General features: G+C 46.9%; 2 protein-coding genes and 1 long non-coding RNA gene across 22 annotated transcripts; 2 read left to right on the top strand and 1 right to left on the bottom strand.

Annotated features, from left to right (window-relative positions):
* Positions 1-16,538: 16,538 nt before the first annotated feature.
* On the top strand, positions 16,539-210,736 carry GRAMD1B (GRAM domain containing 1B). Of its 19 annotated transcripts, none has more exons than XM_073239571.1 (21): positions 37,591-38,094; positions 69,790-69,867; positions 146,740-146,950; positions 153,865-153,885; positions 162,693-162,777; positions 163,331-163,434; positions 164,162-164,257; positions 165,595-165,675; positions 168,307-168,422; positions 170,219-170,375; positions 171,457-171,646; positions 173,275-173,418; positions 174,394-174,512; positions 174,755-174,897; positions 176,615-176,718; positions 177,291-177,494; positions 178,446-178,536; positions 181,939-182,046; positions 182,364-182,481; positions 194,536-194,682; positions 210,716-210,736. In XM_073239571.1, the coding sequence occupies exons 1-21, from the start codon at positions 37,721-37,723 to the stop codon at positions 210,719-210,721; spliced, it is 2,697 nt and encodes an 898-aa protein (XP_073095672.1). In that variant the 5' UTR covers positions 37,591-37,720; the 3' UTR covers positions 210,722-210,736. The 19 variants fall into 19 exon arrangements, with proteins under 19 accessions (XP_073095680.1, XP_073095679.1, XP_073095682.1 ...); XM_073239567.1 differs by lacking the exon at positions 210,716-210,736 and adding an exon at positions 200,588-200,713; XM_073239568.1 differs by lacking the exon at positions 210,716-210,736 and adding an exon at positions 198,613-198,693.
* On the top strand, positions 94,303-97,781 carry LOC118967378 (uncharacterized). Its single transcript, XR_005054356.2, has 3 exons — positions 94,303-95,051; positions 95,447-95,573; positions 96,102-97,781. It is a non-coding gene; the product is annotated as an uncharacterized lncRNA (long non-coding RNA).
* On the bottom strand, positions 190,167-213,281 carry SCN3B (sodium voltage-gated channel beta subunit 3). Of its 2 annotated transcripts, XM_017661159.3 has the most exons (7): positions 212,625-213,083; positions 212,106-212,188; positions 204,746-204,909; positions 202,289-202,514; positions 198,300-198,438; positions 194,494-194,576; positions 190,167-194,125 (listed from the first exon to the last, which is right to left on the bottom strand). In XM_017661159.3, exons 2-6 carry the CDS (start codon positions 212,158-212,160, stop codon positions 194,513-194,515), a joined length of 648 nt encoding a protein of 215 aa, XP_017516648.1. In that variant the 5' UTR covers positions 212,161-212,188; positions 212,625-213,083; the 3' UTR covers positions 190,167-194,125; positions 194,494-194,512. The 2 variants fall into 2 exon arrangements, with proteins under 2 accessions (XP_017516648.1, XP_036848780.1); XM_036992885.2 differs by lacking the exon at positions 212,625-213,083 and adding an exon at positions 213,234-213,281 and having other exon boundaries at positions 190,167-194,576.
* Between the last annotated feature and the right edge of the window lie 40,025 nt (positions 213,282-253,306).

Genomic DNA, 253,306 nt, shown 5'->3' with positions numbered 1-253,306 from the left:
GCCTATTTTTAAAAAAAGGAAAGTGCATAACATCTAAGACTCAGATGCTCCCTCCTCATTCAAACTTTATCTTGAAAATCAAAATTAGGAGAGAAAGAGGTTAGCAGAGTCCTTCCTACAATGATCCAAAAAGTTGCAGTTTTAAAAAACAAAGGTGTCCTGGACAGCTCCAGAGACTTTATCATTATTTCATGGCTTGATTATGGAGATGGTCAAACATGGAAATCCGGATGATAGACTGATTGACTCTTTACGGGTGGGCTGAGGAGATAAAAAGGAAAGGCGGCTGCCTGTACCCATCTGAACAGAACAGGAGCTCTGCTTTCTGCCTGTCCTTGATCCGGAAAGAACCTTTGGCCTGAGATCCTTTAGCGGGTTGACTCTCGGGCCCCTCTTTTCCTTATAGTTGCTCACACATGGTAGTGCACCCCCACCTCAGGTGCCTAGAGCCTCACACCTACCTCTTCTCCCCACTCCCTCTGATTTTGTGACTGAAGGCAGCTCAGTTTTCCCAGGGCCTTTTTATGTACTGGGATAATTATCAGCTCTGTCTCTGCCCACGTGAACCCCACTCACTTCTCCTCTGCCTGCCATCCTCGGAGCTAATTCATACATACCTCAGGATACTTCTTTTTCATTTTTTTCTCTTCCTATAGATAGAACTTAAGAGGTTTCCATGGAAACGCCTGGCCAGAGGCAGGGGACTCTTGAACAGGGGTGAGATGATAAAGCTTTGCTCATTTCTGTGGGGCTCTGGGAGTTTCTCCCTCACTCCTCTCTCCACTCCTTTCCCCGCCCTTCCCTGGGCAGCTCTTGGGTTGTTTTGTAAGATGCTCTAGGAGCCTCAGAGCCTTGTGTGCTGGGACTGGACAGATGGTGGCACTGGCCCTGAGAGTTGGAGCTCGAGGAGGAGGCTGCCGCTGGGTGCTTGGCTGACAGCTTCAGAAAAACTTGAATCCTGTGTGTTCACAGGAAAAGGGCAGGTTTCTAGTGTCAGGCCAAGTTCTCCTATTGTGTCACGAGGCAAGTCCTGGTTAAAAGACCCTGAACCATCACCACTGTGTTCCTGCTATTGGACAGAGAAGGAAGGGTCTTCTGGAAGCTTTCCCAGCCACTTGGGATAACCTCTTTTTGGCACTGGGTTTAAGCTAATGCTTAAGATAGCTAATCCAGGTATCTTTCTCTGTCTTGGACAAACCTATGCTCAAAATCCTAAGGGAGGTTTTAGGCTTTGCCAGTGACACTGGGGTTAATCATACTTTGAACTGAAATTAAGAATCTAGTCCCATGCAATTAGGATTTTTTTTGAAATGGGATCTTTTGAATGGGAGCCATTTAGGTAAATCTTCAGTATCAACAACTGACCTCCCAGAGAAGTAGGGAAAATCTGGGGTGGATGTGTGAACTGTGGCCTATGATGGGGTCTGCTCCTTGATATTAGATAACCCTTTCCTAGAGAGGATCTACAGTGCATCCTTCTAAATCTCTCACTCTCCAAATTCAAATCTAAGCTTTGGTTAGATCTGAGGTCCAAACTGGGGGAAACCTGACCCCTGATTCTTGAGTTGATTAGGTCTGGCTCTAAGTAGGAGCTTACACCCCTGAGATTTTGGGTCATTCCTTCATAGTGTTCTGGGCCAACCCTCAGGTGGAAAGATGTTGAGATTCTTACATGCCAGGTCTTTACGTGAATGCCAGGTCTTAGGTATTTGCAAAAAACCAACATGTGGGAACGAGAAGGGATTTTGGAATTCGGAAGTTCTACCATGTGGCTAACATGTGTTAAACATATCTTAGAGGTTCCTGGGGCTGTGGAGTTACTGCAAAGACTCAGAGAAGCGGTGTGTGCACTGAGCTCTACCTGTGAACCAGATGTGAAAGCATAGCCACCATTTCCTGGGACCATGCTATTTTTCAACCCCCATACTTGAAAACATAACAGATTACTTACTTATCATAAACCTGTTGTCTTGCAAATGAAGTAAAGAGGGCCCAGATAGAAAGAGGGAAGTAGACACTGGCTTGAAGTCACAAGGTAGGACTGAGGCTTTGTGTGGGGGGATGTCAGTGTCAGCATGCACAGCTCTGCTCGCCCATTCCACTCCGTGGAAGGTCTGTCCGGAGGGCAAGCGAGGCCTCCTCTGACCGGTGCCTAGCAGTGTAGCTCAGAGCCTGAGAAAGAAACTATACATTAGAAGTATAGGCGAATGACATTGATTAAAAAACTTGGGGGTGTCAGGGGGTCTTGGGGGTGTCGGAGATGGGATAGGGAAGGGAGGACAAGGAAGCAGCAATTTGAGGACATCCAGTTTTTCACTATCTTTTTGAAAAGCAAATTAATATTTTAAATACTTTCCTACCGTAGCGTATGAATCATGCCGGGAAGATTGGCTAGCTTCTCTTTCAAGACCAGAACGGAAAAAGCTTTGAACATGAACCTAACTGTAGCTTCAGATCTGGTGCATTTCTCTCTGCTGTTGACCCTGGGAAGTCAAACCCAGGATTCATTTCTTTAGGGAATTTTTAGAGGCATTAAGAATATTAAGGTTCCTGATTAAGCCTCATTGATTCTTAAATGACTTTGTGAGGTTTAAACTGATACTAATTTGAAGGTTCAGCTTAGAACTCACTTACATTGTGAAGAATGCCTGTTTTTTTTCATTCTGAAGACCTTGAAGTTGGTTGATGTGCGTACATGAATGTGCTATTTGAGTGTTTGGGAAAATGGATGTGTGTGGGGTGACTGTGTGCCTTGTGAGGCCTCATCCAGGAACATGTGACCATGTGACTTGTTGGGTCTTGGAAGGACGCAGATGGCGCACTCTGATGGGGTAATGGGGGAAAGTCTAATGAAAGGACTGTTTTTCAAAAGGAAATCAGTTAAGGGAGATCAGCAAAGGACAGGGAAGCACCCTGCAGGTTGGCAACAGCCGCAGGAGAGGGCTGCCTGACCGGGCTGCGGCCTTTGGTACGAGGATGCAGTCAACCTGAGGTGACATGGGGAGGAGTAAGCTGGCATCAAATCCATGTCCCCCTTGGCAGGACCCAACGGAAGCCAGAGGGCAAGGAGCTTGTATGATGTTCCTAGGGCCAGCTTCCTGGGTCACAGAGCAAATTGAAAAGACTTAGAGAACATATCTGGAGGGAAAATGGAAAGCACCCAGCCAGTGGCCAGAGTCAAGTGCATAATTACAGGTGAGATAAGATTGTTTTTTGAGAGCCCTCAGGTGTTCACCTGGGTTCACCTGGACTTGTACCTCGGACTGTTTTCTACTTTGGAATCTCTCTTTTTTCATCCATCCTGTTTCTTTCCTCCTATGGCAGGGAGACGCCTCATTTTCAAAATGTGGCATCTTGATTAGGTGGGAACTACATATGCTCTGGAGCTACATAATTTTAGCCTGAAATCCTATAGCTGCTACGTATCACATGTGGGCCGTGGGCAAGTTACTAAACCTTGAACTTCCAGTTTCCTCATCTGTAGAAGATAGGTAGGATAAATTTCCATGGTTGATCTGAGAATTTAAAGAAAACTTGTCTCTGTCTATACCAACATCTGTATCTCCCAGTACGGTGGTTGGCTCATGCTAAGTGTCCTGAAAATGCCGGCTGTTGTTTTCATAAATCCTCTGCTTGTCCTCTGGATAATAAGTTATTTCCTCTTCCCACAATCTTCCATCTCTTGCTCCCTGGTAGGTCTTTCCTCTTTATAAACACACTTCTATCTTCTTGACATTAAAAAAGAAATCTCTCTCAGCCTTAATGCCTCTCTAATGTGCTGTATCTTGGCTATTGCTCTCATTTTACTTAAAAAGCAGCCAGGGGCATCAAGGGATCTGCTAGCATCTTGCAGCCAGTGATCTTGATGCCCCTTCTGTTTCCCCAGCTTCTGCGCTGCCTCCAGACTTCTTAACTCCTGCAGACTGGTGTGTTTTCTACCACTGTGCCAAAAATCATCTTAGAAGTCTCTAACTCCCAAATGTCCAGTCCAGTGGCCTTTCAGGACCTCACCCTACATTACAGCATTTCCAGTGCCAGTCAGTCATGTCTGTCTTCTTAAAATATACCTCATCTGACATTTCTGTACTGGTATACTTTCTTGTTTTCTTTTGTTTTTTTTACCTATCTCAATATCCCTGCCCAGGAATTTTTCCCCCATTCACATCTCTTTCTTTCTCACCCAGGAAATTTAGATGTTGCTAATAATTGGTTGTTATCTGGTTGTTTCCTCTTGTTGTTTCTTCTATAAAGTTCGGAGGCCAGGGACCTCATCTGTCTTGTTTATTGTGTTATTCCCACAACTTAACCCAGTGTCCCCATGCTTGATATAGAGGAAGTAGCCAACAAATGCTGGTAGAGTGAAGAATGGGTTGTAATATCCCTCCAATGTTTCTTTCTTAACCTTCTTCTCAACTATATGCTCCCCCCATAAACATTTCTGACCTCTATTTTTGGACCCTGGATCAGGCATCAGCAAACATTTTCTTAAAGGGCTTGATAGTAAATACTTGAGGCTTTGAAGCCATATGGTCTCTGTCACTGCTGCTCAACTCTGCCATTGCAGAGTGAAAGCAGCCATAGACAATTAACTTACGGGTGAAACCATGTCTCGAAAAATCTTTATTTACAAAAACGTGCTGCCTCCAGGCCAGAATTTGCAGACCCCCTCCCTGGTTCAGGTTTCCCGTTCAATCTGTCTGATCTGACATTACTGTCTTCTCATTCTTCGTTCTTCAAAAGCCTGTCCACTTGCTGATACTTAACTCAGTTAATATTATCTGTATTCTTCTAGTTATCGAGATAGAAACTTGGGTTAGCTTCATCTTTGCCCTTTCCCTTCCCATCCCACCAGTGACCCAGTTCTGACGATTTCACTGTGTAGTTTTTCTCCCTCAGTCGCCGCTGAAGCTCAAGCTGTCATTAACTTCATTTTGATCACTCTACTCGCCTCCTGATCTCTGATCCCTTTTATTCTTGAGTGGGTCTGACTCTGTGCCTCTACTCACCCTTCTCATACTTGTCTTGGTTTTCTGTTGCCTACTGAATGCAGTCTAAATTCTCTAACATACCCCCCAGCCTCCTCACCCTCCTCTCGGCTCTCACTCACACCTCATGCCTTTGTTTTTCTTTCCTTTTTGTCCTGGAAGACCCTTCCTTCCTCCTGCGGCCATGACAATCTTTATGCTTCAGGACCCAGATCAACTACTACCTGCCTGGAGGCTCCCCGGCATATCCTGCTGCACTCCCACCTGGCTTGCGGTGTGGCTGGTGGTTTGTAACTCCAGGGAGAGGAAATCCTGGGACAAAATACCTCTAACACTGAAATCAGTCAAAGGGAGAAATAAAGTTCAAAACCCATTTATTGCTTACAAACTGCAGTCCGGGACCATCTCTCTCTTTCCTGCTCTGGCAAAAGCAAACCAGCCCTCCCCCTAACCTCTTAGGTTCAGATCAGCCCTCTCGGTGGCCCAAGTAATTACCTATTGATATGGAGATGAACTACTCTCTATCCACCCCTGAGGAACGCCTGTTGATATGCAGATGTACTAAAGCCAGGTGAGATATTCTGGAAATATTACAGTTTTACCCACATGGCTTATACCTCTTTTCACCTCCGTGTTGCAAGCTCCTTGAGGGCAGGTGCCATTGCATAGTCATCCTCATGGTTTCAAATTTAATTTTAAGCCTTGCACACTGAGGTATTGTTTGCTGAACTGAAGTACCTCTTTCACCAAAACCCTTTACTGGGGTGTCATGGACTGAGATGACTTGGTTGGCAGAAATCATAGGGGCGGTTCCATCACTTATGTCTGTTGACATGTGCAACTGTACTTCCTCCTGCATCTGTCTCTCTCAGGCCCTTTCTTGTCTTCACCATGGTGCTTTGTGGAGGGGCCAATGTAGGTCTGGAAAATATTGTTTCAGTTTCTTTGTCTGCTTCTGTCAGGAAGACATCCTGGAATATCAGAAAATTATTTAGGCCTTTTTAGACATTTCTAGACCTGAGTTGGAATTTTCATTTTTGCCCTAGTTCTTGACCTTGATCAGACGATTAAACTCCACTACATCTAAGTTTCTCCATCTGTTGGGTGAGAGCCCAATACCAACTTTATAGGGTTGTTATGAGAACAAAATTAGGTTCAAATACATATTCCCCTTCTCTATTGGTCTTCCCTCTGTCACATTTCCCCCATTATTTCTCAGAAGTTTCAGACTCATTTATAGGGGTGACTTCCAGCATTCTGCCCAGGCAGCCTCTGGGGCCTCCTCTCCCAAAGGGAATCCCTCTCTGTGCTTTCAGGGTGGTCAACTTCCTCCAACCCTGAATTCTTAGGATTTCGCTTGGGTGTGCCTCACAATGTGCCTCTGTCTTAAGGAGCAGAAAGCTGCCCAGTGTCTTCTGGCCTTGGTGAAGGTGCTGTGGCAGCAGCCATCCAGAGCACAGTTACCAGACCTACCCCTATCACTGGCTGCGAGATGCTAGCAGATCCCTTGATGGCTCTGGGCTCATCTGTGACCAGAGGGTGGTAACATCAGCCTGGGGTTTGTGGGAGGGAAGTAGGAAGAAATGCCTAATCCATGCTGTGTGTGCTGATTGAGGGCTCTGTGCGTTTGTTGAGTGCCTGTTGGACCAAGTTGTAACCACTTGTACCGTGTTTGGAGGGCCTTTTGGTGGAGTCCTTTTCTGTTTGGGTTTCTTCCAGGATAAGAAAGGTAGAAGTGGCCAGAGGCAGTCTCTGACCCTCACCAGAGAATCACAAATACCCCAGCTGGGGTGTGCAAAACTATTGAGTACCACGATGCTGGCATTTTAAGAAGCATCATCTGGCTTCATGAGTAATGGCTCTGGATGTAAAGTATCCCCAGGAAGATTTCTCAGAGAAGGACTAATTTGGCACAGTCCTCATGTGGCGTCATGGCTCACAGCAGATCACCACGCACTCCAGAAAGGCAGTGTGTTTTCTGACACACAGGCCTACACGCATTCGTGCAGCACAGTGTTTACCACCACAGACAGACTGTATTTAGAAGGAAAGGGGGAACGAAAACTCCCCAAGTCACTGAATTGGCATTCTTTTCTGTAGAGAATGAAGGATGGTCCAAGGGAGTGTGGGCTCTTGTGACAAGATGAGCCGGTTTTGAAGGCTTCTCCAAGAACAGAGCACCCACTCCAGTGTCTGCTTTCCACTTACTGTTCCGTGAAGCAAGGGGTGTAACAAATTCCTTGAGTTCCTCGATTCAGGCTCTAGCAACCCCAGAGGTCTCAGAGTCTTGTTTTCTGGCCCTCAGTGTGTATAAAACCAAGCACCAGCCTTCTGTTACCCTATTTGACCTAGTGCCATACACTGGCTATTTTTGCCTTCCCAAATTCATGTTGAAAACTTATTCCACTGTAACCGTGTTTGGAGGCAGGACCTTTGGGAGGAAATTAGATCATGCAGACAAAGCCCATATGAATGCGATTAATGCCCATATGAAAAAGACCCCAGAAAGCTCACTTACCCCTCTGCAGTGGGAGGGCACACGGAGGAGACAGCCTATCTGTGACCAAGGAAGCAGGCCCTCTCTAGCATCTGCTGGCAACTTGATCTTGGACTTCCCAGCTTCCAGGATGGTGAAAAATAAATTTCTGTTGTATATAAGCTACCCAGTCTATGGCATTCTTGTTACAGCAACCCAAATGGATTAAGACAGAAAATGATACCATGAATGGGGCACGTTGCATTACCTCTTCTAAGGTTCAGGGTCGGTTGTTAAAACAAGAAAGAGACAACACAATGCCTAGTGGGGCCTCTCTGGATTTTGGAGGTAACATAGTCCTCAACGTAGGCCTGGAAAGCTGCTAGTTTTGAGCGGGGCTCAGAACAAGAGAAAGCTCTGCAGCAGGTCCAGGCTGCTTTGCAAGCTGCTCCGCCACTTACGCCGTATGATCTGGTCGGCCCAGTAGTTCTTTGTTAGTGGCCGACAGGGATGCTGCTTGGAGCCTTTGGCAGGCCCTTTTGGGTGAATCATAGCACAGGCCTGAAGGATTTTGGAGCAAAGCCCTGCCATCATCTGCAGATAATTGCTCTCCTGTTGAGAAATAGTTCTTGGCCTTCTGCTGGGCCTTAGGTACAGAGCACTTGATGGGACACCAAGTTACCTTGAGACCTGAACCGTCCATCATGTACTGGATATTATGTGGCCTACTAAGTCATAAAGTTGGGCAAGCAGAGCCATACTCCAGTATCAAATGGAGTAGAATATATGATCTCAGGCCTGAGCAGGCCCTAAGGCACAAAAAAGTTGCATGAAGATTGGCCCAAATGCCCGTCATCCCTTATACACGACACTGCCTTCTCTGCCAGCCTGTGCTTATGGCCTCTTGGGGAGTTCCCTGCGATTAAATGGCAGAGGAAGAAGACTCAGGCCTGGTTTACAGTGGGTTCCACTGTCTATAAGCTGGAGAACTAGAAACGCTCGTGGTATGATTCAGTCTTAGTCTGAAGGCATGGACGCCAGGGCAGCCAGTGGTGTTAAGACCCAGTCCAGGTTGAAAGGCTCCTGACTAGGAGTGTCAGCATCCAAGGGCAGGTGAAGATGAGTGTCCCGGATCAGGCAGAGAGTGACTCTTCCCTAGCTCTGCCTTTCTGTTCTATTCAGACTGTCCACCAATTGGATGATGGCCACCCACACTGGAGAGGGCGATCTTCACGTAGTCTACAGATTCAAATGCTCATCTCTTCCAGAAACACCCTCACAGACACACCCAGAGATGATGTTTTACCAGCTATCTGGGCATCCCCTAGCCCAATCAGGCTGACACATAGAATTAACCATCACAATGTGCAACCTTTTTTCTTTGAAATAACCAGGCCCACAAATGTAGATTTTACATGATAATGATAATTAAACAACAACAAAAAACCCTATAGTTATTATGGAAAGGGAGAAACTTAGTAACTTTACAGTGGAGAAACCTGACAAATCCTACTTTTGTTAGGTGATCAAGGTCAACCTCAACAGTAATAAGTCATTTTGATGGTATGGATGCTTGATATGATGTATCGAGAATGGTACTTTATTTCTGTGGCCTTCCTCCCCCAAACCTGTAACACCAGTCTATTCATGAGAAAAATATCAGAAAAAGATCCCAGTTTAGGCAGAAAGCAAATTTTCCACAAGACACCAGACACTGTAGTGTGCATGTGGATTCACCAGTGAAAAGAAGCAGGTGGAATCAGTGAGTGTGAATGGCACCTGGGGGGCTGGGGTAGGAGATGATAGATAAAGAATCGAGTAAAATGTATGAAATGTTAGGGGATGAATGATAAATGCTGAGAGGAGAAACGAATCTAGGTAAGAAGTGAATCAAGATGGGAGTTATTATTTTGGTTAGAGTGATCGGTGATGTCCTCACTGAAGAGGGGGCATCTGAGCTGAGCTCTGAATGAAGGACGGGACTCAGGCTTGGATCTGGGGGAAGAGCATGCCAACCAGCAGGAACAGCAAAGACAATGACTCAGAGTTAGGAATGAGTGTGATGTATTTGAGGAACAACGAAAAGATGTCAGAGCGAACAAGTTAGAAGGGCAGAATGGGAAGCGGAGGAGAGGCAAGTACCAGATCACATCCTTTTGATCTTTGAAACTCATTCTTGTTTTAGTTCCCAGGTTTTTCTCCTGCTTTTCTTGCTACTACTCAGCCTCTTTTGCAGATCCTGTTCTTCACTCGTCCTTTATGTATTGGTGTTTGATAAGATTGTATCCTCAGCCATCCTTTCTTCTCTCTGGACATACTGTTCCTGGATGGGACACAGAGCAGCTACCTTATAAGAGTAGTTGATTGTGACTACTTAAAATTCCATATTCATTCTGTTAACTATTCTCAGGCCAAACCCTAGTTTGTCTATAGGTTCCATGGCATTGTGGCCCAATATTCACATACAATTTGACCAAGCAAGGATGACCACGGGATTCTCCCCTCCCTTACTTCCAGGTTCTGTAACTGTATAAATGTAGCCTGTGTCTCAATCATTGCTACAGCCCTAATGCCCACTATAGTGCCAGGTGACTGCTGAATGAACTCATGAATCCAACAAAAGAAAGACAGAATTCATTCCTTGGCAACCAGTTCACATTATTGACCAACAGTGAATAATACTCTTAGCACACTCTTATGCTCACAGAGGTAAATTTTCAGATCTTCAGTCTATGAGTCTGAGTTACATTTTGTCTTCTTAGACTTGGCTCACTGTTCCAGGATTTCAAAACTTTTAAGCACTTTGCTTTAACCACTGTAATTGCTTTACATCTGTGTTCTCTGTCCCCTTCCATTTTGACAAGAATGTCTTTTGTATCTTCAGTTCAGTCCTTGATAAGACAGGGTGAGGCCAGAGACACAGAGAGCTCTGCAGCTATTGTGATAATTTCTGACTAATCACCCTGCCCTCTGACTAATAAATATACTTTTAGAATCACGGAATCATTTAATTTGGTGGCTAGAAGGGACATGAAGAACATTAGCTAGGCCTGAGTATTTTGCAGATGAGGAAACCAGGACTTTTACATATTAGGTACTTTCACCAACATCACACGGTTAATTAGGGGAGGACCTGGGGGAAGGACCCCAAAGCCAGTTACTCTGGGTTTCCATATGCAATTCATTTTTATCCTTCCTTTTTTATTTTTATGATCTACTATTTGTTGCTGCATAACAAATTATCCAAAACCTAGCAGGTTAAAACGATAATAAGCATTTTTATCTCACACAGTTTCTGTGGGTCAGGAACTCAGGAGACGCTTGGTGGATGGCGCTGGCGTGGGATATCTTGTGAGACGGTACGCAGACAGCACCTGGGACCGGACGACTCACGTCCGAGATGGTGCACTCCCTGGGCTGGCGGCGATGTGCTGGAGATGTCAGGTTTCAGTCCTCACCACACGCTCCTTCCCATGGGGCTGTCTGAGGGTTCTTAAAACATGTCAGTGGCTTCTCCTCGGCCAAGCAATCCAAGAAAAAGAGAGCGAGGAAGAAGCCACAGTGCCTCTTAGGAGCTGGGCTCAGAAGTCACACGCATCATTTCTGCGACATCCTACTGATTACACAGGTCAGCTCTATTCCACACAGGGTTGAACCCCACAAGCAGGGGATTGCTGGGGCTAACTCACAGGGTGCCTACCTGTGGGCCAGTTGAGGCTCTTTTCACTTTTGCCTAGAGTAAAGCTGTAGTGTCTGAACAGTCTTTCCATCTGTATCTCATGTCTTCCCTTACTGAGTGCAAATCCATAGAAACACCTGGTAGGTAAATGCTACTCTGATACCATCAGGCTTATCCTACTCCTTTGTCCTCTGGTTTCTTAAAGAGTTTGAAGATTTCTTGTTGCTAAGGTGATCATATAATTTATTATACAAACTGTAGCAGTTTTGAGAGCGGAATAGTGCTCCTAGCAATTATGCATGAACCAGAGATATAAATTAATTAAGTACTGTCTTGAAAAAAAACAGAACTTATGGTCATCCTGTTGCTCTAAGGATAAGAACGTTAGTCTGTGCATTTTTTTTTCCACACTGGCAACAGCGCTCTCTTTCATCACGTTCTCTCTTAGCATCAGTGTCGATATTCCTTCTGCTCTATCAACGGCACCACTTTGTGCTTCCCAAACGTAGGCTTTCACGCATTCCGCTTTAGTGTACACTTTGATCTCGTGGACTCTGACCTCCTTTACAAGGCTGCAATTATGACTTTCTCCCGACACATTGTGATTTTTCATTTCATAACCCCCAAACTATGTTTTTACCCTCTTCCATCCTTCCTTTCTTCTTTCCTACCCCTCTTCTTTTTTCTCATATACTTACTGAGAGTCTTCTATGTGCTAAGCACCATGCACTTCCATGAACTTAGCATGAATGTTTTTCTTGTTATTTGTGTATGTGTCCCGTCCATCCTACAAGCGCATAATCCCTTGAGTAGGGGACTATGTCACACCTGTTTAGCAAAATATCAATAAATGTTACATGAGCCATTGAGCACTGGAGCTTTTTAAAATTTCTTTTAGTTTAATTAAATCAAACAGATTCAGGAAAAGAAAGCGTCTGGAAAGATAATCTTGATTTTCATACTAAGGAAGAGCTTTTCCATTCAAAGTTGTTTTATTAGCTGAAACACAAATAAAATTAAATAGTAAAATTTTGGAAATGTATACAGGGAAACAGTGGGGACCCTTCTTTCCTTTGAAGTCTTCAGATACATTCCTGCTTTGTAACTCATTTCTCAAAAAGTAGTTTTGACATGGTTTCTGCACCCTGTTTGCCCAACTTACCCAAAAGGACAAAGGAAGTATCAGCTTCTCCAGGCGAAATGTGGGTTTTATTTATTACCTGAGAAGTCAAATATGTTCAAGTCGTCACTTTTGACCTTGGCTCTGTATTACATTGACACTGGGGTGTTTAGAAATCCAACGTCCAGGCTGGTCCTCAGACCAAATAAATCAGAATCTCTATGGGTGAGACCCTGGCACCAGCTCCTCAGGTGATACCAGTGGGTAGCCAAGGGTGAGAACCCCGGGACTGAGCCAAAGAGCCCTGGATGAGTGCTTAGAGAACCTGAGTTACTCATGACTTCAGGTTAAGTGTTTTTTTTACCTCTTCTGGCTAAAGACCATCTGTGAAATAGGGCTCCCTATTCAAAATATTTCTGTCCTGATGAATGGTTGAGAGAATCGAGTGAAGTGTCAGAGAGAAAAGGCAACTAGGGACTCCCCCCAACCCCGCCGGTGGAAACTCAAATAAGCTCTAGCTGCTATTTCTTCATAGTCATGGCCTGGCCATTCTTTGGAAGAAAGAAGCTGGCTTCATGACTGTCCGTAGCTGCAGTGGGGAGCAAAGCCTCTCTCTTCTTTGCCATTCCTTCCCCCTCCCTTTACTCACCACCCTTCCCTGGAAAAGTCGGCTTGCTCGTCCCCTGTGCTCATCTCCATTTCCGTGGCTTAGAAGTGCTGCACCGCGTGTCCCATTGCTCTCCCACCTGCCCCCCCCCGTCAGATGTGGTGGACCTGCAGAGACCTGCCTGTCCTTGACCCCAGGGTGCTGCTTTGTCATCTGTGAGGAAAGCTCAGTGGCTGGAGACGGGGGTTGTGTTTCAGAGAATGTCTACCCAATATCAATATCCTATGCATTTTGCTCTCCTTTGGACAAAGGAGAGAACAAAATTTTGCCCTTTATCTGGCATTTTGAGTCTAATAATAGCTAATATTTATTAAATATCTTGTATCAGCCAGGAGTTTTACTTGCATTATCCTACTTCATTTTCACACCAATCCAACCACCTGGGTACTACTATTATCCCCATTTTATAGATGGAAAACCAGAGATGTGGAGAGGCGAAGCAACTTTTCTAAGGTTGCTGAACTAAGGGAAGGAGCTAGTCCTTGAATCCAGAAAATCTGAACATAGCTTTTTTTTTAAAACAGACAATGTGCCAGGCATTGTTGAACACAATTTGTATTTTTTAATTCACTTAATCTCCATGGCAACCATATGAAGCAGATGCTCTTATCTTCATTTTAGAGATGAAGAAATGAGGGCACAGTGAGATTAAGCAACTTGCCCTTGGTTAGCAGATAAGATGACATTGTTTGAATAATAACTCGAAGGAAGACTGACTAACCTCTAGCCCTAAATAGCACAGCATTCTCCTACTCCCCAGCCCTCCCAAAAATGAGTAAGAAAAGCAGAAGACATCTGGTTATTCTACTAGAGACATTACACTCACTCCTGACATGGGGGCAGTGCTTCCCAGGTTCCACAGGCTGTATGCATGCAGACCTTGTTCTTACAGCAGCGTGTTGGCCGTCAGCCCTGTGCAGGGCTCATGGTCTTCACCACTGGGCTTTCTTGGCTCCCATGGGCACCTGCTCATCTGGTGGCTTCCTTATACGGAGTGGCTCCAGTGACCAAGGGAAACAGCGATCTGTGCCCTGAAGTCTCCTCCACCTCAAGGGCACACAGGCCACCAGACTCATTTGATGAGCATGATTTTTGGTGACAGTGGCTTAGGGTGGAAGCCTGTTTGGTAGTTAATGGGGAGGAGAAAGAATGGATCAAGAAGGCAGCATATCCCTTGGGAATCCTCTGCGGACAGACACTGGAAGGCTTGTGAAGCTCTACTTCTACAGCCACCCCAGGCCCTCGTGGCCCAACAGGGCCAGGTTCTCATTCACACCCCTTTTTTGGAAGGAGAAACCCACCTTCTGGTTTACTTCTATCCACATTAGGCACATCCTAATAGATAGAGAGATAATAACCAGATAGATAATAGCAATAGTAGTCATAACTATAATAATTATTATTAACTTACTTGTATTGAAGACTTACTCAATACAGATACTATGCTAAGAACTCTGGGGAGTTATTTAATTGTCACAATGACAAAGCAGGAACTATTATTATCTCCACTTAGTACGTGAGGAAAATGGGCTGAGAGAGGTTAGCTGCATCTCCTGGTGTCACAGACAGTAAGTGACAGTCAGGACCCAAGGCCAGGTCTACCCCGCTCTGCAGACACTTCAGTCTTGACCTTTCTGCCCTCCTGCCTCCTGCCGTGTGGTGTCTCATGGTCAGCCTCATGCTGTGACCCCTGTGGCTTTCCAAATATAGAATCCCAGAACCCAATGTTCTAGGTGGTGAAGAATTAAAGGTGTTTTTTCTGCCCTCTCACTTTTAAAATCACCCTATTCTAAAATAAAATGCAGATACAGGGAATGACACACAGGCAGTAAAACTCTGCTGGCCACTCCAGAAGCTCCTGAATGTACCCAGATCCGACCACAGGCGCCCCCCTCCCCTCCACGCACCCAAAGCCATCACCTCCTGACTCTCACAATCATTTCCTCGTGACTCTCTTGACGTTCTAGTATAGTCGCTGCCACTTAAAAAATCGGCATGTCTTGTAAGTCTCCATTACTCTCCAGATTCACCTTGTAGCAGTTTCTTTTCCTTAAACTTTCTGTTTTGAAGCACTCAGGTCATTAGGCCTGTAGAGTTGCTCCCAGGCAGGATTGTGCAGCTTGCACGCTCATAATACAATTCAACAGATATTTTTTCCCTTTATTTCCTGGAAATTGGTTGCTGGGCCCGGAAGTTTGACCTGAATGGGTTTGATCTGAATGGATCTTTTTGGCAAGGTCATGGGTGGTGGTGTGCTCTGTTCCCAGGAGGCACACAATGTCTGTCTCTTCTGTGACATGTTGATGCTTAATGTCTAGACTCATCAATTCATTGGATGTTGTGAAATGGTGATACACCATCATTTCTCTGTCACTTATTTTTTGTACTATTTTTTTGAAAGAGATGCTTCCCCTTGAGAACTATTTGGTTATCTACTGTTGTAGTTGATATAGAGAATGAAGGATAAATGCTTGATTCTTTTCCTTTATTTGTCAGTTTTCAAGATAATGAATTAATTCTCTGAACTGTTGAAGGGATCACTGAAGGTGACCAATTAACTTTTGTTGTTTTTCAAAACCTAATCACTTACTTAAAAAACGAGATAATGGTGAGCCAGAGAGGCTAAGTAACTGACCTAACCTCACACAGCACTTTGGTGGCAGAGCTAGGGTTAGGGTAATGCTCTCCTGCCTGCCAGTTCATTCTCATCTTCCCCTTCCAGAAGCAGAACCCAGACCGAGAGCCTAGGCTCCAAACCCATCTCTAAGAATATGTGAAATGGTTTTCAAAGCATTGTCCCCAGTGCCCTCCTGCCTTCACTGCTCTGCCCTGCAGCCAGGTGGAGACTCCCTGGGAAGGGATGGGGCAGCCTCCAGTTTGCGAACTGCTTCTGAGGGTTGAGGGTGAGTTGCCAACCCTAAAAATTCTGCCCGGTGTCAGGGAGTCGTGGGAAAGTGTCCAGGTTGCTATGGGGAGGTTTTCAGCCCTGGCTGCCACAGAGTATGGAAAATGGGAAATCAGAGCAGGAAGACCCGATCTGTCAGTTAGAAGGGGAATTGCTAAGAAACTGGCTCCCTACCATGTCTCATCAGAGCTTCACCAAAGATATTTGGTGAAGAAGATCTGGGGAAGAGATGCGGCTGGGGGAGAGGGGGGAAATGATCAAATGGGCTCAAGACAACCGTGAATGTGTCTGTGCATGCGTATGCACGAGAGAGGGGGAGGCTGCCCACCTCCTGAAGGCTGTTCAGCAGTCCGTCTGTTCACACCTGCTCATGGAGCCGAGGACCTGCTCAGACCCACCTACTTGTCCGGCTCTTCCCCCCTCTCTGCTTCTCCCCTTCCCAGGCTCCTAGGCTAGTGGCGAGTGATGTGGCAGAGAGGCTGCTGAGAGATGAGGTCATGCTCTTATGTAAGGATGTAAACCCCCGCTAGCTTGTGGGTTAGAGAGCCAGCCAAGGACCAGGGCAAGGCTGCCGCCAGCCGCCCTAATCTGCCTAATCCCAAGAGCACTGTTGTGGTTACCCGGCTGGAAAGGAGCGCGCTGCTTGGAGTGGAACCAAACTTGACAGTGGGAGATATACCCATACTGAGTCATCAGATTGGGATCCTTGGCCAAGGAGTCCCAGGAAGCTGACCGCTCCACTTCTCTTCCTTGGCAGGAGATTTTGGAGGACTGCAGCCTTATATAAGAGGAGAGGGCATAGTAGCCACGGTGCTATCGTGGAATACTTTAACATTTATCAAGTCACGAAATTGACTCAGTGAGATGCAATCCAAATATTGTAAGAAAATGAAAGAGAGTGGACAGTAGACGAGGGTAGAGTACGTGGAAAGGTGAGTATTTCATGAAGCTCTTTTTAGTGTTGTGTGTGCATGTTTGTACTGGATGGATCACGATGTATTTCTTACTGTGAGCCGCAGCTAAAACCTTTGACTGTCATTACTCATTTAGAACGTGTTGGAAGTGGAGGCTTGGATTCACTGGAGGCTCTGCCATGAAATAGCTGGGTGACCTTTGTCGAGTTGTTCAACTTCTCTGACTTCAACTTCATTTTTCTCTTCTATGAAGTGAATGAATGGAAACAAGTGAGATCAAACTGATGATTTCTAAGGTTCCCTCCAGCCATCAAATTCTGTCATTTATATGATAAGTGAGAAGTAACTCGTTTTCAAAGGTTCTCAGAGGAGGAAATGACATCTTCTCCCACAAGCAATAGTTTCCACTAAGATGCACCTCCTTCTCTTTAGGCTTAGTTCATTCATTTGTTCTTCAAATATGTACTGATGTGTCAAGACATGGTTGTGGGTGCTGAAGAATCAACAGTGGGATAAGGCACACAAACCCGGCATGTGGTGCTTATCTTGGAAGTATCTGCAATGATTTATACTTTCTCATCTACAACCTGTTTAAGACAAAACAGAACAAACTGAAAAGCTTCTGTAGGCTTGAGTGGATATAATGGTCCTTTTCTCTGAAATTGGTTTGAATCCTCAGTTTCTCCTTCTATGAAGTGGAAATGTAATATGCAATGCTAGCAATGTGAGGTTTGAAAGGGCTTCTGAAAGGTCTTTACTGCTCAGAATGGTGACCTGGCCTGATAATCCTCAAATAGAAATCTGAATGTTCCAGACTGGAAATTACTATCTTCCTCAAATGGCATTTTTTTTCTATAGCTCTTGAAACCACAGACCATTCCCTGAAAGGCAGTTCATGGTTAAAAGGTTCAATTTCAGCTTCTTGACGTATTCATCTGCCTTCAAGGACCTTACCAATGGGGTGGTGTCTTTCTGGCCCACAGGCCAGGGACTCCCTTGTTTGGAGGAGGGAATGGGTAAAATGCAAAGTGCACAGACTCTTGGCTGCTAGGTGATTAGATTCAAAGCTTTAGGACTGCTGTGGGGACTTTGGCCTCTGAAATCATCTTGGCCACCAGAGGGCATTAAGAACCTATTGTTTCAGGTTTCTGTCTAGTTATAGACTGGCTGTTTTAAAAAGGGCCAGTAGAATAACCTTTTCGAAGCAAGGTGAACAGTCAGAGCTCCTGAATGCCATGGCTATAAGCAAATTGATGGGCTGGCTCTCGTCTCTCTCATCTCCCAAAGTTAAATGTGTGAGTCTATTCACTGATCCATCCTGTATATATTGAGGGCCAATTATGTACCAAGCACCGAGCTAGACTCTGGGAATCCAGCCTCATCTGGGTAAAGCCTCTGCTTTTCAGGAGCTCACAGTCTAGGTTTTTCCACAGACGGCAGACAAATGGCTTACTGCTCCGTGATGGTTCCACACAGTCGGGAATCCAGGGTTGTGAGGCTGTTCTTTTATAGTGAGGTGAAGGCTCTAGGTGTTAGGATCATAATCTTGACAATCTCAAACGAGAGAATATAGATCTCTGTGAACGGGTTTAGGGAAGTGGCCTGTTGATGCCTTTGATTAGTAAACTTTGGAACATCAGTGTGGAGCTGATCGTAGGCTTCACGGCGAGTCTTGAGCCAGGAGTCACTGTGTGTTGCTGTGTAAATTTACAGGAGTGATTCGTCTTTCGGACCCAGCTGCTCTGAGAAAAGGCCAGGACACTAACGCTGTTCCCAACAGGAAACTAAGTGAGACAGAAGAGAACGATCTTATTGGGTGTTGCATCAGTGCAGAAAACAGCTGGGATTTTGGTAGCTTCTTTATGTCTTTACAGCTAATTGTGTGTGTGGCCAGTAGCTCTCCCTGCCACCTCTTTTATTTTGTGTAGACACAGGACCTAGGTTATATTAAAACTAGTGCAGAAGTGAATCATCGTCTAACCAAGGAATCAGAATGCATTTTATTTTTCACAATAACTTGGATGAGTTGAGTGTGTAAGCAGGTGGCATGTCACACCTCACTATTAGCTAAGAAAACAGAATGGAAGAGGGACGAATTTGGGGACCCACTCCTCTCATGCCAAACCTTTGAGCCAGCAGATGTTGTCCATAGGGCAGTTTGACAAGTTTCGTAAAGTTGCCTATGCACTGATGGGTAGTGAGCATTTTTAATTAAGTGAAATAACTGGGATGTACTAGGAGTCTGCTAGAATGATTTAAACTCTCTCTAAATCGTTGAGCGTGAATTCATGCAGGATAACTCTGCCACCTAACACTAACGCTGGTCCAGCCTGTCAGTTATTAGAGTCCTGAACGTTCTGAGCCAAACCTCGAAGACTGGAAGCACCCTTTAGTCAAAAGCCCTGCGGCTGAAAGTAGAACGTGGCTTCTCTAACTTCCAGATAAAGTGCAATATTTATTGTTTCAGAAGACTAGAAGTAATACAAGGACTAAGCTGGTCTATAATGCTTGTCCTCTTTTTAATGGTATGGGTATTTGCCCAGAGGCGGCCCTGCTAGAGTTATCTTTATCATAAAGAGCCAGAGAAAAAGAAATGTGATTCTATAATTTGGTGTTTTTAGGTAATAAAAAGACATTTCTGGAATTAAGAAGACCTGGGTTCCCAACACTGTCATTGTCTGACCACATAACTACCAGGCAACCGTCTTTGATAATTACGGTAATTTAGAAAGGGCACACCTGGCCGGGTTTCCTGCGTTTACTTCTTATTGTGGGACCCCTGCAGTAAGTCACGGTATCTCTGGTCCTATTCTCTCATCTCTAAAGTAATGTTGCACCTATTCAGCTTTCTTTTATCCAGGTGTTGTAAAAATCATATTGTTTATATGTGTTTGACTTGCAAGAGCCCTACAAATGTGGGGTGGTTGGCCCCTCTGGAATACCCCATTCTTATTCACTTGATACCCTGAACATTTGCATTTCTCAGCTGGGCCACTTCTGGCCTTATCTGTTTGGCCTGTCTTCCCTTCCCTGGCACGCAGACAGGAGTTTCTGAGAATGAGATCACTACGGTCAATGGTTTATTTGTCTTTGGTTTTTAAAATAACACCCATTGTCCAGGCCTCTGGGTCCAGTTACCATAACACAGGCTAATTACTCGGCAGACATATGAGACTTGCTGGCTTGGGACTCAAGGACTTCTGCCTGCAGCCAGTATGGCTTTTTGTAAATATGAACCTTGAGAAATAGGCCTTATTTCTGCTTTCAGAGTTGGTGACTGAGGTGCCAGAAAATATAGTTCAGAAAGAACAAAATGATAGCAACCACAAAACCCGCAAACAGCAAATGCAAGAAGCTTTAGGACATTTGCAGCCTCCTTTCTCCAAAGGGGGTGCTCCCCTTGCTTTCCTTTCGAGGCCAGTAACAGGTGTGTGACTTACCCTCACTGAACTCTAATCAGTTTCAAACCATAGTGGAGTCAGAACTGAGGCACAAGACTAGATTTGAGAAATTGATTCTCCATTCCCACCTCTCCCTCTCTGACCCCTGCCGACATCTCTGATTCTCATCAACTCCCGAGGCCAGCAGGCAGGCCCAGGCCCAGGTGGGAGGGTGACGGTTATGAGGTCAGGGACCAGCCCCCCGGGGTTTGTGGGAGAGAAACTTTGGGGACAAGGAAAAAGAGTTTAAAGGAGCAGAAGAAATGGGGGTGGGGGTAGGGGAGGGGAGAAATCTGACTGAGAAAAGGAGAAAAGAAGGAAATGGAAGAGGAAAAGGGGAGTGAAGAGTGAGGATCAGGTAGAAGGGATGAAGAAGAGGGCATGAAGAGACTTTGTCGCTCCAACCTCCTCCTGACACCGAGCAGACACAAGTATTTCAGAGCAAAATCAGCTGTGCCCAGATGCTGTCCCTGAGATGCCCCACATGCAGCTCAGACTACTGGGGATTCAAGTCTTTGGAGTCCCCATTCTTTACCAACGCAAGAACCCCTGTGCTCCCAGCCCCTGCTCCAACTGCTTGGCAGCTGCACCCCACACCCTATAGGAGCAGCATAGCGGCACTTCTTGAGACCTGGGACTGCACGTGCTTGCTCAGAGTTTTAGGAGGACCCTGAAGTCCTAGAAAGAAGATGCTGGCAAAGAGAGCTTCCAAATCACTTTATGTAGGGAGAGGATATGATCAAGTGAAGAAATCAGACCAGGTGTCATTAGAAGACATGTGTTCAGGTTCCCCGGCTCTGCTACTTAATTGCTGAGAGGCTGCTAGGCAAGGTTTAATTTTTTCACCTGTAAGATACATGCCCTCCTTCATGCCTACCTGTGGTTTATTGAGGTGAGGGGTGCAGCCCCTCAAGAGCCTTGTGTACCTCCTATGGCACTTCCCTCTGCCTTCTGTTTAAGTACTTGAATAGATTACCTTCTTTAATAGGTTACGTACTCATCGAAGGCAGGATACTTACAGATGTATCACCTTACATGGTTCCTGGCACAGAGCAGGTATAACAAATATTGGCAACATATTTCTAATAAATACACAAGGAGGATGATGGCTTTCTTTTAGCAATCCCAGTAAACAGATCTCTAGAAATCCTAACACCAGCTTTGGAATGGATTTGCTGCTGTTTAGGCAAGTGTGGGCTTGGTGTTACTAGCTTAAGTTATATTTCCTCTGAGGTTCAGAAATACCTAGGGACCATTTACACATCCTGATTTTTTTTCATGTTAAATTAAGAAATGAAATTAATCTTGACATTTTTCTTAGATTAAAAATACTTTATCTTAAAAACAATTCATATGAGCAAATAAAATCTATAATGATATCACTCAGCATAGAGAATTACACACACAATGTAATTTTAGCAAATGTGCAATATTGTTCCACTTCCAGCAAATGTAAACAAAGATAACCATCAATGATTTAAATATATAGTAGATGTATGCTCACATTTTTACATAGTTGTATTTCTTTTTCCACTGAAAATACCATGATTTCCTTTGTCATTCTATTGGTTTTTTCTTTATGGTTGTGCCAACTTTTCACTGCTGAATGAACATTCTCTCTTGCATAAGAAATAATTATTCTTACCGTTAGAAAAAGAACCAAAGCATAACACAATTTGTTGAGCGCCTATTTTTTGCCAGGCACTTTTCTTGTAGTGTATCACTTTATTTCCCCAAGCCTTGAAGTGCCAATTATCTTTGTACAGAAAGAAGCTGAAACCTACAGAAGTAAGTAGCTTGGCCAAGCGACACAGCCAGTGAACACAGAACCAGGATTTGTGCTCAGGTCTGAATTCCCAGACCCACATTTCTCCAAACCCCAGAACTCTTAGGAGCAGGACTATAAGGTCAAACAGCATTACTAGTTTATGACTCTGGCTACATTTTTCCAAGTTGCTTTGTGCTGCTATATAAAGTCCCACTCCCTGAGTAGATTATTTCCCCTGCACCTTTAAGAAACCCAAAGATCTGAATCCTCTCTTGGTTACCTTGTAAGTACTGTTTTCAGAGTGAATCCATCTTGACCTTGAAGATTACCTGTCTGGGAAGAAGCATGGATAATTTCATGGTCTGCCCTGAACTCACCTAGTTCTGGACTCTCACCCTTACTTGAAGGTTGAGCACCAAGGTTTCCTGCCCTCCAAACCAGCAACAGACAGAAATAGACTTTCTTCTTTATTTATTATCACCCCTTTTCATCCCCTTCATCCCTCTGAAAAAAAGTAGCAAAGCGTATTCTATCAAAATGGGAGATATGGGCACTCTACTTTTATTCTCCTGCGTCTCCCTCATTGCTTTAGTGGCTGTGCAGGGGAAACAGGTCTTGAATAGAGAACTGACCAACATCAGGAAATGTAATTATGGGAGACAGGGCACTGGAAACTTCCACGAGAATTCAGGGATTGTTTGCACACCCCGTGTCTCCTCTTTTGCAGTTTAGGAGTGAGCTTAATGTTCCACGAACTGCATGGGAAGGCATCAGAGAGAAAATGTGGGGTTCTGCTCTACTGGTTCCCTCTCTGAAGAGCTGCAGAACTTGCATGATCAACAAAGTTCCCTTCTTGTTAGTCACTGTTAATTACTAACTTTTGCCATTTTTAAGGTTTGCTTTGTTGGTAGAACAGTGACTTTGAGGCTTGCTTTTCGTGTGTCCTGTTAAAATAGTCCCTGTTACCTTTTGACTCCATGACACCCACGAGGTTCTAGATAATATGCACACCACATAGCCTTTGTGCAAAACCCGCATAGTTGCCATTGTTCTATCTTATTACTGAGGTTTGTTTGGGGTTTGTGCTCTTGCACCAGGCTCTTGTAAGTTTTATAAATAAAAATGGTTTAGCTCCGGTTCAAAGAGGATTTGTCCCTGCAACTGATCTTACTATAATATATAGCTTAATATAAAAGCTAGCATTCTGAATACAGTTAGTCTGCAAAGTGGATTAGGGTTGCTGTGCTTCGGGCATTTCCAAGGCAGTAGTTTCAGCACATTGCATTAGCTCGACCGGGTGCTTCTGCATGGCAAGGGTTGGAAAGATCACGCGCTTGAATAGAAGATCTAAATGCCATCTTTTAACTTTTACTGAGCATGATAGAGATGATAACAGAATGGCAAAACCAGTCCCGTTGTAAGGAAGCGATGGAGCATTCGCTAGCTCCTTTAGAAAAGGCAGGTAGAAAAACCCAAGACATTGGAATCCGTTTTATTCAGAGTGGTAATAGACTGAAAACCATGAGGATTAGGATTGTACTGATTGTTGCCATTTTCTACCTTCCCCCTTATCCACAGGCCTTAAAGTAAATAGACCTATGTTTTAAGTTGTTAGGTTGAGCTCAGACTTTATTTATTTTATTTTATTTTGTGTGTGTGTGTGTGTGTGTGAGAGAGAGAGGGAGGGTAGGGAGCTACTGAAAAAATCAACAGATTCATACATGGGGCCTCTGGGGCACTGTGTAGGTAAAGAGGGTTTTTATACTGCTCTGTGGTATGTGTATGACGTTTCTATGCAGCCAGACATCCCTTGCTGCCTGATGTCTGTACTATATTAGTGATGGATATGCTGTGCTTATACACATGATTGCAGACATAGAAATAATGCAACCATAGATTTCACTCAGCATTTCCTAGGGAGGGGGCTATGTGCTATATGTGTATTATCTTACATATGCCTCACCACAAGCCCATGAGATAGGCACTATGGTTATCAGTCTGATTTTTCACGTGGGTTAACTGAGGCACTGAGAGACGAATTTGTTAATACATGGTGGGTCCAGGATTTGCACCCGGACATTCTCATTCCAGAACCCTTGCACTTAATTGCTAGGTGCTGACTCCCATCAGTGAGGAAATAAATGAGTATTATAAGCTTAACGTATTTGGAATGCGTGCTGTAAATGTCAAGATATGCAAATATGTCATCAGTTTTGGGAATTCGTATGTCCAGGATATGTATCTGCACATACCATGTTTACATGTATCTCAAAAAGGCCATGTGATGTATATCAGGAACTCATGGTATTTTGTATGAGGCATATACAAGAACTGTGTGGTATAGATGTATACATGACTTACTAAATCAGGTACCAACTTAGGAACAAGATGCTGACATGGAGGACTGAGATCATGCCACACCAGAGGAGAGACCAAGCTCACCACGGGGAGAGCATAAGCTCTGGCATCAGATTGTCCAATTTGAATCCCAGCCAGCTGCCGGTTAGCAGTGTGTCTTTAAATGACCTTTGCAAGCCTCATTTTTCTCATTGAAAAATGGGGATACCAAATGAACTCCTGGGGTTGATTTGAGTATTCACTGAGATGGTGGCTGATGCATAGTAAGTGAACAGTAAATATAAGCTAATCTTACTATGATCCTATTTGGATATTGATCTAATTAAATAAAGCCTCTTCCCACCTTCAGCACAGAACCTGTGTTTCTAAGTTGCTCTTTGCAACATTTCCCCTCAGAAAACAAGCAATCTATTCCTGGAACCAGGGCCAAACACTTACCCATATGGTACTTAGTGCCAATAATGGCAGAGTATCTTGACAGTGTCCTGTGGTCCTGAGGCCGGGCAGGAGAGGGCACTGTTAGTGAAACAGTAACCAGGCCGGTGAGGTCAGTAGACATGTCAGGTAACTTCTGTAAATATAAAACTGATCTTAAAAAAATTTTTTTAAGTCACGGTAACGTGCTTCTGGACTCCGCTCTTTCACTATTAATGGATTGACTTCATCTTCACAGCACAGCAAACTGGCTAACAAAGGCAGCCACGGAAACAAGCAATTCTAGGGCCTAGTTTCTTATCTTGAATATGTGTGGGTTGGCTTCCTCTAAGGTATTTTTTTCCGCTTTGAAACTCAAATGGTACAAACACACTTGGGGGAGTTAAATTCTGGCCAATGGTGTCCTTACAGTCAGGACTGGCAGACACCCTTTGGAGAGGAAACTGCGGACAGGGTGGTTGTGTTTTGGAGTACATGGAGCACCAGTAGGCCCCTCGGCCTGGTTTCCTGGAAGACTTGTGTATCTGGAGATCTTTGAAAGAGCAGGATGAAATCCCTCTTCTCAGGAATGGTTAAGCTGGGGCCATCACAGGACAAAGAGGATTAACTTCCAGTGTGGTGTGACGTGAGAAAGAAAGGAGAGATTGGTGCTTTTGCTAATGTGTATCAATAGCTTATTTATGTCCTCAGAGTGTTGAAGTATTATTTCTGCCACATATTATGAATGTGTGACTGACCCATCCTGTCAAATATAACAACCTTTTGGAAAGTATTCATGTAAATCTTTTGTGCTAACAGGAAAGTTCCTTCTTGCTTGGTATCTCTTTACCTCAGTCCTTCGCGTTGATTGTCTTTAGATTATAGCTTGTCTGGAAAAGCCAAACATGGGATCATCAGATCTGATGAAACCTGATGGGGCAGCTTCCTGAGCAGCTTTCTGAACCAGGAGGTGTGGTTAAAAGACCTTTGGTAGTTTCAGACCAGGACACAGCCTGCAGGTGACTTATTCTCAATAAAGCTTCACTTGAACTGTGACACTGTATATGTGTGACTCATAGCACCTTTAACCTGCTTCTGATGTAGTTTAATCATATTTGTGCTAAATAGCTTCTTTGTGCAAATACAATTTCTTATACTAAAAATACTGTCTATTTGTATTGCAAAACATTATAAATTTATTTTAAAAAATCTTCCTTAAGACTTGATAGATAAGCAGCTGTTTACAAATTCATTCTTATTTCTTCCTTTAATTGCTCCCCAAAGACCCATAGTCCAAACACCTTTACCGAAGAAATCGGAGCTTTTAATTAATCAGGAATGAATGTTCTGGGCAAAGAGCGTAAAAGTCCTCAGTGACTTCTGAGACCTCCTAGGTGATGTAGGCCAAATGTGACATGATCTAAGGGGAAGTGTGAACATAGTCAGAGCTGTCCTTCGGGATGCTGTAGGGCTGAGACAGACAGTGTTCCCCCATCTGTGTCTCTCTAGCAGGGCTTTTTGGTGGAGGAGCCTCCTCTAGAAGGTTCGAGTCTGGGAATCTTCTCGCACTGGATGCTCCCTTAAACCTCCTGACCTGTCCTCTGTGCTCACCATGCCCTCCCAGCCATCATTTCTTCATTTACTGATGTTTACAGAGCATATGCACTGTGTGGTGCAGTAAGCCCTGTAGCAGGATGACAAAGATGAAGGTGACATAAATTTTCCCTTGATAGCAGTTACAGTCTGAGGGGAGGTGGAAAATGCATATCCATAATTATGATACAAGGTGGAAAATGGTGTGTTACAAAGTTGTGTGGGTAAACTGCTCCCAGGTTTCTTTTTATACTGGTAAGGGTTAATTTAGATGAATATGGAGGACATTCTTCAAGGAGAAAGAAAGAGAAGTCATAAAAGATGATTAGAAGAATAAGAGTATGTGTGGATTTGCTACAGAACTTTGGAACCTGTAGAATAAATACTGTACAACTTTAGTGCTGGAAGTAGCCTCTGAGGTCATCTGGTCTCAACCTCAGAATGAGAATCTCCCCCTAAGCTCAGTCTATGCTTGAATACCACTACTGACAGGGAACTCAGCACTTGTTTTTGGATTGACAGCATCTGGTCACTAAAGGAAGTTGGGGTATCTCTAAGAATGGTATGTTGTGTTGGGGGGTATGGGAGAGAAGAGGAGGGGGAGAAAGGGGCAGGATTGTGACCTGGATTTTCATTATCCCAGTGGGGCTGAAGGACAGTGGGCCAGCTAGTGCTGACTGGTTTTCCTTTGAGTTAAGCTGGGGACATTTTATTATGTTGGGGATGTAGGCTCATGTCCTGGTTCCAATGTCCAAGGATGCAAGGGTGAACTTGCCCAGAATGAGATCACGTGAGCAAGCCTTTAAGAATGGAGACTTTGCTCTGGCTAGCAAGATTTAAGTCACTGCCTTTCTATACCCTGAAAACAAGTGAGATTTATCTTTGGAAGCTAAATTAGAACCTAAAGACCACAAAGCTTCCAGTTCAGCAGGGCCTAGTAAGCCCATTTTAAGCAAACTAATTTAGTGGAGCCTCAGGCCGCCCCATTTATCAGAGGTCTGTGGCCCTCTCCTTGGTGTGCTCGAAGACCCTGCTTGAAGCATTGTGTGGCTGATTCTCAGTGCAAGGAACCCCCATATACCAGCACCTGCAGGGCCCTGCTGACTCACCTCGGACCTCCAGATAGACTTCTTTCAGGTAAGAGGCACTTGAGACACTGGGAGCAAATGAGGTGTTAGGGCTGCTTGTTTATATGATCTGAACAAGCCATCAAAAGTATTTCTTGCAGGTATTTCTAGCAAACAAGGTTTGCTAAATATTTGAAATAGTGTTTCTTTTTAAAATATTTAGAATGTGCAGTAGGAACTCCTAAGGAAATTGGTATTAACTTCGTGGTATATTTAGGTAACAAATAGAAACTGACTGAATTAAACAGGGAAACAAAGTGTATCAGTTTGCAGAATCGCAACTGCACCTACTTATTTATTTGCCAAACTGAATATCAAATACAAGTCTTCGCAAAAATGACAGACAGAACCAGTTTGAATGGTGGCTGAAAAAATACATTTTACAGGGGGCTGAAATGGAGTAACACAGTGGAGTGGAGAAAACATTCCTTTGCGATTCAGAATATCTGGGTTTGAATCACATCTCTACACCTAAAGTTCTTAATGTCTTGGGGTCCTCGGTTTCCTCATCTCTAAAATGAGAAAAATGATACTTATCTTACTGGATTTTTATGAGACTTAAATGAGAAAATACAGAGCCTGGCTCAAGAAATCTTAGGTGAATCTGAAAGTTTTTAGGACTTTGGAACATTTCTGATTTATGCCTGACTGCACAACATTTTTCGCTTGGTTCAGATCCTCATTATCATCATGCATTTGCCTTGAACAGAAAGGGTATGAGCATATGAGTTGATTATTTGCAGATATCCTTAAATTAAGCCATGGCACTATTGTAAAGTTGTGTATAACACAAGTAACATCGAAAATACATTAGAACTTCCCACAAAAAGGAATTCTATTTGTGTAGAGCAAAAAGGCCTTTCCAAGAGCAGATGAACACCCCATTACATCTTTTGTGCAAATCTCAATGTCCACGTTGTTGGGATTAGTTCTAGTGAGGTGTCTGTGTTTGATTAACTTCTTGCTCTATGCGGACTTCGGAGACAAGTAGATGCACACAGAATGTGTGCAGAAAAAGCATGACTCCTTAGGGCAATTTGTCTTTTAATGATTCTTTGAGGTAAAACATGCTACCCCCAAAATAACCACTGGAAGCAATTAAGGTAGAATTTGAGCAACAGGTGTTTAATTTACAGAAAGCAGTTTCACTTCTAGCCCTATGATGCTGGCCCAATATTTGCTTGCCCATGGGTGCGACATGGTTAGGAAAGGATGGACCCACTATCTAATGAAATTAGATTAAATATCTAATATTTCTTCCAAGCCTACAAATTCTATCACCCAAGGAAGGTCTATTGCTAATGAAATTTTCCAACTGTCAGACAGAGTTAATATTTCTTCCAAAAGTACCAGCTTATATCAGGTGAGTGGTTGAGGGTATGGGAAATGGAGCTCTCTTCTTTTTCCTGGAAATGTAGAGAAACAGATCACTCAGCGTTGAGTGATATGTTTCTTGTGTATTTGGACTCTAAGTTATTCAACAGGTGGCTTCCGCATAGACTGTGCCTTATTCAGGTTTATTAATTGAATAAAAATGGTCATACATGTAAAGAAGCTATTATAGAGAATCCCTTTTGTGAAACAAATGACCTCTATTATAAGATCATTCTTACTCATATATTTTTAAAATCTGTGTTTTCATACACCAGGATTGCTTAAAAGCACAGATTCATAGATTCTGAGGGCTGTAATGGAGGCTTTAGAGATCACCCGACAGAACAGTTCCCCAAGTCCCAGTGCCAGGGTGTTTAATACTGTGCAGTCGCTGAACTGAGGAGAACTGTGAGGGCAGCGGTCCAGAGTGTCAGCTTCTAGAGTGGGTAAGGGGTATGCAAACATGGGCAGTAGCTACTAAGGACAGCTTGAGGCCAGCATACAATCAGGGTAGAAGCAAAGGGACTGTTCCTGGAAAGTGGGACCCTCTGACAGTGTGATTTGCAATTAAGGCACGAGCTCACACTAAATACAGAATTTTACAGGAATGAATTATTTACAGTCACCACCTATAGATGCATTACTTGCAGAAAGATAAACAACTCAAGCTGCAGTGGGAATGGCCATCCGGACCTGGATTACAGGAGCCACCACTGAAAATCTTCCACCAAGCCCAGGCTTCTTCGGCTCCTTCCTGTGTCATAATGAAACAATTCTCATTTTTTGTTTGAAATGGTAGGAAAAGACTAGTCAGGATCCCCCTGGTGTTGGGAAAGCACACTGCTGTATCCCATCAGAACCAACTAGGCATTTGGACAATTGCAGCATTTTATCTCAGGGTAATCAATATATTACCACAGTTCTATTCAGCCCTTGAAGCAATCTGGAGCACACTGCTCAAGCTTCTCCACTGCTCTGGACCTTGTTTGTTTGTCTGTGGAAGGGAGCTACTTTTATGACTTAGCAGAGTTCCTTTCAGAAATAAAAGCCTTACGTGGTCGCTTTAGCACTTGAATCATTTCCTAGAGTTTTGAGTGAAGCTTCCATCTGATCCTGGCTTGGTCTTTGTATGCGAAGTCCTTCAACATCTTTGAAGCCTCACCTTTTTGGAACTTGATTTTAGGAAAAGTCCATAACCATCCTTTGACTCCATTTTTTAATCTCTAAAACAGAATGAACAGTGGAGATAAAGTGATGGTTGGATCAGATCTTTGAAATCTGTTCCATCCTTCTGGACTGATGTGATCACCAGAGCAAGTGCTTTTGTGCACCCCTGTTTCCAAGCCCCTAGAACAGGGCGTGCTCAGTAAGTGTTTGCATGGGTGCATGAAGGAAGATTTATGGTAGATAGAATCTCTTCCTCTAATCCCTCACCCAGCTGAACATTATGACCCAAACTGTTCTTGTTGAAATTCGAAGAACACACCCTGCTCACTTGCACCTCAGCACCTTTGCACCTGTGATCCTTCTGCCCCTCTTGGTCCCATGAATGCATGCTCACATTGGTCTGCCCAGAAAACTCCTCTGCTAACCTTCGACCTTGGGTGGGTACAGTCTCCTTCATGAAGTTCTCTCTAGATCAACATCTCTCTCTTCTGGGCTCACACTGTATTTGGTACATGCTTCTACTGAAGTGGATTTCCTTACCAAATTATAGTTCTTGGATTGGTTTTCTACTCTCCACCATTCCCAGATTTCAAGCAACTAAGGCCAGGGTCATCTTTGATAGGCCATCAAAGTTTATTTTTAGGAATAAATGAATAGTTTTACAGAAACTTTTCAGAAACTCTTAACAGTACCCAGTATTATGGTATGCCTAGAGTCTGCATATATTTAATACATTTTGATTGACTTGTTAGATTACCAGGTACACCAACAAGCTTCAATTTTCTTAGCAGATATAGGCAGAACTCCATTTTAAATGGCATAATTATCCAGTCATGTTTTGTTCCTCTGAAACACAAGATCTACCAGTAATAATAACACACACACACACCTTTTCACAATTTAACTCTTGGTCCCAGAAGTGTGTTTAACACAGAGTAGATGCTCAATAACTATTTGAGAATGAATAGATGTCTCTCATTCCTTTCACTGCCTGATTTCTTGTAAGAGCAGTGTAATCTTGCAGCCCCCATCTATTCATCCCCTACTCGCTCTTTAAATTACAATAATCACGTTTCTTCTCCTACCCCCATACTGCAGATGCTCCCTCACAGGTCACCCATAACCTAATTATTAAACCTAATGGAATCATCTCAGCCTTCCTCCTGCCAGGCCTCATTGTAGAATCTGGCATCATTTATCTTTTTGAAATGTGGTACAGTTGAAAAGGCATGGGTTTTAAAGTAGAGAGACCCTCGTTTAAATGTGTGCTCATCTTTCCCTTGCTAGCTGTGTGACCTTGGGCAAGTCACCTTTAAAAATCTCTCATCACCTTAAAATGGAGCCTTTGATATCTATTTCTCAGGGTGCTCAGGGGGTCCAATGGGATTTTGTGCTTGAAGCCCTTAGCCCAGTGCCTGGATTGCAGGAATCATTGAATAAATATTGGCTCCTTTCCCCCCTGGACTTGGAATCATTCTGCACTCCAGTCTGCATCTCTGAACCAATCTTCACAGGGCTTTTCTTTTCCTTGTCCACCTCCTCTCATTCTACATATTTTTCCTGCCCTATTTCAGATTTTATCCATCTCTTACTTGAACTATTTGCCATGCATGTAGCTGATATTCAAAAAGTACAGACACATTGAGGAATAGTCTTCTAAATGGTCTATGTGTGTCCCAGCTTTTGCTTCTCCAGGACACATTTCACATTGTCACCAGAACTGATGTTCCTCGAATACAGCTCAGTAATCTTACTGCCCCATCACCCCCCATTTTTTTTTGAATAGCATTCCTTTGTTAAAGAATAAAATTTGAGCTTTGAACACTCACAAGTCTGACCCTCTTGTTTGTCCAGCCACATCTATTATGTCTTTCATATGCCCTGGCATCTCTCCCTACTTTCAAAAACTCCATGAGTTTTCATACCACAGTACCTTTACTCAAACTATTCCTTTATTCCAGAATGCCCTATTCTTCTTTTCTATTGAAATTTATACTTTAAGTCTTAACTTAAATACCAATCCCTCCACAGAGACTGCCTAGAGGACCTCTTGCCCTCAGGTTAAAATGTATGTATCTTTCTATTCACACCTTGTTTGCTTTTACATTGAGCACTTAATTAATCCTGCCTTGCTAGACTGCGCTCTGATGCTCAAATACTGCCTTCTTTGTCTTGCTAGATCCCCAGCACTTAATAAGAGGCCTCACTTAGTGCTCTAACTTAACAAATACTTGTAGAATTAAACTGAACTGAAAATCAACGTAAGTCACGTTTCCTATAATACAAGGATAGTATAAAGGTGACTTCATTAGAGAAAACAAAGGCTAATGTTTACAGAGACCTTCCTGGGTGCTAAGCACTGTTCTAAGTGCCTTACACTGTCCGAATGCTCACAGCCACCTCAAGAGGGAGATCTATCAATTACCTTGACTTTTACAGATGAGGAAACTGAGACACCAAGAGATTACATGAAGTTATCACCAAATCAAACAGCCAGTAAGTGCTGTAAAGGGGTGCAGAGCTCAGATAGCATGCTTTGGGGCCTGTGCACAGAATCCCTAGTTTATAGTACCACTGGTATTTGCTGACTCTTCTGGGTAAATAGAGTATCTGAAGCATGTTGCCTGCCTGCCTTGGGAAGGACAGCAAGGAGACCAAGGCAGAGGCCTTCGGAATTCTTCCCCAACCCCAGCTTGCACAACCTGTCCTTGTAAATTCAGAGGCCAAGAGATGATGTCTGTCCGTGCGTTGGTATTCTGGTGTCAAGAACAGGGGCAGTTGAGCAAAACATTCCTTTTGATGAGCAATAAAACCACAGAGGCTTATCTGGCAGGCGGCCTTCTCCTGAGGTGACATCGTCGATCGCCGTGGCCCCTGCCGAAGGCCAGCAGAAGCTCTCTGCCAACCTTGTGCATCCCCCAGGGCAGAGGCCTCACCAGCTCTCTGTCCTTGAGAACTGAGACTCCCCAAGTCTCCCAGCATTCTTTTTCCTCAGAAGGGGAAAGCTAGTGAAGTGGTCTTCCTTAGATCGTATCTAGGCAGCATTCTCTATCCTCCTCTACCCACACAAATTCAGCGCAGTTCCCTCGGACTTCTTTAGTAGCTTAGCTCCTGCGAGAGGAAATAAAGTAGGGGTTCATGGCAGGAATCGACATGAGATTCCAGGGCCTGGGTTGAAGCTTATTCTCTCTAGTTCTTTCTCCTGTCCTTGGACTCTGCACCCCAGCTCCTTACCCCTTCACCGTCCTAGGGATTGGTCCCTGTATTTCTATTTCACTGTGCAAGGCATTAAAGCAATGTGTGGGTGTCAGGGAGGTGTGCAGTATCCAATAATCAAATGCCTGGAGCCAGACATGCATCAGTTTGAATGGACTTTGTTTTAGGCTTAAGTGAATTGCTCTTTTTTTAAAGAGAGACAATCTGGGTCTTACAGACCCCCAAAGGTAGGGTGGGGACTGGGCCTTTACGAGACCATCTCTTTTCTGCTGCTGCCTCTTATCAAGGCCCCAGTTACCTTTAAAGATGTGCAGAGAAAACCACTCTCTAGCCATCCGTGGTCATGCATTCCAGTCCTTAACTGGTCTCAGTCCTGGTAAGTGTTTACCATCTAACCTGAATCTCCCACACTGAGCTCTGCAGAAATGTACTTCCTCTTGCAGTGGAACAGGAGAGCTAGAGAATAATGTCAGGCCACCCTTCATTGTGTACTTGAAGATAGGTAATAACCCTGCTGTTACGGCTCATCCCCATTTCTATCAGATTCCCAGCTTCTCTGATAACGCGCATGGGCCCACTGCCTGCCTCACTCCCGTGAATGGGCCAGCCCTTGGGTTTGGCTGTTCCGATGTTGTGCAGGAGAGAAACTGTCCCAGCCTCGAGGGTGGGGGCTGTCTGTCTTGTAGCAACAGCACTGGAGGGGATGCTTCTGTCTGTGATCTTGCGATCTGCCTGACTTGGCATCCCTGGGGCAGGTGGAATGGTGTGTCACGGGGGTGCTGTGCCTTCTAGCTCATGCTCCTGGCTGTGCACCAGGAGAAAGCTAGCTTCACAGCTGCTCTTTTTCACTTAAGTTCCCTCCTGAAGTTTCAGCTGAATAATGGACTACAGCCTGTAGTGTCCAGAAGTAATAGACAGGTGTTGGGTGTCTTGTGTCGGCAGGAAAAGGAAGCCTGAGCAGCTGAGAATAAACAAGTTGCTTGGTAATGTGAGTGCCTTTCATTTAAAGTCGGAGGCCTGGCTGCGGGAGTGGGGAGAAGGGGGCCAGGTTTTTCAGGCACCACCTGTCTGGGAGGCCAGAATTGAGGTCAGTTTCCCAGAGAACCACAGAGCTTGCTGAGTGCCAAATACGGGGGAGAGTAACGGGGAGCAGGGAGACCTGGAGAGGAAAGCAGGGGCTGAGATTCTGACATGAGTCATGGGAACTCTTTGGTCCTGACCCCAATACCAGCTGCTTTGGAAAATTGTTTTTCAAAACTTTGCACTTCCATTTCCCCCTTTGTAAAATAACTGCTGGAACTGGGTGGATGTATGTAATCAGGTGATATCCCAGAGAAAGGCAGGCTGGTAAAAAATCTTGGAGCTCAAAGCAACCTTCTTTCCAGAGCTGAAGTGACTGATGAGATTTTGATGGGCTTCACCTGGCTTCAGAAGACCTGGGTTCAAGTTCTGATTTTGCCTTTGGTTCTTATTACGGCTATTTTTCTATGACCTTGGGTAAAGTTGTACCTCAGTCCTAGCATCACTGGAATATAAAATAGTATGTATGAAAGCCCTTTACAAAGGTGTAAGGGTTACTATATGAATAAAACACCCTGGAGAGGAGAGATGAAAGGAAAGAGACACTTGGTTCTTCCCACCATGTGTTTATAGTCTTATGATGGCTCCCAGTTGCTGAGGATTTCATTTCTCAAAGTGGGGTCCCACTTACCACCTTCCTGGACAGTGCCATGGTGAAAAGTAAACAGAAACAGCTCGGGTGTGTGTGTGTTTTGAATATGGTTTCGGTGGATGACTAGGTGGGTGATGAAGAGGAGGGGCTGTAGGTAGAAAAGAACAAGGACAGTGCTAGGAACTTGAGGTACTCTGGGTCCCTGATTCTCCGTCAAATGAAAACATTTCAGATTTAGTGTGAAGATTTTCCCTCAGGCCAGGTGAAATGGAAATGCTCATTCTCAGTGACTGCTGTGCCCAAGGCTTAAATGAAATCTCATAGGATTTTAGATTTTAGGCCCAAAATCTACTGTGGGTGGAAAAACTGGCTAAAGTATGTGGGAGGAAGGAGCTGGTGACTTTTCTTCCGGTTGAGAGGCACATGTTCAAATTCAGTGTGCTCACGATCAACTCCAAGGGAGCTGCGGCCCTGGTCTATCTCCCTTTCCCCAAAATGCCCTTTGAGTTTCTGGCCCCTGTATTGGGAATCGTGCTGGAGTTTTCATTTTGTTTGCAGCTGAACAGTAGAATCCCCCTAAACAACCGAGAGCCCAGTCTCCTATTTCAACAGCCCTCAATAGGCAGGTCCCTTGAACTCAGTTATCAAATGCCCTGCAAAGAGCTCGTCCTTGGAGGAAATTCAAGGCAATGAGCAGCTGTGGCACCTCGGCCTAGCTCCGGGTCCTGAAGTTTGGAGTTACAGCCCAGCCTCCTCAGCATTCCTGGAGCCGGAAGAAGCATCCAGCTCCTCACTAGGCCTGCCACCTGATGAAAAGGGGTTTCTCCTTTCTGTGTCACATCCGGGAGTTCAAACAGAGTGATACCAAACCACCCCTGAGAGAGCCAGTGGCCGGATGTGGAGAGTCCAAAATAAGATGAGCTGACATTCTGGGGAGTCATTTACCAGTGGGCCCCGGCCTTGGCTTTTTAGCCACAGTATCTCTCTCCCTGAACAAAATGTACTTCCCTCAGTTTCCCCCACCTCTTGGAAGTTGTGCAATGTCACGATGCCTGGAGCTCCCCACCACGTGTCATTGCAGGGCATGATGAGTCCAAGGCCAGCTGTCCCACTTGATGATGTCTGGTTCAACTGCAGGGATTTATTTTCTTGAGTTCTTGTGATCTTGAGGACTGTGATTTCTTTCCTCAGCTTTGGGACACTTGTGAATCGTTCCCAGGACCTTCGTCCTGGCAGAAACGCTAGGCATCAGCTCCCAGCTGGAAGGCAGACTCACAGAGGTGGGCAGAGAAGAGTAGTTGAATTAGATTGTGGAACTCAGGGTGCATTCTTTTGTGCTCTTGCGGGTCTATTTGAAGGGTACCACCTCTCCTTTGTAGAGAACTCAGGGCCAGTCTCTTAGGGCGGTACCTGTTCTAGGGGGTGAGAGGTCAGCATGTCGTGGGACACTACCAGGACTGACTCAGCCGTCCCAGGTTCCATGAGCTGGGGACATACTATAGACTTTTCTGGCGACCAGTCCATGCCCCTTTCAGGTTGAGGCAGAGTTGATATTATCATCCCCCCAGAAGATCCAGGGAGCACCCCCAGCCTGCTGGGGCTCTGCTGGCTGCTCTGCCTTCCGGGTGCTCTCCCATCTCTAACCCCATTCTGTGCTTGTGGTGGGGCAGATGGTATTGACAGGGTCGCTCAAGAGGGACAGGGGTCAGTCCCCTTTCCTCATTGGCCCCGTGTGTCCTGTCTCTCGGATCCTGTTGTCTGTCCTTCCTTGGTGTGTCATGTCTGCTGTCCTCAGCTTATTCCACAGGAGAACCGTCCCCTCTTCTCAGCTTGTCATTTTGGAAGCAGCCTCCCGGAACCTTGCTGTCTCCTTCTGACTATGCCCACGTTTCCTGTGCCCCCACTGGCCCCACAAACAATACAAAGAAAGCACCTTTCTTAGTAGAGATCCAGCCGAGAAGTCTCCTGGTTTTCCCTCAACCCCTGTACCTTGGGTGGCCTTGGAAAGCGAGGACTCAAGTCTTTGATTCCCCCCTCCCCCCCACCGCACCATCCCCATCCCCCGCAAAGAAAGAAAGAAAGAAAGAAAGAAAGAAAAAAGCAGGCCGGTTAGACGAAAGAGAGCTGCCCGGCCAATAGTCTGTCTGAGAAAGTTTGTGCTGTGATCTTGTTTCCTTAGGCTGATTGGAGCAGCCTTCCCTCGGAGGCAGAGTCCCTCCCCGAGGGATTCCGCGTACAGTTACACGAGCTGTCGCTGCGCGTGCCTGCCCTTTCGGGACCGAGATGACCTTCCCTCCCCGCCCTCCTAGCCCCCTGCTCCTCCTCCTGTTCCGTTTTCATCCAGTGTCTCGCTTCCTCTCTCTCTCTCTCTCTCTCTCTCTCTCTCTCTCTCTCTCCCGCCCTCTGCCCCTCCTCCTGCTCTCTACCTCCCCGCAGCGCCAAGCCGGCGCCCCAGTCCGGTGTGCCCGCCGCAAACCGCTGAGAGTTTGCCGAGCTACCCCCCGGGGCCCCGGCAGCCGATCCCGCTCGGGCACCGACGCCTGCAGGCGAGGCGGCGCGGCGGAAGACAAACAAGCGCGCGCGCGGGGAGCCCCGGGAGGGCGGCCGGGCGGCTCCCGCCGCGCCCAGGTCTCCACTCCCGCGGCGGAGCGGCGCCCGGAAAAGTTGGACTCACGGCGGCCGCGCGCCGGGCAGCGTCGGAGCCCCCGCGTCCCGTCCCTGCGGCGCCCCGGGGGAGGAACCTGGCGCTTCCCGTCGCTCGAGCCGCGCGCGCTGCCTAACGCGAGGGCCGAGCGCGCCGCGGGCGAAGGGGGGCGGCGGGCCGAGCGCGGGTTCACGGGGACCCATGCCGGCGGCCAACCTGATGGAGAGCCTGCAGCTGCCCGCCCTGCAGATGCCCGGGCCGCAGGGCGCGCCCCAGGGCAGCCCGGTCTGGTCCAGCGCGTCGACCCCCACGCTCCGCCGCCGGCGCTTCAAGATGCGCCGCACGAAGAACGTGCAGGAGCAGAGCCTGGAGGCCGGGCTGGCGCGGGACCTGCCCGGCGTGCTGGCCCCCGGCAAGGAGTTCCTGCAGCTGCCGTCCATCGAGATCACGCCCTCCAGCGACGAGGACACCCCGTGGTCCAACTGCTCCACACCCAGCGCGTCTCCGCGCCGAAAACGCTTCCTCCTCCGCAAGTGGCTGCGGGTGAGGCAGCCCAAGGAGTGCAGCGAAAGCAGGTACGTCCTGTCCCGCCCCCTCGCTCCCCTGTCTTCCCCTTCCCAGGGCCGGCCGGGGCCCCAGGGCCCTCTGGTGGAAACTTCAGTCCGGGGGGCTTCGGGCACTGGGGCTGCAGGTACCTCGGCGTCCGCTAGTGTCTTCCATCTCCCAGCCCAGGGCTCCGGGCCACTGCCCGGGTACTCCCTGACAACACGTTTCCGTGGGGCTTCGTGCTGCATTCCATCCCATTTCATCCTCACGGCAAAACGAATAAAAACCATAGCAGTTAATTAACATCTAATGTGTAATGAGCCCTTATCCTGGGCGGATTGTTATGGTAAGCTTGTCACTGTCCCCAAATTCTCACAAGAACTCTTTGAGTTAGGTACTACTGTTATACCCATTTAACAGAAGGAGAGAGCAGAAGGAGGGATGCCAAGTGACGCCTCCACCTGGACTTGTATTTCTGACTGTGGACTTTGAGAAGTCCATTTTAATTTTTATTATTTTATTTTTGGCCACACCAGGTTGCCTTTCCTGGCCCACGTGAGTAGAAGGGGAGGCGGAGTATTCATGTCGAGTGAGTCACACTTCCTACCACCTTGAGTCTTTTACACATCTAGGCCTGGGCCACACTATGGTGACGTGCACCAGCTACTTTTTGCCTGGATGAATGCCGCATCTGAGCAGTGGAAGCTGCTTTTCCTACCGCTCGGTATAGAAAACCATAGGGCAGCTCCATACAGCACTGGCCAGGAGTTGTTTGAGGCGAGCCTGGTGCCTGATGAGGTGGGGAAAATCTTCTCTGGCTCTTTTATACCATGGACCCTACTCACTTACTTTTAGACTGTAGGGTCCTGGTTCAGCCGTAGTTTGTGTTCTTTTTTGGGACAACTGAGCAATTAGCCACCTTCCCCAGGACTCCTTCTCCCAACAATCTATTCACTTCCATTCATTTCAATTCAACAAGTATTTATTGAATGTTCTTGTGAGCTCAGGCTGGTACCAGCCAGTGGAGATGTGGTCATGGACGTGAGGGGCTGGGTACAACAGGGGGATGTGGACTTCGAGAAGGAGGATGGGAGGAAGCTGGTATAAGAAATTAAGACATGTGAGTTTCACTGGTATTGAGGAGATGGAACCACTGGAAGACATACACTGCGGGTACCATGTAGGACTGATTGTTCAAGAAGAGAAGACGACTTCTGGAAGAAAGAGACTCTATGCAAAACAGATAAAGGATGGAAAACAGCGGGAAGAGTGTGAGGCCAGGGACAGGAGATCAGGAAGGGGGAACAATGTGGACAAAGACAAAAGAAATGGGGTGAGCCATGTGTGTGTCATTGAGGGGACATTGAGGAATCGGGCCAGTTATGCTGGAGATGAGCCTTATAAACCTCCCAGGGTTTCTCTTTTCTGGCTGCATGGTCTGGATGTCATTAAGCCTGAGGTGCCGGTGTAGGGCTTGTGTTGTTGGGGGGCTGTCTGGGGACTTGAGGATGACAGTTCTTTCTGCTCTGGCACTTCATCCTGCTGCCATTGCGGCAGAGTAGAGGCAAATGGAGCAAGCTGGGTGGGAGCTGATCTTGAACTTCATTATGGTTTGTCGGCTTTGTCCTCTTAATATGGAAGACCCTAGAAGAGACCCTATTTGGACCTTGAGATCCTCCCATGTACACTGAAGACAAAAACTGGGGACAAGCGTCTTGCCTTTCTGGCCAGGTGGGGGTGGGGGGGGGATTTGGTTAGGTGTAAGGAAGGCTCTCCTGGTTTTGAGATATACCTAAGGGTGCATGGAATCTTCATCATCTTTTTTTCTTTTACTATAAAGGATACAGGGTTTAATGGTTTATAAAAATAGAGTTTTGACCTCAGTTTCATTCATGTTCTGGTAATAACTCCCAGCATGAATGAGAAAATTGCCGTACCCCTGTGTGAGTCAGTGTCCTCATACCCAAAACAGAAATAATGAAGCTTGGTTGTCATTAAGTTTCCTTAAGATCTTCAGATGAAAGATATTGGATGTGTCCAAGACAAATTATTCAGCAGTATGCTATGAGAGATTCTCAGAGGGGAAAGAACTAGTTGTGGCTTAAAAGTGTAGTTGGAAGTAAGTGGGGAGGCACTCCTAGAATATATACATGTGTATGTTTGAGAAGAGTGATCCCAGGAAACATCGGGGATCCTGGAAAGCTCAGCTTTGATTCTGGTCCTGCCAGTTTGACAGGACACTTTGATGTCATATCTAGCAATCTCATTTTCCCCATTAGTGAGATACAAATGGCCCAAGGCTGCTTTATTTGATTTCCCTGCTCAAAAACCATCATTGGATCCTCTGTGATTATGCACTATTAGCCTGTAGCTTTCTACAAGGTGCCCACAGCCTCCCTTGGCAGACTTTTCTTCCACTCTTCACTTTTTCTCAACTGAGAATACTCTTCTCTTCTTAAGCCAATTTCTACCCATGTGGAATGCCATCCTTCCTTCCCTTCTCCACCCATCAAACTTCTAACCCTCCTTCTGTTGCTTGAATGAAGGGCTTGACTCATCCTGAGTTCTGGGTCCCCTGTAGCAATTTTTTTTTTATTAAGATTATCATTGATATACATTGCTTTTCCATGAGGTCCACTCTTTTCCCCAGATGTAGGCAGTCTGTTGCAGTGTTCTTTCCTGTTGCTCTTTTGGGATTAGTCCTATTTGCTGTATTTTCATAGTATATGTGGTTTGGGGAAGAGGTTTCTGTCTCACCTCTCACACTGCCATCTTTAAGCCAATCAGAATCTTCATTTTTTGGGGGAGCAGGGAACATGCAATTAAAAGCAGGATTTTTCACCTCCTATGTGTAGTTCAAGGCAATGCCTTTAAATGGTGGCTTGTTGGATTAGAAGTGTGTGTGTGTGAATATGTAGAAAAAGACCAACTCTGGATTCAAACACAAATTTGTCTGACTGAAATCTCTACTCTTAACCATTGTTATACTGCCTCCTGTTGGAGTGTTTTTGGATTGTGGCTAAGACAAAAACCTATCATTTTTAGGCCTTGGAAATGAAACGCTTCTTGGAAACAAAAGAAGCCATCAAGTGAATAGGTGCTCGTACATGCCCAACAAGAACCCCTGAGAAAGAGTTGGCATTCGGAGGCAGTAAAGCACAAAGAATATTGGACTTACAGTCAGGGGACTAAGGTTTAAATTTAAGTTCTATTATGTATGAGGTGGGGAACCTTGGGCACCCCACTTTACCTCTCTGGTTTCACCGTCTCCATCTGTGGAGGGGGGGATCTGTGGATTAATGGGAGGTCTCCAGAGTACTACGTGGGAAAACGTTTTGTCAACTTCTCCTTGTTGTTCAAGGGTGAGGGACTATTGCCATTATTTGGTGAAGAGGATGTGTGAAGTGGATGTGTGCTTGAGAGTGTGAGTTTATAGGCTCACGTGTTTGGTAGCTACACCTGGGACCCCTCACACATTACACGATTTGAAAATGATTGGAAAATGACTCTGCTCTGGCCCCGCATCAGGGGGCATGAGCACTCCAGGCTCAGCATGGCCTCCTTCCTCTGCCCATTTCCCTATTCCACATCTACCTCTCACCGCAGGGAAAAGCACAGTGCAGGCCTGTCTGACGTGGTAGAAGGCAGGGGGCTGACAGAGCCCCAGTTTGTGGATTTTAATGGCACAAACTTGAAAATATAAACGGAATCAGGAGACCCTTTTTTTCTCCTTAACCCTAGGAAGAAAGAAGTGGGGAAAATGATAAGGTTTGCATGGTTTGGGGATCTTGGACCTTGGGGTACAGTACTGAAATACTCCAAGTCCTGTTTTGCCTGGTTCATCTTTATATCCTTGCTGTCTGACACCATACTTGACTTCTCAGGGCAATCAATAGATGTTTGTTGATGAATAAATTAATAATGAATGAGTGAATGAATGATTTCTTTTTTTCTACTGTTTGGAATGGAATTATCCTTATTCGTGAATCAGGGAAAATTTCCTGGAGGAAATGAATCCAGAACCGAGTTTCTTTTTGGTGACAGCCTTATTGAGATACAATTTATATGTCATACAGTTTGCTCATTTTTAAAGTCTACCATTCAGTGGTTTTTGGTATATTCACAAATATGTGTAACCATCACCATGCTCAATTTTAGAACATTTTCATGTCCTCAGAAGGGAACCTGTACCTTTTATATCTCATCTTCATTCCTCCTGTCCCCCACTCCCCAGCCTTATGCGACCAAGAATTTACTTCCGGTGGAGAGCTGAGTTTTGAAGGGGGACCAAATGCCTATTGATGAGAGCAGTTTGGCTGTGTTGACTTCAGGTGGGGATGGATGACCAAGTGTGGGATGTGGAAAAATGAAGGTGGTGAGTTGATGGGCTGACAGACTCTAATTTATGCTGAAGAGCTTGAATTTCAATTAGTCAGCAAAGATGTATTGAGACCCTCTTGCCAATGTGCTTTATATACAAAGAGGATTCAACTCAATGGGGAGCCACTGTAGGTTCTGGAACCTGGGAGAGACATGCTCAGAGTGATATTTGAGGCAACTAATTCTTGCTTTTCCAAGAATGGATGGTGAGGATGAGACCTGATCCTTGCACTGTTCTCCCAGCAGTCTAGCCAGAATTGTTGTCTTAGCCACCATGTAACATAAGATGGCACAATTTTTTGCCATCCATGTTGCCCTCGGAGCACCCTGGATAATGTAGTCTGAAGTTGATGGGGCAAACTCTTAGAATTAGTACCTGTATCTCTCCCTATCCCTTGGCCGTAACTAATCAAAGCTCAAACTGAGGATCAGAGCCCATCTCTGACCTGCTGGGTTACAGCAAAAAGTTAGCAGTTACGTGGAGCCACATCTTCCTGGATGGCATCTTGTCATCAATTAATTCTCTGGAGCAGGGAGGGAGAGTGACACTGGGCAGGTGAGGGGGTGTGCATGGCTGAGTGCAGGCTCTCTGTCCAGGGGCTGCAGAGGGCACCTCTCTGCTTCTCTCTCCCCAGGGTGCCCTCCTTATGACCACCATTTGCCCTTGGCCGCACTGTCCCCGCTTCTGTATATCGTTCCTATCCTGTCATGGCTGCTTATGTCTAGAAGGCTGGCAGCTAGAGAGTCTTTCCAACCCGGAGCCTCAGGGTTTCTGCTTGACTATCTATATACATGTGACCTCGGTTGGTGCCTCTCACTGACCTTGCTCAGCCTGGTAGCCAGGTCACCCGGAGCCAGCCTCCCTGGTGTGTGGGTTCGCAAATGATGAATATCCATTGTTGATCTCTATCTTGGTTCTTCAGCACTCTCCTCTGACCTTTGGAGGGGGTCTTGCTTCGGTTTCCAGGGCAGCAGGGTGACACATGCCTCCAGAAGTTCCCCCCATCACCCCCATGCACATACCCTGCCATGTATGAGAAGCACAGGGATGTGGGAGAAAGAAATCTCACACACAAAGCAATGAACAAATGCCAAGGAGACCTGTGATTTGTCAGCAGAATACATAATAATCCGTGCTGGATAAGGTTAAACTAGCGAAAATCTCTACCCGACCCATAATTCCCTGTGGGTGAGGAGTGCCACTTACTTTGTGCCAAGTTTTTTGCTAAGCGCCTTAAATACAGGTCACATTTAATCCTCACAAGAAACCCCCCAGGTGGTTTTATGGCCAAGGAATCTGAAATTCAGAGATTGACTTCCTCCTGGTCAAACAGAAGCAACAGTGAGATTTGAACCACATTCTTTGGATTTCAGAGCCTGAGCTCTGGACAGCTGCACTGCACCATCTCCCCAGGGCCTGGAAGGAGCTGGCCCTTGTGTGTTTGAGGACACATCCACGTGGAGTGGGAGCTTCTGAAGGAAGAGGAGCCGAGGTCAGGGGGCTGGGAAGGCTGCTGAGGAGATGGGCAGGCGTTGTGGGCTGGTGCAGCAGTGGGGGTCGGGGAGGCTGACTGGCCTAGGCACACTCTGTGAGAAGCAGCCAGCCTTTGGCCGTAGATGCAAACAGTTTGTGGGAACTGAGAAGGTAGAGATGGAGCCTGTGGGCTGATTCACACTGGCCGGGTTCCTCTGTGGGGGTTGGTATTTTGAGGGTTTCCGTGGTGGTTATGCACTCAGGGGGTGCCAGTTTGTGTCAGGCCAGAGACGGGGATGATCGCGGGGCAGATTAACAGGTGGTGGATCTGCCCTGTTTCGTGAGCTTATCCTAGGTACCGACTATCCGCCAGTTGCTATGCTGGTGGCTGATAACTGCTTCTAGGGTAACTCCTTCATTATGACGTCTGAATGGCTAGGCTGCCTGTAGGGAATTTACTTCCTGCACCCCCGTGGCCAAGCCACAGGGCCCTTGAAGCAGGTGTTTAGACACTGAGCCAAGCTGGTCTGAGAGCCTGGGGGTGCTTGCTGGACTGCTGTGTGTATAAGAGCTTTATGAGGCCTGAGGGCTTTTCCCGGAGCCTCTGCCCACTTGGGATTCTTTCGTCTGCAGCCCACATCAGTGTGGTGACTCACCCACAGGCTCTTGTACCTGGTGTGAAGGGTGGTATGGCTTTTCAATATCTCAGTGGGCTTTTGGGGTCTGTGAGCTCTTGCCTTGTGACTTTGGAGCCTGAGGCTTTTTCTTCTCTCAGAGGAGACGGGAAAGCTTCCGCCAGGGAAGCATAATGGAAAATCGAATGTGGGCCTCTGTGTGGGAGGAGGGGGGCGGGACGGTGATGTTTTCAGCGGGTGAAAAGAGATGCCTGCCACCCCCAGGCCACTGCGGGCAGCCATGTGCCACCTTCTCAAGAGAGTCCCAGTGCAGGGGGTTCCCCTCTGTTTTCAGACCACATGTGTCTGGGGTTTCAATGCAGATAATATAGCTGAAAGTCATCACCAGGAAAAGGCGGCTGTCCCTTAGCTAAGACAGGTGGTGGCGGAGGAGCAGGTAAGGAAATCCGTGGCTTCTTCACTTGAGAGCCTGAAGCTTTTTTTTGGTCGGATGGCGTGACCTTTGTGCACACTAACCGCGTCAAGAACCCGGTTGTTCAGCCTTGATTTGTAGATGAGGTAGAGAACCGAGATTAGGCCTGTCACGGTGGCAGATCTGGCTTATGGCCTGGACCTCAGGCCTCTGGCCTAAAGTGTAGGCTGATCTCTCACTATCACATCTCTGGAGCTTCTTTGTTCTTCTTAAGGTCTCTCCGTGTCAGCGCATCACTATGGTAATGTCCACTCCCCGCCTGCTGCCTCTTCCCGCCACAATCTGACCACAGAGGTGTGCAGTCTTTGCTGCTTCTGGTTAGCAAGTTTAGTCAGGAAATGAGGGGGCTGAAAAAACAATGAACCCACTTGGTTTTTCCCCTTTCTTTTGCAACTATGGAATAAGAATTTGTCTTGGGGCCCAGCTTGGGGAAGGGTGAAGGTGGTAACCCTTGGGTGATTTGCCTCAGCAATTTGGAAAATACAGAAAGACAGTGGACAGTTAGTTGAGTGACAGTTTTGAGTCTCTCCAGAGGTCTTCTGGCTTATTGTCTTAAAAGAAGATTTGTATAAAAGCCAATGGATATTGTGTGTGAGATGAAATGGCTAGTTAACAAAAAGTTTGGGACAGCTGAGAAGAAGATAAAGCCCATCGTTTTACCATGCTGATTCCACCACGAGGAGCATGTTCGATGTATCATCTCCTGGTATTTTTTGACATTTAGCTTTTTTTTTAAATTGGGAGCCTATTCTTTTTCATTGGCCTTTTCATGCCTTGTTCCTGTAGAAGGCAGGGGGAGACGTAAGTCTACAGGCTGAGGATAGGTAAGTCTGTGAAATAAGGAAGAGGGCGTCATTGTTTCTGGAGCAGCCAGCAGGATAGAATGAGCTCTCATCAGAGAAGATACTGTTTAGCTGAGGCCTCCTGTTCTCCCTAACTTAAGCTGAGGGCCATCTGACCTCTCAGAGCAATCTGTCCTCATCCGGCAAGCACCTGTTCCCTAGCTGGGTTAGTACACTCGGAAGTTCTTTCTGACCTTTTCGTTGGTTCTGAGGGTTGAGTAGAATGGCAGTAATAAAGGTTACTCCAAATAGGGTGGAACATCTCCAGAGAACAGTTCGCCCTTAGCTTGGGTGATAGTATGTATTATCTCTATCTGTGTCTATGATGAACAATATCTTCCTGATGGGAAGATCTCATTTTAAAAAAAAAGCCCAGAAAAGACTGCACAACCTCTCTCGGTTACTTCTTTCTATGTTTTCAAGTCCTACTGTTGAGGAAGTTCTTCTAATAGCTAAGATTAGATTCTAAAATCTAACTGAAATCCCCCATTGATATAATCAAAACTCATTTTCTTTCATCCTCATTGAAGATGAGAGACCATCTGGTCATCGTCCTTTGAAAATATTCCTTCTTAGACTTACTAGTAACCTGAGCTGTTTCTTCCAGATTCTGAAGGAAACCCTGGGTTTGTACTACGATTACTTGGGCCTCAGTGATGCTCCACTGAGGGCTGTGGGGCCCTGCAGACTTACGGAGGAAATTGCCAGCCACATGTGTTAGAAGACAGAGCCAGCCTTAGAGGTGAACAGAGGGAAAGTGGCCTGCCAGTCAGGAAGTTCTTAGGAACACGAAGGATTCCTCTTTCTCTGAGACGCCTTCTCCATGCTTGGATTACTTCCCAAAATGCCTCTTTTAATTGGTCTTCCTTTTGTTTAGCAGTCAGATTAGGCTGGAAAATGAGATAACTCGGGAGAGGTAATTCTCCCAGTTCTGCAGACATTTACTGGGGACACACAGGAAATCGAGGACTGTGCTTTGTGCTTGGGATACAAAGATGGATTCAAATGGCCCTTCCATTGAGAGCTCACAGCCCATGTGGAGATCAACATGTAAACGTTTCAGTAGAATATAGAATTCAGACTAGAGCATAAAACAAAGAATAGCTCTGAGAAGTCATCTGCTTGGAGGGAGAGGTGAGGAAGGTCCTTAGGACCTAGATTTCCCCACGACATCACCTTCTTTCATACCCAGATGTCGCCTGTTGGTACTTACAGTTCTGATTCTGCGTCTCAGAGACTCTGGTCTTCATGGTGGATGGGATCTGTGTGGTCATTTCCACTTGGAGCAGAAAAGTGCAGGGCCACAAAGCTGGTGAGTGGCACTGATGGCTGTAAAATACAGGTTTCCTACAGATCCACCTAATGTTCAGCCCACGTTGTGTCTGGGGAGCCTGTTTTACCCAGGCCGGAGTTATAGTCACCTAGGAACCCTGGGAGTTCAGGCAGGCCTTGCCTGCCTTTGGGGACCAGGGCGATGGTGTTCCCTGGGGTGACTGCCCTAGCCCCAGGCCAGGGCACTGTCTGAGGCAGCTTGTGTTGGAGGCTGTTGGTCTGTTCATTTTCTCTCTGCGGTCCTGGACAGCTTACTCACTCTCTCTGGACCTCATTGTCTTTCTCATCTATAAAATGGAGAGTATACATTTCTCGTGCGTCTTGTAAGACAAAATTAAGTCGAAGAGTCTGAAGAGTTATGCTAATGTCATTATTAGTGAAAGTGAGATTTTTTTGGTGGTCTGTGAGGGCTCTGAGTGCGCTTCTGGTTTAGTGTGAGCTGCAACAGTGGTGTGTGATTCCTTCAAATATTTATGAGATGTCACTTTTCTGATCTATTGACAGAAACTGAGTTTTATCATTTGTGGGCTGCCCTTGTCTGTCTCTTCAGTGTTGTTCTGCCGAAGGTTCTGACTCCATGATTCTTATTTCTCCTCCCATCCTCCTCTCCATCCCCAAGTCCACATACTGTCCTTGGGCTTCTTCATCCACTCTCTTGGCTTTGACTGTCCTATATGGTGATGTCGGTCACATCTGTGTCTCAGACCTCCTCTCCTTCCTGCGCCTTGGACTCATACCTCCAGCTGGCTAGTGGGCATTTCCGTTGGGATGTTCTTCACAGCTCAGCTGTTGTGCCATCATTGAACTCATCATCTTTCCCTTCCACCCAGCTCCTCTCCCTCTGTTCCCTGCACTGGGGATCGGTTACCCTTCAGTTTCATGAAGCTTCCCTCCCTCGGGAGAGAACGTTCTTCAAGCCTGTCTGCTTAGCTCCACTTACTCTGCCCCTCTCTAGACCATCACCATCACTCACGTGTCTTATTCAGGCACCCTCCCACTGCCCTCCTGCCTCCGTTGCAGCCCCTGCCCTTTAATTCTTTCCTCTGCTGCCTGAATGGTCTGGAGGAACTCAGTTCTGCCCCCCCTCCTGCTCCAGGAACTGCTGCTTCCGGTTCTCAGCCTCCAGCCAGGGCAGGCAATGGAATGAATTCTTAGACGTTCAGGTGGTCATAGACATTATTCCTTCAGACAGAATTCTTCTTTGTGATACTCACCTACTTTGCCCCCCTGCCCTTCTTTTCCTTTGGGTATTAGCTTAATTCTCCTCTCCTCCAGGAGGTATTTCCTGACTCAGGTATTTATTACATCTGTGTTCCTAAATTGTGATTACTTGGTCACAGGGTGTCCATTACTGGATCATAAGCTAGAAAGGAAGACAGTTTATTTTATTTATTGTTTGTTTTTGTTTAGGGTCTGCTAACCTCTTTGCAAAGAACATAGTAGCTGCTCACTAAACCTATATTGAGGAAATAGATAATCGAATGAAGGACCAGAAAGAAATTTGATTTTCATGGAATTCTATTGTAAATCATTCTTCAAAGCAAAAATTCTTCTTGAAGCTGAATAATTACTCCCTTATATATCATTTATGTAAGTCTGGGTTATGATGTATTGGCTTGTCTATCTGTTTTAAGCCTGTTGGTTTCCTTCGTGTTTTTTCCTATGTGTTGTCTGTGTCTTCCATTGGACAGTAAGTGCCCAGAGACCAGAGGCTGTTTTTTTTCCTAAAGGTGACCTCTATTCAAGAAGTCAAATTTGGCATATTCAGGTGGAGAGTGGTTGACCGTTCCCAAAATGAGGCTCCGATAGCAAGAGCACATTGGGAGCAATATTTTGGCTGGTGGATGACCCAGGGCCCAGGTATAGTCTGCAAATAGTGGCTAGCCTTTTCCCACCAAAGACCCATGGCAGCCTTGAAGGGTGCTTTTGTTTTTGATGCTGTGGTTGCTATGGTAACATACTTTTTCAGCCTTGTGATTCCAGGTTAGGGCAATGGTGGTTTCTCTTGCAGGAGAGAAGGATTTTGGAATAGATAGCATCCTTCCTTCTACCTCCCTTCTCCCCGCTAATGAATCCACCAGATATTTCTTGAACATGTATTACATGCCAGCTATTGTTCTAGACACAAGAAACAACAGTTTCTGCCCGAGTAGAGCTTACATCCTGCAGGGGGTAGACAGACAGTAAGCAATTGAACAATGCAACATAGACCCCTGTTTATTTAAAAACACATTACTTGAGCATATCACTGAAAGGAAATTAGCTTGTTTTCTAAAATTTGGACATCAGGCGTTGTAATGTCTTCCACCTGCTTTGAACAGAGGGATGAATGGGGGAGGAGCTGGGGGCTGCCTGTGAGAGGCTGACTCTTCTCCCATTGACAGTAGGATTTAATTTAATGGGGTGCGAGCATCTGTGGCTCCGACGTCTTCCAAGACCTAGGAAGATGGTGGTGTTAAGCTGGGTCTCCCTCTGCAGCTGTCAGTACAGAACAGTTTTCTGCTGGTATTTTGCTCCTTCCTTCCTCTTAGCTCTGTGGAATCCAAGAGCCAAAGCGCTGTCAGTAGAAATGGTGGCCCTACTTTATGCGGTGTAATGTCAGGCCTGAAGGCAGCCCATGAATTTATTTATGGTAGCCTTTATTTATTGAGGCACCATTGTGTGGAGCCCTGAACTAGGAGCCCAGCGGGGAGGTATAGAGGAAAGAGGGGACCCTGACACCTGCCGTGGGAAGCGTCCCGTCAGAGCAGCCGAGAATGGCACCCACGTGGACACAAACGAAAATCACGCTGGCAATAACAACGCATCATAAATCTCTTAATTTGGGTAGCACTTTATCCTTTTCAAAGAGATTTACGAGACTATGGGCTCCAGGAAGGTGGGCACAGACGATAATTATTCTTAGTAATTTGCCACAGCACTTACCACAGTGTCTGGCACACACCGAGCCTTCCAGGAACACGCTTATGGCACAGCGATCCATGACTTCATTTGTCTCTGCATCCTGGGGCAGATGTACAGAGTCTGTCCACTTAGCACTTGAGGAAATTGAAACTGAGTCACGTCCACACCCACCCAGCTAAGTAAGTAATGGCGGCAGCCTGACTCAGGGAGAGGTGGTCATGGTGCTTCCAATTCAGGCCTTTTTCTATATTGTGTAATACATTTGTATACCTGACTCTATACCGAGGTTTATTAATGTGTGCTGACAACAAGAGTAATTAAAATCCATGGGAAATGGAAAATAAAGGCCAGACATTATAAGCAGCTGTTTCAGTGTGCTTCTATTCTTTTAAAGCAGCAGTGCCCATAAAAAGCTGTGGCTGGATTTTACCTCCCCCAAGGGACACATTGAACATTCATTTAGGCTGCCGCAGTGAGGAGGGTCCAGATTCCACAGATGCTTAGAGCTTGGCTGCTATGTGCCAGCCACTGAGCTTTGACTGGCTTCTGCTCTTGAAGAATTTAGTCTATTTATTGTCCATCCATTCTTTTGTCCAACAACAGATTTTTATTGAGCATCCGTTAGGCGGTCAAAGCAAGTCAGACAAATAAATGTAAACATTTAAAATGTGACAAGCGCATCCAAGAAGAGGTCAGCAGTGACTGTTAGATTTGGTAATCCTGGTAATTGGCCAGACCTCATTGTGAAGGATGTCCTGCTTGGTAGAAGACCTTCCCTTAGTTAAGTGGAGTTGGATGGACATTTTGTGTTTGGAGACAGAAGCAATCTACTTTCAACATAGAGCCTCGTTCATCCATCTCGCAGAATGGGCAGAGATGGCCTGTGCCATACTGATTGGAGAATCCCAGCCATGGATGTGGGGTAACCAGGCCTTTGCTTCTCTTCCAGCTTCTTCTAGACATGGCACCGTTTCACTTTCCTTTGTTTTCACCAGCAGAGGATGGGCAGCGGAAACAAAAGCTCTGTTTTGTTTCTCACAAGCACTATTGATACAAAGGATTCAAAACTTAGACATGTTTGGGTTCTTTTCTGTGCATTTTCCTGACCTTGTCTCTCCTAGCCACAGAGAATCTAGAGCCCCAGACTATCTGTCCCCAATTGCTTACTAGGTTAGGACCCCTGTGGGTGCTGTTTGGAGATGATTCACTTCCACTGTCTTAATCAGCTCACTGGTATCCTCATAGGGTTAGTAAGAAACAGTTGGCACTATGCCAAAAACTCCAGACACATTTCAGGATAAGAGGACAGGTACCCAAGAATGAATGAACAAACGAATAACAAATAAATAAATAAAGCTTTAAAAATAAATACATCATATACTTAACATATATAAATCTTACATATGTATCAATCTCTGCTTGTCTATATAAGTATATATATTTTTAACCCTGGATATTCCCTAGGGCAGGTAAGGTGCTTTTTGGCCATGGGATGGTGGCTCAACTCTTATCAGCAAGAAATTCTGATTTGCCTATTGAATATATACTTGCCTTGATGTCAGCAGTTGGGTTAGATCCATCCACCCCAGGGAGACTTAGAGACCTGGCCTGTCCTCTTCTAGGTGAGGACAGGGTACACCCAGCTGGGGCTGCGTGAGGGAGCACCTGAGCACAGGTGGCTACTGATTGTGGGTTCGAGAGTGATAGGGAAGAGCTGAGAAAGAGCACGTGTTTCTACTTCTAAGGCTGTTCATCTTTGCAAAATACTGTCCAAAAGTGCCCAGGCCAACCCTGTTCCATACCAGTGTAGATGATGTCCCAGTGGCCTGCATTGGACTTTTATGCAGGCAGCAATTTCCAGCCTGCCTCTGTGGAGTAAAATGCCAGCCTGCTGCACAGTTTCTTTAGTCAGGCGGCCTGGCGTCATCAGTTTCCTCCTGCATAAATAGGGGGTCAGGGTAACACCCACCTCGGAGGTTGGGTTGAAGGTAATAAAGATAAGGCACCTCTGGGTGCCTGATGCACAGTAGGTGCTCACTTTCTGGTTACTTCTTTTCACCCCCTTTCCCTGAAAATTTAAGGGAAAGGGATGTTTTCATGTTGATGTCATTTGGGGCCAAGATTATCCCATCTGAAGGGCAGGCCCTGGGGCTTGTGGTTGTTCTTCCTTGTGGCACCTTTGCTGAGTCATTTGGGATTGGCAGATCTGGAAATACTAGTGGTCCAGAGGGTGGTCAGGGCTGTGTGATAATTGTGGCAGCCTGTATTGTCCCTTAGCATTTCCTGTGGCACTTCTGGAGCCTGATCCCCCTCGGGGGTAAGGGACGGGACAAGTAAGGAGCCCTGAGGGTGTGGTTCGTATTTTGCCTGGGGCTGAATTTCCTGCGGTCTGAAACTTTGATTTCAGTTTCATCAGTACTGGCTGCCATAAGGCTCTGTGGGGGACTTGAAATGAATGGGGGGAGCGGGCAGGACTGTCTTCTGAGTTTGACATGAGTGGCATTTTTGGTATGGGTTGCAAATTAGGGGAGAAGATGCAGAGTGAGAACTCTTAGAAAAATGAGACAAACTTATAAAAAAGAGGCAAGATAAGATTTAAAGACAGCCTTTGAAGCTTGAGACATTTGTGAGATGAAGATTGGATTTGTGTGTACCCTGCAATGCTTATTCCGTTTTTTGTGAGACTGTATTTGTGGAACTAGGTATATATAAATCTCCTGTTTTGAGAAACAACTTTAACTTGTTATGTCTAAATATTTTATGAGCACTTATTAGTCTTGTATTAAAGTATTATAATCTGTTTTATCCCCATCAACGTCAGTGATCGAATATTGTTTGAGTATGTACTGTGTGAGAACCATATTAAATATTTAGGAAAGGAGGAAAACAAATGTTCAAGTCCATTTTGTCACCATGGATAGAGATATAGAATGAAAGGAAAAATATTTGGTTCAATTTATAATCTATGTTTCCCTGATGACTAGCTAGAGATTCATTAGGATGAACTAAAATCAAAGCAAAATACACTAGAATGTTCTTCTGAATTCCCTTCCAAATTAAAAATACACAAGGGACCCTTCTGATTTATACACAATCACATTCAATCAGTCCTTCATTCTGTAAGCATTTGTTAGACAAAGTGCTGCCCTGGTCACTCAGCTCTGTGTGAGTTCAGGTCCAAGACTGCCACTTATTGGCATGACCTAAACATATTTTGTTGAGACGCTTCCCCAATTTTATTATCTTCCTAATATTTTTTGCCTTTGAAATTATGTTTTTTACTTACGTTTCTGTTGAGGATTTGCCTCCCACTTCTGTATCTCTACTACTATACTACAAGAATTTGAGATACTTCAGAGCAGGGGCCTGGCCCCTGTGCTGTGTCTCCAGTGGTTAGAACAACACTGGTGCCTAGAACACACTCAACGGCAGCAGACGACACGTGCATTATTTTTTTCATTTTATTTTAATTTACTTATTTATTTATTAAGGTATTATTGATATACATTCTTATGAAGGTTTCACATGAAAAAACAATGTGGTTACTACATTTACCCGTATTATCAAGTCCTTACCCCCATGCCCCATTGCAGTCACTGTCCATCAGTGTAGTAAGATGCCACAGATTCACTACTTGCCTTCTCTGACGACACGTACATTTTGCAGAATGAATGGCTGTTACTACTTAACCTGGTTATGAGCTGTAGCACCAAAGGATTAAGAAAAAAAAGGCAAGATACCTTCTCTACGCTCTGAGAGTTTATATTCTGGTACCTAGAGGGCAGTAGGGTGTTTTGGGCAGAACTCTGCTCAAAGAGTAGGCTGACTTGATTTTTACTTTTTGCGGTATTGCACTACTGTTAAATGGCTGTCCATATGTCTCGAACTTCTTTGGCGTTTAGTTCCCTGTTTTGAAAGGGGGAGAATTAGACTAGATCATTGTTTAGGCCGTTCCCTGCTGTAAGGGTTGGTCAGCGATTTTATTAAAGGAATTACAGACCATGATAAAATGATAAGTTGGAAACAGAATAGCAATAAAGAGAAGCAGGGATCTAAAAGCGTACCCAGGAAGTGAGCCCGGAAGCCACTTGTGTGTCTCCGTGCCTGTGAGTTGCCTTTCTGGGTGTCTCCGCCACAGCTGGTCTCAGGTTGCTTTCCCCTCCGGCACTGTCCTGCCTGAGCCACCTCCCCCTCCTGGCTTAGTTCACACCACTCACTTCTCTGCCAATCACTTTGCTTTCAAACCGATTTTCCTGGAAGATTTCCTTACTTCACGGCACTTATAAGGCCAGAAGGGGCCTTTGAGGTTGTCTAGCACACTCAGTTCATTCTGCAGAGAAGCAAAGCCAGGCTCAGCACGGGGTCGCTGCTTTGCTCTGTGTTCTGTGGAGTGAATGCGGAGCCTGAGCTGGGCCTGGACCTCCGAGGCCAGCGCCAGGGCTGTTGCGCTACTGAACGTGTACTGTTTCCCATGTATGTTCAGTTTTAATAGATGAGTGTTTACTTCAGGCATGACTCCAAGATGAGTATATGTGATGCCAGCTGGAACCCCGATGGGGTCCCCTGAAATCTTTTCGTAACCCACGTAGCAGCTCTCCCGCCCTCCCTCATGTACGTATCTGCTGCTACTGCGGTATCGTCCCGTTACTTGGTGAAGGTGGTATTAATTAACTAGTCGGCAGAGATTCGTTGCTTGCGTCTCATGTGTTTTGCACTGTGCTGAAGCGGTGAGGATACCAAAGGGTTAGAACCGCCTTCAGGTGCTGATAAGAGAGGAAGCAGGACGTCCTCGATTTCTCCCTTGCCTTCTGCCGTCACCTGTCGCCAGGTGCCCCCTGAGTCTCTCCATCTCTCTCTCATTCCCACCTCCTTCTTTGCATGAGCCTTCATCCTCTCGGCTCTGCTGAGAGGGCTTCCTTACACGCCTCCTACGTATCCCTCGGCTTTCTTGTAATAAACAAGTTGCTCCCCTGTCCAGAATCTTCAGTGCCTTCTCATCAGCTACAAGGTGAGCTCGAGGCCTGTTTCTGGGACCTGCAAGGCCCTTCAAGGTGCAGACTTGGCTTGCTCGCCCTCATTCGGGTCTTGCCGTTCCCACCTCCATCTACATCTCCAGCTTCGCAGAGCGTGGGCTCTGTGACTTGAACTTGCATCTCTTTTCATGCCTGTTTCTTGGCATGTGCCAGTCCCTCCACTTGGAATATGGTCTGTCTGGTAAAATATTACTTGTCTTTTGAACGTCAGCTCCAGTGCTGCCTCCTCTGTGAAGCCCTAGCCCCACTCCCATGCAGCCCCCCTCTTCCCTTGAATGGTACTGAACTTTGTATATACATACACTCCGCCATCCCACCTCCGTGAGGCAGTGATCTTACTGCAGGTAATCTCATAATTCAATGCAATGACTCGTCTTTCCCTGGACAGTAACTCCTTAAGGACCAAGTATATTTTTCTCTTAATTTTAATGTTTGTGTTCAGATGAAAATGGAGCCTGGCACGTAGTAGGTGCTGCAGAAATGCTTGTTGAATGCGATAGGTGCTTTCACGGAGAACTACTGAAATTAAGCTAAGGGTGGGATACTTAACTTTTCTTCAAGAAGGAACAGTCATGTCAAATGCTAAAGAAATGTCAGGAAGAATCAGGTTAGGGAAAAGGCCGGTAGGCAGTCATTGGTGACCTTTGGTCAGAGAACAGTTTGTATTAAGCAATGAGGTGGAAACTTGATTGTGGGAGTGAGTGAGGATATGGAGTAAGCAGATGCAGCCGGTGGAGACCACCAGGTAGCGGAGTGGAGCAATCAGAGGAAAACGGAGAAGACAGTAACCTCAACACGCAAAGGTTGCTGGAACCAAAAAGTGTACGAGCCCATTTTGGGTGACTCTTTGCCCTCTGCCCCCAGTGATCAGCCCATGGAGTTAGGGAAGGTTGCTATATTTGGTGACAGAAAAATGAGACGCTTATCATGTGTTCGTGATACAAAGAAATGGAGGAGGACAGAATGGAGTTTGAGTACAGAAGAGAAGAATATTATTTTCCTCAAATCCTGACTTTTAAGTGTGATAGTATATGAAAAATGCACACAGTGGGTGCTCAGTACATGATAGTTTCCTCTTACTATAGGATGCAAACTTCTGGTTGTTCATAATTAATTATCTTTAGACTTTAAGCTCCATTCCTAAGGGTAGGACAAGGTCTTCATATACTTCGTGCCTGCTGTGTCCTAGCACAGTGCCTGGCCCACCCAAAGCATGCTCTCTCATCTGCTCTCTGTACAGGCTGCCATTCAAGGTGTTCTTTGAATGAGTTTTGAGGGATAGAATTATGGATTCTTTGTGGGTCATCAAAATCTTATGCCCTTGTCCATGTGGGTGGGTCCCAGAGCTGAACTTGAAGCAGGTTGATTGGATATAGATACAGCAGGCATAAACTGTGGGTTATTCAACTTCTGTTTTATTTTGTTCAGTGTTCTGAGTTATCCAATTAAAGGCAAATTCTGGCACGCCAAGACCCCCACCCCTTAAGATCCAATCACCACCGACCAGATGGTTGCCCACCCCTTAAGATCCAATCGCCAGCACAGAACACACCCCACCCCTACTCCTCACCCACGAGCTGCTGCTCCCTCTCTCTGGGGACAGCCGTTTTCTCTTTCAGATAATAAAATCTCTTGTGTGGGCCCGTGTCTCGTGAGTCCTTCTGGGGTAAGGAGGGTCGCAGCGAGATACCCTTTCACCAGTACCTGTTGCCTTCTTGCTATTGAAAAGTGACCATGAGTGGTGTATAACTTTCCAGAAAGTTGTCAAGGTTCTTGGTGAAGATGAGACATTTAATCCTGTGTGGAAAATAGCACCATGCATGGAACAGGTCAGGCTGTGAGCACCCTGATGTCCTGCCGCCAGGTCCAGGCAGGGCTGCTTCTCCCCAGGCCCCTGAGGGTTCCCCTTGAGTTGGTAAATGATCAAAGTTTTTGGGAGGGCTCTTCGATTCTTTTAATTGGAAAAAAACCCAAGGTAACAGTTTTATCATAAACCAGTTTTTTCCTGGGGCTAGAGGCAAATGAAGTCGGATGACGGATGGAATAGGGGGGACAGGGATTCTGAAGGGACTTCCTGGCAAATGGCAGACCTGCAGTCTGTTTGTCCTTGAGCTTTGAGGTCCCTCCATGGTATCTGGTGGTTTGACTGTGATAGGGTTTCTGCACAAATATCACCCCCCTCCATGTGTCTTTTGTCCTTTAAGGACCCTCGAATTTGTCCTTTCCAGGTGCATCAGCCTCTCCTCTCTCCTTGGTGTTGTGGGGCAGAGCCCAAGGCTTTCTGTATCTTCCCTACCCTGTTACCTTTAGGACTCCTACACTTTCAGCTTAAGGGGCTTTGACTTCTGGTAACTAGAGGGAGACACACAGGTAGTGACAAAATTAACTACCATACGGGAAGCTGTACTCATTAAAACACCTTGAAAACATTCTTATTCTTAATTGAGTTTGGTCTTGAATCAGATGTAAAATAGACTCGTGCCGCTTTTTCTTGGGCTTCTGAAATGCTCTTGCAGGACTTCACTAGTTGTTTCTGGGGAATCGGCTGCCCCAATCTACCCTAGGTTGGCTCCTAAATCAAGCTGCTCTGGCAGTAGAAGCAAGTTGGCACCGCCATTATTAAGACGGTTTCCTAAATGTACCTCTGAAGAGGCCCCAGGGGCAGCAGCCTTTCTGCTCAGCAGCTGGCCTACCCCTCTCCCCTCCCCACATCCTGCTCTCCTGCTGATGTCACTTGGTGCTGGCCTCTCTGGTCCCAAAGACTCCCCGCTGGGCCCAGGCCAACCCTTCACTGGCCTTCTAGAAGTCTCTGTCTAGTCCTGGCTCTAGTCCTGGGGAGCCCTGCCCTCTCCCCCGGCATGCGGTGCTATCTGATTTGGCTTGCCTGTGGCTTTCTCACCAGCTTGTTGAGACAGCTCTGCTCTTAGGCAGAACTTGCCTGCTTCAGATATGGTCAAACACTTGATTTTTCTGTGGGTTCACTTGTGGCCTTGTGACCTCATGGGGGGTGCCAACATCTGGCCAACTGTCCCAGCTCACATCCGTGCCCACTGACCAGTCAGGGCAAACTCTTCTTTCTTCTTTCAAGGTGTTTTTCTGCACTGCACTTCCCAGATGATCTTGCTTTCTGGCAGGTGGCTGCCTCCTTCAGGGCAGAGACAGTGGGCAGTCTCACCAGGCTCATCCCAGTCCCCACTCCTTGCAGACTCACATCTCCCCAGTCGCATCAATGAGGCTGTTTCTGCCACTCTTCCCCTCCCAGCTCCAACTGAATGCTTTGGCCAGTGTGGTCCTACTCTCCAGGGGAAAGAACAGAGAATTCAGGTGCAGAAAACCTGCGTTGAAATCCTTAGCTCACTAACAGTTCACTGACTTTCCGTGTATCCCCAAGGACCCTTATTTTCTTCATCTTTAAAATGGAGATCAGAGTATATGCATTTCTTTCTACTTCAGGAGGTTGGACAGATCAGATGGAAGCATGTACATGGAAGCACTTTGTAGACCAGGAACACTGTTTAAAAGGGAAGGTTAATTGTTAGGTCAAACACAGCGTGTTGGTATGCAGTTTTTTGAATCCACTGAAAGATGTTTTCTGTGATTTACCAACAGGTTCTCTCCAAGGGTCAGAGCCACCATTACCACTAGGAATAACTGCTCAGTCATAGCGGAGCTCTGGGTCAGGGGGAAAGAAAGAAAATCAATGAGTTAGGCTCTGAGTATGTCAGAGGGAAGAGCTAGCCAGGCCTCTGTGTGACAGGCTCAGCTGGCCAAGGTGTGCAGCCAGTGAAGTGTAGGGCCTGTGGGATCATGTAGAAGAGACATTTAAGCAGAGGGAAAAATATGAACAAAGCTTGGAGGAATGAGGGTGCATGGTTTATTTGGGGAGCACAAGTGGGTCTGTGTCAGCAGAACATTAGGGGCTTAGGCAGGACTTTCTGTAGGGGAACTTGAGAAGTTGGGAAGAGAATGTTGGTTTTATGTGTAAGGCCATGTGTATGAGGCAAAGTTCCTTGAACTAAAATTTCAAGGGATTTTAACCTGAGAAGAGACATGTGTAGACCTGGTTTAGGAGAGAGAGCAGGGGGCACAGTCTGGGCATATTCATGCACTGAGGCCAGCTTACACCAGCCCATGTGCTCATCCTTTCCCAGCTGTGGCTTCAGGGACATCACACCCATAGCTTGAAATCGACCACAGTGGGATATTTACACCACAGAAATTGGCAAATGAAATAAATCGTTCCCCTCTGCCCACCAAGCTGGTTGTTAAATATTTGTCAGCATGGTTAAGGAGCCATGTCAATAGGGTCAGACTTGAGAGGTTTGTAAACCTGGGATGTATGTTTAAAATCCTTCAGGCCCCAGCCCAGACCCCCAGAGCAAGTGAAGAGGTGGAAGCCTGTCTTTGAAAAAGTTTCCAGGCAATTCTTACGTAGTCAGTTGTACTGGCTTTTGGTTCAGCACAGGGACAGTAGGGCTAGAGAAGATGGGATGGATATGAAAGACGCTTCAGAGGGAGGAGCAGCGGGGCTGGTGGCAGATTGGAGGTGGGGAGTGGAGGAGAGGGACCACCGGCAGGCTTTTTGATGCTCCTCGTTTGGATAACTAGGTGGTGGACGGTGGTGCAGGTGCTGAGCTCAGGAAGGCAGAGAAGAGTTATTTGGTAGAAGAGGTGAGTGTGGCCGGGGGCAGAGGGGTTGTTCTGTACAGGCGGTTTGAGCACCTCCAGGGAGGCAGGGTTTGGGCTATGCCCTACAGTCAGCTGAATGCAGGGAACTAGTTCTTGGCAGAACAGTTGAACCTTGTGATAATAGGTTTTGGAATCAACATGTGGGTTGTTGGAGCCACGGGTTTGGGTGAGGTTTTTGGGGGAGAGTGTGGGGAAGAGCAGGGGACTGTGGGCAGTACTCCAGGGACAACCTTTTAGAGGTTAGGACCAGAGAAGAGATGGAGCAAAGAGAGGGTGTGTGTTGATTTCCCAGGCCTGTGGTTCCCTGGAGGGAGGGGTTCCTTTAGGTGTTTCCAGCATTTCCTAAAGTCTAACAGAAATCACACGTGCATTTTTCTTTACTAGAACAGCCTAAAAATTTCTCTTTGTTTGGCTTGAATTCTGTCAACCCAGGGGCATGAGGCATGTTTTTAGATGCTGGCTTGAGTTCTGAACAGTAGTTTGTGCCTTCAATTACACACACACAAACACACTAACTCGGAGACAAATAGTGGCCCTCTTATGGTGGCTGCTTTATTTAGTCAGTTATCTTTCAAACATGAATGATAGTTGGGAACATAGTTTAAGGGTTCGTAATGGGGAACAAAATAACTAGCTCTCTGTGCATCCTGAATTACCTTGACTGACCCCTGGGAGAAGGATTTGTTGGAGAAGGAACCTTGATTACTCATTTTAAGTATATTAGATAAAGGGACCAGGATCAAGATAATTGTCAAAAATAAGGTTTTGGGGTGATCTGTGGCCAAAATGGCTGTGGCTTGAGTGGGGTTTGAGAGGTGTCTGCAGCTTCCTAGCATTTACTGTCTCCTGCAATGTGAAGGCTCTGGGCTGGGAAGCAAGGGATTTCCTGGAGGCAGGAGGAGATCCAGGGAGCTGGGGAGGGAGTTGGGGACAGAGCTGGGAGGGGAGGGAAGGTGTGGGAGGCTGGCCTCGGAGCCTCCACTCCCCAGGGTCTGACAGCTTTGCAAAGACTTCAAGTTCTTGGAAGCAGCTTGGTTGGGGGTGTCATCACCTAAGTAAGGGTTTACCACTAAGTGACCTAGTTAATTTGTATTTACTTTCGAGAGGGTCCACGCTCTCACTGTGAAGCTGAGTAGGGACTGAGGCCACAGAAGTTACTGGAATGTGGCAGCTAGAAAAACTCGGTGTGTTCCTTTAGGTCCGAACAATCGAAGGGAGATTGAGCTGACCCAAGTACCTCTTCTGCCCATGTGTCAGAAGTCATTTATGTAATGGGGTAAGTGGAATTCTTTTAATTGCGTGTGGTGAGAAGCCTGGGATTTTATTGTAGGGTCCTCTACCCTTTGTGAAAAATATCTCAGAACAGGGCATTAGAAAGAATAATTAATTTCTTTCCCAACCAAAGCTGGACTATCTGTATTTTTGAGATCCAAGGATGGGCGTGTAAGTTTGAAGCTCACAGACAATTCAGAAAGAAAGAAATGGACAAAAGAGTCTTTTTCTACTAACTTTTACCCATATTCCCTAATGGGAGAACCACATTCTCTCCTGCCCAGCCTCCAGTGGAGGCTCTGTCAAGCATGGGGTGAGCTTTCTCATGTTGAATAACTGAGTCAGACAGCGGCTTTGGCATTGAGGTGGGACAGAAGAGGGCTGGCATTAGGAGCGTTCTCTTACAGTGGCTGCTTTATTTAGAAGGTTCACATATGTCTAATTCAAGTTGGTGTCTTCAGAGCACCAATGCCTGAAACACAATCTGTCGGAAACATGGATGAATGAATGACACGTCAGGAATACGAACTGAGTGGTGAGCTCCTTGAGGTCACAGACCGTGCTTTCCACATCCAGTGTGTTCAGCACAGGAATTCAGAAATTCTTGATTAACATTTGGAGGCATATGGTAATCTGGAGAGAGAGTATAATCTGTGCAGATTCGAAAATGCTCAGCAAGCTGTCTTGTGGAATGGCCAGGGGTGTTCAGTGCCCATGGGGACCTGGGAGAGAGGACAAGGCTTGGTACTTGCACACTCGTTTATCAGACGTATGTTGTACACCTGATACGTGCTAAGCACAGTTCCAGGCACTGGGGGTTGAACTAAATGACAAAGTAGGATCTTTGCTCTCAATTTATAGTGTGTGAAAGGATAGGGAACTGAGTCATTAATTGCCATATCCTAAGGAGTATAGTGATTGTTAATGATACAGGCAGTACAGGCTGATGATATAGGACCACAAGGTGGACAGAGGCTACCAAGGAAGATTTCTCTGAGAAGGTATATGAAGGATAATAATAGCTGTAGTATTGACGACTATCGATGCCAGATACCTTTTTAAGTATTAATTTATTTAATTTTCACAACTCCCCCAGGAAGAAGATAAATCCCATTTTATGGAGGTTGGGACTGAGTAGATTAAGTAGAAGAGGCAGGATTCGAATGCAGGCAGTCTAAGGCTAGAGCTCCGGCTTAGTCTCTCAGCTACACCACAGCCCCGTGGGGTGAGTGAAACGAAAAAGGGAGTAGAGAAAAGACTGCACGTCCCTGGGAGAAGAGGGTGTTCAAAGCCTGAGATGGTAGGGTGATGGGGGCGGACCTGAAAGAGGCAGGATATGGGCAAGTAGGTAGCTTGTTAGACTTGCATTGCTCAGCTGAGGAGTTTGAACTTGGTTCTGAAATTACGGGAAGGCTGAAGGATGTTAGGGCAGAAGGAGACGCAATGGAATCTGCAATTCAGGAAGCTCGTTTTCGTATCACTGTCAGGATGGACTGAAGTAGGGCCAGACTGGCAGCGGGAGCAGCAGTTAGGAGCCTGTGACAGTAATCCCCGGGTGGAGTGACGGGAGCCTGAGCTGAGCAGCGGCCAGGAGCGCTGGAGGGAGGATGGGAGGGGCTCGAGGGATAGTATGGAAGTGGAATCTGCAGGACTTGGTGTGCACTTGATGAGTGGGTGCATGTCCGGTTTGGGTGAATCCTTACCTGTGCAGTACAAGGAGAGAAGGAAAAGCTGGTGCATTCAGGACTGGGCGTGCTCTTTGTGGGACTCCTGTTGGCCTTTAGTGGGTCCAGTACCACTGCAAATGCACAATAATAAAAGTGTCATTAACATCTTTTGGGTGCATATTTGCCAAACATTTTGTTAAGTGCTGTATGTAAGTTGACTTATCAATCCTCAGAACATGTCTAGGAAGTGTATTTTAACAGATGAGGGGACAGGAATGTGAAGAGAGCTAAAGAAGCTGCTGAATTACTTGGCTAACAAGGGGCAGAGCTGGAACTCAAGTCCTGGGTTTGATCTAGGAACCCCTGTGCTGTCCAAAAACATGTTCTTTATCTACAGTGTCTAATATGGAAGCTCATAGCCTTATGTAGTGACTGAGTTCTTGAGATGTAACTACTACAAGTAATGAACTGAATTTTTAATTAATTTAAAATTTAATATCCATGTGTGACTAGTGATAGCTCAGCTCTCTGCTCTCTTTGGGGATCATTAGCCTGTCCATTGTGATTGAAACCTTGGGTGTGGATAAGATTCCCCCAAGATGCACTGCAGTGGATTTTAATCTGTGGGTCACAGGACTATTTGTAAATCCAACAAGAGCTATAACTCCTCTCCCATAAATATATAATATTACTGTGCAGTATTCTGATAACAATTCAAGAGGTCCAGAAACTTAGGTTCCCCTAAGATAAAGCTGGGAGAGGAAGGAACCCAGTAGAATGTAAACCCTTTGAGAATGGAGATCTCACTGCTTTGTTTGCTGCACTATGCAGAGTATCTAGATTCTTGAACAATGAATGCCTAGTACACAGTAGGTAGTTGATGGCTTATTGAGTGAGTGGCTGAAGCACAAGAAGAGTCCACGAAGCTCCCTAAAAAAGAAGAGAAAAACAAAAATAGGAGAAAACCTCCAAACCAGAAGAGGGTGGTGTCATAAAAGGCAAGAAGGGTGACGTTTAAAGAATGGCAATGATCACCAGTGTCAGGCCTGCCCGGGAGGGTCCTGTAAGATGAGTACCTAACAGCTGCCATTGGCCTTGGCAGCGAAAGGGGTCCTTCCTGGTTGATGAAACCGCAGAGAGGCGGTGTGTGGTCCAGACTGCAATGGACAGACTCACACGTCAAAGGGGAGGAAGCAGAGGCAGTGTCATGTCCAGTGGGTCTCGAACCTGGTTGCCCTCCAGAATGGGAAGCTTTTTAACATTCCCGGACAGGCTCAGGTGCTGACTTGGTAAGTCTGGGGAGGGGCCAGGGAATCTGCAGAGTAAAGCTCCCGGCTTATTCTGATAGTTTTGATGGAAGTTTGTCATTCGCCAAGTAGTATATTCTTTCACTAAAATATGGCCCTCAAGGGAAAGAAGGAGAAAGAAAGGAGTTGAGGGAGAGCCTTTCTTTTTTTAAAAAATAAATTTAAAGACATAGATGCGGACAGGCATAGAGTCGAAAGAACAATTAAATAGAGAAGCATTATTGAGTTGGAATGAATTAAAATGTATTTAGCTGGATTCTGAACCCCTTAATCTTTGACCAGCTCCCCACCTTCCTGCAGGTTCCCATGGGAGCCATTGAACAGAAGCAGTCCTATTAACTTTCTGGACAGATAAATCAATTTCCACCCAGAAAGTGTTATTTTCTAAGTAGTATTGGATGATATTCAGGCATGTTGTGTAAGAAGCTGGCAGTTATTGGCAGTGCCCCAAATCACTTCTGTTTACTTATTTTCTATTATTAGACCTTACCAAACTCGCTTGCCAGATGGTAAACACAAGCGAGCTATTCTCCATTATTCTCTTCTTTGCTACCTGCCTTTCTTCCCCTGTACACCTTTCCTACTTCAACTCAAATAGTCAGTGCCAGAGTCATTTCACAGGAGGGTACAGTTTCAGCATGATAACCCAGTCTTCTCTTTTGTCAGTGATGGTGTGACCCTACATTTGAGGTCAGTGACACCCAAAACTTTTACCATGAGAAATTACCATTCCTATTGTCTTTCTCCCCATGCATGCTGAATGTTTCAAAATATTTATCTGCCCAACTAATAGTGACTGTTAAGTACAATTGATGTCCACCATTTATGGTACACATTCCAAGGTCCAGATACTGCCCTAGATATTTTCTATAGATGATTTGCACCATTCCTAAGCCTCACTGTCATTCAATATGGCATGTGGAATACCCACGCCTGACACTTGGGAAAGTCGAGTAATTTGCCCTGTATCACCCTACAAGTGGCAGAGTCAGGACTAGAGTTTGTCTTCCTACCTTCAAATCCTGAACTCAGATACTGTGATTGGGTTACTTACAATTTAATGCCCAATGCAGTTGTATAAGTGCTATTTTATTGTCCCCATTTTTGGGGGGGAAAAGGCTAAGAGAGGAAAAATGACTTGGCCAAAGTTTAGCGCCAATAAGAAACAAAGCTGGGGGCAAATCTAGATTTGTCTCCATGCCATTTCTACATCTACTGCCTAAAATAACTTCTTTCCCTGTTATTATTAATCAGAGACATAGATCATCAGAGCCACTCTGAGACTTTTGACACTTCCAGTCATGGTAATTGCTAACACAAAAGGTTGTTCCGATTATAGCCAAAAGCAAAGAAATATAATAAATTAGTCTGCACAGCCTTAGTGTGGGTAAATGTACAGTGTGTTAGGCTCTAGAAAGACTAAATTGCAGCTTGCATGTCCCCATAACTGTTTGGATTCCCCTGGATCTCTCCAAACCCTTTCTGGGCGTAAGGGGCATCGCCCCTTACGTGTTGTCTGGGAGAGAAATAACTATTTCTGCTTAGGAAGCACCAGTGCAGAAAAGATACCAAATTCAGTCTTCCTTGCAGTAAAGCTGTATTTTCCAGAGGGGAAAAGGACACCTTCCTGGTGGTTTGTGGGGTTAGCCTGTGCTTTTCTGGAAGGGTCCCTGGTTGGGGAGGGAGGTGGGGCACCAGGGGCGTCATGGGAATTTACCCAGCCGGCATGGCCCAGTTCCCTGGCACAGCCGATTTATTTCTGCCTTCTGAAATGTGTACTGGCTCAGGTTACAGCCGATTTTCCCCAGCCCTCCCCAATGTTCCTGGTTTAATGTGACCTTCTAGGATGAGCTCCCAGCACTCGCTTGCAGGGGAGAATGAGATGAGGATTACGGATTCGATTCGCTTCAGCGGGTTTCCCCTCAGGAACATTCCGGAATTTAAAGATGCACTTCCCCACCTTATTTAGTAACACAGTCTAGCGTTTCCAAATTTAATTTATATGGCGATTTTCATCTGAAGTCTGAATTTACGAAAGGACAGAGTTAAGTCATCCTAACGCCTTCTCCAGCTGTCTTGGGAAACAGCAAGTAGTTGCTTATTCAAGGCCCCTTCCTTGCAGTGTTAAGCCGATTTTCAGTTATCTGGAACCCAGGCCAAGTCAGTCCAGGTCCTTGTTAAGTTTTTTTAAGGCTTTCTAACAGACATTTTCATCTGCTAGTGCCCTCTGCTGGACTTCAAGTTCTCAACTTCTCTAAGCTGTAGAGCCCAGACTAGGCACCCCATCTCACCAAGGCCTTGACTGGAACCAAGTGGTTGGGGATGTAGCCCTTGACCTTCTGGCATTCGTACTCCTCTGTCAACACTTTGTATGGTGGTGGCTCTCTTCATGACCTCAGGGACTGGCAGGCAGGTTCATTTACGGAGCAGGGTGAGCTGCTTGGTATTCAGGTGGCTGGTACCATTTGAAAAGGCCCATGTAAGAGAAGAATTGAAGGTGTTTATATGAGAGGATGAGTCAGTGTCTGAATCTCTGGGAGTTCTGCTCAATATTAATTCTTGGGGTTGAGTGGAGAAGGGTTGGCGTCTATCTCATTTAAACCTGTCGTAACACAAGTTCCGAAAATGGGAGGAGAGAGGGCCACGCCTTCCTGAGGGCTCTAGAGGAGGTAGAGAAGGCTGTTGCCACAGTGGTTTTGTCTGCAGTCCCTCCTGTTCAGCGTTTGGCTCTGTGACACGATCCCTGAAAAGCCCCCAACCAGAAGTGCCATCTGTATCCCATCCATCCTTCTAGTGCTGGTGCATTCCAGTCCTGGACAGGGAGTTCTTTACATCACCATCTAACATAGTGTCCGCCCATGATAAGCATGTGGCAAATGGAGCCGAACTAGAATGCTTTTTCTTCTCAGTTCTGCTTGTCAATTTCAAGTATCAGCACAAAAACCCTGTTGTAAAGACAGACTTCTCTTACTTTCCCCAGAAGGAAGTGATCTTTCTGTAGTTTCTGTTTCTGTAGCATTTAATATTTACTTCTAAGAGCTACTCTTTTCTACTTTTAAATGTACTTATTTATATTAATTCTTACTTTCCAGATTGTAAGTGCCTGGAGAGCAGCATCTCTGTCTGATTCATATCTTTATTTTCTGTGACCCACCAAACAATGCTTCACATACAATAATAATGCCATTGGTACAGCAGTTATTAGGTCCCAGTCACTGTCCTCCGTATGTTCATTCTTTAATCCTTGCAACAGCTTTGCAAGGTAAGAAGTTTCATTAACATCTATCTTCATTCTTTTGGTAAGGAAAATGATGTTAAAAGTTGCTCAGGGTCAAATGCAATAACTAGGAAGTGGAGGAGCTTGGAATCAGTGCCAGGCAGCGTATTGCCGAGTCTGGACGTAACTGTGTTCTTGATGTTGCCGCCATGTGCATGCAGAGGGCACTGCAGAAATGCTTGTCGAATGCATGCAGGGTGATAAGTCTTAATTAGGACCAATATCCAGTTTGAAAGTGATCCATTGTTGCTTTTATGTGCACCCTCTGAACTGTTTACTGAGCAATGGGAAGGCCAAACGGGACACCAGAAGGTGGTTCTAGTTTTGGTTTCTAAAGCCCTGGCTGGGTTGGCCTGTTTGAGGTTCTCGTTTGGAAGCCAACAGTGTCATCTAGTGGGATAACTTGCTAATAGCAGCTCAGAATTATTTTTCTGGAACCCTGGCCGATTGTCATTTAGTTCTGGGAAACCTGATTATTAGCTTAACTGTAAATTTTGATTACCAGAGGGAGGGTACGGGGAGAAGGAAGAGCCAGCCCATGGTGCCCTCAATGGAGTCAAGTTTGATCTCTTCCTTGAAGAGGCTGCAATGCTGATTGTGGTCTTTTGGGTTGGTTGAGCTCCATTGGCTATTAGTGTAAAACACTGGGCTCCAGACCCCCTCCCTCCTGCTTCTCACGTGTGCTGCCAACAGTGTAGACTGCTATTCTCGCTCACGTTCACCTCTGGAGCTGTGTCTGCTTGGGAATTTGAGTTCCGATCACCTGTGTCACCTCCGGTAGTAAAACACGTACTCCAGATTGTATAAAAGACTGTGCCTAATGCACGTAACAGGTCACTCCCGACGTGAGAAACCCCATTGGTCAACAAATAATAGTTTTGTTATAAGGAGTTTATAATAAGCAAGTCCGTGAGGCCTTGCAAAGGGGAAATGATAAGTAGCCCCTCCACAGTGAACAAGTGGCAAAAAGCACTTTGTGTAGAGTAAACGGAAGAAAAAAGGATTGTGTGCACACTTCTTCCTGCCAAGCAGCTGGTTGCTTTGTGTTTGGTGCTGTTCTGGTTCCTTGTGTGCATGTATGTTTGAAAATTTGATGTAAATTGCTTCTAAGTTCATTTACTTGTGCTGAAGGAACAGAACATATGAGCATGGTTATAACTGTGACCACAGAATATCATGTGCAAGCACTTACCCTACAAGATGGTTCAGAGTTTACAGTCCGCTGGGGATCTGGGCTAAGGAATACCCTCCGGTGATCAATGTTTTATTGCAGTGGACAATCCACCAGAGCAAAGGAACAGTTTTGGTTATCCTGGTGCCTCGGTTAGAAAGTGACATTATGGTAGTAGGAATTTATTATTAATAGAATCTAGGCAAAGAAGGGATTTGCTAACTTTTTAAGTGAAGGGCCAGGTAATAAATATTTTAGGCTTGTGGGTCTAATGGTCTGACCACTCAACTTATTCAGTTCTGTCTTAACTACTCAGCTCTGCCGTTATAGCCAAAAAGCAGCCATACTGTGTCAATGAATGGGTGTGGCTATGTGCCAATAAATCTTTATGATACTGAGTTTTGAGAATCAGTGTCATGAAATACTCGTTCCGTATTATTTTTCCCCAACCATTTTAAAAAGTCAACACCATTCTTAGCTCATGGGGCTGTAAAAAAACAGGTGGCTCCTGATTTGGCCTGTGATCCTGTAGTTTGCAGACTCCTGATTAGATAGATGCCTGGACTAGTTAATAATTAGCAAGTAATAAAAATTATTTGTTCATCAGCTCTGTGTTCAGTTAGTGTCATGAGGTGCCTGAACGGCTTTTCTTTCTCTGAGTGAGATGGAAGACAGTTGATTCCACAGGATTTCAATGTAAGGGTCTTCAAGAAATCTACACTGAGACTCTATAATCATCTTCCCACAGGGGTTTAAGGAGCCGAGGGACTCCACCTTGGAATCCCTCTTTTATCCCTCACCCTCCTCAGCCTTCCCTGGAGGCAGAGAGGCCAGCCAGGTGACGCCTGACCTCTCCAGCCTTTCTCCCTGCTGAGAGCCCCCTCCCCTCCCCCCAGGCTGCCCCAGCGCCTGCTGAGTCTCCAGAGGTAGAAGAATGGGATTGTAATCCTGTCATGCAGATTAAGAGCCCTGGGTGCAGAGAAAGCTGGGGGGGGGGAGAGGGGCTTTCCCACTGAGATTACAGAGCTGGGGAAGAACAAGGTGACAGTCTTCCTTGTCTGCATTAGGTGTGGCAGGTGGGGTTTTCAGCACATTTGTGTCATTCCTCAGAGCCACTGTCTGTCAGGAATGCTGTGTAAATTTACACAGGAACTTGCATCTTTAAAATTTTGTAATCCCATTTCTTTGTCGGGCTGAAGTCTAAATGACTGCCCCGAGGGTTGAGAAAGAACTACACGGTAACGGTTCACATCCTGTGTCTTCCCTCAGCAGCCAGCAGAGCAGCCAGCAGAGCAGCCACGAAGATGATTCCAGCAGGTTCCTGAGTCCTCGGGCCCTGGAAGAGAGGTAAGATCAATGGGCGGGATACGGCTGCAGTGGCCACTGGGCAAGAGGAACTGTCTGCGTGAGATTGCCCTTCGGGGGCACGTGAGAACTGTGGGAAACTAGAGGGAAACACGAGGCAGCCAGGCCTCTGCTCTGAGACTGATTAGAAAGCCAGGACATTCAACCAGGAAGCGAGGGGGCAGGACAGCAAGGGACCGATTCTCAAGGCTCTCAGTGTTCAGCGAGGGGAGAAGTCAGTGTGTGGCAAACCAAATATGTAGGGGAGGCATCAAAGGCAGCTTAAGATTGAGGCACCCCTGAAGCTAGGGTGCAGTGTGGACCAGGAGGGGAAAGGGCCTCTCACGCCTTGGGACAGCTGCCTGGCCTGGGACGGAAGGTATGGCACCGGGTGTCAGCAGAACACCAGGACTGGCATGGATTGCGGGTGTCAGAGGTTGATGGGCAGTGCACCAGTAAGGACACTCCCAAATGCCTGATTCCAGATTTGGGGTTCCACTGGTTCCACTAGGTCAGTGAATTAGCTGAGGTCCAGCCCACATCCGCTTCATGTAGCACCTCTGAGTGGGGGACAGAGCGATACTTTAAACCTTTATGTTCAGAGACAGTTGACTGCGCTGCGGTTAACTCAGGCGAGGTCATCTCAGGGCTCTGCTCTTGTCCAGCTCTGTTTACCATCTTTATCAACAAACTGAATGAAAAAGCAGATGGTGCTTTTGCCTTCCTTACCAGATATGCAGCTGAGAGGGTGCAGAGAATACCAAGGATGATAGAATCAGGATGTAGTAGGATTTCAAATAGATCAATGTGTAGAAATGATGGGAGATTTTCTTTTTAAAGGAGATCTGGTATTCTGTATTTGTATTATATGTTTATACACTTATATCAGAATAGTATCTCAAGTGTAGGATTACCACAGGGAGCCTAACTTGACAGGATTTCATGGGAAAAAGAACTTGGAGGTTTTATTTCCCAGCCAGACGAGCTGGGAATAGGACACAGGTACCAAATAATCCTTGAAAGTTGGAACTTGTTCATGGAAGTGTGGCGCATGGATTACGAAGAAAAAAATAAGCTCTCGCTGTAGTCTGGTCTAGTGTGCCCACATAACAGGTGTGTTACACCCAGTTTTTCTTTGGAAATGGTTGTGGATAAATTAGAGAAGAATGATCGGGATGATAACTGTATTATCATAAGGATCAGCTGGGAAAAGGGTTTAGCCTGGAAAAGGGATGGTTTAGGGTCACAATAACAGCACTCTTTAGCTACCTGACAGCCCAGAAAATAGAACTAGAAGGGGTAGAAGGCCTAGCGGGAGGATTTCAGCTCAGAATAAGGAAGCGCTTTCCCTGCTTAGAGCTGCACTGCAGTGGATAGGCCGTGCAAAGTAATGCCTGATCCGCTCCACGGAAGTGTTCAAGCAGAAGCTAGATGGTGTGTCAACAGGGATTCCGTCCCGGGTGAGAGGGTGGGACCCCTGTAATCCTTAGCTCTGTAGATTATTAAGTTTTGTGAGTTCTGCCCTAGTTTGCAGTTTTGTGCTCATTATTAACCAAAATTAACAGTTCAGCTCGTCAATTTAGACAAAATGTATACGGAGGCACAGGGCCCCCGAGAGGCAAAGATTAATCATTCTTGTCAAGATGTTTAATGAGTTATGATCCGATGGCAGCTCCCTCAGTCTCCAGAGTGGCCTACGCTCTCTTTACAGTGCTTTCTGGTTTCACCGACCACACTCTCAAAATGAGAAGGGGCCGTGGAGCTTGTCAGACCAGCTCCCTTCCCTGTGCTCATGCGCTAAATGCTTGAGGAGTGCGCTGCCCTTTTCTGCTCATATTTTTAGAATATGGCTATGAGCTCCATGACTGGCAAATCCTCAACTTCCTTTATGTTATCTCTGCAGCTTGGGCATTCCAAGGAGAGATAAGGGCTGATTTGCACAGACTTTAATACATTTTTCCCAAAGCAGCTTCATCTTGTGTGCTAGGACATGGCAGTTTGCTCACTGGGTAGAGCCCTGCCTTTTGTTCACTCTTTGGGGGTGTATATTGATATAAATTATATTCTAGCTCCTTCTCTGCCCACTCTGCCAACCAAATGAAATGTCACGATGGGTCTCCCATTAAACCTCTCCCCAGAAGAATCCTCCACACGTCTTCCCTGCTGTTTACTGGTCCTCTGCCTGGCCCTGAATTCTTCCTGGTGGACGGTGGCTATTGGTCCACTTACCTTGAGCAGTATGGGAAGCAAGGGTTGTTATCACAAGTGTGCCTCATGTACGTGGTCGTCCCTTTGGACTCCTCCCCTCTGAAACTCAGCACACTTGTGTTTTCTCCACAGTTCACTGGGGCTTTTCTGAATGAAGTCTTCTCTCTCTTCTCAGCCAGTGGGTTCTCCTGGAGAGAATTAAGTCCCCAGAGTAATAATTAATCACCCAGCCTCAGCTCGGAACAAACCCTTACACCCTGTGCCTCATCCTTACTCTAATATGTTTTTACCCAATTAAGAGATGCTCTGCGGCTTTTGGGATGTTGGTCTGAGATATCCTGGCATGGGGCAAATGTGAGATCCCCACCCTGGGGAGAGTTTCTGGCAGTGGTGAGGATCTGGCGCAGGCTTCTTGCTCTGGGCCCCATCTGATGGGCAGCACGGCTTCTGGTTATCGCGGCATTTCCTACACAGGGAGAACCTGAGTGTGCTCACGTCATCTGCTCTTTGCCACTCTGCTGGGAGGCAGGTAGAGCAGGTACTATTATCATAGATTGAAGATGCTCATGCATGAGGTGGGTAGTATGGACCCTTTTCTGTGGCTGCTCCTAATTCCCCAGATCGCATAGTTAATGATAGGATGAAGGACAGTTTCAGAGAGCAGGGGGGAAAAAGTCACACAGATCTCTTCTGTTTTAAAGATCAAAATTATGAGCCTTCAGGGTGAGATGCACTTTCAACTCGTTAAATAAAACATTGATTTTTCTTTTTCTTGTGCAAGGTTCAGAAGGATATACTACTTAGAGACAAAATAGCCACCCTACTGTTGTATTTTAAAAGTCGGCATTACGATGAAGGAGGAAATGCTTCAGTATTGTGTCTAAACCTCAGGACTCCTGAGAATTTTTCTCCTCCTTCCCATCCCTGTTCTGTCCTGAAGGAAAAAGGCCTTTGGAACCATGGTGGGGGCAGAGGGTAGGTGGGTTCAGGGAGAGATAGGCCTCTCCTGGGTGGGTGTGCCTCAGGGAGAAGCGTTGAATTTATGAAAGAATCCATTTATTGGTTAAATGGGGATTATCTGAAAGATAGCAATATTCTCCTCCAGTTTCCAGGAGAAAGCAAAATAGATTTAACTTCCCTGAAGTATGTATGTGTGTAGCTGTGTAATGCAATATGGGACATTAATCCATTTTCATGCATGTCAGTGAAGCCGGGGGTATACTTCAAGAACAGCAGTTCCCAGCCCAAACCAGACCAATCATAAGGGTCTCTCAAGTCTCCAGATCTCTATTTGGTACATTCATCCAATGGCAAGAACTTGCAAACAAAGCCAGGACTGTGGAAAAAGGAGCTGTTTCACTGAGAATCTTATGCAATGTTCGTTTCAACAGTGGTTAACCAGGAAACCTTCAGTGGTGGGAGGATTGGGTGCTGGGCAGGCTGGGGTGGACTGAGTACCAGGGCAGGGCCACATGCATGCACATAGATGGTCCTGCAATCAGGCTCGGGTGCCACAAATCCTTATTGCACATCTACAAACTATTGGGAACTTCTGGAGTCCAGGCTGCAAGGGGAATGGAGGCTCACTGCCTGCCGGTGGGTCTCTGGTATATTGGGAAGAGTAAAGCCTAAGAGTCAGACAGACTTAAGTTTTGACTATGTTCTTCCTTATTAACTGTGCATTTTAAAGGCAATTTACTTACTTTTATTCAACCTTAGTTTCCTCATTTGTAAAAGTCTTTTCTTGCAGAGATGAAATGGGAGCACGTGTATAAAGTGCCTTATACTAAGCAGGTGCTTAGGAAGTGGTAGCTGCTAGTACTCTGAATTTGGCTCTTATGAGATCGTACTCTGTTTCTTAGCGGATCTGTGCTTTGCTGTCCTTGAAGAAACAGAGACAAAGAATGTGTAGAATATTGATCACCTGCAGAAAGGCATATATAAACACTAAATTCAAATAGATGAGCCATACATACAAGTATGCAAGTATAATATGTAATAATTTATACATACGGAATTTTGTATAAAGTACTAAAATGAAAGGATTTGTTTACTTATGTGCTTGACCATATTGCAGTGAATCTTGCACACACTTTTAGGTATAATCCTCTCAACAATCCCACCAAATAGATGCTATTCTCTTCATATTAGAGTTTAGGAAACAGGCTCACAGGAGTTAAGAAATTTGCCCAAGGGTAACACAGCTACTCTGCTTGAGGGTGAGGATGAGGGGAGGGAACAGGGGTGGTTTCCAGAGAGAGTCCACAGAAGGGGCTGTGCCTCAGCCGAGTGCTGCAAGATGAGTAGGAGTCTGTCACATGGGCAGCATTCCCAGGCAAGGGAACAAGATGTGCATAAGCATGGGGGCGTGAGAAAGCAAGCCGCGTTCAGAACTACAAATACTTCGGTATTGCCGCCAGTCAAGTCACGGGAGAGGGGTAGCTCGCTAGTGGCAGGAAAGGATCTTTGCACAGGTAGGCAGGTGCCTGGTCATGTCACATCCTGCCATGAGAGAGTGAGCTTTAATTACAGATGAGGGGAGATGAGTGAGGATTTTGAGACAGGGGGTACCCAGGTGACTCCCAGGTATTCTCGTGAGAAGAATTACTTTGGTCCTAGTGTGAGAGATGGATTTAAGGGGCAAGCACTGGAAGGAAGGAAACCGTGGCAGTTGCTGACCCATTTGTTCCCTCATTTAACAAGAATTTATTGAGCACATACTACAGGATAGCTACTCTTGCAGGTGTTGGGGGCTACAGCTATGAGGATAACCATTGTATCTCCTCTTGTGGTGCTTACTTTCTAGTGAGGGGAGATAGATAATAAACAAACAAGGTAATAAGTGCTATAAAGAAAAGGGTGGCTCTTTACTGGGCCTACCCTCATTTGGATGGGAGGGACAGTTTACTGACATGGTGGTATTTAAGCTGAGACCAGATGAGCACATTTCTGGATTACAGAAGTGAGAGCAGAAAAGGAGGAACCAATTGAAGGAATTTGTTAAGTAGGTTTGACAAGTCTTCCATCTGGGTTGAGAAAGGGTGCCTGGTGTGAACCTAAGGCTTCCAGCTCAGTCAGCAAATACACTGCAGCAGAGTCCAGAGGTAAGTGCCTGCCTGGCTTGTGATCATGCTTCTGCTGCTTGCTGTGTGACCCTGTGCAAATCACTTCAGCTCTGTGCCTCACTCTCCTCATCTACAAAATGGTTGTGATAATAGTTCGGACCTCATAGAGTTGTTGAGAGGATTGAATGTATTGTGTGCATGATGACTAGAATAGGAATAGTGCCTGGCACATGGCCAGTATTACGTATGTGCTTGCTATTATTATTACTAACATTATTATTATTATTATTATTATTAAAATGTTGGGGAAAGGGAAGAATTTGAAGAGCAGGGGTGATAGTGAGTTTAATTTAGACATGTGGAGTCCACCCATAGAGCGTGCAAGTGGAGAGAGAACTAGGCAATTGGCTATACCCATCTGAAGCCTAGGAGGCAGGACTGAAACTCCTTGTTTGAAGATGAGAATGGAGTTGAGGCAAGAGTTTAAAGGTTAGCAGAGTTTAAGCAGAAGGCAGAGGAAGGAAGAATTTACAAAGCATTGCCCACTGAAGCTAGGAGCTTGAGGAGACAGAAATGCCCTAGAAGCCAGAAAGAAGAGTCACAGAGGATGGAGATAGGTTAAGATAAGAACTAAAAAGGTTCTTCTGCAGTGGCACTGGGGAGGTCATTGGTTGACCCACTGTTCAGCAGTTTTAGAAGAGAATATATGAGGGGAGGAAGAAAGACTGAACATGGAAAATTCATTCTAGACGTTTGACTGCAAAGAAGAGAAATAGAGATGATGCCTAGAGGAATAGGCAGCAATGGCTGGGGAGAATTTGTTTTTTAATATTCTTTAGTCTCTGATGTAGAAACTGAAAGTCAAGGATGAGAATATCGGAGAGGATATCATGCATTCGTTCATTCACTCAACCAACACATCAATTATATGCTGTGAATTCATCAACTTTCCAGTCTTACTAAGGGGATAATATTAACACAACTGAGCATATGGCAGGAAAAGCAAACTTAGGCGTGTGTACTTAAAGAAGGGAGCATGGTTCCGTGAGAGTGTGTATCAAAGAAACTGGACTTGCACAGAAGGGGGTGGGAATGAGGGTGTCCAGGTTGAGCTAAGACCAGAAGGATGAGTCTGAGATGAGAAGGAAGCAATGCAATGAGCCAGAGGAGATGAGATAGGATGGACAGGAGATTGGTCGGCCAGGACAAGGACTTGGTCTTTAAGCTAAGAGCATCAAGAGACTATTGCAAGCCTTTAAGAAGCGAGGCTATAGGACCACATTTGTGTTCTAGAAAGATTGGAGAAAGGATGGAGGCAACCTTGGAGCATGGGGAGAGATCAGTTGGGGCACTTAGGAGCCTATTACACTAGTCCAGTCAGAGGATATTGCTAGCTTGGACTTGCGATAGTGGTTGTGAAAAAAGAAAAAGAAATGGATGAATTCAAGATATATTTAGGGGATAAAATGTCCAGATCTTGGTGACAGATTAGATGTAGGGTATGAGAGAGAAGAGAGGTCTTCATAGTTTGTCCTGGGGTTCCAAAGATAAGATTAGGAAGAAAAGATAAGAGATAAAGAAACAATGTTTTGGAGGAGGGAAGAATAGATAGATCTAGATCACTGGTGAAAGGATTAGCCTTGAATTGGAGAGAATAATGGATGTGGGTGCAGGTGAGTTCATAGGTGATTTGGTAAGAAGGTAAGGAGGTTGATACCAGGATCTGTTTTCTCCGTGTAAGTTTTCTCCTAAGATCAAGGAAGGTGGAATCGGAATAATAGATTTTTAAGGGCCGTAAATAATTTGGGGATTTCTTGTATCACTTTGTCTCTGACTAGTGTAAGTCCGGGAAGAGGAAATTCCAGGGCAAAATACCTCTAAAAACTGAAATCAGTCAAAGGGAGAAATAAAGTTTAAAACCCTTTTATTGCTTACAAACTGCAGTCTAGGGCTGTCTTTCACCTCTGCTCCAGAAGAAGCCAGCCAGCAAACCAGCCCCCTCCCTTTAACCGCTCAGGTTCAGACACGCCCTCAGTTGCCCACGTAATTACCCGCTGACATGGAGATGAACTCTCCACCCCTGAGGATATGCAAATGACTAAAGCCAGGCGAGATATTCTGGAAATGTGACAATTTTACCTACACTAGCTTAAAAGATGTTCATGTCGTCCATGTCCTGTTAGGACTCACCATCACTTTCTGCAGTTGGGGTAGGGAGGGGAAGCTTCCCCACCCCTAGTCCAGGCACAGTAGTTGCAGGTGGTGGCTAATCCCGTCCAGCACTTGCCCCATGGCGTGCACCCTGCAGTTCACTGCTCTGTCTCCCCTCCCTTCACAAGTGGCTGGAGATCATTATTTTGCTCTTTCTTGGTAACTTACTTCAGTTGGTAGAGAACTTGAGGTGCTGTAGAGAATGGTGTAGCGGGAGAGCTCCTGTGCAGGAGCTGTGCTTGACAGCTGCAGGGGCTGCAGAGGCAGCAAGTCCCTGCGGCTCCAGAGGGAGCCCCCAGCCCCGGAGGGCCCAGCGGCCATGTGGCGGGCCCTCCCCTGAGCCCAGCATGGTGCAGAACCTGCACTCTGAGACTGTCTCTTGTAGCACAGCTGTACAGCAGGCCTGTCACCACCACGCCTCCTCCCTGAGGAAGAAGCTGTCCTTTCTGTGAGCCAAGTAGGTGGCAGGGAACCCCTGATCAAGGCATGAGGAGCAGTTGGCCCTTGGCTTGTCTGGACTTACCTAGGGCTGTTGGCAGAGGTGGGAGTGCTTCTGGGGGGGTGGGGTTGGCTCCCGTGTTTGGGGATATTGCAGATCTTTGCCAAGTGTCAGGCTCCCCAGAGGGCGATGGAGTGATCTGTGGCAGAGGCTGAAGGTAAAGGATAGAGGGGATGCAGCCAAATGCGGCTGTGTGGCTGGCCCTTCGGTGTGGATGGACTGGGCCCCGCTGTCTGTCTCCTGAGGAGGTTGCCTGGCTCTCTGGGTTCTTCACAAGTGGCTGGAGATCATTATTTTGCTCTTTCTTGGTAACTTACTTCAGTTGGTAGAGAACTTGAGGTGCTGTAGAGAATGGTGTAGTTTACTGGTGTCTTTGGGGGGTGTTGATGATTCCCTTCCGGTGGACAGGACCTCCTGTGAGCGGGGATCTGGGCATGTTGACCTTGTGTGGTCGCTTGTCATACCCACTTGTCTGGGACTTCACTCTGACTGCAGGCAGCCTGAGCAGGCTGCTGGGAGACCTGAGAATAGAGCAGGCGTGGGACTTGGGCCCCAGTACCTGGCAGATCTGTGGCGCCATGGCTCCTGGCCCAGCATGCGGGGCCTAGGCTTTTGTGACAAATGGAAGATAAGAGGTTTTGGAGGAGAAAGACTCCAGCCCTAGGATCAGAGCTAAATTCGGAGGCTGGCGGGCACTGAGGGTGGGGAGTCTGGGTGGTGATGTCAGCTTATGGGCAGGTTGTCACTGATATCTGTGAAGAGAAACACATATCTGTAAGAAAAAGGAAAGATGGGCAGATGGGTTGAGGAGAGAAGAAGAAGAAGGAAGGAAGGGAGAGAGGCTACGTGGGTTTTGAAGGTAGGTAGTGGCCAGAGATGGTGGCTTGATCTGGATTCTCTCTCACTCTGTCTTACACACACACACACACATGCGTAGATAGCCATCTACGGACAAGAGTTCTCTCCCCAGGGCTTTTCTCATGAAGAAGTTTTGAGAGCGGTGGGCAGAGACTAAGTCTGTACACCTATGAGATGACCTCTCAGTACCAACTCCCCTGTGCTGTTTGTGCTCATGGTGGGCACCCGGTGGGCAGTGACAGATTCCCCGACCCTGTGGTCCCGTGCTGGGCCAGGAGTCCCTGCAGTGGTCGTGTGGAGCTCAGGAACATTCTGATGACCGAAGGACCTTAGTGTAAGTTCTGGCTCCGCCACTTCAGGCTTTCGTGCTGTCATGAAATCATCTTACCCTCCCTGAATCTGTTCCCTTCCTTAAAAACAGAGATGACTGTACCTCTTTTGTGGATCCAGATGAGCTCAGGTGGGAAGAGCACGTAGCACTCTGGCCCTTGCTGCTGTTGTCAGCCATCAGTAGACTTGGCTCAGCCGTGAGGGAAGTGGGAGGTGAGTTTGAGCTGCTGGAGGACTGTGGGTTGGAGAATCTGATTGGGGTGAGCCGCCAGCGAGTCCAGGAGAGGTGACGTTTGGTGACTCCTTGGTTGCCAGGAGAAGCCAGTCCCACGGACTCCTGTCCTCATGTTCCTAGTTTGTTTTCCATCTCAGCACTAAGCATGCTGTGATTGTGTTTATTTGTTGACTTGGTTGTCGTCTGACGCCCCTAGTAGTCTTTAAACTCCATGAGAGCAGGGTCTGCCTCTGACTTACTCAATAGTGTGTACCTAACTCTTGGCTCAGTGCCTGCACGTAGTAGGTGCTCAATAAATACTTGTGCAACGAGTCAGTGAACACAGACATAATTGCCTATACTTTTTTCTAGCACTCACATTCTGTGGTCTTGAGATTCTGTGACTCTGCCCCAGACTGAGGTCCAGTGACTAGCCCTTGTGTATATATATATATATATATATATATATATATATATATATATATATATATATATATATATATATATATATTAATCTTTGTGACATCTTTATGGTCATGGACATGGTCTGGTGACTGTCCCTCATGTGCTCTCCTTTCTCTGATTCACATGCACATGTACTTAGGGGATCGCATGGTCTTGGAGAGACAGCGCCTGTGGCGTTTGGCCAGTGGAGAAGAACTTTATTTTAGGTGGGGCTGAGCTCTGGCCCTGGCGCGGGGCAGAGGAGCAGGCGGATGCCCCTCCCTCTCCCCTCCCTCCCGAGTTCCCGCTTTGCAGCTCCTCCCTGGCAGTCCTGGCGGCCTCTGTTGCTGTCAGCAGAACTGTCTGCAGGTGGAACCATCACCTGCTCTGTGTTTCTCCTACTCCAACATTTCTCCTTTTCTGCCTGAGAAAGGTGGGGGGTATTAATTATAGCTCAGCGAACTGCTCTGTCTCTGCTGATGCCATAGTTGGCATTTAGATTTGGACAACTGGCGGGATGGATGGTAAATTTCATTGTCCAGCTTCCCTCCCTCCTGCTGGGTGAAATCCCATCTTCTTACCAGCCTGGGGGAAAAAGGAATGCGAGTGGGTGACAAGTTGGGAGCGCCAGCGGCCTCCTCTGCTCTGTACTGCATTCTATGCCTCCCTCTCACCCCAGGGTCGAGATGCAGCTTGGGGCTGAAACCCTGGGCTTCTCTTCCACATGTCACTGATCAGTAATGTAAGCTCGGGGCAGCCCATGTGGAAACCACACCCTGCTTTCTGCAGGAGCTGAAGAAGTCGTTGAACTAGAAGCTGATACAGTAGTCCCTCCTTATCTGTGGGGGACACGTTTCAAGAGCCCCAGTGGATGCCTAAAACCGTAAAAGTACTGAACCCCGTATATTTATGCTTTTCCCTATGTGTATACACCTGTGATAAAGTTTAATTTATCAATTATGCACAGTGAGAGGTTAACAATAATAATAAAATGTAACAGTTATAACAACATACTGTAACAAGTTATGTGAATGTGGTCTCTCTCAAACTGTCTCATTTGTACCGTACTCACCCTTAGGATGATTATGAGATGATAAAATGCTGACACCATGAGGTAAAGTGAGGTGAATGATGTAGGCACTGTGATGTACATTAGGCTACTATTGACCTTCTGATGATGTCAGGAGGATCATCTGCTCCTGGACTGGGTTGATCGTGGTTAGCTGAATCCTCAAAAAATGAAACTGTGGGTAAGAGGGGACTACTGTGTTTTAGTTTAGTTTTAAATCCCTGTCGGTAAAGTTTTTTTGAGCAATTTCCACCAATGTATTTATATAAGTTACATATGTGCACTACTGTGCCAAATATTGTATATTATATAATTGAGCAGAAATTTTTAAAGAGTGAGACAAAAAGAAATGTAAGCTGTAATATTATCTTCCTGCACTGCATGGGTAAGCGTTCGTGTCTCTTGATAATGAGCAAATGAGCAACCTATTTGGGAGACCAGGATTCTAAGACAGTGGTTCTCGACCTTTAAATAGGTTTCCGAATTACACAAAGCTTATTCAGTATGCAGATTCCTGGGTCCCTCCAGTTCTGAGTCATGTGGACTGGGGTGGGCTAGAAATTTGTAGTTAACCATATCCCAAGTGACTCTGGCTTGGGTGGTTTCTAACCACTCTTTGAGAAATGTGCCCTGTAGCCCAAAGCTTTTGCTATCCCTGCTCTAGGTAGAAACAAGCACGCAGTTTCATAGGGCCTGGTGTCTCATTCCTGGCCTGTGACACGAGTTTTAGGGAGCCTTCTGGCAGGCCCTCGGGGCCTTTTTGCCCCTAGCCTGGGAATACTTGTATTGATGCATAGCTTCTGTTTTTCTCTTACCTGTCTTCTGCATGACCCGGGAATCCCCACGCTGCAGCAAGGAGAAAGGTAGGCGGGCTGGGGAATGTGTAATTAAATTAATCATTTCATCTTGCCTGTCAGCAACTTCCCTCCATGCTCAATGCTTCTTTCTTAGGCTCAGGCATGTGCTGGAGCAGTTAACTTGCTGCACTGCCTCTGCCTCTGTGCCATTGACGTTCCTCCTAATCTTAAGGTGAAATTCTTCCACGCAGATGCAGAGAAACCCATTGGCACCCTGGTTCAAAAATGGTCTGAACTGAGGGAGAGGAGAACTTCCGAGTCCCCCCTCACGTCAGCCCTAGCCCCCAAAACCCACAAACATGAAGGTTCCTTTGTGTCATTCTTTAGGTGAACATGATGGGGGAGTTACGAAGAATTCAGGGTTGGACTTGGGAAACTCTTAGTTTATTAATTTGGACCCGTGACAGACTTGCTTTGAGATCCACAAAGTCAACAATTTCACCTGCTCAAGTCCTTTTCCTCTAGAAGTAAAACACAACCATCACCTGGGTTTCCTTTTCTGGGTGGATTCATATCTGGCTGAGCGTTTCTATCTGTTGTAATAAGGGTAAGGAACGTAGATCTAAGCAAAAGACCCTTAAGAAGGGATTTATGGGGTCAAATACTCTTCACTTCTTCCTAATTCATGCATTTATTCCTCAGTAACTCTATCAAGTGGTTACCTGCCTATGAATAACTTCCATAACGGGAATTTGCTAGGGAAATTAATTGAGGTTCCCATCAGGAAAGAAACCTATAGTTATAGGAAACTACAGCAAATCTACAACTCTGAATAGCAAATTCAAGATAACGCAGTGTCTGGGCACAATGTAAGTTCTGAGTCAGTATTTGTTACTACTAAAGATAGCTGTTATTCTGAGAGCTTATTATGTGCTCAACACTGTGTCTTACATGTGCTACCTTACTTAATCATTAACAGCAGTCCTATAAGGGCCATTACTGTTCTATCCATTTTCTGGATAAGGAAACAGAGGCTAGATTGTTCACTGTCATTTCTTGTAAGTGGCAGAGCTGAGATTCAACTCTGGAGCTGGTTTGTGTTTGCAAGTTTTATGACTTCCCCTTAGGAAAGGATACTTGGGGCCCAGTGCCGAACCTTCTGCTTGTCCTTATGTCTAATGGATCTTTCTTCACCAGCTTCCTGGAACTGAAGCTCCAGACATGGCATTGTGTGAGCCAGTCTATTAATGAAGGTTATCTCTTGGCACGCTTCAAAACCGGACAGAACAGGAAGCAATTTGGCAAGGAGAGAATAGACCCCAATGATTTTGAATAATCCGTACTTAAAAAAAAAAATTTGCCTCCCTGATTCTGAGAAGTGCTTTAAAGATTTTAACTAACATGTTATATGTGGGAAAGTTCCAGTACATCTCTTTGATGGTATCTCTTCCTAATAATGCTTTCTTTCAGTTTCCCTACTATGCCTAAACCACAGAATAGAACTTTGTCACTCTCACCTCTCTGCAGGTACCAGGGGAAGCCATTCCTCTCTTTCTCCCCTGGGCTCACCAGCACCCCCTGCTGGTGGTGGCTTTGCCAGAAGGAGGGCGTGGCCATCTGAGCCCTCAGTCCTGTCAGCGTGAGTCAGGTGGAAGGCACGGGGAGTGGCCGGGACCTTCAACCTTGAAAGGGAGTATGTCCTCCAGGTAGGACAGCTCCCACCTGTTAGGAAGAGAGGGAACTCTAGGAGGTGGGACCTGCCCAGGAAAGGAAGAATTGCTGGGTACGGGAGCAGTGCAGATGGGCTGGTATGTTCTTAGATGTCTTATAGGTCTGCAGTAGCATTTACAGCTGGAAAACAAAATCTTTCCCAATGTAAGTGCTCCCGCAGACCTCCCTGTCGGACCCGCGTCCTTCAGAAGAAAAGACCTGAGGCCAGCCTGGAGAGGGCAGAGGTCTCTGGAGGCATTGCCCACACTCTGCCTTCGTGTACTGCCTGCTTTGCGCCCCTCCCCCACCCCCGGTCCTCGAACCAGTGCAGATCTGTAGCTGTGCCTTCCAACCTCGTCCCCAGCTCCCTAGAAGGAGCTAAGAGCCAAGGGGAGCACCCCGGACTTGGAGGCTTTCCCTTGGCTTCCCTCTCACCTCTCCCACTGCCTGTTGGGCAGCTCCAGAGAAGCATGAGGCAGTGAAGCCCCAAGGCTGCTGCCTCTCACTGGGCTGGCCAGCGCTCTGTGGCCATGACCTGTTCCTCTGAGCTTCAGCAGTAGTCACTAGAGGGTCTCTGCAGTGGCCGGCACCCAGTGATGTCCCAGTGGCACTTAGACAACTCCCACATCTTCCACCCTAATGCTTCTGCCAGCAGCGGCCTCTGCAGCCTGCGTAGAGCCTTCGCTGCTCATACAGTGGAGACCCATGCAGCTCCTGTTTCCCTTGCACCATAGAAAGGTCAAGCCGTATCATTGGCCTCTTCCCCCTCTTCCATCCCTGCCGACCCCCTGCTCAGTTAATCCTGTGGCTTCTCAGGCATGTGCTGGGCAGCACATGTTTGGAAGGCTCTGAGGTCCTCTGTAGCCCAGCTCTAGGTCTTTCTGAAAATTGGTACAGATCTAAGGTGAACCTCCAGGGCAGGGAGAGGGAGAATTATGTGCCTTAGGGATTTATGACCTTCTCCACTTTTGAAGCACATGCACAAATTTGTCATTTGAAAGTATAGTACAGGGACCAGCTGCCATGTAGAGGTGGCGATTGGGCCTAGAGGTGGTAGGTAAGGGAAGGCAAAGAACTGACTTGTTCTTTGATGGCTTTTCTCTCCAAAGCTCCCTACACGTCCCCTTTACGTCCACCACCATTCTGTATCACCCAAAAATGTCTCATGCTGTAGTTCTCTCCCTTATTCCTTTTCCTTTTCCTAATGACTGTCACACCCTCCTTTTTAGGTCTTTATTCATCTAAGAGCAAGTGAACTTGATTTCTGTCCAGTGTACCTCTACCCTCATTAGCTCTGTAAGGCATTTAATATGTCATGCTCTGTGAAGGGAGTCCCATGGATCAGGGGAAGACAGGACGTGCACCACTGAAGAAGAAGAATTATAATAACTACTACTACTAGTAAAAGCACCTAACACTTAGGTGTGTTAACTGTGTGCCAGACATAATTCTAAGGCCCTTATGTATGTTATCTCATGTAATCTTCACAGCAGCCTGAGTTGAGCAGTGTTATTCTCCGTATCTTACAGATGAGGAAATGGGAGCACAGAGAGGCTAAGTGGTTTGCTTGACATCACACAGATGGTACCAGGCAGTTAAGAATTCAAACTTAAGCAGAACGCCTAGAGAGGCATGTTCTTCTCAACTGCCTTTTCAAAGAGTTGACAGTTAACAAGCAAAAGAGATGAGACATCACCTTCTAGTCACTCAGACACCCAATCACACAGTGCCCTTTCCTCCTTCACTCTCCCTCTCTCCCTTCCTCTTTTTCTGTCCCTTCCCTTCTCAAGAGAAGATGTCGTTTTCTGTATACAGGGAGCAGAGACATCAAGTGACCTCTCAAGGTCTTCTGTACTCCTAGTCTCGGGTAGTTCTGTGAATCTCCTGGTTCCATCACCATCTTTTCAGTGTACAGTCATTACCCAGATTCCAGAGAGAAGGCATTTCACCTCTTTGGCAAAGGCATATGATCCATAATTGTAGCCTCAGGACAGGCAGGGCGACCCAGCCGCACATTTTACAAGCAATGCAAACATGGCCGCACCACTGCCCCTTACTGGGAGAACTACATTTCCCACAGTGCAGCAGGGGACGTCCATCCCCGGGCTGGAAACAGCCTGACTTGGTTTTCTTGCAGCCCCTGCCACCCAGAGGCAGCTGGCTTATAGGAGGCTCTTCCTCCAGAGGCAGATGCAGTGCCCAGCTTCTGGGAAGGCCTCAGGGAGCTGAATGCCCGTACTTCCCACCACACCTGAACCATCTCCTGCCAAAACTCACTCTACCCTCCTTTCAAGTATCCAGCTGTTTTTCTTTTTCTTTCCTTCACTTGGTATATAAGTACAGTGATAAAGGAGTTAGACTATCACACGTAGGGTAAAGTAATTAGTATAAATAATTGTCCTTGACAGAATATGATATAATGATATTATAAGACGTCTATCTTTTAAATAAATATTAGGCAAACTGGAGTGAGATGAACTTGTAGAAGAGGGAGCTTCTTGTTCTGTAGTTCAAAAATCAAATGCATAAATAGAAGAGCAATTTGTCCTATAACAAGTTATTTAGATTGATTTCCTCCTGCTAAGTAGCAGAGGTGTGGACTCTGTGCTCTTCATTAGAACTTTGCATGAGTTTTTTTTCCCCCCCTTTCAGTGTCACTCTTTTTTTCTGTCTCTCTTCCAGGAATTATCTTTTTCCCTCTTTTCTCATTAAAGCCTAGCATTATCCTTGACCTCCTGCCGTGCCCCATCTTCTAGGTTGTCTTCTCTCTAGCTAGCAGCATTCTCCCTGCTTTTGCATTCAAGCCATATGAATTGCTTTGTAAAATATACATGGATGCTTGTGGGCTGAGCAGCTCATGTCAGTGCTGTCTGCTCTATTCACCATCCAGGGCTGTGTGACAGTTGGATGCCTCGAAGAACTGAGTAGGTAGATATGTTTGGTCATTTGGGAGATGGGGTGGAGTCCCATTGACATGGGTCTGATTTCTGTGTGGTTTTGATGAAACAGAACATCCTCCTTCATGGGTACTAGCCTTCTCCTCTCCATCTGTTTGTACATTTGACTGTCAGCCTGAGAACAGAGAGGGCCACAGGCCAGAGCAATAGCTAGAAGGAACATGATAGCCGCTGAGTAGGGATGGCAGGCCTGGAACTGGGATGGCCTGCATACCTCTGCTTTCTGTTTTGGTGGGGGTATGATGGAATACCTCTACTGCACTACTAGCGAAGCCTCTTACCCTTCTCAGTTGTTGGCCTATGTGAATTAAAGAAAACCAGTCCATTAGCTTGAATGATATTCTGCTGCTCTTCTCTTTTTTATATTTGGTTTTATGTAACTTGATGCCCCTTGGCTAATAGAGTGAGATGGGATAGGAAAGGGAGAAGGAATATCTTCTGTGCTTAAGATGGCTGGGAAAAAGAATATACCTCTGGGAACCATGAGGTACGTCTCCCTCCACCCCCCTTAATTTTAGTCTTAATAGTTGACCAGTTTGGGCATGTATCCTGGTCTACTTTTCTGCCTAAATAAAGTACACATTGAGTGAGTCTTTGATTCTACTTAAAAGTAGTTTCCACTGGACACAGGAGATGCACTAAATCTATATATTAACCTCTGGATAGGCACAAGGTTTTTTTTTTTTTGCCCCCTAACATTTGATAATGCATTTTCTTATAATTTGCCATCTTCAAAAAAAAAAAAGTGGTCCCAAAGAGAAATATTAAATTAATTAATGTTTTACATTCTCTGAGTCTATGGTAATGGGGAACAAGAGCTGGGGGCAGGTTGAGGGGGACAAAGTGAAGTGGTGGGGAATTTAGTAGTATGATATTAGTGGAAAGGGATTTGGAGTCAGTGAACACAGGTTTGAGTCACAGCTCTGCTGTGCTGTGTGACCTTGGGCAAGTCATTTGACGTCTCTGACTCGGTTTAATTGTGTTTGAAATGAGAGAAGTGATATTCACCTCACAGGGCTCCTGTGAGTACCAAATGAGGTGATAGATTTGAAAATGGGGTGTAGATTGTGGAGGGCTGTATAAATGGCAGGTCCTGTGTTACAATTATTATTCCTGTTGTTAAGCCACACCCATGTGTGCTGTACAAACTGGTAGAATTGTGGGTGTTGTCATTCTTTTGGAAAACTCTTTCCTGCTCCGTGTTAGTCTACCTGAGTGTTAAGTTTAGTTGCGATGTCAGGCTTGAACCAGAGCAGGATCATAGAAAAGAACCAGGCACACGTAGGCGGGAATGAATGAGCGATCTCAAGATCTGTGCCTTCATTTATTCTCTTATATTTTAATCTTGCTATTCAACCGTTGCTTTGCCGGGTTTTGGGGGCTGGATAGGGAGCGAGGAAATGAGGGGGCATCCTTTCCCTCAGGATCTCACCCTTCCTGAGGGGTCGGTCTGGGTGGGGCTGGGAAAGGAGTGCTGGGAGGCCTTCCTTTTACCCTTTCCTTTTTTTCCTGGGCCTGGGTTTGCTCATCTTTGACATGAAGCTGAAACTTTAATGTCTCGGCCACCTGTAACCATAGGCATGAAGGAATCAGCGTTCTTAATGACAAGCCCAGGTTAGCCCAGGAGAGGAGCTGGTAGAGCTGGCACTCAGGGAGGGGGACAGGGGAGCAGGGAGGCCCAGGGATGGGAAGGCCTGAGGACATCCGTCTGCTTTCCCAGGGGTGATTTTCTGTTGGGAGAAATATCTCTAAAGACTTGAATATGTTTAACTTTTTTGGCAGGCAGATCAGTGGTTCCCCAGGGTGCACAGCTGGGTCTCTTTGCTGGTTTTGAGGAGGGATGCTGCTCTTTCGCATGTACACTGGCGCCGCCTCAGCAAGTGCACACAGTGAATGTATACACTGTGCTGGCAGTGGAGGCTTTGTGCTTTCCAAATACGGAGCTGCCTGCTCCCTAATTCCCTCTAGGACCTTGGGTGCTCTGATCCCTTTCCCACTGCTGCCCCATGACACAGCTTAACCCAGGCTGCCTGAGCAAAACGGCCAGAGAGGAAGCTGTAGTCACTGCAAGCAGCGCGGCCTGTCCCTGCTGGGCAGGAAACCTAGAGTGATGAATGGGGCCGGATGAAGTCATCCCGCTCGTCCAATCAGGCTGCTGCTTCAGAGCCAGGGGCCTCTGCAGATCCAGCCGGGCTGCCGGCTGCTCTCATGTACCTTTAGACCGAGGCTGTGAGTCTCTGGGAGTGCAGTGGGGGGGTGTGAACCGCCCGCTCCTGGCTCCTGTGTAGGCCTCAGTCAGTCTGAATGTTATTGCAAGGTGAGTGGCTTCACGGGGCGAATTCCTCTCCCTCTGCATTCTCGACCTTGCCGAGCTGGCCCTGGCTTTGTGGCTTGGGCACCTCCTTGCACAGGACCTTCTGCTTCCATCTGAGTCCCTGCACCTTCTTCTTGAGGTTCTCACACCCACCCCCCACCAGCCCCGGCCTGCTCCCTTCCTGCTATCCCCAGCACTTGCTCAGCACCCGCCAGCTGGTCTCTTCCCACATGCTCCCCTCTGCCTGACCCGTGGGGTACCAGTTGGCCGGGTGGTGGGCGGGCAGGGCCTCCGTCCCTGTGTGCTGTCCCCCAGCAGGGGGAGCCCTGCTGAGACCCGCACTCACCTCCTGGGAAGAAGCCCCAGGCAAGGGGAGACGCCCCCTGACTCAGCCTGACGGGCATCTATGGGCACACAGACAGGCACCCTGACTTGCTGGGACCCCAAGGCTCTGTCCTCTCCCCACCGACAGAGAACGTCCCAGGGGGCCACAGAGTAGAACTCAGTCTCTTATTTTCCCTGACCTTCCCGAAGGGTGGTTTCTTCTCTCTGGGTGGACGTTTGTGACTCTGCCTTTTCTCTCTGGATGGTGCCGCTGCTCCTTAGGCCAAGCAGAGATCATGGAGCCGGCCGATGTGGCGACAGCAAAGGTAGGATGGAAATGCTGCCGGCCGCACTGTGCGTAAGTGGCTTCGCTTGGCAAGTTCTGCCTTTGGTTCCCTTTTCTCTCCCCTCCTCCCCCTCGGCCCACCACTCCTGAGAATCCAGGGGCTGTGTCAGAGCGGCGGGAATGCCGAGAGCGTGAGGACCTCAGGAGAGGGAGGATGGCTGGGCCCTCGGGGGGCGCACGCCTCACTGTGTCTGGAGGGCTGAGCGGGTGGGCGGGATGGTCTCTGGCTTTGGTCTCTAGCGGACTTGGGTGTCTGTCTTTCTCGTCAGCTTTGCCCTGTTTTCCAGTTATCTTCAGCCTGTCTCTCTGAGGCTCCCGCTGCCTTTCCCTGTACCACCGTGCTTTCTCAGTCCCTTTGTGCCATTGCCACACGTTCTTTTCACCTTGTGGCTGCTGCTCCTTTCCCCTCTGCCTGTTGTATAAGGAATGGGTGGGGTTGGTGTGGGCTGGACGGTCTTGGGAGCAGAGACTGCCTCTCATCCTGCAGCAGATGTTGGCCTTGGGATTGGCGACGAGTTTGTCTCTGAGTGGCAGCTCTGCTGCTGTGCCCTCCCTCCGCTCTGCTGATGCCCCAATGGAAGTGCGGTCTGGGCACCTCTGGGGAGTGGTGCCTGGGTGCTGTGTTGCCTGGACCCTGTAGGCACGCTAGAGGGCGTTCCTGAGATAGGTTTCTCACCTGTCCTGAGTCCTGCTGGCAGTTTGAAGTTTTTTCTGTAAGGTTTTTTCCAAACAAGGAGCTTGAGCCATTGGGAGTGGATGGGGGTATCTAGGGAAGCTGAGCCTGCAAGCCCCAACCCCAACCGCTGTGTGCAGGAAGAGACTTGTAGTCCTTCCAGAGTATCTCAGCTCTTGGTTTGGCTGGGGGTGGGGCGGGCTTCCTTCTCGGCCAGGTGGCAAGGTCTCCTTTCTCTCGGAGATGGAAGACTGGGTGAGGGTCAGACTTCCAGGCAGGTGGCTACCCCATGTGCATCTGGAGGACAGAATGAGGTGGGATGCCCAAACAGCCCAGGCGCTGCAGGCAGCGATCTGGTACAGGGCTTGGGACCCACCTCTGGGAATCACAGACCTGGGTTCTCATCTCCTTGCTCCCACTCCCACATGCGCTATCATTTCATCCAAGTTCCTCAGCCTCCTTGGGCTTTCATCTCCTTGTCTGCACAGGTGAAAATCACACACATCTGTTCTTTAACCAGCTTAGATCTGTCAAATACCTCATTTGCTTGGAGAAAGGAGCTAGGGAGGGCAAAACTGAATGAGAACAGGCCTCCCCGGAACACCCCCCACCACACGCACCTCTCCCCTTCCTCTCTTTTCCCTGCGTCCCACAAGCATCTGAGTGCCTCCCTTGAGGCAGGTGCCATCCCCCGTTGGCGGTGTGCAGGCATCTGCCACTGTGTTTGGATGTGAAAGTTTGCTCCAAGCCGTTTGCTGTCTGGCTGGAATGCTCTTGGTGATGTTGAGTGTCACCTCTCGCCGCGCTTACCTCTTACAAACCTACCAGTCAATGAGCTCTTGAAGTTGAAAGTGATTTGGTATCAGCCAACTGGCTGTCAGGGTGGTGAGTGCTCTGGGAATGGCGTGCTGTGGGGGGACTGGGGAGTCACTCTGCAGCTAGTTGGTAGACGTGTGTTTGCATGTGCCCATGGAAGTAGAAACAGCTTCATTTTTCTTAGGCTCTTGCCATTCCTTAGTCCAGATTGCAGATTATCTCAATCAGACCTTGGAGCCAGACCATTCCCGCGGCTAGAAATGACCACAAGAGTGAATCTGATTAGTCACAGAAACAGATGGGTGTAACCCCAGAGCTGTGATGATTTTCTTTAAGCTTCTCTAGCCTAAACTCTTTGGAGGGAGATTAGTTCAGGTGTTTTCAGGCTGGGCCCATGAACCCTTAAGGCTCTTGGATAGACTTTAGGAGAGGTCTGTGAGCCTCTATCATTTGTAGTCAAAATTCTGTATCTCTGCATTTTTCTATGAAGAGTATCTATGGCTCTCATCAGATCTCCAGAGGGCTTATAACTCAAAACAGTTTAGAACTTGTAACTGATCAAGATGCTCCTATAAAGAGCCTGTTTGCATTTTGCAGCCCAGGTACAAAAGAACCTATATGTTAGGGGTGATGTACTGAATCTCTGATAGTGTGTAGATGTGGCAGAAATTCCTATTGTGACTCATTGGTAAGCCATTTCCATGTGAATTGGATATCATATTTTAAATGTCTGCCTACATGTAAGTGCATCCGCCTAGCTTGGCCTTCCCAGTTTTATATGAGATTCTGTTCCCAGGAATTCCTCATGCCCCCAACATATTGGGGTTCAGCTTTCCAGAATGAAATAGCCATTCGTCGGAGGTGTGGGCACTCTTGATGAAATGCTGTCCATTTAGACTATGTCCAGTCCCTGTAGGAGGGCTGTTGGAGGTGTGATTTCATCTCCTGGAGTCTGGATTTTGAGGCTCTGATATGTATGCCATGGTGCTTTTTTTTTTTTTAATTGCAGTTTCAGACTGAGGCCGTCTGATATCCCAACATGACTGTGTTAAGATAGGTTGGTGATAAATTGTGTCCCGAGAGTTTTTGTCCCAATCTTGAGAAAAGAGATTGGTAAGCACTCATTGATCCATTCATCCAATGAATGTTTATTAAATGCCAATTATGTTCCAACAGAATTCAGTATGGAGGTTGTATATGAAAAGCAAATGATCATTGTGAGCATTTGCTCATAGGTTCTTAGGGGAGACAGATGTGTAAACAAATGATGATGGCACATGGGCTGCACTAGACATTTGAGTCACTAGGGAAGCACAAAAGATGTTTAGTGTTGCCCAGGCAGGCATGAGGGCTTTCTGAAGTAAGTGACATTTTATTTGAGACCTAAAGCATGGGTGGGAGTTTATTAGGCAGACAAGAAAAGAGAGGTCATCTAGTTATGATTTGGAGTTGGACATACATGGGTTCAAACGCTGGCACTGCCACTTTCTGGCTCTGTGAACTTGAGCCTTTCCTAGTCAGTTTCCTCGTTGTGAATGAGGGCAAGAGCGTTGACTGTGCGTGGTCATTGTGAGGATTCAATGAGATAAATGCCTGGTGTACCTAGGTGCTCACTGGACACTCGCTAGGCGGGGAAGGTGACAGCACGGACCTGGCACCACCCAGGGCACTATGACTAGTTTGGCATGAGCGTGGGTGCAATGGGCATGGACAATTGGAGGCAGATGACGGACCTGGTGACTTAAGTGGGACCTGACATCCTTGGACAGCCTAATACAGTGTTAGGATTATGTGGATACTGGGGACATTTGAAGGATTTTATGATATCATCAGATTTGCTTTTGAAAATGTACTCTCTGGCTTCAAGGCAGACAAAGAATTGATCATTTCCTTATTTTGTACCATCTCTGACACTTTTTACATGTCTTTTTTCCCCCACTAGACTATAAGCTTTTTAAGTACAGGGGTAGTGTGTTTTTGCCTTCTGGGCCACAAAACTCCTAGCATCTAGCATATTACTTAGTATAGATGATTGATGCTCAATAAATACTTGGTGAATAAACAAATAGGGGAGGGTAAGTACAGCTGCAAACTAAAGATGAAAATTGAAAGGCAGGTAAAAACTGATAACAAGAAACAAACTCTTGTCAGATTTAGGGAGCTAAATTGATATGTCTTATAACTAGTTGAATGGGAGGTGGACGAGGAGGAGTGGGTCGGATGAATGTCTGCATGGGTGACGGGGTTGCTGGAATGTCATTCATTGGGAGAGACACAGGAGGTCAGAGTCAGAGGCCATGTACAGAGACGGTGAGGACCTTCAGTGAGTCATGCTGGCTTTGAGTTGCCCATGAGACATGCAGGCGAAGGTGTTAGGGAACAACTGGAAATGTGTCTGAGGTTAGGAGGACAACAGTTGTACACATATGTGTACGGGAGGTGCAGGCATACCTGCAAGCCGTGGTCAGAGCATTCAAGACTGGATCAAGTCACCGTAAGAAAAAAAGTTCTGTGTGGGAATGGATGGTAACTAGACATTGTGGTGACCATTCCACAATATATACATATAGCGAAACACGTTGTACACCTGAAGCTAATGTGATGTGTCAATTATATCTCAATTAAAAATAAGAGACTAGGTCAGGAACTTCTGTGACCCAGAGGAACACCTAAAGACAAGGGAGTTGAGTGGAGAAGAGATTGTGGAATGTGAGACTTTTGAACTGAGGCTTTTTCAGAGGGGAGTCTGAACTTGTGGGCTTTGTAGAGAAATTGAAAAGGTTTGGTAGACTGAACAGAATTGCCAGATAGTTATTGTACCTAAAAAAAGGTAGCAGAACAGAACTGAAATTTAGAACTACCACTACCTAGGGTCTAGATTTAAAGAATATTTTAACACAACCTTTGAAAACACATGTTATAAAAAATTAAAAATTCAGTATATTTAGCTGTTTTTAAACTTACCATGTTGCCCTTATTTCTCTCCGTTATCCACGGATCCACGTAAATACTTCATGACACACCAGCGCCTGGGTGCCCCGAACAACAAAGGTCACTGGGTTTAGTCCGGGAGGACTCAGTGCATTTACTGACTAGCTCTGCACCCAAGACAGATGGAGCTTGAGCTCTTAGGTTTACCTGATGATGCCAATCTCATATCTGTTACGTTAAGAGAATATACTAGATACATAAGGGCCTGAAACACCTTTGAGCATTTTTATTTTTCCCCAACCTTAAGGCACTGATGAGCAAATATCCTGATGGGAGGAAATGAAACTTCAAAATTCAACCCATTAGCTGCAGTCTGCTACATCCAAATAAACCTGTCTTTATTGGCAGGGACAGTAGCAATAGGTTCCAAAGGCACTATTTCTGGGCACCTGTCATGCAAACAGGAAGTTTTTTGTCTCCACAAAGGATGGTGACAGATATTGGATCCTTTTTCTGGATAACTTTTGGTGTTAAGACTAGACTAATCAAGAAATACTTACCACAGACAGAGGTTAAATGAGAATGTTTATCATTCCTCATTAGTAGATTGAAAACTAGGCATAAGGATTACAAATTTATGTTCACTTTGAAAAACAAGTACTGTGTCCTTCTGATTGTCCCTCTCTTATAGATAGGACTTAGTGCTTTAAAATTTATGTTAGAATTATTTAATATAATTAATGCCTGTGTCTTATCTTCCTTATTAGATTATAAGCTTCTAGAGACCAAGGAGGAGATTACACTTATCATTAAAATATCATCATGATTTGCCCGGGTCATGAATATATTAGGCACTCAATACAGTTATTGTGGAATCAATAAATAGCTGACTGATCTAACAGAAATACCACAAAATATAAAAATACCAAAATATCCCCAATGAAACAGGAAAATTAGTATCTTTGTTTAGGTAAAGGAGAAAATGTAGATTAGGAGGCATAGAAGCGGATGGAGCCTATGGTTCTTGCAACAGGTAGTGGTGGTCTGGGGACACTGATTGAGAATAATCATAATAATGTTTAAAATATATTGAGCACTTTTTTGACATTATATCATGTGTTGGTCATTGATTCCTGCTAACAACCTTGGGGTTGTTATCATCGCCTTTTCATAAATGGAGTTGAGGCTTAGAGAAAAGGCAGTTACTTTCTCAAGGTCACATAGCTGTTAAGTATGGATTTGAACCCAGTCTAATGCCAGAGTCTCTGCGCTAAAGCACAGTGCACACCTCTGAGACTGGTGTCAGGCCCGAGTCGGATAAGAATGTGTTTTTTTCTAGGCTTGGTATATCAGAAGCTGTTTCTCTGCTGCCAACAATAGTTTCTTGTCTTGTCCTTGGCCAGGAGATTTTCACGGCTCAAGTGAGTTAACACAATTCCTCTATTTGTTCATGATACTTTTTATATGTAACTTAGTTGAGAAAGGAGAAATCTCCCATTGGTGGGAGGCGAGCAAGAAGCAGCTGGCTGTGGGTGTATGGTGCTCCCTCCCTGAGGAAGCCTGAGTTTATAAGCACCCTCCTGGGTGCCCGACACCATCAGCCACCCTGAATTTCTCCTGAAAATAAACCAGGAATGAGCGGGGAGAGGTCATTGGAAACCTGCCTTGTTTCTTCCATCTGGCAGAAGAAATGTTTTCTTTCATTATGCACGTAATTAGAGTGAGTGAAATCAGGCAGGCCCCCTCTCCTGGTTGGGGGTGGGTTTCTGAGGTGCGTGTGTTAGGCCCTCCTGACAAGGGGGCTGTTACCTCCTAGGGGCCACCCTTCTGCCTAGCAGCAGAGAGAGTTGTGATCCAGGACGCACTGCTGAAGGAGACAAGCAAACCAGCATGGTTGCGTCAGGCCATCATGTGTTCAAATGGCATTGGAGGTGGAGGGGAAGGTAGGATGGAGAGAGGGAGTCCTCTTTGGGATTTCCGCTGGCAGACCGAGCAGGGCCAGGGAAACCCCAGTCTCCTTTCATCAAGCCAGGAAGTCTCCATGGAGAAGGGATCTCGGGAGCTGCTTGGGAAGAGGGAGTCAGCTTAGCTGGGTTCTGTGCTGGGGCGATCAAGGGAGACAGTTTCATCCTGGCCTGGCTGAGAAGGAGAGGTTCCTGGGCTAGAGTGAGGTGAGCGGGTTTGTGGATCCCAGGCATGTAAAGGCTTTACCTTTTAGCTTTTCCTCTTTGCACCAGCTGCCACCTTATCTCACAGCAGGAGCAGCTACTAGCGGTAGGAAGAGAGCTAGACCTCCCCAGATCTCGGTTTCTGCCTCCCTTAAATGTGGTTCGGCCATACCTCACCGGCCTCAGTGAGACTCACATGACACGATGTAGGGGAGACCACCTTAAACTGTGGAGCGGACAGCCACCTGTGGAAGCCCCTGCCAACCCCTCCCCCACCCCCATCCTGTTTTCCTCCCTCCCCAGGCAGTGGTGGAGCCGCTGGGAGCACGGTGGAGCCTCCTGGAGCTGGCTTTGACCTTGTCCATCCTGTTGGTTGCCTGGAGAGAACATTCTGGATTAGCAGATTGTGAAGGAGGGGCAAAGATGGGTGGGGGTCAGGGGATAAGCCTGTCCTTTTTTTAAAAAAAAATAAAAACACAAAAACTCCAGCACCTTCAGTATATCCCTTGTGTCATGGAGGCAGAAGGAAGCACTCTTGAAACGGACAGAGCCTCTTTCTTGGACGCCACACAAGCCTCCCAACCTCAGCTGCCCTGCGGCCTGGGCTGCCCTCCCCACCCCTCCCCGCAGTGGACCGGTGTGGCTGCGAGGCGGGGGTGTGCACGTGGGTCCCCCTGTTAGGAGGGGAGGGGAGGGCTCTGGAAGCTCCCAGCTGGGCGCTGACACAGATGAACAGACCAGAAGGCGAGGCCAATGCGAGCAGCCCACACTGTCACCCCAGAGCCAGTGACTAATAGTGGTAGAGGGTGGGGAGGGGAGAGTGCCGAGGGGGGTGGGGACAGGGAAGCCGTGGAGAGCACCTGAGCGGGTGCAGCTCTGGCCATCTGCTGTCCCCTCACACAGGCTTTAGTGACTGCAGTTTGGAATTTGGAGGAGGATTCTGGCTGGAGGACCAGGAGGAAGCTTGTTGTTAAAATGGAGTGTTTAGGAGACTGTTCCTCCCCCCCACCCCCTTGCTTGCTTTCTGACCTCCAAAAGGCTCCTTAAATATAACACCCTCAGCGCCTGACGACGCGCCTGCTCGGGCTTGGAGCTCTGATTCCCCAGCGTGGGACTGCAGCTCTGCTCTGCCCCAGTTTTACCGGCTCCTAGAGGCACACAGCTCCAGCCTGGTACTGCGGCTCTCCTCTCCTCCAGAGAGGGGCAGAGGGAGAGCAGCACAGAATCCAAGACCTTGCAACAGAAGGACAGCCTCAGGCATCATGTCCCCCATCTCTTTGCTGCTCCCAATAGGCTCTCAGGGACGTCCCAAGGTCATGAGGAGGTCTGCCCCTCTGGCAGTGGAAAGAGCCACCCTTGGGGAGGTGGGAGTCAGGGAGGCTGAGTTCTGCCCTGGGACCACAGCTTCCAGATTTCCTTTGGCTGGGGGCCTGGAGTGTCTGCTTACCAGCAGTGTGCTCTGGTTCAAAGACCTTTCACCCTTCTAGTCCTGCTTATGCATGAGGCAAGAAGCGCCAATCATGTTTTCCTTGGACTGGGAGAGGAAGAGTACCAGGGCGGTGAGACAGGCAGGCTCCTAAAAGGCTGTGACACTGTCAAAACAGCTAAATCAAAAAGAAACTTTTTTTTTCAGCCAGCATTCCAAACCCTGCAAATTTGGAAGATACCATTGTAGCAAGAGGCCTAGAGCAATACAAACCAACCTTACGTTAATCCAACCTCGGAAACGCAGCAAATTTTGGAATATCAGTGAGCCTGGGAAGGCCCATTTTTTAAAATTTAGGATTTGTGAAAATGAAAATTATGCAAACCATTGTCGTAGTCCATCCTTCTCCAGCCACCATCCTGCCCTTTCAACAGATCTGTTCACAAAACCCAAAGGAGAAGAGGGGTGTCAGGCATTGTCTGATTTTTTAAAATTATTTTTTGTTAAAGTACACAGAAAGAAGAAACAACAGACACCGTATACTTTTCTGTCCTGCTGACCCCACGGTCTTCCTCACCCATCAGAGGGACTGCCTTTCTCAATGTTGCATTTGCTATCCCTTTGATTTTTTATTTTATGAATATGGGATATCCATCTGTACAGATAGCTGGGTATTCTGTATCTATGTGGATATAAAATACCTATCACGGTCTGTGTTCTGTAGCTATACAGAGGATACATGCAACCATGCTGGGCATTTTTTTCACTATTTGCTTTTTCCATTCATCATTTTTCTTGAGATTCATCTAGTTTGTGGCACATGACAGTAATTTATAAATTTTGCATATGCTGCTGTTATATCAAATCCCACTTTAAAAAATAACCACAGTTATTTGTTCTTTCTGCTGTTGATAGACATTAGTTTTATTTCCAGTTTTTTTTGGTTTGTTTCTGCAAATCATGTTGTCACCTATAGCATTGTATGAAGTTTCTCTTGTATGGCCCTTAATGTGAATTTCCTCATCACTGGGGTCATTAGTGAGGGGATGCATTTCTTCAACTTTACTACATAATACCAAATAGTTTTCTTAGGTGGTTGAACAAAACTAGCTCTTTTTCAACTTTGACATTGTTGGACATTTCAGTTTTGCCAATGAGATGAATATGAGATAGCATCTTTTTCGAGTTTAAATTTGCATTTTCATGAGTACTAGCGAGGGTGGGTACCTTTTCATTTATTTATTGATCACTTGCTTTTCTGAAAGTGCTTACTCAAGTCATTTGCTTATTTTTCTAAGTGTCTTTCCTCTTCTTATTGATGTGTAGAATTTTTTTTATAAATTCTGTGAACAGTTCCTTTTTCAATTACATATTTTGCAATTTTCTTCTACCAGATAAGCCCCATCTTTTTCCCTTTCTTTGAATTTATTCTTCTCCTTTCTGGTCATTGTGTTCTGTGAATTGTTTAGGAAATCCTCAGGCAATCTGTGTGAGAATCAGTTTTAATTATGATTTATCATTATTTCTTCTCCTTCATTTACTACCAAGGCTTAAGACAGGCAAATTTCCTTCTAGTTCTTCAGTAGCATTGGTGAGTTCCTTCCAAATTCATCCTTAGGATGAGGGAACAGCCATCAGGGCCCACTTTATGAGAACATCTCCCCTTGTACTGCTCACTTAGTGGACTTTTATGTTGTCTCTTATCCACTGTGTTCTTTGAGGCCACGAAAACCGAAGCCTGTTTCACAGGTTCTGGGTTCTGTAAATGTCGTCTATAAAAACTGCCTCCACAAGGCTTTCCTTAATTTTCTGGATTTCTGCCCTCACTAAATTTGTGGCCTCTAAAGATTCTTTGCTGCTGTGCTAGCTCATCAAACATTTTAAAAGAATGTCTTTCTTTTTTCTTTCTTTTCCTTTCTAAATGTTTTATTTTACCCAGCATTTTAAGTTGTTTTTAACAGTAAGGTCTGTCATGCTATCTAGTCTACCATAGTGCCAGAAATGGAAGTCTTCAGAATTTAGTTTTTTTCTAAAAATTCTTGCCCTCCCAGAAATACAAATATCAAGGAGCACCCAGATTGCAGAGCCAAGCAAAAGCAGACTGTGTCTGCCTGGTCATGAATCTGTACATCCACCCCCAGAGAACTCTAGAATTATGTCAGTGCTGACAGTTTACCAGTCAGGGAACTTTTTAAGACACACCAAACAGACTGCTCTCTGTAGAAAATCAAAGAGGGAAAATACATTGAGTGAGGAATACTTCTTCCCTTTGCTTGGTCTTATTCTTTAATTTACTGCAGGGAAAAACAGGGATCCCACGGCGCTTTAGAGCCATCTTTGAATTGTATTTTGAGAGTTTTCTTTAGGGACTACAAAAATGGATCCAGGTTCCCGAGCCCTGTGAGGATGCTGGTTTTGGAAAGAAGAAAAATCCAAGGGGGAATTTGAGGCAAATGATTGTCTCCCAACCAACCTGGCCATCCTTTGTCCTTCCCTTTTCTTTTTCTTCACATCACTCACTCGGCAGCATCAGAAAAAAGTTGGCTTGATTTAGTCTTTTGTTGTTGTTATCTGTTGCCTGGATTCTTTTTGTCCTGGGAGACTGGGGGCCCTTAAAAATCAGCTTGTCTGATATAGATTTTTTTGTATGCATCAATCGTGATGTAGAGGATGGTTTTGGAGTTGGACATGCCTGCATTTGAATCCCAAGCTTAGAGCTTATTGGTTGTTGGGCATTAGGCAAACCAAGATGGTACATCTTTTCTTTTCAGTTGCTTTACCTCGAAAATAGTGATAGTTACCACTTTATAAAATGTATATGAGGATTAAGTGAGATAATGCATGTAAAATGCTTAGCATAATGCCTGACATAGGGAGCCCTCAGTAAATTCTTACTCGTAGTTTTGAAGGAGGTTTAAGAAAAAAAAACAGGTAAAGAATAAAAGCTAAAGAATTTCAACATTTCTCATGTGTTTCCAATGTAGTACTTGGAAAGCATTGATCCAGGTTTTATGTGTTACTGGTGGTCTGAGCAGGTGGGGCAGGATGAAAATATTCTCATCTACTTGGAGTAGGCTAAGTAACATTTGTTTAGGGGATCGATGTCCTGGGAGGCCTTTTGAGTGATTCTCTAGGTCATAAAGGAGAATGTTGTGCCTGGAATCCTGTTGTATCCCTGCAATATCTGTACTGAAAGTAGGGCCTTGGTACTGGCTCAAAGAGCTTTAAAAACAACTAGAGATGTGTTCTGAAGAATTGAAAGCCTTAAGGGGCATGGGGGCTGTGTGTAGAGGAAAGTTCCATAGCCTGGGGCTGCTTTGGGACTACTTCTGCAAGCTCAGGATACCTTAAAGAGTATTCCTGCTGGGCCTTCTGGACCTGCCGCAAGAAGAGGGACTGCACTGCTTTAGTTAGGTCTGAATGGAACACTTCCTTCTACTACCCCTGCTGTGTGTAAGCCCTCCAGTTAGCAGAGAGCAAGAACTGCACAGGGTACACAGTCCCTGCCTTCATGGAGTTTACCATCTAAAAAGAGGAAGGCAGGTAGCAAGTAATTTTACAAGTCCAGTGAGTGCTGCCAAAGGGGATCTGCGCTCCAGTCATGAGTATCACTTTATAGAGGGTCAAGGATAGATGCTTTGCATACAGCACCTAAGCAGGTCTGTAGATTGCTTTGGGGCAAGTTACAGGGTAAAGGCTTATGGTTCAGTTGAGGGTTGCTATTTTGCAATTAATCTCCTCTTTGTTCATTCTTGCCCATTCCCGTTGCTGGCCCAGATAGTCAGTGAGCTAGGGGAGGGCAAAACGGAATCCCAGCCAGGAAACCGTTGGGGCTGAAACTCACGGCTGGCTTAGAGGATTTCAGGAGGCACCCGTGCCCCCTTTCCTGTGCATTTTCTATGTTCAAGTTGAAGTTGAAAATCTCAGCCCCTCCTCAGTTTGATGCTGTGCCTGGTCTGAATCTCCTTGGAGCCCGCAGTTGGTGATAAAAGAGTGTTTAAATCCCACACCTGGCCTTTGTGGCCACCTTAAAGGGATCCCTGCCCCAGGTGACTTGGGGGCGCTGCTGGGCCACCGGACGTTGCTGCCTCACCCCCGCGCGTCCCATTAGTCGCGGTTGAGGCAACTTTCCCAGTAGGGAAGGGAACTGTGTGTTCTGTGTGCCTAAAACTGCTAGGGATCTCTCAGCCGCGCCGCCCCGCCTGGCTGGGGAAAGGGTGAGGATCCTATTTAAGGTGGTCTTGTGCAGCTCGGCTGCCTTCAGACACCTAGACCTCGCATCGGCCTTCCGGGCCTGCTCTGCTGGCTGCTTCCAACAACGCTCAGGTCTGCAGAGGGCCTGGGGTCAGAGCTCCCCTCCCCCCAGGGGTGGGGCCTTTGCACCCTTTGGCGGCACAGGGAAGTGCTTGTCCTCAGGTCCTCTGCCCCTCTTCTCAGACACCACGCTGTGCACCCACCCTCTCCCTGACTCTCTGTCCCATCTTGGGACAAAACATGTGCTGTGTCTTTAAATGGGCGGAAGTGGCTGGCAGTGCTTAGCTTGGGTACTGCATTGATTAGGAGATTATATGGAGCTGCGGGAGCTGCCGCCTGGGGGAAGAGAGGTGCAGGTTCCGCGAGGTTTCTGCTCTCCTCCCCGGCTCTCCTTGGGTCCCTTTGCCAAGGCTGCTCTGAGCCCACGGAGGTGGCGTGAGGTGAGGGTGGGTGGGGGGCCGGCAGCCTGCCTGTTGACAGCACCTCCAGGGCTTGTCTTGCAGCCTTGCCAGCGTTACCCATCCTCAGCAGAAACTGGCAGCAGCAGCCGCGCTCAGCAGCTCCGGCCCAGGGCCGGGTTTGCAGGGGCTGCCCTCCGCCTGGGAGCCCAGCTTTCAGCCGGGAAGGCAGCCGCAGTTCCTCCGGCCTGCGCTTTCTCTCTCTGTCTCTCTTTCTCTTCTTTTTCTTTCTGTGTTCAAGTCACACATTACATGGGATTCTGTTCTTTTGGGACTTCGTCATCTTTTCAAATATGTCCTGGGACCTCCGGCGCTGTCACAGGGATGCTAAGGACACGGTCAGTGGATTATCGTGACTGTACTAATGAAAGGATTCAAGCTGTCCTGGTAAGTAGAGAAGGCGTAGGCACCTTGCTCTCCCTGGTCTTTCCCCAGCCTGTGTCCCCCAGCACCTCAAACCTCAGAGGTCTCCTTCCCGCAGGCCCGACTCCCAGTCCAGTACCCAGGGGCTCGGGTGGGAGCCACACATGCTGCAAAGTTGAGCCACCCTCTCGGGCGCCCCCCAGCTTTTTTGCACCACTGCAGTGTTTCCTGCCGGCATCTTCGCGGGGTGGGGGGCTGTGGGGAGAATCAAACTGCAGCTCCAACTTTGAGGGGGCTGAGGGTGATGCACAGCGGGGAACTTGATGAAGATCCTGTGCGTCCCCATCAGGCTGGAGCTCTGAGGCTGTGCGTCCCTACCCTGACAGATAGACCGACACACAGACATCCGAGGGGCCTTTCTCACCCTGCTCCTCAGGGCATCCTCATTCCCAGTGGGCAGCTCTGACCTCCTGGACGCTTCTCTGAGGATAGACTCAGGAAGGCAGGCTGCAGCCTCTAGGGGAAGGTCTCCAGGGGAGGGTGGGCTGTCCCCACGCCCACGTCCACACCTTGGGGCTTTGCAAATGCAGGCTGTATATTCCTGGGCTTAATGTCGGACTATAAAGCCACCTCTTGCTTGGGGTGTGGGATAGCTGTGCTGTAGCCCCAGAAGTAGTCAGAATATATTTACCTTCCATTTAGAGAATAAACCCCTCACCTCTCCGTTTTCTCCTTTGAATCAGGTGGGTGGGGGAACTGGCTTTTTATCTGGTTGAGACACTGGAACTTTTTCTGAGAAAACTTTGTCCTAGCGGGGGTCTAGTTCTCTCTGCAGGATGGTGTGGGCAGCTCAGAGGGGAGAGGCTCTTGGGCTGGGATGCAGCTTTCTCTCCTTGAAGACCGTGGGGACTGGGTGGAGGAGAAGGAGTCGGGGGGACCCCCCTGCAGGGATGGTGGCAGGTCGTCTCTCTGGATGGAAGGCTGATGTTCAGAGTCGGGGGCAGATACTGATCAGTTTAATGCATGGAGTCCTAGCCTGGCTCTAGACCACATCTGGCTTTCCAGAAACCCCTACCAGCCCTAGGTTAAACTCTGGTAGAATTAGTCTAGCCCAGCCCTCCTCCTTTCTGCAAGAGGGCCTTTTGGGGGTCCTGAATAGGAACTCTGTGGAAGGGAACGGGAGGAGCTTTGTTCCTGTAAGCTTGACTTGGAAAGACTCCGAGGTCCTGAGCACCGGGGAGCGTCAGTGCCTGGTCGTTTCTTCTCTAGATTGGCCATCGTTCCCTCTGATGGCTGGCCCTTGTGCTGAAAGCCCCCTCTGAGTTTGGGTAAGGGAGATGGAGGGATTAAAGGGCCATTCCTGCCCTTGCCTCTCTTGGGGCCAGGTTCCCTGTTTCCTCTGTGTTGGAGTCGTTAGCAGAGGCTGTTGTCACTTAGAATCCCAGGCCTGGTCTGCATCCAAAGCTGCCCTTTATGCCTGGGACTTGGGTGAGGCCTCCAAGGAGAGCCCAGGTTGCTGCTGGGAGAGCGGGGATGCTGGGCTCATCAGAAATCACTGCGTCCCTCCGAGCCCGGCTGTGAGCACACGCGGGCTGCAGCCGAGGGGTGCTGCTGTCACTCAGGATGAGCCATCGCTTTGACACAATGCTGCTCTGCTCAGCTCCTGTTGGTTCCTTCAGGGACATGCAGAGACATTTGATTTTACAAATCTGCTTTGAGGGTCTCTCGATGCTTTTCAACAGGAGAGCAGAGTTAGGCTGGAACTGTACTTGGATAACCTTGTCCTTGCCCGCCAAATAAAGTGTTCTGAGGATGGGGTTGTGTTTTCTACCCGCCTGGATACTATTAGCTCTTGCAAATTCACCATCTCATTAGGTACACATATAGGGGTCCACTTTGGCCCAGGGGCCAAACCTTGTAGTTGTGTTGTGGATATTTGGGCTTGACGTGTAGCTCCCTTTGCCAGTGTCCCATGTCAGGGTTCTCCCTACTCTCCCACCAGGGAAACTTGGTAGACATAGAATGACCAAAAACATTGGTTCTCTGGTTCTGGATAACGCTGTCTATCTATGGAAGGGGTTGGAATTAATTCACATTCTAATGTTTGAATCGTTTCTAGAAACATTTCTGGAATGCCTACTGTGTGCCAGCGATATTAAAACCTGATGCTAAAAATGGCAACTAACATTTATTGAGTGTGTCCATGTGTCCACGTGACAGACACTTTCATGTGTGAAGTCGCACAGTGCGTGTGATGTTATGATGGGGACCCCTGTTCTGCAGAGCAAGGAAACCGAGACACAGAGATTACGTAGGGTGCTTGAGGGCCCACAGATAGGAATCAGGCTTGGGATTTGCAGGTAATATTCTCATGATTCATCTGTTCCTGGTCGCTCTTCCAGAGTGTGATTTCCTCTGTTTGTAACACCGTACTATATATTGGCTTTTTTTCCCCTGCATTTCTCTGCCTTATATTTGTTTGGCCAGTTACTTTGTTTCTTAAAAGTGTATGGAAATGCATCATCTCATTCAGTCTTTGCTTTAAATCCCATGAAGCAGCTGTATCTCCATCTGAAAGCTAGGCAAACAGGTGCAGAGAGGTAAAGGGTTTTGACTAAATGTATCCAATAGTGAAAAAGCCAGGGTGCAAACTCTTGTTACTTGACCTTCATTTCAGTTTTGCGGCTACCCCAGCAAGAGTGAGGTGTGTCTGTGCTGTACCTACTTGCCCAGAGGGCAGGGTCAAGGTCAATACATTTTCCATCTAGCCCTTCATTCTACAAATGTTGACCAATTCATTGTTATTTTCACAGCCTTGAGCCTACAAGTTGTGGAGGTTAAAAAATGTACAGGACTTTACTCTTCAACTCCTGGGGTCTGGTAGCCTCATAGATAGAATGAGATCCAAGTCCCTTGCATAAATACAGATACTCACCCTATATAACAAGTCAGTGAATGCTAAGGGACAGAGATACTGGCAATAAACAACACTCTAGAAATTCAGAGGAGGCTGGGATTCATTTCAGCTGGCAAAGCTGAGAAGCTTGGAGCACTTAGGTGGGGATTTGCAGGCTGGCCAGTGTTTGGTGAGTGGGTGAACTTGTTACAACACAAATACCACACCGCATCTGGTTATGAGGTTATCACCTGAAGTGCCTTTGGATGCAGCTAGTCAAGATATGTGTCTGTGATTGACAAACAGCTAGATGATAAGATAGAAATCCTCCCCCAGATTTGGCTTCCCCTTTGTTTGAGTAGGGACTTTAGGTTCTTCTCAAAAGGTGATTCTCTGATGCTGTCTCTGGGTGAGCAAGGTAAGGGCAGAGCTGGAGGAGCCTGAGAGGGGAGGAGGTGCAGGCAAGCAAGGCAGTGGGACCCATGCAATTTGGTAGCCAAATAATTTTTTGAAGAACAGTTCACCAGCTCTTCTTAGCTTCTACATGGTTTAAAAAAATATTCTTTTGTACGTGTGTCTGATATAAAGACATTCCTAATTCCTGTGAGAGCTTCAGAACGTCAACACCGAGAAGGCCTCCGGTTTCATGGGGCTGCTCCCTGTACAGATTATTTTGTCCCCACCCCCAGGACTTGGCAGACTGTGGTGACATCTGTCTTGCTTCTCTGTCCTCATGTTCCTGCTCGTCACATCTGCTGGGGGTAGCTGGTACAGTCTCCACAGAGCCTGGAGGCTGTGACAGACCTTCAGGAAAGTCAGCATGCTAGAAGAGATCGATTCTGTGAGAACACAGAATAAAGGGAGTGTTTAGGTCTGGACACATATCAGGGGAAGCAGTTCTGTGGCCAGGTCTTGGTGCACAGATGAGAGGAATTTCGATTTTCTCTTTGTGTTTGAGTGGGTGTGAGCAATCGTGTTATTTTCACACTGTGTATTTAGGAATATGAGTGCTGTGTGAGAGGACCTACTCACTTAGGTGCTTGCCAGGTAACTGGGACAAAAATTCGTTTTTGCAGTCTTCCGTAGTTCATGGAGATGCGTGGTCAGCCAAAATGTATTTGATACTGAAAGTCAGCTGTCCAGTGTGCTTTTTTCCTTCACATCTGTTAGCAAATGGAGTGCTGTTCTTAACTCAGCTCTGGTTTCGACCCGTGAAAGAAGAAATGGGGTAGGTTGTAGCAGGGAGGAATTAGATTAGACATAAGGAGAAAGTTTGGAGTATCTGTCTCTGGAGTGTGAGGATCAGAACACGCATTTATCTTTCAGGGTTCTTCCTATGAAAAGTTTACTCTAGAGGAGGAAGCCCAGGTTATGGCCTCTGCACATCTCCCTTAGAGCCAAGCTTCCCAGCTATTCCAGTGTTATCAGGAGGTGAGCTGCAGTGAAGGTTGGGGTCTCTCAGTAGCTTGAAATTCTGGAGCGCCAGCTGGTGAATCAGAATCTTGTAACTACCTCTTGACCTGCTGCGTGGCCTCGGTAGGTGACTTCTGTTTGCCTGGGGTGGTAGCTGTTTTGGAAGTAGGATTAAATAACAGTATTGGGCAAATCAGTCAGTCTCTCTGTGTCCTTATCACTAATGGTTTAGACAAAGGCCGCAGCCCTGATAGGATGGATCCCTTGAGCTGTGGACTGCTGGTGCACTTCTCAGGCCAGCAGGAGACACTAAAAATAAACCTGCATTTGAAAACATTAAATATTCATTTACAAACATCCCCCAGCAGGCACACCCTCTTGCTTAACAGTGTGAGATTTCCTTTATTATTTGTTGGGATGGGACTTGGAGTTTTCCCTTGGTCTGGTAAATCCAGGGCACCAAGGGCTGGTCATCTAAGCATTTAAATCTCTTGAGTGATCAGGACAGCTCAGGGCAGTGACTGAATCTTCTGACTCTGCAGATTTCTTAAAAGGATAGGCCCTTCCCACCTCTCACCCAGGTTTCTACTTTGGGAGACCCACCTGGCTAGAAATAAGCAGCAATAAACATTATTTCCTTGTTTTTTTCTGTTGTTGTCATCATCATTATTCCTTTAATAAGAGAGTTACCATGTTAGAACGTAAGAGGGCTGGCATCTGTTCTGGATGGCTGAGACTGTGTCAAACAAATCAGATTATGGGTACAATCTATCCCCTTATCCGTGGTTCCCGTTACTGACGGTCAACTACAGTCCAGATGTATCATCAGAGGGTCAGTAGGGTCAGTGTAGTAGTTGCCTAATGCTACATCACAGTGCCTACATTGTTCACTTCATGTCATCACCTAGACATTTTAGCGTCTCAGCATCATAAGAAGGGTGAATATAGTACAAATAAGATATTTTGAGAAAGAGACACCACATTCACGTAAAGTTTGTTACAGTATATTGTTACAATTGTTCTATTATTAGTAGTTGTGAATCTCTTGCTATGTCTAATTTGTAAATTAAATCTTATAATTGGTGTGTATGCATAAAAAAAGCTTAGTATATATAGGGTTTGGTATTATCCGTGATTTTAGGCATCCTCTGGGGGTCATTTACATTTTTAAATGGTTGAAAACATCAAGGGAAGCATGTGATTTCATGGCATGAAAACTGAAATTCAGATTTCAGTATCCATCAATAAAGTTTTATTGGAACACAGCCATGTTTGTTTACATGCTGTGTATGGCTGCTGTTTCATGCTGCAATGTCAGAGATGAATAGTTGTGACATAAACATGTGCCCACAAAGCTAAAACATTTGCAATCTGGCCCTTTCCACAAAGTTTGCTGCCCTCCTAGTTCAGCAAAGAGAGATGCGTCTCAAGTGCAAAGAAGTGATATGTTTTCACTCGATACTTCCTAGTTGGCTGTCTTGTTCTGGGTACTGTACTAGTGCTAGTGAGGATAAGGATATTAATAGCCATAGCTAATATTGCATAACAATGTACTGTATGACATATATTTTAAATGTGTTCCATATATTCATTCATAGATTTTTGAGCTGTGTACTATTATTACGTGGGTTTCACAAATCAGTAAACTCAAGCACAGAAACAAGTAATTAGCCTAAGGCCGCACAGCCCAGGGGCGTTCGAGCTGGTGGTCGGACCCCAGTGTCCATGCTCTCAGCCAGGACGATTACAGAGTAATTGGAAGACAGGTTTTACCCATGAGAAGAGAGAAAACTAATACCCATGAAAAGTTGGAGAACTGCTCTAAGGTAATTTCTGAAGACATTTAGTGATACGAATTATAACCACCAGAGATGTACCAGAACAGAGACGGGGAGAGAGCAGTTAAGGGCAAAATAAATGGAGAAGGGCTCAATGGTGGAAGTGGGATGTGGGTTGGTCCTTGAAGGATGGAGGCCACTGAGATTTCAAGTTCAGTGGGACTTTGCAGGTCAGAACTGGGCCACGAAAACCAGCATGAGGGCCTGGTGGAAGGGAAAGAGAGCTGAGCAGCCTCATCAGAACAGGGATGTGTGGGGACGCTGGGGTAGAAACTTAGGGGCAAGACAGGACTTACCTACAGAAAGCTTCAAATGTGCGGCCGAGGCCTGGGGCCTGCGCAAAGCCCCGAGGCCAGGATGACCAAAGAGCGTGGAGATGCCTTTGCCAGCCTGATGGGCAGCATGCTCTGGGGTGAGAAGTGGAGTAGGTGCATGAGAAATTACAATAACAATTATTGTATGAGCTTTCCATTAAAAAAAGAAAAACATGTAAGGCTCATACAACCCAACAGGAAAGGTGGTATTTATCCCATTTTACAGATGAGGAAACTGACTTTCAAAGAGGCTTGAGGGACAGGCCCAGGACCACATGGTAAGCTGCAGAACTGGGATAAAACTGAATGTCTAGCTTCAAAGCCTCTGCTCTTAATCTATACACTCTGGTCCTTGAGTTAGTAAGAAGAGCGTTTATTTGGTAGAAATCTGGAACTTTAAACTCAGCAATTCAGAAAAGGTTTGCTGAGGAGGTGGGGCAGTATCTCTGGGTGGTGATTCTCTCTTTATCCATCAGTTGTGCAGCGGACTGTTTCCCCAGTGTATTCACCCCTGTGGCTGAGCCATGACCCTAGTCACCGCTGATCTGGCGGCTGTCATCTCAGGACTCAGTCAGAGTTGATTTAAAAGTTTAAAAAAATCTTTGTGAAAGGTATCAGGCATGCAAAAGAAAGTACATAATCTATCCATGCAGTTGAAAGAAGAATTAAACATTGTTCACCATCCTGTTAAGCATTTGAACATTACCTGAATCTTTGGAAACCATTCGGTGTTTCTGTTTGTGTTTGTTTTATAAGATTTATGAGAATAGTCAAAGGCTGGGAGGGCAAGCCCCAGAAAATGCTAATCCTTGGGACTGAGCCCTGGCCGGGTTGCTGAGTCTGGGCTAGGGACGCTCGCACTTGGAGGAGGTGGGCTGTGCTTCCTGGCTGGCACCTGTTTGTTCGAATGCTGGCGTAAATGGCTGCCCCATAACACGGAGCCTCCTTCCCTTCAGCGATGTGCTGGACTCCCAGGGACAGATGCATATGGTTCTGCTGCTTCCTAGTTGCATGATTTGAGGCAAGTTACTCTCCGCAAGCCGTGATTTTTCTCATCTGTCAAAAGGGGCAAAATGACACCTATGTTCGAGAGTGGCTGGAAAGATTGGGAGGATTAAATGAGGTAATTCCTATAAGTGCATTTAGGAGGTGGCCTGGTACATTGCAGCCACATTATAAATTTTAAGCTGCTATTCAAATTGTTATTTTATGTTTGGCATTGTTCAAAGAGAGCATGGTTATAGTCCTTGCTCCCCACACACTTAAAATCCACAATTGATTCTCATGTGCTAGGTGGATACAGAGAATTGCTCATTGTCTGTCCTGGAGGAGCCAGGAAAAATAGTCTTAGGCCACTATCACTCAGTTTTACCCCTCCTTTCAAATGAACAACCTCCCAAATTGTATGTTCTGGTCTCATTGCTGGAACTCTTCTGTCCCACATGGATATGGTCACTTGGTCACTTCACTGGAGGCGGGGACTTGGTCTACCACTCTCCGGCACCAGAGCCCTCACCTCTAAGCCGATCATGGATTTCAGGCTGAAGATCTCTGGAGTGTAAGACCCTTAAATGTTCTTCCCAAGTTCCCATGGATGCTTCTGTCTTCCCTTTAATTGATGTATTCACTGTTGACTCAGTGGACATTTCTGGAGCACCCACTGGGCTAGGCGGTAGGAACACAAGATGAGTGACAGCTGGTGCTTGCCCTGGAGGCGATGCCTGGGGTGGCGAGGAGTGAGAACTGGACTTCTATGTAGGGTCTCCTTGGGGCTGCATCTTACAGGAAAATTCCACAGAGGGACTCAGATACTTCTCTTGCTGTAGTACAAATAGATTTCTCTTTCAGTCGAGATCTTTTTTTGGATCCTTTCTCCTGAGACTGGGAGCCCCCTGGTTTCATAATAGCTTCCCTGTAAAGGCTCCAACCTTCCGTCCTTACTGAATGGTCATAGTCTGTATCCCATGGCGTTACGACGTGACATGCAAAACCCCTTTGCTTCCCCGAGGCTTGACCTGGCAAACCTCAGGATGCAAATTTTGGAGACTGTGACTGTGATATAATGAGTTATAAGGAATACATATTTGATCACCAAATATATATTTTCCCAGGTATGTTTGATCTTCACCCACAGTTTCTGAAAACACTGCCGAGTCTTAAAGGTGAAACAGATGTTTTGTCATGTTAATGACAGACTTTGAGACCCCCCTACCCAAGGGCAGGGGCTGGAGGCTGAATCAGCCAATGGCCAGTAATTTAGTCAATGATGACTATGTATTGAATCCCTCACAAAAAGCCCTGAGAAGAGCTTTTTGCTCCTCTCTGCCTGCTCTGCTTGCTTGGATCCTGCTTCTGGGTGGGAGAGAGCTCCTAGGCTTGGTGAGCGAGAGTGCCTCGTGTGCCACCGAGCCAGGCCCCAAGCTCTACGAGGATAGAACCTCCTTCATGTGGGACCTTGCCCGATGTAGCTCTTTATCTGGCTGTTAACTTGTATCCTTTATTAAACTGGTAAAGGTAAATGTTTTCCTGACTTCTGTGAGCTGTTCTAGCAAATTAATTGAACCCAAGGAGGAGGTCGTGGGTCAGTCTGTAGCCAGTAGGTCAGAAGCACAGGGAACGGTCTGGGGCTTGGGACTGGTGTTTGGAGTCAGGGCTGGACGGACTTGTAGGACGGAGCCCTTCACCTGGGGAATCTGGTGCCGTCTCCAGGCAGATAGCATCAGAATTGAGCTGAGTTCTCAGACACCACACACCCTGCTGGTGTTCGAGAGTTGCTTGGTGTTGGTATGTGTTGGAAGAACCCCTCATACATACTTAGACACATTGGAATTGGTTCCGGGAACCCGCATGGAGCTGTACATATTACTATTACTGCTGTGTTTAATATTGTTAATTTCATTTGGTGTCAGATGAGTGGGAATAACAGTGAGAATTGGGCTTTTGAAGGTGATCGATCTGATTTGCTGGTTGTACAGTATTTCCCCTCAACCGTATTTTTGGTCTACAGTGTACCTTTTTATGTTTATTTATTTTGCATCTATTGACCCTGGCATGGCCAAATGATTTTTTTTAACCCTCTGATTTCATGAACCAAGGGTTTCTACATCATGTTCTTGCCTTCTTTGATATAAACAAGCAAAATAAATTTGTACCTTTGTCAGGCCCGTTGATACGAGGAGCCAATCACTGCCATTTAACTAGTGATCACTTTGTTTAAACCATTACATTTATAGCTGCAGAGGTAGTAGTCCTGTTTTACAAAAGTCTGTATTGGAGTAGCAAATATTCAGCTCTGTTAAATGGTGAGAGTATTGTATGTGTGGCTATAGAATTGGATTTTCTTGTTTGCTGCAATCTTAACTTCTTTCCCTGGTTACATTCTCCTAAGTGTATTTCTAAGTTAGGACCACTTTGAGCTGGTCATGAGTGCCAAATATAGTCAATAATTGTCAACACCAGTCACAAAAGACCTTTAGCTACCAATGCCAGAAGGACTATTAACTCCAGATCTGCACCCCTCTTTGTTCTTTAATTCCCAGAAAGCTCCTCAAACTCACTACATGAAAAGCAAATTTATAATAGTCTCCCAACCAACCTTCTCTATACATCCGCCTCCCCTAGTCATTCACATTGGAAACCTCTGAGCTATTTTTTTTTACTTGTTCTTCCTCATTTCTCACACAGTTAGTTCTGTCTCTCTTCAGTGTCTCTCTGATTTGTCCTCTGTCCTTTCCCGTGATTACTGCCACTGCCTTAATTAACAACCTTCTAATGTCTTGTGTGGACTATTGCAATAGCCACCTGGCTGATTTCTCTTTCTTTTTTTAACAGCTTTATTGTGAGATAATTCACACACCATATGAGTAACCCATTTAAAGTATGCAACTCAGTGGTTTTTTAGTATATTCACAGATGTGTACGAGTACCACCACAGTCAATTCTAGAACATTTTCATGAGCAAAAAGAAACCCCATGCCTTTTAGATAGCATCCTTCAACCCTAGCTAGGCAACTACTAATCTACTTTCTATCTCTATATTCCCCTATCCTGGACTTTTATGCATGGAATCGTATGTATGTATGTATATATATACACACACACACACACACACACAGACTTTTGTGACTGGCTGTGTCTTTCACTTAGTATAATATTTCAAGATTCAGCCAAGTTGTAGCATGTGTCAATATTTCATTTCTTTTCATAGGGCCATTTTTCATTCTGCAGTCACCCAGGTCAGATTCCCAACTTTTCTTCAAAACCTGAATTTGGCTTCTTATTGCTTAAAAAAATACGGTTGACACCTGGCGTGGCACTCCAGGCCTTCTTCAGCGGGCTCCCTCCTGACTGTCCAGCCTCATTCTCCATTGAATCTTTCCACAGACTCTCCTGGCCCTGACATCCCGACACACCTGTCCTTCACTGAATCTGTCACATAGCTTTTCAAGTCACTAGTCTTTGGTTGTGTCTCTCCTCTGCTTATGCATCTCCTTTCTCTGCCTATGGAAATCCTGTTTATCCTTCAGAATTTAGTGTGACTGTCACCTCCTTGAGGAAGTCATCCAGATTTATCTCATCTCCAAGTAGGGATTAATTAGTCCTTTTCCATTCCCTGAGCATTTTGCCTGGATTCCCATAATGCATTGTCTGGGACTAGATGTCATTCTGTCTTTTATAACATGTTAAGTCTTCTCTGAGACTCAAGAGTTATTCTAATTTTTATTTTCTCATTGTACCATTTGCAAGGCTTCCTGGTGCTCAGAAAGTATTTGCTGGGTAATTGATTGCACCCTTGCGTTTGATTAGTCCTTGCTTTTCAAAGTTATTTATAGATTTCTTCTCTTTGGAACATCAGAATTAAAAACTTTTTGAGGAAAAACCTACCAGTTAGTTTTAATTTAACTCATTTGATTGTTTTTTTTTTTGCAACATGAATTGTCTCAGCATTTAGAAAAATCAGAAAACATAACGTCTCAGAAAAAGAAATCAGTCATGATTCTACCTCTCAGAGATAATCGCTTATTACCATTTTGGTTTATGTCCTTTGAGTGATTTTTATTCATAGAATCTACTCACTCATTCTATATACTGCCCTAAAATTCTTTAACAATATCTGGTCTCTCTACAATAATAAATAGGGATCTCCATAATGACTTTTCAGGGTAGTGTTGCATATATGCAAGTATTTGATCTTTCTCTTCATATTTAACACTTAAGCTATTTCTAATTCCAGATTAGAAATGTCATAGTAACATTCTTCAGATAAAAACTTAGAAGCCAGATTCCCAGGTCAGTGGCTTGTAATACATAGTGCCAAGTTGACCTTCAGAAAGGTGGTTCTAAATCACACATCCAGAGACAAATTAGGAGAGTGTTTGTTTCTTCTCCTGTCCCTGCCTGCTTCTGTGTTATCATTCCTTTTAGTCTTTGCCAATCTGATATGCTACAAGTGGCATCTCAGAGTTGCATTGATTTGAGTGCTTTAATCATTGGTGCCATGCTTTAATGTCCTTATTACCCATTTTTATTTATTTTGTGAATTGCCTTTTCTTTGTTCTTTGCCCACCTTCCTGTTGAGATGTGTCTTTTTCATTGCCCCGGACTCGTTAATATAATAAGGGTATTGATCCCTGTTCATACATACTGTAAGTATTGTCCTGGGAATTTTTGTCCTTTAACTTCAGGCTGATTTTTGGTACATGGAAGTTTGTTTGAATGTTATCAAGTCAATCACTCTTTCCCTTTGTGGTTCCTGTGTTTGGTAATATTCATACAAAGTTCCAATCTTAAGAGTGTACATATTCACCTATGCTTTTTTTCAGTACTTCTGCAATTTTTTTTTTCAATTTCATACATTGGTTCATTTTGATATGAAATGGTATCTACTTTTATAAAACCTAGTGACTACATTTTCAGTCCTGAGGCTAGAAGGGATCTAACAGCTCGTGTCTGTTTTCCTAGCTCTAGGGCGCCAGCCCAGGCTGATGAGTGTCTCTTTTCCAAAGCATGATGGTCTACCACTTCTGGTCAGTCACCACATTTTCCATAATCCCTTCTGAATCACCTCTGCTATTGTGTGCCAGTTATATATTAATAATAGGCTGGCTTGAGGATTAAATTCGCAAATGAGATATATGACCATCTACAGCACACTTCTTGGTATATACTACACTCCATATGTTCTGTTGGGTGAGTAAGTGAATGAATGTGTGAATAAAGTGAATGCACGCATATGTGAATGATGGTGTGAACAGTGATAACAGGTCACTGAGGATATTCTAAGATAGCAGCAGCTCTCCCATTGAAGCAGGGCCTTGGCCAAACAGCAGTGTAGGAAGAGCACATGCCAGTTACACCAAGGGCAATATGGCAGAAGGAAATGTCATGATACAGGTTTTGAGAGGGTGACCGTCTCAGGATTAGGACAGAGCCCGTAGGTGCTCATATATCACGCCTAACATACAGAAGCAAGCGTGAGCCATCCTGGAAGACTAGGGATTCTGAAGGTAACCAGATTTGTGGGAGATTGTCAGGGAAATCTCCCTGGAGAAGGTGCATCGGAAGCAGCACTTTGAAGGAAGGCTGGCACCATATAGGGAGGACTTAGGGAATGAGGTCATTTTATGCAGAGAGAATGATGTAAGCAAGCAGTATTTTTTTTTTAAATTTGAAATAGTGCTTTTTTGTGTGTGCTTCCTTTTCCACCTCCTTTGCTTTTGATCTCACTGTTCCCCTTATTCTCAGCTTTTCTTATCCTATCTGCTTTTAGTGCCATTTAGAAATTGTCATGATGAAAGTTGTTAGTACAGTTGAGAAAGTTATTTTTGAAGTGCCTGAGCTCTCGGGTAGAAAGACACCGGGGAGCAGGAAATAAATTTGACTCAGCAGCCTTATGAGAAGACTCAGTCATAGCAACCTCTCTCCAGCTACACTCGAGGTGGAGATGAAGTTTGTATTGTTTCAGGGTTACCCAGCACATAGTAGGGACTCTCCTATTTAAACGAATCAGTGAATGAGTGAAAACATGCATGGGTTCCCTGAGATGCATAGCTGTTCAGGACGTGGATGAACAGAGATAAACCTGCTGTGGCCTGGGAAGCAGGTGGAGGGTGGATGCTGAAGAGGACGCTTTGAGAGGGTGGCCATTCAGTAAGTTCCTCACTAAGTTTGCTAAAGGAGGAGATCCTAGCCCCTGTAAGCTTGCAGTCTCAAGGAATAGAGGGAGTACAGAAGAACAAGAAAAAGAAGGCTTTGAAGTACAGAGAGGTACTGAGCAGACTCTGGACATAGATGCTGAAAAAACCAGCATACAGGAGCCACTGCTCTTGGCTAGTATGAGACAAAAACTTTTCTTGGAAGTCAAGTAATTGGGTAAAATATTCACAGCCCCAGAGCAGTAGAACAAGAAATAGGCTTCCGCCTCCATCTCTCATAAGGAGTCACCATTTCTCCCATTAGTGTCAGCCTTTATTTCAGGGGTCAGCAAGGTTGAGCCTGTTCACAGTTTTTTTTTAAATAAAGTTTTATTGGGACACAGCCACATTCTTTCATTCACATGTTGTCTACGGCTGCTTTAACTCTCCAGCGACAGGGTTCAGGAGTTACAACACACTGTATGGTCTGCAAAGCCTAATGATAATTACTTCCCGGCCCTTTTCCAAAAAAGTTTGCTGACCTGTGCTTTATAGTATGAATACATGACTAATTTTGAGCTGTTTTTCCATGAGAATCATGATTTGCATCAACCCAGGCAGTTTTCTAAAAGAGTGACCCTTTTTCTCATGGCACGTATTTGCAAGATGACTTAGCTAGCACCAGTCATGTGGTTTGGGATTCAGGCTTCTTTGAAGGACATTCTCTGACCATCTGAGCTGCGTATGAGGCCCACATGGAGTGGCTAGCACCCGAATAATAGGTGATATTAGTTTCTAATATGAATTTGCTGTTCAGTGTATGTCAATATTACAGAGAAACTGAGGTCAGGAATGTTACTAAAGGTGCCCCAGGTCTCGTTAGGTGGCAGGATTGGAACCCAGTCTGCAGGAGAAAAGCTCTTGCCCTAACCACATGCCTGTATTTCCTGCTGTCCCCCCCTGACTCAGCCTTCCCTCCCCACCTCTCCTCCCCTACTCCCATCTCTTGTGACTTGTGGATCGGTCAGCCTGGGCTCTTTGGGATGAAATACCATGTTTCTCTTGGAGCTATTATTCCATAGTCAGTTTCTTTTTGACCTCTACCCCTCCTCCAGTAGTCATTTCTGACCTTGCTCCCCAAGCCCGACTTCCTTGGGGCTACCTCTCCCTGGGAGGCTGATTTTGAGAAGCAAATGAGGTCTTGGGTTCCCTCCACATCAGCAGCTCCTGCCTGATCACTGACCCTTGCCTTGAGCGGTGCCTTTTGCCCAGGTGCTCTGCCCTCTTCAAAGACAGCAGGTACCCGGACAACCAGCTGGAAGGGGCAGCATGGCCCAGTGCTCCAGACACCAAAGTGGCTAGAAGGCAGCGGCTGGGCAGGCTGAGCTGGCATCTCTGACCTTTGTAGAGAGAGGGCGTCCTTAAAGGGACAGCGAGCTCTTTTCTTTCCTGGTGGCTGACTGCCAGTTCAGATGCCAGGGATTTGAAGAGGCCATTGTTCTACAATGGGAGACAGGGCCCAGACCGCCCAGTCTTTTTCTCTTTTCCCGTTACCACTGCGTGTCCCCTCTGATGTGCACCCTGTCGAGGGTGGAGGGACGGTAAGCTCTCTTCAGTCACCCCCCGCCCCCTCCTCCTCCGCTGTCTGACGGAGCCTGGTCACCAAGGCTAAAGAACAGAATAGCCCTCACACAGCCACCGACTCCCTCTCCCCCAGGGCCACGCTCCACTGGAGAATGAATGGGCTCTGCAGGCTGCACTGAAGTGCCCCCATGTGTTGTTTATTTGTCCCAGGTGAGTGGGGCGAGGTGACAGGGCCGATTTTCTACAGGTGCCTTTTGTGAACCATCTGCACCAGAATCATCTCTGGTGCTTGTGAAAACGATAGAATCTTGGTTCCAGTTCCAGAACCTCTGGGGCCCATGAATCTCAGTGTCAACACGTACACTGCAGTCGGAGAACCACAACTCGGTCATTCCCACTCCTGGTCATCAGAATGATGTGGGGACGTACTGAATCAGCGTATCTGTGAGGGGCTCGTGAATTTGAGCCCAGCAGCTTCTTGTTCATGGCATGAGGCTGGTGGAGGTCGGGGGAGAGACATCCAACCTGGGAGGGCTGAGCTGTTGGCAGCGTACATCTCTACCTGCCCCCCAGGGTGTTCTGGGAAATAATCACGGCTGAACAAAAGGCCCTTGGTTGCCTGGAGAATTCTGATGCCATACACCCCACCCAGGCACTGGTATTTTATAGATCCCCATACAAGGGTGTTTGGTGAGTCAAATGCTAGATGGGTAAGAACAGATACCCACTGGGTTTGAATCCTGGCCCCACCGGCTACTATCTCTGTGATCTTAGGTAAGTTTCTCAACCTCTTTGTGCCTCAGTTTTCCCACCTGTAAAGTAGGGATAATTCAGTCCCTAGTGAATAGGGTGTTCATGGGGATTTAAAGGAGTTGTATGTATTAAGTTCTTAGCGCAGCCTAGCACATCAATAGTACTACGTTTTCGTGAAATCTTTTTTATTTTTGGGTAAACTAATCATCCAGGTTGGAGATCAATCATGATTGGAGTAGTCGTGCAGTGGCAAGGTCTCCTGACTAAGGTGGCCCTGGGAAGAGAAGCCTTATATGCTTTAGTAAATGACTAGCAATTCTCAGGTGTGTCTGGGTGATTCTCTGAGGAGGCAGCCCTACCATTTACCCCCCCCCCCCCCCCCCGCCATCTGTTGCCCTATAGAGTGAGGAGAAAAATCTCTGCCTAGTCACCACCTTGAGGTGAGGTTGGTGAGCATTGGAATGCTGTCAGAAGGCCAGAAGCCGCATCTGTAAGACTGAAAGCCCTCTTCAGAGGGAACTGAGGAAAGAGAAAACAAGCTATAGGCCAGAAATAGCTAGACATAAATACAAGGTATTGTAATTACTGTCCACACCCAACTCGATCCCTGAGCTAAATGGGACCTCCGCATAGCCTTCCTGACCTCAAGGAGAATGGACAGAAGTGTCTGTGGGGGCTCCGGGTGGTGGGGGTGGAGTGTAACTGAGGGGGTGTGTGTGTGGCATTACCCTCTGGAGCAGTGTTGGGCCAAAATGGGGCACTACGGTTTGCCGTGCATTCAAGTTTTATTATAACATTTTGGTTTTGCTTCAACCATTACTTTTCTGAAAATGATCCTGTTGGACTAAATTTTTCCATGTTTAGCATCCAGCTCAAGGCTTCTTTTTCTGCCTGTGCTCTCTAATTTGTTTGCATTCATTACTCAGGAGTCACATTTATCCAGCTGCCTTTGGACATGGCATGAGGCCGGAGGAGGTCGGGGGAGAGACGTCCAACCTGGGAGGGCTGAGCTGTTGGCAGCGTACATCTCTACCTGCCCCCCAGGGTGTTCTGGGAAATAATCATGACTGAACAAAAGGCCCTTGGTTGCCTGGAGAATTCTGATGCCATACACCCCACCCAGGCACTGGTATTTTATAGATCCCCATACAAGGGTGTTTGGTGAGTCAAATGCTAGATTATTTAGAAGAAAACAAGCCAGTCTTCTAGGGCATGTCTCATGGATATTTTCCATCTTGATTACAAATGTCAGCATACAGGGAACCTAGCAGTGGGCAGAGTTTTCCTAGCATCCACTCACTCCCACTTGAACATATTTTATAAGATTTCCAGAGACTTTTCTGTTCTTGGTTAGGGTTTTGATACCTTTGGTGGCTCTGAGATCCATGGTGATGGGCAGGAACAGGACCTCAGTGGATTGAAAGACATTTTATCAGCCTCTCTTGGGAGAAGGATTTGGCTACCTGCCCCATTACTTAAGAATACTGATTGATTATTTTAGATACTAATGGTAAAGATCCATTGGTTTCTTTTCTTTCTCTTCTTACTTGGAAGCTGCAGAGAAGATCACTTCTCTGGGTGGGAAACTGGGCCAAGATCAAAAGGCTTTTCTACTTAGAGATTTTTGGAGTCTGTGGATGCATTTCTGGCCTCCAACAGTGGAGGGAAGAGCCTGCCTCTCAATCCAGGGAAGAAGGAGCTACAGAGTAGAAGCAGGCAGACATTCCCTATGGGTTTTCAGTACAAAAAATCAGAAACCCTGTGCTTATTCCTGTCCTGGAGCCTCGCTGGGTGTCATCTGCAGCGGGGCACTGCTCAGCCATAGATGATGTCTCCAAGTTGGAGGCTCCGGATCTACCCGGAAATGGAGACAGGAAACCAGCCTCTTGACCCTTACAAGGAGCTCACCTACTAGGAGCTGCCTGAACTCCCAGTGCCTATGATTTCAAACCCAGTTGTGTCATCGGATCACTTCCCTTTCAAGAAACAAAAAGACCTGTCTTCTTTGGCCTTTTCTCTTTTCTTCTTTTTCAAACATTTGGCCTCTTGTTTTACTTTAAGGCACCTGTCTTTCCACCCAAGCATCCCTTGTTACATTACAGTTTTGTGTAGGGCAGGGTTTCCAGACCCTCACTGTCTTCTTTATCTTATCTGAACAATAACACCTCGTACAGTGGGGTCCTGATTCTGGGCACGCTCCCGCTAGTATTTGCCGTGGGTTTATCATCTCCTTCATCTGCTTCTGTCAATAAAATCCCACCATATTTTAGCTCCGCTCACAGACACCTTGTAGTTTTGGTTCATGCTGAGCCTCGTGGTCCTTGCCCAGTGGGAACCACCCGTCCACACTTCTTCAAGCTTTGTACAGGAAAGGTTCCTCCCGAAGGTCAGGGGCTTATTCTGCAGTACACCTTACACTGGGCAGGCTGGGGTGCCTGTCGGAATGATTGATAGCTTGTGGACTTTAGGAAGGGAATGTGATTTTGGTTAGATTTGATTTCGGTTGGAGAGTGTCGTGCGACCGGGATGTCCTAGCATATATACATGGTGAGTCAGTGTCCCCAGCCTGCCACTTTGTGTCTGATCTCCATAGTCAGAGCTGTCCTGTTCCCTCCCGGCCTCTGCTAGGCTTTGACTGGAAGAGTCGGGTCATGCCAAAACTCTTTACTGAGGAATGGCTTGGAGTCTAAAAGGTAAGAATACCTCCCAGCTGCCCAGCACAGGTGCTCTGGTAACTTGTTATCTCCTCTTCTCTGGAGAGACAGGATGCAGAGGTGGTCAGAAGAGAGAAGGTAGAAGGAGAACAGGCCTCAGTAGCTCACGGCCTGGGTCCTTGGCCCTGCCTGCCTGGGCAGTGTTGCTGCATTTTACTGCCCCTCTCTCTGTGGCCACAGAGCTCAACTCACCACTTTGCTTCTTATTAGCCCTTGGAGATGTGTGAAGAGTGATCATGGACTTCAGAGCAGGAAATAATTTGGGGCGTCCTCTAGACCAGCCCCTACATATGACATTGGGGAAGCCGAGGCCCAGAGAAAGAGTGGGATGTGTCCAAGGTTGCACACCAGTGTCACCTCTGCGCCTGCACCTCACGAAGGTGGATGCCCTCTTATCAAGTGAGTTTTGGATTGTGGCTCCTCCATTAGCTGAAACATCCTCTTTAAGAGTCCGGTATGTGTTGTGCCCCTAACTAGGAGAGGGCCTCTCTTGGGAACAAAAGTATAAGCAGGAGCTGCTCTTGAGGAGGGGGCCTGAGCAGGCTAACTGTCACAGTGGACGTTTGTAGAGAAAAGGCCATACAGAAGGTAAGCCAGAGCGGGGCCTGGCATCCTGACCAAGCAGCGTGCGTGCACCTGCAGAAAGCCAGGCACTAGACGGCACTTCCCGGGGGCCAGGCCTCTGTGCCGTCGCGGGGATGTTCTGTGTGCCCGTGTGAGAGCTCCTTTGGTTGCCCCCTGGAGAGTCTGGGCTGAGTTAAAGAGTGATCAGCATGCTTGAAAAATGAGCTCTGGAGCTTTGCTTTCCATCCGGGTTTTCTGTCCTGGCTGGCCCCTTTGACCACCCAAACTCCTGAGACACGCGGGCATGTGGAGAGGGGTCAGGAGGCCACAGCAGCCTTTCTGGCACACACCAAGGACCCCCAGCTTGGGAGACAGTCATTGCTTCACCTAGGATTCCTTCCAGCTCCTCATGATCACCCTCCCCACCCTCCCCACCCCCGACACAGTGCTTGTCCCCCCTTCCACACCAGCTCCCAGGGCAGTGCAGGGGCCTAACAGTGGCGTTTCCACGTTGTGAGCTTTATTAGCTGCCAAAGCTGGCTGGTTCTCTGTAGATTAAAGGAAGAGTGGGCAGGGGGTTCAGGGAGATGGAGGGACTGGTCACACGGCCCAATCCTTCCACCAGTGGTCAAAGGGATTCAAGATCTGTTCTTAGATCCAACATGTCAACATCTTTAACTGGGGCACCAGCAAGCAGGCTTCCTTCTTTAATACCTTTATCCAGGATTAAGGAGGGGTCAGGTACCTCTACAAATAGGTGATTTGCAGAGGGGCTTAGTCTCTCCTAATACCCTGCACTAGACTGAGACAGAAGCCATAGCGTGGGCGCCTGCCTGTCCCAAGGGCCCAGGATTCTCTGTAGAAATTCCAGACTGGTACAGAATTCCTGGTTCAGATTCAGCCTCTTTCTTAGACCTCAGTAATGCTTCCTACAGCGCCTCCCTTTTCACACACATTCCTTCCTGGTAATCAGGACATGCCTTAGGTTGGAAAGAGACCCTGGAAAAGACTCATAGATTTGCCTGCAGGAGGTTTATTGGGAAGCGCTCTTGGGAACCAACCTGTAAATGAGGGAATCAGGATCAGAGAGAGGGAGAACTTAAATTCTGATGCACTTGCAAGAGGCTTTGGCCAATCCCACAGAAAGCTCTGGTTCTGGAATGGCCCCAGAGTTATCCTAAATAGAGGAAAGGGACAGGTGTTTGGATACCCCTGCAGACTTGCCTTTAGGTGTGGTCTGTCTTTAGGGAGGGGACGCCTCTTCAGTGAGGCGGCTGTTTGGTGCAGGGTAGTTCCCAAAGAGGTGCTCAATTGTGAGCCAGGCAGCTGTGCAAATGGGTGCCTCCTTCTGGCAGAGAGCAGTGCACTAAGGTAGCCATTACACTACAACATTGCTACATGTCTAGGACTGTAGGACGTGGTGCGTGGCCTTACTGTCTTCCTCACAGTCACACTCCTAGAGAGCAGGTGTTATCTGCCTTTGACAGACATGGGGAATGTCTGAGGGGAGCTAGTGGCAGACCATATCCAGAACTTGGTGACCCTGGGTGGATCCTCTTTCATGTTAGCTGTGATAACCCTGAGATTGTGGGTAACAACTTTAACTTCTGTAATTAAATATTTAGATATGTGCCCATGTTTTAAGTCTCCAGCCTCATTTGTAGCCACCCTCCTGGCAGTTTCTTGGTTCAGGGCCTTCCCACATGGCGGTTAGGATCGCCTAGAAAGAAGACAACTGGCCTCTGTTGGGTGAGATTCTGAGGCCTGTCCTGGAGCCACTGGTCCAGCTGTCACCCTCTTCATAGTCTCCACTGTCACTCCGTTATGCCTCTCTGCAGCTCTTGGGCACCACTTACACTCCTGCTACCACCTGCTTCCCGTAGATGATTGACTTATGCTCATTTTCCCCAGTCCCATTTTTTTCCTCCCCAGAAGTCAACTCCAGTCCCTGCCTGGACCGTCCCACATATGAGGTGTAATGTTCTTGACCACCTGTCGGGGCGGTGCTTTCTCTCTGGGGAGAACACTGCAGTGCCTGCCACCTTGTGTGGCTTCTTTCCATGGCCACAGAGCACCCACTCTAATTCTGAAGATCTAGAAAAAGGAGGAGTCTTCGTTCTCTTTTCTCACTGCATTTTAGAATATCACCAAATTCACCCACACGAGCTTGTCTTACCTTTCAAAGACAGCAATTTTCAAAACCAGAGGAGTAGAGCTAATGTAATTGGGTGGAATTAAAACCCCCAAATCAGGGAAAAGACAACACAGGAGGATCTGACCTTTTAAGGTCTCCTAGTCCCTCATGAGTGACATCTGAGATGTACTCACTAAACTTGTATATGTGCTCATAATCTCTTTGACTCAGTGTCTTTCCTGTGAAATTGGGATAAAAAGAGTAAATGAGATAAAAGCCAATGCACCCTTTATAAAGTACCTGGAACAAGGCCTGGCACATAGTTCTCAATGAATGTTAAATCTGATTATTATATGGTAAATCATAAAAGAGGAAAAATGTCTTGGGTTAAAAAAACAGTTTGACTTCTAGAAAATACAGAGTATTTGGCGATACTTTCTGTAAGTAAATTCTGTAAGTAATTTCATTACTAGAGAGTTAAGGCTAAAACTGTATGGACCAGTGATTCCTAAACTTTTGCTCCACATGTATAATTACCTGGAGATCTTTAAAAACCACTGATGACTGACTCTCACCCCCAGACCCTCTGATCTAATTGTATGGGGTGTGACCTGGGCATTGGGCTATATAAAAACTTCTAGGTGCACCAAAGTCTAGGAACCACTAGCATAGACCATTCAGGGAATTTAGAATTGATTCTGGCTGTATTTCTAGAGTTGATGGTTGGGAACATTTAGAAAAGAAAAAGGTGATACTCAGGAGCTAATTGGGCATGCTTGGCGAAATGGGCTTTGACTAACCTGTGGTAGGAACCCTAACCCCAGCCAGTTGTGTTCCCTGTGGACTAGGAGCTAAGGCTTTTTATTCTATGCGGTTGCATTTGGCTTTAGGAAAGGCTTTTGTACATGCTACAGTTTGCCCTAAAGGGCGGACATTGGTTTGGAGGCAGTGTGGTATACCGTAAAGTGAGCTTGGGTTAGAGCCATTTGAATCCTCAGGTCTCTCCCCCACATGCTTCTAGCCATTCCCTGCTTCAGGTTTTAATTATGTAAACATCACTGTTCCTCATGTGAGAGATGCAGTATTAATGACAGGTCTTGGGTTACAGCTGGGTCAGAGGCAATCAATACACCCATTTGGACACCCCTAACTCAGTTCCCATGGATTCAAGTCTGGGTTAGGGAACTCAGGGCAGAGGGGAAATCTGTGGACCATTGGTTATCTTGCATTAATGGTTCATGAAACACGGTTGATATCCTGCGCGTTAATTCTGGAAAGAGTTATTTCATGGGGTCTCCCAAGTACCTGAGGACCTGTGTACACCAATTCCTTTACACTGCAGACTGACTTAAGAGACCTTCACTGGCGCCTTCTCATATCTTGAATTCCTTGGATATACACGGATCACTATACCTAACTATTTAATTTCTTTTTTCTCTTCTAAACTTCATGAAACACTATTGTGTTTATATGTCCCGTGTGTGCTTGCCCCTCCTCCCCTCCTTGCCTGCAGAATGATGGAAGCAGCATTTCAGCAGGATGCTGAAAGCACTCCGGAGTCACAGGGCTAGCAGACAAATCCGCTGTCTCTGTGATCTGCGGAAATTAATCTCTGAGATATCTCAATTTTCCTCATTTGTAAAGTAGGACTGATGTAAGAGTTAAATGAGCGAATACATATTACATGTATAAAAACCGTGTCTGGCTCATAGAACCCTCTAGTTCTTTCAGCCATTGTATTATTACTGCATGACTGGAGGGCAGGGTTGATGTCTTACTCACCTGGGCTGCTTTTTTGTCTCATCGCTCTAACAGTGTGTCGGTGAGCATCCAGTCGGGAGACAGAAACCAAACCCATAAGTTGAACGGGGAAGATGTAATATTAAGAATCATTAATAAGTAGAAGCATGCAGGGGACTCAGAAGCGTGCAGGAGTAAAGGATGTAGGAGCACCACTGCCTCTAGGGCTGAGGCAGGGCATCCAGTGAGGGGATGAACTTGTAAGGGGACCCCCACCTGAGGCAGAGATTCAGAGCTCATTAGAGGGGCTGTGGCTTGGCCCAGTGTATGGCATGGAAGGATCCTGAGGTGCCACAGGAGGGACAGATAACCTGGAAACCACCCATTGGGGTGCCAGTAACACCAGGAAGCTAGCAGTATGGCCACAGGGCACAGCTCCAGCCTCCCAAGGCAGGGCCGAGAAGGGTGGATTTGGATCTGAGGGGCAATTAGGAGGACAGTGGAACTTACCCTGTGGGGTTGTTGAGGGTTAATGCACCACTACGATTGCAATGGGTCATGATTACACGCAGTAGCCCTGCAAGAGCCTTTTACCTCACAGGTGTTTGTTGAGGAAGTATGCAGTGAGAATCTGGATTTTAGGCATGTGTGACCCTGGGCAAGGATAGGCTTCCATGCTCCGTTTCTTGATTAGTTTGATTAAATAAAAGTTTTGTAATAAATAAAATATGGGCCTTGCACATGATCGATTCTCAGTAAACGTTAGCTCTCTGTTCCGTTCCTTCTGTGACTTACCCACACGCTTCAGAAGCCTGCTCGATGCTTCTGTGCCATGAAAACACCTGTGGTTTGGACAGTGGCAGTACTAATAGAGTCAGGTTCAGTTTTGCCTGTTGTTCCCCGTATCTCAACAAATTCAGATTTAGTTAAAATGTTTGAAGTACCTACAGTGTTGGAAGCCTTTTGTTTTTGTCGGATGGGAGTGGGATTCAAAGAAATAAGAAGACCTCATCCTTCATCATTGCTGCCTCTCGTGTTCTCGTCAGCAGTATCCATCCGGCACTCCGGGTGAACGAGCACTGTGTAGACACTGACCTTCTTTTTGTAGAAAGTGATTGGACGGTCGGGGTTGACTGGGACTGTTCGGTGCGACTGGATTTTCCGGTGTGTCTTAATTTCTCCTCTGCCCTCCGATTCCTGCAGGTCTTCTTCCAAAGGCCCTTTTGATACCACACAGAACTCTCAGACACCTCTTTTCCTTCCAGAAATAGACACTAATGTCAGTTTTTTGTGTCTGTAAGGGAACAGTTTAATTCAGAAAAAAGTACCCACTTTTACGTCAGTTTTCTAAATTCATTTACAGAAAAGCAGTTTGGGAATTTAGGCACCAAAAAGCTGAGCTGTTAAACTGTGGAGGCATCGGTTCCATGTGCGGAAGTCTGCTTAGCTTTGTTCTAATGCGCTCTTACGCTAGCTGGCCTCTTCAGAGTTTGTGCTGTGACTTTCAAGGAGGATGAGGGGGGTGGTGTGAATCTATAAACACAGGGAAAAACAGGCCCTGCTCTGCTGTGACAGTCAGCAGCACCTTTTCATATGCAGTGGAATGGTTAAGAGTAGGTTAAGAGTTAGCCAGTCTAGGTTTCAGATACGTGCCCTACTGTTTAGTGACTTTCCCATAGTATATAGTTAATAAACCTTTTACCTCTTTGTTTCCTCATCAGAAAAATGGGGATGATAAGTCCGTGTTTCTTAACATTATTGGTAGGAGTAAATGAGATCATTCACATCAGAGATCTGGCAAATTACGTTATACATAGAAAATACTCTGTCTATTTCTATTTAGTATTAGGATAATTTTGACTTCATGTAGCTCAAGTGAGGAGTTTGTAATCATAAAAGGAAGGCTTACATTTATAACACAGTAGACATAGTCCAGATTTTCTGATTTGATTGCTTTGTAACTTTCTTCTTATTTAATGAGGTCCAGTTTGGGAGGGGCAGGTGGCAAAGAATATTTTTGTGATTGAGGAAATGACATGGATGCATCCCATGTATCTTAAGGAGCTGAGATTTCCCTTAGCTCCAGACTCAGTTGAAGGTTTCTGAGTACCTGTCTCACTACTAGATGATATCTTTCATTATGTTTTTCAAAAGTAGCTAGTGATAATACCAGTCATTTTCATTTGTTGAACAGATACTCTTGTGTCAGATACAGTGAAAAGCTTGGTACAGATGTTTATGTCTTTTAATCCTCACACAATCCAGTGAGATTCTGTTATTTTTGTGACTGAAGATTAAGTCTGGAGCTGAGTAAGACTAACTTTGCTAAGGTCACAAAATTAGTAATTAAGAGAATCAGCATATGAAGTCAGCATTTTAACCCAATGCTATCCTTCCAAACCATGAAGATACACTGTAGGGCCATGTAGAGCTGTTTGGGAAGAAAGATGAATCTGTGCACTTTATAGTGGAATGTGCAAAGCCTCTGAAAAGTTCGTGTGATTTGTCCAATATCCCACAGTAGTGGGTCAGCCAAGACCGTGTGCTGGCTTGTTGACTGCACCAACCCTTTTGTTTACTGTCTTAATGGAGGACAGGACAATTAGTACAAAGGCACTTACTGACCCAGTACTTCTACATGTCAGAGGGACATGGACAAGCAGCGTACAATATTCTTAGGGAGATAAAACCAACAGATTTGAACAGAATCTGCAGTGGAATTCTAAACTGTGCGCTGTAGTTTGGAAGGGCAGGGTGGATGAGGCAGCCGACTTTTCTTAGGCGCTTCTCCATGGCCATGCCTTCATTTTTTTTTTTAATGTTTTATTAAGGTATTATTGATATACACTCTTATGAAGGTTTCACATGAAAAAACGATGTGGTTGCTACATTTACCCATATTATCAAGTACCCCACCCGTACCCCAATGCAGTCACTCTTCATCAGTGTAGTGAGATGCCACAGATTCACTGTTTGCCTTCTCTGTGCTACACTGCTCTCCCCGTGACCCCCCACACCATGTGTACTAAACATAATACCCCTCAGTCCCCTTCTCCCTCCCTCTCCACCCTCCCTCCCACACCCTCCCTTTTGTAACCACTAGTCCCTTCTTGGAGTCTCTGAGTCTGTTGCTGTTTTGTTCCTTCAGTTTTGCTTTATTGTTATACTCTACAAATGAGGAAAATCATTTGGCATTTGTGTTTCTCTGCCTGGCTTATTTCACTGAGCATAATGTCCTCCAGCTCCATCCTTGTTGTTGCAAATGGTAGGATTTGTTTCTTTCTTATGACCATGCCTTCATTTTATTCCATCATTTTTTCAATAGTGTAAGAGAGGAAACATGTATTAGTAGCTTTTTCAGATGAAGAAACTGAGGCCAAGGTGGGGGTAGTTGGGTCAGGATCACAAGCCAGAAAGCAGTAAAACTGAGCTTTGAATGCAGATCTGACTCCAAAGTCCAAGATCTTTCCATGGAATAACAGAAGGGGCAGGTGGGCAGTCTAAAGTGAGGAACGCATTTCAGAAGAGGCAGGACTTGAGTCAAACTTGTAGAGGTGGGGCAGTGCTCACGTCCCAGGGAATTGCCAGTAAACCTTTCTTTGGAATTGAAACTCCTCTAGGTGATGAGGTGGGAGCCAGACAGCCCAAACTCACGTGCTTCCTAGATAGAAGAGCGAGGCTGGTCTTCTGTCAACAGGTTGCAGACAGAAACAATCCTGGAAAGGCCATTCATGATGAGCTTGTAGGTTTTGGTGATCCCAGTGTGAGAATTTTTACCAACAGAAGTCTAAGGAGTGTTAGTTAGCTCCCAGCCCCAGTCTGGTGAGCAGGTCGCAGGTCACTCAGTGGATTATAATCACTCACCTTCAGCATGTTATTCTCTGCAGCTGCAGCAGACAGACAAAACTCTGTCCTTTAGGAACGTCCAAAAAGTGCAAAGTGTGGTCCGTGGCATAAGCAACACAGGCATCACCTGGGAGTTTGCTAGAAAGGCCAACTCAAGCGCCCGCCACTAGACACACTAGGTCAGGATCTGTGGCTTAACAAGATCCTCCGGTGACTGCACTTGGGGAGCACTGAGCGAACCATCGCCCTCAGATGCACTGTTGTTTATTTTGACCCAGGTTTTGGCTTCCCTTGCTGCTCTCCTCAAAAGATGACAGTGGCACCCCAAAGACTCAGTCGTGTTTGGGGTATTATGTAGCAAATTATCATTGGATTTCAAGCCCGATGGTTTGGATTCCCAGCTTAGCCTTTCTTGATGTGGGACTTCCCACCTTTCTAGGGGTCACCATCCTTATGAGATGTGCTCATGATTAGGCCCACATAGATGGTTGTTGAGGAAATGAAAGACATTAATGTGAGTGAAGGTGCTTTGTAAGCCATCAGCGACTCAAAATATTCATTAATACCATTATTGAATGAAATACCTCTCATCTGAAAGAACATTCCTTTGGGGGCTGTTTCAGTACCAATACTGCATTTCAGTGAATGGACAGGAGAAAAAAACAGTTTCAGAAAGTGCAGTTTAGAGCTTGAAAACACTGCTTTCTCATGACTGTAAGTACTTTGCTTGAGTGCTGTTTTTCTCATATGTGAGAGTCTGACGTGCTGGAGAAGCGAGTACCGCCCTCTGATGCCTGATCCTGCCTTGAAAGTCCGGGAGAGGTTACCCCAAAGAGACCCAGGCCCCCAGCCATTTTCTTTTGCAGCTCGTGGTCTCCAGTGCCACCTTCCTCCTGTCCTCTATTCCCAAGGCTCAGGCAGTGAGTACAGCTGTCGTCCTTTGAAAGATGCAAGGCTCTATTTTGAGCCAGGCGCTTGTGTTTTGACATAGCGTCACCTCCTTGATACAGGTAGATCTAATAGGCCACACCTGGGCAATCGTTGGTGCCCCAAAGGGAGCAGAATCTCTCGGGAGCATCGCCTTGTGTTTTGTCAGATTTGGGGACCAAGAGGACATAACGCCCTCAGCCCCAGTGGCTCTGGCCCCGGAGCAGGCATGAATAATTGAGAGCCGGCAGGCCGGCTGCACCAGAGTTGCATTATGTAAAGCGGCTGGCGCGCAGGGTGCGCGCGCGGGGCTGCGCTGAGAGGGGAGCGTGTCTGAGTGTGTGCGCGTGCGTGCAGGGCTGGGGAACAGCTGTCTGAGCGAGTCGGAGGGAGAGAGAAAGGAAGCGAGGGCGAGAGGGACTTCTGTAGGCTGCACGACCACACCAAACAACAGCCGCGGGGGGTGGGGGTGGGGGTGGGGGAAAGGAAAATCAAGGGGAGTCATGCTTAAAATTCCCGAGCGGTGCTAAACAGCAGAGAAAGGCAGCTCCCCCAGCTTATGAGAACCCTGCCCCCGCTCCCTTCCCCGGTAGAAACAGGGGCCGTGGGCTGGTCATGGAGGTGAGTGCCCTCCACCGTCCTCAGGGCCCCCCGCTCCCCGCCCCCGCCCCCCACTGCCCAATGCATGAATGAATGAGTTCCTCTCTGCACTGCACTCCACTACCGTTCCTAATGGCTTCCAGGTTAGTGCTAACTTGTGCTGACGCTTGTGTGTGTGTACGTGTCAGTCTATCTTTGTTTCCTCCGGGGATTATATTTTTTTTGAAGGGGTGGCTATGCCCAGGGGTCGGGTTGGAGCCCTGGGGGCCTTGGTCAGCACCTATCTATCACCTCACGTGCCTTTTCCAGCTGGTGCAGGCTGCTCAGAGATGCTGAGAACACAAGCCTTTCAAGGCTGAGTAAAGCCGGAGTCCATGTTGTTCGCTTCTGTTCTGTGTTGGGGGATCTGCAAGCAGCCGGTGTGACATCATGCTGCAGAGATGCCACATTCTTTTCCTTCTCACCCCCATCCTTCCCTCCATCATCGTAGCACTGCCTGAGCTGAGCTTTGGAGCACTGAGGGTGGGGGCGCTGGTCAGGTGGAAGAAGGGGTTGGGTTGGGGCTGACGGGTTCCCCTAGGCCAGCGAGACTTAGTCAGGGTCCTCTGACTTGGAGAAAGGAGGGCAGAGGAGTGAATAGTGGTGCGTCATGGAGAGCTGGCCGGAGTTTCTGGGGGAGGTGTGGGCAGGCCATGTGCCCCTGTTCTTCACCCACTGACGGACCTCTGCGGTGCCCCTGGTGGGGTACAGGTGACCAAAGCAGTGGTCAGCAAGGAATGGGAGGCAGGCTGGGGGGTTATAAGGCAGGCCACCCTCTCGAATATGGACAGATAGTGCTTTCCCCACAGAGGGAGAGCCATGGGACAGATGGGTCTGGCTAGCGGAAGGAGGGGATGAGGAGGGGAAGTCCATAGCTCCTGTCTCAGGGAAATGAAGGGATTTGTTTATTCTTTGACTTAGCTGGCATTTGGCTCAGAGATTTACCATGTGTTTTCAGAAAATAGATACCCAGTGGCTGGGCCTTACTCCCCCACACCTCCTTGCATTGTTGGTTATTTGCTTGATTTAGGCAAGTGGAGGGGTGGGGGAGGACTTGGAGCTCTGTCTCCCTGGGGACTCAGCCAAGCGCTCAGCCAGGGCTGGAGAAAGGGATCTTTGCCTTCTCCAGCACTTGTTAGCAGACTGGGCTTCTCTGAACCCTGCCTTGACCCTCTGCTTCGCACCTCTCCTCTCTCCCCAGCTAGTCCCCAGAGGTGGGCATGTTTCTCTCCTGTGATTTGCCTAGCACTCGACAGGTTAGAGAAGTTTAGGACCAGGGTAGAAAAAGCTGGCCTTGGAGAAAGGAAGGAGAAAGGGATGTTTTGGGAAGTTGCCTCTGTCAGGAGAGTGTCAGAGTCAAGGCCATGGAAGGTAGTACCCCATAGGGAGAGAATGAGGAACTCATAAAAAAAAGTCTTTCTTTCCTGGCCCTACACATTTCCTCTGCAGGCCCTTCCCTCAACTTATGGAGTCTTCGAGCACAGGTTCCTTGTCTGTGGGACACAGGCACCCTCCTCCCCAACTTGACAGAAGAGAAGCAGGCTCACAGAAGAGACCTTGTCAAGGTCCTGCATTGTTAGAACAGGGGTTGGCCACCTGTTTCTGTAAAGGCCAGATAGTTAATATTTTAGGCTTTGTGGTCCATGCCGTCTCTGGTGCAACAATTCAGCTCTGCTTTGGACAGGGGGAACAGCCACAGACAATATATGAACAAATGTGTGTGGCTGTGTTCCCAATAAAACTTTATTTATGGACTCTGAAATTTCCACTTCATATCATCTTCACATGTCACAAGCTCTTCTTGTGCTTTAGCCATTTCACAATGTAAAAACTATACTTGGCTTGTGGATCATATAAAAATGGGCTGCAGGCTGGATTTTGCCGGTGTGTCGTGGTTTGCTGGCCCCTGAATCAGAGAGTCCTGATTAGAAAGTTCTGATGATCACCTCAGAGAAGTGTGCAGCCGCCTTTCCTAAGCATGGCTGCACATGTGCACCTTTTATTCCCGGTTACAAGACAGGGCTGGATTCAGTTTTCCTAATGACCTGGGAACCTCCCAGTACTGCTCTGGGCTCATCAGGGAAAAGCTCAGCCTATCTGTAAGCCAGGCAGTATAGGGTCCAATAGAATAGAAGAATGTTTGTTGTAGAAAGAGGGGAAACATTTGCTAAGAACTTGACCTCTTCAGATAAGAGAATCTCTAAGGGCTATGGTTTTACATCTAGACTGGAGATGTTCATATAAATGTCCAGAATTGTAGGATAACCTGAGTTGGTGTGAAAACTGGGTAGATTCTTTATCATCCCTCTGAAACTCAGGTTCATCTGATTGGGGGAAGGCAGGGGGTGGTCCTTGTAGGGATCTGCACACATACGTTACACACACACACACACACACACACTCTCTCTCTCTCTCTCTCTCTCTCTCTCTCTCTCTCTCTCTCTCTCTCTCTCTCTCTCTCTCTCTCTTTTGAGCCTATAGACTATAGCCAGGGACTCGTAAGAGAACAGTGACTAATTCCAAATTGCCCTGACTCAGAAGGTGAATCCAAAAATATATGTTTGCTGTCTGATTAGCAAAGCAATGGGGTGATGGCTATGCTCTATTCAGAGCTCATCGGAGCACTGCTTGCAGTATACACCCATTTCTGGGCTCCCCAGTTTAAGGGGGATTGAAATGAACTGGAATTCATTCAGAGGAAAGTGAACCCAATGGCTGAGGGAGCCGTAGCTATTCTATGGAAGGATGGCTGGAGGGACCAGCAAATCTGGAGGAGAAAGGACTGAAGGAGCAGGAGAGCCATGTTTCAACTGCACGTGAAAGAGGAATGAGATTTACTCTATGGCTGCCAAAGTAGTAAAAATAGGACCTTTGGTAGGAAGCCACATGAAACAGTTTGAGTGTCAAGTAAGAGTTGTCCAAGATGAAATGAGTTACTTTATGGGTGAACTACTTCTGTGTCACTTGAGGCATAATCTAACAAAGATTTGGTGGAGATATTGTAGAAGAAACGATTTTTAACTTAAGAAAATAGGTTTGAGGTGTTTCAATCGTCCCACCCAAAGAAAGGAAGGTAGGAACAGAAGAGGGTTATAGCTAAGAAACTGACCTCAAGCCTGGGAAAGCCTGATTAAAAGAGAATGGTATTAAGTGCATTGTTACAGAGTTATTTTAATCATAAGGAACTTTCTGATGGTAGCAGGAGACAATGAGAAAGATCACAAAGGGAAGAAACCCTGGTCCTTTGTTCCCTGAATATATTGTAAATTAGGGTAAATCCTCTCTTGGGTGACTTAGGTATCTGCCTGCAGTCAAGCAGCCTGGCTGACAGCTTATAGTCCTCTTTGTTCTTAAATTCTATGATTTTTAACATAATGGCTATTCTTCTGCCTGTTTCTGTTTGAGCTCTAGCAGCATAGTAAGTCATAACTAGGTTTGAACCCATACGGTCTGGAAGAGGTTAGCCACACACTTGGCTCTGAGAGCAAGGTCACGCAGCCGTGATAAGAGGGACGGGTGTACTGAATGCTGTCATTTGCTTCGCATCCCCCCACACGCCCCTGAGTCTGACTGCCTGGCTGGTAACTTTATTCTGACAGCATGGCAGCAATCTCTGGTGTCTGAGATGGTGTGGCTGAATTAACTAGCAGAAAAGCTGGTACTGCTGAATTCACTAGGAGCCCAGACTGCCTGGATCATCTTTAGGTCTGATTCCTGCTGTCTCAGAGAAGCTACCCTCTCCGGGGTTCACAGCGTATGCTTTATACACTCCTTGTCGTCCTCCTTTCAAGTCTTTGTGGAGGTTAGGTGGCATTCGTGGCTGAAGCTCATGTTTGCCCCCAGTTGTACCCAGGGCAGGTGCTGAGTCAGGACTGCCTGGCTCCCTTGGCAGGTGGTGGTGTGGGGAGATGTTTTGCTCCAATCCGCATGATGTTAATTTCATGTCTGTTTCTCCCACCGGTTTGTGAGTTCCTTAGAAGTAGAACCTGTAACCCTTATGCCTAGAACATCACATGGCACAAAGCATGGTCACTTCACCTGTTTGTTGGGTGTATCCTGCACCAGTTCCTTACAGTTTTAGGAGCGACATCACCCTTGATGGCTATGCTTAGAAGCAGCTAGGAGTTCTTTTTGATTAACTCCTCTCTGCCTTGTTCCAGTGATTGGTGGCCTCCCAGTGAACTGGAAATCTCTTTCAAGGAATGGGCTTCCTGGGATAGCTTGGCACCTTTCTGCTCCCACAAGGTCCCATCCGCCTGAGCGCTGAGCCTTCTGAAATACGTTGGGAGGGATGGAACTTAGATTTGGCTGGGATTAATAGTGAGCCAAGTTTAAAAGGAGTCCCTACTGTGTGCCTGATACCATGTTTAATATCGCCTATTTTATTTTTGTGTATCTACAAAAAACTATCACACGGTCACTGCCCTGTGCACCCTTGGGATGAATATGTATCACAAAGTTAGAGGCACACAGTAGATGCTCAGTAAATGCCTGTTTAATGATGTCAAATCAGCAAGGTTAGCTTAATTTCTAGACTGAGAAGCTCAGATACAGCTAGATGGATAATGATCGCCAGGAATCATGGAGAAATAAGGACCATGGCCCCTAAGAGTCCCCTTAGAGCTGTGCACACACGTATGTCACCACCTGGTGAGTGCTGTCATTGGCAATCCGAAGCCGAGGCTGAGTGACTGTTTTCGGGGCCTTGCAGAGGGAATTCCTGCATCTGGTGGAAGTTTGGATTACATGACCACTCAGGCCCCTTCCAGACTACAGACTATTATCATTATAGATCAGTTCAGCCAACAGTGCCTGCGAACCCAGCAGGGCTGTCTCCCAGAAGGTAGGTGTTTGTCCTCGTGTGAACGATCTCAGGGAAAGGGAAGTGGGCAACACCAGTTGTTGCTACGTGTAATTTCAGTTTCTTCTGCTTCATTTTAAGTCTTTATCCTCTTCTGAGTCCCGCGGGAGTAGGGACTAGACGAATATGTGAACGGCAGCAAGCTGTATGCTCACCTCGTCTTCGCCACGCGGAAAGGACAGAATGTTAGAAACAGGATTAAGTTTCTGAACTGGGAATTCACCTCCCACTTCTAACGCATTTTGCACTCGAGGAACCATTATAGGAAGCCTTTTACTTTGGGGATGCACTCTGATTAGGTGTCTGTTTGTTTTAAAGATTCTGCTCCATAAGGAGCAGTTGGGGAACACACGTTTGCAGGAAGATAAAGTGATTTTTCTCAAGGGCTTACAACAGCTCAGAATTTAAACTTAGACATATACACTGATGTCTAGACAAAGTGACCAGGCCAGCAAAGAGTTCAGAAGTGATGTTATATTTTCGTTTTTATGTATGCAGAAGTCAGAATAAGAACCAATGGGCTGCTGTTACAAAGAAGGCAGATTTGGGGGCATGGTTAAGAAAGATCTTTCCAACAGAGTGGCTCAACGATGAACGGCTTTAAAGAGAGCTATTTCTTTATTCATGTAATACATATCTGTGATCCTAGTGTGTGCCAGTCATTGTACTGGAGGTGGTGGGGAACCACACAACAGATAAGGCTGCAACCTCCAGGGAGTGTCCAAGCCGGTGATAAACAACTCAGCTACTAGGACAACTACAAGACAGCGTCAGCTCCTGATAAGTTTCTCAAGAAGGGAAAATGGCCTGGGATGATAATGATTGCCTGGGGACTGGGAGGCCGCTTCAGGCAGAGGGGTCCTTCAAGACAGGCCGCTCTGGGGAGGTGACATTTGAACTTCGATCTGAAGGTGCAAAAGGCACCAGAACCCAAAACTCTAAACTTAAGAGTTCCAGGTAGAGGACCCAAAAAGTGCAGATATCCTGGGGCAGTTTCCTGAGTTTGGATTCTAAGAGCTGAATCATGGTTATTATGTACATCTTTTCCGGGGTCTGAACGTCTCCCTCCAGAAGGTGAGGACGACAACACAGAATGGATTTGGCATAGCCTGTGAGCCCTTTGGGTAAAACAATTCATGTCTGACTTCTGACACTGGTTCTGTAGCACCAGCAGATTCAAAGGTTACCGTATTTGTTCCTCTTCAAAATAGAGATTATAGGTGCCATGGCTTCTCCCTCAGCTCTGGCAGGACCCAAACAAACTTACTTTGTTTTTTGTAGGAAGGGGGAAAAGTGGGTCAGGCTGTTTTGGCATTTCAGGCATGGAGTCCTGGTTCTATTGCAGGCCCTGGTCTCCATGGAAATGAAAAATAGTGTTTGTCATGCTTGTTCCTGGATTGAATTCCAAACTCTGGGCTGAACAGAAGCTACCAGAAAGCCAGGGGGTGGGGGAGTGGGATGGACGGAGACTCCAGCCATTGAGATTAGGGATCTCTTCTCTTTGGCTTGAGGAGGAAAGGCAGCAAACGTTGGCCCAGCCTCCAGCCTCTCTCCCTCCACCCATCACCTCCCTGGACTGAGAACAACCAGGAGAAGGGTAACTGGAGTCCTGCTTTTCTCTGCTTGGCCAAACACCTTGCATGGTCCTTACCCTTCTGTGAACTGGTCAGTTAATAAATTCCTCAACAACTGAAATCACTGCTAGGACTTTTCCCCACAATGAAAAAAATTCCTTCCAGGCTTAAGGAGATCTGTAATGAGAATATACCTAGGTATTAAGTAAGTCAGCTGGCTGCAAATGTTTTAGATGGACTCTGCCACCTTTCATTCCCCTTGTGAGGTTTAAAAGAATTTAAGAAAAAAGCTTTGCATAGGTACTTGAACAAGGTAGGGAAGGGGGGATGGGTAAGTGAGGCTTGTTGGCCATAGGAAGTGCCCTGAATTATCTACACAGTATGTGTGCAGAGATGGGTACCAGGGAGGGACAGGGAACAGACAGAAGGTAGGCCTGGGCCCCCAGGAACCCTGTGAGCCGGTGTGTGGATGGCCAGTGGCTAGTGAGTAAGTCTGGAGGCTCATCAGGCTTCCATTTATAAATTGTCTCTATCAGTTTTGTTTGACCTGTTAACAGTCTAGTTCCACCTTCTTGATACCAAATTTCAGACAGAACCTGTCCCTGACCACCCTGTCTACTTCAAGCAAAGGCCCCAGGAAATGTGAGCAAGTTACCCAAACAGAGGAGAGGGAACACGATGTTCATCTCTGTCCAAATCTTGTTCTTGCTGCACTTGAGAGAGGCCTATTTGGTGTCAGGCTTTGCAGTGGGCATTGTATGGACTGTGATAGAAAAGAAAATGCAGCCCACTGCTCCGTCTGGGCCAAAGAGTGGCATGCCGGGACCAGGCCAAGGCTCCATAAACTGGGTACGTTTAATCTACGCCATCAAAAAAACAACAAAAAAAAAAACAAGAAACAAGAAAAAGCAATCTTCTTTAGAAACTGCCTGGTGCTTATCTTCAACCAAGTAAACAGTTTGACACCAAAGATAGGGTTGGTTTTCTCCCTTAGAGAAGAGCTAGACTCAGTGGCAGAGATGTGCCAGGTTGATTCCAAGTGATAGGCCCCCAGAGTGGGTCCACACGTGGTCACAAGGAGCTCCAGTTGGGGAACAATTGTCCATTTGTCCTCCTTTCAAGCCCCCTCCCCATCCAGTCTCTACAATGTGTGTGCGAGGAGGAAGCCACCATCTCCCTGGACCTGAGCTTTCCCTGTCACAGCAGTGGGAGAACCGGGCTGGACAAACCCTTCTAGCTCCTCGGCACCAGCCATCTCTTGGGGACCTAGACTAGTTTTATGTTCACGGGTAAAGGGGATCACAACCAGGACAATATAACAAGGAGTGAAGCAAGCCTAGGAAGATTTTTTTCTAAGTGACTTGGTATTTCACTCTCTAAGGATAAGAGTCCAAGAGGAATTTGGGGCCCTGCTGTGATTTGTGATTTGGGCTGTTTCCCTTCTCTACGAAGCCCCCTCCTTTGATTCTGCGCTTTCCACCGCTGAGCTGTGGTCTCAGGAGGGCACAGAGATGCTGCTGAGTGACAAGCAGGGATACAGAGAGGAACAGAAAAACAGCCATGTTCAGGGAGTCCTCGTACGTTGAATTTGGAACCAGTTTAGGTGGACAGAGCTACTGGAGGCATTTGCCGGCAGCGCGGAAGTTTCATGCAAATGTTACTCAGATTCACCTGCGGTCTTTTCTATCTCAGATGCCTGAGCATGTGCTGTGGGAAAATTCAAAAGGGAGCTGGCTAATTCACATGGATATTTGCAGTGTTATTGAAAAGAACCGAGGAGAGTTATTGATAAAACTTCAGGCATGGGGATGGATAATGCTTAGCTGGATAACGGAACAGCCATCTGTTAGGAATTAGGGCCCACTAGACATCAGAATCAGCTTTAACTGGATGCTACTAAAGGCAGGGAGGGATGAGGGCCTTGGAACATGGCTGTGGAGTCTAATGATCATTGTCCAGCTTCTAAAAAAGGTGCCATTACCCAATCCGGTACTGAGTGAGTTGTAGCCTTAGTTGAGAACCACATCCTCATGCCCTCCCCCCATCAACTCCAGTTTCTTCTCACTGACAGTTCTTATGACAAACTCAACTAATTTTCTGTTCTAGCAAGTCCACTCACCCGGTAGACACCAACACGTGTCTATCAGTAACAACTGATACGTGCAGAGTTGTGAACAAGTTTCTGTCATCAGGGGCAGATATGTCACATCCCTTGATACTTAAAAGATTAGTCCTTGGGAGCAGTGGTCCTGGAAGTTTAAGTGCAGAATCAGCTGTGGTGTTTGTTTAAAAATGCAGATTTGTAAGATCGTCCCCTGAAAATTGTCATATATCGTGTAGAAGTGGGGTGCTTGGCTCCTGCATTTTAAGGAAGCACCCCAGTTGGCTGTGGGAAGTAATAGCTGGGAGCCTTCAAAGCAGGTCTGTATAACTCTCTGAAGAAAGAGGGCAAAGTATGTATGCCACGTTTTACAGAGAAGAACGAAAATCTTAGTAATAGCAGCATCTCGCTAATATTTATTGAACTTTCATTGTGTATCAGGCACTACACTAAATATTTCACTTATATAATTTCACTTAACACAACAGTCCTATAAGTATTGGTATTCTCATTTGATGGGGCAAATGAGGCCCAGACGCTAGGGTCAATCAGCAAGTTGGAGGAGTTAGGGCTTAAACCTCAGCCTGCTGACACCATAGACTGGCAGTTAATTCTGAGCCTGTACGACCCAACCAGGCCCTCAGCAAACCTCTCATCGGAAACTGGCTTTCTAAATGTGTAATAACATGTTCTATTGGATTAGGACACTCTGGAATGTATCAGGCAGTCTTTAAAAACTTGGCGGTGCCCTGGCGCTGACTGTTAGTGCCGTACATGTGACCATACCAGTCATTGTGGGGCTGGGCTTAGCGCCAACAGTGAATGAACATGAAGTGTCCAGGTGGGAGTAGAAGGGCAGGAATCGGATTGGGACTGAGCCACGACGGTGGTGGAACACTGGCCAGAGAGTGGGAAAGGGGCAGCTGTAATCTGAACAGGTTGGAGGTGCATGTGTGCGGAGTCACAGGTACATGTTTTGCGATCTCGGGGGCAGAAACGATTGATTTCTCTGAAGGCAAGCAAGCTAGCTTGAATGAGGAACACTGGAACACCAGTTAACTATTTGCTCCGAAAATATATGGGTGGCTGATCAGGTAGCTGGCCTGCTGACAAACTGCCTGGGCCCACGGGACCACACCGGGCATGAGAGTGGGAAAAGAAAGCCAAGCAAAGTAGTGTGGTAGCTCTGGAGTAAGGGTGAGCATTGCTGCAGTCACTGCAGAAGGCCCCATGAGCCTTTGTCCTCTTCCCATGTGTCCCTGTTTCTCAAGGACTTCAGCCAGACTAAAGACCAATCTGTAGCATGAGTACTGTGGTCAGACTTAAGGAAGCACTATTTGTTAGCAAGGTAAGCAGGAGAGGAGTGGAATAGTCTTTGTTGAAGGTCTTGAAAATAAGAGAGGAAGTGAATGAATGACCTCTGGGCCCTGTTGCAATGGGTTAATGGTAGCAGGTAGGGGGTATTAGTGGACCTACTATTGGGGAGAGTTGCAGGAATCCCTAATACCTCAGCTTAAGCATGTTATACTTCAAAAACACGTAGTGTCTTGCTCTGTGTATTCCATGCTATTTTAGGGCTTTGCACCTTTGTTCCTACTGGGTTTCTTCCCCACCTCAGGAACATTTCTCTCCTGTTCTGTCACCATGCCCTGCACCTGGCTAATGCTGGATTTTTGTCAGAAACCCAGCTCAAGTCTTAAGTGCCATTTTCTCAAGGAAGCCTTTCTTGATCCCTCAAGAAGTCTGGCTAAGATTCCTTTACTGTCTCCTAGCACACCACCCATTGCTTATATTGAAATGAGGGGCGCATGTCTAGCTCTTCTGGCTTTAATGTCCCAGGCACAAGGACCCTTTCTTACTCATCATGAACTTGAATGCCTAGCATCATACCAGTTGTTCAGTAAATGTTTGTGGAATGGAAGATCCAGATATGAAGTCACATCACCCTGGACAGGCCTTGCAATTTCTTGGGTTTCTTATATGTGAAATTAAGTGTTGGATATATTAATTATAAACTCTGAAAAGGTCTTAGTCCAAGAGCCCTTCTATTATCAGTCTTTTTTCCCCTTCTTTATTAGGCAAATCTAAGCTTTATTATTTAAATTTAAATTTAATTTAAATTTTAGCATAAACCCCCAAGGTTTTGGAATATAATGCAGTACATTTATTACTTATGGTGACAAGATCAGACTAATGGCACATCACAGAGTTTGTTTGAAAGATACAATTCTATAGGTCAGAAGACACGTAAGAATTAGTCTTATTTGCTCTGCAGGACATCTTAATCTGTAGGATAAAGAGCTTTTAGGAATCTTTTTCTGAGTTAGAAGTCATTTTTCTGAGTTAGAACTGTAGCTCCAAACATGTCTCCTTGTATATACAGTGAAGGACCAGAGCAGAGGTGGAGCGGGGCACGTGGGGGGCTCTGGGCTTAGTCTTGAAGGGTAATGTTGGGTGGGTGCTTGGAGGAGGAAATGGTATTTCAGAGTGAGTGAGACTGAGAAGACGGGCAGAGTGGGAGGGCATGGCCCCGGGGTCTGTGAGGAGGCCTGACCACTGAGGCTGAGGCTGTACTGGGGACTCACTGAAGGAGATGTCAGAGGCAGCTTGGAGTGAGGTGACCGAAGAATTTGGCACCAGAGTTTGGAGTTCAGATTTTATTCTAAGGGAATAGAAAGCATAGAGGGCTTTAACCAGAGGAGAGGATGGTCAAAGCTGACAAATTTAGTTTAAAATAAAATTTTTTTTTATTAAGGTGTTATTGATATACACTTGTATAAAGGTTTCACATGAAAAAACAATGTGGTTATTACATTTACCCATGTGGTTACCCATATTATCAAGTCCCCACCCATACCCCAATGCAGTCACTGTCCATCAGTGTAGTAAGATGCCATAGTCACTATGTGCCTTCTCTGTGCTACACTGTTCTCCCTGTGACCCCCCACAGCATGTGTACTAAACATAGTACCCCTTAATCCCCTTCTCCCTCCCTCCCCACCCGCCTTCCCACACCCCTCCCCTTTGGTAACCACTAGTTCCTTCTTGGAGTCTCGTCTGCTGCTATTTTGTTCCTTCAGTTTTGCTTCGTTGTTATACTCCAGAAGTGAGGGAAATCATTTGGCCCTTGTCTTTCTCCACCTGGCTTATTTCACTGAGCATAGTATCTTCCAGCTCCATCCATGTTGTTGCAAATGGTAGGATTTGTTTCTTTCTTATGGCTGAATAATATTCCATTGTGTATATGTACCACATCTTTATCCATTCATCTACTGATGGACACTTAGGTTGCTTCCATATCTTGGCTATTGTAAAAAGCGCTGCGATAAACATAGGGGTGCATATGTCTTTTTGAATCTGAGAAGTTGTATTCTTTGGATAAATTCCAAGGAGTAGGATTCCTGGGTCAAATGGTATTTCTAGTTTTAGTTTTTTGAGGAACCTTCATACTGCCTTCCACAATGGTTGAACTAGCTTACATTCCCAGTAGCAGTGTAGGAGGGTTCCCCTTTCTCCGCATCCTCACCAGCATGACAAATTTACTTTTTAGAAAGTTCATTTTGACAGCCACATAGAGGATGGTTTGAAAATTGGAAGCAGGACGTTTACTCCTCCCGTCCTCCCATCCACCTGGCCACCGTCACCCTTCTCTGCCTATTCACCCAGCAGAAAAACATTAGTGAAACATTTGATTCTGAGAAAGAGCTGTATAATCAGATAGGGCTCTGTTTCAAATCCGGTCCTGCCACTTACCCTTGTGTGTGACTTTGGGTGAATGACTTCATCTGCCAAATAAGTAAATTTTATCATTGAAAAATAAGGACTGATAATATCTGCTAATGCATCATAGGTTGGTTGGAGGAGTGAGATAATGCCTAATAATCGCTTGGCACTGTGGCAGGAACTCATAAACGTTTGTACAGTTGTAACTGTTTCTGTTGGTGTGAACGGCTCGGAGGCACACATTTGGGAGCTGTTGTGATCCTGGGGATTGTTGCAGCAGTGCGCCTGGAGACGTTCACGGGATTGGGACTGAGTTCAGCAGGCCGCACTGAGCGCCTGCTTCACGCAGAGCAGCCCATCGCGCGGTGGGAGGGGCCGAGGTGTGCACTTCTGGGAGTTCGTGGGTCTTAACCTTAAACCAGGCGGAAGTGTTGGAGAAGGTGTGCTCTGAGATGGGTCTTGAGGGATGAAGATGTTCAGTAGGTAGACATGGAGGGAAAAGGCTCTTCATGTGCGAGCATTGAGAGGTGTGGCCGTCCAGAGGCAGGAGAATGAGAATGTGGACTAACGAAACGTGGGGGAGATATAGTCCCTACCATATAGGGATGCCAAGAGACTATAAGGAGAGAGAAAGGTTTGAAATCTCAATGTGCCAAATTAAGTTCAGTAGAGAACTTTGAATTCCGTTCTGAGGATTTTGGACTTCAATACGAATGCTAGGAAGGAGTAGAAAGATAAGATTGGGCTTGTATTTAGGAGGATCTCAGGACAAAGGTGCACATGAGGGTGGAAGAGGAAAAGGAGATGGAGGAGACCACTTGGAAGCTCTTGGAAGAGCAGGCAAGACGCACAGGACCTGAACCAGGGCTCTGAGGAGGGGAAAGGAAGGAGGGGTTAAGGCGCTCTACGGACACAGGATTGATAGGATCCAGTGGCTCACTGGTTTGGGGTGAGAGACTAGGAAATGACAGTGCCACTGGGAATGGGCAGTAGTGGGAGAGGAAAGGTGGCAAGCTCAGATTTGAATCTGAGTTGTGAGGTGCCATTTGGAGGACATGCCCACTTGGCACAAGATTGTTGGGCTGAAGCCGGCAAGTGTGATCAGGGCTGGGAGCAGGTAGCGCCAGGTAGACAATGTGTCTGCTGCGAGGGACAGGTGACATCGAGGAAGCAGGAGAGGCCTGGACGGTGAATGCCTCACCTTTGAGGAAGCACTACATTTCCAGCTGAGCAGCAAGACAGGGGCCAGTGTAAGAGAGGTATGTGTCCTCAGGGAGAGGAGGAGAGATTTTCAAGACCAACAGATGAGCAGTAGCCTTAGAAGCACGAAGATTAAAGTGACAAATGACAGTATAACTTGTTTATTGACTGATGTGTTGAACCCCAGAATTTGATGTATCCTTGATTAGAATATGTAGAGTTGGCTGATGTGGGGCCACTAGGCCATGAGAATATCTCATGGATATTTCGATCACTGAGTGTGAGATTCGTGTGGTTTTGGATGTTTGGATCGAGCTTCCTCCAGGTTAGAACTTTTGCCCCTTCGTGCTTGAATCCCTCCTCCACGGACTATTATCAGTAGGGATTCAGAGTCTGGAGAAGTATAAAAGGGTTTCCTTTCCATTCCTGCATCTGGAATCACCATCTGTGATGAGGTCCTTTATTTAAGGAAAAGAGTGGAAGGGACCTTCGGTTTGTTGTATGAGAAATGGACACGTTAGGTGTCATCCACACTCTAGCATGTCTTTGAGCGAAGTAGTTGAGGTTAGGGGTCAAGTTCATGGCTGTTCCTCCAGCAAAGTAATCCTAGAAGACAGTTTGAGCCTTGGAGTACTTGGCAATGGTTTGATGGAGAGCAAGGTGACTACCCCAGAAAGGTGAGCATCTGAATCTGCTCTTTGGAGTTTTCCAGTGCTCCCCACACCCTGCCAAGTCGTGTCCCGGGGATCTATTGCCACCAATCTGAGGCTCAGCTTTTCCAGCTGAAGGAAAGGAACATAATTTCCTTCCTCCAGGGTTTGTAGTAGTGAAAAAAGTTAAGGGAGTCAGAGGTTAAGGGTGGTGGGGCTGGAGCGAAAGCTTGAAGAACATCTTTTGCCAAACTCCCAGTTTTTGTTAGCATTTTAAGTGAGTCTAAATGTAAGTCCTGTCCCAGGATGAAGCAGAACGTCGGGCTCTCACATGTGTCCATCCATCACCTGGTCTCATTTGTCTTTCTTTTCTCTGGTCTCTTTTTTTCCTTCTGAAAATGTGAACACTACCCTTGCCGCCTGCCACCCCCACACTTGCCAGTGTGGGCTTTTGGGCTTCCTTCCCTTTCTCTCTGCTGAGGATCTCTCTGCAGGTGGAAGGTTCTGCTGAAAGGAACATGGTTTTCATTGCAAATGGGCCCAGGTCACAGCTGGACTTTGATGCAAATGACAGTGTTCCCTGCGCTCCACTCTACTCCCTTAGGGAAGGTCGGGATGCAGTGACCCTGACAGCCTCAATCTGGGCTGTTCCAGAGCCTGACCTGCTCTCTCTGACTGCTTGAGTAGGTGAGAGGGACCCTCAGCCCTTCAACTCCCCCTGCCCTTGGGTTTCTTTGGCTTTCCAGTCCTGTACCTGCTTTCTTTCCCATTTCTCCTGTCTCTTTCTTACTTAACCTTTTCCTTTTCTGTCTCCTTCTTCCCTCCACTCTCTCAGAGCAAAGCAAATACCTGTTAAAACTTAACTGCACTTAATTTTCCTCTCCTCCTTGATCATCTCTTCTCCTTGTATTCAGCTGAGAGCACAAGCCAAACATCCCATGGTAAATATTTATACAGCTTAGAAGCCTTGCTCCGAGTGGATTTGGTACTGTGGGCACAGAAGCTACCTGGTGGAAGTGGCTTTTGGAGGAGGGAGCGTAAGGGCTGTGAGAATTCCCATAGTGCTCACCTCTACCCGGGGCAGGGGAAGCAGGAACCAGTATGGCTAACAAGGAAATTGTATGGTGTGGGTGAGCTACAAGTCAGAAGATCCAAATTTTGTTTCTAAATCCTCTGTGATCAGAGGATGCTTAGGTTCTCTGTGACGGCCTCCATCTGGGCTGTTCCCAGAGCCTGGCCCTGCTCTTGGTCAGGCATTGGTCTTCATTTTAAAAATAGGGATTATAGCACTTGTCATTGCTACCTCGAAGGCATGTTTTAAGAATCCGATGACATAATACGTATGTGGATGCTTTGAAAAGTAGGATTCTTGTTACTTCTTTTGTAGATCTACAAAGCAAAACACAGAGACTGGATTTGCAGCATGTATAAAATGGGCTGATAGTATGGGATGGTCCCTAATGAATCTTTCAGCTACTAAGTTCTGCTATTCCTAGCCACATCTTAGCATATACCAGGGGCCCTAACAGTATTTGGATGGATGGACAGACAGATGGTCAGATGGATGGATCTTTATCTACATGTCTAATTGCCCTACTTACCCCTTCTCATTCCCATTTCCAATTCACGTTGGCACCACCGCCCTCTCCTGGCCATCGGTGGTATTACGGTGCAGTGGGCTGGCCCTTTTGTCCCTGTTTCTCCGAGCCCCTAACCCTGGCCCCCTGAGCTGGCTGGCTCCTCGGAACCCGTCCTTAGCCTTCAGTCACCAACTGCCTGTTTTTCCTCCCCCTCCCTCCTTCCCATCCCACTCCCTCTCTCCATCTGCCCCTGCAGCACTGCCAGTAACTCAAACCGCAGCACGCCGGCCTGCTCCCCCATCCTCCGGAAGCGGTCTCGCTCGCCAACCCCGCAGAACGCGGACGGTGACACCATGGTGGAGAAGGGCTCAGATCACTCCTCGGACAAGTCTCCGTCTACCCCAGAGCAGGGGGTGCAGCGCAGCTGCTCCTCACAGTCCGGCCGGAGCGGTGGCAAAAATTCCAAGGTGAGCTGGGCCTCGCGGGGGACTGTTCTTCCTTGTTAGCAGGATGCAGGGAAGCGGGTACCGGGGGTGGTAGAAAATCCCTTCCTTAAGGAACCTTGACTGGCCCTGGTCTGGAGACAGCCTTTACGCAGTAAGGCAAGTGGGGCAGGCAGGGGGGACCTCAGGTATACTGTATCTTCTCAGCTAAGCACTCGGGGCCAGGTCCTGGGAAAATGATTCCATGTGACTGTTCCCTCTCTTTAGGACCTAGAGCGCATCCTGTCCCTTGCGCTTCGGAGGAGGGTGGCTCTGTGGATCAAGAGGGCTCATCTGTTTGGCCCTGCTACCTTTTTCAAATTTGGGGTAGAAGGAGACATTACCTGGGGCGATTCTAGTGCCAGCGCTGTTTTAACCTCTGCCCTGGCCATCACCTGCCTCACCTTTGGTAACCCACTTGGCACTCATCTGGCCAAGAGGCTGGTGACAGGGCCCTTCCGCCTCTCCCAAGTGTGTCAGTGCTGCCAGGGCCTTTGCCTAAGAATAGGCATAAAAGTAGCCCCACAGGGGCCTGGGCTCCTTGAGGCTCCCTAGAGATTTTCATCTCCTCAACTCAATCCTGTGGGGAGCAGGAGATGTCCTCTCCTAGATGCTCCTTCGAAAAGCTTCTTCCTGCTGGACTCATAGGCCCGGGAGGAGGGGGGACCCCTGGGAGGCTCGGGAGCTGGCTTCCCACCTGAATTTGTCTTTTGATTTCTTGTTCTTCCTCTTCTTCTCCACCGTTTCTCAAATACCTTCTTTGCATGCATGGTCTTAGTCTCACAAGCGCCTCTCAAAAGTAAGCCATCCTTTGTCTCTGTCTTCGGTCTGCCCTCCGGTGTTGAATTGTTTGTAGAGCTCCGCACCCCTCCCTCTGCCCCGCCCATTCTGGCCCCTGTCTTGCTTGGTCCCTTTCCCAGAAGGGCCGGCCCCACTGCCCCCCTGGCAGGCTGGCTTGATATCAGCGAGGGACCGTTCCCACTGCACCCAAAGTCAGAGAACAGACGCACCCTCCACCCCACCCCCCAACGTCTCTGCCTGCTCCCCAAACACTGCCTTGGGCTGGGAACCTGTCTGCTCCTTCCTTGGTGCCATCTAGAGGCAGATGCCTGCCAGGGCTTAGTGTCATTCCTTTGGGGAAGGGAGGCCCCATCCAGTTGAGCTTCAGGTGCGATACCCGCTTATACCTGCTTTGGTGGGTGACTCCTGATTCCCCGGAGGAGTAGATAGAGGGTCACAGATTCCCCTAAGTGAGTTCTCTGGTGCAGCAGAGAGACCTCAGGAGCTCTGCCTGGCACCCCTCTTTCCTCTGCCTGCCCGCTGGGGGCTGCTCAGCCTGACTGCACCCACTGCCCGGCCCAGGAGCTCGCAGTGTTCCTAGGATCCTGAATGGTGGTCAGAGGGGAGCTCTTCTCCAAGAAGGGCATGCTGCTAGCACCCAGAGGTTGATGGATGTCTGCAGCAGCCCCCACCAGGCCCTAAAGACATGTGATCAAGTCAGGGAGGCTGTGTCAGTCTTCCTGGGACACCAGGGTCTTAAAGGCCTGAGGAGAACTTGGAGGGAGGGGCGGGTGAGCAAAGGGTGTTTGAGAATTGCAGGTCTCAGGAAATAATACCCACAGGGAAGGCGGTGGGACGGTTAATAGGCTGAGGGTTGGTTAATGACAATCTGTAGCCCCTGTGAAAGGGATTTGGCGAGGAGGGGAAACAGCTGTTCTCCTCCCTGAGGGAAGAACAGAGGCTACAGGTCTAATCCCACAGCCTGTGACCTTCGAGCTAAGAGTATATCTAGGCTCTGAGGGTTTGAAATGACTGTTGCTGGCTGTGGGTAGGGGCGGAGGGACTCTGCCTGCAGGGGGGATGCCAGCAGGAGTTCCTGGGGTTTCAGGAGGCTCCGCGGGTGGCGGGCATGTCTGGTGACAGGGTTTTGAGATGACCACTGTCAGCCCCTCCTGAGACCCTCCACCTCTGGATGGAGAGAGGGCAGATGTCGCCGGCCACAGGCATCACGTTATTCCATCTTTGATTCTGCCCAGCCTTTGCACACCTGTCCATCCTAAGCCAAAGCTCGAAGCTTCCTTAGCCTCTTACCCCCATGCCTAGCAAGACAGGCCATGAGCAGAGCTGGATTTATTTGTAGCCATTAGTCACTACTTATAGAGTGTCTCTTTTAGTCAGGGGACAGACTGAGGTGAGTACCCAGTAATGAGGACTTCTAAAAATCTCCTAACTGGTAGGTCTTCTTTGGGAAACAAGTGCAAAGACCAGGTTCCCATCCCTAGGCAGTGTAGTCTGGGAAGGGGGATAAGAAACATGCCCAGATTATCCACAAACCAAATATGTCTTTTAGAACCTCACGGGTGTTTGGGGATGTTACAGGACTTCAGAGCAGGAGAATATTTATGAGCGGGAAAGCGGGGGCACGTTTCTGGGAACAGGCACAGAGCCAAAACCCTGAGTGAGATTTTGGAGATGCAAAAATGAGGCATTATGCAAGGACCACGAGCCGAGAGTGAACTGGGAGTTCATCTTGGCGCCCTGGGAGCTGATAAGGGAGGTGACTGACGGAGTCTAGGTTTTCTTTCCTGTGGAAGCTCGGGTGAGACTGTCCCCATCACACATGCCCTCTGAGTTCCCTGGCTTAGATAGCCTGCCCCCACCCCCATCTCTCACCAGTTGTGACCATGGCCACCGACCCACCTCCCTCCAAATGCAGTTAAAATAGGACAGCCTTGCTGGGAGCGGGACACCCTACCCTGCTGGCGGAAGTGATGGTAGCAGTGGTTAGTCTGGGAGATGCGTGTGTGGGAAGCACAGACTTCAGAAAAGAAACATGAGAACCCACACAGGACCTGGGTTCTACACAGGTGAGGGCCTGGAGCAGAAGGTGCTGGAGAGCTTCAGGGGTGAGGCGAGGAAAGGAGGAGGCGTGCTCCCGTGGTGGGGATGCCCCACCTGGTGGGATGTGGTCTTGATGCTGGGGTTCTTGTTTGCGGCGTCAAAGAATGAATTTAGCAAACACCCAAGGTAGGAGAGCCAGGGAGAGGCTTTTATTTAGAGATACAGTGAGAGCATAGAGCTCCTGGCTCATGTCAGGAGGGGGGGAGCCCGGGGTAGTGCGTTGTCTAGGGGATTTATCGGCAGTTGAGACTTTTGGGGAATGGAGTGCTTAGGGTGTGGACTTGTACCACCTGCCCTCGAGGTGGGCCAGGTTGTTGTCTGTTTGCTAGGGCTGTTTACAGTGAAGTCACGGATTATGCTTAGATACTCTTGCAGAACACTCGAACATTCCAGGCCTTTTGACCTTTAACTGATCTCTCTGAAGATGTCCATATTCCTAGTCTGGTATCTTTACCCTAGAGAATCAGTGTGACCTTGACTTTGCATAATGCTGAACACAGAGTTTCAATAGGAACTTTACATTGTTACGTTGCTCTGACTGTAAATATCCTGCCTTGTTTTTTTCCTGAGACGCTCACCGTACTCTGACTATACCCACGGTCCCTGTCTCAGGCTTAGGTGGACCAGATGTACCCGTGACAGGGGCTCTGGTAGCCAGAGCCATGGTCATGTGTACCCCAGCCAGTGCACGTCACTCCTGGTCTCGCAGCCACCTTGTGAAGGAGGCGGCCTCGTATTTTTGAGGCAAGCTGGAGGGTGCCTCCAGTCTTCAGTAAGGAGATTTTTAAAAGTCCTCACACGTGTCTGTCCTGCCTGCTCAGGGCCTCTGCTTCCTCGTGTGTTCATCTGTAGGATCAAGAGGGTCTCTGATCCTCTCCTGTGAGTCTGTAAAACTGTACTGCTGAGGCTGACCCTTGCTAGATGCAGCCCCCCGGGAGCGGTGGGCTAGAAGCTGCCCAGGCTCAGGATCCCTGCAGTGTGCGCCCCTGCCCGGCGTCCGCCCTGCAGTGCTGGCTGGGAGCACTAGAGGGAGCCCTCAGCCCTTTGCTGCTCTGACCCGCTCTGGTCCGCGGTCCCTGCGGGCTGTGCGCAGGAGCCCAGGCGGGTCCTCCCTGCTTTGGGTGGGCTGCGTCGCCGGGCTCTGTGGCTCTGGTGCTCCTTTCCCCCTTGGTCGTTTCCACTGTGTTTTGATCCTAATTTTTGTGGTTTTCTTTCCAGTATGACAGACTTAACCTGATCAAAGTAAGAAGTTTTTTCCCCCTAACTCCTATATATAGAGCTCCTCTGGTCCCCTCTGTGTCCCCACCCCCCGCCTTCCAGACTCCCAGAGCCTTTGCACTAGAGAGATGTTTTTAGCTACTTGGGTTTGTTTCCAGGGTCCCAGCATTCCTTTAGGCACTTGCTCTTCAGACCTCTTCCAGGAGGCAATAGAAATGTGCCCTGCTCAGCTCCCCACCCCCAACGACTCTGTCCTTGGGTACTTTTCCTGACTCCATCCTCCCCTTTTAGCCAAATCCATTTGCAACCTGTCAGAAAAGCCCTCACCCCACTCCCTAGTTCTGTTTTTTCCCTGCCTCTGGCCCTCTCTGCCAAGGAGGGGCGTTTCTGCGAGCCTATGGGGCGGGCAGCCTCACCCCCAGCCCCTCTGACTTCCGTGGGAGAATGGAAGCCGTTCTCGGGGGCCACCATGGGTCTGGCTGGAGGGTGGGGGCCCACGCGTCCCCGTGGTGGCAGACCAGGAGCTGCCTAGAGATGGCTGGTTGGGGTCGAGTCTCCCGCTGAGAGGCAAGTCAGACTCCTTGCTCTTGATACCCTATTTCACATCTCAGTACTTGAGGACACATTCTTATCTCCCCTTCATGAAAGAGCAAATACTGCACACAAAAGAGTCACACAGCTGGTTAGAGATGGGGCAGTTTCCCCAGTTGAGGCTCTTTGTCATTGTGAAGCTCTCTGTTCCAGACAGATGCAGAAGGGACACGAATCTGTGTGTCAATAATGAAAAGAGAAAAGCCACTTCTGTTTTGCATGAGTGTGGCCTAGGGGCAGTCAGGAAGAGTCTTGGGTTGTCATTCCCCACCACCACCACCTCTGCAGTCCAACTTCTCATTGCCCCTTTCCCTCTAGGGTCTTCCATAAAAGCCAGGACAGTGGCCATGGGGTGACGAGCTAGAGGGTGGGTGACGGAATTTTCTCAGCTGTGAAGCAGGTGTTTGAAGACCTGGCTTTGGCTTCATGAAATGCAGGCCGATGATGGGGCAGCCGAGGCAGGCAGCTGCTGGACTGTGCCTTCCCACTTTTGCGAAAGGTATTTTAACGAATGAAGATGTCTCAAGGTGCAGACAGAGTCACATGCGGCCTCTTTGCCCCGTGCACTGCCCCCCAGGTGCGGGTAGCCTTAACTGCAATGCTTGCAGGTTAATTTTCAGTTTCAGGCCCAGGATTCGCAGGTGGGGATAGCTCCCTCAACAATTGAAATACTTGCCTTTGAACATTTGGATTTTCTTCTGAGACCTGGATTGGAGGGGCAGATGAGGCTCTGATGGGAGCATGTGACTTCCGGGTGGGCCACGGTGACAGCCATTGCTGGGAAATGTCCAGATGCAGAGGCGGGTCCAGAGCCTGCCCTGCCATCTGCCCCCTCGGCCATATTCTGGCCAGGGAGAGCCGGTGGGGGGATGAAATCAAACCACTGAGAGGCAGCACCACCCACACCTGCCCCTTCTGCAAGAAGTGTTCCCTCCAGGGTGAAGGCTGTAGGTCTGAGTTCCGGTGGAATGAGAGAGCTGGCCCCGGGGTTGGGGAGGGGATCACATCACCTTGCTGTCACCGCCCACCCCTGCCAGCCTTCCACCCTGCCGGACACCCTCTCAACAGATATTCTGAGACAGAGGCCACCTCTTTCCTAAGTCAGGCCCCTTAAGACCAGGTGGAGGGGATAAAGGTTGCTAACTGTGCCTGGACTCGCACCCTTGCACAGTTAAGATGCTGACCTGCAGGCGAAAGTTTCTCTCTACCCAGGGATCTTCTGCCTGAGTGCCAAGCTTCTTAAAATGAAAATACCCAGCCCCAATCAACACCTATTGGATCAGAGCCTCAAGAGATGGGGCCTAGACACGTGTGTGTGTGTGTGTGTGTGTGTGTGTGTGTATTCCAGTCAGCCTGCCTTCCAGTTGGGGTGTGCATAAATGTTTCCTGGCCATAGAGATGGGAGGTAGACAAGGCACAGTCTTAGCCACCCCATCTCTATCCCTGAAACACTTTCAGTTATCTGAAGATGTGTCCCTTCTGCCCAGGGCTGGGACTGGAGAGCATCTGAGTTCTGGGGCAGGGACGGAGTCCAGTTTTGTTGGCCTTGAGTTATGGCACCGCAGGTGGGGAAGAATGTTAGCAGTCCTGTGCTTGAACCTTCCTCCCAGTGCAGAGCCCCCCCAACTCCCCTGCTGGTGGCTTAGGTGATCAGCCTGTTCTGAGCAGAGGGAGGAATTTTCTCATCTGCCCACCGAGAGCACAGTTGGAGGAAGTTCCTAGACAGTCCCTTCTCTTCCCTTTTACCAAAGGGCCTGCCCTGCCTTCTACGAGGGGCCGACTCAGAGCAGAAGGCTGGGTTGATCCCATCCACACTTGGCTTCTGGGCAGGCCCCGCTGGGGACTGGGTCCTGGATGCCTGCAGTGCATCCCTTGCCCCCATCAGAAGAACCTTGTGATGGGGCTCTGACTCCCTCGCCGTTGAGCTCTAGCTGGCGCTGCGCTGCCTGCCCCCCAGCCACGGAGACGCTTCCAGCATGGACTGCTCACTGGGCCTCCTTTCTGGGGCTGTCTTGAGAAAGGGGGACCCTCCCGAGCAGCCACATGGGAAGCATCCAGCTGCATTTAGACTCCTCCCTGCCCGCCCTCTGCTGTTTGTGTCACCCTCCCTCTGGAGCCAGGAAAACCCTGGCCATTCCCACCACCTCTTCCCTGACTAATTGTACCTTTTCTTTATTTTGTCCTTTCAGAAAAGCCAGAGTTGGTATAATGTAAGTATCGCTGTTTCTTTTTTTGTTGCGTTGGCGTGCAGTGGGTGGGGGATGCAGTTGTCAGGGGAGTGGAGCGCTGTGGGGTACACTCTGGCTGCCCTCGGGGGCTTGAGCAAATTGAGGGGCCTTGAAAGGTGCGGTGCTCCCTGGCCAGCCTTCTCCCTCAGAAACCAGATACCGTGGTTGTCTTCCATAGTGGAACCAGACATCTGGTAAGGAAGGGTTTGATTCACGGAGACCAAGAAGGGTGGTCCGTCTCACCCTCCCCTGGACTCCCAGACAAAGTTTTTCCAGCCCTACTGGAGGCGACCAGTCACGGGGAGCATCCATGGAGAGCAGAATTCTGGGACTGGGAGAACCCTGGGGCCTGATTTTGGGGCCAAAGAGTCCTTTCCTTCACATTTTGAAGGAAATGAGGCCAGAAAACTTTCCCCCTTTGTGGAAAGGCTGCCCCAAGTAATGCAATTTGACTTCTGCTCTGTGGCTACCTCGGTAGCTTCAGGGGCGTGCTGCTTCTAGAAGATGTCCAAAGCTCTGGGTTATGTGGTGGACACGCACGTAGCCTGGAGTTGTCCAGGGTGGTCAGCCGGCTGCTTTATACCCAGAAACAGGATTGTGGAGTAAGCAGTCCTTTCGAAGGCCTTGTGGTCAGGTCACATAGCCTGCGCCACAGGACTTTGAGCTTTTCTCCTAAAGAGCAGCTGTCTGACGTCTCCCAGCTGGTCTCTGCCACACTGTGCTGCATTCTCTGGGACCGTGGCCCAGCCTCAGGACACGTCTTCCCCTCTCTGAGCCCGTCTTGGGTGGATGCCATCTTTCCACATCCCCCAGAGGCAGAAACTGGGTGAAGAGTGGAAAGCTAAGAGGTGACAAGGGCCCTGCAGTGGGCCTGAGCTCCAGATGTCAGGAGCTGTGTCTGGGTCATCTTCCCATTTTTCTTGGTACGTTTCCACACCTAGAGGGTAATCGGCAGCTGCCACAGTGAGTAGAGCCCTGGAGAGGCCAGCTTCCGGTGACACGGGACCCCCGCCTTTTCCCCCCTGCTCTCTTCTTGAGGCAGAGACCAATGCCCGGGTCCTTGGCCTGTCCACATGCGGGTGTCTGTGGAGGAAGTAAGATGCTGCCTGTTTCACACAGCAAGCGCCACCCTGTATCTGCCCACTCTCGTGTACCAGTGTACTTGTCCATGGCACAGGCCTGCGTGTGGACATTCCCCTAAGCACAATTGCCCTGGCTTGCTCAAGAAGCCATGATGCCGTGGGTATTTCCCCAGACCACTGGCATCAGTGCCCACGGGCACCCTTGGGTGGCGGGACACAGTGCTCCTGCAGGGTGCCACACATGTGTCCATGCTCTCGTGTGCACAGGCAGCCTCAGACTTCAGTGTCCCCCCCGCCAGCTCCCCAGCACTGCCCCCCAGTAGTCCATTCATGGCTTTTCAGGAGCCCCTTGCTTTGACCTGGTTCTCTGTGGCCCTCTCCCCACCTGCCTCGGTATTCCCCGAGGTGGCTGCACTCTGGCCTTCGGGAAGCTCTCCTCGTCTCCCTCCTCAGCCCCGCTGACGGCCCTCCGTACAGTCTGTCTCCTGACTCTAGTTGTGCCTCTCTGGCTGGGCTGTTCCGTGAGGCCCTGTGATTGCCCGGGAAGCCCTGCAGAAAGGTAAAGGCCTTGCAGCCCCAGGAGTGGGAGCATTTGGATTCAGGCCGGCGAGGGCCGGCGCAGACTCGCTGACCGCTGCACAAACATCTCAGGCCAGCGGAGTAGCCTGGGTTTACTGGGAAGCCCGCCCAGCTCCTCCCTGCCCCCCTCCCAGCCCCCTCGGTTGCCTGGCTCTCTCCTGCACTTTACTTTTCCCTATGTAGTGAGACAGGAGCTGTCGCCGTGATGACACCCCACCTTGGCCTGAAGAGTGAGCCCCTGAGGGGGGAGCGCTGAGCCCCAGTAACATGCGGCAAGGCTGAGTGGAGAGCTTCTTGTCTCTGCCCAGGGATGTTCAGGCCAAGAGTAGGGTTTGGAGGCTGTGCACCTACAGCTGCTCTGAGCCCCTCCCAGGCCTGATTGCACCCCTCTCTCCTTCCCCCTCCCTCATGACCATCGCGTTTATTCATTAAGCCCCCACTAGACTGAGAAGGAGGAATAAGCAGACCAGGGCTTTGCCTTCAGTAGGGAGACCAGGACCCAAGGGATGGGAGGGGTGCAACCCACGCCCTGAAGATGGCCCCTGGGCGCAGTGGGTTTGCATCTTAACTGAATCAGACAGTCGCAGGAGTCACCTCCTGGGTCCCCAGGTGGGCACAGGCGCTGTCCCCAGCTGCCCCACCTCTTTCCCGGGCCAGCCCTCTCCGTGGCTCCCAGGGCAGCAGCATTTCGAGGTCAGAAGCTAGGAGGCCGGGCCTGGCAGCCGCCCCAGGCTCAGTGCCCAGGATGCCCGAGGCCCTGTGGTTAGGGTGCTGGCTGGCTGGGGGTTAGGAAGGGATAGTCCAGTCCTGTGGAATGACCGGGCAGGTCTGCCACTCATGCGATTGGGAGCAAGAGAACAAAGCTCTGTGGGAACGAAGTTGGGATGTTAGGGGGGCAGTGAGGACAGTGGGGTGCTGAGGGGGACTGCCGATGGCCACCTTGCAGTCTGGCATGTTTTTTGGGGGACTCAGTGCTCTACCTGTGTCCATCTCCCCTGTGTTATGACCCCTTATCCTGAAGAGCCTTCCTGAGCTGCTCCCCCAGTAGTCATCCTTCAGTTTCTCCAGAGAGGCCCCATCTCCACACGAGACCTACTCCCAAGGCCAATCCTGACTCTACTTTTTGTGTCACCCCCGCAGCCACCCTCTCGCCTTTGCTCAGTCCCCTCCCATGTCTCCACTGTCCCCTTATGCCCCACCTGGCTCCTCCCTACCCAGATTTGGTTGGAGGGCTGGGGTTTCCTCTGAACGTCTGAATTGGTTTCTTCCTGCTGAGGCTGATACTCCATCAAAATCCGTCTGTTTTCCTGGCTCCTCCACCGCTTCCCTCCCCACTGCTGTACCAGGGGGGTACCACTTGGTCCCAGCTCCCAGTGTTTGCCATAGAGTTAATGTTTAGCCCAGGGCTAATTCCCTCATCCCAGAGCTCAAGCTACCTGCCCAGCCCAGCCCAGCCCAGCCCGCAGTGAGGGGGCGTAGCAGACAAAGGCTGAGCCCAGGGAGACGGTCTCCCAGGGACTTATCACGCTGGGTGTATCCTGCCCCTCCCATTACAGCCCACAGTCACCCCCTCCTCTGACCCGCAGCAGCGCTCAAGTGTTCCTGGGGAATCACTGTAAGGGTTCAGCCCCCCTAGATCTGTGAACCACCTAGGGCCTGGGACCTGCTGTGGCCCCAGAGAGAGGTGGTCTGATCACCCCGGCTGATGGAATTGCTGAGTTCTCCTCCCGTGCTGCCGAGGACAGGGCCACCGACACCCGTAGCGTCGGAGAAGCTCCGCTGTGTGGCTGTGTGGTTTGCAGAGCGTTGACAAGGATGGGGCACCAGGAAGCCTCGCATAGAATAGAGATGTGGGGATCTGTGTGGCTGTGTGCACGCAACATGCCATGTCAATAGGAGCGGTCTTAGAGGTGAATAAGGAATGCGTTCATTTGGTAAACAGATTTTGAGCAGCTGATATTTGAAACACCTTGTGCTGACTGCCGTAGAAGATAAAAAGCCTTTGGAGGTGTAGATCCTTCCGGGAGTAGCGTCTGAGGGAGCAGTTACCCTGCGTGATAAGATGGATGGAGGCGGGGGCTGTGTCCAGGGTGTGGACATCGAGAGAGGGCTACGGAGTGTGGGGAAGGATGCAGACTGTTCCTCTACTTTCTCCAGCTCAGCTCAGCCTAGAGATCCCGGGTTCCTCTGAACCAGAACCTTTGAGCTGGGGAGTCAAGTCTCTCCATTTTTCATGCCCTCATTAGGTCATTTTTCAGTGTGCTCCAGTTTGAATGCTGCTGGGTCACATCTGTGGGACTCCTAGGGCAGAGGGGCCATTCACCCTCACGGTCGGGCTTGAGGCCCTCCCGGCAAGGTGGGCATAACTGGGGATGGTGAGGGAGGCGCCCTATTTGTTTCAAAGGTCTGACTTTAACTGGGAATCCACGTGTGGCCAGCCCCACTGCCGTCTAGTCCCCACTCGCCACTTCTCCGTCTGGAGCTCTTCTTGTCCCTGTCCGCCTGGCTCCCGTTCCTCTCCCAGAGATCTCAGCTTCCCTGCGTTTGCCTCCTGTGCACCTGGGGCCAAATCTTCTGCTTCTTGCATCCTGCATTGCTGCTCGGCCCTCAGGGTTTTTGGAGAGGAAGGAGGTGCCTCAGACAGACCCTTGAGCTGTTGACCTCAGCTTGTCTGGGTGATTGGCCCAACTTCTCCCCACCAGCATGTCTGAAAGGAGATGAGAGAAATTTCCAAATCTGCCACCACTGCCTGCTACAGGGAAATTGGTGGATGGATGGGTCAGTGAGGGCAGAGTGTGTCTCCAAGAAGTTCCTGGCTGTTGGAGTGTCCAATTTCAGATTTCATCATAACAGCAGTGTCCCTGGCACCCCCTCCCCCTCTTCCACTGGGAGCTCTGGCCAGCTACTTTCCATTGCAGGAAACATCTGCCGGGGAGGCCAGGCTAGGCTGGGGGTTACTGGAGGACATTGGCCAGGACCGTCACCCAGATCCTGTAACGTGAAGCATGTATAGGGCTCTGGCCCTGACCGCCCACCCATCCACCCTGCGTCCCTCCCTCCCTCCTGCCGCGGGTGACTCTAACAAAGAAGTTATTTGCTGGTCAGCCAAGAGGAGCACAGTCTGGAAGCAAAGGGGTGTGTGTAAGGGGTGGGGTGAGAGCAGGCCCCGTTGTCCCAGCCCCTGGTGGCCGCTCCGCCTGGGTGAGGAATATGAGTCACAGCGACCAGCGCCCGCCCAGGGTAGAGCTTGCACATTGAACGGGCTGCTTACGGGACAGGCCAGGGAGCTGGGGAGCCGGGCATTCATTGTCTCCCCGGGGTGTCAGGCCAACTGTGAGCCACTCTGCTGTGTGTGAGTAGCTGGTGGGGCGGACCTCTGGACCTGGCTGTGGGGTTGACCTATTCCCGTGCAGTTTTCCTGTCCACTGGGGGCCTGCTGCTCCGAGCCCTCAGCTGGCCCTGTGCACCTGCCGTGTCTTCTGTGCCCTCTGGCCTCAGCTGGCTTCTTGGAGTGGCTGTCTGTACTGACCAGAAGGAGGAACTTCACACTTCACTGCATCCCCTCTGGGACACCCTCAGCCCGAAGACCGACCCTACTGTGGGAACCGGTGGAATAAAGCAGCGCCCAGTCATGGGAGACTGGCCGGCCAGCCTGTTCCAAGAACCTTGCTGATCACACCCTCCCCCTTGCAAGGTTTTTCATTGGGAACAAAGCTCAAGGAGGAAAAAGGAGGCTAGCCAGGGTCACACAGACCCTCTGCCGAGAAGCCAGCCATCACCTATCTGCATTCAGCCCAGGCAAGACCAACTGTTTTCATCCTGTGGGGACTTAGGGAGTCAGAGCTCCAGGAACTGGGCTTCACTGGGAAGGGGAGCTGTCGTGGGGAGAGGGGGCAATGGAATCTTTGACGGAATCTGGGGTCCTCTGGAGCCTCCTGCTGGACCTGGAAAGCCAGCCTTTGCAGTGGTACCTGAAGAAGATGACAGAAGGTCCTGCTGGTGCGGAACTCTGTTACTGGCATGGATCTGAAGAAATCCCAGCTGTGAGTGTGCAACCCAGTCTCTGTGTGACAGCCCTGCCTCACTCTTGTCCTTCCTCACTTGGCCCCACTACCTAAGGGCCCCCGATTTGATAATCGAACCAAAAATTCTTTGGCCATTTTGAATTAAAATAGGTGAGCCATGTCTCACCTTTGGAGGAGGTTAATTTAAGAGTGCAGGGGTGGTAGGCAGAGGATCATGGTCTCTTACGTCAAGAGGATATATGGTGGCAGGCCGATGTAATGCGTTTCTGTACTGTAGACTCTAGGGGGCAGAGACTGGCCTGCCATCGATGTGGGTAACCTGGTGGATTCAGGGCATTTATCTGCGAGCCTGAGTTAAGGAGTCCCTGCACCCAAGCCAGTCCCTGTGGACCGGCCCACTTCAGAGGTCAGGGTGGGATTTGCCCTCCTCTTCCCACAGCTACTGCTTTGTTCCAAGGAGAGGAGAGGAGCAGCCCCTTCATTTGCCAGAAATTTGGTTTGGAAATTATGGCCAGCCTCCCTGCACTTCCACCTCTGTAGACGTCTGAGTTCCCGTCGGATATGAGGGAGGCAGGGGTGAGCAAGCCATGTGGGAGGAACATGCAAAATAGGGGGACTTCCAGGCTTCAGGTAATTGGGTGCCTGATGCCGGTTTCTCCTAAAGGGCGTTTGGGGCCACCTGGTAGGCTGGTCCCCAGGCTGATATTGGAACTTCATAAATATAAAGACCCACATGGATGATACAGTTAAAAAAAACAAACCCTTAATTACGATACAACACCTGTAACATATATATGTATCCTCTCCAGCATTTCTGAATGTACAGTTCAGGAGCATTTAGTGCATTGGCCTTATTGTACAACAATTTCCAGAACTTTTTCATCTTGTAAAACTGACACTTTCTATCATCCCCCTGACCCTGCATAAAAAAAAAAAGAGGCCCCCTTGTGGGCATGGAGAGCTAGCTGGAGGCCCCAAGCTAGTAGGTATACATCTTATCCCCAAGGGTGTGTGCGGTGCTGGGGGCATCCCTGCTGTTTCCCTCTTGACGCAAGGACCCTGGGGCAGCAGAGTGCTGGCTCCTTCCAGGATCCCTGGGTCCCACCACCTAGCTTCATATCCCACACTCCCACTTAGTAACCTCAGGCAGGTTGCTTAACCTCTTGTGCCCTAACTTCCCCAGGCATGAAATGGGATAATAGAACAATCCTGTGTCAACTGCAGCGCCATACGTGATGGGCTTGTGACTGCCTGGGTTGTAGCAATAACTCATTCTGTGCTAGCTTAATTATAGCTCCAGAAGGCAGGTGGGAACTTACTGACAGCCAGGCAAGCATTGCCAATGTCCTCAAAGATTGTCCTTTGAGGCCAGGGGACCATTTGAATTGGTTATCTCACTGTCAGCCTGAAACTTACATATGGGCCAGAGGGTCTTTGTATCCTGAGGTCTTTGTTAGCCATAGAAGTCACATGGTGGGCTGGCTTGCCAATATTCCCTCCCATTGTCCTTGATGCTTGGTTTAAATGTATGGTAGGTGATTGTTGAACTTTGGGATTCTACAACATGGCATTGCTTTGGGGAAGGTAGCAGGGTGCCCACTAGTGCAGGTTATCTCATAAATAAGCGAAAACAAAGACTTAAAGTTCACATTGGCTAGACAAAGTAATTGAAAACACTCTCCTGTCTCCGCTGGAAAACCTCCCCAAACTGACTTTATGCCATTTTCTCCCCAACATCCTGAAATGCTCCTATTCCCTCTATCCCAAAAGCCATGGGGCCCCTTAGCTCAGGCACTCATTGCTGAGAATGTGATCAGGCCACAGCCACGGCTTCCTTATGGGCCATTTAGCTTTGCAGAAAGCCAAGAAAAACGAACAGTTCAAAGCTCATTCCATCCTGGCCACAGCCTTATCCTGTGGATTCCCCGGGAAGTGAGTGAGAAAGTGTAAATGGCCAAGTCCTGTCTGTCCCCATTGCCAGGACAATGTCTGCATGCCCGCGCTCCTGGCACAAGTAGGCCAACGAATTGCCTGGGTGGAGTGCAGATGTTTCTGGGTCCTAATGCCTGGCTCTTTGGGGTTGAGCACATGCCTTCTTCCTGTATCACCCTTGGGTGCCTTTTATGTACGGGGCACATTTTTCTTTTTTTAATTTTAAGATTGTAAAACTTGGAAAGAGCAAAATTCCTGTCTCTTCAACTGGCTCATAGGATTTCCTGGGAGGCTTTGCTCAGGCAGTTGATGTGTATGAGTCCGCGCTGGGCACAGGGCATCTGGTGGCACAGGTGGTGGCGGGTGGTGAGCAGGACCAGAGATGGAGAGATCTGCCCCTGACCAGCTTGGGGACCTTGGGCCTTCTCCCTGCCTTAGTTTCCTCAGCTGTCATGTAAGTGTTGGCTTTGATCATCTTGTAAAGGATGGTGAGGAAATGAATGAAGAGTGGGTACTTCTAATGTGCTTTTAAATTCTGTGTGTGTGTGCCTACTCTAGTGCTAGCTTTATGTTTTTTTTTTAATCCAGTCTTTGTAAAGTACAATTTTCCTCCAGTTTTATTGATACATAACAGACAGAATATTGGTTTTATGATTTTTTTTTTTTGTAGTCATGAATTTCACACACACCCAAGTGCTTACTGTTGGTCATGATAAAACTTGTGGGGGATGCGCTGGGCATCCTCACATCCTTGGTCCTGTGGGGGCTTGGGGGAAGACCCCGTGGGCCTCTGCCTTACTGTCCAAGTGGTGCTTCTGCTGGAAGAAGGCAGAATATGGCGCTGCTTTGGGGAAGCCACATGGGGAAGGCATATACCCAGGAAGCTCCCTGGAGGTAACCCATCTTGGGATGTGATGTGGGCCCTGCTTTGTTTGTATGTTTGATGTTTTTCTCATGGATGGATGTTGGATACAGAGCCTTATACAGCATCAGATTCTGTCTGGTGTTTTTCCATGCCCCGCCCCCTTTGCCTGACCTGGTCCCCATGCTGTGCCTCGTCTTACCCTTTCTGACACTGGGGCAGCCACTGCTCCCGCCCCTCCTCCCGTGTGCCCACAGAACCTGGGATCCTCAGCTAACCTTGGTCATTGACATAACCATTGTCATGCAGGTGTTAAGCCCCACCTACAAACAGAGAAATGAAGACTTCAGGAAGCTCTTTAAGCAACTCCCAGACACGGAGCGCCTCATCGTCGGTGAGTTGGGGGCCCTGGGGTCCCAGGGGCAGCAATTAGGCTGCCTGTGTCTGAAGGTTCCCCACATGAGAGCCGAGGGAGGATACCTCTCCGGGCACAGGGGGCGAGGATGTCCAGGGCGCTGACCCAGTGGTCCGGGCTCAGGGCTGAGCCACACGTTAAGCGGTGGCCTGGGGAGACGGCCCAGTCTGGAAGGAGTCAGTGCCGCTCTTATCTGTGCAGACGGCCCGGCTGGGAGGGGTTGGGGTCACTCTGGGTGGGAGAGGGCGCCAGATGAATTTTATTACCCTTTTCCGACTCTAACTTTCTTGCCCCCCTCTGCTTGCTGTCTCATCCGTTGCTCTGCCTCTAGGCAGTAGCCTGCCTGTTTCACATCCTTCCCCATCCTGATCAGGCGCTAGGGACTCCCTTGCCGCTAGTTCCAGTGTCTCTCGCACCTCGTCGGTGGTGGGCGGGCGGGCTCCCCCAGTGCTGGCGGGAGGGGGGCATGCCTCACTTCTAGTGGTTTGCTGGGAACGCCGCCCCGAGCTCCTCTGTGTCCACCCCACCGCAGATTATTCCTGCGCACTCCAGAGAGACATTCTTCTTCAGGGCCGACTCTACCTCTCTGAAAACTGGATCTGCTTCTACAGCAACATCTTCCGCTGGGAAACGCTGGTAAAGACCCAGGCTGGTCCCTTGGGCTGTCCCCCTGGCTGTGGCTGAGCGAGCTGTCCCCACTTTCTTCCTCTCGTTGACCTGAGGCTCTACCCAAGCCCTTGCATCATTAGCAAAAGCACACGCCTGAGTCTTGAAGGACTGGTCTCCTATCCCACATCTTCCCCTGCCTTCCTCGCGGGTGTGGAAGGGAGTGTTAACAGCATTTGCTTTTGGCAGATGCACGTAAATATTTCACAGGAGGCAGAATAGTAGTAAAAAGGGCATTGGCCTTGGGAGTTGAAATTGGCTTATACACATTCTGGCTTCTGGAACTAATTGGCTGTATGATTTTAGGCTAGTCCTTTATTCTTTCTTTGCCTCTGTTTCCTTGTCTTATAAAGTGAGAGGAGGTAAAGCAGATGACTTCAGTGGTCCCACTCAGTGCCAGTGTTGTGTGTGTCTGTAAGTGGCACCTAATGAGGGGACCTCTGTATGTTTATCAGACAGTGCACAAATGAGAAAGAAACTTCTTTGGACCAAGAATCAAGACACCTTGGGCTCTAGGTGACAGGCAGTCTGACCTAAGAGGCTAAACCGCATGATCTCTAAGGGAGGCCTTATAGGCTTAGAAGTAGGCAGACTGTGATCTGATCTGATTTCCTCTCTGATGCCATGTCAACACGACCAGCCCTACTAATGCCTCTTCTTGCTTGTTGTCCATTCTCTGTCCCTGTGGGGGTGCCAGCTCACTGTCCGTTTGAAAGACATCTGCTCCATGACTAAAGAAAAAACAGCTCGCCTCATTCCCAATGCCATCCAAGTTTGCACTGACTCAGAAAAGGTTAGTGAAGTCTGCTCTTGGACTTTGTTCCCCCAAACCTCAGCCCCTATATTTTTGTATTTCTGCCCTTCAGTTGCATTAATATGGAGGCCAGTAGGATCAGGGGGAGAGATGGGAGGTGGTGCAGGTTGCAGGGTCACCTCTCCGGTGTGCTGCATGTTTGGGGTCTGACCAGGGGGGCTGGGAGAGTGGCAGGACGATGAACTTGGAGCCAGAACACATGAGTTTGAGTCCTGTGACTGTAGGCATATTATGTAACTTCTGTGAGCCTCAGTTTTCTCATGTGTGAAATGAAGCCAGCAACACCTATTTAACAGAGTCCTGAAATGACATAGTTGTATGAAAACGCTAAATTGTAAAGTGTTATACAAATATAAAGTGTTATCATCATGTGTCAGCATAGCTTATTGAGGGGAAAGAGGAATCTCATAGGTAACGGATTGGGATGGGGAAAATGCAGTAGATGAAACAGAGGGCAGAGAAGACACTACTCTTTGACCTTTAACGAGAGACTGAAGACTAGGAGCTTCGGGGATAGAGGTATTAGGTTTATGCTGAACACAAGGTCTACGGTGACCTTGGACCTGCACAAGGACCAAGAGACTTGGGGTCAGAGAGTCAGTCTTTGGTTTGAATTCTGTTCCTGGCACAGATCAGCTACGTGATTACAGAAGTCGCCTAGTCTCACCAGCCTCTTTCTCTTTATTTAGGTACTAGCTATTAGGTATTAGTTACAGTTGTTTTCCAAGGCTGTGCTGTGGTGTAAATGAAGCATCTAGAACATATTCAGTAAAATCTGCTCTTCTGCTGTGTTCTTCCCATGTATTGTAAAAGGTCCGCACTCATGTGTAAGCTCCCTAGGAGCAGGGTCTCTGTTTTGTTTGCTATTGTCCCCCCAGTGTGTAGAGTCATGCCTGGCACATACTCTATTCAAATATTTGTGGAAATAATGAATGCTGATTGAAAGGGTGAGCGGGAGGGGGTTAAGCCTCCCCTTCCCTTGAGGCTGGTTCCCAGCTCACCACTCACCAGTTCCCGAGGGAGGTAAAGGACATTTTAGTGGAGGTGAATGTGTCACCCCAGGGAGAAGCACCCAGGAAAGTGTGGGTGAGTATGGAGGACATGGGTTCAGTGGGGACTGAGAGGCCACAGGCCCCCGGCCCCCAGTGTGCTGAACCCGTCACTAGAGCACCTGGCTGTGATCACGCATCCGTCACTGAGCCAGTGGTATCAGAGGATGAAATCCAGAGCTTTTTTTAAAGCACGAAGCACCATGTCTCCATTAATCATGGTGTAGGTCTTCACAGACACATCTTGCCATTTCTCTTCCAATCCAGCACTTTTTCACTTCATTTGGGGCCCGGGATAGGACGTACATGATGATGTTCCGGCTCTGGCAGAACGCTCTCCTTGAAAAGGTAAGTGTTCCCAGTTACTTCCTTCGGCCTCAGGACGCACATCCGCCTAGAATGTTCTCTCCCCCGCTGTGTGGGTCCCATGGAGAGATTGCTCTTACTCTGGCCTTGGCCAGTTCCCAAGAAGCCCATGTTTCATGTCCTGGAAGTCCCCAGACCTGCGGTGAGTAACACAGTCTCCCAGGGTGGTGCTGAGTCCTGAAAGCAGTGTGTCCTCCCCTGTGAACGGCCCCGTGGCTGCCCGGAGCAGGGCCTTCCTGACTCCGCACATGCCAGTTCCACTATTTAAAAATGTGCCAGGAGTTAAATCTGCTACGGTAAGACACAGGGGCGTGGAACGACTGTGTCACGAAGGAAGGCGTTTACACCAGCACAGCTCCCTAGAGGCAGAGGCGCCTCATGCCACTCAGGGCCACGTGGGAAAGCCCCCCGGCCAGTCGGGAGGCAGAGGGAAAGTTTGGGTAAGAGTCTTCCGTGTTTTCACAGGAAGGAGTGAGTGAGGCAGGACAAGCAGGTTGAGAATTGGCTAGTTTACATGATTTCTCCGGGCTTCCAGGTGGAGTCTGTACTTGCCAGGTACCAGTCCCTGGAACAGGGGAGTATCAGCTAGGAGTGTGAGAGCTGGAGAAAGAAGGTGGTTGGGGGAATGGGCTTTGGATTGGCTGGTCACACATGAGAGACGAACTCCTGGGCAAGCTGGTGTCTGTTGCTGCCCATGGGGGATGAGGGGCCGTCCCTCCCAGGTCAGCAGGGCCTCAGATCGGAGCAGCAAAAATACGGAGGACAGGAAGAGAGTTCACCCAGCCCCCGGTTAACCACTCGAGCGTCTGCAGGACTCCGGGGGGGGGAGATGCAGAGGCGATACTGCGGCGGCAAGCCTTGCAGAACTGCCCCTCAGAGGCCGCGGGGTGTTGAGAAACAGCCTCCAAGCCAGAGAAAGAGACATAAGAGATACAGTTATAGATACATAATTATAATCATCACTATGTCATGTATGTGACATGCGTGTATTTAGCTCTTGGTGTGCTTCCAACTTGACTCTAGCCCAAACGTAATACTATCTAAAGAAAATTGAGATTTATTATTTAGTTTCTTCTGACCTGACAGTCTAAGGCCTGGTATAAATCCTGATCATTGATATGAGCTGAGATCCTCTGCCTTTTGTATTAGCCAGTAACAATGGTGAAATGACAACGTGTTTGAATCTCTTAACTGACAGGTTTGAATTTTCAGTTCACAATCAATGTAAGAAAGAGGGTCAACCATATGGTTCACAAAAGTTTTCACCAAAAAAGAGTTTGGCCTGATGAACAGGGTCTGTTGATGGTCCTTGTCCCCCAGTGGTAGGACAAGCTGAGCCAGGTGAAATTGGTCAGGGAAAGCCGCCTGGAAAAGGTGAATTGTGAAGGTGCTGGGGACCGTGGCTTGGCGGAGAGGCTAATGTGTCCCAGGCAGGGAGAATGGTATTCATGAAGGCCAGGATAGGGAGGAGGGGGTCCAGATAAAGGAGCAGGAGCTGCTCCCCCCCTCTGGCACCGTGAGGCCCAGCACACTGAGCTGCCCTCACACCCTGCCGGCTCAGAGCCATGCTTTCTGGGCCAGTTTCTTTAGCCGGAAAACCAGAAACCTGGCTCATTCTCCCTGCTGAGTACCTGCTGCTTGAACCATACCTTGAAAGGATGGGCGTGGAACATCCTCAGATTCTTTATCAATTCTATTGGCTAACAGTCTTTAAATATGATTTTTTTTTAAGATGTTGACTGCATCTGTTTGCTCGACACCCCTTGCCCTCCTTTTCACACACTTATCCCTACCACCTTCTCCCCCTGCCCCCCGCCGACACCCATTCGTGGTCCCCACCTCTGATCTTAGTTTTTTGACATTCTGTTGTCTCTTTCCCAAAACTCTGAACCTCGTGAAGGCTAACTTTCCTTAGGACAGTGCTTTTGAGAGGAGCGTGTAGACAGCCAGTGAAATCAGAAACGCTGGAACTACATAGAGCTGCGGGCAAACTGATTCTACTAACGAATAAAGAAGGACGTGTTCATGTAGTTGAGAGGGCTGGATGCAGTCGATCCTTGAGGCCCCTTAAACTAGGAGACTGTCGGCTTCTTTCTAACCACAGGGTCTGTCCAACTACGCAGTGGGCCACTTTTGAGGTCATGGCTCATTCTTGGACATGATCCAGCGGCCCTGTTGCTATAAGGAGGTTTCTGCTGTGCAGGGGAAACTGGCTCAAGGGCCTCAGTGCTTGTCTGAGTCTTGGAAGTTCTGTGATCCTATTGGCCCCAGAGTAACAGCAGTTTATGCTGCTTAATGCTGGACCTCATCTGTAGGGGTGAAAGGTGGACAGTCACCGCCCTCCAGGGGCCAGTTGGTCCCATTTTGTAAACCTGAGTTGGGGCACCAGACCGAGTTCCCGGCTTTGCTAAAAGCCATTTTCTTCTGCTGAAGATTGATGTCTTGCTGAGATCCCAAGAGGAGAGAAGGAGAGGCATTGGTGTCCTTTTAGTTCTCTAGGGAGAGCAGAGCCTGGCTTCTCCTACTCTCGAGGGAGGCCAGCTCAGCTCCGTGCCTTGTGTGGAGTGGCGTCCCAAGGCAGGAAGGGTGAGGGTCCCTGTGTTTTCTCCACAGCCCCTGTGCCCCAAGGAGCTCTGGCACTTCGTTCACCAGTGCTATGGGAACGAGTTGGGCCTGACCAGTGATGACGAGGACTACGTGCCCCCTGATGACGACTTTAATACGATGGGGTGAGCAGGGCAGAGGGAGGGCTGTCCAGGGAGCCTCTCCAGGAGGGGTGCGGATGACATCTAAGCAAGGCCCAAGAGGAGGGAGGGAGTGAACCAGAAGGTGCCTGTGGGGAGACCCTCCCGGGTGGAGGGAACAGAGAGCGCATGGCTGGGTGGAATGAACAAAAGGTAAGTGAAAAGGGGTGAGGTCATGGAGGCCGGGACCAGAGTCTGAAGGTCTTTCAGCCAAAGTGATGACTGGCTTTTACTCAGTCATGATGAGAAACCATGGGAAGGCTTTGAACAGATAATGGGTAAGTTTGGATTTAACATTTTAACAGGACAACCCTGGCTCCTGGGTTGAAAATAGACTAAAGGGGTGCAAGGGCAGACTGGCTCAGAGGCTGTTGAATAATTCAGGTCTTTTAGATGAGAGACGGATGGTGGTTTGGACAACAGGGCAGCAGTCAAAATGGCAGCAACAGGTTACTTTTTAGATATATTTTGAAGGTAGAACAAGACGTATTTTAAAGGATTTGCTGATGGATCAGAAAGGAATCCAAGGTGGCTTTAAAGTTTTCTTGGGTTTCCCAACGCCAAGGGTAGAATTATTCTGAACTGATATAGACAATACTATAGGCAGAGCAGATCTGGGGGGAAGATCAGAAGCTTGGTTTTAAGCAAGTTGAGTTTGAGATGACTGTTAGCCAAGCGGAGATGTCACATGGGCATCGGTGTGTGTGAGTATGGAGTTCACTGGGGAAGTCTGGGCTAGGGACTTAAACTTGGGGGCTATTAGTAGACTGTCAGAAGTTTGGCCAAAACCACCAAGTGACTGAATGAATCAGAGGTTCAGGGACAGAGCCTTGGAAGGAGCAGCAGAAATCATGAGACAACATCCAGGGACATGGGAGGAACACTAGGAGACCTACATCTCCTAGAAGCCAAGGGAGGCACCTTTTAAGGAGAGGGGAGTGTCACTGTGTCACATGCCATCAGTAGATTAAGAAAGCTGGGACTGCAAAGTGACACAACATGCTTGGGGCTGGAAGGTAGGTGGAGGCTTGGGGGTCGAGTGAGAAGCACAGAGAGATGGAAGGTATTGAGTGGGTAGTGTGCAGACCTGGGCTCAGGTATGATTTCTGACACTTAATCGTGGCATCACTTAACCTCTGTGAATATCTGCTCGATTATATTTAAAATGTATGCAGTGATTTACTCAGAGCTGTCACACACCCAGATGAGGTGATGTGTAAGGTATAAGTGAGATGTTGACAATGGTGGTTTCTCCCTTGGGAGAGGCTACAGCGGCATCCCAAAGTGTCCCTGGAAGGGCACCCACCTTTATCTCAAGGGGGATTACCCCTCAGGTGCACAACTGGGAGAAGGCCACTAGTTAGGATGCGAAATCGGGGTGGTGCCACTGAAGGGCACTTCTCCCCAGAGTCCGGGGTCCGAGTCACCATGTGGGAAATAAAATGTGTGCTCAGAGATCAGACACTAGATTCAAGTGATCAGGCTGGGATGCTGATGGGACAAAAAAAAAATTTAAGGCAAATAACAGTCAAATTTAGGGTGGGGATAAATCTAAGGAGGGTGCCTAGAAAGCATGAGTTTGGAGCCGGAAGTTTTGCATGGGTGTGGGGGGCATAAGGTGGGAAGGAGGTTTCAGGAGAGCAGTGTGGGGGCCGAGGGGTTGCAGAGGAAGGTCACCTGCAGAGCGAAGCAGCGGGAACGCCTGTCTTTTGGGATGGGTGGAGAGGTCTGAGGGGGTCTTGGCCCCCGAGACTGACACGGACTCATGGCGTCCTCCTCAGCTACTGCGAGGAGATCCCCGTCGAAGAGAATGAAGTGAACGACAGCTCATCCAAAAGCAGCGTAGAGACCAAGCCGGACGCCAGCCCACAGCTGCCCACGAAGTCCATCACCAACAGCACCCTGACGTCCACAGGGAGCAGCGAGGCCCCCGTCTCGGTACGCGCGGGAAGCCATTGCCTTCCAGCTGCGCAGGCCCCCACCTGGCAGCAGGGAGAGGGCGCATGGGCCACGCTGCGGTCCGTGTATTCAGGGGGGCGTCCCAGAGCACACGGGGCTCTGTGCCATCCGACGGTCTGGCCCCAGGGGTCCAGAGCCGGGTTAGTTCAGGTACAAGGTTTTGCTTGACTTCTCAGCAGATGAAAACTGTTCGAAGCCCACTGTGTGAGCTTTGCTCTCGGTGGGCTGTCGCAGATCGGCCCCTCTCGGGGAGCACTATTCTAGGCCTTTTTTTTCACTGCCTGGATCTGAAGTCAAAGGTGTGCATGCATGTAGGGCTATAGAACTGTTGTCTGTTTATTCATTCACTCAATAAATAGTTTTTGAGTTCTTAGTATACACACTCTGATTTTATGTCCCACTGTGCTAGACTTTTTGAGAGATAGATCAAAAGTGTGAAAGGGGGACCTTTGTCCTCTGGGGCCCAGTCACAGAGGGAATAGAAGCTTGATGAAGGAGGAATGTCAGCTGGCAGACAGAAGATGGGTACGCTTCCTCAGAAAGGATTCCCAGAAAAGGGAGCCTTGTATTCCGGTGGCTTAGAGGTCAGATCCCTGGGCCGTTGAATGAAATCATCATTTTTATGATGCCTAGTCTCTGTTTTCTGTCTCTGAAGTTATCTTTAAAATGTAAAGAATTATATGTGTTCCCTTCCAGGGCTAATGGGAGAATGAATCAAAAGCTGCTTATGAAGCCTTTTGAGCTTCTAGTGAGAGGCAGGCGCGCATTGTTGTGGTGCTGTGGAGTGTGGCTCCAGAGCCGTGGCCAGAGGAGCTGATTGCCAGCCTGGGCTCGGTGTGTTATTTAGTGGCGAGCAGGAAAAGGTGGCACCCTGTACCACGCTCTGTCATCTTCCGTGGTGGAGCTGGGCAAGACCCCCAGAGCACAACTGCAGCTCAGCTTCAGAGCAGCTGTGTTGCGAATGTCGGGGGGCCTCTGGGGCCGGGTCCCTAATCTCCCTCGGGAGAGTAGACGCGGAGCAGGTTGCGCCTGTTGGGTGACTGCTCTGTCTCCACCACAGTTTGATGGCCTTCCCCTGGAGGAGGAGGTACTGGAGGGCGATGGGTCCCTGGAGAAGGAGCTCGCCATTGACAACATCATCGGGGAAAAGATTGAGATCATTGCGCCCGTGAACTCCCCTTCCCTGGACTTCAATGACAATGAGGACATCCCCACCGAGCTCAGTGACTCTTCCGACACCCATGATGAAGGTGAGTGTTTGAAAATGGGTGGCAGAGCAGCTCTTCCCCTCTCCTTTAGGAGGGATAAAAGGAGGTCCCTATATGGCTAGAGTCAGTCTGTGGGTCCCTGGTGGAAAGGGGGCTGGGACACAGCTTTGTTTAGAAAAAGGCACATTTATGATAGGATACTTTCCTTTCTTCAGGTACCCAGTGCAGGAGCCTCCTCATTCCACATTCATCTTTCTTTGTTCAGCAGATAATGCCATGTCCTGCCATCCAGTCTTGTCAGTAAATGCATCCCCTGCTGACGCTGGCTGGCCTTACAGCTCTGTCCCTCACAGGGCTGCAAGGCAAGGTCATGTTTGTATGCCACAAAGAAAGTGACAGCCAGCTGCTCCCTGGAAATAATATGATGTTAGTGGAAACTTGCTCTAGTGCCCCAGCGTAGGGTCTGTAAGCCCAGTAGAAGAAAAGGTCCTGCTGGGTTAGACAGATGCTAGATTCTAGCATTTCTAAGATAGCTTCTTACTTCTCACCTGCATGGGGTTAGCTTCTAGGACTTCACCCAGAGAACACACTGCTTCTCATGTTCCAGGAAGAGAAACCAAATTCTCAGTGTTCATGAAACTGATTGATGGTTTACCTCCACTGAATTGGTGGGAGGTGATAACTAGTGAGTATATGCAGGTGATGCTCATTTATCCATCTGAGGACAGTCCCTCCTCTGGGTCCCTATAGGGTTTTCTCCTTCGTTTGGGTTCCCCGCTCCCATCTAGGATGCAGGGCCAGTGCAGATGACTGCGTGACACCAGGGGTGCTATTCCCGTAAACTAAGAAGTGACTCTCTCCCTGGCTGTGCGCACGCAGTACTGCCTGTCATAGGCACTGGCCCTGTAGGATGCTCCTGTGTCCCTCTCTGGCCTTCTCAGAGTCATAGGGGTTCCAGAAATATCTGCATCCTGCTTGAGGTGACATACCAGCCCCTGTGGGTGCAGGAATCAGAGACTGTGGGGTGCCGAGGGCTTGAGAGGAATGCTGGGGCTTGAGTAGCTCACCTGTACCTTCATGCACATTGTCCTATAGCAGACAGAAACTTCAGAAATTAAAAGTTATTGAAATAATGGGGGATATAGGCTGCGTCATGGAAAGAGAGCAGACCTTATATAGTTACACTGTGGCCTTGCAGATCAGCCTCCTTAGAAGCTTTCACAGAAACAGACTGTTCCAGATGAGTCAGTGTCCCTTGAACACACCATGGGTTGCAGTGCTGTTTGTTGTCCATTGTGGTGAACTTACAGACTTTTGATAACTGATCCTTTGGGTTCAGGAAAGCTCAGAAAGAAGTCATTTGTTTACATTTTAGTCTAAGATCACCTTAATTAGGAAGGCTTAAAAGTGGAAAAGCGAATAGTGCATTCCCAGACTCTTACAGATGAATCCATAGAGAGCCATCCAGAGTAAATAGTGTGTGTGCCCGTGAAAGGAGGACACTGATGCCAAGTCACAAACCACAGGGTCCAGGGGCCCAGACGTCCCACCCCGCGGCCTCCCTTGACCTTTGGTGGCCATTCCCACATTAGTCACAGAAACCTCGGTGCTCTGGGGGATGCCCCTTGGGTCACCTGCCTCAAAGCCTTCACGACTTCCTCACCCTCCAGGCGAGGTGCAGGCCTTCTACGAGGACCTGAGCGGCCGGCAGTACATGAATGAAGTCTTCAACTTCAGCGTGGACAAGCTCTATGACCTCCTGTTCACTGACTCGCCCTTCCAGCGGGACTTCATGGAGCAGAGACGCTTCTCGGGTCAGTTCTCCCTGGGGCTGGCACCTTCCCTTCCTTCTGTCTCTGCCACCCTTCTTCTCTTCCCATGTGCTCTCCCTTTCCAGGTCCCCCTGGTGGCCGGGGCGCCCTGTTTCTGGCCTTAGACTGTTCCCAAGCTCTGCTCGGGCCCCGCCTGCTATCCTTCCCCAACGCTGCAGCTTTACGCTGGCCCACTGTAAAGTGCTGGGCCCTGACGTGCGCCAGCCAGCACGGCCTCACAGGGCTCACCATCTAGTACGGAATAGCAGTCACTCCCACTGCTTCCTGTAGGTGCCCACTGTATGCCACGTGCATTCCATTATCTCATTTATTCCTCATCTGCCTGTGTGCAAGTTTCGTGATCCTCACAGTAATGATAAAGAACCAGGAACTTTGACATTCCTTGCCCAAGGTAATGCAGCTAAGAAGAGGCTGATCTGAGATTCAAGTTTAAGGTGCCGTGTTTATACCCTGCACCGCTGTGCTCCCGTGTGGCCCCCTGCCCCTGTTCTGCCCCACAGCAGGGCCTGGGGCTCTGGCCTAGCAGAGCTGCTGAGCATCCCAGCCTGTGAAGGAGCACGGGGGCCTCAGTCAACCCCTGTGCCTGAAGGAGAGGGCATGCGGAGGTCACGCCTTTGAGGAGAAGACTTGTTCCCAGGGATCCCAGGGATCCCAGGCCCTTGTCACAGTAACTCCAGTGTTGCCAGCACCCCCGTAGGTGGCCCCAGGACCTCCTGCCCCAGCCCCAGGGACAATCGGCATTCTGGAGCCCTGTGTAGAATTTTGGCAGTGCCACAATAACCTCTTTCTGCTTGGACTCCCCTCCTCCCGCCCCTCTCTCCTGGCCCTCGGGCTCCCATTGGCTTCCTTTTGGGGCTGTCAGTACAGTCAAGAGAAGCTCACCCGGAGGGGAGCTCCAGAGGTGGGGAGAGCGAGCCTCCCTCCCTCCCTCACCCCACAGCTCTCCTCTGCCCTCAGATATCATCTTCCACCCGTGGAAAAAGGAAGAGAACGGGAACCAGAGCCGAGTGATTCTTTACACCATCACCCTGACCCACCCTCTGGCTCCCAAAACGGCCACCGTCAGGGAGACCCAGGTGAGGGGGGTGGGAGGGCTGCGCTCCGCATGCAGGGCTCTGGCCACACGCGGGGAGAGTCTCTGGGTGCAGGTGTAGTTCAGTCCCCGAACAGGGGCATCTTCCGTGCTTGGATGCCACCGTTTCCTGCGGCCCTGGGCCCTCCGTCTGGAAGCTGGGTGGGGGTGGGGGAGCCTGGAGCAGCAGGTGCTTTCCCCATCATGCTTCTCTTCAGTCTGTCTGACAGGCCATTCCCCCCTCAGACCATGTACAAGGCGAGCCAGGAGAGCGAATGCTACGTGATCGACGCCGAGGTCCTCACCCACGACGTGCCGTACCACGACTATTTCTACACCATCAACCGCTACACGCTCACCCGCGTGGCTCGGAACAAGAGTCGACTCAGGTGCGGGGTGCAGGGCGTGCATGGGTTCCAAGGACGCTCCTGGTGCCCTTTCACCAAGAATACCCCTTGGCTGCCGAGGAGAGGGAGACTGGGTGGATTGGCCTGCCCACGTGCTCTGCATTCTGCCTTCTTTCTGAACCCTCACCTCCCCCGTCCTGACAGGGTTCATTATTCTCTCCCCGATGTGTCTGCTTTACCACTCTGCACGTCTCTTTAGCAAAACCTTTATAACTAGTGCTATTTAGTGTCTGTAGTTTATAAAGTACTACATAGGTGCTTTACTACATAGCTACATGAACTGGAATTTTTAAGCGACCCAAGGAGATGGATTCATCCTCCATTCTCAGATAGGAAAACTTAAAGCCATGTATGTTAAACAACTCTGCCAAGAGTCATATCCCTTCTAAGTGCTGAAACTGGGTCCTAGCAGTGCAATCCTGTGCCCTTGGCACTGTGCCACGTGTCCTGCTATTTACCATTCGTCTCCTGGTGATTGATCAGGAATCTCGTTCCACTCGCTACGTGGGTCCTGCACACATCAGAGTCCAGGAGCTGTTGTTTGGATGGAGCGCTAGAATGTTGTTAGTGGGTAGAGTCCTGTCCTAGGCACTGTGGTGGCCATTCAAGAAAGGAAGAAATTTAGATCCTGACATTTTAAGAAGCTTGCAGACCAAGTGAAAAGTCAAGACACACACCCATCGGAAAATAATCAGATTCTGTATCTCAGACCAAGTGCTTCTGGCTGTATGGAGCAGAAATTCACTTGGGTAGTTCAAAGAAAATAGGGGCTGAGTGGAAGGCACAGAGAGCTCTCCCAGGAATCGGGAAGGTCAAAATGCCCACACCTCGGAAGGGGCCTGCACCTTTCTCATCTTCTCCAAAAAGAAAGTTTTTTCTTTGGTTCTCTACTGCTCCCCGAGGACCTGCCCCTCGTCCCCATCCCTTCCTTCTTCCTCCCTTGCCCTCCTTCCTCCTCTCTTCTCCCCTCTGTCCCCTGGCCCCTTCCCTCCAGTATCTAGGTCTCTCACTTCGAGCTTCCTTAGAAGCTGGGATGTCCTTTCTGTCTGGTTCACACACAGGCAGCTGACTAACCTCAGTTCAACGTTCACGGGACGTGCCCGCCCTCGGTCCCGGGGGCAGCCGGGTAGGCGGTGAGGTGGCTACAGATGCAGTGTACTCACACGGGGCCGTGGTGGAGGAGTGAGGGCGGTGAGAGCAGAGCTGAGGCGGAGAGTGTAGGGGAGGGTGGACCCGGTACTGCACCGGACACAGGCAGCAGAGAGACTCATCATTGGGAGAGAGAATACTTGGGAAAATCAAGAGCTGGCAATGTGTTGGGCACAGTGGAGGGGCAGGTGATACGTCTGCAGGTGGACATGGCTGGCTGGAAGGCTGTTTGGCACCATCTGGGACCCTCTTGGGACGAGGCAGTGTGGCGTCACCAAAGAACTCTGGCTTGGAGTCGGGAGCCCTTGTTAGCCTTAGGTCTGCCCAGTTTCTAAAGCTCCATTTCTCACCTATAAAATGAGGATGAATCCTAGCTCCACGGCCACCAGGGAGATCAGATGGCATGCTGGATGTGAAAGGACCTTTTACTTTGTAAAATGTGGCATGGATTTGAAGCTGTGTGGGCCTCAAACCTGAACTCCCCTTTTCCCAGCAGAGGAGAGGAGGCTGCCCAGGAAATGGCTGATCCTGTTTCTGGCTTGTTCCTCAGGGTCTCCACAGAGCTGCGCTACCGAAAACAGCCCTGGGGGTTAGTGAAAACCTTCATCGAGAAGAACTTCTGGAGTGGGCTGGACGACTACTTCCGCCATTTAGGTGGGTGCTGTGTGGGGTGGCCTGCATGCTGTCCCCGCCCAGGGGAGGGACAACTGGAGAATGGTGGGCACACTGAGACAGTGAAGGGGTGTGTGGGGTCCTCAAGTCTGCCCCAGACAGAGGTACAAAATCTGACATGTGTGTGAACATGTGCATTTTTCAAGAGGTGGTACCTGTAACTTTTATGAGATCATGAAGGGATCCTTGACCGCCTGTGGAAGAAAATAATGAGCCTCAGATCTAATCACACTGGTGGTGATTCTGTCATGGAAAGGAAATGGCCTGTGAATGCATCCATTAGAAAGTGGGATATGCCCCAAGTCGTGTACATGACATCGGGAACCTATGTCTCTACTCAGTGCTGGTGGACCCAGAGGGTGGCTTTGGGCTGTGTCCTGGCAGTACTTCCTGAGGCTCAGGGTGTCCCTGGGGGGCCCCTCCCTCCCAGGCCGGGTTCCAGAGTACTTGAGAGGGCTCAGCTAGGCGTAGATGGAGTCTCCTCTGGAGGCCAGTGTGTGTGGGGTTGGAGGTTTGGGCGGACGACCTCTCCTGAGGCCTCTGGTCTCTGGCAGAGAGTGAGCTGACCAAAACGGAGAGCAGCTACCTAGCTGAGATGCACAGACAGTCTCCCAAAGAGAAGGCCAGCAAGCCCCCAACGGTGCGGAGGAGGAAACGCCCCCACGCCCACCTGCGGGTGCCTCACCTGGAGGGGGTGATGAGCCCTGTCACCACGCCCACTGATGAAGATGTGGGCCACCGGATCAAGCACGTGGCAGGTGTGTGCCCGGCGGGGATGGGCGGGGTGGCCCGGGGCTGTGGGCTGAAGCTGCAGGCCTGTGCTGCACACGTGCACACTCACTTTGCATGGTGGGTAGAGATTGTGTATTAATGTGTGCATAGCTCATTAAATCTGACGCTCCAGATGCTCTGTTTCCCTTTGCCTATGAGTCTCTTAGTCCCTGCTAATCTGTATGTGTGCACTGCTGAGCAAAAGTTGCCTTTGGGTCTTTGCCTATAGTGGAAGCTCAGACCTCAGAGGTTACCTTATAACACAGAGATCAGGGAACCCATGGCAGCCCCGCCCTGACTTGGCCCTCACCGGCCCACCAGACACCTGCCCTGCCTGCCAGACAGTGGCCTTCTTTGTTGTGTCTCCCTTTTCCCAACTAGCCACTCACTACCCTGTGGCTTTGCTCAGTTATGGAAACATGTAGCTAGAAGACGTCTGCATGCCCCTGCATGGGGGCAGGGGAGGAGGCAGAAGAGGAGTGTGCCAGCCCTCTTGTCACTCCAGGCTTCAACCAGACTCCCATGTTATGTGTTTTACTTAGAGCATTTCTCACTAGCACTGCATTTGAATAAACTGACTCTCAGAGAAGTTACGTGACTTGCTCAGCATCATGCAGCCAGTTAAGGGAAGGCCAGAGTGGAAAGCTGTCTCCAGTCCCAGCCCAGTGCTGTCTCCCTCCACTTTGTCCTGCATCTGTATGTCCCAGCTACAGAGGTCTGTTGACTTTCTCATTTTTCGGTGACTTTAAAGTCCACCCTGCCTGACACAACCTGTGCCCTTGCCCTTGAGGAGCCAGACCTTCTACTTGTGGAGGGCCAGGTCCATCTCGCATACCAGGGCATCAGCACGGGCAGCTCTCTGCCATGCCCTGAAGTTCTGTGCATGACCAGGGTCATGTCAGTGCAGGGGGGTGATGGCCTCTCTATTCTCCCCGCAGGTTCCACGCAGACGCGGCACATCCCCGAGGACACCCCCAATGGTTTCCACCTGCAGAGTGTGTCCAAGCTGCTGCTGGTTATCAGCTGTGTGTAAGGCACTCCAGGTTCTTCTTTTCCCCACCCTTTGCAGCCCCTGCCTCCTCCCTGCTGTCTTCAGCCCCTGAGCACCCTGACTGTTGCCCTGGGTTTTTGTGTTTTGTCCTCCCGCCTTCTCTGTCCGGATCACTGCCATCCCTTGCCCCTGCTTCTTGTTCTCTCTTTTATTCAGCATTTACTGTATGCATGCTAGGCCTTCAGGATTAGAAGAAAATGCTGTATGCAGCATCCATGCCCTTCAGGAATTCAGTTTTAAGTGGGGAAGGCCACTACACAGTTTGGTAAATGCTAACACAGATGCTACAGCGCATGCTAGCAGCCCATGCGGTCATCTATGAGTGATGATTTGGGGGTCAGCTCTGTGCCAGGCACGAGGACCAGGCCTCCGCGGGCCCAGGCTTTGGCAGGGTAGTCAGACAAAATCAATGACTGCAGTCCTGGAGGAGTATATGCTTATTTTAATGTAAATGATTTCTAATAATTGCCATAACACTACAAAGGGGTAGGCTCTGTGACTTTCACAGAAAGATGCTGGGCTAGGGAAAAAGGAAGGGAGTTAAAGAAATGGTCTGCCATGGAAGAGAACACAGCCATGTGAAGTGTGAGCCTGTCGGGGCTTCCTTAAGCCACTGTGAGCAGGAGCAGCTCGGGCAAAGTGCAGACAGCTCTAATGCTGGGTTCGGCCCACTGCCCAGCACCCCCTCCAGTCCTTGCGATGGTCCGGTGCTGCGAGAATGTGGGGGCACCAGTGGGGGCCACAGGAGCTGCCCAGATGCGGCTCTCCCAGCTGTACGCCAGCACTAGACTGTCCTGCATTCAGTCCCGCTTCTGTGACAGCCCCACCTCACCCCTTCAGGCTTGTACACCTCCCCTAAAGGATTTTTAGGAAACGCTGAAGGAAGCCCCAGTGACGTGGTTGGATTTGCATTAAAAAATAATAATAACTGACAGCAATATAGCAAATGGACTAGAGAAGAAAGGGCTGGAGGCAGGCAGGCCAGGGAATTGCAGTGATCCAGGTGTGAGTGACTGTTAGACCGAGATGAGGCTCCAGGGCTGGGAGATCCTAGAATCTAAGGACTCGCTAACCATCTGGTTATGCAGTGAAGGAAGATGAACTCCTGATCCGAGTGTCCATAGATGGTTGTATCATTAACCATCTGGAAGTTAGTGAAAAGTCGTCGGTGGGGACCCTGGCAGTTGGAGGTGCATCTGAGCACCTTAGGTAATCCAGGTGGAGGACAGACAGGTCCTGGTGATGCGGACCTGGAGCTCAGGAGACACGTTTAGGTTGCAGGTGCTGGTTTGATTATCAGTATAGAGTGTGAGAAGCAAGGGGCTGAAGACAAGCCCTGGGGGCCTCTGACAGGAGGGAGCCCACGAGGGATGTGCGGAGGACCCTCTCACTGACTGTCCTTGAACACCTAACACAGCAGATGTAAGATTCTTCTGACCTTGACATAAGAAGCCAAGGCACTTCTACAAAATTAAATATGAAGACAACCGTAAAACCAGTAAAATGCACGTTCAGCAGCAGCAATTTAAGGTGATTTGTATTCTTTTAAATCTGCAGTTGGGTTTGGTAAATAGAAAACTCTACCCTCGGGTTAATTCTGTGTTTAAGCTCCTTGTGCATGTTGACTTAAGTAGAAAAGGCCTGTTCACCGTGGCCTTTACTAACATTGGGGCTTCATTAGTTTAGGATCATCAGACCTCGTCATTCAATACTAGGAGGCCCCGGCAGTGAGCCTGCTGGCAGTGTGCACGTGTGGACGGGCACACACAGACTACAGTGTTTGGCAGACCCCAGCTACCCCCTGCAAACCTGCACTGGCAGCCCAGCCCACCCGCCTCTTTTCTCTGTTTAGACTCAGCACACTGCAGAGTCCCTTTGACCTTCACTGAGCACAGGCAGGATTGTAAGCACAGGTGCTTAGATTGTGTGCAGCACACATTCAGATGATCTGTGTGCTCATACCACTAGAGACAGGGGCACTGAATTCAACACAGAGTTCAGAAGTTGTCGCAGAGAACTGAGAGAGCCCCCAGAACACAGGCAGATAGTAGCCCCAGGGATTTGCAGCTGCCAGTTTAAGCAAGACTACATTTCATAGTGCTGGAAGGACAGGTGAGACACACGGTATCACACACATGGCGTGTGCACGCACACACAGAAAGGCTGAAGGCATAATATAAGATTGTCTTCCTTGGTCTTTCTTTCATCTTTTTATCTTTCCATTTTGTTGTCCTTCTTTTTCCCATGCATGTCCCTGTGTGTGCCTGTGCCTCCTGCTGGGCAGGGCCTCCTAGGTGGAGGGCGCTTTGGATACATTCCTTCATTCCAATAAAAAGACCAGCAGAGTGGGAGTTAGACTGTCCCTGTTCAGGAAGCTGGGTTTTGGAGAAGCCAGGAAGCTTCATCAAAAGTTTATAAACTTTAAGAAAGTGAAGAAACAGCCAGGATTTGTACCCAGTTCTGTGTGTCTCTGGATCCTTTTTACTGGGTCTTCTCTCCATTTCATGATCTGTAGCAGCCACTGAGGAGAGAGGAGATTTTTCCCAGTCCCCCCAGGCTCTCTGCTCCCATCCTGGATTGGCCCTGTCACCTCCCTGTCTCCGCCGAGTCCCAGCACGGACTCTGGGAAGCTCTGGGACCCCCCGTGGGGCCTGGAGCACTAGGGCAGTTGTAGCATCTGTAAGGCAGGTGGGGCAGAGCCCAGATCCCATGGGGTCCCTCCCACCGTTTCACCACTTGGTTGTGTCCTGAAGTTGGGTTGATCGGGGGACATAGCATGGTTTTTCATCCTCCTTGACATACTAGGAGTCTGTTGGCAGCTGCTGGCTCTTGCTCCTTCCCTGCGGGGTCCCCTCACCCTGTGTCTTTGCTGGAGTATTTCATTCTCACCGATGCTGGCTTGACTGGAGTGTGGCTCTGCCCTCCCACACCAGGCCTTTCTAACCTCCTCCTCCTCCTCATTTTTTTCCTTGCTCCCATTAGGATCTGTTTCAGGTACTGGCTCTGTCATGGCCTCTTTTACCCCCTCATCTCTCCTCTTACTGCAGACCCCGGGTTCTGGGTCACTTGTGACTTGTGCGTCTCTCCTGCCAGCGCCTTCACCCCCCAACCTCTCCATCGCTCTCCTGCTGTGTCTGGGCTGCTCTGCACTAGAGTGCTTCTCTCTGTCTCTCTCCCGGCCCATTGCTGCCCCCACCTCCCACCCCCCAGCCACCCGCCCCTGCCCCGGCTCACCTGTGCACTCACTGCAGTGCTTCAGGGGACCTGGCGGTCATAGACAGCAGCAGCCCCTGAGAAGGCGGATGCCCCACTTGGGAGGGAACAGGCCTTCTCAGAGCACATCTCACTGCTGTCGCTTTCCCTCCTTGTCTCCTTCCTAGTCTGGTGCTGCTGGTCATCCTTAACATGATGCTCTTCTATAAGCTCTGGATGCTGGAATACACCACCCAGACCCTCACCGCCTGGCAGGGTCTGCGGCTCCAGGAAAGGTAATCCTGGCCTCTTCCCCTCGCCACGCCCTCCACGCCACCCAGGTCTGCGCCCTGGTTCCTGCCTCCCAGTCTCCTTGGGACTCCCCCGCTGCCTTGGGCCAGGGATAACCCTTCGGGGTGAGTCCACAGGCGAGGTCTGGAAACTGTCCTTGTTGTTTTAGTTGGCTTCTGGTTTGGGCACGAGGGGACCAGGCACAGTGAGCAGAGGGTGAAGTGCTCTGATGTGACTCTTTGTCCCTTAGGGGTCTGGGAGCACAGAACAAGCTACTGAGCATAACTCCAGCTGCTGGGGTGGCCCTTCTTCTACCCCACAGGTTACCCCAGTCTCAAACAGAGTGGGCCCAGCTCCTAGAGTCCCAGCAAAAGTACCACGACACCGAGCTCCAAAAGTGGCGGGAGATCATCAAATCTTCGGTGATGCTCCTTGACCAGGTGAGCTGCCCTCCCTGCCCTCCCTGCCCTAGTCACGAGGACATGGAATTCCTTCTCTGTGCTCGGCAAAGGAGCTCCATCTCCACCAGCACCTGCCAGGCCTCATTCGCCTCTGCATGCTTCTCCTGGGCCACCTGTTGTTCCAACTTCAAAGCCATCTGGGAATGGGCTGTGGAAGTAAAACAAGGAAATAATAGCAATGGAGTCACACGCTGGGTCAGCAGCAGGAAAGCTATAGTTCAGGAGGGAGGAGTTCTTTTTCTTTTCTTGGTAACCCACAGTCACCTGACAGGCATTTCAAGAGAGAACTCCCTTTTTAGATTTGTCTTTAGTTCCTTTTGATGTATGCCACCCTCAGAGCATCACACAAACACACCACTTTCAGCACCAGAAATGCTGGGAAGGTGGCTGGACCATGTCTTCTTTTCCTAACATCTTCCTGGTACAGTTGCTTGTGTCCCTTCTGAAAACTAGCTGCCTCTGTTTACGAATATCATCCTGGGGCAAAATCAATAATTAGGCCCATTTTTTTTTTTTCAGGGGAAGGAGCTGCTTCCTTCCCCAAGGAGAATTTAGCATCTTACAAAAGGCTCCCAAGTGGTTGCCAAGACAGCAGGCACCTACCTCTGTTATGCAAGACAATTAGAAGGATAGGAGACTGCAGATTTGTCCTTCTGCATTACAGTTCTGTCCCTAAAGAGTTCCTTAGGTCCTGTGGTCAGCCAGACCTGAGCTGCAATCCTAACCTTGCCCCGAGCTGGTTTTGTGACCCCAAGCTAGGGATATCCTATTTCTTCACAGACAAAATGGGAATTGTACTCATTGCTTCAGAGTTTGCTGACACATGGGAGGTGCTCATTAATATCAGACTTTATTTCCCCTCCATAGTTTGGTCTTAGCTCTAAATTAAGGAGAGAGCATTTTGGCACAGCTATCAGGATCCTGTTTAATGTATAGCTGTTTAGCTTTCGAGCCACATTTAAGGAGGAATTTTTTTACCTGGAGGAGGATAAGTGGCACAGAGAGGAGTTTAGAGGCCCTATTATACGTACAAAAACGGGTTGATAGAGTTGAAGATACACTCAGGAGAAGGGAAGGCTGTGGGGAGGAGAACAGGATTGTCTGCAGACGTCGAGGTCCAACAGGCAGGACAGACTGGGAAGCTCTAGAGGATGGGCTCTGGCTAGACATTACAGGAAGGTGGGTTTTTGAGTCATCGCATAAAAACAGCCTGCTGTGGTGAAAGCCGCCAGGCACTGGAGCCAGCTGCTGTAAAGGACTGAGATTCCATTTCTGAAAGGGCTCAAGAGGTGGAGAGATGATGTGGGATAAGGAATTTAGGAATTAAGCGGGGTGAGCAGGAGTTGAAGAGTTGAACTGGATGACTCAGTTCTCTTCCCAACTCTAGAATTCTATTTCAAGGGGGTCCCTGTAGGTTGGAACTTGGGAAGGTCAGATTCACAGTGTGGTAGATGCGACTCCATGAGCATTAGGTTAGGGTTTTGTTTTATTCCCTTTAAAAGTAGCTTTTAAAAGAAAAAAAATGTGGGCCCCCTTATCCCATTAAAGTAGAGGATGTAGAAGAAACAGAAGAAAGTGGGAAATGAGGCAGAGAGACCAGAGGTTCTCAAAATCCATAACCATTTACCTATGAAATGTTAACTGTACTGAGGTGGAACACAGCTAATTACTTACAATGTTTTAAATGTGTTGTGGCATGACTGGCCTTTTCAGGACTTTACTGCTGGAGCTGCCCCATTTAGATGCCACGCCATGACTAATAATGTTTGTGTCTGTTTCTTAAAGGAGGTTAAGCAGTTCAGTTAAGGTTAAGTTAATTAAGTGAGGTGGGTACAACCAGATGCCTGCCCTTGTCTGCTTGGCTCCCAGGGTGTATAAGGGAAGAATTTAGACTCATCACAGGCCAAACAGCCATGAAACAAAAGTTAAAGATGACTCGTTCAGAGCCCGAGGGGTACACGGGGTGTATGAGAGGCCGGGTGAAGGAAGGTGGTGGTGAGCAGAGAGATTGGGTTTGTTCGGGACCTTAGCAGTGGGTGGGGCTGGAATAGGCGAGAGAAAAAAGAGGTGCCAGGCTGTGGAACGATGTGGCAGAGGGTACAAAGGCAGGGAGTACAGGATCTTCAGAGTCAGTGGGGAGCTAAGTTGGCTGAGTCGAAAACCAGGTTGAGTGGCAGTGCCACACATGGCTCCTCCTGACAGCTGAATGCTTGTGCGAGATCCACAGATCACTGACACGTGGCAAACCTTACCCCAGGGGTTCCCTGTGCTAGACTGGCTTCCCCTTTCTGCCCGAGACTGCATCCCGTGAATGCCGCCCTTGCTTAGAAGCCCGGCTCTCTTTAGCTCCCTGGCGTGGTAAGGGCCCTGCCATTGGCTGGCGTGGGGGGCACTGCTGGACGGAGAAGCCCACGGAGGGCACACACCCGGGGCTGTGGCGGGCTCCCTGTCTTACAGATGAAGGACTCCCTCATCAACCTTCAGAACGGCATCAGGTCCCGGGACCACACACCAGAAAGCGAAGAGAAGAGGAGCCGCTATCACTGACAAGGCAGGGGCGGGGGCGGCCGCCGGAGGCCTGTGCAATACATGTACATAGACCATATAAATATATATATATATATACAGAATATAAATATATATATATTCTATACAGATTTTAAAAAGAGATAATGCCTATGTACCAGGGAGAAGGAGCAGAGCCGCCCGCTGTGCCGGCCGGTGGAAGGGCAGAGGAGGGCAGGGACCACCTCTCAGCGCCGACCTCCCCTGACCCTCCTCCTCCCCATCCCCTCGTCCACACCCTTTCCCTTGCTCGCCTTCTTGGCTCTGAGAAGGGAAGTGTTATTGAGCCAAAGTTAATGCCTGTGAAGACCCTGAGGTCTTAAAAAGAAGTCTCAAGGGGCATTGCTTATGGTGCTTCATTCCGATTCCCTTTTGATTTGTTTCCAAAATAAAAGAGAATCTTTCCTTCCCTACGCCACGCTTCCCCAGGTGTTCTCTTGTGAACGAGAAAGCATTGAGGGCAGGCACCCATTCTGAACCCCACCCCACGAGGCCACCCCCTTTCTGTGGACCATCCGCCAAAAGCCAGGTGGAGAAGGCGGTTGGGAAGCTCGGAGGCCTGCGCTGTGGGGCCGGGCTCTGTAGCTGCAGGCCCCCCGAGGACCCCTGTTCCAAAGGTCAGCCTGCTCCATCACCCCTCGCACCTCCTTCTGACCTGTGTAGGGCAGGGACCCAATAAGGGCTGGGGATTTCTTCCTTTCCCACCCTCCTTCTCTCTGGTCTTCTCCCAGGCTGGATCTGGGTGAAGCATCACATTTTTAGTGCCTAAAGCCCTATTTTTTTCTCTGTGCCCTAAGAGCACATTGTCTATTAGCCAGGGCAGAGCATTTTTGATCTTGTTAAACCTCTTATAGTGGTTATAAGCAAGCCAGGTCTGTGGCTATAATTCCCTCACTTTGAGCTGTCAGGACAAATCAGGGTGTCTTAGGATGTCCAGGGTTCAGGGTGAATGCCCTAGCAAAGAACAGGCTGTAGGTTCCAACCAGAGACTGCTGTGTGAGTGGTGGGCACCAGTATCCAGCATCTGCTTGGCTGCCAGCATCGTCTACTCTCAGTGACGGGCCCACATCTCTCAAGGGGGACAGCTGTCTGGGAAACACTGTACGTCGAAGGCGACCTAAGCCCTTGGGGGGAACAGATTTGGCAACGGTGCATTCATTTGGCCGGTAGAGAGCCAGATCGGGATTCTGCCCCCATGGGAGCATTCCAAATCTTGTCGCTCAGATATGGGAGTGGGAGTTCTGGCAGAGCGGGCAACGCCTTCTCTGGTCTCTGGCCCCAGAGAGGAATGAAATCCCTAAGGAGTAGGAAGGCGACCTTGGTTTAGGAAAGCAAGTTGCTCAGGCTTTGACCCGGTGGCACCCTTCTGGGCATGCTTACCATCCTTTGTGCCCTGTTTCTCCTTGTATTGACCAAAAGAAACCTGCCAGCCTCACAGAGCTCGCAGGGATTCTTGATCAGGAAAGCACTGCACCCGTTTGGCAAGGAGAGCTCTCCCCTATGGCTTGGTCTCCTAGTGATCCTCTTGAGACAGGGGGCAGAAGGAAGGGAGAGCTCATCGGTCATCTCACCCAGGAGGAGAGCAGGGCATCTTCTGTTGGGATGGCCTGAGCATCCTATTCTGGCAATGAAAGAGCTTTTTGACTTTTTGGTCTGAGAATATGGCCTTGTTATTGCTTTAAGGGCAGGATAACAAGCCAGAAAGATCCATGCCTAGGCCATCCCCCAGGACAGTAGGGTGGGAGGGCCCCACGGGATCCGCCAGAATCCATATCCCTCCCCTAGAAGTGCAGTGAGGAAGTGGAGTTGAGGGTCATCCTCGTGAAGGGGGGATGTGCCCCCGGCCAGCGCTCGCTGCTCATTCTGATTCAGGATTTGGAGCGGGAGACCCTGGTGAGGGTCGAGGCTCCTGGGCCCGCAGCCCGAGGAGGGGTGGGTGCAGGGTGCTGGAAACGTCCCTGTTGGAGTAGCCGGGAGCCAAAATCATTCCCAGAGACTTTTGAAAAGCAAAGATAGTAAACGATCTAAGTTATTCCATACATGATTACTTATTTATTTAAACTATTCAGTTATTAGAGGCCCCATTGGTAGGACCTCTGGGTCGATATTAAGAGGGTTCTTTGCTGGGAGTACAGTGATACAGGGAGACCTGGCTTCGCTGCTCTGCTTCTGCTTGACCTCTCAGGCCCACTCCAGGGACGAGCGGGTGCCAGGGAGGGAGGGTTCGAGCTTTGGCTTTGTCTGGGAGGCGGGCAAGGCTGGGCTTTCTCAAGCTTAAAAGAGGCCCTGCCAGGGGAGAACAAGCCTTCCAGGTTAGAGATGAGTGGCAGGGCAGGACCTGGGGTCCCGGGAAATGCAGGGTAGTTAAACTTCTTCTCTATGGGCTAGAAGGGCTGGGGAGGCCGCGACACAGTGAGAGGAGGGGAGAAGGAGGGAGGCAGGAGGGGCTGCATTGCTCAGTGTTAACCTAGGAGGGTGTTTCTTCCCTCGCTGGCTTGGTCTTCGTTCGGGAGGGGACCTGCCTTTGGACTTCCTCTAAGTTAAGAGAAGGAAGTAGTGGCAGAAAGGGCATCATCTTAGATGAAGGCGAAGAAGCCTTTCACCCATCCTTCCTCCTCCTTTTGAGAAGAATCAGTGAAGAAAAGGCATTCCTGGTTCTAGCACTTCTTCTCTTTTGGCTCAGCCCAAACCTGCTGGCATTTGGATTCTGTGTGCAGCTTTGGCCCAGATCCTTGGCTGGTGCCAGAGCGCTGACGCTCACTAGGACCCTGGGATTTCAAGGGGAAGGATCAGGAAACCTCAGGAGGAATGCTTCGACAGAAGTGGAGCCTCTCCACGCCCGTGTCCCCAGCCCAGGCTTGGACCGCGTGGAATACATTTGAAGGCAGCATCTCTGGGGTGAAATCTTGCAAAAAGAACTGGAGGAAGAATTTCTCTGGACTGTTTGTGGTCTCAGAAGGATCCTTTCTGGGCTGCGCTTGCTATGCTGTTGCTTTAGCTCTGCAGGGCAGCCAGAGCCAGGCCTTCCTCCCCAGGCCCTGCGCGGGAGGGCCACCCTCTTCTCTCTCTCCCCAGGTGGCAAGGCTGTGGTCTCCCTCCCCACATGCCCGACTCACCTGCCTGCTTCTCTAGGAAACTGGAGAATCTCTCTTCCGGATTCTCTCCTGCCCCACCCTTGCCTCTAGGCTGTGGGACAGTCACCCCATTCACCACTTGCCCTCCCCAATCCTCATCCCCCCAAATCCAGCAGGCTGGCCCCTCTCCCTTCCACTTCTGTGTTTTCTTCCAGAAGATGCATTTTGGGTCTGAGAGGAGCATTTTCCCGGAAGGCACCTTTTAACACCCCTGCTTTCCCGATGTGGAGCAGGAATTTGCACACGGTGTAGAGAGCGCCCCTTCCCACCTCTCTGCCCAGCCTCGTTACCTCACTCCTGCTCCAGCCACGGCTGTGATGGGCCCAGCCAGCTCCTCGTTTTGGTGTTCTGTGCGGCCGCTCAGGGGTCTTGGCGATTGTTTTCTGTTGTGACCTGAGGTCCTCAGCAGGCCTGGGAGCCTGGACTGGAGCCTTGGCTGCTGGCGAGAAGTACCTTGCCTGCCAAGAGGGGCTGATGCCAGACGATCCACCTGACATGCGAAGATGTAAAGGACATTGTCACCTCTGCCTCTTGGCCCTCTTGGCTTCTCAACACCGTGAGACACTCCAGAAGCAAAATGGTGGCCTCTGCTCCAGGCAAGACAGCTGGCTGTATCTGGGGAGTTGGCCCCTGGGCTTGGGTTCCTCATGCTGAGATTGCATAATCTTTTTGCCAACAGTAGTGTGTGGCTCCCCACATTTCTCTATCCTGCACTCTAGAGCCAGACCACTCTCTGCATGGACCAGATCATCTTCCCAAACCCATGGTGCTTTCTCCCCCACTCAACCTAGACTCCAAGGTGGGGAAGGACGGGTCAGAGGCCTTAGTGGCCCCTGGATAATCCTGACATGGGGTGGAGTGGGGGGAGGCGGGGGAGCAGCCCCCAACACCTGCACTGGGCCATACATGGGAAAGAACACAGGTTGATTGCAGTCGAGTTGTCTGGCCATCTGTATTTGGATCTATAACTGTACTTTGCCTGGCGCTGTGCGCAAGGTCTGAAAACTTACTGCTAGTACCTAGAAACATACAAGGCTTCCCAGCCAAATCTTAATGTAAAGTAGCTAGAGCCATGGAAGTACAGTATGAATTAAAAGAAACAAGTATTGAACTACAAAATACATGGTGTGTGTGTTTATTGCATCATTCATTACTGCTCATCATCCCAGGTGTTGCCGGCCTTTCTGGATGTGGTCAGGACAAGTCCTGAAGGCATACCTGTGTGTGTGTGTGTGTGTGTGTGTGTGTGTGTGTGTGTGTGTGTGTGTGTGTGTGCCTGTGCGCGCGTGTGTGCACCCACACAGGCACCCTCCTACACCTACACATAGCCATCCACTCAACATCTGGGGAGGGAGGCAGCCTGATGAAGTGGAATGGACAAGAAGTTTTGGGGTCAGACCTGAGTATAAACTACAGCATCACTATTGACCAGTAGTGTGTACCTTTGACCCTCAACTAATACTCCAAGCCTCAGCCTTTTAGAGGCTGTGTGTGTGTGTATTTGTTAGTACAGTGGCTGGTAGTATACTAAGATAATTTTTTATTTTGTTATTAATCAGTACTATTGTTACTGCAGGGGCATATGATGGATTGGGAATCCCAATGACAATTTTCTATTTCCCTTTTTCAGCCTTGGCCACTGGGAGCCAGCTTTGCTTTATTTCCTTAATGTTCCCTAAACCGGTAAGGGAGTGTGACCCCTTCCTTCATCAGGCCTGCCTTGCAGTTAACCCCTGCCACTTGGTAGGAAACTTGTGTGATATCAGGCAGGTGAGAACACAAGTGACTTTTGTATTCCTCTGTATTTGGGAGGAGAGGCTAGACCACATACTTACCATAAGTTTAATTCTAGACTATTAAATGTATTTGTCATTCTCTGGGCATGCACCCCCTGGTGGTGGGTTCTGGAATTGACGTAGGCTAAGGAGGTACATAGAAGCCATAGTGCATGTAGCAGACACACACAGGAGAGCAAACAACAAGCAGTGTTTAGAGAGACTTTATTGACATAACAGGGAATTTACTGAAAAACACTACATACTGGCATTAGGTTGTCGAGAGTTTGGGGTGGTCAGGAACATTTCTACAGAGTTCAGAAAAAGATTGGCTGAGGAAAATCAAGAAAAAGCAATGTGAAGGTAACAGCATGGTAAAGAGCCCCATCTGTTGCAAGACTGTATTTGCTCATTGTGTTTGAGGGCATGTCACAGACCTCCTTCCCCATCACACACACTGCCCAGCAGATGCAGCTCTTGCCAAATGGTGACTCAGGGAAAAAACAAGAGTGTTACCCATGTTGAGGCTTAGCTGGCCTAGCGCAGTGGCTGAATCTGATCTACAACTCAGAGTTGCTTAAAGTGCTAATCTCCTACTAGAAACTCAAGTGGTGGTGGTGGGGGACTAAACATGAGTTATCTGCCACAGTAGACTTTTAGAAATTATCAAAGGCTTGGGTAATATTTTCCATACCTGACACCATGGGGCACACCAAGGGTCTAGATTGGTGCCTGACCCAGAGTGGGTGCTGAAATGTAGATGCATGACAGTGGGACTAATGAATACAAGGACTATTCAAATATATTTGCAATAACCAGGTGAATTCCCTGGGTTAGGGATTTTTCATTTACAAAAAGGAAGACTCTTCTTTTTCCTTCATTTTTCCATTTCCAAGTTAACCTAGGAAAGAGGAACTAAGATATTTCTGAAATGCGTGTAGCTCTTCTTCCTACAAAGATGCAATTACACAGCCTTTCCTCTCTAATTTATGACAAGTGGGCTCACAGATTCTGAGATGGTGTTTTTCCCTTTTTGATATAGTTTGGTGGTGGTGGCGGGGGGAGCTATTGTCTCTTAACCATTCACTGCTTAACACATATTTTGAATATATTTCTGCTTTGAAAAATTCCTACTAACCTTTCTAGTTTGGTATCTAAGGAAAACCGGGAACTCAAAGAATCAGAAATCTGGGTGTGTGGATATTTGTGACTGAAATACTAAAAGATATTGCTTCATCTGAAAATAAGGGTTGGGGAGAGGCAGGCACTGACTCTCAAGATCCTTCCACAAAGGACATGGGGCTGTGATATAAGACTGAGCAGGCAGTAAGAAGGTGAGTAGGGCAAGATGCTTTCACGGCCACCTAAGTTGAGCAATCAAGTTCATGGCTATTAAGCAGGAAGAAAAGAAAAATCAGATCCAGCCTAGCTTGGCCTTCAGTGAATTGTGTTACTGAGGATCAGTCATGAGAAATATCCAGCACCAAGACAACAAGTGGGGTTCCTAAAGTGATAATAGCCCTTGAGAACACTTCTAAGCCCTTTAACAAGAAGAGCATGCCCGATGAAGCTTCTGGAGCAACGCATGTTTAGTCTGGGTCCTTTTTAGGAATATGGGGAGAGACGTGGAGTGGGTGAGGATTTGAAGTAGGCTTGTGTTCACAGTACCTTGTAGACTGATAGTCATGATCAAGTCTCCCAGGAAGGAGTTTAACTGTAATTCAGGAGAAATAATGGTGTATCAACCAACTAGAAAGGGAAAACCGAAGTGAGATTGACCCTCAAAGCACATGTCTAGCATCTGCCACGAAACAAAGTGGACGAGGGGCCGTGGAGCAGGAACAGGGGTGGGAGATGCTGAACATCTCAGGACGGATGAGAGGCAGCGACTAGGCAGAAATCAAAAAAGGAAAGAGTAGCTATGGTCTAAGTGGAGAGAGAGGTGGGCAGACAGTCAGTAGGCCTGGATTCCAGCTCTCCATGTACCAACAATGAACATAGGATTTGGTGAAGCTACCTAGCCTCAGTTTCTTCATGCACTACGTATCAGCAGTATCTGCCTCACGGGGCTAGTTGTGAAGAAGAAATAGGTGAAATGAAAATGCTTTGTGAATTGTATAGCTCAGATGACAGTATTAAGGATGAGAAGAGTTGAGAAGTTAGAAAAAGGAAAAGATTACTTGTAAAAGGTAAGAAAAAATGATAGGTGCCTTCAGCTCATTAAAAATTAGGAAACGTCTGGGTTGGACTTTTTTAAAAAAAAAAGGCAATCATGCATATTACATTATAACTTAGATGCATTGTCTACTGGAAGCAAGAGGGAGGTGGCGTGGCAGGAAGTAGCTTGCTTCTACTATAAGCTCTGCCATCAACCAGCCATGTGACTGGGAAAACCTCACAGTAACCCAGGCCTGTTTTCCTAACTATCAAGTAAGAAAAATGATCTATGTTCTGTCCCTTATTTCAGAGGGATTGTGTGGGAAATTACCAACGAGAAATGTCTTGACAAAGTTTTTTCTTCAATAAAATTAGACTTTTGAATATATAAACAAGGACTTATCTCAAGGACTTCCCCAGGGATGGAAGAGATGAAAAAAAAGAAATTGAGCTTGTTAAGTGAGGCCCAAGGCCAGTGAGGTATGATCTTTTCACTACTAGTTCCCCCAGATCTGAGGGTAACTAGCTCATCGACTCCCCTTAACTGTCGTCATATCTCATAGAGCACCCCCCCCTCCCTTATTACTTGGACCAGTCACTCAATTAAAATGCGACACAAGACACTGAAATGTTTCCAGTGTACCTCTGCTCTCCCAAAATCTAGAAGAAGAAAAAAATAACCTAGGCATTCTGATTCACAGGTGAAATATTTGGAAGCCGCTAGCCCATCCCTCCCCTGTCATTTCACTCAGTCACTTATCCATGTCAGACTAAGAAGCATGTTTCCTAGTTTAAATGTGATTCCTAGAGGCAGTTGCCTTCTGCAGCGTGTTTCAGATTCATAAATCTTTTCACTAACGAAATTCCTCAAGTCCCCCTCGTCCTTCTCTCTACCTTTTTTAGTCAGTTTCCAGTTACCCAAACCTACCAGAGTCAACCTCAGCCAGGCAATCCACCTCAATCTGTGCTTTTGGAAGAGGCATAGCTATAGCCACACTCAGTTCAAAGCCTGTCTAAAGAACAATCAGCCCATCTTCAAAGTGTCCGCTGGGCAGCACCTAAGGCTTGTCTCTGCCTCAGTTTATCCTCTGAAGTCTTTTGCTCAGTGAACCCTGTCTGAGCCTCAGCTGCCTCCTGTAAAACGAGGGATAATACTGATCCACAGAAATTTGGAGAGGAAGAACTTCGGAATTTCAGTTCCAACACCCACAGGAAAATAATGCCTCCTAGCTCTCTCAGGTGGTATGTTCCCTGGGAAGGGCACATAGATGTTACCCCAAGATCATCAACATGTTGGTTGACTTTAAGGAGCTACTTAAGTTGCTATCAGTTCTTCTCAACTCTCCTGGCCTTGGCTTGAAGAACTGAGACCAGCCTAGGCTTTACAGACCTACCGGGATAAGGCCCTTGAGTACCACACTCCAGAGAGCTATTCAGTCCATGCTCAGTGGACTTCCTATCATTGGAGAACCTAGGAAGGCATGCTTTGCTCTGATGTTTAGCCGAGTGGGCCAGGAATATGAAACAACTGACTTGCAGGAATCCTCACTTCATGACACTATTGCTTGAACCCAAATGAATCATCCTGCTTCTTCCATTAAGACATCCATTCACTTCCAGCCATGGAGAATGAGCCAGTTTCCACCAGCTGGGGGCCAGGGAGGGATGTGCCACCCCCAGCACTTGTGCAAAGTCATGTGGAGCACAGGGGAGAAGTCCAGTTGGTGTGGGTGCTGCTTCCTTGAAAGCTAGGACGGGGAGGTTGAGTCCATGTAGAAATGCTGGCTCCTTGGTTCTGGACAAGTCTTACAGTGTGTAGAGGTCTGATGGAGTTGGGAAGTCAGGAGGTGGATGTTCAGAGGTGAGTGGATGTGTGATGAATGAATAGAAGGATGGATGCGTGAACGGAAGCAATGTGGCCCCTGAGGCACCCGCCTGATGCTGTTGACATCACTGAACCTGGGCTTTCCAGTCCCTCGGGGTTCAGGCCACCTACCAATGATAAAACAACTCACTGAGAATTTCCAGCCTAGCCCAGTTTCGCCCAGCCAAGGATTCTCTGACCAAATCCATGAATCTTGCAAAGGCAGGGGTGGGGGAAATACTTTCGCTCACTATGGGTCAGGAGCTCACGTTGCCCCTACAGTTGGGCCAAAGCAGTTCACTTTCTAAAGGGCTTGACATCACATGGAGCTTTGTGACTTGGGAATCAACTTCAAGCAGTACCCTGAGGGCGAGGACACTGGGTAGAGTAGAAATCTAAGGGACCAAATCTAAAGACACTTGCAGTTGTGGCTGACAGTCACTTGTACACCTGCCACATCCTTAGCCACCTTCCCCTCCCCATCTCTGAACATCACCTCAAGTCACATCCCTTCTCTATTCCTCCACCGGTACCGCAGGGTTCTCTTTGTTCTCTGATGGGATGGCAAGGTAGTCCGACCTGCAGGAGGACAGACATGGGAAGAGCATCAGGACTTTTGTACCCAGAGTGGGAACAAGAAAAAGGAAGGATCGAAGGCGCACGGACAAGGATGTCTCCAGAACAGGTTTGTGTTTCCTCTGGCTGTGTTTCCCAAGAGAAAACTAGAATGGCCTTTCAGCGGACTAGAGTAATAGGAGTTGGGGGTCTTTCCTTCCGTCCACAGTATATGAATCTTCTCATTTATCCATGTTGTTCTCAGGACTGAGGTCAGAATGTTGGCCAACTGATGGATGTGCAATTATATTTTATAGTTGCTTTGCTTTTCATTTCCGAGTACTGCTAAAGTCGAACATCTTTTCATAAGTGTACAGACTACTATTTGGGTTCCTACTATTGTAATTTGACTGTTGCTTTACCAATTTTTCTTCGGAGATAATTTGTCTTTTTCTCATTGATCTTTCTTGGGTGGCTTCATGTCTTAAAAATATCTTCTCCCAGTCTGTTGCTTGTCTCTAAATTTTGCTTATGGATTCTTGTAATGAACAAATGGTTTTTATATACAGTGTAATCAAAACTATGTATCTTTTTTTCCTTTTTTGTTAGATATTTTAGTATGTTCCCTTAGAATTCTCAAGTTTTACATTTTACCTTGTCTTTAAATCCACTTACAGTTTATTTTTGTTTAGTGTGAGAAATGGGGAATCAAATTTTATGGCATTTTTCCCTATGGATAAAAGAATTGTCCTTTCAACACTTTCTGGACAGTGCATTCTTCCTTCATTGTTTGTGATGCCAACTCTGTCACACACTAGTCTTTTATATATGCATTAACCGGTTTGGGGTTCTGTGTTTTGTTCTGTTTGTCCGTGTTATTTGCTAATGTCAGGATCACAAACTCTTTGACCGCTCTGTAAGAAATCTTCAGATGTTACAGGAAAAGTCCTACCAGCCACCTCCCGCAAACTTAGGGTTCTTTCTGTGATATAAAGCTAGAAGCTATGACCCATAAGCTAAGTAAGAATGGTTATGACTGGTTTAAAGGGTTGCAAACAAACGAAAAAAAAAAAGAACAATATGCTGCAGAAACTGTAGGTTGCTTGCAAAGCCTAAAATATTTACTATCTGGCTGTCCCTTGGTTTAGACTCATTTTGGCCCTGTGGTCTTCCATGTGACTTGTAAGATCAGCTTATCAACTTCCTTGAAAAATCCAATGGGTATTTTGGTTGGAACTTCACTGAATTTGCAGATTAATTTGGGAGAGAATGACCATGTTTGTAACAGTGAGGTTTTCTTCTCCATTTATTTAAGTTCTTTTTTTAAGTCTCTCAGTAAAGTTTTGTCATTTTCTCCTTAAAGGTCTTGTGCACTTTTATCAAATTTATTCCCAGGTACTAGAGAGTATTTGTTGCTATTGTATCTGAAATTTTTAAAAACAGTTTAAATATTTAAATGTTTTTCTACATTTCTGTGGCTGGAATATAGATGATTTTGATATTTTGATTCATATCGACAATCTTGTGGAGTGTTTTCGCTAGTTCTCCTAGTTTGCCTATGGATTCCCTTGGGTTTTCTATGCAGATAATTATATTGGTGATGAATAATGATAATTTAGTTTCCTTCTTTCCAATCTTTGCTTTTTTGCTTTTGTCTTAACTCAGTACACTACCCAGGATCTCCAATATAATATTTGAATAGAACCCCAAAAGGTTTCTCATATTATAGGCAATTCTTCTAAAGTGAGAACAGGCAACTTTAGATATTTATTGTGGGTTATCTTAGTAATTGCCATTTATCACTTTAAAGGTGGTTGGTGTTTAGGCTTAGATTTATGTGTGTTTATCCTGCTCAGGGCATTTTGTGCGTCCTGATTCTGAACAGCCATGGCCTTCCTTAGCCTCTGATTCTCTGAATATCGTTTGGCCTCCATTTCCTCTGTTCTGTTCTAATGGGTCTTCTCATTTTTTTCTTCATGTTCCTTTATAATATTTCATCTTTTTATATCTCTGTGCTTGATCCCGTGTGACTTCCTTACATTTATCTCCTGGTTAGCAGTTCCCATCTTGTAGTGAACGAATCCATTGAGCTTTACCTTTTATTGACTATATTTTTCATGTTTGGATTTTTTTCTTATTCCTATTCGAATTTGCCTGTTCTTTTTTCCTTTGCAGTTTATTCTGTTCTTATGCTTTTGGTTCCTCCATTTATTGCTTTAACTCTTTTAAACAAACTTATTTTCTATATCCGATCAGCCCTTCTTGTGTCTGAAGTTGCAAGGATTTAATCCTGCCATGGGTAACTTTTCTTGCTCATGCTGAATTTCCTGCTCTGTCTTTATCTTTGGATCAGATTGTGAAATTAGATTGTAAAATTAAATTGTGAAATCCGGCAGTGCTTTTATCTGGGGGATCCTGTTAAGCCTCAGCTGAAAGTGGGTCCCTTCAGAGTGATTTTTCATTTGCTGCTACATGGTTATCACTGTCTGGGGACAAATTTTTTAATTGATTTTCTCAGCTTACAGGTTCTTGGATCATGTGGGTAGTATAAATTTAAATCTCAAATATTATGAGAGCTGGCTTGTGGTTACTAATTCTAGAGAGTATTTTGTTTCTAGTTGGAGTCAGGCCAAGATGGATACATCTCCTTGGTTTTTCTCCGGGTGAATGGACTGGTTTTCTGATCTGTTCTTTGTGAGAGCTGTAGCCCTCTGAGGATCCTGACTCTGATGGGGGCCTCAGTTCCAGCTCTGTTTCCTGTGCAAGCCCAATTGTAGGCACTTCCTATCCAAGCACGGGATCTCCCTGTCCAAGTGTGGGCACTTCCTGTCTATGCACTAAAATCCATCCATGCATTAGGTTACCAGGAATGATAGCTCCCCCAGCATATAATTTCTTCCTATCCTTATAGGTTGTCAGTTATAGTTTTTTACTTCACTGAGATCATATACAAGATGAAACTTTATTTTATTGAACATTTCCAACTTCTAATGGCCCAGAGCTTTCGGGTTATCACCTCAGCAATGTTGCTAGCCTTGTATATCCATGAGGGTTCTTTTCTCTCTTCTCCACAATTAGCAGGCCCACATGGCCTCTTAGACCCTCTGACCCTGTCATTTCCCACATGTGCTTGCTCCTGAGTGACGAGGGCCTTGGCAGAAATGGCCAGGGTGCAGTACAGGCTGGACACTGAATGAGAGCCCCTAGTCTGGGTATTCAATTGCTGCAAGGGGGAAGAATGTGTTACCTGCAGCTCCTTAGCTAATAAAGGGCAGTGCCCAGGGAGCCTGATAAGCTCTGTGGTATACAGCAAATAGTTGGGTGTGACAGAGTATGGATGGTGGACACAGAGAGGTGTAGGTTCAAATCCCAGACTCTTTTCTGAACATCTGTGGGCCTCAGCAGGCCACGTAACCTCTACGAGCCTGCTTCGGCATCTTTAAATGGTCATGATAATGCTAATTTCATGGGACTGTAGTGACAGCCGATGGGCTTTACATTAGGGTTAAGAAAATAGGCTACGAGTTATTCAGGAAGTACGAATTCAAATCTTGCTTTGCCTTTTGTCATGGTCTTGGGCAAATTCTCCCAGGCTGTTTTCTCATCTGCATAATGGGTATATTAATGTTGCCTACCATGAAGGTTGTCGTGAGGAAACTGGGGGAGAGTGTAAGCTGCTTGGCATGTCATCTGTGAGAGTGAGGACTCCGAAGGCGCTTATCACTATTTTGGCATCTTTGGACTTACGCGTTTTCTTGGGCTGCCTCTTCGGCCTTTGAGACCTTCCTGTAGCAATATATCATCTCGATGAGCAGCCACAAGGTGAGGAAGACCAGGAGGATGTACATCATGATTTCTGAGACCACAGAGGTGAAGTCTTCTCCGGCTGCAAGGGGGAGAGTAAGTTCAGAATGGGCATGTCCAAGGAACCCAGGGCCGCGACTGGGGTCTGAAACAGGGAAGGCCTATTTTTAAGTATGGCTTAAATAACCACTGGGTCTAAAGGAATGCAAGAAGGGATCAAAGAGATTTAATGCTGTCTGACTCTCCTGTCTGTCAGCTTTCCCACGGACTTTCTTCAGATGCTCCAGGGAGGGATGCGGAGAATGATGGGCAGAAGGAGTAGATCCAGGAACTAAGTGAGTTATAATATCTTGGTCCCAATTTTGCATGACCAGTCATTTCCCTTATATAAGACTCAGTTTCTCAATTTGAAAAGTGAGGATAATAATTTACACCACTATACTAGCTAATATATTTAAGAGCATCTTGTGAGATGTAAAGTCTGCACAGATGTGAGGAACATGTCTCAGCTCAATGCTAATGTCCTCTGAGTTTAGGCTGGCGGAGGGTGACCTCCCTAGTGAGAGAGCGTTGGAAAAGGGACACGGGGCCATTGCGGTCAGCCCACCCCGTCACCTGGGCATGTCCTCTCCAAGTCTGGATTACAAACAGGGACCGTCCCAGTTTATCCACCTTTCAGGTCATCCCAGACCCAGACACAAAGGAGTACCGGAGTGTTCCATGTAGTAACTGTGCTGTCCTCAGGGTTCCACTTCTGAAACATATATGATCCTGCCATGTTCCTGCCTAAAACCCTTCAGTGTCCCATGCTGCACTCGAGATAAAGACTAAAGTCTATTAACATGGCACGCAGGCCATTCACAATCCAGCCTTTCTCACCTCATTCCTGTTGTACTGGTCAGCAAAACTCCTCATACGTAATGTGTTTTTTGGAAATCTGTGGACATTTCTTTGTCATTTTCCCTCTTCCTAGAACGTATCTCACACCCCACTGCTACCTCTGTCCCGACATCCCCTCCTTCTTTTCAGCCTCCCGATCATTCCCTAGACTCCCCTTAGGTTGCCCCCTCTGCAAAGCCTTCCTCGACTCCTCGCGCACAGTTCTTCCCATCCTCCTCCATATACCTTTTTCTCATTCATCTATTATAACATTTCTCGGGCTGTATTGTGCTGTGTTTATGTCTCTTCTCTGCTGTCTGTGTGCTTAAGAACATATTTCTGAATTATCAGCCTGTTTTCTAACCCAGAATATTTGAAGAAAGGTTGCAGCCACAGATCCCCATGCTATCTTACACTAGTAAATAGGATTCATAGTCCTTGGTTACTCATAGGGCCCAAATCATCCCAAGGCCTCCCTCATTAAAAGCACAGCATAGCTGCAGCCACGACCTTCAGCTCAGAGAAGCAGTCCAAGGGCTGCCATATACATCGGATGTCTTCTCATGGGCTTGCTACTTCCTGGTTTGTGATGTGCTCAGCTTAAAGTGCACTATCGCATTTTAAATGCAGTGGCCTAGAAGTGGTTAGCAAAAGAAACCATCCTTAGTATATTTAATTGCCTCCAGGAGAAAGACCTCAGATTTCTGACTGGGACCCAGGAGGCCAGAGATTTAGCCAGGAGAAGTTCAGCTCGAGCAAAGAGAACCAGAGAGATTCCCAGGGACCACAGGAATGGAGGCCCCGGGGTGGGCGAGTCATGGAAGAGGTTGAGGCTTCCAGCAATCTGAGAACAGTGAGTACTGAGGGGAGGGCTGCCAAGGAGTCACAGAGGAAAAAAAAGAAAAAAAGAGTAGCAGGGAGAAAATGGTGGGAGAAGGAGAAGATGCAGGGGGAACAGAGCTAGTCCGACAGGTGGAAGATCCGCACTGGAGTCCTGCTCCGGGTGCTGATTGGCTTCCTGTCCCCAGGCAAGCCCCGCACCCTTCCAGAGCTCTGTTCCCCCAGCCACACCACGAGGGGCACCAGAACCACACCCTCTAGTCACCTGGGGAGTCACCTAAGCTTACCCACAGCAGACCTCACTCCACCCTACTGCCAGAACACACACCCGCAAGACTGGTAAGGGGTGGTCTACACCGAAGGAAAACCCCCGTGTGATTCCGATGCCTGCTCCTGGTTCAGAATCCCATTAAATGACCGCCCAGATTCCTTCCAGCCCTAACATCCCGAGAGGCTCTGGACTCTGATAACAAACTGGGTTTCCTTCCGTGTTTACCCATGTCTTCCTCTAGTGCCCAGCAGGCAGGTTGGCTCAGCTCTGCCACACTTCCCAGCGGCTGCGCAAGGGTCTCTGGAGGCAAAAGCCTGAGAGAGCAGGAGGTGGAGACCTGGCGCCTTTCTAGCGCCCGGCAGTCACCAGCCAACAGTTCCTGATATTGGACAGTAGAGGGCGCCAGGCTCCGTGTCCCCCAGGGAGGAGAGGTGTGTAAACAGAGGATAATGGAACTTCATTCAGAACAGAAAAATACCTTAGAGAGCTTCCAGGCCAACCTCTTCATTTCATACGAGAGCAGATGGGCTCGAAGAGGGAGTGGCTCAATCATTGGGTCTGGATTAAAGTCGTCTGAGAGTCCTGCACCTTCAGGATTGACTGACCCACTTTCCATTTGAGTCTTGCTGTCTAAATCATGACTAAATCACGACATCTACTCGGTCATTCACGTTCAAGTTTGTTTCATGAATTTTATCACAATAACATGATACAAAATAAACTTGTGGCCGGAAGTCGAGACTCCTGGGATTCTTTTCTAGGAAGAGTGCCACCTTTCATATAGCCTCCGCTTTCATGTCCCACACCTCTTACCTGTTCACCAGTCTACAACTTGGGGCAGAGATAATGCTAAGAACATACTAGAAATAGATTGTCTGAAAAAGGCTAAGTAAGATGGAATCATCACTTAGCCTGGGAGAGAAAATCATTTAGCCAGGGAGCTAAGCACACCAGCCACGTTGCACCAGCCACGCTTCTGACATGTGAAAGAACATTTGCTAAGCCAGTTGCACCAGCCACGCTTCTGACATGTGAAAGAACATTTGCAATGAGATAGGAGCCCCAGTTCTCTGAGCCCATTGAAAGTGGGACAGTGCGTGAGAACACTCTCTAAGGTCACACTCAAGATCCTGGATTTGTTTGCACCAGAAACAATTGTTGATGGGAAGACTTCCCATCGTAACAAGGAAGTAGCTGTGAGGAATTAGAAGATTTTAAACTAAAGACCGCAGAGCTATCAGTGTTCCCCCTTCTCCCAGTTGAGAATGAGGTGATGTAATGGGAGATGCCATACATGGGAAAGACTGTGGAGGAAGACAAGACAAAAGGCTGTCAGATTTTGGTTTGGAGCAGCGGTTCTCGAAGTGTGGTCCCCAGCACCAACAGCACCTCCTGGCAATTTATTAGACATGCAAATGTTCAGGCTATGCCTACAGAATCAGAAAGTCTGGGTTTTAAGAGGTCCTGCAGGGAATTCTGAGGCTGGCTGAAGTTTGAGCACCACTGGGTTAGAGGTAGGTATGACGCAGAGACAGGAGGGTAGAAGACATCTAGGTAACTCAGGAGGTTTCTCTGAGCCCAGTGCGTCAGGGATTGAACCCAGGCCAGAGAAGAAGGCGTAGCTGATGTGGTAGCCTTAGGCTTCACGGAGGCTGTGGTCCTCTTTCTGTAAGGATGAGGTCAAGGGACCAGGAAGAGGTCGTTCTACTGTGATCTCCCAGCCTTTCTGCTTTGAGGAAAGGCACAGAGGGCAAGCTCTTGGGCAGCGTGCAGTAAGCTGGCCACTTTAGGAAGACAAGTCAGTGGGGACATTTTTAGATATCACCACTCCCAGAACATGGGATTTTGCATACCCTAAGTGCTCTTATTTGTGTGGAAACCAACAGCCCAGCCCCCTACCTCTAAGAACAAGACACCCTGGGGACCCTCTGCCCAGCCTCACCCTCCTCGGTGACTCGGAGAGGGATCAGCCGTGTAGTCTTCACAAAGGGGCGATGCGCCTCAAACTCAAATTCCCGGGACACGTTGCAAGTGTAGAGGCCAGAGTCATTCAAGGTGACGTTGAGTACAGTGATGGACACATCTTGCAAGTCTTTGCTTCCGTTCCACTGTAGGCGTCCCTGGAAGGGGCTCTCCACCTCCTGGTGACCATTGCGATACTCGTAGATCTGCAGGTAGAGAAGCAGAGGGCAGTAGGGCCAGGAGAGAAAACGGGGGTGGGGGGGAACAGGGGAGCTGAGATGGGGACGGGGACGAGAAAGGAACAGAACTGGCAGGGCAGTAGGGGCCATGGTACGAGGGGATCCTGAGCGTGGAAGTGGGGTGAGGCTCAAAGGAGGGAGGGAAGAGAACGAAGACCAGGAAGAGGGCAAAAAGCACATGGACGCAGGTAAGAGGTGGGAGGGAAGGAGCTTGGCAAAAAAGCAGAGGCAGAAAGAAAAAGAAAAGGAAGGTGAGTGAAGCACAGAGAGACCAGGAGGGGGAGACTGAGAGCAAGAAATATCAGAAGGACAGGGAAAGAACAAGAGCATAAGAGGTGCCATGGGGGCCGCCAGTGAGAGTGAGGCTCAGAGACACGAGAGGCAGTGTAATTAGTCACGAAGACAGCCGAAAACCCTGGCCTCAGAACTGGATTCTCTCTGAGTCAAGAACTGCCAGCCCATATGCACAGCATCAGGTCTTTGCCTTTGGGCTAAATGATGACCGAAATCTGGTCTCTAAACTTTTCTCAAGCACTTCCACCTTCTGACACGCCTTTGTTTTCACTACATCTGTGCTGTCTGTTCTAGTCTCCATTGGCCATGTGTGGTGTGGCTACTTACTAATTTAAATTAGTAGACATCGAATACAACCTATAATTCTGTTTCTCAGTTGCACCAGCCACATTTCAAGGGCTCTGGCTAGTGGCTACTGATCAGACAATACAAATACGGAACATTTCCACCCCCACCAAACTGTCTATCAGACAGCATTGTTCTGTATTTCCACTACAATTTTTAAAGCTTCTTTTCCTCCTCCTGAGACACCTTCTCCTCACTCTGGGCAAGCCTGGAAGTAGAGGACGCAGCTGCATATAACCTGAGGCAAATGGGGGGCTTCACTTATGGCCAAGATAACGAGGTCCCTGTAACTTGGGGGATCAGCCTCAGTCACGGTCAACCCCGAGCCAGGCTCTGGCAAGTCTACCGACTATAGTTCTGCCCCTGATTGGAGCAGACCTACATCAGCCTGGAGTCAGAAATGAGTTCAGCCTTAGGAAGCTAAACTGCAGAGTAAGAGCAGCTCAGTTTCACCCTGCTGTTGTCGTCTCCATCAAGCCTTCGTGGGGAAGAACCTTGCCTCCAGGTAGGTGGGGTCGTTTGGTAAGAAAGGCTTTGACTCTGTTGTTAGATGAGCTGGCTCAAACCTAAATTCTCACTAACTTAACTTTTTGGAGCTTCGGTTGCTTCATTTGCATGTTATATGTATCTTTTCGCTAGCAAACATTGATACAATGCTTCCTAAAACCCAGAGCTATTCTAAATGCATTAAAAATTGAGGCTGAAGGGTCTCGGGAGCAACTCTGTGAGGTAGCTATGGCTTTATATCCCCATTCTAGGGATGAGGAAACTGAGGCACAGCGAGGTTAAACAATGTGTTCCAGGACCCAGAGCTAATAAAGTTGTGAAGTTAAGAAGCAAACCCAGGTAGACTGATTCCAAAGTGGGCACAGGTGTGAATAACGGTCATCCTCAGGGTGGCATTCAAAGTATGCAACAAGCGTATGGACGCCGACACCAAACACTCCAGTGGAGAATGGCCATGGCCCAGGAGCAGAGTCTCAGAGGCCCCCTGCCCTGTCAGGTCCATCCCTTTGATTCTAGATCACAGGGAGGTCTGGAGGTTCCCAGGAGGAAGGATGGTGGGGAGGCCACTGGGAGGCCGGCCACAGCAAGTATCTGCTATAGAATTACTTAAATATTTTACTATTGATGTGGCTGTACTCGGTGTACCAGCTGAGTATCAGCCTTGGTCATCTCTATCATTTTTGTTTCACTGGGATTGTGGGAGTCAGTTGAGCTGACCTATGTTATGTTATACAATGACGCAAAATCCATGTTTCTACTAATTTAATCCTCCCAACACAATGGTGCAGAAGATTCACTGAAAACCCCTGCACGGTGCCTTGTCGGATGACCAGCACACAGTAGGCTTGAAGGACTACTTCTCTCTCTTCCTTCTCCTGCTTGTGTCCTGGGATGCTTGCAGCTGGCCCAGTGCCCTTCCTGTCACAGAGGCTGCGCTAAACCAAGGATGTCAGTTACCTGCTGAGGAGCTGGCAGGGCTTTGAACAGAAAGAGCCAGGCACATAATAGCAGAAGCAAGCAAAAGAAAGGCCAGAGTCAGCAGTCAGACATACAAGGAAATCTTTACCGCCCTCGGGCCTGTAGAACCATTCCACCACCGTGGTGGCCTCCACCTCCTCCCTCTTCATGCAGGAGATGCAGCGCAGCTTCATGGGGTTGCCCTGAACAGCCTCCGTCTCCGACGGCACTTCCACACACACGGGGAAGCAGACATTGACTGGAGAGAGGCCGGACGACAGGGGAGGAGCAGGAGGTGTTGGGAAGGGGTCACCAGGAGAGAGGCATTGGAGAACGAGGGAGGGAGGGAGAAGGGACGAGAAGGAAAAATATGAGACAAACTCGTGAACAGCACATAGGTGTGCGCACACCTTCCCCTGCGCTCTCCCAGTACGCATGCTCAGAGCTGGCAGGGCCGTAGGGAGAGGAGCCATGGATGACTGAACTGACTTGAGAGCCTCCCCGGAAGCAGTGGGGGTGGGGTGCAGCACTTTGAACTCTGCCCGCAAAGATTTAAGTGTCGAGGTGGGAGGCAGGGCATACACACATCCACCCATTGGTCAACATGCACCCTTCATTCAACCAACGTGCTCTGAAACCTACTCTATGTGAGGCCTGATACTAGGCTGAGACCCAAAGATGAATGAAATACAAACCATGGCATAAAGGCATTTATCATCTAGGAGGGAACACACAGTAACGTGCTCTGTTCCCAGAGGAGGGGCAATTAATTATTCCTTGTTGGGCTGAGGACAGAGGAAGAGGACGGTGAGTCTTGAGGCTGGAAGGGTAGATCTGACTATGTTGTGAAGAACTCTGTACGTCCTTCACAGTATGAAGGTCAAATGTTTGAAAACCATGGATTGATATAATTATATCTGTCTTTTATGAAAAATTCAGGTAATTCTGATGCAGGGTGGAGGATGGAACAGCAATGAGAAAAAGGCTGAGCTGACCTTTAGGCTGGAGTGCTGGCTTTACACAGAGGAGTAGAAAAACAAAGTTAAAAACCTGGAGAGAGGTCAGACTGGGGGATAGCTTACACGCTGCATGGAGGTCTGAACTTATAGTTCCTGCCCTCTACAAATTCGCAGCTCCAAAAAAAGGCAAATATATCAGCCTGCAAATTCAGAATAAATCGAAGCGTGGGATGTGGCTGCCAATAAGGCAAGTGCAAACGTGGGCCATATTAACAGATGCACAATGTGCAGAACAAGGGAGAAACAGTTCCTCCGCACTGTTCAGAACAAATCTGGACTGTTATGATCAGTGCAGGGTGTCACATTCTACCAAAGGTAGCCGTTCACTGAGTTCATGCCCAGAGAGGGGCAAGATGGAGAAGGATCTGGGGACAAAGTCTGGTGAGCAACAACTGGGGGCAACAGGGGTGCTAGCTTGGGTGCAGAATTAATCTGTCTTCAAATATGAAGGCTGGCATACGGGAGAGAAAAATAGATTCTGTCCAAAAGTTACAAGAAAGCAGTTTACCTCAAGTTAAAAAAAATTTTTTTTCTGGTGCTGACGCTGTTCACACATGGAAAAAAATCTATTTGACAAGAGAGTTTATACCTCTTGTATGGAAGATTCAGAAAAGGGATGATCGCCAAGGATTCTTATATCAGGACTTCTAAACTCCCTTCTGATGCCACCTTCTCATGAATTAATAATAAAGACAGAACCTCTAAAATAGTGAAACAATACACATTGATGTTTAGACAGTGGTCGACTGTAAATAGTCAGTCTGTTCCTCTATTAGCAGACGGTTCTTTCTAAAACCAGAAGAAAGCTTTATTTAGAGCTAAAATAACACTAATTTTGAGTTAAAAAAAAAAGAAATGCGTGATAGACTTAGAACGCAGCAAATTTCATGTTAAAACACTGTTGAAAAACTAGTGGCACTATGATAAGGTTTAAATTAGCAAGGAAAAATAAATTTAATTGGTTTTGAAACTCTCAAGCAAACTAAGGCTGGTCTACTGGCCAGTCTACAAGAGGGTCTCTTGCTTCCACACATGACCGTCACTCTAAAGGAGAGAGGGTCCAATCAAGAGAGAACTGTCAGAAACATTTTCAGAATGCGATGAGCTTGAAATCTTGATTATAAGCCTGGTTTAAAAAAAAATGAGAAGGTGTGCTCTGTGCAGAAGTTTGGGAGTGGATAGAGGTACAGAGTGCATACTGAGAACTCTATGCACTAGGAAGCCTTGGGGCACATTTAATTTTTTTTTCTTTCTTTTATCAAATGTATATCACAGTGGTTCAACAGTTCCCCCTCCCCCTCCCTCTGCTTCTACCCACTCCCTTCCCCCTTGGTGACCAATAGTCACTTCTCAGTGTCTAGGAGTCTAATGCTGTTTTGTTCCTTCTGTTTGCCTTTGTTTTTGTTGTTGTTGTTTTGGGTTTTTTTTTGCCTTTGTTTTTATATTCCACAAATAAGTGAAATATATGGCATTTGTCTTTCCCTACCTGGCTTATTTCATTGAGCATAATACCCTCTAGCTCCATCCATGTTGTTGCAAATGGTAGGATTTTTCTTTTCTTTTTATGGCTGAATAATACTCCATTGTGTATATGTACCATTTCTTCTTTATCCAGTCACTTACTGATGAATACTTAGGTTGCTTCCGTATCTTGGCTATTGAAAACAGTGCAGCAATAAACATAGGGGTGCATATATCTTTTTGAATCCGGGATTTTGTTTTTTTCAGGTAAATTCCTAGGAATGGAATTACTGGGTCAAATGGCATTTCTATTGTTAGTTTTTCGAGGAATCTCCAGACTGCTTTCCACAGAGGTTGCACCAATTTGCAGTCCTGCCAACATTGTAGGAGGGTTCCTATTTCTCCGCACCCTCACCAGCATTTGTTATTTCTTATCTTTTGGATAGTGGCCATTCTAACTGGTGTGAGGTGATATCTCACTGTGATTTAATTTGCATTTCCTTGATGATTAGCAATGTGGAGCATCTTTTCATGAGGGCACACTCATATTTAAGGAGACATGTTAAAGGTAAGTTAGTTGGATGATGTTAACTTCAAAAGCAGAATAAGCAAATGTACCAAGGAATGTGTGGTTACAATTAGGCAGGATGAAGAAGGTATTTGGCAACTGAAGGACTGGGTTTGATCTACTATTTAACTTCTCTGAGACTCAGCTTATTCACCAACAAAATGCTGAAAATAGTATCTACCTAATAGATTGGTCTTGAACATTTATGGAATACCTCATAAGAATGTGCTTTGTACAAACATCACTTGTGAATATTATTTTACCCTTCATTTATTTGCTCAGTCATTCAACATATGAATGGAGGGCTCACTGTGTGCCTGGCACTGTTCTAGGCCCTAAGAACACAATAGGGTGCACAATAGTACCATCCCTGATCTCACGGGGCAGGGAGAGAGAAAACAAGAAGCATTAAATTGTAATAAATTCTATGAGAAAAAATAAAACAGAGTAGAGGCAATAGTGTATAGGACCACTGGAGACAGCAGGCACTGAAGGAAGGAAATGAGGAAGCAAGCTGTATCTTGAATACACAATAAGGTACAGGGAACAAAGCCAGGATAGGAGGCAAGATAGGAGAGATAAGCCAGGGCCACATCATGGCTGACCTGGTACGCCATGATTAGACCTTTGGCTTTGGCTTAGAGTAACATGGGGAGCACTGGAGGGTTCTGAGAGGAAGGAGGCCATGATTTACATAAAACTACCATGTTGAGAATAAACTGAGGAGGTGAGGAAGGACAGGAGTGCAAGCAAAGACAGCAGTTGAGAGGCTGGTTCAGTGATCAAATTGAGAGATGGTTCAATGGTTTTGCTTGGATGAAGGTGGTGGTGAAGCAATTGGGGTCTGAATGGGAATAATTTGCTGGACTAACATCCTTGAATAGGTAGGAGGCAATGTACTCTTAAGTGTACAAGCAGGTGAGTTGGTCTTAAAAATAGGAGCACAGTTAGGTCATTTGTAGTTAAAGGAGGGAGGGCAGAATATACGCAGTCAGCGTGGTGAAATGGCAGCCTCTCTTGTTTTCTGAGTTGCCCCTGAGATGGGACTACTCCAAGGTAGCATCAGAGAGCAAGTCCCATGGTTCCCTTCCAACCAAAGCCCAGTTTCAAAGTTTAAGAATTCTACTCATGAGGTCCTGAATAGTACATTGTAAAATGGCCACAACTGTTTGCTTGCCTTTTGCAACATGACTTGCTGCTCCTTTGTCAAAGGCTGAAGTCTGTTTCTCCAGCCCATCAGTCCCCAGTCAGTACTCTGCTGCCTCTCTTTCTATGAAATTCTCTAGATATTTAAGAAAAGGTTGAACATATAGTAGGTGTTCAACCCACATTGCTGACTATAAATAATAAACTCTTGGAATAATCTTGGTCGAATCATTTGACCTTTGGTCAGCTCTTTAATTTCCATAGTAACAATGAAGAAAGGGAGAATATAATGTATTAATGATGATTATATTTAACTATAGAATAGCATCAATCTATTACGAGGTGGGTAGTAATGTGTATTGAACCAACTCCTCTAATACCGCAAGTCTTTCTCTTCTTCTGGCTTTTGCTACATTTCCCCTCCTGAGCTTGATTAGAATCCTTTCTTTTGTGTTAAGAATAATAAAGGCTTTGATTAGAATGCAAATAGTTTCCACAAGGGGGGTAATAACTGAAGTGATCTGTAGATACTAACAGCTTGAAATGACTTGGTCTATCAGATTAGCCAGTCACTTAGCAGAGCCTTGAAAGACTGAGAAGTAAAGCAGGATTCTGGGGGAAAGGAGGAAAACATTCCACAACACAGCAGATATCTGGTAGAGTAGATCTGGAGAGGAAGAGCAGGGACTAAAGGATGAGTGAGGTCCTAGGAAAGTCAATGGCATGGCAAAGGGGGGAAGGGTGGCTCACAAGAGGGATGAGAGGGCAGGTGTCTCCCTGGCAATCCTGCATAGCAGCACATGTGTCCAAAAGAGGAGCTAGAATGAGCACTAAAAGACTGAAATCAGAAGACAAGGGTTCTCCAGCAAGTCCTTTCCCCTCTCTGAGCTCATTTTCTCATCTCTAAATTGGACATATTACTACTTCCCCTGTCTACCCCATAGGATTGATATGGGGGCCTAAAGAAGTAATGGATTGAAAATTGCTTTGTAAACTGTAGATCACCAGGCCAGTGTAGGGTTTTATTATTATTATATACTGCACTGAAGGAAATAAGGGAACTTTTTTCAACACATGCAGAAAATAAAAGAATGGAAAAGATTCTTTCCAGTCATAGTTGCATCATATGAAAAATCAATGTGGGAAGGGAGAATGCATCTAAGCTAAGTGCTTTCTAAGAATGGAATTATACACTAATAAAATGAAATTCACTTGTGATTTGAGGCCCTTTCTCTTAAATTTAATGACCAGGTTTCCTGAACCATCCCTCTTTTCCCTTCTGCAGCCTTTCAGTTTGGTAAACCAATGTTCAGGTTACACAGAAGCTGAGAACGAGCAAGGGTGGGGGTAATGTACAACACTTCTTCCAAAGGTTACTTTTTGTGAGGGAGGGGAGTGAAGGTGGGGAGAGGGATGGGCCCTACCAATTTTAGCAATATTCTGTAAATATTTCCCTACCATTGAGTTGTGGAGCTGAAAGGGATGTTAGATATCATCTGCCCCACCTTCCAAACTTTACATGTGAGTAAACAGATACTCTACTGTTGATACAAAATGAGCTAGTGGCAGCACTGACTCCCATCCAGGCTTTGTAAATCCTAGTCAAAAAGTCCTTGGACTATATAGCATGTTCCCCCTCCTCCACTGGAATTCAGGCAGGGATTCTAATAAGTTAAATTAGAGTTTGGTAAGAAAAGCTCTCTAGAATCTCACTCCAACCTCAATGCTTTACCCACATTCTTTCTTACCAGCCAGATTAACCTCTCCTATGCCTCATGTCCCTAGTTTTAGCCTTCCCTGTGGAAATCTCAGCCTTAATCTTCAAGGAAGGTGAGATCATTGGCAACCTATTATGTCTGTTTCATCTTCAGGTCTGATCCACTCTACTGGGAATGGATGGCGGTAAGTGTGCCTTTGGGACTGGCATTACTGTCCCCTTTGTCCTTCCTAGTCTGTCTTATCATGCGTTTTATTCAACAGGAAGCTTGGTTCTGCTTCTGGTCACATGAAAAATCCAGGAAATGCTGGCAGCCAGAGTTAGTCCTGGAGGCTTAATAAGGTGATAGTAAGGCAACCAGGCAATTCCCGTTAGCATATTAGCCACCGCACAGGCAGAGTGAGGTTCATGTCAACCATGGAAGCATAATCTCACACGCCCACTTTCAATAACACAAGGGAGGCACAATCACTTCTAATTATCCTGGTTATTGATTTTTTTTTAGCTAAGATCATGTAAAGCAATATATCAAGTGAAAAACACTTTTTGACGTGAGGACTTAAAGTCGTCAAAAGCAGAGATGCCCAGAACCATACAACTACACACACACACACACACACACACACACACATACACACACACACACACACACACACTACTACATCCTCACCAATCCATTCAGATGCTGATACTAACATGCTCACACATACGCTAGCACACACATTCAAACACTGAGGCATACACTGACACAGTAAAGCATTCTCTCAATCACATATTCGGACATTATCGTGTAGACTCATTAAACTCCTTCCACACACATGCACACACCCCACTCCAAGCCCGTCTCTGACACCATTCTGCTTAGCCTTCTTGTAGGTCTTCCTTATTTGGAGGGAGAAGGTCACCTCACTCCCTCACAGAATACAAACAAGAACCTATTCATCTTGGAAGGCTAAAAACTCAGTTCCCCAAACACCAAACATCTTAGCTCCATATATTCATGAAAAAGAAGAAAGATGCAATTCTCGGGTGCCTATTTGTCTAATACATGCTGCAAATGGCTGAATGTTTTCCTTATTAAAATCAAACAGATGGAACTAAAGTATTTTCACTCTTAAAATGCATGCATCCAGCTTAAAAAAAATAGAGAAATTAATTTGAAAACCCACTGACTCCCCATTGAGAAATGAAATGGAAATGCAACCAAGATTTTTTATATACATATATATGAACCTGACTGAACTTCCTTTCAGCAAAGGGAAAGGGAAAAAAATATTTTGGAATTAACAGGAAACAGGAAGAAGGGTGGGAAAACCACCAGGGGACGTTGGTTTGGGGAATGAAGCAGCAGAGGACTGGGGAGGTATTTTTCCAATCTCAAAATCCCAGCTCTCATGGAACCCCTATGGATTTCTATGTCTGGCCGACATGCATAGAAAGGGAAGCCAACCCCGGCTCCTGTTCGTCGCCAACAACATCAGTAATTATTATTGTTAGCATGATTACTGTTATTTGCGTCTCACATGACAGGTGCTGGTACTTACCCCAGAAGATGAGCACGAGAGAAAAGAGGGAAAACAATCTGTTGGAGGCAGGCATCTTTTTCCGTGGGTGGTTTCAGAAGGGGCTAAACAGAGAGATTCCCTTGGTCAAGAACTGCACCCTCTCAGGTACTTTCTAGGAAACCCTTTGGGATGAAATGCCCCCAACGGGGCGACTTTCTGACTGAAATAAGAGCCAGACGCCGGTAACTGGGGAGGCTGTACGGGCTTTCTGAGCCAGGCGGTGGTGGTGGGGTTTCAGCTCCAAGCTAACTGTAGCCAACCGCCCCTGTTCGAGGGAGCAGATCAGCAGCAGCTTGGCGCGCTCTCCCCGGAGCCCGTTGCTGGGATCCGGCTCAGCACCACGGACAGCACCTTCCCCGCCCACCCCGGAACTTCGAATGCCAGTTACTCCGCTGCTCGGCTTGTTTGCGCCTCGGGAAAGCTCAGCTCTCAGGGAGCAGCTAGACTGGCTCTAGGCGGCTGGGCTGTCGAAGGGGTCCATGTTGGTAACCCTCTCACCTCCCAAGGAGCTGCTACGCGCCAATTAGCAGCCACCAAGACACGGGATCCTTCCGAGATGGAGCTCGGGCTTCATCCGCCCCGCCCGGCTTCGCTAGCTGGGCGTGCCCCGACTCCCGAAGCCACCGGGGCCGCCGTCTGAGCTACAAAATTCGTTCCACCTCGTCCCGTCCACACCCGCCCTCGGCTTCCCGGGGAGGTCCGGAGGGGCTTAGAAGGAGGAAGAGGCTCCGGTTCGGCCGGCGAGCTCAGAAGTGGGGGGCGGGGTGAGTGTGGGAAGGGTGGGCCCCTTCCCCGGAGCTCGACCCCAGATCGCGCCAAGGCCCGACTCTGGGTGGCGGGTGACCAGCTTTCCTTCTTCAGGCCCCCCGACCGCGTGTGCAGTCAGCCTGGACATGCGCAGGCGGCCGTCCGCCCCCGCAGCCACCACGGACCCACCCCTCGTGCCCACACTCCCCACCCCCAAATAGGCGTGCCCCTCCCAGGGCCCAGCCCAGCTGCGAGAGGGGGGGGCGGAGCTCGGAGCAGCACGAACACCTCCGGCTCCCGCGATTGCTCCGCTGGCTGGCTGGCTGGCTGTCTCCGGGTCTCCCTTCCACATCTCCTCACCTCTACCCAGCACGGGCACACTCCCTCCCACCAGTTCACACCACTCCTGCCGGCGCACGGACATGCTTGCCTCCGGCTCCGGGAAGGGGAGGGCCAAATCTCTTTCGGGCAATGATGTCATCTGCAATGTACACTGCACAGGAGAAGCTCTGGGCTTCTGCCCCCCGACCCCGTCCCCTCCTGTTCTCCCAGTCTATCCTTTGTCTAGCCTTGATTGATTGGTTCCGATCACACAGAACGCAGCGAGATAATAATCCCTGCTTAGGAAAGGGGCTAGGAGTGAGGCGCACCTGTTCCCACGTTCACCTCCTCGCCCAGTGCGGCGACCGAGATGTAGGCGCAACAGCGGTGTTGGGGGCGGCGGCAACTCCCTCTCACTGTAATCTTTTTTTTTTTTTTTTTTAGTTTAAAAGCAGATAGATTGTGGTTTGGCTTCTCCCTCTTAGCCACTCCCTAGTCCTAACAGCTGTTTCAGTGCCCCTGCCCCGTCTCTGGAAGGGAAATATGAACCTTTAAAACCAGTTATAAACTCCAATTGACATAACGGGTTAGGAATGCCTGGACCTGAAGTGAAAGATTAATACAAGAACCTTTCTCCCCACCCTCTTCTCATCTTCTCCTGCTCCCCTTTCCAAAAGGGGAAGCTTGACACTGATATTCCAAAAAAGAATGGGCAGAGTAACAGCTGACCGTAAGTGAACCATAGGCAGGAAATTCTTCCTAACACGTCACAGGGCAAGAAAAGTCTACAAAATAGGATCTTCTTCCTCGGCAGGGAGCCACCAGGCCATAAACTCTGTTTTGAAGACCAGCCCTCAAAGCACAATGTATTAGACTTGGATGAGAAGCTAAAGTTAACTTGACTTAATCTCCTTTCCAATTCATGTATCCCCTAAGAACATTCTTGATGAACAGACTTGACCTTTTCCAGTGATGGGAGCTTACCACTTGGCAAGTCAGTCCGTTCTGTTGTTTGAAGAAGTCTTTATATTCTTTTCAACTCTGTACACATTTCCTCTCTCACCAAATTCCATTAAGTGGTCCTCAAACTGTTTTATTTAAAAAGCTATGCTTGTGTGTACACCACCCCCAAGTCTTTTTTGTTTGGAACTATGAGTTTCTTGCAGTATATTTCCCAGTAGTTTCCAACCCTTAACCACCTTGCTCACTTTCTCAGGAGGATTTTTAGTTTGTTAGCATGATTCTCACAGTGACATCAAGAATAGGAACTGATGTTGCCTGTGTGGTCTGACCAGTATAAAACCAGGGGAATTATGGTCACAGTTGCTTTAGAGAGTGTGTCTAATCAACTACATTAACAGCTATGTCTAATTCATAACAAGCTTATTATGGTCAATTAAAATCCCTTAGTATTTTTCACCCAACCTGTTGCAGTCATATTTACTTACACTTGGCAATTTTGGAAAAATTATTATGAAACTCTGCACTACTGCTGTTAAAATTTATTAGTTTCAACCAATTAGCACATCCTAATACTGTTATTGAATCAATTTTCTCTCATACAACGTATCTTTCTTCAATTTTCTTCTGTCCGCTTGACAATCACTTGATCCCAACATAGATTTTTTTTTTTATGGATAGAAAAACACAAAGAAGGATCCTTTGGCATGATTTGAAAGACCTTACTCTAGCTTAACAATGAGCTACTAATTAGACTTTGGTACGGTTGCTCAATCACAAATAAATATCCAAACATGCCTCCCTATTTTTCATATTTGTAGCATGACACATTCTGAAAATTTTAAACGACAGAAAAATGTGAGAGGAATTAGACTTATAATGATCCAGAGAAACAAGGCAGGATCAATAGTTTACATTTACATGGAAACAGATTTTCAACAATATATCTCAACCCGTTCCACACAGGAATGAGTCACCTTTTGTTATGTTTAAGCAGTGATCAGCCAAAGAGTTACTAGGACTGATTATAGGAAAAAAATCTTCCATAGGTTAGAAATTTGGAATATGTCATTCCATAAAGTTCCAATCATCTTTTAAGATTCTGTGATTTTATTGAAAGTGTCACCCAAATACTTAGAGTAACCGAGATATTTTCAGTCTGACAATTCACCACCACTACCCCGTTGGAGCTGGCCCAATTTTGCATAATTTTTTCTTATGTCTGTGTTGATTCCTAATAATCACAATATGGTTTTCTAAATGCTTACCAATCCCATTTTAAATAGTCACTGTGAAGATTTTACATGAGCTTTTAGGAACAAGGTGCTTGCCTCCAGTTTGCGTAAGTGACTTCCCCTGTCTCTCTGCTATTGAAAACAGGAGCCCTTGGTCTTTTCAGCCTTCTGACACTTCCTTTGATTGTGGGCAGTGGCTCTCAGTCACTTTAGCAAGTAGGTTAAGTTCCCTGAAGTACATCTGGCCTTGTTCTGAGAGTTTTGACTCATTTAAGTTGCTTACATTACCTCTTCCTCCTTTCTGTCATTTTGGCTTTAACTTTTTTTGCTGTTTTTTTTTTAACCTTTTAAAATTTGATGATCATCTTCTCCCACAGTTGCTGGGCAAAACCATCCATTCTAGTCCATAAACAGTGGCCACCACAGCACGCTTGTATTTTATAAGATCATGCGCCTTTCTTGTCCAGAGCCCTTCAATTGCATCTCATTGAACTTAAATAAAGCCTAGACTCCTCACCATGGCCTCGCAAGGTCTGCCCTGAGTCCTGGCTATTTCTTCACACACATGTCTGCCTTTCCCTGTCTTGTCAACAATGTTTCATTGCACTTGATTTTTTGAAAAATGCATCTCGAACTTACTAAGCTTTTCCCCTGATAGAGTATTTGCAGCAGATGTTCCCTCTGCCCAGCATGCTCTCCATCCCAAGGATGGTTTCTTCTCATTCAGGTCTTGCCTCAAATGCCTTCTCCTTAGAGTGGCACCCTGGCCATGCTTGCTAAACTGGTTTCCTGCCCACTTGCCCCACCTGTAGCTATTTATTACCCCATTTTTTATTCTTCATATCTGCTCTCATTATCCACAATTACTTTATTTGAAATTTATGCATTTGCTTGTTTTCTGTTTCTTCCTATCAGAATGTAAGCGCCATGAAAGCAGGCTTATTTGTTCTGGCTCTGCCGTACTCCTCTGCCTGCATTGGTTCCAGGCAGATATTAGACCTTCTGTTAATCTTGAATGAGTAAGTGGGTGGACGAACAAGCAGGGTAGTGTGGGAATGGTGAAGAGCTCCAGGCCACCATCCACAGAGGGAACAGAAAAGAACAGCAGAGGAATGGCAGAAGACCCAGGAAGAAGCAATGCCACAGTGGACAAGGAGAGAGAATTCTAGACGTGGGGACCCTCGTCCTAGGAGGGGACTCCAGCCAATTATGCACAGGGATTGAGGAGGAGGAGGAGGGAGAAGTAAGGGACCTGATGTATTCAGAGATTTTGAGGTGGAGGGGAAGGAATGACCTTGACAGGGAAAAGGAATGGCACCTGATGGGAAAAGGAGTGCATGGAGAAGTCAATTTTCCTAAGGAAGGAAACACATTTCACTAAGATTGATGGGGAACAAAATCAAGTATGAGACCTTAAGACATACATATGGATTTTGGTAAAGCAGCAAGCAAACTACCCACTGGGAGTAGGGGGTGTGGAAGGACAGGATAACTAGGGACCAAGGAGACGGTCTGGCATCACCGTGCACCCCTTCCTGATGTGTAGAAGAATGTGAAGAAAGCCTTTCAAGATTAATGCACACCTGAGCTAAGAGTCAAGATGCAGAAATCGGAGCCCAATGTAGGCAAGTCAAGTGCCTGCTTTTAAAAATTCTAAGTGGATTTTGAAATGTAGTGCACACTCATGGGGCATGGAGAGGGAAGAAACATGTTTATTTTAGACTGTGGCCAAAGAGCACATATGGGGCTGAGAGATATCAGGCTCCCTCGAACCGTTCCCTCACTCTGCTCGCCAGCTGCGTGGTCTCTGTCACCAGCCAAGGGAAGTTTGGGATTAGAACAGGAAACAGTGACCTGATGGCCAGACTATGTGAGCCTTCCCAGAGCTGCATATGGCAGAGAATCTGGCAGGTAAGATGGGGCCAAAAATGTCTGTTGAATTTTACCGAATTGCATCGGAATGATTAGGGAAGCTAGAACTTTCCTGACACCCAGGAGTGCCCCAAACCCAGCACACACTGTGTATAACAGAAGCTAACATCACACTACTCCTAACGACTCTTCAGGAAGCCCATGAATACACATCCATGAGCATGCTGTCCATAGGTAATTATGAAATCCAATATAATCTAAACATTTGAATGGGAAAAAAGATATCATTGCTGATAAGGTACTTGAAGCTTCTCAGAAGAAAGTAGTATTTCAACTATTGCTGTTAGCCTGGAATGATTTTCTGTGCCTTTCTGGCACGTACCTGGCTGAAGCTCTTAGGCCAGGCAGGAGGAAAGTCTCTTAGTGAAGTGAGTGTCATTATTGCCTTTGCTGCTGATGTAAATACTCTTCCTGTTTTGGTGTTTGGGGCAGGAGCAGCAACAGTTGAGGCCTGGCTAACTCCGTGCTCATCAGAAACATTATTGAAGATGAAAACTAAACCACAAAATGATCCCAGGGTGGGGTGCAGGAGGCTTATGTGCCAGGCCTAGCTCCACTCTGACACTGCACTGACATTCTCGTGAATCTTTTGAGCCAATCCTCTCTCTCTAACTGTCAGTCTCCAGAGTTGCTGGGAGCACACAGGAAAGAATGTTGCGTAGATGTGTGGGTGTGTCTTGTATAGTCCTCTGAAACCAAGAGGTGTTAGGCTCCTGTTTAGATTATTTCTTTAATTCTTACAGAGATGTGCAAAGCTGTTAACTTCTGCATAATGAGAAATGATAAACTTTTCATGCTTATCATTACCTCTGTTGCCATTTTTATCATCAACAGCATTATCACTGTCATCATCATTGTATTTGAGGGCATGCTTTAGCCCCAGAACAATGCCATGCACTGTATATGGATTAACTGATTTAATCCTGGCAACAGTTTTAAGTAGACACCATTCTTTTTTTTTTTTTTTCGGAAGAAAAAAATAAGAGAGAATTTAAATGACTTGCTCATTCAACTTGTATGTGACAGAACTATAACTCAACCCAAGACTTTTTTTCTCTAAAACCTTAAGGAGCTAAGGTTTCTTCCTATATGATCTTTGCCATCAAAAGACACATCCATGTTTAAATCAGTCAGAAAGTTAGTGACTCATTATACAACGTGAGATTCTACATGCTGTGTGCATATGTGTATTTATATGTGAGAAAAACTGGCATAACCCCTTTACTCACAACACAACATCTAGTATGATGGAAAAGTATGGAACCTAAGTAAATAGGCATGAGAAAACACAATAGAATTTGTGTTCTTTTTCCTCCTTGTTTTTGATACAATCACTTCTCATTTAGAGAGTTCACATGGGTTAACATGAATGAAAACTTCCCTGTTGATCTATTTTTGTTCTTTGTAAAAGTAACAATGGCTCAGCCTCATCCAGCAGTTGTATTATTAAGAACACAACCTATTTCACTGAATTCTCATGATACCCCTGTGAGATGTGAGAGACTAGCCACCTAGTTCAGATGTTGTTTTAAAGGTATCTAGAGAGGTTAAATAACGTGTGTACTGCTGTATTTCATTCGTTCATTCATTCATCTATTCAGAAAACTTTTGCTGAGTCCTTACTGTATGGCAGGTATTGAACTCGTCTCTGGCTTTAAAACAGGGAACTGTGAGATAGTGTGGTAAGTGCTCCTGCATACAGGCGGCCTGGAAGATGGAGCCACAGGTTATGCTTTGGGGCTGCAGAGCAGGGGGACAGCTGGGAAAGTTTTGAAAGAGGTAATATTTGAGTAGATGAGTAAAATTTCCCAAACGAAGGAAGGGTAGATTGTGGGCTAATGGGTGTTCTGAGAGGCTCACCTTGGAGAGGCAGGTGGCGCACTCCTGGTTCTTAACTGGGCACCTTCCACAGGATGGCACTGCCATTTCCAGGTAAGGGTATGGTTTAGACAGGCTGAATGGAGTGAAAGGAAAGAGTGATATCTTTGGGGCTTATCACTGATTCGCTGCTTTTTGCCTCTGTAACTTTGGGCAAATTACTGGACTTTGAGCCTTTGGTTCTTCAGCCGAAAAATACATACTGTGTAGCTATTCATAAGGATTAAATGATTAAACATACAAATCACCTGGCACAATGCCTGGCTCTTAGCATGAACTTAATAAATATTTTCTCCCCCTTCTTCATAAATAAGAAGTAGGCATTATTGCGATCTTCATTTTTTAAGGAAACTAAATTCAAGAGATGCTCAATGACTCGGCCGCCCCCCTTGCATGTGAGAGCCATGCTTCTTTGCTGTGCATTCTCTGGCGTCCCTCACTACCTCTCCCACGGACCCCGACTTCCCCCAGCAGCTGTGTGTGGCCAGGAAGAGCTCAACACACCAATTCCAGGACTTGAAAAAGGAAAGGGAAGGGTGTCTATATCCAGACCTATGTATATAGAAACAGTAACAGAGCTCTTAAAAATTATTGCATTTCTGTAAGTACGTCTGAGAGAATGTGACTGTGTCTAGTATTTGGGAAAGATGTTGTGCTGGACTTTGCACTTCAGAGTGATTCATGAAGTCCCACTCGCTGAGAAAACCTTCCTGAGCTGGGCAGCTGCCAAGCTCCTTCACCCTGCCCTCAGACTTATTCTTCCCTGGTGCCCCTCCACAGAAGACCCCCCACAGCTCCCCCAGCACACGCATCTACCTTAGCTGTTGTCAGATAACCTTATAACTAGGTGCTTTGGGGTCTGTCTCCATCCAGGGCAAAGATTTGTATTCTGAATTCCAGCGTAGGGATTTGAGAACATACTCTCCCTTGCTGTAGAGGGAATCAAGGCTCCACTTTCTCTCTGTTCTCCCTCTGTTAAGGAGTGGCAGAAGGGACACACTCACCTTCTGCGTGAAGGAGAAGCCTACATTAGGGAATGGGGATAAGAAACAGGCTTCTGTTGGGTATGGAGGTTTTGACCAGGAAAATTAGGAAAATTTTTATTCATCTTTCAATCTGCAGAAACAAAGTACTTGGAAAGTGGTATTAAAGACACAATCTATAGTGAGGCTAAGACGTCAGTGGTGAGAAGGTAGCACATTCACAAATGGTTGTGATACAGTGCAGATTCAGGGTAAGACACAGAGATCAGATGAAAGGTAGGTTACATCTTGAACACTAAAAAGTACCCGAAGAAAGTACATTAAAAACCTTCCTGAAGCAAAGATAGGATTTCAATAGGATGTAATCAAAACGCATGGCATTCTTAACATCTAAACAACTTGAACAAAGGCGTAGAGGCAGTCAAATTTCAGACCTGAGATAAGGGAAGTGAATGATTTAGTTTATCTGAACAGGCATATTTAGAGGAATAATGCTGGGTAATGTTGGAAATGAAGTGAACTGAATAGTCTTGAATGCCTATTAAGGAACCTAGACTTAGTTTGATAGATAATTGGGAGTCATCAGAAATTTTCAATCATGGGAGTAAGGTGATATGAAATGGGTTTAGGAAAATGAATCTGGCAGAATAGGAGACATGGAGTGGGAAAAATAGGAGAAACGATTGCAGTGGTTGTAGTAAAAGGAAGGAAGGATTGATATAGGGCAGTGGGAGTGGAGATTGTCTGATTCTGGAGAAAATGTCAAGATATACACTGCATTTGGCAAATGACCAATGTGGGGCAAGGGAGGTAAGATCACTCAAGTCAAGGTCAGTGGGGAAAACACTTATGCCATTACGTTACAGAAAAGATAGCAGGAATGGGGATTTGGGGACAAAAATGATGAATCTTGGTTCTAATGTGGTGTATTTTGTGTTTCAGATACTGATGGATCAGAAATTTAAATCTGGGTTGGTTTGGTGATCAAGATTTAAGAGGCATTCTCAGGGAGTGATAATTAAAGCAATGAAAATGGGTGATATTTGAAAGAGAGACTCTAAAGTGATAGGAGATCTAAGGATGCCTAAATTTAGGAGGTAGCGGAAGCAGTGGGGCCAGTAACAGAGATGGAAAAAGATTGATCAAAGTGACAGGAGGAGATTAAAATAGTGCTGTGTCAGGGAGGAAAGAGGGAATGTTCATGCCAACCGCAAGGGCTGTGGCAGAGCCCTAATTGGGAGAAAACTTGGCTGGGAGACTTGGTGATTAGGAAATCACTGACGGACTTGAGGAGTTTCAGCAGAGAAGAGAGGAGTCAATAGAATGGAAGAGGTTGCGAAGTGTTTGTGCAGAACTGGTAGATGTGATTTTTCTTTATTGAAGTACAGTTGATATGCAACATTATATTGGTTGCAGGTATACCACATAGTGATTTGGCAATTTATATATTATTAAATGTTCAATGCTCACCATGGTAAGTGTCGTTACCATTGCTCATGATGCAAAGATACTAAAATATTGTTATAAATTAATTATATTATAAATATTGGCTGTATTCCTTATGCTGTATTTTCATTTCCACGACTAATTTATTTTATAATTGGAAGTCTGGTAGTGGAAATGAAAGAGTGACACAAAAGTGATGAGAGGAAACTATAGGATATGTAAGCACTTTTTTAGAGAAGGTCATACAGGCAAAAGCTTTAGATTTCAACTCAGAGTGAAAGACCAAAGATGCAGATAACGATGGAGGAGCTTCGTGTCAAACAGGAGGGGCTCAGACCAAAAACACTGACTAGGGCTAAGCTCTCACTTAGGGGAGGGGAAAGAGGAATATGTACAGAGATGTTGAAGTAGGAAGAAAAGAACTGGAAGTTGCTCAGATGACACAGATTATATGTCAGACAAACAGGCAATAAACTCAACTTCTATGAGTAGGAAGCTGGACAAAACCAGGGCCTTGAAGAGAATGAGATGAAAAAGTCTCTAGAAAGTAGGATGATTAAAAATGAATGGAAGCACATCACTAATCGTCAGGGAAATGCAAATTAAAACCACAGTGAGATATCACCTCACACCAGTAAGGATGGCCAGCATCGAACAGACTAAGAACGACAAATGCTGGCGAGGATGCGGAGAAAGGGGAACCCTCCTACACTGCTGGTGGGGATGTAAGCTAGTTCAACCACTGTGGAAAGCAATATGGAGGTTCCTCAAAAAACTAAAAATAGAAATACCATTTGACCCGGGGTTCCTACTCCTTGGAATTTACCCAAAGAATACAAATTCTCAGATTCAAAAAGACATGTGCACCCCCATGTTTATTGCACACTTTTTACAATAGCCAAGATATGGAAACAACCTAAGTGTCCATCAGTAGATGAATGGATAAAGAAGATGTGGTCCATATACACAATGGAATACTATTTGGCCATAAGAAAGAAACAAATCCTACCATTTGCAACAAGATGGATGGAGCTGGTGGACATTATGCTCAGTGAAATAAGCCAGGTAGAGAAAGACAAATGCCAAATGATTTCCCTCATTTGTGGAGTATAACAATGAGGCAAAACTGAAGAAACAAAATAGCAGCAGACTCACAGACTCCAAGAATGAACTAGTGGTTACCAAAGGGGAGGGGTGTGGGAGGGCAGGTGGGGAGGGAGGGAGAAGGGGATGTTTAGTACACATGGTGTGGGGGTGATCACAGAGAGAGCAGTGTAGCACAGAGAAGGGACATAGTGGATCTGTGGCATCTTGCTGCACTGATGGACAGTGACTGCATTGGGGTATGGGTGGGGACTTGATAATATGGGTCAATGTAGTAACCACATTGTTTTTTCATGTGAAACCTTCATAAGCGTGTATATCAATCATATCTTAATAAAAAATTTGAAAAAAGCAATGAATGGAAGCAGTTGTGAGTAGACGCAACAGAGAATGGCTTTGTGGTGGATGCCATCGAAATGGCTTCAAGGGTTTCTCCAGGAACACTTGGCAGCTATTCCTGAAGGCTGGAGAATGGCAAGGTGGAGTAGAAATTCAAAGTTTTGAAGCATCCTGGAGTGGTAGCAAGTATGTGTGTGAAGTGGTTAATTATAGGCCAAGTCTAATAGATGTAATAGAAAAGAATAATAAAGAATCAGAGGGTGACTGGTGATGACAATAGGCGTAAGAAGCAATTTTAGGGGTACTGGTAGCTTGGAGAGATGGAAGAGCAAGAGATAATTGTAGATAATTGTCAGGATCTTTTGGGGACTGGCATCTTCAATGTGAAGCCACTTTAAAGGATAAACAAGTCTGTATTGTGGGATCCTGCTAAGTAACTGAGTACATTGTAGACAGAGGGGATTGGCATTAGGAGATGGGGAATATGTAATTTTTCAATTGGTACACTAATGAAAAAGTTTGAATTATTTTTCCATGCATGCAAATATTAGTGCCAGATTTTTTTTAAAGCAATAAAATCAAACCAAATGCATTTTTAGCCTTCAAAGGGATAAAACAGAGGGAGAAGTTTCAGGTTCATATCCAGGTCAGTGAGTCCAGTTCTTTACTGAACTCACTAAATGTTCAGCTGGACTGGATTTAAAGTTGGTGGGTGTTTGCAGGCCTCTGGAATTAAAAAGAAAGATGTCTTACCAATGGGTTTCAGGCCCAGGCAAGTTCACTATGGATTCAATGAGACCAAGGAATGACAATGGAATGTTCTTAGGGTGAAAGGTTTATATCCAACTTTATTCCCATGGTGGCAGGTCAATCACTAGAATCCTGTCCACTCAGAGTGAGTCTGCATGCAGCAAGCCAGTCTCTGCCTCCAGGCCTCTCTACCCCTGCAGCCATCTCAGTCTCTGTCCTCTGCGCTGCCACCACTCCGGTCTCTGCTCTCCTGCAGCCTTGCAGCCCTGCAGCCATGCAGCCCAGAGCACTGGGCAGAGCTCTTCATATAGAGTCAGTAGCAACGTATTGCCCACGTGTGTGTAGTAAGCTAGCCAAGCAGGGCCAGGTGAGAATCCTGGCCATAGAAACCTTCACTCTATCCACAAAGGGTAAAGAACATGTGAGGCCAAATATGAGAAGCATTTTCGATATGGATTACTGGCACTCCTGGAGGTGATGTTGGGGATAAGAAGAGAGAATAATCATTCTTCAGATGAACAGCCACTGAGTAAGATGGGCACATGATAAGGAAGTTGGCAGAGAGCTTTGAGGAGGATGCAACAAAAGCGACATGGTGACTTGTACGAAGTCCACAAAGGACAGTCACATGGACAAAACTATGGTCTGAGTACGGCCATGGGGAGCAGGGATAATGAAAGCCACTCTTCCAGAAGAAAATGGAGCATAGCGCCTCCTTGGTAGGATTTTAAGAGATGTAGTGTTGTGGAGGACTGGGGGAGGAGGTAAAAAAGACTCAGTTAATAGAAATGAAGGACATGAAAGTCCAAATGGCGGGGGCAAGTTTGTCCATAAAAGGCAAAGCTGAGTTTTAGCAGCATCACAGTCCCTCTGCAACTGGTATTCATGTTGCATAAATGTAACAGCAAATAAGTAAGCCACTGTGCACTGACAGCCATCCCCAAGGGTGAAATCAAATCTCAGAGGGAGAAGAAGATGCCTCTTGTTTTTATGCAGGAGGGAAGGGAAATACCCTTGGCCCTGTTTTTGTGTGTGGTTGAGGTGGAAACTAAGAGTAAGGAAGCTGCTGCTGCTTTAAATCTCATCACTAATGGTCCCCTGCTTTGGTCTCTAGGAACAAAATGAAAAGTGAGAAGAGGATTCTGGCCTCTTCTGAGATTTACCAAGTAGAGGGTGATGTCTTGAGTTTTAAAGCAAATTAGTGAAAGATTTTAGATTCCTTTAAATTCTACTTCGATCAATCAGGAAGTGACTAAAAAAAACCCCTCTAAGCTATGTAAAAAACAAAAGATGACTTCAAAAATAAAGAAAAAGAGAGAGAGAGAGAGAGAACTAGAGTCTAATTCATACTCAGCTTAAAAATTATACTACAGTGCTGGAGACTTTGCAAATAAATGTCTTAACAAAGGTGGACTACTAATATATTTGTAACTGGTGTTTATTGAGTTTGTAATTGTAGAGCATTGCATGTATTATCTCAGTGTATCCTCCCAACAACCCAAATAGATGTGTTATTATTATGCCCATTTTATTTATGAGGAAAAGCTCTGCAAAGTCCCACGGCTCGTAAGTGGAGAGTCTCGGATTCAAACTCAAGTTTGTCTGACTCCAGTAGCGGAGCCCTTACGGTACATCCTACACCACCTTTCTTTGTACCCAGAAGCTTTGTTTCTCAGAGAAAGTAAACATAAGGTGAGATTCAATGGCAATAAGAAAACTTCGGTTTGAGCTAAGAAAGAACTTCCTCAGGGCATAATGGAAATCAAGGGTAGACACATCTTGGTGGAATGGATTAGGTATTTTCTGTTTCTTTTTTCTTTTTCTTTTTCTCCTCTGTTTCTCATTTGCTCTCTCTCTCTCTTTCCCTGTCACTTTTTGCTGGCAAGAAGCAGGCAGAACAGCCACAGCTCGGTTCCAGCTGACATAATCTTTTCTTTTTTGGTTTGTTTGTTTCATGACGTGGAATTGAGAAACCCCAGCTTTCACTTCTCAACTCGCAGGCTCAGCTGGCTTGACACCACTCTGTGGAAAGAGTAGCAGCATATTTACAGTGTTCCTAGAAGTTCTTCCCCAGCCACCCAGAATTCATGCTGATCCAGTGAGGGCCAACGGGTATTCTCACAGTTGCTGAGTTCGGGAGCTGTATTTAGATTCTCTGAAAACGTCACCTCCCGCCGCAACTTGCATGAGTATCTGTTCCTGGCTAGACTAGGCTGGAGCTGGAAGGGAGACGCCACCAGAACTGTGGAGGGGGAGCTGCCTTTGTGGGTGGACTTTGTAACGGCAGTGACTTCCTTCATTTCCCACTCCATCTCCTCCACATCCCCCTCCACATGTTGGAGGCTGTTTTCTGCATTTAACTGTCTGCTTCTGGGCTTGTTTTTCTGACTGTTGAGTGTCTAGGCCTGCACATGGGAAGCTGAAAGTACCAGGGATTTAGTGCATACAAGCTTAGGAATGTGGCTGATGAAGAGCCCTGCTTCCTAGCTTCTTGGGCATGTGTTCACTATACACTGTGTGTTGGAGTTTCCCAGGGAGATTGAGATGCATGAGTCTCCAGTGGTGACCTGTGTATGTGCAATCACACACCCTTTGCTGCCTTCATTTTCTCCCCTCTCTCTCCCCACCCCTCTACTTCCTAAATACACTCGGTACCCAAAATTATTCCTCACGATTGGTGTTTGGGAGAGTCCAACTCAAGTCAAAGAATGTCTGTGTCTGGTCCATGCCCGCCTCTCTGACCTCATCATCCCTTTCGCTCACTGTGCTCCAGCCATGCTGGCTTTTCAAGTGTTTTTCTCCCCCGGCAGGGTGTCCACATTTGTTGTTCTTTCCCCAATGAGATGCTATTTTTTCATCGTCACATGAAAAAATGTGGCTTTTTAGAATCCCCAGGTCTCTGCTTAAATGTCACTCTAAAGAGAACATTTTTTTAACACCCAAGCTAAACTCAGTCTTCCACACTGCAACCTGGTCTTTGTATTCACAGCATTTAATCATCATTTGTTACTGCACATCAAGTCTGTGTTTACTAGAATGAGGTTGGCTTTCTACTTGATTGTAAGCTCCTTGAGGGCAGAAACAGGCCTGGTTTCTTCACTGTTTTATAGGCAGAGTTTAGTATGGTGTCTGCTAATAGTTTGCACTCCGTACATGTTTGTCAAATGGATAAAAAGGAGCAGAATATAAAAGCTTGAGAACAATTAAGTAGAGCTTGGAGTGGTTTTGGGTAGAATGAAATTGGAAAATGGGAGCGAGGTTAGGGAGGGCTTTATATAGAACTGCACTAGGCCTTGAAGAATAAGTAGGATTTACACATGAGAAGTGGCATTTGTCCAGCACCTGCTCTGTACCTGGCATTGCAGTAGGCATTCTAGCAATGCGCATTATTAATGTCATCTTTACAACCTGCAAACATTATTCCGATTTTTAAAATGGGAGAACTGAAGCTCAGAGAGATGAAATCACTTGCCTGTAGTGACACAGCTAGGAAGTGATGGGTTCTTCAAATCCAGGTCTTTCTTTTATCTAAGCACATTCTCTCTTCAGTACTACCTCAAAATCTGTGTATTGATCTTACAAACTACCAGGTGATAGAGTATGGATGGAGTGGAATCATCTACAGTCACTCCTGCAGAAAAAAAGCAAGTGACTCAGGAACCATAGTCAGTTGCATAATTTGTGTCACATCGTGCACGATGAACCAAAGAGCTCTGGGAAGATCAAGGGGTTTAAAAAAGCCCAGTGACTAAGTTTCCACATCCATAAACATGGTGTATGACATTGGCCTTGCTCAATTCATTGAATTGTTTTGGGACTCAATCGTGAAAACGCATTTAAAAGTGCTCTGTAAATGGCCAAATTCCTTCCTGATGCAAATTGTTAGGCCTGTGTTTCAACTTTCCAGATCCACCTAAAGTTACCCTGCATGCCTGTATTATTAGAAAATAGCAAGGAAGGAGTTTGTGTCTTAAGTAAAATTATAGCATGAGAAGTGGGAGGGACAATGACAAATAATGTAGCTCATCCAACAATTTCTGTAATTCCAGTTCGATTTACTGAATCAGCCCAGAAAGGAAGCTCTGGGACGGCACTTTAATAAATTGTGTGGAGAAAATTTCTTAATATTAATTGTTCTTTACAGTTAAAAAGAACCATGAAATTTTATAGAAAATGGGATTAGAATGACAATGTTTAGTGACTGGATCCCCTGAGAGTAGATTCCCTGGAGGATTGACTGAGTTGTAACTTTCCATGTTCCTTGCTTTTTGATGAATAAATATTTAAAATATGGAGTAGAGGAAAACCTAACTTAATAGCCTGTCCAAGTAAAAAGGGAGTGAAGTGATAATTCTCTTCTTCTCAATCCCCAGCTTCTACCACCTCTCAGCCTCAGACCGACAGATACAAGCTGACCACGGTGCAAATGCCATCACACGTTTGTTCTTGTCTCTCAGCAGGTTATATGGGTCTTTGTGTATTTCCACATTCTTCTCTGGGTTTGCACTTCATGTCACTTTCTTCCATGGGCAAAGATTCTGCTGTGTCAATGTGTTCAAACTGGGAACCGTACTTCTCAGAATTCCCTACCCTGTATGGCTCCGCTTAGAGCTGGCCAAAAGCAAAACGTGCATGAGATTCGGAAGGTCACAGTTGCTTCACTTTTAGAAGTTCATCAGTCAGACAGACACAGAGGTGCCCTGTGGGCCCCTGCCTGTTCTTGATTTCCTCTGCCCTGCATGCAGCCTGTCTTCCAGACAGCTGGCCCCGAATGCCAACAGGAGCCCTAGGCCTGGCTGTGCGTGCACCCACTGAGGCAGTGGCTAACATCAAGGCGGCAGCTGCCCACAGACCTCCCCACAGGTGTCTCCTCTGTGGTCCCACTTCAGTGGGTTGACATGATTGCTTCTCAGAATTCCCTGCAACACTCTTTTCCTGATTCTCCAACTCTTCCTTTCAGACCTTCACTTCCATAGCTCCTTGCACTTTCCTAATTCCTATAATAAAGTGTAAGGTCTGAAAGTCTTTTATATCCATAATACTCACAGTGGTTCTCTTTCTCTGACTGACACAATATTGGAACCAAATGTGATTCCAGAGGAGCTGAACTTGAAAGATGAGAATCTGAATCACTTTTCTGATCTGGTTAAATTTAAAGCCACCAGGGGCTATGTTGCCCCTGGGAAATAGGATACCAGTAGTCAAGGACATATAATGGCCAAAAAATTATGTAGTTATCACTTGTGGTCACCTGGAGTGAAGTGTTTATAGACAGGGAGGCTCTGATGACTAAGATGGTTCCATAGACATTTAAATATAAATTAAGGACTGTGGTGTTGATTGGCGCCTTCCAAGTTCACCGGAGAAAGAAAATAATGAGATCAGGACTTAAATTCCCACCTGAAGTACCAGATAAAAAAACCCAGAGTTTCTATAACTTCCCTGAAATAAACCTTTAGCCTTAAGGTTGAGATTTCTGGGAACCAAATGCAAAGTTTAATGCTTCAGGGGCTGAATTACAAACACAAACTGACTTCTTTCAGGATGAGTTTAGAGCTTTGACAGGGAAGACCAAGGACCTGGAAAGTTAGGCCAGGAGCAAGTGGGCAGATTGTGATGAACCTGAGAAGCTTAAACCCAAAATTCTGTGTGTAGAAATTGCTTTTCTTCCGCTCCGAGGACGTTCACTTACCTTGCCTGAAGGTGCTTTAAAAGCTCTCCAGAGCTTATTGTCTTGTAGGGGAGAGCTGACCCTCCTCAAGGCTCACCGGAACCACCTCTCATCTATTATCTCTATGTTTAGAGATCTACAGGTACATTCTGGCAGGCCTGGGGGATCAGGAGAAGTGTGATCAGGAAGGAACCATATATACCAAAAAAACGCAAGATATCACACATACCAAAAATTTGAAGAAAAAAAAAGTCTGAGGCACATGTATGAGAATGGCTGGATCAGGGTAAGCTTACAGGTATAGATGCCCTGACCAGAGAGTCTGTGTTCAACGCTTTAAGTTTCAATGATGGGGAGTCGCTCGAATTTCCTTTCATGGCTGACTTTTTTACCTGTGCAGAAGACAGGTTCACCTTGACCGATGATCGATTGTTGAAACCTAATCAGGCAGTGACTTCAGTTGCAGCTGCTGTGTCAGATGTGATTTCTGTACTGGAGCAAATCAACATACCACCAAGGACCTGGTGTGCAGCTATTGATCTGGAAAACAGCTTTTTTTTTTTTAACTCAGTACCTGTTAGTAAAAGCTGCCCAAAACATATTAGCATTTTGATAAACCAGTATTCTACTGAGCATCAGCACACTACTCCATACCTTTAATAATTATGTTTTATTTTATGAAAAAGCAGAGGGACCTGGAAGAGAAAGAGGGGGAGAGAAAGAAGATCTCTGAGTCAAGGTCATAGGGAAGGAAGCAGGGGAGAAAAGACATATTTAGAGAAACACCTTATTAGAAATACTGACATCTGCAGAGGTGATATTTTTTAAAAAAATCTATTGATGTGGTTTTCTTTTTTACCCTACCTTGTAGGTGACATCCTCCTGTATATCCGATGAGATTTAGTTACATTAAAGATTTGTAGAGAAAGACCTCAAGGTATAACTTATGAAAGGTTCTTACCCTTCAAAGGCAGAAGCCTATCCAGGACTAGGGGTGGAGAGAAAATGAGAGAGAAGAGAAGGGAGGGAAGGGAAGGGAAGGGAGGCAGAGGAGAGGCACTGTGGTCTGATGTAAATGTCCTGAAGCTCCTGCTCTTAGTAGTACTGTCTCACTGGGGCAGGAAATGGGGGCATTCGGGATGTGGCAACACCCAGACAAGGGTGGAGAAATTCCAGTGCAAGGGGAATCACCATATAATAAGCCTAAGGTAATAGGAGAGGCATAGGGTACAAATAAAATGTGATATTTGTCACAAGGACTGGGCATTTGGAACTAGGTGACGGCATGGCATAGTTTAAAAAGGTATCAGCTAAATTGCCATCTTGACTCAATTGTTAATATGATTGTGTCCTTGGGCAAGTTACTGTTACTTTTCTGAGTCATTTCCTACCAGTATACTGACTGTGTTAGATTCTTTCTCCGCTCTTACAGAGCTAACATTCATTTATTCATTCAGTAATTCATTCACCGTATATCTGTTGAACACTTGCCACATACCAGGCACCATACCTGGAACTAGTGATACACAGATATGTAAGAATCTTTGCTCTCAAGAAGATATAGTCTAACCAAAGTGACATGCCTTTAAAATATAACTGTACAGTATGATAGTAGGAGTATATAAAAGTTCAAGGGTGGTACAAGTTGGAGAAGAGACCTGGGTTCTAGTCTCAGATGTAAATCTGAGTTACTTTATTGCTTTTGGACTCAGAGATACCTATAAAGTCCTGATCTATAGGATTTACCAGTTTCTGGGTTGTAAAGACTCCTACCAGTGCTAACTGCAAGCTACCAGTGTGACATCCATGAACACGGATGTGGAAGAAATGCACACATTGGTTTTGTGAACAATACAAGCCAGCTCCGGTGGAGAGCTGGAGTGTTCCTAATTAATTCTAACCTGCGTTTCCCAGCCATCTTCCAACAGGGGGCTAATGAAGATCAGGCCTCAGTGGGCAAAAGATATTTTTTTATTTTATGTGTTTGGACACTGATCTGTTTGGGAAATACTTCACATCCCAGCAGCAAGAAATCTTGGAGTAGAGGAGATGGAGCCCTTTCTGAGTCCCAGAATAATATTCGTCTGGGAGTGGCTGGTCGGCTTCAGTCTGTGCTTGCCGTCACAACATTATAAAGAGAGATTCTGCTTCCCCCTGAAGCAGTTTCTATGGCAACATCATCTAGCAGGCAAAGAACAGCTCTCTCAGCTTCAGCTGGAAGGTGGGAAGATAAAAATAAATTCTGCTTAATACAGGACCCATGTATGACTAACACCCAGGAATTACCTGAAAATATATAACCAGTCAGGGTGAAATTTGCATATTTTCATTTCTATTTTTGAAGAAAAATAAAACCCGCAAATACACTGATGGTTTTTCTTTGTTATCATGGTTCCTTGAATAGCAGAGGTCTTTCTGTGAGGCTGGATTTTGCTGGTAGCTTTTCTCTCTGAATTTCTCACTATCTGGACACCATACTGCACGGGCGTCTGTGTACTGGGAGATGACCTGGTCCAACAGGAAAACAGAGAACACAGTTCAGAGTTCAGAGTTGATTGCCACAGCCCCATACCTGAAATGTAACACCATACCCATGTGAGTCAGTGAAACCTCAGAGGTTCTTAATTCTCATACTTAAAAAAAAAAATGTCTTCCATGACTATCTCATGAATGAAAAGGCTCAAGTGAGGTCATGGATATGGAACATTTTTGAAAAAATGAAGTTTCTATGCATACATAGTTTGTGAGGAGAACTCTTATTAATATGCCTCGGGCTTCAGTGGACAAGTGGAACTTATATATGAGGCAGTGGCCCTGGTTCTTCGTCAGGATGGCGTTGATTCAGCCTCAGACAATCAGTGCTCCCAGGCACTGGACGTGTAGTCTCTGTATTATCATTCCAAAGTGATTTTCTTCTCCTGCTGCTCCATCTGGCTGCACAGAGATGTTCTCCTCCAACTCCCCAGACCCAGATTTGCTCCAGCCTGTCTGTCTCTATTATTTCCTCTGTGCATGAGTGTCAGTGAACCCACAGCTTCCTTATAGCTTAAATTCTGTACCCACTTCTCTGCTCAAGGCATATTATTTTTCTTCTGTAAATTCCAGATGTTCGCTTTTTTACTTCTGTTTGCTTTAGCTCTTGCCTCCCTTTGGGGCTTTCTTTCCATGACCATATGTATCTTTTCATTAGGAAAATATATGAATATATGAATATATATGAATAGTCCTGTGCAATTTCAGCCAGCTTCCAATGGTGACATCTTTTTTAGCTGTAGTGCAAAAGCAAAACCAGAAAACTGACATTGGTACCTTAACTTCTAAAAAGTATTTATGCATCTAAGTTAATGAGAAGCATAAGCCTTGCTGAACTACTGATCTTATTAGGTTTTCAATATTTTGTAAATGCATTCATTTATGTGTTTGTGTGTATAGTCCTATGCGCTTTCATCCCATGTACAAATTTGCATAGTCACCCCCATGATTAAGATCCAGAACTGTTCGTTCCACCACCAAAAAAGACCACACACATGCTCCATCTTTGTAGGGATACCCACCCACCCATCCGACTCCATCCCCTTCCCTGTCCCCTTAACAACTGTTAATCTGTTCTCCATCTCTATTTTTTGCCATTTCTGGAATGTTCTATCTGTGGCATCATATAGTATGTAACCTTTGGAGATGGGCTTTTTTTCAGTAAGGATCATGCCCTTGAGGTCTGTCCAAGTTATTGCATGTATCAATCGTTCATTTCTTTTTATTGATAAGTTTGTATTCAGTTGTAAGGATATACCAGTGTTTGTTCAACTACTCACTCAGAGAAGACTTTGGGTTGTTATCCGTATTGTTTTATTATGAATAAAGCTGCTATGAACATTCAAGTGTAGGTTTTTGTGTGAACCTAAGTTTTTCATTTCTCTGGGATAAATGGCCAAGACTGAAATTGCTGCGTCATTTGGCAGTTGCATGTCTAGTTTTATAAGAGACTGCCAAAATATTTTTCAGAGTGGTTGTAACGTTCTCACTCCCGCCAGCAATCTATGAATGACCTAGTTTCAATATATCCTGGACAGTTTGGGTGTTGCCACTATCTTTTTATTTGAGCTGTTCTAAAAGTTGTGTAATGATATCTCATTGATCTCACTGTGATCTTAATTTGCTAACGGCTGTGATGTTGAACATCTTTTCATATGCTTATTTGCCATCTATATCTCCATGTTGGGAAGATGTCTGCTCATGTCCTCTGTATGTTTTTAAATGATTCTGTTTTTTTTTTAATGTTGATGTTTGAAAGTTCTTTATATAAATCTAGATATAAGGCCTTTGTCAGATATGTGGTTTACAAATATTTTCTCTTAGTCTGTAGCTTTCATTTTCATCCTCTTAACAGGGTTTTTTTTCCATCTGGGCAAAGTTTTTAATTCTGATAAGGTCCAACCAATTTCTCCTTTCATGTATTGTGCTTTTGGTGTCATATCTACTAAGTCTTTGCCTGGCCCAGGGATTTAATCCTATCTTTTCTTCTGAAAATTTTATGGTTTCACATTATGTTTAAATCTGTGATAAGTTTTGAGTTAATTTTTGTATTTGGTGTGAGGTTTGAATCAAGGTTCATTATTTTTGACCGTAGATGTCGAATTGTGTCATCACCACTTATCGAAAGACTGTCCTCTCTCTGTTGAATTGCTTGTATATCTTGTCAAAAATAAATTATGCGTATTTGTGTTCATCTATTTCTGGGTTCTTTATTCTGTTCCTTTGAGCTGTGTGTCTATTACTTCACCAACACCACACCATCCTGATTGCTGTTATCTACATGTCTTAGTAGTAGATACAGTGATTCCTTCTATTTATTTTTCTTTTCCAAAATTATTTAAGCTCTTCTGTTCCTTTGCCTCTTCATATAAACTTTATTAAAAGCCTGTCTATAGCTATAAAAATTCTTGCTTGGATTTTCATAAGAATTGCTTTAAATCTGTAGATAAATCTGGGTGATCTTTACTGATATCTTTACTACATTGAGTCTTCCAATCTTTGAACATGGAATGCCCTTCCATTTATTTATATCTTTGATTTTTCTCATCAGCATTTTGTATTTTCCCACATGCAGATCTCTATGGGTACTGCTAGATGTATGCCTAGGTATTTCATTTTGGGGGAGTGATTGTAAATGGCATTGTGTTTTTAGTTTTCATTTTCCACATGTTCATTGCTAGTTTATAGGAATACAATCAATTTTTGTGGTTTGATTATACATCCTGTGAACTTGTTGAGCTCATGTATTCTGTGAATTTTTTTGTTCATTTCTTGGGATTTTCTACATAGTCATGTCATCTGCAAATTTGAACAGTTTTATTTCTTCCTTCCTAACTGCTTTGTCTTTTATTTCCTTTTCTTGTCTTACTGCTTTGACTAGGACTTCCACTAGTATGTTGAATAGGTGTAATGAGAGTAGATATCCTTTGCTTTGTTCCTAATCTTAGGAGGAAAACATTCAGTCTTTCATTGATAAATATGATGTTAACTGTTGATTTTTATAAATAATTTTTATTAAGTTAAAGAAGTTCTCCTCTATTCCTAATTTGCAGAGAGCCTTTATCATAAGTGGTGTTATGTTTTGTCAAGTGCCTTTCTGTATCAACTGATGGATTTAAAATTTTGAATCATCCTAGATGATGATTCCAGCCATCACCCCACTTGGTTGTGGTATATAATTCTTTTTATATATTGCTAGATTTGATATGGCAGCATTTTTTAAAAGTATTTTTACATCTAAGTAATCAGAAACATAAGCCTGAAGTTTTATGTTTTTGGGTTTTTTTTTTTTTTTTTTTGCCACATTTGTCTGGTTTTGGTATTAGAGTAACAACAGCCTCATAAAATGTGGTGGGAAGTGCTTTCCCTTCTTCAGCTTTCTGGAAGAGGTTGTGCAGAATTAATGCTGACTTCTTTTTACATGTTTAGTAGAATTCTCCAGTGAGTCATCTAGGGCCAAAGAATTCTTTTTTGGAAGCCCTCAAATTACAGATTCAATTCCTGTAATAGTTATAGGGCTGTTCAGATGATCAGTTTTATATTAGGTGAGGCCTTTTACATTTCTGAAGTCTGAAATACGGACTTTCCAGAAATCAAACTTGGGACACAGTGCGTGGGCCATTACCTGCTTCAGGCGTCACAGGCCCGGGAAGCAGGAGTGAGGCAAAGGGGAGGAAGGGGGCTGGCAGAAGAAACAGAGGGGCACGTTACCACGTGGGTCCCCACTTGACATGAAGCAGGATGAGGTGCTTGTTTCACAGGACCCCCCAAGCTACACATGACTGTATTCAGGACAGTTTCTCTGGGGGGAGGAAGAGAGAGTTATCCACTGGTGCCCATCTTCCACTGGTCGGTTTGCCACACAGCATTGATTTCCCTCATGCTTCTGAGCAGCTTGGATGTAAGTGCCCAACTTCTCACCTCATTGTCAACAGGGCATCTCCTGGGCAAGAGCCAAGTGGTACCAGCTCAGGCAGGAGGCATGGCACCGTGGGGTCGTCCCTGCACAGAGTTGGAGAGTGGGCGTCACAATGAGTAGGACAGGACAAGCTGAAGGATATTAGGGGGAGCAGAAGAGGTGTCAGAAGCCACTGAAAAGCAAGAAAACAGGCTTTAAAAACAAGCTAATAGTTGGGTAAGTTTCAAGAAATCCTCCCAAAGCCTCCCAAGGTTTGTCTTCATGTGAAATGTTAAGTGGAGTTAGGCCTGACCCTCTCACACAATGTTCCTTCCTTTGCTACAATTCACCTTTCTCTGCTGTCTCCAGGGATGGAGCTTCCACTCTCTCTCTTTCCATCTGAGACACTCCACGTTTCTGTCCATAAAGGATTTCTCTGGATGCCGCAGAGGCTCTGCCCAGCGGTGCCACACATGGAAGAAGGGCAGATGCTTCCAGACTCAAACGGTTCAGTCATAGGTGGCTCAAGACAAGTGTCTCTATTCTGAATGATCTTCTTCCTGTCTTACCTATGAAAAGGCAATTTAGGCCCTTCCCTGAGACGAAATATTCTTATATCTGTGGTCCTTAACCGAAAAGGCCATTTTAAGAAGCATTGGATTATTATGCCTCTGTTTCCAGGCAGGAAAAAATCTCAAACAATCCTAAACCAAATGAGAGTTTATTTGATTTTTAAATTAAATTTTATTTTTTTATCAAAATAATAAATATACATAGTTTTAAAGCCTAACACTACAGCAAGGCTTAGAACAATGAAAGCTCTCCTCTGCTTTATCCCTCTCTACTCCCAAGTCCCATCCCCTCAAGGCGACCCGCTTTAATCTCTTGTAGCTGTTTCTTCTGATATTTTCCTCCATGTATCAAAACAATATGTTGTACGGCTGTATCTTTATTATGTAATTTTAGGCATATATAATATGTTTCCTACTAGAGGGGATGACAATCTAACACCTTGACACTGACTTGCCCTTCCGTGCCTGCCCATTCTGGTCTCAGGAGTGATATTCTCAAGATTTAATTAACTGCTGGAGATGAGCAGAACGGTTTGCTGGCTGCACATGTCAGTGCATATCAGATGAATACCACATTTTTTCTTTGTTTAAATTTGTATGGAGTCTAGGATAGTAGACAAATGCTGAAATTCTGGACCTTCTGGGCTCAAATCCTGCTTCTACCACTTGTAGCTGGGGGACCTCAGGGAAATTGCTTAATCACTCTGACCCTTTGCTGGGCATAATGAGAGTAGCTACCCTGAAAAATTTATGTGAGGGTTAAATGAATAAAGAGTGGTAAAGCACTTAGAACAGTGCTATTATCAGCCATGTATGTGTTTGCTATTATCATAATTTCATGGTGACATTATTACTATGCTATTAGACCCTCTTGCTGGGTCAAGAGAATGGGATGCTTATATTTCCTTGCTTTTATAACTTTTTCATTTCTTTTGAAGTTAATAATTGCCTCATTTAAAAATTTGTTTGCTTTCTTATGACACTATCGCTGAATCTTCCCACTCTTTCAATGAACCATAAATTCCCCTCTTAATACTGTTTCCATATAGTCAAATAATCAGGTATTATTCCAGTTCCATCCTTTTTATTCTCCTAGATCTATTCCTACTGGAATCCTTTCTGATCCCTTTCCATTCTGGACTAGTTGCTCTCAGCCTGTAACACAGCTAAAGTCCTGGGCTTTACTTTGTAGATCTCCCCTATTGGAAATCTTGTTCTCTAAATCTTGTCTTCTTTTTATTTCCCAAGGACATTTAATCCAGGATTTCTCAGCCTCTGCACTATTGACATTTTGGTCCAGATAGCTCTGTTGTGCAGGCCTGTCCATCTGAATACAGGATATTTAACAGCATCCTGGGCCTGCCCACTAGATGCCAGGAGCACCACCCCCTTGCACTCATGACAGCTCAAACATCTCCAGACATTGTTAAATGTCTTTCAAGAGCAAAACTGCCCCTAGTTGAGAACTTCTGGTTTAATCCTTCAGTCTACTGACACATCTGACAATAGTTTCCTAAGGATGTAAAGTTTTTAAAGCCTTGTGTGTAAACTTTTGAAGCCTTGCATGAGATCTTCTTGAGTCCAATCTTATGTTTAACTGCTAATTTTACTGAGTGTAAAACTGTAGATCGGAATACCTCACTTCTGTTTTCCACTCTGGGTCTTGAGTTATTGCTCCACTGTCTTTAGGCTTCACGTGGTGTTAAGAGTCTGATGCCATTCAGATCCATGTCTTTTTAACTTTGGCAATTATTTTAGATATTCATTGCTGCATAACATACTATCTGTAACATAAAAGTTTAAAACAGCAACCATTTTTACCATTTTTCACAATTCTGTGGGGGTGATTGGGGTTCAACTGTGTTACTTGGGGCCTCTCATGCTGTCTCCTTCCCAGTCAGAAGTCAGGTGGGGCTGAAATACTCACCATAGCTTCCTTCAGGTATCTGCCTTGGCCAGGGAAGGTAGAGCCTCTTGGTCTCCATGTGGTCCCAGGACGTCCCCCCTCCTGTGCCCTCTCTATGTGGTCGCTCCAGCAGAGTAACCAGACTTCTTGCTCAGGACTTCAAAAGCGCAAAAGTAGAAGCTTCCAGTTATTTTTAATGCTTAGACCACAGGAGGGCACAGCATCATTTTTGGTCCCTTTTATTGGTTAGAGTGAGTCACAAGATCAAACCAGATTCCATGTGGAAGGGGAGTATGCATGGGCATGGATATTGGGAAGTGTGGTTCACTGGGGTCCATCTTGGAGACTAGTTACCAAAGGTAACTTATTTCCCAAGAACTCTGTCTTACTTTTTGAGGGGTACTTTTTATAGCCTTCTGCTTAATGGTACAGTATCCTCTCTTTTCTCTCCAAGAATACTAATTATAAATTTGATATTTTTTGTCTCTATTTCCTTTGACTTCTACTTCTTCTGCCTTTTGTAGTTGGATAGAAGCTTTCCTTAAGTCTGGCGATCCTTAGCTATCCGTTCAAAAGGATCTAAAAAGCTGATTGGAGTCTCAGGACTAATGGGTGCAGCTTATCAAATCATTGCCTTCACTCTGTGGTGATGTGGCGGAGAACCTGCTGTTTTACTATGGGTATTCTCAATGTCTTTTTCAGAAGTGTTTCTCTTAGGGTCTTTGATTTCTATAGAGAAAGATCTCCCAGCTGTTTGCCTGGGGAGAATTTGCTTGGCAGTCAGCACTGCTGGGGTGAAGCTGCTGAGAAGGGCTGGATTCCCAAAGCTGCCTATCCAGCTTCCCCTGAACTCCCCCCTTTCTGTGCAGTGCCTCTCTCCCCTATCCTGTCTGCAGACTCTTGATTTGGCTTTCAGAGACTCATCAAGCTCCTTCTCTACTAGAGGGAGGGAGTCTGGCATCTTACACTGGGAGGGAGAGGCCCTGAGGGACCAACTACCTATCATTTCAGGCTGGTCCCCCTGGTTCCAGTCCTACCATCTCCCCATTTTTCTAGCTGGTGTATCCAATTTCTGAGCCTCTCAAGTTTTCTTGATGACAAATCACCTTGAATCTCATCAATCTGCCCTCTGCAAACCCTTGGGTTGTATCTTTTCTTGCTCTATGAAGTCAGCCTCTATTCCATTTTCCAAAACTTTGTTGATATCTCTTCTCTGTTGTTTTCTCCTTATTGCTCTATCTGTCCTTCTGGGTTTATAACTTTTACTCTTATTTTAGTGTGAACTCAGGAGGAGGTGCAGGTAAACTCATGTTTAATTAACTATATACAACCCAAGTTCTTCTTTCTTCTCTAAAGCCCAGAAGATGGTATTTATAAATTTCTTGGATTGAAGATTAAACGACTTCATCGATGGTAAAGTCTATCTAACTTCAGTCTACCCTTCTGCCATGTACGACCCATTAGTTCTCAACTCTGGTCAAATGTAAGAATTATCTATGTAGCTCTGAAAAATGCTGATACCTGAACCTCAACCAGATCAAATTCATAGAATCTCTATGATTCTGATAACCCAGTAAATAATCAGTTTTTCTGATGTGTAGTTTGGTATGAGCATCAATAGTGTGGTAGCCCAGGGGAGGTGGTTGTGCTGGGAAGGTAGTAACCGAACGTTCAGCACTTGCCTCCAAAGTCTGATGACCCTTGCAGAACACACACGCACACACACACACACACACACACACACACACACACACACACACACACATATGCACACAAACACACATGCACACACACACATGCGCACAAACACACACACTTTTCTCATGGTTTCCTATGCGAAGTTGTCCATGCCTAACTTTGAGGAATGAAGCATTTGGAGCTGTTGCTACCTGCCCTGACTTCCACTTTCTGCTCCATTCTGAACCACTAGAGACCTCACGAACATGAGGGGGCACACTCTCCAGACCCTAATGTCAATTACCTATGGGATGGATAAGAAATCTCAGTTCTACCATCCTCCTCCATTTATCTTTGTGCTAAAGGGAAGCCTCAGAGAGTCGAGATCAGTATCTAAAGGCAAGTTGTGGAGGGAAAAGAATTTAAACTCGATGAGCTCTCAGGCTTTCTGGACTTCAGAAATTTGATCTTCTTCAATCTTTGCACAGATGTTTTAAATTGAGTAATGCATATAAATATTCTTTGAAAAAGTGTAATGGGCTAGAAGCTATCTTTAAAAGAATCTAAAATGTGTAACTTTACAAGGACTCACAAGAAGGTCATAAATTCAGTCACGTCAAATAAAATCTTTATAAATTAAGATCAAGAACAACAGTAACAAAAATGATTTAACTAGACCCTAAGACATGATTAATGATAGAATGTCCACCATCACGATATTATTACTTTTTAAGATGTCAGCATCCTTTAGCTGCTTAGTCTATTAGTAATTTTGTTAGTTCCCATTACCTACATGCTTGTTTTCTCAAATTTTAAGATTCCCTGAACTACATACATTCTTAGTGTCCTACACTATTTATATATAACTATATTTGTTATATAACTATAAGTGTTATTACATATTTTCTTTCCAGCTGCAGATGTGTCAGACCCCATTATCATATCAAGAAAGTTAATCATCTTTGGTCACACGTTCAATCACATACCCTAGGCCTGTGCTTCACTCGCATGAGAAACTGCTCTGTTCTCACCAAATGCTTAAGGTCACGTGAATGCATTTGCAGGGACTATGATTTGTTCATTTGGAAAATAGTTATTGAGCTCAGAGCGCTCAGAGCGCTTCCATGTGATAAAGGGAATAAAGTAGTGAACAAACCAAAAATCCTAGTGAGGTCTAGGTGTGTGGTCTGCATGAGTGGGTGACCTTATTTTGGCAGGGTACCTCATTTGTCTGTTACCTCAGGATTCTTGCCATAATAGTCAGGCTACTAGGATGTGAATTGAAAGGAAAATCCAAGATTTCCCTAGAGATAAAAAGTGCTTTTGATTTGGCCTCTCAGACACAAGGAAATACGGTCCTAAACAAAGAGAGAAAAGCTCCCTTAAGTTACTTCCACCAAATCAATTCTCTAAAAGAAATAGCAACATTCAAAAGTCAAATTTGGCTTTTACAAAAGTATCATTTCATTGTTGGAGTTGGCCCCCCATCGCTGCTCATTGTTCCCTTATTTTGTCAGTTGAGTGACAGTTAACTGCCCTGTAGATATGTCATCCCTAGGTCACCAACATTCTGGAACCCACCTGGATGCTGGTCATATCCCTCCTCAAAGACCTACAGTGGGCAGCAAGATGGTCTGAACAGCCATTGGCTGGTTTTGTGACCCAAAACCACAGTCTGTGAATGATGGGGTACTAAAAGTCTCTCTTAAAACATTTTTCTAGCCTCTTTTGAAGATGTCTGAAGGAGAACTAAGGTCTGGTTTTGGCTCTTTTTCGGGAGGAAAACCAAGGAAAAAGGATCTTGGCCTTCTAGTCTGGGTGTATAGTGGGGTGCTTATATTCTGTCCCCTTGTGTTTTACCCAAAACTCAGGAACCTGGGAGCAGAGCTTTCTGAAGAAGCCCAGGCACATTAATATGAATGTGCTACTTCCTGCTGCCTGCTGCCCTCTTTATGAAGGAGCTTTTTTTCATGATAAAACATCAGTGCAAATGAGCATTAAGTATTTCACAGCCCACAAATGGATTTTACTGGCTTACGTTTTCCTGAGTAGCAGCTGAAAAATGAATCACACAAAACCAGTCATCTTGACCATTCTCTAATAAACCAAAATCATTAATGAGTCTATGTTGCTATTTACAAATCCTAGTTGAGTGCTTTTAGACCCAACTAACTTATTCTGTTTTCTGCTGCCTTGGTGATATAATGTTAATCTCAAAATGTCATTGAAAACTTGCACCGTCCTCTGACACTGAGAATTGATAGGACAGGCAGGTCTTATGCCTACGTCACATATGGTTCCTTGTAGAGGCCAGCATTCAAGCACTTGTAGGCAGCTAATGCATTTAATATGACTGGCATTGAGGCAGAGTGATTTCCAGGCAACAAAAATGTGAGTGACTCTCTCTGTATTGCAATTGATCATCTGTAAGTCTCCCATCTACTTTACCTTATTTCGATTTCACTATAAGTCTAAGAGATAGACATTATTACCCCCTATTTTACAGATGAAGGAACTGAAGCTTAGAAAGTTTGAGTGACTCTCTCATTGCTAACACCTGCTTAAGGTTGGACTTACAACATGTGTTTTTGAAAAATTGTTGTAAAAAACATGTAACATGAAATCTACCACCTTAAGCATTTCTAAGTAGTGCCTAGTTCAGTAGTGTTAAGTATATTCACACCGTTGTATAACTGATCTCCAGAATTTGTCATCTTGCAAAACTGAAACTCTACACCCATCAAACCACAGCTTTTCTCCTCCCCTATCCCCTGGGAACCACCATTCTGCTTTCTGTTTCTATGAATTTGATTATTCTAAATACCTCTTGTGAGTGGAATCATACCGTATTTGTTGTGACTGGCTTATTTCACTTTGTGTAATGTCCTCAAAGTTTATCCATTTTATAGCATGTGACAAGATTTTTTCCCTTTAGCTGAATAATATCTCATTGTGTGCACATAAACAAACATTTTGTTTACCTAGTCATCTATCTGTTGATGGACATTTGGGTTGCTTCTACCTCTTAGAAATTGTGAATAATGCCACTATGAACGTGGGTGTACAAATATCTCTTCAAGACTCTGCTTTCAATTCTTTTGACTATATGCCCAGAAGTGGAATGGCTGGATCTTGGAGTGATTCTATTTTTAATCTTTGGAGGAACTGCCATACTGTTTTTATAGTGGTTGTACCATTTAACAATCCCCCAAACATTGCACGAGTGTTTCAATTTCTCCACATCCTCGCCAACACTTCTTGTCTCTTGTGTCTTTGATAGGAGCCATCCTAATGGGTGTGTGATGGCTAAAACCTGTCTTTCCACTACAAGTCCAGTATAGATCACACCACAGCATAGATACTACACCATCTCACACCAACCACAGTTGCCTAAGAAACCACAGGAGAAGCCATCAGAAATATGTGGTCTGCGCCTTAAGGACTCTCCTGCCCCTGATCGGAATGGTTCCCACAGTGGCAGAGAGTATCTACAGTACATTGCTGCCTTGGCCTGAATTGTGTCTCTTCCCTACCTCCAGACCGCAGCCCTCCCAGTTCGCATATTGAAGCTTAAACCCCCAATGTGATGGTGTTGGAGACGTGGCCTTTGGGAGGTGATAGTTTAGATGAGGCATGGAAGGAGGGGCCTTCGTGATGAGATCAGTATCTTCACGGGGAGAGACACCAGGCTTGCCTGCTCTGCACGCTGTCCTTGTGTTTGCACCCAGAAGTCCTGTGGGCATGCGGCGAGAAGGTGGCCATCGGCATTCTGAATGAGAGCTCTCACCAGAAACCAGCCATGCTGGCATCTTGCTTGTGGACTTCCAGGCTCCAGGACTGTGGAAACAGACATCTGCTGTTTAAGCCACACAGTCGATGGCACCACAGTCCATGCACCAAGCAGATGGTACCAAGCAGACGAAGACGAGTGCCTTATACATTGCCGACCTCCTCAACCGTAGCCAATGTCTGCTTCTAGCATTATGATGGATGGGGCCTGCTCTTTAGTCACAAAGCTGCTAAGTTCCAAAATCTTATTGAACAACAGAGGCTCAGGAATAAAGGCTTTCATCAATAATAAATTATCTTACATGAGTAAAAGCTAAATGTAGTAAAGAAGTCCTGATGTATACAGGTATACAAGTCTCAAGAATAGGTTTTGGAAATAAAGGTTTCTGAGAATTTCAGAGGGAAAAGAATTTTAGAGAACCATGTAGTTCTTTCTGGAAATAGAGGGACTGACGATCTCATGGATCTCTTCCCAACGAGCCTCTGATCTCTCCTTCCCACCCTTTTCCAGAACAGATTCTCTAAAAGCTTCCAAGATGAGAAGGAGACTATAGACTGGCTCCATCACACTATTAAGTCTTTGAATTTAGCCTTGGACCATGTTCTTGGCAGACAGTCATTTCTGTTTTGGCCATGCACGGACAGAGAAAAGGGCGCTGAGCAGCCAGCTGCTCCCTGGTCACCACTGGAAGCTTCCCTCATTTAGATGAACAAAAGAGGGAGGAAATATCTTGTTTCACCAGCTCATATTGATTTCTTGGTCATGCCTGATACCTGCTTGTGCGTAGACTTAATGGCTGCAGATAAATGAGGCTTATTCAGCTAGCAGAAGGGAGGCTGAAAAAAAATCACCTAAAAAGGCATGGTTTTTGTGGGTCCAGAAAAAATAAATGTGTCCATTTAGGCTGCAATTTGCTGTGGCTCAGACAGGCTAGACACTGGGGGGAAGTCAACTGTGGTCACTGGATGAAAGCCTTAGGATCATCTGCAGTGAGGTACAGAAATGGGACTCAGCACTGCCATTGCATGGACTGGGCTGGAGGGGAGGGGATTTGCTTTGTCCTGCCCTTTTAGGTAGCTTCTAAAGGTGGCCCTATGGGCTCCCTTTAATTCTGGGACACTGGGCTTGGTGCAGATGATACACAGGAATGTTTGGGTGGTATTCTGAACACAATTCTTCACTCTTTGCTTAATGCTGGGCCTTTACTGAATAATAAATGTTCATGCTGCTTAATCGTCACCTGGTAGGCACTACCTTGCATTTCTTTTTCTATATTCCGTGTGCTAATGAGATTGCAAGCCCTTTGCCTGCTGAGACCAGGTCTCATTCTCATGCATTCTGCATCCCCAAGATTCTCCCCATGGTGTCATATGCATGAGTAGGGCTAGGTATGACCTGTGTAAGACAGCAGGAAAGACAGAAGGGTGGGCATGGGTATGACACCAGAACCAGCTTGGAAATGGGGAAGGGACAGAGGGGACAGACTTAGAAGAAGGAGCAAGTACTATATGGTATGTAGAACATGGCATTTATGATTAACGGGGCAGCACATGTTACAGGGAGCTGTTCAGTAAAGCATTCTTCTTCAGGGAGGTCCAACATATAGTCACCCGTCAATATCAGCTGAGTGTTCCTTGGATACACAGAACGCAGTGATGGAGAAGCTAGAAGGGAGTCAGATTCAGGGACTCAAGCGGCAAAAAGCAGAGTCAGGGCCCCCTCTCGTCAGGCAGCAGGAGCGTGCCCACCGCCTGGATGTTAAGCACAGGATTCCAGTCCTTGAGGACTGAAATATCTTCATAATAATAACAATGGACAGTATTTCTTGAGATAAACTTTACTTTATTCCAGATATTCATGTAAGCATTGTCCACGTATCAATTCACAATTTCCCAGTAGCCCTACGAGGGAGATGACATGATTATCTCCATTTTACAGGTGAGGACACTGAGGCACAGAGGTGTCTCATTACTCGGGAGAAGCAAATAAGGATTGAACCCTGGCTGAAGGCTTCCTTCATTTAAAGGGTTCAGCAGAGGAGGGGATAGGGGATATTTCAGAAAATGTTTGAAGGAAAAGGAACAGGGATGAAAGGGGTCGGCCAGGGATTCAGGCATGGGGACTTTGTCCTAAGAGATCTGGGTGTTTGCCTATGTTTTTAATTTACAGAAACCCGGCATCACTAACAAGCTTAACTAAGGGCTTCAGAGGACAGGAAGGAGTCAGATGCCCAACCACAGCCTAGCCTGGGAAGCCATTAGCTGGAGTGCGCTGGCTGCCGTGCAACCCTGGGGATCCTCAGTTGGACCTTGCAGTCCCCCAAAGCTGCACCTCCAGGAACTTTCTACTCTGCAACAGGCCAGGGGGCCACCTGGCTGAGGTGTTCTGCTCGGATGCACTGGGGAACAGGGTGTTTGGGGGTCAGAGGTTGTAATGGATGTAGGAAGGGAAATTAGAGAATGGGCACAGCGAGCAAGGGGTCTGAGACCCCTGCAGGCCTCATGAAGCTGTGGCTGTCTGGGCTCCTCTGCTGTAACTGCTGGGCCTGCCATGTGGTTTGAGGCCTGGCAGTGGAAGGGGTAAAAGGCGGCTTATAAATCGTCCCGTCTGTTGAAACACCAAAAAGCCCTGGTAAGAGCTTGAGACGGGCGGCGTGAGGGCTGGGCGCCAGCTATGGCTTTGCCATCAACTAGCTGTGTGATTCTGGGCAAATCGGTTTGTCTTTCTAGACCCAATTCCTTTTTTTGTGAAGTGCAGGTTTCTGTTTGTTTGAATACCTCCAAAGTCTTTGGTAACCCTATTGCTCGTGATTCTGTGGCTTCCACAGAGCAGGCGTGTCACTCTCCAGTGTTGATCATGTCATAGGATGTCCTCGCCACGACTGCTCTCCTCCTCCCTGAAGGTGACCACCGGTAGTCATGGTAACTACAAGTCACCGAGACCCAGCGCTGGCTCGACCATACCCTCCTCATAACAGCCCTAAGAGGGAGACATTCTTTTGATTTTATGGGTAAGGAAACTGAGGCTCAGTAAATGACTTTCCCAAGAATACACAGCTAGCAATATCCATTGGGAATTCCGATTGAGGTTTGCCTCTGAATTTTAGTTGTTCATTAATACATTGTCCTGCTTCTCTATGTGGGTTTCCCTGGTCACTGGGCACATACTGATTGTCCCTGGGGGTTGTGGAGGTGGTGGTAGGAATGGCGTCTGAAGCAGACGGCAGGCATTGTGTCTGGGCCTGTGACCCATGGAAGCCCGAGAGGACTGTGGTCAGGATTCATGCCTCGGCTGAACTTGCTTTCTCGACGGCTGCTCCAAGCTGGGCCTCAGATGAAGCTTTTTCTGCTAAGAACTTAAAAAGAACCAGTAAGTTACTCTTATTTATTTTTTTTTAAGCACATAGCATTTGTGTGTCACGACAGCTGCTGTGACATGAGAACAGTCCATTATTAGCTCTGCTCTCCTAGGTAGCTTTGTCTGCCTCGTGGCTGCCGGCCCACTTCCCCCTGGGAGGCTGGGCTGAAAGCTGAGCTGGGGTGGAGGCAGTTGCTGCCTCTGCAGAGCCTCTGGCAAGAGCAGGTGGGCGTGGGCAAACAGGGAGGACGCGGCTCCGAGGATTTGAGTTTGTGTTCGGGTGGTGGCGGAGGGAGCTCTCTTCCAAGAGCTTACCTTTTATATCCCAGCCGTCCACCCTCTGAAATCTTTAAATCGCTCATTTGTTCCTTCACTCATTAAAAAAATATCAACCGTGTTCCTATTCTGTGTCAGGCACTGTTCTAAGCACTGGAGATCTGGGGGTGAGCAAAATATAGGAACATTCCCTGCTCTGAGAAAATCAATATTTTAGTGGGTGAGAAAGAAATCAGTCAAGGAGACTGATGACTACGTGTTATAAGGGTGGTTGGTGCCTGGAGTGCAAAGAGCAAGGGCAGAAATAAGACGGAAGGAAGTGAGGAGATCACAGCGTGACCGTGGGAAGGACTTTGGATGTCATTTTAAATACGGTGGGAAACTACGGGAACATTTTTAAGAAGGGAAATACGTGATGAGGTTTGTGTTTAAGATAATCCCCGTGGTTGTACAGATTGTCAGGAGGCAAGGGGAAAAGTAGGGAGACTGATTAGGAGGCTGTAGTTACAGCCCATTGCAATGGTGGCTTAGACTACGTGATGGTGGTCAAGGGGGCCAGACATAGTTGGATTTGCAGTTTTTTAAAAGATAGAGCTAATAACATTTGCTGATAGATTGGCTGTAGGATATGTGAGAGAGAGAGGTCAAGGATGACCCCCAGTCCTTTGGACTCAGTGATGGGCAAATGTAGTCTCCTATTGACACGGAGAGCCCTGAGAGAAGAGCAGGTTTGGGGAGGGGAGTTGAAAGAAGAGCTCTGTTTGGGACAAGTTAGCCCTGAGACCCCCGTGAGATGATTAAATGGAGATGTCAAGTCCATGGCTCTGTATTAAAGCTGGATGTTTAGAGGAGAGACTGGCACCGAGGAGTAAGTCTGGGAATCATTGGGGGTATCAGTGACTCTAAAGCTGGAGGACTAGATGACATCACTCGGGGAATAAGGACAGATAAAGCAGGAAAGAGGGCCAGGGGCTGAGTCACGGGCACTCGGAAGCCCAGAAGTTGTATGAAGATGATCCAGGAGAGAAGACAGAAAATAAGTAGCCAGTAGAGGAGGAAATGCAGGCATGTGAGTTCTAGGAGGACGTCCCTACTGTGTCAAATGCTGCTGGAATCGCGTAGGAACGGAGAAAGGATCACTGGATTTGCCGGCTTACCTAAGGGTATTTTCAGAGGATGGCGAGGAAGACAGGCAGACTGAAGAGGGCTGAACAGAGGACTTCTCCTCGATGATGGTGATATTTTTAGTGTGTGGTTAGGGAGGGTTTCTTTATTTTTACAATCTGCCTTTCTGAAGTTCTAGGGCTTGGAAACTGGTAGGCTGAATAATGGCTGCCCAACGAGACCAAGTCCAAATTCCTGGAACTTATACATAGGACCTTGGAAAAAGAGCGACTACTATCTTACATGGCAACAGACGTGATTGAATTCAGAACCTTGTAGTAAGGAGATTATCTGGGTGGGTGTTTGTTAGAAAGAGGCAAAGGGGGTTGACATACACCCAGGAGGTCTTGGGAAGCAGCAGGCAGGGAGGGAGCGATGTAGCCACGGGCGCAGCAGCCACCTGAAGCTGGAAGAGACAAAGAACAGATTCTCCCCAGCATCGCCAGGGGAAGTAGAGTTGTGCCAACAGGTGGATTTTGATTTTGTACTTTTGGTCTACAGAATTATGAGAGAATAAATTGCTGTTGTTTAAAGCCCCTGAGAAATGTGTTGTAGCTGCCACGCAAACTGATACAGTGCAGGAAAGAGACAACAAGCCCAACTGTGCTAAGACAAAGATGGTCAGTACACTAGACCACTGATAAATGAAATGGGACATCAGAAGCAGACAGGCACAAAGGTCCCAGGAAAAACTGGATAGAGCTTTGGCTGGGGCAGAGGGAGGGCAGGGAAAGAAGGAGAGAGAAAGGCTGGGATAAGCTGCAGGCTCCGGGCTGTGGCGTCTTGGCCAGATAAGCATCTTCCCCAGTGCTGAGACAGACCTACCAATTCGATCCAAATTGGATTTTTTATGGCTTAATTGAGCTTTGTTGAAACTGGGCTTTTCTTCTTCCAGGTCCAAATACAGATATTGAAACATCCCTTTGTTTAAATTAGATGGTTTACCCAATGCTGCTATCTTTCCGCTCCAACAAAGTTGACTTCGATTGGCCAGCAATTCCCAATTATCTGCCCGACTGGGCTGCCTTTTGGTTCACCCTGATTTGGCATGGCAAGCACCGCGGCCCCCCCTGCCTGCCTCCCCACCCCCAGTGGACGATGCTCACTCCAGTCTCTCCTTAAGTGCTGACTTTTTGAGTATGTGGTGGCAGCAGGCTGGGGCGGTGGATGGAACATGGGCTGGGAGTCAGGACCCTGTATAGCACAGTGGGTAAGAGACCTGGCTCCACAGTCACACTGCCTGGGTTCAGATGCTTGCTCCAGCGCTTCTGTATGACCACAGGCAGCTACTTAACCTCTCTGGTTAAGGTCAGCTGTTTTCTAAGTGACCTTTGCTGTGTTGTGTCCTAGCACTGAGTGTCATTGCTGCTCTGTGCTGCGTTTGCTCCACAGGTAAAATAAAGGATTGGATTAGACCAGATGCTCTGTACACACGCTTCCCAATCCAGGATCCCATACTTCTAGTGGGAAGCAAGGAAACTGTTAACCCTTCTGTTTGCTTGTTTGGTTCAAAATGTATCATTCTTTTCTTTGGAGTCTTTGCTGATCTACTCCCTCATAAGACAGAATTCACCACTCTACTGGGCCATATAAAATGCGGAAACCACTAAGTCATGGCCTAGAGCTTGGACTTTATAACCAGAGAGATCTAGGTTCTTCCTCCACACGTGCATGGGATGCGCACTGGGCAAATTACAGCCTCAGCTTCCTGATCCGTACACCGGGGTTAGTACCTGGGCATCCCTCTTAGAATTATAGTGATGACTCTAATTATCAGGGAAATGTCAATCAGAACCACAATGACGTCTCACCTCACGCCTGTAAGGAGAGCTGAATCCAAAAGACAAAAAATAACACATGTTGGCGAGGAGGTGGAGAGAAGGGAATCCTCGTGCACCCTTGGTGGGACTGGACGTTGGTGCAGCCACTATGGAAAGCAGTATAGAAGTTCCTAAAAAAAAAACTAAAAATAGAACTTCCATATAATCCAGAAATTGCACTTCTGGGTATATATCGACTTCTATTCTGGGATGGAAATGAAATCAGTCTTGAAGAGATATCTGTGTGTCCAGGTTCATTACAGCATTAGTCACAACAGCCTAGACATGCTTCAATGGGTGACTGGATAAAGAAAATGTGATACATATATGTACATATATATATATATACATATATATGTAATTAAACTATTATATAGATAAAGCTTGAGGGTCATTTGCTAAGTGAAATAAATCAGACAAAGGTAAATGCTATATGATATCACTTATATGTAGAATCTAAAAAAAAAAAGCAAACTCATAAAATAGAGAATATATCTGTGGTTGTCAGGGGCGAGGAGGAGGTGAGCATATGGGGAAAATGGGGGAAGGTGGTCAAAGGGTAAAAACTTCTAGTTACAAGATGGGTAAGTTCTGGGCGCTAAGGTACTGCATGGTGACTGTAGTTAATGACCCTGTATTGTACATGTACTTGAAAGGTGCTGAAAGAGTAGATCTTAAAAGTTTTCACCATCTACACACACACAGAGAAGGTAACTATGTGAGAAGATGGAGTGTTAACCTCATTGTGGTAATCATTTTGCAACATACACTTATCATCACCTTGGACACCTTAAAGATACACAGTATTATATGTCAATTATAGCTCAATAGAGGTGGGGAAAAGAATTACAATGATGACTAAGTGAGAAAATATAGGTATTGACAAAATGCCTTGCACTTAAAATTAACATTCAATGATATTAACTTCTGCTTTCTTTTTGTTTATTTGTTTATGGAGGAATATCTTAAATGTGGTGAAGTGCACAAATCTTACACAGCTCTATACAGTTTTACATTTAGATTAGCAACCCCTAGATGAACATACAGAACATTTCTAGCACAACAGAAGGCTCATTTTTGCCCCTTCCTGTTAATATCCAAAGTAACCAATATTCTGACCTTCATCATGATGGATTAGTTTTTCCTGTTCTTGACCTTCCCATAAGTATAATCATATAGTATGTGCTCTTTAGGATCTGGCTTCTTTTAATCAACATTATATTTTGGTGAGATTCATCTATGTTGCTATAAGTAGCAGTATTTTGTCCTTCATTGCTGTGTGATATTCAGCTTATTGCATATATCATGTGCACACCATCATTAACTGATGGACATTTGAGTTGTTTCCAATATTGTTATTATAGATAATCTGTTGTGAATATACTTGTGCATGTCTTTGATACAAATAACCACTCATTTCTGTTGGTATGTACCCAGAAGCAGAACTTCTAGGTCATAGGGTATTTGTAAGGTTAGTTTTAGTGGAAAAACCATGCAGTTCTTCAAACGCTATACCAGCGTATGTTCCCTACGGCAGGGTGGAATATTTCCATATGTTCTGCACCCTCATCATTACTTGGTTTTCTGACTCCTTTTCATTTCAGTTGTCCTATTGAGGGTGTAGCAATATCTCACTAAGCTTTTAATTTGCATTTTTATGACGACTAATAATGTTCATTTTTGTGCTTTTTGTCCATGTGGATATCCTTGCTTGTGAAATGTCTTTTTAGGTCTTTTATCTCTTAAAAAATGTTAGCTATTATTTTCCATTATCATTGGACTTTTTAATTGCCTAGAGCTATCTGCTCTCCCAGGAGATTATAACCTTTTGATATCAAGGTCTACGTGTCATTCATTCATTTGTGAATTCTTAGTGTCTTGTATAAGCCTCCCGCTGTTCATTTACTGAACAAATTAACTAAGTCAAGACTCAGTTGATTGTAATCAAATGTCGCCATCTGGTGCCAATGAGGTGAATGAGAAATGGAGGACGCAAAGCCAGCTGGCTAGATAATTTATTAGGCTTTCTGTTTGAGCTTCCTTTCCCTTATATATGAGTTTTTTAAAGTTATTTTTACATTGCCTTTGCATAATTGATTTTTTAAATTGCCATATGTACTCTCATTTATTCAAATCTATTTAGAGTTTAGGTCTGGGAGACTTTTCCTTAAATCCTTCAGTGATAACATTTAAAAAATTGTGATATCCATAGATAAAAGGTTAATCAGTGCTTACCATAAGCCAGTCCTGGGGTAGGTGCTAGCATACACCCTGAAGTATATTTAAGAGACTTGGGTTGCTCATAGGCAAGTAAGGGAGAAACAAAAAAAATCAGGGTGCTGTATTAGAAAAAATGCCTTAAAATAGGTATTCATTCATTCATCATGCAACAGATATTTATTGAGCATTTACTATGTGCCTGGTACTAACAACACAAAGGTGTGTGCTCTAAAACTGGGCTGCTCTAAGAAAACCCATACTAAAAATATATGTCATTTTTCAAAAATGCTGGGGGTAGAAATGGTTTTCCTTTGAATGCAAATCCCTGCAGACAGTGGACCATGAGAGTCAAGTCTGTATTAGGGTCCTAGACAAGATGGTCCTAGACAAGAATACTTTTCCATGAAATACACTAAGGTGGAAGGGAGGTAGCAGAGTACATGCCCCTCCTCAGTTCTGTTCCCCCTCTGCTCACGATTCCTCAACAACCCACTGCCAAGAAGAACAGTCGTGATCAACTGGCTTTTGAAACATGATGGTGCCCCTTTGCCCATAGATGAAGCACCTTTTTTCCTGTGCATCTTGTGAGCAGCTATATTCTG

This window comes from Manis javanica, chromosome 6 (genome assembly GCF_040802235.1).
Source record: "Manis javanica isolate MJ-LG chromosome 6, MJ_LKY, whole genome shotgun sequence".
NCBI classification, from domain to species: Eukaryota; Metazoa; Chordata; class Mammalia; order Pholidota; family Manidae; genus Manis; species Manis javanica.
Note: the sequence above shows the minus strand (reverse complement) of the source record. Positions and strands in the feature narration are given on the sequence as shown.

Excerpts from the sequence above, each read along its gene's own strand:
- SCN3B (XM_036992885.2), bottom strand. The coding sequence starts at position 212,160 with ATGCCTGCCTCCAACAGATTGTTTTCCCTCTTTTCTCTCGTGCTCATC. Across the intron at positions 202,515-204,745 it reads AGGGCGGTAAAGATTTCCTT|ATCTACGAGTATCGCAATGG; the intron begins GTATGTCTGACT and ends CTCTACCTGCAG. Across the intron at positions 194,577-198,299 it reads GAGGCAGCCCAAGAAAACGC|GTCGGACTACCTTGCCATCC; the intron begins GTAAGTCCAAAG and ends GTCCTCCTGCAG.
- GRAMD1B (XM_073239565.1), top strand. The coding sequence starts at position 37,721 with ATGCCGGCGGCCAACCTGATGGAGAGCCTGCAGCTGCCCGCCCTGCAG. Across the intron at positions 69,868-146,739 it reads CCTCGGGCCCTGGAAGAGAG|CACTGCCAGTAACTCAAACC; the intron begins GTAAGATCAATG and ends CTGCCCCTGCAG. Across the intron at positions 163,435-164,161 it reads TCTTCCGCTGGGAAACGCTG|CTCACTGTCCGTTTGAAAGA; the intron begins GTAAAGACCCAG and ends TGGGGGTGCCAG.